At 46.5% G+C, this 287,541-nt stretch overlaps 3 protein-coding genes and 5 long non-coding RNA genes across 13 annotated transcripts; 3 read left to right on the forward strand and 5 right to left on the reverse strand.

The window, feature by feature from the left end:
- Positions 1-32,914: 32,914 nt before the first annotated feature.
- On the reverse strand, positions 32,915-48,349 carry LOC147577381 (uncharacterized). Its single transcript, XR_015255813.1, has 4 exons — positions 48,142-48,349; positions 46,452-46,557; positions 45,988-46,096; positions 32,915-33,994 (listed from the first exon to the last, which is right to left on the reverse strand). It is a non-coding gene; the product is annotated as an uncharacterized LOC147577381 (long non-coding RNA).
- Positions 48,350-53,083: 4,734 nt separating this feature from the next.
- LOC147577382 (uncharacterized) lies at positions 53,084-53,509 on the reverse strand. Its single transcript, XR_015240221.1, has 2 exons — positions 53,392-53,509; positions 53,084-53,153 (listed from the first exon to the last, which is right to left on the reverse strand). It is a non-coding gene; the product is annotated as an uncharacterized LOC147577382 (long non-coding RNA).
- Positions 53,510-56,065: 2,556 nt separating this feature from the next.
- On the reverse strand, positions 56,066-92,658 carry TMEM44 (transmembrane protein 44). 6 transcript variants are annotated; one of them, XM_086675037.1, is made up of 11 exons: positions 92,295-92,656; positions 89,137-89,263; positions 87,327-87,420; positions 86,107-86,273; positions 85,850-85,936; positions 81,096-81,266; positions 79,062-79,190; positions 77,105-77,209; positions 71,893-72,051; positions 61,164-61,196; positions 56,066-58,165 (listed from the first exon to the last, which is right to left on the reverse strand). In XM_086675037.1, the coding sequence occupies exons 1-11, from the start codon at positions 92,429-92,431 to the stop codon at positions 58,055-58,057; spliced, it is 1,320 nt and encodes a 439-aa protein (XP_086531163.1). In that variant the 5' UTR covers positions 92,432-92,656; the 3' UTR covers positions 56,066-58,054. The 6 variants fall into 6 exon arrangements, 5 of the variants coding, with proteins under 5 accessions (XP_086531163.1, XP_086531165.1, XP_086531164.1 ...); XR_015240220.1 differs by having other exon boundaries at positions 58,068-58,165; positions 79,022-79,190; positions 92,295-92,658; XM_086675039.1 differs by lacking the exon at positions 61,164-61,196 and having other exon boundaries at positions 79,022-79,190; positions 92,295-92,657.
- Positions 92,659-104,554: 11,896 nt separating this feature from the next.
- On the reverse strand, positions 104,555-140,452 carry LSG1 (large 60S subunit nuclear export GTPase 1). The gene is made up of 14 exons (XM_086675043.1): positions 140,295-140,452; positions 138,351-138,477; positions 132,060-132,180; positions 131,797-131,883; positions 131,164-131,250; positions 123,217-123,277; positions 121,987-122,163; positions 116,966-117,382; positions 114,379-114,480; positions 114,098-114,241; positions 112,233-112,356; positions 109,598-109,677; positions 107,883-108,056; positions 104,555-105,017 (listed from the first exon to the last, which is right to left on the reverse strand). The coding sequence occupies exons 1-14, from the start codon at positions 140,391-140,393 to the stop codon at positions 104,838-104,840; spliced, it is 1,980 nt and encodes a 659-aa protein (XP_086531169.1). The 5' UTR covers positions 140,394-140,452; the 3' UTR covers positions 104,555-104,837.
- Positions 140,453-140,788: 336 nt separating this feature from the next.
- LOC147577383 (uncharacterized) lies at positions 140,789-195,230 on the forward strand. The gene is made up of 3 exons (XR_015240222.1): positions 140,789-140,854; positions 191,923-192,063; positions 194,814-195,230. It is a non-coding gene; the product is annotated as an uncharacterized LOC147577383 (long non-coding RNA).
- FAM43A (family with sequence similarity 43 member A) lies at positions 154,102-157,575 on the forward strand. Its single transcript, XM_086675044.1, has one exon. The coding sequence runs from the start codon at positions 155,312-155,314 to the stop codon at positions 156,605-156,607; it is 1,296 nt and encodes a 431-aa protein (XP_086531170.1). The 5' UTR covers positions 154,102-155,311; the 3' UTR covers positions 156,608-157,575.
- Positions 195,231-209,421: 14,191 nt separating the features above from the next.
- On the reverse strand, positions 209,422-217,866 carry LOC147577385 (uncharacterized). The gene is made up of 5 exons (XR_015255814.1): positions 217,684-217,866; positions 217,204-217,297; positions 213,609-213,644; positions 210,184-210,271; positions 209,422-209,625 (listed from the first exon to the last, which is right to left on the reverse strand). It is a non-coding gene; the product is annotated as an uncharacterized LOC147577385 (long non-coding RNA).
- Positions 217,867-217,962: 96 nt separating this feature from the next.
- LOC147577386 (uncharacterized) lies at positions 217,963-218,774 on the forward strand. Its single transcript, XR_015255815.1, has 3 exons — positions 217,963-218,145; positions 218,271-218,468; positions 218,563-218,774. It is a non-coding gene; the product is annotated as an uncharacterized LOC147577386 (long non-coding RNA).
- Positions 218,775-287,541: the final 68,767 nt, after the last annotated feature.

The following is a 287,541-nucleotide window of genomic DNA, read 5'->3' on the forward strand; positions in this document are numbered from 1 at the left end:
AGATTGTTCATCCCAACCCCAACTCTTCACTTGGGGAATGCAGTTTCAGGTTTCTGAACTTAATGCTGGAAATCCCTCATGATCATCCCTGGAGTCCTGCAAGCTGATTCCTCTACACAGACATGGGTTTTTTGCACAGCAGAGTCTCTTTTATGGGACTCAGGCCCCAGGCTCACATCTCCACACCTGTCGTTCTGTCTCTGAGGAGTTCCACCACACGGCTGTTTCAAATGCCAAGCAGAGCAGCTCCTCAAAGCCTATCACACTGGTCTTCTGTGTAGTCATTAAAAACTTCCCCCGACCTTTGCAGCTACTTCTGTGAGTCTCTCAGGGACTAGTCACTTGTGACCTATTTTGAGCTGAAACTTCTGGCTACCAGAGGAAATGAAGACCAAGACTGAGCTACATGTGCTCAACTGTTTCTTTTGCACTCCTGGCACCAAAAAAGACTGGCCCAGTGAAAGGATTGTAGGTCAGATGGGCACCTGGTTGCCCCGCTCAGGTCAGCAGATTTTCATTGCACTCTAAACCATGGGTCAATACCTCAGGATCCCTGGAAGGCTGTTTGTTATCTTCCATTTGCTGAAGACAGTTGCTTCCTTAGAGTCATGGAGAAAAAGAACCCGTGTGCTCTCCTTGTTGAGTGTTTTTCCTCAAGGCGGAGATGCCTCCCCAGAATCGGTAAGGTAAGGCTGAGCTCCTGTGTGCAAGTCCCACTGCCAAAGAATGTCTTTCATAAACATTTCAAAAGTGAGTTGATCCAAAACACACCTCCCCTGTGAGGTTACCTGTAATCTAATCCAGCCTAGGAATCACAGTCCAAACAGCTCGAGGTGCTGCAAATTCCACACAGCTGCGCAAAATGCAAGAGCGCAAGACTTTAAGGTGAAGAACACCAGAAATGTGTCCACATTTCCACACTGTTCTTTGTCACTACACTCCTTGAATGCATTTAAGTAGCCCTTATTACCAGCAAAGACAACCCAAGTGAAACCTCTTGGGGCTTTCCTAAAAAGCCCCTTCACAATTTTTTTAAGTTTATATGATTACTCTAAGGTATCTTCAAGTAAATTTATGAACTTAATCTCAGTTTTAAAATACACATACCTTTAAAGAAGTCACAGGAACCTAATGATTTCAACTATTTAAGAAGTACCTAAAGCTCCTTTAGGTTCCTAAAATACTTGATTTTATCTCTCCATAAGAAATAATGCGTTCCTGAGGGGTGCCTGGCTGGCTCGGTCAGTAGAGCATGTGACTCTTGATCTCAGGGTCATGAGTTCAAGCCTCAAGTTGGGCGTGGAGCCTACTTAAAATAAAAATTAAAAGAAGAAAGAAAAGAAAAGAAGTTATGTGTTCCTAAAAATAAAAATCATGCCCAGTCCATCCTCCTCCATAGCAATCCAGATATTCACAGACTAATTTGCAAGCTCCAAGAGACAAGGTAGGGTCATGTATACACCTTTTTATTGCCCACAACATGTGGCCACAGTAGTAGATGGTCAGTAATTGTTATTGTTGACATATAACCTCCATGAAGATAGGAACTTTCTCTGTTTTGCTCATTCCTATAGGCCCAGCGACTAGAACAACAACCAACAGGTGGTACTACTCAAAAAGTATTGAACAAATTAGCCTATATCCTTAAATGCAGGAGAAGGAGGTTTAGAATTCTTACACATTTTTCAGTAACTTTGGTCCTTCTTGTAAGTGTCAGGAATCAATCAGAGAAATGGAATCAGTAGAAGATATACATTGATATATACTAAAAGATTTATTGCAAGTATTTGGTTGATATGATTATGGGGGCTGGCTAGGCAAGGCTGAAATTTGCAGGGCTGGTCCTCAGGAAGGGCTGACCGGCAGTCTTAGATGGGATTTCTTCCTTAGGCAAGCTTCAGCTCTACTTGTAAAGCCTTTCAAATGACTGAATTCGGCTCAACCATATTCTTTTTTTTTTTTAATGTTTATTTATTTTTGAGAGAGAGAGAGAGAGGGAGATACAGAATCAGAAGCAGGATCTGAACTGTCTGCACAGAGCCCAATGCAGGGCTGGAACCCACGAAGCTGAGATCATGACCTGAGCTGAAGCAGAAGCTTAACTGACTGAACCACTCAGACGCCCCTCACCCATATTCTTTAGGATATGGTCAATAATATCTACAAAATACCTCCATAGCAACATCTAGATTAGTCTTTAATTGAATAACTGGAGAAATAGCTTAGACAACTTGACACACAAAAAAGACACAGAAAAATCAGTAAATGTAATATACCATGTTAAGAGGATAAAGGACAAAAATCATATGATCATCACAATAGATGCAGAGAAAATATTTGACAAAATGCAATACCCTATCATGATAAAAACATTCACGCGAAAGTTCATAGCAGCATTATTTATATTAACCAGAAAATGAAAATAATCCAAATGTTCATCAACTGATACATGAAAAAACAAAATACAATATATCCACACAATGGAATATTATTTGGCAATAAAAAATGAAATGTGGACACATGTTGCAACATGGACGAACCTTGAAAACATTATGCAAAACAAAAGAAGTCCATCACGAAAGGCTACATATTACATGATTCCTTTTCTATGAATTTTCCAGAACAGGCCAGTCCATAGAGATAAAAAGTAGACCAATGTTTGCTAGGACTGGGGTAAGGAGGGAATAAAGAATGAGTGCTAACCTGTATGGGATTTCCTTTTGAGATTATGAAAATATTCTGAAGTCAGATACTGGTGATGGTTTTATAACTGTGAATATGCTATAAACCACTGACTTGTGCACTTTAAGGGGTAATTTTTATGGTATGCGAGTAATATCCCAATAAAGATGTTATGTCTAAAAAAAAGTATATTTACAAAGGGTTTTAAATAACATAATGAGGGCCATGGCTCAGTAGTGCTTTATTTAAACCTTATATTCCTCCAAGTACCATAATTCAATTCTGTCATTGAATTACACCATCAGAAGGCTCCAAATGGAATCGTATTTAGTGCCTCACAATCACCCTAACAGCATCACCTGAACGTTTTCCCTATAGTTTTTTTTAACTTTTTAAAAACGTTTATTTATTTTTGAGAGAGAAAGAAAGAGACAGAGCATGAGCAGGGGAGGGGCAGAGAGACAGGGAGACACAGAATCCGAAGCAGACTCCAGGCTCTGAGCTGTCAGCACAGACCCCAATGTGGGGATCGAACTCACGAACTATGAGATCACGATCTGAGCTGAAGTCAGACGCTCAACCGACTGAGCCACCCAGGCACCCCTCCCTATAGTGTTTTAAAATCCAAATTGTCATAATAAATAGCTGCGTGGAGCTTACTTCTGCACTCTTTTGCACAAATAATAAGAACATTGCCCATCCCATTACTACATCACTATCGTTCTTTGTATTATTACAGAATACTTCATGAAAATTTCATGTTAAGCTTTATTTTAGGAAATGCAATGTCCCTTAGGAATTATCCTTTCTGATAATCAAAACTATACAACTGATTTTAATTTCTATTTTAGCCTGGGAGGAAGCTCAGTTGAACCATAGCAATTATGTTGATCGAAGTAATTAAAATTTTTGTTTCAGTTTTTTTTTCTTTCTGTTTTTCTTCTCCTATTCATAACCTGCTACCTTAGTGCATGGAATTTTGGTGCAAGTCACCTCAAATCCCAGTATTTATTTGAAGAATTGGTCCAGGATTGTGGACTAAGGTTCATTACTTAATTGTGCCTCACATTAAATCAGGTTTTTCTATATTGGCACTTTGAGCTAAATCATTTGGAAGTGGGGGTCTGGTGGGGGGTTGCTCTGTGCATTGTAGGATATTTAGCAGCATCTTTGGCCCTCACCCACTAAATATCAGCAGCAGCTCTCCAGTTGGACAATCAAAATGTATTGAGACATTGCCAAACGTCCTCTTGGAGGGCAAAATTGCTCTCAACTGAAAACCACTGCCATTAAATCATCATGGGAAAAAACTGACCATGCCCAACCCCCGCCCAACTCTTCCCAATAACTCTAAGAAGTACTAGAAATTCATCACTGTAGATGGTAGATGATAGATGGACAGACAGACAGATAGATACATAGATTCATACGTTGCTCACTTACTTGAGATGAATCCAGGACACCTCTCCACTTGGTGTCACTCCCTAAAGCAGATCTGTTTCCATATAGATCTTCTCATTTTACAAGGAAAGAATTTTTTTAAGTTTATTCATTTATTTTGAGAGAGAGAGAGTGAGAGAGTGTGCAGGAGGGTCAGAGAGAGAGAAAGACAAAATCCCAAGCAGGATCTGCACTGTCAGCATGGACCTTGATGCAGGGCTCAAACTCACAAATCGTGAGATCATGACCTGGCCTGAAACCAAGAGTCAGACACTGCTTAACCCACTGAGCCACTCAGGCACCCCCAAGGAAAGAATTTCCTTATCTATTATTTCGTGTGAGCCCAACAATCCATTAAAAAGGAAATCATTATTACTCCAATTTTTAGATGAGGAAATTGAAGAGTGAAAATGATCAACTTCAGAGCTAAACTCTAACTTCAGTGCTACTCCCCTCTGTCCATATATCTCCACTATCCCACCCTCATGGGTAGACATGAGGGATGGAGTGCCATGAGGCTAACGATGGTCTTACAAAGTGCCAACAATCTAAAATAGCGATAAATCCGGTCAATACCGAGAAAACAGATTACCACTTCCCAGATGACATTATACTTTAATTAAAACTCACAAATTTCCATTAGATCTAACTTCCTGTTTGCAGAGAATGCAGGGGATAGAAGAATGAGTTAGACACTGGTAGAAAATAACCAAATCCAGAAGTGGGAACATTCTATAGGACAACTAGTCTGAACTCTTTCAAAGTCAGTTCTTGAAAATAAACAATCAAAAAACAAAACCATGCAGGGAATGTTTTAGAATAAAACAGACCAACAAAACATAACAATCAAATGCAATGTGTGAACCTTGATTGGAATCCTGGTAATATATAAAAGGAATACTTAGAATGAAGGGAATTTTGAGTTTGGACTGGATATAAGATTGTGGAATCAATCTTGGTGTTCTTAGATGTGATAATGGTATTGTTCTTAATCTGTTTTGTTTTTTTTTAAGGGTGGTTTTATTAAAACATGGGACAGGACTGGTAGGCAGAAAGAGCGGCCTCATTTTGTTCTTATTCTTTTTTTTTTAATTTTTTAAATGTTTATTTAGTTTTTGAGTGAGGGAGAGACAGAGTGTGAGCGAGGAAGGGGCAGAGAGAGAGGGAGACACAGAATCCGAAACAGGCTCCAGGCTCTGAGCTGTCAGCACAGAACCTGTCATGGGGCTCAAACCCACAAACTGAGAGATCATGACCTGAACCAAAGTCTGATGCTTAACCGACTGAGCCACCCAGGTGCCCCTGTTCTTATTCTTAAGAGATACTTGTGGAAAGTATTTTGGGATAAAGTACCATGATATCTGCAATTTTCAAATGAGTTGACAATAGCAAAACAAGATAGATGCTAGATAAAGTAGATATGGTAAAATATTAACATTTAAAACATTTACATGGAAGAGGGGAAGGAATTTGTTGTACTATTCTTTCCATTTCTCTGAACATATGAAATATTTTCATAATAGAAAGTTTAAAAAAAGGAAGTTGTGGGGTGCCTGGGTGGCTCAGTCGGTTGAGCATCCTACTTCAGCTCAGGTCATGATCTCACCACTCGTGGGTTCAAGCCCCACGTCGGGCTCTGTGCTGACAGCTCAGAGCCTGGAGCCTGCTTCAGATTCTGTATCTGCCTCTCTCTCTGCACCCGCCCCCCCCCCCACTTGCATATGTTCTCTCTCTCACACTGAAAAATAAACAAAACCATTAAAAAAATTTTTTTTTAAAAAGGAAGTTGAAGGGAAATTAACAAGAGACATTTTCTGGCCACTTAAATCACATGTAAATGGCTGCCTAAAGTCACAGGACCTTAGAAACGAAAAGAGCCTTAGAAATGATCGAAGCTCTGAAATAGGCCTTGCCCAAGGTCAGGAATTAACTTCATGGTAGAAAGAAAAGCAAAGTCCAGGTCTGATTCCCAGGTTTCCACTCTGCTTGTTCAAAGAACCAGCCTTTGTTCAATCACCTGACCTCTTCCAGTTTCTGCGTAGACTAGAAAACCCATCAAACATACTTACGTAGGCCTTCCTGACCGCTTCCCCCTACCTCCTTATCTGATATCCCCTCCTACTATCCTACCCTGGCTCACTCCTTACCTGCCACATGGTCTCCTTGGGGTTCTGCTGACACAGGCAGCACTTGTGGCCTCAGGACCTTTACTCTGGTTGCTCTTTCTTGCAGGTCTTCCTCCAAATGTTTAATTGCCTAACTGCCTCACATTCTCCACGTATGCTCAGGTCTCTCCATGTGGCAAATCACCTGTTTAATAGTCCAGCCCCCACCCCACCACCCCCAACATCACTTGGCCCTACTGCTTATCTTTTTTCCATAGCACCTGTGTCCTAACACCTATTCAATTTTCTTATTTATTATGCTTTTTTGTTTATGGTCAGTTTTCCCCGTTAGAAAATAAGCTCCACAAGAGCAGAGATCTTTGTTTTATCTACTGATAAATCCCAAGTGCTTACAGCAGTGCCTGGTACACAGAAGCTATTCAATACTGGAAATGTTGGTTGAATGAATGAATGTTCTTTCGCTGCAACTCAGGATTTAATTTCAACTTAAAAGGGGCCACAAAAAGGCAAGAATAAAAAAGGTAGGAAAGATGGAGGAGAGGCATTATACTGAATGTTTTCATTATTTAAAAGATGGGATGTAGGCTTTGGGGCATATGAACAGTAGCCCAGCACTGTCTTGCACAACGTCAGCCAGCACAGCTCTGTACGCAAAAGAGATTAGCAGCGTCTCTTCCGCCGGAGGGCTTACATGTTGCAATTCCCTTGTAATAAGTTCCTAAATATTTAATACTTGAATGACTTCCTAATAGGGTGTTGATTTACTACATCATAGGCATAATTAAGAGGCTTCAATTCAGGTCTGTTGGGATTAAATTTAAAGCCCAAAAGCTTAGCATTCAGAGCCAAGCAAATCAGAAAACAGCACGTGCATGATGCAGAGGAACATTTACACACAAGCTCAAACTTGCAGCTGTGTTTCTAAGATCCCCATCTTTGCTTCGGGCCCAATGGGCTTCACTTCCTTCTGAGTCTGTGGGTGAAACCCAGATGAATCCAGAGTGTTACTCCCATAAGGATCCCGGTGGAAGGCCCCACAAATAGTCCCAGCAGTTTTTAAGCCTTGGAAGGAGACCTTGATCTGGTATCTATGTAGACAGGTTCCCTCTCGTCTTCAAGTACAGATGGATGTGGGTGTTCATTGCTAAATGAAACTGAGGCTCAACTTCAGAGGAAAAAGTATTTGCTTGTAGCACGTAAATGTTCCATATGTTTCGCTAGTAACTTTTTTTTCAAAAATTTTTGAATGTTTATTTATTTTTGAGAGAGAGACAGAGACAGAGCATGGGCGGGGGAGGGGCAGAGAGAGAGGGAGACACAGAATTCAAAGCAGGCTGTCAGCACAGAGCCCGACGTGGAGCTCAAACTCACGAGCCGTGAAATCATGACCTGAGCTGAAGTCGGATGCTCAACCGACTGAGCCACCCAGGTGCCCCTTGCTAGTAACTTTTCATTGCAAACATGCGTGTCTATCTCACCATGACCTCAAGTCATAAGGGAGCAAATGGACTGATTGGTAAGGGATATTGGAGAGCTCTGACAAAATGTGGACAAAATTGTTTCCCCATCCTCAGCATATTGTACACCAGGGTCTGTCAGACAGTTTTCCTGAATTACAAAATTCTTCTCTTCCCTGAGGATCCACCTCGTCCCTTTTCCTGATGCAAGCTTACCCGAATAGTTATTGGCCTCTTTTCATAGTGACAAACCATTGCCTCTGCTCACTTATTCCTGGCTTGTGAGACATAGGGAAAAGAGGTTTAGTGAGAATTTTCTTAAAAAAAAAAAAAAAAAAAATACCAGGGCACCTGCGTGGCTCAGTGGGTTAAGCACCTGACTCTTAACTTCAGTTCAGGTCATGGTCTCTCAGTTCATGAGCTTGAGCCCCACATTGGTCTCGGTGCTGATCTCACAGAGCCTGCTTGGGATTCTGTCTCTCCCTCTCTCTCTGCGTCTCCCCTGCTCGTTCGCTCACTCTCTCTCAAAATAAACAAACTTAAAAATAATACGTTCTTTTCTGTGGTTGTTGTGGTCACCATTCATTGAAGAAGTATTTTGTGGTGCGCCTGGGTGGCTCAGTGGGTTAAGCGACCAACGTCTGATTTTGGATCAGATCATGATCCTGGGGTCATGGGATCAAGCCCCGAGTCAGGCTCCACGCTGAGTGTGGAGCCCACTTGGGATTCTCTCTCTCTCTCTCTCTCTCTCTCTCTCTCTCCCTCTGCCCCTTCCCCACTTGCACTCTCACTCTCTCTAAAATAAAATAAAATAAAATAAAATAAAATAAAATAAAATATTATTTCATGAATGACTACTATGCGTTTTAGAATGTGCCAAGCACTGAAGAAACAGTAGCACAGAACACCGCTCCGTTCCTAGGTATTTACAGTTTAAGGTAGTAAAACCGAGAAATAAAAGAAACCAGGAAGTTGAGACGCAGAAAGAGAGACGCAGCAAAGAAGGTGAGTACAGATGGTTGTGGAAACTTCCTGGGTACTAAGGAAGACTTTCAGTAAGAAGCAGCATAGCACAAATCTGTAAAATAGGAAGCGAGAACAAAGACAAACATCCATGATGGCACTGCCCAGGCGAGGCACTGTGAGAGCCATACACATGTCCTTTCCGGCACTTTTGAGTCATTTTAATATGGTGGCATTTATCCTAAAGGTAGAATCTGTCACCTGACCTTCTTCCACTTAAAATAAGAATATAAACATTTCCCCAATTTATTAAAAATTGGTCGTAAGAGTTATTTTAGTCGTATCAATATGCCATAGTCTCCTTATCCAGTCCCACATGGCTTATCATTTACGTTGCATGTTGTTTCCATTCATATTAATTAATTCATTCTGCGTCTGTTGAACTCTTGCCTTGCAAGAATGGGGCAATGCGCTGGCTTTGATGATACAAAAATGAGCAAGTCTGGGCCTCCAGGAACTCCAAAGGCAGAAGCAAAGTGACTTGGAAACAGACATCAACAATCAATATATAAGATGAGACAAGGACGCACAAGGGGTTTCAGTACCCTAAAGAGGAAAGAACTTACAAAGCAGCACAGACTGAGTGGCTCAACGAACAAAGATGTATTTTCTCATTCTTCCAGGGTCTGGAAGATGCAGGTCTGGTTTCTTCTGAGGTCTCTCTCCCTGACTCACAGGTGGTCTGTAACCTCTGACGGTCCTTCCTCTCTGGGCTTGCATCCCCGGTGTCTGTGCGTACAAATTTCTTCTTACAAGGACACCATCCCAGACTGGATTAGGGCCCACCATAACTGTCTCATCTTAACTCCTCTTAAATCACTACTTTAAAGGCCCGATCTCCAAACACAGTGACATTCCAAGGCATTGGGGTCAGGGCCTCAACACGTAGATTCAATTCAGCCCAAAACATTTAGTGAGAGAAAAATGCTTCTTGAAGGAGGTGACACTTAGCTGATTCTAGAAGGATAGTGAAGAATGGAAAATGAAATGCACATACGTATAAAGGCCTAGAGACAAGAGAGAGGATGCAGCGCTTTTAGGGGAACCACAAGTATTTCAGCTTGATGAGGGCAAGGGGGAGAGAGACAAGGGGAGAACAGAGGCGTTATAAATCATTCTCAAGTGTAAACCTTTGTCCATACTTCTGATTATGTCACTGAGATCAGCCTCAGTGGAACGACTGGGCCAAAGCAGGGTTCTCCCCACACTCCCCTCGCTCTTTCCCTATGTGCTCCATGTTGACGCTTGGCCAATCACGGAAGTCCCTGCAGGTGCTGGTTAAAAGTGGACTCCCAGGCCTCTTCCTAGAGATCTGATACTTGTGTCAGGTCTCAGTCACTATCACTCTTCAGCAGCACTCTCTCTCCAGGGACCCAGGGATTTGCTTCCATATCTAGTCAGTTCTCTGCCTGCTTCCCTTTCAGGTTGCTCTCCTGTCTCCCCAGCCTTGCTCAGAAGACTTGGGTTCCCAGTTTGCCCGTTCACCTTCAGAGGAACAAGGCTGCACAATTCAAATGAAGTACAAACGAGGAATTAAACACTAGGGGTTGAATTTCTCCATGTCTTCTCTCTTGAGCTGGATTATCAATTATTTGTGTGTCTCGTCTCCTTGACTCAGGAGAGCCTGGTGCTATCACTTAAAATAGAGAAAGATGATTGGTAATTCTTTTTGCTTCCTAGGCCTCTGTTTCCCTCTCTGTAAGACAGGGACCATTTTTTAGAGTCTGTGAATCCAACAAACACGCTAACATCTTTGCACAGTGCTTTCAAGTGTATAAAAGGGGCACCTGGGTGGTGCAGTCAGTTAAGCCTACAACTCTTGAACTCATCTCAGGTCATGATCTCACAGTTCGTGAGTTTGAGTCCCACGTTGGGCTATGGGCTGACAGTGCAGAGCCTGCTTGGAGTTCTCTCTCCCCCACTCTCGGCCCTCCCCCACTCATGCGCGCATGCACCCTCTCACCCTCTCTCTCAAAATAAATAAACTTTTAAAAATTAAAAAAATAAAGTGTATAAAATACTTTTGACAAACAGGATGCTTTAAATACAGAAATACCCAGTAAATATTTACTAACACAAATAGCAGTGATGATTCTGCATGATGTGAAAAAAACCTACTTATTGTTAAAGTTCCCTCTAGTCATTAAGTTTGAGTCACTTCTTTTTGAGTTAGGTTTCTTTCTTTTTTTTTTTTTCTATGTTTATTTATTTATTTTGAGAGAGAAAGAGAGCATGAGCTGGGACATGTGCAGAGAGAAAGAGAGATAGAATCCCAAGTAGGCTCCAGGCTCAGTGCAGAGCCCAATGTGAGGCTCGATCTCACGACCCTGAGATTGTGACTTGAACCGAAATCAAGAGTCAGACGCTCAACCAACTGAGTCACCCAGGCACCCTAAGGTTTCTTAAATGACTATCAATCACTATGTGTTAGAATTAATTGTACCTCCTGAGTTTAATTCCTAAATATTGTCACAACCTGAGGAAAAAGTTCTAGGCACAGTTGCTAGTTTAAAAAAAAAAAAAAGAAAAAGGAGGAAGGGGCGTCTATGTTGAGTTAAGCGATACTTTACTGGGGGAAGAATATCTCCCCAGGTGTTTGTTTCTACCTAAGTTGATCGGCATACATTCAACATTTTCATTACCCAGCCCTGTTTTTGTCCTTCTATTTTATTTTATGTGAAACTCCTATTTCAAAATGCAGCTTTTCTCAGAAGAGTGCCTGCCCATTCTCCTGTAGCCATCCTGAACGGAAGTCACTCGGAGGCACCTGCCGGAGGCCATCTGCAGGCGCACACTTGGGCATACAGTGCTCTGACCCCTCAGGTGCGCCCTCTTGTAAATACAAGCTCTCCTGGTCTGCTGCCACTACAAGGGTTCAGTTGCACTGTTGCTGTGAGTCTGACGCCAGTGCTAAGGACAGTGAACTTTTAAAAACAACCTCCTCTTTCTTCTCTAATCTGGGAGAAAAACAAAGCCCAAGTCAGGAACCAATCAAGTGAAAGAGAGTGTGGCTAAATCAAATAAACATTGAACTTCACTTTCTCTGACACCAGTGCCTAAAATCTCTTGAGGGGTGCAAGGATCTACGGGACGGGCTGTTTTGGAGAGCCTGGAGGAGGGCGCTATCACAGGGCACGAGGTATAACACCTAAGGGGGTGTGAAAAAATAAGGGGGGGGTGGTCCTCTTCTTATATTACTGCCTTCCTCCTGTCACCTAGGCCTGAACCTCATAAAGCCTAAGAGCCAGGCCATCAGCATTTATTCTCCCGTTAGAGCACTCCCAGGTGAGACTGGAAAATATCTGAGTTGGGAGAGATTTTTGAGATCTCAAGGGTAAAAGTTTCATTTTGCTGATGGGAAAACTGAGGCCTGGAGGAGGAAGGAGGCCTTTGCCAAGATGATAGGCCACTGTAGAACCCAAGGTCCTCCTGACATCACTCCCATGGTTCCCAAATTGTCTTGCCCTCGAAGCACTAGTCCCTCTCCTAGTTTTTCTGTTGCTATCAGAAGTCCTTTTTCTCCCAGTTAGTGAGAGTGGAAACCTGAAAGTCCTTATTAACTATTCTTCTTTATCCCACATGCCCAGTGAATGACTTCCACTGGATCTTACTTTATTATTTTTTTTACATTTATTCATTTTTGAGAGACAGAGACAGAGTGTGAGTGAGGGAGAGGCAGAGAGAGAGAGAGAGAGAGGTAGACACAGAATCCGAAGCAGGCTCCAGGCTCTGAGGTGTCAGCACAGAGCCCAACATGGGGCTCGAACCCATGAACCGTGAGATCATGACCTGAGCCGAAGTCAGGTGCTTAACCAACAGCCACCCAGGTGCCCCTGGATCTTACTTTAAAATATCTTGCTCTCTCTCTTTCTCTCTCTCTTTTTTTTTTTTTTTTTTTTGGTAAGCTCCATGACAATGTGGGTCTTGAACTCACAACCCTGAGATTGAGAGTCACATGCTTTACTGACTGAGCCAGCCAGGCACCCCTAAAATACCTTGCTCTCTATTCCAGTTGCCATCAACCTTCTGCTTGCCTCCCTTGCCTCTGACCTCTCTAGTCCATCCAGTGGACAGATAACACATTGATAATAGCTGACACTTGTCATACACATACGTGCCATCATTGTTCTAAGGGCTCCGCATTTCCCCATCTCATTTATTCCTCATAAAATCCTAACAGCTGGATGCTTTTATTACCCCCATTTTATAGATGAGGAGATTGAAGTACAGTGCAGTCAAATAATGTGCCTAAGATTAGGCTAGGGGGCACCTGGGTGACTCAGTCGGTTAAGTGACTCTTGATTTCAGCTCACGTCATGATCTCCCAGTTTGTGAGTTCGAGCCCCGCCTGGGGCTCTGCTCTGACAGTGTGGGCTGTGCTTGGGATTCACTTTTTCTCCCTCTCTCTGTCCCTGCCCCCCCCACACACAAAAAAACTTTTTTAAGTGTTTTAAGATTACACAGCTAGCAACTGGCAGAACTGGGATTTTTAAAACACCAGATTGGTGTCAAAGTCCAAATTCCTAACTGCTGTGCCTTATTGCTTTTTTCAGAAGCACTTATATTACCATGTTACTCTTCTGCTCAAGAACCTTCAGGGGCTCCCCTGTGCCACTGTGGAAAGTCAGAGTCCTAATTTAGCATTGAAAGCACTAAATGGTTTGGCTCTCACTAGCCTTCAGGTAAATTAATTAACTTCTCTGGGTCTCAATTACCTGTTCTATAGGTTGAGGATGATCATAATAGTAACTGCATCACTGGGCTGTCCCTGAGGATTGAGCAAGGTTACCAAGGTACAGCTCTTACCTCAGTGCCTAGCACAAAGTGACTCTTGATCAATGTTAGCTATCACTGAGTTACCTTTGGACCCTATTTCTCACAACTTCCTTATAGGCCCCGCTGACCAGGATGTTGCTGCAGATAAATTGTGCTTGTTGCTGAGCTGAGTGCTGGCGCAGCGTTTCCCCGGCTAGAAATTTTCCCCATTCCCATAAGCCCATCCTCGTCACCCTTCTTCAGCAGCCCCTCCCCGCATGCTAATCGGAGTTTCTGGAACACTTACTCCTACCATCCCCTTTTTCTCCACATCATTTATTTAATCACCGGTTAAACATTTATCAAGTACCTATCTAATAATAACAATAATTTCACTTGACATTAGCCTTTACAAAGGGCTTCTAGTCCCAACTCTGTCCTGTGAATCTCTACTGAAAGCCTCGGACTGACGCCAGTTCCCACTTCCAAGCGGCTTTTGTTCCAGCGTCAGTCCCAGGGACTGTGGGCAGCAGCGTGCAGATGCAGATCGGAACCCCATGTTCAGGAAGCTCACAGCCCCGTCCTCTCCGCACGTGGTGGCGATCCCGGGCAGCCGGTGGCAAGGCCCAGCAGAGCGCATGCTCGGCTTCAGGCTGGGCAGATGTACTCGTCACCAGTCGGTGCCTGCCCTGCGGCAGAGGCTCACACACCATCGCAGAGGGGAGGCTGTCAGAAACAAAAGCAGCTCGCTCTCCAGCTGTCAGGACCTCTGCAGGAGATCCTTGATGTCAGCAGAGGCTGAAAGAGCAACGCTGAGAGAAACGTGGGCTGCTGTCTTCCCAGAGATGGGAGGTGACCAGCCCTGGCCCGGACTGTCTTCTTCAAAGCACAGCTGTAGGCCACCTGGCCCCGTCTTCTGGTCCCCACTTAGTCTTCTGAGAGAGCTGACTGCACTCTGATAACAAATTGCTACATTTGCTTGAACTTTTCAGTTTAATGAGGCCGATTTTGCTTTAACATGCCCTCTGCCTGCCTGCCACGGAGCAGCCGAAGCCTTGGGCCGGGAAGGTGGGGTGGCGGAGTGGCAGGATGGTGTCTCCTCTCGGGCCAGGATTTGGGAAGTGCCCCAGGTGCGGCAGCACTGGGCAAACTGTCGGTCAAGGTGCGCCCCTGCTGCAGAGAGGGTGGGATCGCCGCTGGGTCTCCTCCGTGACACAGTCCTGTCGCTGTATTGTCACGGCTATAATTCGCTGCAGATGGAAATCAGTTTCCTGGGCAAGCTGGCAATAGCTAACAATTTCACATAGCCGTTTACTCTGGCCCGGAAACATCACTCCTAGGAAACCATCCTAAAGACGCACAGAAATTCAAACATTAAAGTATGTATCTTATATATTTTATTTGGCAGATTTCTCTTGGATGTTCGCGAATATATTAGAATACCACAAAATGAAATTTAGATTTGCCAACTTTGACAAAACAAAACAAGTGAACTTGTGCTATCAGGCTGGTGGCATAGATAAACAGTGAGGAGCTATGTCAATGACGTCGAAACTCAGTATTCTCCCTTCTGAACTGCCAGCACCAAGGACAGGCTACTTTCAGTAACCATGTGACAAATCCACTCAACTTGGTGGTTTAGTTTCCATTGAGAGGTGTCTTTCTATTGGGCTTGGGGAGTGCTTCCCTGCACCCTGGGGTCTGATGGCTGATCTGGCAATAGCAAGGAAAGTAAATTCATTCTGCAGGACGCAGGGACGCACTTCCCAGTGGCTGCCCCTACTGAGAAGCTTAGTCTTTTGTTCTTACCCATTTATTCACTGCACAAGCTTTTTTTTAGTTTTTTTTTTATTTCAATTCCAGCATAGTTAACAATGTTATATTAGTTTCAGGTGTACATATTGTGATTCAACAATTCTGTACATTACTCAGCAATCATCACGATGAGTTACTCTTTAATCCCCACCATCTGTTTCACTCATCCTCCACCCTCCCACCCCCTCCCCCTACTCCCCCCACCCTGCCTCTGGTAACCATCAGTTTGTTCTCTGTAGCTACAAGTCTGCTTTTTGGTTTCTCTCTATCTCTTTTTTCTTTACTCATTTGTTTCTTAAATTCCACATATAAGCAGGCTCATATGGTATTTGTCTTTTTCTGACTTATTTTGCTTAGGATTATACTCTTTAGCTCCATCCATATGGTTGCAAGGGCAAGATTTCATTCTTTTTGTGGTTAAATAATATTCCATTGTGTGTGTGTGTGTGTGTGTGTGTGTGTGTGTATGTATATATATATATATATATATATATATATATATATATATATATATAAGATGTGGTATATATATATACCATTTATCTATTGATGGACACTTGGGCTGCTTCCATAATTTGGCTATTGTAAATAATGCTGCAATAAATACAGGGGTGCATGTATCCCTTTGAATTAGTGTTTTTGTATTTTTTGGGTAAATACCCAGTTCCCTGCACAAGTATTGAATGTTGGCTATGTGTGTGTCTTTTAAGTGTACCACATGACTTCATAAAGACTTAATGCAGGCCCAAAGCAGCCATATGGCATAGAGGAAAGGAAGTAGATTTTGAAGCTAGAAAGGACTCAGCTTCAGTCCTGGCTTAGCCTCTTTCTAGCTGTGAACCCGGTTTCCTCAGTAAGATGGAGTCAATGCCACCACCATTTTGTTGTTATGAGAATTAGAAATGACAGCTGGAAGCCTCTCAGCAGAGTCCCTGGCACAGATTAGCCACTTCTACTCATTACTGAAGAGAAGGTTGTATGCATGCACTTTGACCTTTCCTCCTTTGGGAACAGCTGGTATGGAGTCCAGGTGATGAGGCTGGTGGAGGCGGGAAGGGGGACCCAGCAATTCCCTCTTCCTGTGGCTAACGGGGGAAGACAAGAAAAGTGCCTGCACACCCTTCGCATTCTTCAGGGCCCCTTGCAAGTCCCACCTCCCGGCACAATTAATGCCGCCTCCCTTCTCCACATCTTTCCTGCAGGTCTGTTTTAACACATTGTTCATGTCATGTATTACTGCAATTTTTTTTAAGTAGGCTTCACGCCCAGTGTGGAGCCCACTGTGGTGCTTGAACTCATGACACTGAGATTAAAACCTGAGCTGAGATGGAGAGTTGGATGCTTAATTGACTGAGCCACCCAGGTGCCCCAGTGTGATTTTTTTTTAATTTTGTTTAATGTTTATTCATTTTTGAGAGCATGAGCAGGGGAGGAGGAGAGAGAGAGGGAGACACAGAATCTGAGGCAGGCTCCAGGTTCTGAGCTGTCAGCACAGAGCCCAATGTGGGGCTGGAACTCATGAACTGTGAGATCATGACCTGAGCCCAAGTCAGACACTTAACGACTGAGCCACCCAGGCCCCCTGTGATTTTTCTTTTTAATATACATCTGTTTTTCTCCCATCCTCCTCTTTTTTAAGCTATAAACTTCCAACAAGGCAGTCTTTTTTTATCTTTCTTCCCCCACCCCAGGTGCCCAGCTCGGTGTCAGGCACATTGTAGGCCCTTCAAAAACCACTTATTGCCTTGAAAGCATGTCCAGCAAGAGCCAGTAACACAGCGGGTTCAGGGCTGGTGGTGAGGAGGACCAAAGTTTCCTACAAAAAAAGTGAAATGATGGGTCACACTTTCTTCCCTCTGGCCTCGCATTTCATCTTTATTTCTGCCAACCTTGTTCCAAACTTTGACATAAGCACTAACCTAAATCGTCTCCCTGATTTGGCTCTCTCTTTTATTCCAGATTAATCACCAAACAAGATCACCTTAATCAAGTTGCTCCACACTGAAAAGGACAGGATGGTCCTTCTTTGCCCATAGAGATTTAAATTCAAATTCCTTACTCTTGCATGTGGGGCTCTTCACGATTTGATGACATGCACCCGTTCTAAGGTTCTTTCATATTCCCTGAACATACCTACCCTTTGGCCAAGGGCTTACTTGGTCTTGTCCAAATATGTCTGATAGATCTATTTATTCATGCTTCGGCTGTCCTATCCAGAAGGCTGTCTCCCTGTCTCCTTCCCAAGTGGTCCATCAAAGCCCCATTCCTTTCCCCACTCCGATTATCCCTGCCTCTCCAGCCAATTGTCTTTCCCTCCCATAAACTCCAACATTGCATAAGTATTCCTTGTTATATGTGGCCTTTTATCATCAATTAGTTTTCTTATATTCACTCAGGTTTTATTTCTTCAGCTACTCTGGGAGCTCCTTAGAGGCTGTGCACATCACTGTATCTCCCTAGGCCCCTACCACAGGGCCTGCCTGGAGTAGATGCTTGATCATTTCTTTTCTATTGATTTTGTAATCACCATGAGGTGTGAACTCCTTAATGTGGCCTACAGGTCGTATACCAGTTATCCTTCTTTGGGCTCATTTGTGGCTCCTCTCCCTCCATACTTCATAGCTAACCAACCCCCAGTATCGGTCAGTTCCTTAAACACTCCAGCCTAGACATCTCATGCCACTTCCTCTACACAAACACTCAGTTCCTCCTTTGTGTCTGGGTGACACTTACCCAACCTTTGAGTCTGAACCCAGGCATTGCTTCCTAGGCTCTGTTAGAAACTGCATGTTAGTCAGGTGGAGGCAGCCAAATGCAGTGTGTGTGTGCGTGTTTGGCAAGAGGAAATGAGAAACATCTACATCCATCCATCTGTGATCTCTCTCCAGCTTCTTCTTTTCCCCTAGTCCTTTCTGGGTGCCAGCCATCTGAAATTACTCACAGGACCTCTGAATAGTCCTCACTTTCTTCTGCCTCAGTGCCTTTGTACACACTTTTCATTCTGCCTGGATCCCATTTAATCCACCACTACCTTTCTTCACCTAGTTAACTCCTATTCATCCTACAATGCCCAGCCTAGGAGTCTGTGAAATGGGACCAGTAGTAACAGTTTCTACTTCAGAGGGTTGTTGTGATGATTACATAAGTATATATAGTTCTTAGACTACTTGGTATATAGTAAGTGCTTGATAATCACCACAGTTCATGTGATCAAGCCCCACATCAGGCTCTGCACTGATAACACAGAACCTGCTTGAGATTCTCTCTCTCCCTGCCCCTCCCCTGCTCACGCTCGCTCTCTCTCAAAATAAATAAATAAACTTTTTTTTTTAAAAGGATGTTTGTTCTTGTCTTTACCCATTTTCTAATTGGATTTGTTTTTTTTTTTTATGTTTTGAGAGTTATTTATATATTCTAGAAACTAGTTCTTTGTCAGATATGTGGCTTGTAAATATTGTCTCCCACTTTTTAGGTTGTGTTTTCATCCTCTTAACAGGGTCTTTTACAGAACAAATTATTTTAATTTTGAGGAGGTCTAATTTATCCATTTTTTCCTTTTATAGCTTATGTACAGATTTAAAAGAATTTTTTTTAATGTTTACTTATTTTTGAGAGACAGAGAGAACAAGCGGGGGAGGGGCAGAGAGAGAGGGAGACACAGAATCTGAAGCAGGCTCCAGGCTCTGAGCTGTCAGCACAGAGCCTGATGCGGGGCTCAAACCCATGAACCATGAGATCATGACCCGAGCTGAAGTCGGACACTTAACCGACTGAGCCACCCAGGTGCCCCCGGATTTTTTAAATGTGGACATATGTTTTCATTTATCTTGGATAAAAACCTAGAAGTAATACTGCTGGGTCATATGGTAAATGTATATTTAACACTATTTTTAAAACTCTTGAACTGCTTTCCAAAGTGACTGTACCATTTCCCATTCCTACCAGCAAAGTATACCATATGTATATCCTCCTTAGGATGTCTGTTCATGGAGTGCCTGGGTGGCTCAGTTGGTTAAGCGTCCAACTCTTGATTTTGGCTCAGGTCACGATCTTACAGGCTCGTTAGATTGAGCCCCACATCGGGCTCTGTGCTGACAGCACAGAGCCTGCTTGGGATTTTCTCTCCCTCTTTCTCTCCCCCTCCCCTGCTCATGCTTTCTCTCTTGCAACATAAATAAACATTAAAACAAACAAACAAACAAACAAACAAACAATATAGTTCATATACAAAGGCTTAGGCTACATATGCCTGGGTCTATTTCTGGACTCTAGTCTGTTCCATGATCTACTAGATGGAACTATAGAAACCTTTCATTTTCTATGGAACATATTTTTGTAGTGGTTAAATTAAAAAAAATTTTTTTTTAGTGTTTTTATTTATTTTTGAGAGAGAGAGAGGGAGGGAGGGGAAGGGACAGAGAGAGAGGGGGACAGAGGATCTGAAGCAGGCTCTCTAACTAGCAGCACAGAGACTGATGCAAGGCTCAAACTCACAGACCTGAGCCACAGTCAGATGCTTAACTGACTGAGCCATCCAGGAGCCCCTGTAATAGTTAATTTTTAAATAATGTGCATCTAATACTTTTATTGTCAGTAAAAAAAAAACACAAGGAGTTTGAAAGGAATGTTATCTGCCTAAGTGTAAATACAAAACTAACATAATGGTTTGAATAATATATTGGGGAAATTTTCCAGCAAATAGAGCAAAAAGACCAAAAGGAAGAAAATAGGAGAGTAAAGGTTAAAAATTAGAGTATGAGTTTGGAAGGTCTTGCATCCAAATTGCAGTGTTTCCAGAAAGAGAGAAAAGGAAAAAAGGAGAAAGCATCACAAGCAATCAATGGTATAATTAAAAAACAGAATGAAGGAAGGCCAGATTGAAGGACTTGTAAGTGGCCAGTACCATTTTAGAGACCAAGAAGAGATTTCACTGCTTCCAGGGAGGATAAAAAGTGGGTTACACACAAAGTTTAGGAACCAGAATGGCTTCTAATTTCTCACTAGAAACCCAAATACAATGAAGTCTTTAAAATTCTGAAGGATGTCATTTCCAATCTAGAATTCTATGCCCAGCCACACTACCAATCAAGCATGAGAGTAGAAAACAATATTTTCAAGTAGGCAAAGTCCAATTTCTCCTATTGTGCACACTTTCTCAAAAACCACTAAAAAATAAAGCAAATCAAGGAGAAAGATCTAAAACATGAGAGAGACAAAGAGGTTTCCCAGGAGGATGGTGAAGGGAAATCCCATAATAGCTGTGTACCAGATGTAGAGAGCAACCACTTCCATTTGGAGAAGTGCGACTCAAGAAACAAATACTATGAGAACTATTACCACCAAAATTCCCGCTGACATTATACCCTCACTTAGATGTGAGGACAGGTTTATCTGTGTTGTCATGCCTTCAACATGTATTAAGAAAATTCCTGCTCATCTCTCTCTCTGCCTTGCTGCTAGAATTAGCTGAGAACATTAATTTCCCAAAAAAAATCCCATTTCTCAGGTGTTCTGCTTTGACCTACTCTTGAGAGCTGGACATAGGCCATGTAAGCTTGGAAGCAGAAAATACAAGCAACCCTCTCCCTCTGCCCCTATCTCTATAGGGTGTTCAGCACCTGGCCCATACTGTAGATCTCCCAGATGCTTAGACACAGGTGAGCCCTCATCGCTAGAGACTTACTTATAAACTTAAGCTCCTTACTCATATGGGCCCCACCCAATGCCCTGTACCCAACTCAGTATTTCTAATTTTGAACTCATAATCATGTTTTTTTTCCTTTATTTTAAGCAGGCTCCACTTGCAATGTGGGGCTTGACCTCACAACCCTGAGATCAAGAGTCCCACGCCCTACCAAGTGAGCCAGCCAGGTGCCCCTAAACTCATAATCTTCTTAAAGAGTTTTCCAAATTACATAATCTTTAGACCCCCACAAATCCTGAATCTTTCTCTACTCATCACTTTGCCTTCCAACTTCTCCAGAAAAGTCTTGGTTTTTTTTTTTTAACTTTTTTTACATTTTTATTTTATTTTTGAGAGAGAGAGAGAGAGAGAAAGTGCGAGCAGTGGAGGGCAGACAGAGAACGAGACACAGAATCTGAGCTTTGGGCACAGAGCCTGACGTGGGGCTCAAACTCATAGCCTGTGAGATCAGGACCTGAGTCTAAGTTGGATGCTTAACCAACTGAGCTACCCAGGTGACCCCCTCCCCCCAGAAAAGGGTTTTGAAAACTCAGGAAAGGAATTCTTAGCCCAGTGACTCTATTTAGCTTGTTTTTCTGGAAAATCTCATCAAATACTGGCAAGAGCGCTCGTTTCTTCCACAGCTGGCTTTGTGTTATTCAAATTCGAGTGATAGATTGTTTAGGGCTGTGTAACTTGGGGAGAACTGTAAAGAAAAGTGGAAAGATTAACATAAATGTCAGTCCAATGCTTACCGAGGAGGATGGGGGTAGTCAGAAGAGGCAGAGATTGGAGATAGGCCCACATCTGGGCTTCAGATACTAGTGGGTAACAGGTGTTTTGTTTTATTATTTATGTTTAAACTGTGCATATACTTCGGTAAATGTGATGCATTTCATAATTTAAAAGGAGGCAGAGGTGCTTAAAGGACATTGTTTCCTTCCTTAAGGGTGGGAGCTGGAGACAGCAAGTGAGTATGGGCAGAGTCACTGTCAATAGCAAGTTAAGTACAAAAGGTAACAATTATTTTCTAACATTCTTACAAATCTGTGACTGGCTAGAGAGGAAAGTGGTTACTGCAATAAAGTCCACTGATTGAGCAGAGAAGGGGCAAAATCCAGCTGGCTTTCCAGCCCTTCCTGCCACAACAGCACGTTTCTGGTGTTGAGGGTCTTGCTATAGGGAAACTGAAGGGACCCCATGAAAGACTGCATATTTTTTTTAAGTTTACTTATTTATCTTGAGAGACAGAAAGAGGGAGGGCATGAGCGGGGGTGGGGGGGCAGAGAGACAGGGAGAGAGAGAGAATCCCAAGCAGGCTCTGCACTGCCCCTACAATCTTGACACGGGACTTGAACCCACAAACCACAAGATCATGACCTGAGCAGAAGTCAAGAGTCAGACGCTCAACCAACTGAGCCACCCAGGTGCCCCAGGACTGCATTTTTGCTGCCTCTATTTTTGCTAGGACACGCAGCTCTATCTTACACATGTCTTAACGTATGTCCTCCTTGTAAAGGTGAAGAAGTTAATGATCTCTTTGGAGACTTGCAGCCCAATAGATAACATCTAAGGAGTGACTGGGCGGGCGGGTTGTCATGTGCATTTTCCAAACCTCTGACTTCCCAAGATCCCTGGCTCCAGGGCCTAAGTGACTTATGGAGGACACTTAAACACTCGTCTTTGTTTTAACCAGTTCCTGGATGCTTGAGAAGACACATACATGGGACCACAATCCTCAATAAAAACCCCTGACACCAAGCAAAGATGAGACTCACTCTCTTCTCCTTTCCTTTCCGAGTCTCCTGGACACTCTGTATCTGCTCTGTCTGCTTGTCTTCATTAACCTCTGTTCTCACTTCCTCCCTGTTCACATTTGATTTCTATCCTGTGCAAAGCCAAGGACTCTCTTGGCTGGTCCTGCAGGACCCCCTCTGGGTCCTCGGACCCAGCCAGCCTGCATCAGCCTGATCCTCAGTTTTGCATGTCTTGGAACATGTTTTGGATGCTCCCCTGCAGCTTTCTTGGCATGGAGAGAACGCTTCTCAATGACCAGCCACTCGTGAACTCCCTGAGGACAGAGATCATCTTTTATCCATCTCCAAATTCTCAGTGCCTAGCAAAGTCCTACATGCAACAACAGTTAACAGACTTTCCTGGCAACCTGGATACTCATATGTTCCAAATAAAACATCCATTCCTGCTCTGGAGGAAGAGCTCCTTTCTGAGGACCTGGTGGCCTGTGAGAAATAAGCCCACTGACCCCATCAAAGAGGGACGCAGAGACTCGGAGCACAGTGAAGTGAGGCTTTAATCAACGTTCTTGCAAGAGCAGGTGTCTGATGGACAGGAACACTCGGGGCGGTTACAGCAGGCAATTTACCTCTTAGCTTGCAAATCCCTCCCCTAATTCCTCATTGGCTGAGTACGACAGAGGTTACAGCCTTACCCGAAGCCGGCCAAATGAAGAGGGGAAGAGAAATCAGGTAGTGATAAGGATTTGGGACTCCACTGGCAGGGGTGGGGGGAGTGTTGTACATATTTCCAGTAAGTTGTAAACCTATTGTTGACTAGACAGCACAGCTTTTCTTTGCTTTCCTGAAAATGAATCATCTCGCTTCTCACATGGCCTGACCCTCTGCTGAGGACAGAAATCACCCACCATACTACAAGCTCCTCATGCTCTCGTTCCCCCTGCCTGAGCCTGAACACTCAACCCTGGGGCAGTATCTTGCTCATAGTAAGGACTTGGGGTTCCAGAAACAGATGCAGAAACAGAGTAGCTCAGGCCACAGCACAGGCACACTTTCCCTACCCCTCACCCCCGGTCAGGTCACTTTGTGGTCTTCACCTTATCTGCACATATATAATCCTCTAGTCAAGCCTGCAGAGAAGTTCAAACCAGAAGTTTCCTAGAAAAAAGTCTTAGAGTGTCAGCCCTGCTCAGCTGTTAAAATGTGATGGGGAGCATTCGATTCCACTAAGCTAAATACACTTGTCAGTGTACCCTGCATGAGAGCGCTCAGTCAGAGCTTCAGCTACCGGAACAAATCACAAGAACCAGACTCAGCCCTCGCAAGTTCAGCGCGAGTGATTTGACCACAGGACCCTGCTCCTCACGTGCACTGATAAATGCTGACTGCCCTGGGGACAAGCAACTGGTTGCTGTGCCTGAAGGGACGCCCGAAGCTGTGTAAGGCTTGGCCCACAGCCAGAAATAGTTTAGATTCCCAAAAGTTCTTGCCGTGTCCAAGCAGCTAGAACGCTTCCTTTTATCTATAGTCCATCAGAAACAGACTCAGAAGAGTTTAGAAGTGGAGTAACAAGACCAAGCCTAGAACAGAGTTCTCCTAATAGCCACATGTTCATTGTTCTCGCCATCACACTGTGCATCTTTGATCCCATGATCTGAGTATCCCACAGTCAAGGGCCTGCCACCCACCACGGCAAGGTTATGGGTCTTCTGTTGGCATTTATATAGAGTTACATCTTTGCGAAAACCATATTAGCTCAGCTAGCCTGTTGAGTGGATAAATAGTGATCACTCCTTCCTGATTCTATCTTTATAATATGGCATGTTTACAGGATGGGAATTCTAATTTGCAATCTATTTCGCATTCATATATGTAAATGAGTTCCCCCAGCCCCGGAGGAAATACCATAAATTAATTAATGGAGCCTGTAATAGCCAAATCCAGTTATGTGGAACATTAGTGATGAGGTTTTGGGGTGTTGTGGGGGTTCAGAGCTGATGGCCAGTTACGAATTCTTTGGTGCAAAAAGGTGATTTTATTAAACCATGGGGACAGGACCCATGGGCAGGAAGAGCTGCACTGGGGTTGTGCAGAATGATTGCTTATATATTGTGGAGTTGGGGGAGGTAAAGTCAAGAGGGAGTTTCTTAAAGTGATTTCCATATGCTAAAGAGGACTTACAGTTTACTGGAGGCCTAACTGTTGTCAAGTTAAGGTTGTTTTTCCCTCTAGCAAAGCATTATCATTAGGATAGTAGAGAGTTCCTGGAAATTAGGCTAGTGATGAGATACGTGTAAACTGATGGAGACTATCAGTTTAACCATTTGTGTTCTGTCCTTTCCTTTGTTCTTAGGCAGCCAGGAGTGCCGGAGGAATGTCACACATATCCCACCTGTTGGGGGTGGGGGGCGTTGTTCTAGCTCACGCTTGGCCCTCAGCTTGCCTTATGGTCCCTCATCACTAGGACATCTACAATAAACTGAAGGGAGGGCTTGTTACTTTTTAGCGACTAGACTGACACACGCTAGAGGCATGAATTCCTTTCCAGAACCAGGCGGGGTATATATGAATAAATGTTAACCATGTCCCGACTTAGGGAAAGAGATATTATGGGAATTGATGTCTGTTACTATAAATGACAAAGAGACTGCTCGCCCTATTTCTGCTCTACCCTTGGCTTATTCTGAAATACGGGTGTAGGGTTAAGTGGGGAATCACACAAAAGGTGGACTTCCCTTTAAGGGAGAGTGAGACAGAAGAAGAGTGGGCCTGATTATTCATCTACTGAGAAAATATTGCTTGAATCTCTTCTATATTTTTTGTGAGGTTTTGTGTGAGGAGGTGATGGAACATCTAATAAGATCCAGGAGCCCATCCTTGGAAAAGAGCCTGATATGACTATTCAGCATGAAGAGCAGACACCTGGGAAAATGTCTGTTGCCATGTGATGGAAGTGACCTCATCTGGAAGCCCAGACACCTGCTGCCAGCCAAAGCTTTGCCATTCACTTTGGGCAAATCACTTCCCCTCTCTGCGTCTCAGTATCCTTGGCTATGGAACTAGAGGTGGGGAAGAATTACAGGTGGCAAAGAAGGACCCCTCCCACACGGATAAGGACTTGACGGTCCCTCTGGAGTTTTTAGTCTACAGCTGTCCTGCTCTCCATAGAGACCATTTCAAAACTTCTCCACTTTGCTTGGGTCTCCAAATCCCTTCTGATTCTCCCCAGTCTTAGCAAACGATCTGGCGCACAAAGAAAAGACAAAAATAAAACGTAATTTTTATTGATGTGCAATATACCCTCACACATATTTATCCCAATTTTTCAGCCTATCCTTTTCAGTGGGCATGTAATTTCGATCCTATTTCCCCCTTGTTTTTAAATTTTTATCAGCATACACACTTACTTCTCAGGAGAAATTCCTAGCAAAATAACTGTTGGGTCAAAGATGTAGAGGGGTGCTCACCTTTCTCAGCCTGTGTTCAGGTAGCTGCCTTGATCAAGTTTCCGGCCACAACCTTCTTGGAACCATAGTTGGAAAGTATTTGATATGCCCAAGTCCCAGACTATGTGCCCAGTTTTCTTTGTTTTTGAAGATGTCAAGTTTCATCTTTTCCTGGAATCCTCATACAGGAAATTAGCAGAAAGTACAATGGAGCTGCCAGCCTGGTGCCATTTTGAAATAGCAAAGTCTTCTTTCTTTTGACTCTGTAAAAGGGCCTGAGCCCCTGCCATGTGATTGTCACCAGTGCTAATTTGCTCTCAAAGGGCTCAACCTCCTGTGTGCAGGGGCATGAAGTGGTGGGGAGGGCGGACATTGGGATAGGAACCCACACAGTTAGTGAGTGCCATGTAGACTGTGGGGAGTCATATTATAAAGTGCTCTGACAGCCCAGAGAGGAGAACAGGGGTAATTTAGGGTTTAGGAAGGTGGATTTGAGAGCCAAAGGACAGGGGAAAGACTTGGACAAAGGCCCGGAGATGTGGGAAGACATTGGGGTAAAGACCTTGTGGCCGTGGTGGATAGAATGTTAGAATGTGTGTGTGTGTGTGTGTGTGTGTGTGTGTGTGTGTGTGTGTGTGCATGCCTGCACAGGAAATGATGAAATGGATATGATTTACTATTGTGAAGGGTCTAAATGGTGTGAGGCTTTGAATGAGAAGCCACCAAGGTTAGTCCCTGTACTACAGGCACCTGGAAACTAAGGAAGGACTTTTAATGTTCATTTATTTTTGACAGAGAGAGAGACAGGGCATGAGTGGGGGAGGGGCAGAGAGAGAGGAAGACACAGAATCTGAAACAGGCTCCAGGCTCTGAGCTGTCAGCACAGAGCCCGACGCGGGGCTCGAACTCACAGACTGCGAGACCATGACCTGAGCCGAAGTCGGATGCTCAACCGACCGAGCCACCCAGGCGCCCCTAAGGAAGGACTTTTAAAAATAATGCTTAGTCTGATCAGGGTGGTAAAGCCAGAAACAAAACCAGACTTTCTGTGAGGTTATACACTGGCCCCAGTGTTGTTCCCCTCTCCTCTTCTCCCTCCACCCTGGTGGTTAGGAGAAGGGAGCTGCCTGCTCTTCCCTCAACCTGACAAGTACATTTTCAGAAGGCTGAAAAATATTCAACACATCTTCCCTTTTGATTCTGACAATATTTAACTACACTGAGCCTATTGAGTGGTGAGCAAGACAAATTCAACTTGTCTTGCAGGCCAGGGGTAATTATTTCAGGGGTCTGGTGCTCTAAGGGCAAAGGGGGTGAAGAGAGGAGGGTGAAGCCTCAGGGAACAGTTTCTGGAATGCGTCGGGTCCTGGCTTGAGTGCCCAGAGATGTCACAATGGAATCAGAGAATTGGTTTGCTAGAGGGAGGAAAGAGGCCCATCGGGCAGAGGACAATGGTTGGCGGGGGGCAGTTTAGGAAGTTTTCCTGGGGTGCGAAAATTGCTAGTTCCCGTTGTGGCTGCTCCTAATATAGCAATCCTCTCTCCCCTCTAATCTCGGTGTGGCTACCACAGCCTTCCAGCTGCTGTGTCCAAGTGGCCAATAGGAATTGCAGTTGAAATTAAGCACCAACAGAAAGACACGCCCCGCAACCCTGCATGTTTTGCTGAACACTGCAGTTTGGAATCCTTTTTCAGACAAGTTTTAATAAGCTGAGGCTCGTATTCAATCCTCCTCCACTTGAAAATTCTTCTGCTCGCTTGGAGAGCTAGTGCTGAAGCCTGAGGAAACCACTGGAAAGCATGTGCTGAGGGCTTCATCACACAGCTGGGCTGTCTTGCCTTCATGGAATGAAAGGAGCTCAGGACCCCAGAGAGCTCAGGACCTGGTCACTCCAATCATACTTTGAGATGGAGATGATGTGGACTGGAGCAGAGTTGGGGAATCCAGTCTACAGGTGCCCTTAAAGCACGGGGCAGCCCTGGGGGTCAGTTCCCTCTGGTCTGAAAGGGTCGCTGAAAGCCAATAAGCTGCAATTTTACTCCCCCCCCCCCCGCCCTTTTTTTTTCACAACACCAAGAAACTAGAAAAAACTGGGAGTCAATCCATATGCATTTCCATTTAACCCGCCAGCAATCTTCTGCCTAGCTTTACACAAGAAGCTATCTTCGTTGTAATCAGGAATGATAATTTTAGCAATGATTGGTAGCAAAGCCATGCTAATTATTTCAAAACAAAACCCACATTTTTCAGATTTTCCTCTTCTTATTCAGCAACCTCTTCTAAAAAGAATCATAGAGTCGAATAACATTGGTTGGTTCTTTCTCATTTTCCAGGCCTCTGTTGGAGGGGCCTAGGAGGGATCAGCCGCGGGGCCTTTTCTGATCACTGGATAGCCCCTCCCTAGGTCAGCTGATCCAGCACTCTGGCTTTCTGTATCATCCCCTGCTGGTTACTCTTAAATAAATGCCTCTCTCCAGATCCAGACTTCCAAGTGCCACTGACATCCATCACCTCGTGCATGTCCAATAAGTAAGTCTGCCCTCCCCGATCACTTGCCCTCCGTTTCTCAAAGCTTCTCCTCTCTCTCATCTTTTTCATTGCCTCCATAAATCAGAACTCTGTATTTCCAGCTGTTCAGGCCTCAAGCCTTGAATTCATCCCACATTCCTCTTTCTCCTTCACTTCATAGATAAACCATCAGTATATCTTACTTGCTCTATTTCCAAAATATATTCAGAATCCTTCTCACCTCCTCTTTCTACCATCCGAGAGCCAGACATCATTATCCTGCTTCTGGAGTATGCCAAGAGCCTCAGAGCTCACTTCCTAAAGTCTACAGGGATCTTTTTGCAACTTGAGTCAGATCGGGTCAGACCACCTCACTGGTTCTGGCCCTGCCCTTCTCCCTCGGCCCAGCCAGCCTGCCCTTACCCCCTGGTTCTGCTCCAGCTTCTCTGGCCTCTTCCTCAAACAAGGCAAACACTTTCCAGACTCAGCAGATATCTTTGGGGCTTGATCCTTTCACTTTCTTTCTTAAAGTCTTCACTGAAATATCACCTTACCAGAGAGGTCTCCTAGGGCCGTTCCTTTTAAAACAGCACCCACGCTCTCCAGTGTTCTCTAGTTCCTTATCCTGCTTTGTTTTTTTTTTTTTTTCATCACACGGATCACCCCTAGGCATTTTACCTGTTGGTTTGTTTGTTTATTGTTTGTCAGTTGCTTGCCGCCCCCCCCGCCCCCACCCCTCAGGATATAAACTCAGTGAGAGCAAGGTCTTTGCTGCTAAATCCCCAGAGCTTGGCACTTAGTAGGTGCTCAATAAGTGTGTTTTAAAAGGGGGACTGATAGGCTCTCAGCGTTCATTCAGTCCAAACATGTCAGTTGACACACGAAGATACCAAGGCCAGAGGACAACTGTCCAGAGGAGGCCACTTAGAAGATTAACGCCTCTGTTGAAACAAGGACCCAAGTGCCCTGACAACCAGCCAACTCTATTGAACTGAGGCCCGCAGCCAAGAGGCGTTCTTACGTTAACACCAACACACACATTTGTCCATGTGTATTATCCACTAGTTAACTTTACTGTGTAATACACTCTGATGTTCATATTCCATTCTAACTCAATTTCATTTTGTGAAAAAAGCTGACCATACTCCATTAAATTAATTAACTTCAGGAGCTATTCATGGGTTGTGACCCAGAGTTTGCAAATAATATGCTATGCTACAGGGGAAGGAACAAACAAACAAACAAACTTTCTATACCTTTTTCCACTGTTATAGTACTAAAAGACATGGCTGATGCACAGACATATCTGTTTTAAAACGTTTAAAATGCCATAGGAAACAATCTACTGGAAGTAATTCCGTAGTAAAGGTAGCCATGAAAAGAAATAAAAGAAATCCCTAAGGTCTGGTTTCTTGGCTCTCCTATCTCATGTATATTAATCTCAAAATGTCATCTTATTCCTGATTCCATCCCTGTCTCCCTGTTTACAGTTCTGAATTTCATGCTATGCCGTGTCATATTCATTTTCTTGGTTTTGTGTCTTGTTTTCTGCACCAGCTCATGCTTATAAATTGCTGCTTTGTACTTGCAGTCAGAACAGTGCATTCCAAAAGGAGGCAGGCAGAATGGTGAGGGTTTTCACATAGCTGACTTTGTTTTGACAGTGATGGTATCTGACAGAGTGGGAACTGATTTCAGCCCGACCAAGTCACATTGTACACACCAACTATTTATTCATAGCCACCGGGGGCGGGAGATACACAGGAGTGTGAGGGCAAGAGACTGAGAAGCTGATCAAGCTGAGGACAGGGAATATGCAGTTATGCAAGGCATACAGGTCAAGGTCATGTTAAAAATCAAGTACCTAAAATACTGGCTCCAGAATAATAACCCTCTGGTCTAAATTTATCCCCCCTCCTCCAGCTCTCACCGGACTGACAGCAGCCAGTGTCACTGCTCAGGAAAAAGGCAGAATGGGGTCCAAATGTGTGTCTAAAAGAAATCTCAAATGAAAGATGGAGAAGATTTGACCTGATTCCTTCACATGCTGTGAAAGCTGCTCCATGTCACGGGATATTATTTCAGGAGAACATGGTTAGATACATTTAAGATAAAGTCACCACCTTCATTATTATCACTGTCATTACCCACGTGGCAAGGAATTTTATCGGGAGTGTGCCACCGGGTCCAAGCCGTTCAGACTCTTCTCACATTGTTGGGGAGAAAGACTGGGCGGCACCCGAGACCAGTGTCCTGGTTATTCTCCACATATCCCTCCTCCCCTTCTATTCCCTGCCCTGCTCTGTGCCCTCTGTTTCCTATAACTGTAACACTAATCTCCCAGTTCCTCTGGCTTCCTGCTGGGTTCAGCCAATGGGAGGCACTGGCAAAACATTCCAGGTTGACGCATTGCTTCCCCACTCCATTCCATCCCACCCACTTGACTACAGTTCCAGCAGTGGTCATGTCCTCTGCAGCTCTGGAAGGGGAAGCCCTTCTCTCATGGCTGAAGCTCTCAAGGCCTCCTGGCACACCATTTGTTCCCCGGGCCCTTCGGGTCTGGTCCTAGTTTCTTGCCATTCTGTGTTGGTTCCTTAACTCTAGCCATACTTTTGTAAACAGTTCCTTCATGAAGCTCTTATTCTTTCCCTCCCTCCAGTTAAACACTTTTGAGTATGCACCTGCTGCCTGATGGGACCCTGAATGATGGACTTGCTCTCACATCCATGGATGCTCTAGGCCTTGCTCATGCCCTGCACCTCACAGAGGTCCAGGAAGGCAGAACAATTTGCTGCCCTGAAATCTGACCTCTAGCCCTGGCACAGGCCCATGGCTTTCCCCCTCTATCCATTTAGATCCGCTTTTTTTGGATAACTGAATGCCAGCAGCTGGGTCGTTGAGGGAATCTCTTGAATTTGTTACATGACGTTGGGCAGGATCAGGTAGGGCTGAAGCTCATGGTGGTAACTCCAGGTTTTTCAGGCCTACTTCCTTTCCAAGGGCTCAGGAGAGGTGGAAATGTGCCAGTTCAAGCTAGCCCCCCAAGGGAAGTAGATTCTCAGGTCTGGGAAGAACATTAAAGGTCATCTGGGCCAATCCACTCCCTCTGCAGCTGGGAAAGTAAGACCCAGGAAGAGGAGACTCCCTTGAGAGAGACAGCGTGAGAATCCAAAGCTCCTGAATATGTCATCAAATCTCAGCGCTGGAAGGAGCATTAAAGGTTGTACAGCCCTGCCACGATAAACAACAAAGTTCACGGCTCTGCCATTTATAAGGGGGGGACTGCCAAAGCCACAGTGGCCCCTGGCAACCTCCAAACCTAACCTAACCAAGGATGGTCCAGACAGCGCACCAGGGTGTAATGTGGCGTGAGCAGACACCTGCCACCTCCCCTCTCCTAGCAGGGCAAACTCCCTGCCAGCCTACTGACCAGCCGCTCAGGGTGTGGGCAGCACAACCTTCCCTGCTTCGTGTGAGTCGGCCAGTGCTGGCTAGGTTCCCTACCCAGGCTCACTTCCAGGTCTACACCTAAACTAGGTTTCCCAGCCCCTGGGGCTTAGATGGGGTCATGTAACCAATCCTTACCAACGGAAGCAAGTGAAAGGTGTGGGTCACTGCCAGTTGGTGGTGGCAAAGAAAAAGCTTCACTTTCTTTTCTGTCCATGTGGCTGGAAGCGAAGGACTCCAAGACGGCAAAGTTACCAGAGGGGTCCAGCCAAGATGCCGATGTCTCTGGGAGACAGCTGTGTGAGAGTCCTGCCTCACCCGTGCCACCCACATCTTCCTGCAACGAGGGGGACGCAATAAGCTTTTGTCGTGCTGAATACTGAGATGAGAGGTGGAGGAGGGTGACCAGCAGCTAGTGCCAACAGTCCCGGCTAATACAGAAATCGAGTAACTTTCCTGGTAACCCACACACCCCTCAGTCCCTCAGGCTTGATCTTTCAGAGACAACTTCGAGCCTCCCTGTCTGCCCCTTCATGGAAGTCTCATTCCACAGTGTCTCCTTCCCACCTCTCCTCTCTTCCCTTCCCCTCTCTCCTGCTGCTACCACCTGGATGGCTCAAATGGCCTTCTAGAGGGTGGCTTGCTTCTCTTGGAAGCACCCTTCCACGCTGCCGGAACCATTTCTTTATGGGGCCCTCGGACCCTCTTCAGCCCTCCAACAACACACCTAGCGTTACCCTGAGAATTGCCTGGATCCCAACAGTCATCTCTGGGCCGCTTTTCTTAAAGCTGTTGGTGAATAGCAATATTCTCCTTGCAAATGCATGCAGAAATCTCCATTATGTCCTTTATTGTTTTAAAGGGACAATAATTTAAGGCACTATTTACAAGTTTTTGATAACAACAACAATAATAGCAATGACAGAGATGATAACCCCGCCTTTTTTTTCCATTGTAGAAACTTCCAGCCATTCACCCTATCAATCCCTTAAAATAGTCCTTCCTATCTCCACTCTTCCCTTTTGGGACATGACCTGGGTTTCTGTGTCTAATCTCTAAGATCCTAGGGTGGTACCCACATAGAGATTTTTTTTTTTTCAATTGCTTCAGGCCATAGGGGAATTTTGTGCTGAGAAGACAATGCAATTTGTGCTTTTTCCCACCCTTCTGGAGGAAGAAACATTTCAGGGGGCACCACACCTAAACATCCTGGGCATTTCCAGCAAATCTCAGCAGATGATGAGATGTGGTGGGAAAAATATGGCAGTTGAAACCTATAATGCAGATTTTTTCCCCCAATCATTGTAGGTGTTCAATTAAGGTAGATTAACCTAGTCTTTTATTGGTTCCTCTTCACTTGCTCTTGAGTTGATCAAAGGGTAAAAAAATCTTTAGTGAAATGATTGTATATGATTATTGGATGGTGACTTAGTGATGCTGGAGAGAGTGAATTGTTGACTGATTGAGTGAATGGATATTATAATCCACTAGCCTCACGGTCATGTGAGGGCTGTGGAAAGCAGGCTTGCCAGAGTCAAGAGACCTGGGCCTCGGCCTTAGTCCTGTTATGAGCTCAACCGTGTGATCATGAGCAAGTCACTAATGCAGACTGATAGTTGGTTTTATCACTTGTAAAATAAGGAAGTCGGACTAGACCAGTGCTTCTCACACTTCTGTGTGGACACAGATCACCCGGGATCTTGTTTTAAATGCAGGTCCTGACTCAGGAGGTCTGGGGTGAGGTCCAAGTTTCTTCATTTCTAACAAGCTCTTGGTGATGCTAGTTCTGGTCTGGGAGCCACACTTTGAGAAGCAGAGGTTTCAACAGGAAAGGTCCCTTTCCTAATGTTCAATGGCTCTGTTTTTGACACATTAGAATAATCAGTTTATTTGCTATTCAGCAGCTGAACTCCTTATAAAAGATACATTTGTTTGACCCATTGGTTTCTTCCCGTATAATTCAGAATGAAATCCAAATTTTGCCATATGGGCCTATACAGCCCAATACGATCTGATTCCCCCCCTCCGTTACTTTCCTAACCCCATTTCCTACCACGTCTTCCCCTTGTTTATAGATATATTCCTGCCAAGGTGGCCTCTTTGCTGTTCCAGGCATGCTCTAGACTCAGAGCCTTTGCATGTGCTGTTCCCTCTACCTGAAATACCTGTTCCTTAGATATCTGTGTACTTTGGTCTTTGCTCAAATGTCTTGCCAGAAAGAACTTCCCTGATCACCCTATAAAAATTGTTCCCCATGGGGTGCCTGGGTGGCTCAGTTGGTTAAGCATCTGACTTTGGCTCAGGTTATGATCTCATGGTTCATGAGATCAAGCCCCAGATCGGGCTCACTGCTGTCAGTGAGGAGCCTGCTTTGGATCCTCTGCCCCCCCCACCCCGCCCCTCCCCTGCTTGCACACTCTCTCTCTCAAAAATAAGTTAACATTAAAAAAAATTGTTCTCCACTACCACCCTATCACTCTTTAATTCCTCATTTAATTTTCATTCATAGCAAATATTGCCATCTGGCATCTTGCACATAAGTTTTGCAGTTAGTAATTGTTTTATTTATTGGTGTGTTTGCTTTAATATTTGTGTGTTTACTAGACTCTATGTCTATTGTTTCTCTCCCCTACCAGAATGTAAGCTCCACAAGAGCAGGAATTTTATCTATTTTGTTCACTGCTTTCCCCTCAAGACCTGAACAGCACCCAACCATCGCTTGTTAAGTGAGTGAGTAAAGGAATAAATGAATAGAGAAAGTGAGATATGGATAGGCTATTAAAATTTTTTTAAGTTTATTTATTATGAGAGAGAGAAGAAGAGAGAGCATGAGTAGGGTAGGGGCAGAGAGAGAGGGAGAATTCCAAGCAGGCTCCACACTGACACAGTGCAGCGCCCAATGTGGAGCTCAAACTCACAAACTGTGAGATCATGACATGAGCCCAAATCAAGAGTCGAACGTTTAACCGACTGAACCACCCAGGCACCCCTGGATAGACCATTTTAAAAAAAGGGGGAGGGTCCTGGGGTCCTCGGCACTGACAGCACTGAGCCTGCTTAGGATTCTCTCCTCCCTCTCTCTCTGCCCCTCTCCCACTCATGTCTCTGTCAAAATAAATAAATAAACTTAAACACACACACACACACACACACACACACACGGTCCTCTGCTGTCATTTGACCCATCTGTACCCTCTCTGTTTCCAAGAAAACCTGTGAGTCTCCTAACTCCTAAAGACTGCCAGAAAAAAGAAGTCTGCAGGGAGAATGGCGTGGGGTTCACCCTAGCCACAGAGCAGTTCTGTACTTATGACTCACTTGACTTCCCTTTGCTACCACTGTCACCTGAGAGGTGTATATCTCCCTGGTTGGAGAGTGACTACATCAGGTCACCATTCAGATCACTGAACTAACTCCCCTCACTCCATTCTAGGGCCATCATTGGCCTCTTGATTATGACTTGGCTTTGCAAGCAACCTCCCACAGTGAGAAAGAACAGGCTGGTCAGGCTGACCCAAATGCCCGCTTCACCAGGCGTTTATACATCTCATTATAAATTAATCATTTGGCATTCTGCTTTATCCCCTCCAGTCTCCTCTGAGTGAGTCAGCTTTCTGAGTCCCATTAACTTTGGGGCCCTGAGGAGATCAAGTTTCTGAACCTTCAAGGCCAGACCCTGGACAGCGGCTACGTCTACAATGTGACTACCCTCTGAAGGCAGTCAGCAGTTGGCCTGCTGGTCTTTCTTGGGCTCTCCCAGCATTACTGCAAGCTTTGTTTAGCATTTTCCCACAGACCCAGCAATTCCACCTAGAGAAGTTTGTACTAAGGAGAGAATTGGCTAAGTATGTAAAGACATATGCAGAAAGGTGCTCATGATTGAAGTCGTCTGCCCTCTTCCTCAGCTAAAGGTGGTGGTGGTAATTTTGTATCCCATGCAGACACAGATACAGATGCTCTGTATCCTCAGAGTGTGGGTGGGTGCTAGAAACCCCCAGGCCCTGCCTCATATAGCACCTGGAAGTGGGGGGTGGAGTGGCAAATTAGCTGATAGTGGTGCCTCTTACTATAGTTGTGAGGGGAAACAGAGTAGCAATGGTTTAAGTAATCGGTACCCAAAAACCCAGAAGTGAATGAAGCTTTGGTCTCATTTAGTGACCAAGGAATTAGGGAGCCACATTTATTGCTGGGGCCAGGAGTGGAGTCCTGATCCCAGAGCAATGGCTGGCCTGGGTGGGCTGAGCCCTGGACCAGGAGGTGGCCCAGTCGTCTGTTCTGGCGATTGCTCTGGGCATTCCGGGGGCAGGTTTGCAAGTTGACCTAGAAGTCAGCCAACGTCAGATGGGCTCCAGTCTCCGGCCTCTCCTTGAGGCTTCCGTCTGGAGCATGCAGCTTCTCCAGCCAACCAAAGGCCCCTTATACTCCCTTTCTCAGGGAGCCTCCCCCGACCCCCTCATTCTCCGGGGAGCCTTAGCCCCACAATCACTCCTCTCACCACTTGAGAGGAAGCAAGCTACTTTTAGTCTCCAGAGATGATTCACCCTCCCAAGGGTGACCAACATGACCTCTCTCCCTGAAGCAGGAAATAACCCCCAAGTTAGCAAAAGCCTGGGAACAACTGATCCATCAGTCGGGGTCTGGCTCACTATGTTAAGGTTTATTCATATAGCATATTAAGGTTTATCATAAAGCCATTAAAGTGAAAATACAGATCTATACTAAAAGTGAAAAAAAGAATGTGACAAAACTGCCCATTCTTTTACTCTGGTCCCGATTTTACAAAACTATGGATGTGCAAATATAAGCACATGTGCATGGAGAAATAATTGAATGATACTCATCAAAATGCTAACAATGGTTATCTCTGGGTGGTGAGATTTCTGGTAAGTCTTTTTTATTCTTCTCTGTATTGCTTGACATTTTACAATGAGCATGTTTATTTTATAATTAGGAAAAAAGGACTTTCAGTTTGAAAGAAAAAGCTTCCATTCAATTTGGCATACTATAATGTTCAAAATGCCGGAGCAGTGGCCGGTATGAGGTACCCTGGAAACACAGAGTTGAGAGTGGCATTCACCCTGCCCAGTGTGTGCAGGACCAACATGCCCCGGTCAGATGACCTCTATGGTAGGTCTTCCTATTTCAAGAATCTATGGCTTGAAGACGCCAAACAGTATCTCTAGATCAAAACTATTTATAAGAATCATTTCCTTCATAATGAGTTGGAACTTCCACTAACTGCTTGTGTTTAGATGACATCATCTCTGAGATTTATGTGAAATGACTCCTTTTCCTTGATGTTATCAGGGCGCTTCAGCAGTTGAGTTCCTTATATTTCTTTGTGTTTAAATGATATCTGAAGAAGCTGTCATTTGTCAAGGTTTAATTGTCTCCGTTATTTTTTTTCTTGGTAAGTTTCCAGATCATTGCTGGGTAGATTTGATACTGGGGCCAGCAAAGATATTGAGAGAACGGATCTGCCTCCAAGTTCCAGGTTCTAATCCAGATCTTCCACTTTTTGGCTATATGACCTTGAGTTAGTCACCTCTCTCTGAGCCTTACCTTTTTTCACTTACATAAAAGGGGAGAAGGAAGGAGGTTAGACGAGATGATTTTAAAGATCCTGTCCATCTCTGCCTCTCTATGATGAGTTTTAACCCTGAGATTATAATAGAATGTCTCATGGTTTTGGTCCCAAATATTCTTTTTTTTGGAGGGGGGGGGGGCAGCAGGGAAAAGTTTATTAGAATATAAGATCAGAAAGGAAGAATAGTATGAAAGTTCTCTTTACAGAGAGGGGGCATTTGAAAGTGAATGCCCCCTGGTCCCAAATATTCTTAAAGTTATCTCAGTATAGGGGCACCTGAGTGGCTCAGTCAGTTAAGTGTCCGACTTTGGCTCAGGTCATGATCTCACAGTTCATGAGTTCAAGCCCCACATTGGGCTCTGTGCTGACAGCTCAAAACCTGGAGCCTGCTTTGGATTCTGTGTCTCTCTCTGCCCCTTCCCCGCTCACACTCTGTCTCTGTCTCTCAAAAATAAACGTTAAAAAACTGTTTTAAGTTATCTCAGTATAACTGGAAAATTTTATTGTTGAATAATACCTCAGAGTCTACCGCCTGAATTCCTCCTGCACTACCCCCACTAGGTAGTCACCCAGTACCTACTAACACCTCAGAGACAAGAAGCCTCCCAAAGCAGCCCATTTCCCTTTAGTCAAAAAGAGCATTTAAAAGACGTTTCTTCACAGAAGTGAAATCTGTCACCCTGTAACTTCCACCCAGAGTTCCACGCTCTGAGTCACTTTGCAAAGGGCATGTAAAAGGCACTACTCTCTTGTTCCCTTCAGTGCCCCCTGGGCAGCCTCAATGAAAGCGCTTCCAATTCCTGACACGGATTTTTTTTGTTGTTTTTTTTTTTTTTTGAAGACACTGATCTTGGGGGAGGGAGTCTCCCCCTTCCTCTTTGAGACCTCAGAACCTGGAAAAGGGTGAGCACTTCTTTACTCAAAGCTGCAGTGATAAATGCGAACTATATAGAATAAGGAGTGTGGAAAGTCAAATATTGAATCCCTTTGCTTTGTTCTTTTGCCCTGAGTGTAAGTCTGAAGCCTCACTGCCCTGACCTATACCTTGTGGTTGTCCTGTCCTTTTCTAATATTAGCCTTTCTCTCCCTTCTCATAGTCTCTCTTTCCTTTTCATAGCCCCTGTCCTCGGAGTCCCTGCATCACCCCACCCCATTTTGCTGAGTTACCAACACTCTCACCAGAAATCTCCGGGTCTAAGTCCCTTCTAGTGCTTGTAAATTACTCAGCCTCTGGCATCTCACTCTCCTCTCTCCACTTTCTGCCACTGGGTACAGAGGAGAGGTGGTTCTGAGACCCAACAATGAAAATAAAGGACATCTAGAATAAAGGGGACTTCCACTTCAGAATGCGGCTTGCTTTCCCCCAAAAATGTTAGACTAAAAAATGGATTACAAACTTGCAACTAGTGGATGAATACAACACGGAGAGCTAATAATGCACAGGATAGTGATTATGGTCAATACTGTATTATAGACTTCAAAGTTGCTAAGAGACTAGATCTCCAGGGTTTTCACCACAAAAAAGAAATAATAATTATGTTATGTGCATGCCTGATGGAGATGTTAGCTAAAACTACGATGGTAATCATATTGCAATATATAAATGTATCAAATCAATACTTTATATACCTAAAACTTACATAATGTTCATGTCCATTATATCTCGGTTTAAAAAGAACAAGATAAAGGGGTGCCTGGGTGACTTGGTTCATTGAATGTCTGGTTCTTGTTTTTTAGCTCAGGTCATGATCTTGCAGTTTGTGGGTTTGAGCCCCTCATCAGGCTCTGTGCTGAGAGTGAGGAGCCTGCTTGGGATTCTCTCTCTCCCTCTCTCTCTCTCTGGCCCTCCCTTAGTTGTGTTCTCTCTTTCTCTCAAAATAAACTTAAAAAAAAAAAAGATTAAAAAGGATTAATTAATCCTTCAATGAGTCTATGTTAGTACTTCATGTTCCTTTCGTCAACATAATTTTAATCTTTCATTTTGTAGAGGAACAAAGGTCCCTCTGCTTTCCCAATCCTAGAGTTTCAATACAAGGTACTCTTCCATTTACTTCAGAAAATCATGACTTCATGCTCCCTAACTCTTGGGTTTCTCTGCTGGATGAGAAGGTGGGAAATAGGAGGGACTTTAGAGACAGGCATTTCTAACATCTCTATCAGTCAAGATTCAACTAGAGAAGAACAAGTAGGAGATATATACGAATATATAGACATTTATTGCAAGGAATTGGTTTATGTATTTCTGGGGGCTGACTAGATAAGCCTGAAATTATGGGGCAGAACTTCAAGAAAGGTAAGCTGGAACTCTCAAGTGACTTTCTTCTCCAGGCAAGCCTCAGCTACCCTCTTAAGACCTTTGAACTCATTGAACCAACTGATTATCTAGGATAATGTCTCTTACATAAGTCAATTAAGAACTTTAATCTTATCTACAAATTACCTCCACACCGCATTTAGATCAACATTTGGCTGAATAACTGGGGACTGTGATCTAGCCAAGTGGACATGTAAAAGAGACCCAACACATCCCTCAAATACCTATCTTGGAACTTTGGAAGTGACTTGTTCTATATATGTGCTTATTTCCTTTTTCTATAAGGAAAGGAAGAATTGATAGAAAATGTGCCTGCATGTATCAAATTTCTTTAAAAATGTTTACCTCCTTTGCTTAGGCCAGTCATAACCCCCTCCTTTGCATGTTAATAAAGAGGCGTATGGAACCCAAAGTGGCTGGGTGTCAGTCTCAAATTCTAGTTCAATGGAAACATTGTGTTTCCCAGTGTAAGCATTCCTCTTTTTGGAACTAAGATTTCTAGACCAGTGGAGCCTAAGAGCACGAGGAAAGAAAGCAGGAATTTTTCTAGTGGATCATTAAGAATAATAGTGAGTGGAGGGACTCCCATTTCCACCCCTTGATTCCTGAACCATGAATCCTGTCTATGGGAGAAATAGCATTAGATATTGAATACTTGTTTAAAGAATATACAGTATTCTAAAGGACATTACCCCAGCCCTACAAGATATTGTCACCTAGCTGGTACTGTAACTGTGTCTTCAAAAGGCCATCCCACCATTCTATCAAGTCAGCTGATTCAGGATGATGGGGGAACGTGGTAAGACTAGTGAATTCCACAAGCATAGGCCCATTGCTACATTTCACTGGCAATAAAGTTAAGTCCCTTGATCAGAAGCAGTGCTGTATGGAATAATATGATGACAGATAAGGTATTCTGTAAGTGCACCTATGGTAGTTTTGGCAGAATCATTGTGTGCAGACAAGGCAAATCTACACCCAGACTAAGTGGCTATTCCAATAAGAACAAAGTGCCATGATGGAACAAAGTTTCCATGATGGAAATGGTCCAATGTAATCAATTTGCCACCAGGTAGCTAGCTGATCACCCCAGATGATCTCTGTGTTGGTCTCTGCTGCTGGCACATTGGGCACTCAGCAGTGGCTATAGCCAGGTCAGCACTGATGAGTGGAAGTCCATGTTGCTGAGCCCATAGCATGACCTCCATCTCTGCCACCATTCCCACTTTGTTCACGAACCCAGTAGGCAATGATAGGACTGAGGAAATAAGGTGACAGGTAACCATAAAATAGGGTGTCTTATCCACTTGATTAAATTTTCCCCCTGCTAAGGCTACCCTTTGGTGAACATTCACATGGAATACAAATACATTCACATCTTTTGCCCATTCAGAGAGGTCTATACACTTACCTCCTTCCCAGACCTCCTTGTCACTAACTTTCCAATAATGTTCCTTTCAAGTCCTTGACCATCCAGCCAAACCACTGACCACAGCCCATGAATTAGCATAGAATCTTGCCTATGTATGAACGTAAGAGTTCTGAGTTGAGTGAAAAGTAGTATATCTTGGATCACCAAAAACAGAGTCATGATGGCCCTTCAATCAATTCCTAGACTTGAACCAGTTTGCAGACCTAGAACCTCTTGAATGAAGTAGAGACCAGGTTCCCTTGAGGAAGAACTCTACTAACATTGTTAATCTTTCTTTCAGTCTTCCCCAAAGGGACCGTGATCCACCAGCTAAACACCATAGGTCTCTATGAGTCATAATATTGTGATTATTGCTTGGGCTCAATTGTCCATGATGGTAACCACACACAGCTTGTCTTTGGTGATTAAGTGATTATCACTTGGTACCTGCCGCTCCAAGATCCCATTATCCCCTTGCATGAGGGATATAAGTTTGGTGGTTGCAGTTCCTATTGGAAAGTTTGACCTATAGACAAGAGTGACCACAAGGAAGCTGAGGCTCCCTTCACAAACTTATTTTCACAGTCAGAGCAAAAGGTTTGTACTCCTGACCCTGCTGATGTTGGTGAGCAGGTCTTACATGATAAATTGACTTTAACATACCAGTCTCCCTAAGCTTTTGGCTACCTTCCTCTACAATATGCCAAAGCTGTTCTGGCATTTAACTTCATTTTGTGTAGGCCACCTTTAGATCCATGGTTTAGCCAACGAACCAAACTGTAGAGACCTTTTAACCCCTCAATCTAAAACACTGAATTCAGGGAGTGCCTGGGAGGTTCAGTCGGTTAAGTGTCCGACTTCAGCTCAGGTCATGATCTAATGGTTTGTGGGCTCGAGCCCCGCGTCGGGCTCTGGGCTGACGGCTCAGAGCCTGGAGCCTGCTTCTGATTCTGTGTCTCCCTCTCTCTCTGCCCCTCCCCTGCTCACGCTGTCTCTCTCTGTCTCTCAAACATAAATAAATTTTTAAAAAATAAATAAACATTAACAAAGAAGAAAATTTTTTAATAATAAAAAAAAAATGTGCCCCAAACTATGTTAGCCACGTCTATAGGCAGGCTAGAGAAAGAAATCACCTCTAGTGTTACAGTTGGGTGAAAGACAGGATGGTACCTGGGGGTGGGGAGGGGGAGGAGGAGTTGGCAGTTGATGCAGGCAGGATTGGGAGAACAATCCAAGCTGGGCATTATTATGTGACAAATGGAAACTCTAGGGCATAGGTGATTAAGTCACAACAGCTTCTGCTTATTGAGCATTTGCTACATGCAAGCACTGTGCTAAATGCTCTACACACACTATCTCATTTGCTGCTCATGGTAACTCCATGAGGTAGATATTTTTATTCCCATTGTACATATGAAGGAAATCAGATGGTCACAAAACTAGTAAATGACAGGAACAGGATTCAGACCCTGGTCCAGCTCCCCCCAGTCCTTGTCCTTATGTAATCCAGCATGAACGGAATTAATCGTGGAGCGAGACAATGGGAGAAAAGATAGGATGAAGACAAATCATGAAACATTTTGTTTATGGATTCTTCAGTGCCATTATTTAACATAGAGGCTGGGGTGGGGGTAGGGGGAAGGAGGAAGAATGGGATTAGAATTATGTCACTTCCAGTGGCCATCGGGAGGTAGTCGAGAGTTGGGTTAGGAGGCTATGGCCCTGATCCAGACTTGGAGTAAGAAACCCACGGCAAGCCCTCAAGCCTTGCTACTCAAGCATGTGGTTTGTGGACCAGCCGACTCTGAGTCACCTAGAGCTTGTCAGAAATGCACACTCTGAGCCCTGTCCAGACCTACTGAATCATAGTCTACGTTTTAACCTGATACCCAGCCAATTCTAACGCACATTGAAATCTGTCCAGCGTTGCCATAAAGGACAGGAGCTCTGCCTGGGTGCCGCACTCCTCCTAGAGGTACACATCTTTTGGGGACGGTGGATCCCTTTGAGAATCAGAGGAAAGTCAAGGACCCTCACCCTGGAAAAAAGTGCTGATGCATACCAACAGTAGCTTACAACTTTAGGGGCATCACGGAGCCCTGAAGAGCATGAAGACCACTGCTTGTCTGTAGGGATCCCCAAATCTTTTTTTTTTAATATTTATTTATTTTTTGGAGGGAGGGAGGGAGAGAGAGAGAGAGAGAGAGAGAGAGAAGGAGACAGGCAGACAGAGCGCAAGCGGGAGGGAAAGGAGAGGGAGACACAGAATCCAAAGCAGGCTCCAGGCTCCCGGAGCTGTCAACAAAGCCCAACGCAGGGCTCGAACTCACGAACCACCAGATCACGACCTGAACCGAAGTTGGACACTTAACCAACTGAGCCACCCAGGCGCCCCAGGATCCCCAAATCTTAATTCATCACTGATTTAGTTGGGGAGCAGTGGTGAGGAGTTTACAGTTAAAACCAATTTCAAATCTGAAGTCACAGATTGTCATTTTAGAGACCTCTTCAGAGCTGGGACCAGGCTTCCCACACTGCAGCCAGGGCCAGGACTCTGCTCCCCTCCTCCCCACCCTCCTGGCATTGTTCTCCAAATCCCCTGGTGGTCTGAGCAGATACCCTGGAGCAACGAAACAAGGCCCACCCTGGCTTCCTGGAGCTGGATGGGGCTGGCCTGCCTCCTTTCCTTTAGTCCCAGAAAAGCCAAAATTAGCCTCACTTTTGTTCCTTTTCTCAGGAGCCTCTACATTGTATCTCAGGAAAGGATTATTGTGCTCTGGGGACCCTATCTTATCATGGGGTGTGGGGGAGGTGATGAGTGAAAGGAAAACTGTCTTTGACAAATTGGTTCAATTTGGACAATCACATGGCTTTCCAGTAATTGCCCACCACTGCCTCAGTAAGGCTATTGTTTCAGCTCCCAAATATTTAGCTAAGTAGGAGGTGGGGAAGGTTGGGGAGCGGTCAGAGGTTTGAGAGCATGAGAATGTGGGGAAAGGACTTTGGTGAGGCTCTGGCATTATGTTGGGAATGGTGACACCCAGGAGGCTCTGGTCCCCGCACATTGAGTTCCTTATCACTAACTGAGTTCTTTGGAGCTCAGGAAAGGTCACTTAGGGTCACTGCCTGAATGCAGAGGAGTGGGAGAGACCCCTTCTGAGGTAAGGGCTCTGGAGGCAGTAGCATTTGAGCCTAGTTTGGTTCAGTAATTACCTCCTTCTTGGCTGGATAGCCTGCCTTGCTGACTCCTCTGGAGCCAGATGAAAATACTCTTTCACCTCTCACAGCGAACACTGCTCAGAAAAACAAAACCATGCACGGTAAGCCAAGGAGCAAATAGGACTTGAGCTGTCAGAGCTAAAGGTTTCACACAGAGAATTCAAGGCATGACCAGGCATTTGTCCTTATACGACTTTTCAAAAAATTCCTGGGTCTCCAGGGAGAGAGTTCCCGCTGACCTCACTCAGGCTTGCTCAGCCTGACATCACAGGACATTCAGGAGATGAGGCCACAGCAGCACATGAGAATGTGTGTTATCGATGGGGAGCACTTTTCCCCTGTGCTCCTGTGGTCATCTGTCTGATATGCCTGTGGGTGGAGGGGGGCAAAGGGAAGGGAGTGTCCAGTCACCAGCGACAGAAAAGAGCCATGAGGTCATCGGAGCCCAAGGCTTTCCTCACTGACCATTGGCAGCAATGGTGTCCTAGCTTGCATTCCCAGGGCTCACCTCCACTCTCGCGGAGGGTTTTGATATTGGGATTCCTGCTTTAGACATACATTTTTTGGGGCGCCTGGGTGGCGCAGTCGGTTAAGCGTCCGACTTCAGCCAGGTCACGATCTTGCGGTCTGTGAGTTCGAGCCCCGCGTCAGGCTCTGGGCTGATGGCTCAGAGCCTGGAGCCTGTTTCTGATTCTGTGTCTCCCTCTCTCTGCCCCTCCCCCGTTCATGCTCTGTCTCTCTCTGTCCCAAAAATAAATAAACGTTGAAAAAAAAAAAATTTTAGACATACATTTTTCTTCCATCTGAAATTATGCTCCAATAGCCAGACAGGGGATATATTAATTGGCAAGAGATTTAAGATTTAACGTTGAGGGGGCATGTGGGTGGCTCAGTTGGTTGAGCGACTGACTTCAGCTCAGGTCATGATCTCATGGTTCTTGCGTTCGAGGCCCGCACTCTCTCTCTCTCTCTCTCTGCCCTTCCCCTGCTCACACTCTCTCTCTCTCAAAAATAAGTAAACGTTAAAAAAAGGTAAAAATACAAATAAATACTTTAAAAAAAAGATTTAATTTTGAGAACTGCATTGTGTTTCCAGCTTCTGATGCCAACTGTCTGATTCTACCTGGGATGCCGCCCTTGCCTCTAACAACTCCCTGCCGGGGCACGACTGTGTGGGTAGCCTTCCATCCACTTTGTCCACACCCTCCTCACAGGTCCCCTCCTTGTTGCATCTCAGTAGGATTTGGGGTCCCCGCCCTCTCCACTCCCAGACCCAGTGCATCAGCAATACGTGAGAATCTATATGATAAACAGACCAACCTGATGATTCGGCTGTGCACAGAGTCTGGTAATCATCGAGTCAGCTGATCTCAAAGGACGGATTTAGCTCCAATATTTTAGGATCAAAATGTTCTGGGGATGGCAGCCTCTGGGGAATAAGCGCACAGCCATTTGCACAGGTGAGTATTAATAACCATTAGGTGTCAGTCTTCTTAATTCAGTGATTCTCTGCCTTGGCTGCTTATTAGAATCACGCGTGCAGTTTGTAAAAATTGCACATGACGTGATTTCGAAGCAGACAGTAGATGTGTGGGGTTTTGCCCTCTTCTCTAGGAAACAAAAAAGTGCCTGAGGATCCCTGGCCGTGGTTCCACCACAAGGGCACGTGTTGGCACGTGGTAATTAATCTCTTGGGGAATCTTCCTAATGAGGGTCAGTCACTTGGCACCATAGAGGACAGACAGCCTTCTGAACAAAATGGGGTGTGGGGCCCCAGGACTCACCCTGGTAACTTCCTTCAAAGAGTAGCCTCACTGGGGAAAGGGATACGCTCAGATCCTTAGACTCCAAGACGGTGACAGAAAAGCTTCGGGGGCGCAGGGTGGGTCTCTGTGGGGAAGAGAGTGAAGATTCAGGTTTCGCCAGCTGGAGGGGCTGGAACCAGTCTGACTCAGCCTTGCTCAGCTAGCTGGTCTCCCGGGGAGGAGGCTGTGTAGGTGAACTGCTATTTTAGGAGACCAAGTCAGGGTACCCTTGGCCATGATTAGGAAAGGGGGAGGCTGCTGTCCCTTGTTCCAAGGGCCCCAGCTGGGCCTGAAAGGCTGTGGGGAGCAGGGGGCGTGCACCAGCTGAGAACCGAGGGGATCGGTGTCCAACAGTGACACCATGAGGCAGCGAGAGATCACAGCAGAAGTAATGGTAACTGCTAACCTTTCTTAAGTGTTGTTTGCCCAGCATTGAATTCAGTGCCTTGCACTTATTCATTGATTTAATAACATTCAGTATTAGTTCTGGGAGGGAGTCACAACCACTTCTATTGCGCGGAGAAGGAAACCCAGGCATGGAGGTTATACGGAGAGCAGCTGCTAGGCTGTGAACCAGAGAGTCTGGCTCCAGAACCCATCCCCCTAACAACAGGCTGGCCGGGCTGCCTCTACAGCCACAGCCATCATTTACTGAGTGCTCACTGTGTGCTCTTGTGTGCTCCGTGCTCCCTTAGTCTTCACTGCCATCTTATGAAGTAAGGACTGTTTTTATTCCCATTTCGCAGATGGGGAAAGTGGGGCACGGGGAAGATAGATAAGTAGTGGACCGTTCATCATCCGTCCTCTCTCCTCTGGGAATGGAGGCTGGAAGAATGCCACCTAACCCCATCGCAGCACCTTCACTTTTTGGACTATCTAAGTCTTTCGGGTTCTCAGCGAACTGAAGCAAGACTTGGAGATCTTTACGAGGGGATGCTGAGCTTTAGTGAGAGACAGTCTTTAGTGAGAGACTGGAGAAACAAAGTGGCTGTGACAATATTTCTACCTTGGATTTGTGAGAGCAGGCCATACCAATAACGGGGGGTGGGGGGCTGTTCCAGATACACTGAATCAGAATATATAAAGGGTGGAGCCAGGAAACCTGAATTAAAACAACGAAAACAAACCACAGGTGATTCTAGGGCACAGCCAGGGTTAAGAATTACTCCCTTTATTTCACAGTGATGTTTTACAGCCCCCAGTGAGCAGGCAGCAGTGATTCCAGGAACTGTGGCTAGCTTTCACATCATCTTGCTTAGAAAGAAGCTGCCTGGGGTGCCTGCGTGGCTCAGTCAGTTAAGTGTCCAACTTCGGCTCAGGTCATGATCTCACAGTTTGTGAGTTCGAGTCCCGCATCACGTCAGGCTCTGTGCTGACAGCTCAGAGCCTGGAGTCTGCTTCAGATTCTGTGTCTCCTTCTCTCTCTCTGCCCCTCCCCCACTCCAGCATGCTCACTCGCTCTCTCTCAAAAATAGATAAAAATTAAAAAAAGAAAGATTCTTCCTCTCCCTCTCTCCCTCTCTCCCTCTGCCTACCTCAAAAAAAAAAAAAAAAAAAAAAGGAAGCTGCTTGTAGAAGCTGACCAGAGGGAAGGAGCTGGCTAAGGACTGGGGCAGAGAACCAAAGGCCATGGGGCTCAAGACAGACCCGTATGCTTGTTTATACTCACCCCTCATCTTGTCTGTATAGAAAGTCATTATCTGTTCTTCAAAGACAGGCTCAAACATTTTATTCCTAGTGTAAACTTCCCCTGTCTGGCCACCACTCCTCTAGCCTTGCCCCCCACAAAGGACCGCCCCTCTGTAAGCCCACAGCACAGGCCTCCCTTAGAGCATGGCCCTCCTCTTCCGTTCTCTGTCAGCACCAGGCAAGACACTGCTCACATTCTCAACTGCATGTGATTCACGCACTGCCCCAGCCAGCAGGGTATCTGGGACAGAGAACCTCTCAGAAAGTGCTAGCTGAGTGAACACAAGGGAAAGGAAGAAGGGGAGATTAAAGACAGGAGATAGGGAAGACAAAAAGAGCCAAAGGGAACACCCTGGAGGGAGGATGGCTAGTGAAATCTGATTTAGTGCTGATTCCTCAAGCACACGTGACCTTTGCTCTGACCCATGGGACAGCCACTCCAGGCACTCACCTGGTCACCCCAGAACTGGGTAAGGTACAGAGACAGGAGAAGACGTTTATGATTTCACCAGGAATCATTCCTTATCTCTGTTGATGCTTATAACAATTTTTTGAGATAATAACCTCATTTTACAGCTGAGAAAATGAAGGCTCGGAAAGCTAATAAACATGTCCAAGGTCATGTGGCTAGTGAGCAGAGGACAGATTCATCCAAATTCTTGGCTAGACAAAAGGAGTTCAGATTCTCAAGTTTGGAAGAGCTGTGGCATATCATCTGATCCAATTCTCTGGGCAATGGTGCATCTTTCCCAAAACCTATTCAAGGAGGGGTGATGGAGTTGGGTTGGAATAACTCTAGTGTCGGGGAGCTCCGTGCAACCACAGCAGCTGGGGCAGGCCCACGTGAATGTTCTAGCTTGCACTAAGTTACACTCTTCTCTGTAGCAGCTCAGTCCTCTCCTCCTGAAGGTCAAAAGCATTGCTCCCATTCCACTCTCCCGGTTCTGCTCTACCTCACATGAGACGCCAAGGTCCACAGCTCGGACTAAGGAGGAGGCCCCGCTTCCCCTCCAGTGCAGCACAATGACCCGCACTCCCAGTGTTCGCTCAGCTACTCACTAGCTCGGGACAGCGTGGATGAGTCACTACTTGTCTATGGGGGGGGATCTATTTCCTGGGTAAGGTGTCCCAAAGCAGTGACATCTTCTGCTACTCTTTCTTTGCCCAGGAGAAAGTGAGCATCTCAAAGTATCTCAATCCTGCCTCCTCAGAGGTTCAAAGGGGCTTTACTCACACAATTTCACAATACAAATGTACTCAAGGCCCAACTCACTTTGGACCCCTAAGTGGGGGGGGGGGGGGGGGGGAGGAGAGAAGCTATAAAACAAACTACTTCATTCCTATAAGGTAATGATGATGACCAATATTTTACTGGCCTTTAGGAGTTGAAAAGGCCTTTCATGGTTTGTTTTCAGGTTTTGTGGCCTACCAATAAGTCAGATAGGAGAGGAATGAACTTTCTTGTGAACAAGAATAGCAGGAATCAGTCTCACAGCTGGGGAGTGGTGAGACTGGGATTCACCACCAGGCCTTCTGGGTCCAAGGTCAATGACTCCCCCCCGAGGCCCTCTGGAGACCATCCAGGTGCCCACAGCGCCAGGCACGCAGTCCTGTGGCTCACAGGCCTGAGTGGCTGCTGCTCTCGCTGGGTTTGATGCAGCACTTCTGAGCCTGGCGCTTTATTGTGAACTATCTTATCTCAATAGGAAAAGGCAATTCAGGGGAAGAATTTCCTTGTCACGGTGCTCTGGGCTCTCCATTGTCCAGCTTTCTTAGCCCTGGTTCATCCCCTGGGTCTGACCATTACTCATATCCCTGGAGGCACCTTATCAGGGCTGTCTAAGATATAGGACCTATTTTTTATTCAGTACCAGACAAACTGGAATCTGTCCATCTTTTGTGTCCTGACATCATCCCACAATTAGCCCGCTCTGAATCCAGCCACACTGGAAAGCTGCTTGAAAAGCAGCCTGCAGTAATCTGGTTGGTTCCTTCGCAAAGCCCTAAGGTTTCAGGGTCCTCCACTGGCGAGGATGATGAAAAGCCGTCTCCTGGTGGAGCTGACTGTGAGTGTCTTTACTCCTGTACCTTCTCCCCAACTTTTCACTCGGGAAAACTTCAAACCTACAGAAAAGTTGAAAGAATCATCTAACGAACATACCTACTGTTCACCGAGATTCACTAGCTGTTCATTTCATCTCATTCACTTTATCTCTTTCTTTCCATATACATACACACCTGAAAAATATATATTCCTCACCTGCCTCAAGCCACTGAAAAGTTGCTGAGTCATAATGCTTCTCTCCTAAGTAGTGTGGCATGTATATCCTAAGAATAGGGCACTCTCATTTGCAACTACTGTGGATGGAACTGGAGGGTATTATGCTAAGTGAAATTAGTCAGAGAAAGACAAATATCATATGACTTCACTCATATGAGGACAAAACAGATGAACATAATGGAAGGGAAGCAAAAATAATATAAAAACAGGGAGGTGGGACAAAGCATAACAGACTCATAAATATGGAGAACTGAGGGTTACTCGAGGTGTTGTCGGAGGGGGGATGGGCTAAATGGGTAAGGGGCATTAAGGAATCAACTCCTGAAATCATTGTTGCACTATATGCTAACTTGGATATAAATTAAAAAATAAATAATTAGGGGCGCCTGGGTGGCGCAGACGGTTAAGCGTCCGACTTCAGCCAGGTCACGATCTTGTGGTCCGTGAGTTCGAGCCCCGCGTCAGGCTCTGGGCTGATGGCTCAGAGCCTGGAGCCTGTTTCTGATTCTGTGTCTCCCTCTCTCTCTGCCCCTCCCCCGTTCATGCTCTCTCTCTGTCCCAAAAATAAATAAAAACGTTGAAAAAAAAATTAAAAAAAAAATAATTAAAAAAAAAGAATAGGGTGTTCTCCTATACAACCTAACACTATTATCACTCTCAAAAAAAATGAAACAATGTTAGCTAATATGCTGTACGTATTGAAATTTCCTCAATTGCCCCAATAATGCCATATAGTGTCCCATCCCTCCCTTTAGACTCCTTTATACCAGTACAGCTTTCTAGTTCTTTTGTTTGGTTGTTTTTTGTTTTGTTTTGTTTTGTTTTGTTTTTGTCCTTCATGACATTTAAAAAAACCCAAGGTAGTTGTTTTGCAGAATGTCCCACAATTTGGATTTGTCTGAATGTTTCCTCAAAAGTATATATAGGTTCCAATCAAAATAGTGGACAAGACTATTTCACAGGTGATGTTGTATCCTGTTCAGGATATTGCACCAGGAGGGAAATGATGCCAAATTGTCTCATTTTGGTGATGTGAATGTGATTACTCGGTCAAGGTAACATCCTCCAGATTTTACCATTGTAAAGAAACCCATTTCTGCTTGTAATTCATAATTTGTGGAGTGATATTTGAGACCCTGTGAATATTCCCAATAACCTTCCACCTGATGCTTTTAGCATTTATTGAGATCCTTGCCTATCAATTATTATTATGGTGGATCACTTTGTCTTTACCTAATTAAAAAAAAATACATACTCACTATAGAAAAGGTGTAAAATACCAAAAAGTATAAAGGAAATATAATTTCTACATACACAGACAGAACAAGATAAAAATGCATGCACAACACACAGCACAGTTACACATGAATTTCCCCTTTTCCTAATGTTTATGCAGATTTTGGGGGGGGTAGCATATATTCATTTACAACTTTCTTTAGTTTATTTTGTCTAATTATATAATAGATATATACTAATTGAAAAAGTCTGTAAAGAACAAAAAAGCATTACAAATTATAAAATTCATTAACATATCCCGGGCAAAGTTACACATACATTTTCTTTTCCATATGCCTCTTTTCTTATTTATACTAAGAACTCTGAAAAAGTTCTGTCCTTTTAACTTTCCTGCCCTGCCTTTAAATAGCAACTAGGCTGTCATATTTTCCCAGGGGCTCTCTCCTGCTTACTTTCCTCAGTTTGGGAGTACTTACTATCTGGTCTCCCATTACATTACCTTTATCTGGTCTTGGGGGACATACTTGGCAATGAGCTGGATGGGAACAACAGCATCTGCTTGAGCCACAGGGTTTCTCTTGAAACAAGGATGTTTATGCTGCAAACTTTAAAGGACAGGGAATTTAGGGGGAGATATTTTTTAGTTGGGGGTGTATTTAACTGCTTCCACAGTGGAGAAGCCACTACTACAAGAATTCACATCATCCCTTTGCAATGGAAATGCTAAGAATGACTGATAAGGCTCTTCTGATCTTACTAGTGAATGATGTTCTTAAAATAATTGCTAAAAAGGGGGGCACCTGTGTGGCTTAGTCGGTTAGGCACCTGACTCTTGGTTTTTCACTCAGGTCATGATCTCACGGTTTGTAAGTTTGAGCCCTATTGGGCTCCATGCTGATGGTGCAGAGCCTGCTTGGGATTCACTCTCTCCCTCTCTCTCTCAAAATAAATAAACCTAAAACATTTTTTTAATTGCTAAAAAAACCAAAACAGCTGCTAACAGTGGCACACTCTCCTGTGTTCTACTACTTTTGTTACTTGAAATTGTCTTTTGTTAAGTTTTTATCTTAACCGTGTTAGAACTGGGAATCCTTGGGGCACCTGGGTGGCTCAGCTGGTTAAGCATCCAGCTCTTGGTTTTGTATCAGGTCATGATCTCACTGTTTGTGACACTGAGCCCTGTAGGATTCTCTCTCTCTCTTTTGTCCCTGCCCCTCTCCTTGCTTGCACATTGGCCGCTCTCTCTCAAAATAAATAAGCATTAAAAAAAAAAAAAAAAAAGGTAAAACTGGTAGGAAGGACGGGAGGGAGGAATTGAAAATGGAAGGAAGAAAGGTGGAGGGGATGAGCAGGGCACTGTTACTTTTCTTCATAAACTTTTTGTTACAACCTGCTTCTTTTGAAAAAAAAACTGTGTATCCGCACTACCTTTCTTTCAAAAAATATGTGTATTTAAAAACAAAGATGAGGGGCGCCTGGGTGGCGCAGTCGGTTAAGCGTCCGACTTCAGCCAGGTCACGATCTCGCGGTCCGTGAGTTCGAGCCCCGCGTCGGGCTCTGGGCTGATGGCTCAGAGCCTGGAGCCTGTTTCCGATTCTGTGTCTCCCTCTCTCTCTGCCCCTCCCCCGTTCATGCTCTGTCTCTCTCTGTCCCAAAAATAAATAAACGTTGAAAAAAAAAAAATTAAAAAAAAAAAAAAAAGATGAGAGTGACTTACAGTACACCATAAAGGATGTCGAGTGCCCTCAACTACGCTAGGTACGGTAGAATAATCTTAGAACCATCCCTTTAAGACGCAAGCCGGGCGACTCGCACACCAGCCGCAGCTCAGGCCTACTCTCCCGACCGCAGCCAGCCCGCGAGGCGGGAACCTGCGCGCCGCGCGGTGGGTGTAGAGTGCGCATGCGCCAGACCGCCCAGTTCCTCTCCTCCCGGAAGTGCCCGGCGGGTGGTTTGAGTGGTCCGCTGGACGCCGAGGGGTTGGCGGCTTCCCCGGGAAAGAGGTCCGCCGATAGGAACCGGGGTTAAGTTCTGGCAGGGCCAGCAGCGGTTCCCGCACCTCCCCTCGTAGTCCTACGTTGCTTGAAGAGGGGCCAGCGCACCTGAACCCCATAGGGACTAAGCCCTGCTACAGTCACAGCTGCAGACCCTGAGGACCCGGAAAGGAAGAGCCGGGAACCTCTGTAGTCAATGCCGGCAGCTGGTGGAAAATTTCCAACGGAATGGGGGTGGGGGGTATGATGAGTTCTCCAAGCAATGGATTAATTTGAAGTGAATCTGAAGGCACTTCAAGTGAACGCGCTGTTGAAGTGTCCAGCCCCAGAGGAGCAGTCCTGGATGCCTGGTGCTTGTTTAGCTTTCAGAGTTTGGTAAGGAAAAAGCAGATCAGATGTTCTCTAAGTCATTTGATTTAGCACCGCTTCTTGAACTTCTTTCTTGTTTAAGGTCGTCCCTCTCACCTGATGGTGACCTTTGGGGTAATATCGCACAGGATGTGTAAACTTGAAAAAGATCTTTGTCAACATTGCATTATAGCTTGGCTTGTTTCAAGGCAGAGCCGTCTCTGCTAAAGCATCACCCTGAACTTGGGGGGAAGGGGAACAATGAACAGTGTAAAGTCGGAGAGAGTAGAGCAATGCCCTCATGATTGAAAAATGCGGAGGATGATCAAGTAGGCACTGAAAAAGAAGTGGACAGAATCTTCGAAATATTTAGAAGTCAGTCTTGAGACACTCCTAAGACATCTCTAGCCTTTTCCTCAGTGATTGATACAGATCCCTTTTCTTGCACTGTGGAAAATATTTTTCATATATCCTTCAATATGAGAGATGGTTTAGCAAGAGTGAGCCTTGAGCCTGCCAACAATAGAGGCTCTTAGTATTAATAAACTAAATGAAGTCACCAGAATCCCCAAGTTTGGAAACAAGGTGTTAATAGTTTTTGGTTTTCAGTACTGGAAGGAACCTGCAAATAATTTTTTTTTTTTTTAAATTTTTAGAGAGTGCATGAGCGGGGGATAGCAGAGGGGGACACACACACACACACACACACACACACACACACACACAGACACAGACTATTAAGCAGTCACCATGCTCAGTGTTGAGCTTGATGCGGGGCTCGATCCCATGACCCTGGGATCATGACTTTAGCCGAAATCAGGGGTCAAGTGCTCAACTGACTGAGCCATCCAGGTACCGTGGAATCTGCAAAATTTTTAAATGTCAAATGCTGTGATGTCTTCGTGTTATAGCATAGACAGATTTTATCTTAATTGGATAGCAAAACTCAAACAAAAGTATATATTATATAATGAAATCTATTTTCACAGTAAATCTGAAATTTGTCTTTATGTTTTAATATCTTTTTGAGAGTTTATAAAAATGCCAATCTTCTGTGGGAAACAAACTCACTGGCATATTCATAAAAGGGAATACAGGAAAGAAATCTGGCCTAACTTCCGTTTTACAAATGAGGAAACTGTGACCCAGAAAGGGAAATGACCAGGATCACACTTAATCAGATTTGGGAGCTAGAGCCCAGCCATGCTCCTTGGCTGAGTGCCTCTCCTTACTCTGTAGGAGGAGTTCATACCCCATTGTGACAAACATGATGTGAGTGTGGCATCAGATGTTGTTCAAAGATCTCTTCCTCATGCTAAAGTACTGGCAGGAGATAAGGAGACAGTGGTTCTTCAGGGTCTAGACAGGACTTTAAGAAAGTCTTAGTGATCAGAACTCTCCCTAAAGGATACAGACTTCTTTGGAATATAAAATGGTGAAATATTTTTTGGACGGGGAGGAGCTTAAGTAAGGGCTAGCTAGTCAATTCTTAGGATTGTTAAAGGGATTCAAACTGCTGAAGTCCCTTCTGTCTGTGGAGCTGCTGTTTTGGGTTACTCACTGCCTTTCAGCACATAAGTGGCCAGGAAGTATAGGGAGGAAGGGAACCAATCCCTCTTCAAGGTCTTCCTTTGAGTCAGGTATTGTGTTATGCATTTCATATATGTTGATTTACTTAGCGTTCACAACAAGCTTTGTAGATAGGTATTATTCTCAGTCTACCTCAGGTCACGAAGGTTAGGTGATCTGCTCCAAGCCACGCAGATAACAGGCAGCACCACTGAGACCATACTACACCATCTCTCATATCCGGATGAGTGGGCAGTTTGTCCCCTGTGTAGGTTGCCCCTTGGTGAGTCTTCAGAGCAAGGAATTCCCATATCCTTCCGGTGTGACTAACAGTGCGGATGAAGCTACAGTGGAGGCCTGGGGCAGGGACACTCCTACTAGGAGAAAGGCATTTTGGCTGGCACCTCTTCACAGAGGCTCCAGGGTTCCAGAGCTTTGCATAACAGGCACGTTCTCATTGAACAATGAGACCAAACTTTGCTTCCGACATTTTCAGTTTAATAGTTCACTCTGGGTGAAGAGACCTGGGATTCAGCTTTGAGGCAGGATTGGACCACAGCCATAGGAACTGGTTTGTGAAGGAAGCCTGGGACGATGGGATCTAGGGAGACAGACGGCATCTGGGACTCAAGTAGTTTGTGCTGCTCAATCAGCAAGACTGTTTTGACGTTCTTGGATAAATGGCCACTTCCATCAGGATCCAGCCAGTTTCTGATGCTCCAGGGAGCACGGGCCAGTCTCCCCTTGAGAGAGGGAGGCTGTGCTACAGGCAGACTCCAGAGAGGATATCCTGCCCCTGTGCCTTATCTTTCTAAAGCTGAGCCCTCCTCCTGCCCTGCTGTTATCACTCAGATTAAATGTTCTCCATGTTCCTACTGTATCCATGACTACATTTCTGCTTCCTGAAAAGTTGTGGCCATAGGTAGAAAAGCCTCACCAACCAGGTGTGGCCTACCTGAGGCATGTCCATCACCTTCCTACTCTGGTATCAGTCATGGCTACCAATTAGCCACAGTTTTAAGTGCCAGCTCCCTAGGCTCCACGGCCTGGTTCCTTGCCAGCCTCTTCACCTTGTAGCCACTGTTGCACCACCCATTCTGGCCACATCAGACTCATCCTTCCTTGACGAGATTCCATCCTTCCTGGTGTCCAGTCCTCTGTAGGATTTCATCTGGAATGCTCTCCCCACCCCATCCCCCACTCAAATCTTCATCTTCTCTCAAAGAACAGCTTCTGTGGTTAAGATCACAAAGCCACAAAACTGGCTTTAGCAAACTCCATTACAAGACACCCAGGGATCAAAGCAGTTGGATAAAGGGGATAGAGTTCACTTCCAGCTTAGAAGGCACTCAGAGGATTAGTATCTCCACGGAGATCTATGGAACCAATCTGCTTCCCTGAGGCACTCTCTTCGTTGTGCTGGGATCTGCACTACTCCTTCGGAGAAACTGGGCAGCTGTGTGACTGAGTCACACAGGCTGCCAGGGGCCATCCTGGAGCAGAGCTGTGTTTCTCGGCATGTCTCCCAGTTCCCCTTGTGGCTGGCTTTTGTGGCTGTGCTGGGATTCAGACATCTCTGTACTACATAGTGAGATGCCTCAACTCACTCAATCAGGATTTATTCACTCCAGTGTTCCTCCCACCTTGGCCCCATTCCCTCCCTCTTTTCCCCCTCCCATGATCACGGTATCAAAATAATCCTAAAACGGGATTGCTGTGCTTGAATTTGACACCTCCCACCATGCCTCCCACCCTCCACATGCTTTCGTGTTAGCTCCTGAAGCAGACAGTCCCCCTCACCTGCAAACCCTGCCCAGCACACACCTTGCCAAGTTGGAGCAAGTGCTGGTATCTAAGGCAATTTGTTTTGCTTGCCCTTACATCACCACCGATCTTATAAACTCCTGGTTGACCAAGCAGTCCTACCTCTAGCTTCCAGAAGAAAACCCAAGTGGGTGACTGGAAGGGCAGGAGCCAGGTCCCATTAATACCAGGGATCATGTCTTAGATCTCCAGCACATGTTCCCACCCCTCTCGTCTCCTGGGCTTAGCCAGGTCTTGCAGAATGAGGCTGTACTGAGATCCAAACACATTAGCTATTTGTTAGATGTTCCTGTCCCCTAGCAGATATTGAGAGTATAGCTGAATCTGAAGGGAAAGGGAAGAGCAGGTCCAATGCCCTTTAGATGAAGGTTTCTACTTCGAAGCAAGAGTGGTCTATGAACTTCTGATCTTCAAAACAAACCACATGCCCGGGTCTGTCCACAGGACCCAAGGTCTTAGCTCCATTCTGAGCTGTGATGCAGACCAACCAAGCTCAGTGACAGCTCCTGGTTCTTCGCTTTCACGGGCGGCCTCTGCGGAAGCTTAAATTCCCGCCATGGGTGTCACTGCAGGTTGCTCCCTGCTCAGTTCCTGACACAGGCTTGACTAAGGGCTCTGAGCTGATGGGCTTGCTCCAGGTGTTACTCATCAGATGTCAAGACCACTGGCCCCAAGGAGCACCTGTGCACCTGGGATCTGAGCATCTCCACGTTGTCTTTGTTCCCTTCAAGATTTACATCTTCAGGGTCCCACTGTGGAGAAAAGACACAAATGGTACCTTGGTGGAACCAAGACTCTTCCCATCTCTTACAATGCCCCACCCCAAACAATAACTCCAGTCCTGGTTCTCATGACCCAGGCACAGACAAGGAGAAATAAGGACAGGTTAATCAGGCCTAACGGGACAAGTATAAGTTTAAATCAAGGAATTAATGGACAGCCACCCTGAACAGACCAGCCCCACTTCCCTTCCTACCCCCCTTTTCCATCTTTACTCTAGTGAGACTGAGTTATGTTCCTTTTATCCTGAGACTTCCCACCTCCATGCCTAACTCATTCCTGGAATAGACCAGGCAAATTCAACCCTTTCTTTATGGCCCAGGTAAGTACCTCCTCTTCCAGGAAGCTTACCCTGACTGCTTTCACCCATTGAGCTCACCCCCTTCTGTCTTTGTACTGCCCATACCCTTCATTTGCAGCTGAACATGCACAGCCCTGCCCTTTCTCTGGGCACCACCTTGTCCTTCCAGGGAAATGATGAGCTTCTTAAGAGCAGGGCACCAGTTTGCTCTTGCTACCTGCCCCTCCTCCCACCATGCATTTCCTGTTAACTTGAGGCTCAGCAGACTTGTCCAAAACACTTAAAGCTTGATTCAGAAGGGTGGTCACTGGCAGAGAATATTTCATTACTCTGATTCAGACAAGTATGGGAAAGGTTAGGAATAAAAGGTTAAAAACAGAGAAGCAGTCATAGCATTGAGGACACTGTTTGCAAAGTCCTCCTATTGTTCTCATGTGACAAATGACAGAGAGAACTTTTCACATGGCCAAGAGCAGGGAATCCTTGGTGAGTCTAGCCATGGGAGCAAGTGGGGGTTGGACTCAAATCCTCTTTCTGCCACTAACTTGCTTTCTCTTTCTTGGGCCTCAGTTTCTCCAGGGGTAACCCGGAGTGTTGGATCAGTAACTACATATGATCTCTTTAGTTTCTGAGTTTCTATGACTAATGATTCTGAATGACAAGGTTACATTTCACATTATTAAAAGACCCAGGAAATAATATAGGAAAGGATGTGTTAGCCTAGACCTGACTATCTGTTTGGACAAGAAAACACAGCCAGTCGTGGACATGCACTCCACGAAAAACACTCCACCAGCAGCTCAAACTTAAGCTGAATAGGGGCGCCTGGGTGGCGCAGTCGGTTAAGCGTCCGACTTCAGCCAGGTCACGATCTTGCGGTCCGTGAGTTCGAGCCCCGCGTCGGGCTCTGGGCTGATGGCTCAGAGCCTGGAGCCTGTTTCCGATTCTGTGTCTCCCTCTCTCTCTGCCCCTCCCCCATTCATGCTCTGTCTCTCTCTGTCCCAAAAATAAATAAACGTTGAAAAAAAAAAAATTTAAAAAAACTTAAGCTGAATAAAACAGCCCAGTCCTTAGGGGTCCTGGATAAGGTCTGCAAGGCTCCCTGAGCCACTCAGTGGGCATCACTGAGAGAAATGCCCCCACCATGCCAGTTGTAAAATACAAAATGTGGCTTTGTTTTTAATAGAAAGGAAGTGCCCAATTCAATTAGTGATTTACTGATAACTGAGTTCTACTACTTGCTGATTAAAAATAGTATCATGTTGGGGCACCTGGGTGGCTCAGTCAGTTAAGCGTCTAACTTTGGCTCAGGTCATGATCTCATGGTTTGTGAGTTCAAACCCGGCATTGGGCTCTGTGCTGACAGCTCAGAGCCTGGAGCCTGTGTCTCCCTCTCTCTGCCCCTCCCCCACTCACTCTGACTCTTTCCTTCTCTCAAAAATAAATAAACATTAAAAATAATAATAATAATAATAATTTGAAAAATAACATCATGTTAAAACAGCCACCTCATCCCCAGTGACCCTGCAGGCCAGGGACTAAGCTGATTGGGTTGGTGCTGCTCGACCCCCAGTACCTGTTTGGGGCTCTGCCAGCCCCTCCAGTGCTAACTTCTTATTTGTGGTTGCAGACTTGGGGGGACAGCAAGAAAATCCCAAGTTAAAGAGCCCCCCTGGCCCTTCAGCCTCCGTGGTACAGGTGCCCAGCAGTGGAAATAGGGGCCTGTTCCATTCTTTGAGGATGGATAGTATGCTTTTCAATATATGCTGTTTCCAAGCTGAGGCCCATGTTCTAGATCACAGTTCTCTGAGTGTGCTATGGATCAACCTCACCAGAAGCAGCCAGGATGCTCATTAGGAAGGGTGATGCCAGGCATCCTAGACCCTGTCTGGTTTGGGAACTAAGGTTTAACATTTTACCAAGCTCCTTGCATGATTTTTAGCTGCCCTGATATTTCAGAACCCTGGCCTCTCCTGAAATGGCGTCTTAAGAGTTGTTCTTGCTACTTACTCCTGACCAATTCAGCTGCGGGAAAACAGAGCCACTTTGATCAAGTGCACTCTTTGAAGTGGGTTAAGCCTTTGAAAGCATTTTAAATCTCTTTCTTCTGAATCCCCAGAATAATGTGTTTAAAAATCTCACTTTAAGCAATAAAAAAACATTGCTGGAATCCAGGCATAAAGAAAATTTGAGCAAAAGATGATCTTACCAGAAATAATCCTGGGAGACGACATGCACAGGTGTTTGTCATAAAACATGTGCTTATCTGTCCCTTGCAGGCAAGGGTGGCAGGGAGACGGCTGCCAGCTGCCCAAGGTGACAGTGTTGGGGAATGGTTATCTCCACCCCTGCAGCCACCCCCAGCACCGCCACCAGTGGTAACCTGCAGCTACTCCACTTGTCCATGGACCTTTGTTCCAAACCATGCTTCTCCTTGGGTTACACATCTTTGGAGTCCCTACCAGATGGTTTGGGCACAGCAGAAAGAACTCTGAACTGAGAGAGCCTGGAAAATCCCCTGATCCTCTGACTCGCCTCTGTTTTCATTCTTTCTTTAACTAAAGGAATGTGGCATGGGCCCGGCCATCCAAGGGGGGGAGATCACAAAAACAGGAAATGGAATCAAGCCACAGGATGTCCCTTCTGGAATAGAGTATGATTGTCCATACCTGCTCCAAGTTTAAGGCTTCCCAGTACTTCTGCTGCAGAATAAAAAAAAGAGATGGAAAAAAAAGTGTTGGAAGGATTTTGCCAGCATCACAGAGCAGAGCAGAGCTCAGCACCAGCACTGTCTGCTTGGTGAGTGAGGAGGCAGGCCCTTCAGTGATCTGGAGGCAGAGGAAAAGCTGACTTCAGCAAGCAGAAAGGCAGCAGCTATGGTGGCTACAATTTAGCTAAATGATCAACAGGATAATTGTGATAATTATGAAGGGCTGCAGGTCCTTGGAAAAATTATACAGATTTAAAAATTACTATTATTAGGAAGTATTATCAGGCATAATAATAAATCTTCCATTTATTAACCACATGGCTGAGATGAGTCAACTCAAACCCATAAAACTAAAAGAGATGCAAATAAAATCCCCACCTCAAAAATACAGGACATTTGCTACCAGCCAAGATTCACTTTTAATCAGCCTTTACTGCATGGGTGGTTCCACCCCAAGGCTCAAACATGCCTGACTCGGGTTCTTGAAGGGTGGTGTGATGGTCCGCTCTGGTTCGTCTGGCACCTCACGCAGTGCCTGGGAGACGTGTGTTTCTGACATAGAGCGCTTATGAACCTACAGACGTCTGTCGTACCGATCTGTCAATGTCTGTCAAATTGAATAGCTGCCAACCTGCACAGTCCACAGGACTTGCCATTGTTGTCTCACATTAACACAAATCCTCCGGCACAAAAACAGACACTCAGATCAATGGAACAGAGGAGAGAACCCAGAAATGGACCCACAAACATGGCGAACTAATGTTTGACAAAGCAGGAAAGAATATCCAATGGAATAAAGACAGTCTCTTCAGCAAGTGGTGCTGGGAAAACTGGATAGCGACATGCGAAAGAATGAACCTGGACCACTTGCTTACACAGACACAAAAATAAACTCAAAATGGATGAAAGACCTCAATGTAAGACAGGAAGCCATCAAAATCCTCGAGGAGAAAGCAGGCTAAAACCTCTTTGATCTTGGCGGCAGCAACTTCTTACTCAACACGTCTCCAGAGGCAAGGGAAACAAAAGCAAAAATGAACTACTGGGACCTCATCAAAATAAAAAGCTTCTGCACAGCGAAGGAAACAGCAAAACTAAAAGGCCACTGACAGAATGGGAGAAGATATTTGCAAATGACATATCAGATAAAGGGTTAGTATCCAAAATCTATAAAGAACTTACCAAACTCAACACACAAAACACAAAAAATCCAGTGAATAAATGGGCAAAAGACATGAATAGACACTTCTCCAAAGAAGACATCCAGACGGCAAACCGACACATGAAAAAATGCTCCACATCACTCATCATCCAGGAAGCACAAATCAAAACCACAATGAGATACCACCTCATACCTGTCAGAATGGCTAACATTAATAACTCAGGCAACAACAGATGTTGGTAAGGATGTGGGGAGAGAGGATCTCTTTTGCACTGCTGGTGGGAATGCAAACCAATGCAGCCACTCTGGAAAACAGTATAGAGGTTCCTCAAAAAAATTAAAAATAGAACTACCCTATGACCCAGCAATTGCACTACTAGGTATTTATCCAAGAGACACAGTTGTGCTATTTTGAAGGGACACATGCACCCCCATGTTTATAGCAGCACTATCAACAATAGCCAAAGTATGGAAAGAGCCCAATGTCCATCGATGGATGAATGGATAAAGAAGATGTGGTATTTATATACAATGGAGTATTACCCGGGAATCAAAAAGAATGAAATCTTGCCATTTGCTACTATGCGGATGGAACTAGAGGGTATTATGCGAAGCGAAATTAGTTAGAGAAAGACAAATATCATATGACTTCACTCATATGAGGACTTTAAGACACAGAACAGATGAACACAAGGGAAGGGAAGCAAAAATAATATAAAAACTGGGAGGGGGACAAAACATAAGAGACTCTTAGATATGGAGAACAGAGGATTACCAGAGGGGTTGTGGGAGGGAGGATGGGCAAAATGGATAAGAGGCATTAAGGAATCTACTCCTGAAATCATTGTTGCACTATATGCTAACTAATTTGGATGTAAATTTTAAAATTTTTTAAAAAAGCCTCTACTGTTCAATTATTTTAAATTTCCATTTAAAAGATTTGTTTTAAATGTAAAATATTTTTAATAATTATTTTTTAATTAAAAATCCAACACTTAAAAAAAATTTTTTTAATGTTTATTCATTTTTGAGAGGGAGACAGAGTATGAATGGGGGAAGGGCAGAGAGCAAGAGAGAGAGAGCGACAGAATCTGAAGCAGAGTCCAGGCTCTGAGCTGTCAGCACAGACATGGGGCTCAAACTTACGAACCATGGGATCATGACCTGAGCCGAAGTCGGACACTTAACCGACTGAGCCACCCAGGTACCCCAAATCCAACACTAAAAAAAAGTAATCTGTATGTCCAATGTGGGGCTCAAACTCACAACCCCGAGATCAAGAGTTTGCATGCTTTACCTACTGAGCCAGCCAGGTGCCCCTTAAATTCCCATTTTAAACAAGTTTTTAGGGGCACCTGGGTGGCTCAGTTGGTTGAGCATCGGACTCTTGATTTCAGCTCGGGTCATCATTTCATGGTTTGAGGGATTGAGCCCCTCATACAGCTCTGCACTGACAGCATGGAGCCTGCTTGGGATTCTCTCTCCTTCTCTCTCTCTGCCCCCCTTCTGCTCATTCTCTCTCTCTCTCTCTCTCTCTCTCTCAGAATAAATAAACATTAAAAGGGCACCTGGGTGGCTCAGTCAGTTGAGCAACCTACTTGGGCTCAGGTCATGATCTCACGGTTTGCAGGTTCGAGCCCTGTGTTGGGCCTTGTGCTAACAGCTCAGAGCCTGGAGCCTGCTTCGGATTCTGTGTCTCCCTCTCTCTCTGCCCTTCCCTGCTCATTCTCTGTCTCTCTCTCTCTCCAAAAGATAAACATTAAAAAAGTATACATACAAATTTTTAATTGTACATTTTTTAGTCATACATCAACAAAAGAATATCCAATGAACACCCATGGACATACCTTATCTTATTTGCTCTAGCTCCCCAATTTTTTTATTTGTTTAAATATTTTTAAATAAATAATTTAATCTGTAAATGTTTTAGTATGTCTCTCATAGATAAGGACATTTTTAAAAAGTGTTTATTTATTTATTTATTTATTTATTTATTTATTTATTTATTTTGAGGGAGAGAGAGAGTGCAAGTAGGATAGGGGCAGAGAGACAGGGAGAGAGAGAGAATCCCAAGCAGGCTCCGCACAGCAGAGCCGGATGCAGGGCTCAAACTCATAAACTGTGAGATCATGACCTGAGCTGAAATCAAGAGTTGGCAACTCAACTGACTGAGCCACCTACGTGCCCCATGGACATTTTTAAAAAAATCCTAACAACAGTGCCATTATTAGACTTAACAAAATTAGTGATAATTCCATAGTATTCATCTTTTAATGACATCCTGCTGGGGGAGGGAGACATAAACTGAAAAAAAAAAAAAAAACTACAGGACTAATTGGAAAAGATATGAAATCACAAAAAAAATGACAGTTCTACACACACTGCAAACGACAGAAATGTTGGTGAGAATGTAGTGGTTGAAAAGTGAAGTAACTTTTACAAATGTAACCGAACTAAAGAGACAAAAGAAAAGATGCTAACTTTCACCTTTCTTTAGAAAATACAGATGTTCATGCAAAAACAGCGACAGTAATCTGATGTTACCACAGTGAGTAGCTGTTTTGTTGTTAAAAAAATTATTAAATGCAATGTGCTATACTGAAAGAGAATAAGAATATTAATGGAAAAACTGGTGACATCCAAATAAAGTCTCTAGTTTAGATGATAGTAATGCACTAGTGTTAATTACTCAGTTTTGATATTTAACATTACGAGAAAACAGGTGAAGGCACACAGGAACTTTCTGTACTACCTTTGCAGCTTTTCTGTAAATATAAAATTATTTCAAAATAAAGAAACTTTAAAGTCAAGCAAATAAATAAGCAAACAACTAAACAGGCTTACGTGTCCCTCAAATGGATTGATAAGAAACCTTGAAACTTCCTTTCCAAATCTTCAGCATCATAATCTAAAATTTAAGAACCCTGCCCTCTAGTGGAAGTAGGAGAAGTTCCTTTTTTAAGCCGACGATGATAATGTGCCTAAGGAGTGGAATTAACCCAAATCTTGGTAACTGAGATCTCTCTCCATGCCCGTAAACGTAAAAATAAGATAACATTTTTCTAATCCTTTCTTAATTTCAAGAGCAAAATATGTTAATTTTTGTACAGATTTTTCTCCAAAAACAAAATGATTCTAGCCCATGAATTTTACCCCAAGAAAAAACCTCCATGAACAGTTATTGATTAGCCCTCTGAAATACAAATACATACACACACAAACCAAAATGTGCCAATGGCTTTTCTCCCTTGAGTATTACCACAGATCTTGAAATTGTCTTTAGGACCATGATTCTATCACCTCCATGAACCACACAGCACGTAATATTTCAACTCAGCTCATTTCTAAAGGCACACTTCTTTCTGCTTCTGAAACCAAGAAGCAACCTGTAGCCCCTGTTTACCAAGCAGGCAGTATATTTTCCTTTGCTCCTGAAGGCTTTTAGGAAACCATTGAGGAAACAGGGTCACTTTCCAGGATTACATTTTAGACCGTGTCATCTTACATTTAGGGAGAAGCGACTTTTCCCAAGACTGGGGAGGTGACATGGTGTTGGACTCAGGACAGATCATAAAATTTTTTGCTTCCTCTGACTATACAATGTTAAGACTGGCCAGGCACACACCAGCTACGATTCTCTCCCAGAATTCACTAAGTGGATTTCCTTTTGACCTGGAGCCTTTACAGACTTTAAAACAATTACTGTATGCTTCAAAATTGCACCCTTCCTATTTCTCTAGTTCATTAAGCAGTTCCATAGCACTTACCCCAGATCGAGCAGGGATTCACCTCCCCACGTGTTCTTTCCTCCTCTCTACCTGCCCTCTCTGCCCTCTCTGCCTGCCCTTCCTTCCCAGCTGTTGTGGGGAAGATGGAATGGGGGATGGGAAAATGCTTCACGGGCCATGAAGTCTGTATGCAAGAGCCGGGCTTCTGTAGAAAGTGTCCCCCCCCCACACCCCCCTTGTTACTGGTGGCTCTGGGTCGTTTAACTGCTCAACCTCTCCTTGTTCGGGGCTGAACGGGCCCATTATAAACTGGATCAGCGAGAGAATTCTGACCTACAGCGGGCTGGTTTCTTTTACAAAGACGACAGACAGCTTCACGTCAGGGACATTCCGAGGCTGGGACAAAGGGGCCGAGACAGAGAAGTCCTGTGTATTAAAACAGTGGGCTGCAGGGTTAGGCAGGTGCACCTCCAAACTCCAGCCACAAGGAGAGACAAACACTGTATTTAGGTCAATTCCCAGTGGGAAGGCCTTGGCAGCCTTGGCTTCTATTCCTGATTTTTTTTTAACCATTTTTTTCCAGTTTTATTGAGATAGAATTGACATGTGGGACAGTGTGTTCCTCACTGTTTGCAGTAAATGTTGTTCAGATGCTTCCCTGAAAAACCGAAATGGTCTAGGGAAGGGCCAGAGTGGGCATGATCAAGTTTGATTCAGGAACACAGGACACTGAGAGGTGCCTGAGTGGCTCAGTTGGTCAACTGTCTGACTTCGGCTTAGGCCATGATCTCACAGTTCATGAGTTCAAGCCCCAAATCGGGCTCTCTGTTGTCAGCACTGACATGGCGTCAGATCCTCTGTTCCCATCTCTCTCTGCCCCTCCCCCCTTGTTCTCTCTCTCTCTCTCTCTCAAAAATAAATAAACATTAAAAACAACAACAACAACAACAACAGGGGAGACGGTGTGGCTCAGTCGGTTAAGCGTCCGACTTCAGCTCAGGTCATGATCTCACTGCTCATGAGTTTGAGCCCTGCGTCAGGCTCTGTGCTGACAGCTCAGAACCTAGAGCCTGCTTCTGATTCTATGTCTCCCCCTCTCTGTCTGCCCCTCTCCTGCTCACACTCTCTTTCTCTCAAAAATAAATAAACGTTAAAAAAATTAAAAATAAAATAATAAAAACAACAACCCCAAAACACAGGACACCCAGTAAACGTGAATTTCAGATCACAAATAATGTTTTAGAATAAAGTGTGTCTATCTGAAATTCAAACTTCACTGTACATCTTGTGTTTTTTGTCTGCTAAATCTAGCAACTGTACTCAGGAATACAGGAAAGGCTTCCTGGAGGGAGCGGGATTTAGCCAGGGCCTTGAAAGGCGGGAGGAGAAGCAGAGGAACGCAGAGAAGAACTTGGGAGCTGGCCCAGGCCAGCAGGTGAAGTGTGCTGGACTTACATTATAAGCAGGTAGAAGCCACAAAGGCCTTAGGGCAGGACGGGCATGGGGCGGGGGTCCGGTGTTGCAAGGATCCCGGCAGGACAGCAATGGAAGGAGGAGAATGGAGACAGGAGGCAGTTAGGAGTGCCTGCGCTGGTCCCGGTGGAAGTGGAAGGCTCTTTCCTGGACTTCGGGGCCAGAGGAAGTTTTCCGAGGGCGGCAGCGAGGCAGACCCAGCAGCCCGGGCGGCTGTGCTATCATGATACTTTTAACAGGTTTGACTCTTGTTTTCCCGATGGAAGCCTTCCTACTTCTAGGAAGTGACTCGGCACTGCTAGCCTCTACTTGCGTCCCCTCCACAAAGACACTCTTACGCTTAAGGGCATGGTGCTAAGTGGGACCTTCAAGACGGACCGGTCCGAAGCTGGGGTTGCAGGGTGAGCATCTATGGGAACGGTGCTCTTCACATCCCAACCTTGTCGGAGCCTTACCACCCTCCCTGCAGTCATTATCTCCACCTTCAGAGAAGGGCCAGAGGAATGAAGGAGTGCTGCCCAATTCCATGGCCTTAAGAGTGCATATCCGAGCCCATCCCCAGCCTGCTTCCCACGATGCTATGTGGAGCACCTCTGGAAGTCTTGCAAAGCACCAGTTGCACCCATTTGATCTTCCCAATCACCCTGCAACACAGGTAGGGCAAGTCTCAGGATACCTATGCACAGGAGAAGCTAAAACTCAGGAGGTCCGGTGCAGGCTGCAAGTCAAAACCCCCGAGCCTGTGTGGTTCCTGGGTCAGGGCTGGGTCTCCTCCACAGCCTGTCTCCCTTTGGGGGCCTTCCGGGGAGCCTCTCTGCTCACCCCGGGGGAAACCAGGTAACTGACCACACATTTCAGGAAGTATTGTTTCTCACTGTCTCACTGCAGGTGGCGCCCCCCTCTGGGAAAGACCCAGATGCATGGAGGGTGTAAAACCACATCCTGGACTTGATTTTTTTTTTATTATTATTTTTTTAATGTTTATTTATTTTTGAGAGAGAGAGACACACAGAGCATGAGCAGGGGAGGGGCAGAGAGAAAGGGAGACACAGGATCCGAAGCAGGCTCCAGGCTCCGAGCTGTCAGCAGAGAGCCCGACGTGGGGCTTGAACTCACAAATCGTGAGATCATGACCTGGGCGGAAGTCAGAAGCTTAACCGACTGAGCCACCCAGGTGCCCCCTCCTGGACTTGATTTTGACCTTTGGTACCTATTTCTGGCGTCTTTCATATTTGTATGTATTTTCTTCTAAAGTTAGCACTTTTATAACCTATATAAATATATATTTATAAAAATATATGTAATAAATGTGTACACAAATATAAATGTATATATAATAAATATATATTTAAAATCTTTTTATTTAATTATATTCTATTACATATATAATATATAACTATATGTCATGTGTGTGTGTATATATATATATATATTTTTTTTTTTTTTTCCTTAAAAGAATGACTTGGATTTAAAAATGGCAAACATCCAAAGGAATGTGTCTTCGTTCCTGGTGCAAAGGCAGGGTTTGGAGAGGGAACGAGCGATCTTGGTTGTCAAGAGACTTAGGCACAGAATTAGCAGGAACACACAAGGACCTGACCTTCTTCAGAGACAGCAGTCTGTGTTTGGCCCTCTTCTCATCCTCCACACATGTACACACAACACAGACTTTGTTTGTTCCATAGACAGAAACAGCCTTCTTGCAAAATTTCTACAAAGCTTCTTCCACCAGGTCTATGGCATTGCTAGGAAGCACAGCAGGGAGAAATGACTAAGCACTCTCGCATCACAAAGCTGGACTCAAATCTTTGCTTGCATCCCAGAGGCAGAAAGAAAAAGAAAAAGCCTTTAAAAAGCACAGGAACAGTTTCAACGCTGGAAGAAAGTCCACCCGGCGCTCAGCACACAGGTGCTGGCTGCCCCGGAAAGCGAGAAGGCCACTCTGGAAAACCTGAGTGGGGCTGGAGGGCTGTTCTGCGGGCTGAGCTAGGGCAGGTGACTTTATAAACATACATTCCTTTTAGCATGGGCAAAAGCCTTCATTTCCATTTGCCTAATTTATCTTGTTAATGTGTATTTATTTATTTGGGGTGGGGGGAGCAGGGAGAGAGGGAGAGAGAATCCCAAGCAGGCTCTGTGCTGTTGGCACAGAGCCCAGCATAGGGCTCAATCCCACGAACCACGAGACCATGACCTGAGCCAAGACCAAGAGTAAGATGCTCATCTGACTGAGCCACCCAGGAGTCCCCCATTTGCCTAATTTAAAAGCGTGACCCTGTCCCCTTGGAACTTATTTAGTTTGAAAAACATGGATGTCTAAAAAGAGATACTAGAAGGGAGAAGGACAAGGACCACAAATCACAGAAGGGCATAAACCTGCCGCCAAGACCAACTTCCCAACGGTTCAAGGTCACTGTCTGATCCTTACCTCAGCTTTTGCTGCCCTTGTTTCCACAGAGCAAATACTGCCTCTGGGTCTCCCCAGCCCCTCCCTGACTCACTGACTTAACTGTCCTTTCTTCTCACTGAACACACTTTGCCCTCAGGCTCATTCTTTCCACTTGAACCTTAGATTTCTGCCAAGGCTGCTGGATCCAGGCTGCCAAGCCACGTGCGCTGGGTGTCCTACAGATCCTGAGACTGGATCCAAGAAATAAACAACACCGAGTGACATGGGGAAACACGGACCCCAAAGGGTCCTCAGTCTGGTGCAGAATTGCTCCCTCAAAACCCAGCTCTTAATGGCTAGCTGTGTTCTGGAATCGAGGGGCAGAGGAAGGTGAAGGTGGCTCAGGCCCCACTCCTAAAAAGCTCATGCCCAGCCTGGCCGGGGAACAAGCCGCTACAGCTCACCAGATGACACGGCGAACAATGGAAGTTGTGTAAGAGAGTCGTGTGTGCTCTGGCACCCAAGGGAAAGAGCCATTAATCTTGTGTGTGTGTGTGTGTGTGTGTGTGTGTGTGTGTGTGTGTGAGAGAGAGAGAGAGTTTGGCGGGATGGAAGTAACTTCACACAGCAGGTGGCATCTGAGTAGGATTCTGACACATGGAAAGAGAAACTGACACACGGGCCAGGGAAAACCCCAGGAAGAAAGCCTGGGTACAGGGAACAGTCCATGACCAAGGTGGACAGCTAGGGCAGTGGGGAGGGGTGGGTGGGCAAGGCACACAAGTCTGGGGTAGTTGTGAAAGGTCTAGAACCTCACATTAACAAATCGGGACTTTATCCCACAGATCAGTGGCTCTGAGTCTTTTGGATTTGGGGTTTCACAACGAGTTCAACAAGTTTGGGGGCTTATCCAAGATGGCGAAGTGGCTGTTTTGCAAAATAAGGCCATTAAAACCAACACCAACCACCCCCTTACTATTATCATCATTTTATAAAAGGGCATTTGAACTCCAAAATAGTAGAACGCAAACCCAGGGTGAAGGACTGTCCTCCTTTCCCCACCCAATCCCTGCCAAAAGACAGTGGACACTCTCCTGCTGACATCATGTGCCCACTACCCTGTCCTTGCTCTCATCTTCCACAACAGGAAACTTCCTCACAGAACAGGGCTGGGAGCCACAGCTGGGGGACAGGCAGTGACCCAAGAGCTCGGACCAGGGAGTTACACCTGTCGCTGGCATCCAAAATATGACATGTGTCTTGCTCACAGATCCAAAAACTCAAAATGATGACAGTGCCAGGCATGGTGTCCACCACGGGGACTCCTGTGTATGACCCTGAGGACACCGCAGGTGTAGCTGCTGCTCCTCTCTGGAAGGGATGCTCCACGGTCAAGTGGGTTTGGGGAACACCCAGACTCTAATAAACGTTAATTACGCGTGTGTTTATTTCTGTAAGACCTGAACATGCGGGTAACTCTTTTTTTTTTTTTTTCAACGTTTATTTACTTTTGGGACAGAGAGAGACAGAGCATGAACGGGGGAGGGGCAGAGAGAGAGGGAGACACAGAATCGGAAACAGGCTCCAGGCTCTGAGCCATCAGCCCAGAGCCTGACACGGGGCTCGAACTCACGGACCGCGAGATCGTGACCTGGCTGAAGTCGGACGCCTAACCGACTGCGCCACCCAGGCGCCCCGCGGGTGACTCTTTAAGATGGGACCATGACATGCAGTGCTTCCCTGACTCATTTGACCGTGGAAACCTCTTCTCAACACACCCCGCGTGGGCGCTGCCCCATGCACGCCCCTTCACTGCTTGGCAGGCGGGAGACCAGCGTGGGCGGATTAGGGCACAGCAGCGCTAGCACCGTGGAAGCCCCGGCAAGTGTCAGTGAAGGACAAGCCATGCACCTGGCGGGCAGCAGCGTGTGAGTACCTCAAGGTCGGAGTTGATGGAGGAGACTTCACAGGAGCTGCTGGAAGACACGCGGGCCCGGATGACCTGAACGGGAGGGTAAGAGGGCGGCTCCTGCAGGTTCGCGTCTCCAGGGTTCATCTGTCCATCGCCAGGCAGCCGGGTGGTGCTGCAGCCTGCCTGCAGGGTGTGTGGGCAAAGGGCAGGCAGGGAGACTTAGTCTACTTTATTTCTGAATTGTCGAAGCATTCACATGCGCTGGTGTTCAGAAGGTACCAAAGGGTGGCTGAGTCAGATGAGCTCGGACTCTTGATTTGGGCTCAGGTCATGATCTCCTGGTTCATGGGATCGAGCCCTGCATCTGGCTCTGTGCTGGCAGTGCAGAGCCTGCTTGGGATTCTCTCTCTCCCCCCTCTCTCTCTCAAAATAAATAAATGAACATTTATGTTTTTTAAAAGGTACAAAAAGGGTGTAGAAGGCGAGGTCCGCTCCCACCTGAATCCCCCAGGCACCCAGTTCTCCCCAGGGGCAACCAGCGCTCAGTTTCTTGTGTATCTGTCCAGATAGTCCATACATAACCTATCGAATGCAGATATATGACTTCCCTAGTTCTACAAAGGCTGCCAGCACATCTACACTCTCCTATGCACCTTTCTTTTTCTCACTTAACAATATGTCCTAGAGATAGCTCTAGAGCAGAGGCTTTTGTTTTTCTTTTTGTTTCTTTTGTGGCATCATGTAAGTGTTCCCAATCTGCTTAACCTGTCTTCAAACTGATGGACATTGAAGGCATTTCCAGTCTCATGCTTGTTTGCTTGGCTGTTTTTTTTTTCCGAGAGAGACAGAGTGCAAGTGGGGTAGGGGCAGAGAGAGAGGGAGACACAGAATCCGAAGCAGGCTCCAGGCTCCGAGCTGTCAGCACAGAGCCCGACGCAGGGTTCCAACCCACAGACCGCGAGTTAATGACCTGAGCAGAAGTTGGATGCTTAAACAACTGAGCCACCCAGGAGCCCTCCAATCTCTTGCTTTTACAACAATGACTGCAATAAATTATACCGTACACCCAAGGTTTCAGGGTTTTTAAAGGACCAATTTCTAGAAGTGGAATTGCTGGATCAGAGGATACATGCATTTGTAATTTGGATAGCAACTGACAAAATGCACTGCATGGGTTCATACCCACCAACAGATGGGGAGGTTAAAGGGAGGAAGAGACTTACAAGATTTCTATCTATCACCTATCTATCTGTCTGTCTATCCATCCATCCATCCATCCATCCATCTGCCCATCCATCCACCATCCATCCGTCCATCCATCCATCCATCCATCCATCTCAAGAGAGCTTCCCCCACAGAGCTCCTGGGGGCTGTCAGAGTTCCTGGAAACTCTGTTGGCCAGGGTTTCAGAGTGGGCAGGATTTGGGTCGTTCCACTGATACATCACAGGGCAACAGCCTGCCTTCTGGATCCACATCTTCCACAATGAAGCACATGCCAAGGTATGTATCTAGCGAAGGGGGTGGTAATCCCTGCCTTGCCTCATTTGAAGGGGTGTCACAGGGCTCAGATGTAATGCCCTGGACACATGAGAATGGCTACTCGTACTGGGCCCCAAACCACGTGGGGCTCTAGCCCTGGATGGGTTAAGTACACAGTTTCACACGAGAGTTGGCTAGACAGGCTAGCGGGCGGGGGGCACGGGCCTCCCAGGCAACATCAACAATAGATTCTTTTTTTTTTTTTAATTTTTTTTTTTTTAAGTTTATTTATTTTTGAAACAGAGAGAGACAGAGCATGAATGGGGGAGGGTCAGAGAGAGAGGGAGACACAGAATCGGAAGCAGGCTCCAGGCTCTGAGCTGTTAGCACAGAGCCCGATGCGGGGCTCGAACTCACAGACTGCGAGATCGTGACCTGAGCTGAAGTCGGACGCTTAACCGACTGAGCCACCCAGGCGCCCCCATCAATGATAGATTCTATAAATTCCTCAGGGCCCGACCAAGTCTGAATCAAGAGGGCAAATGGAGTTTTCAGATGCTCCAAGCCATTGATCCCTAGGACCCCAAGGTCCTTAGCCCCTCAGCTCAGCTGAACCCAGCTGCATCTTCTAGAAGACCCTTCCTTAGGACAGTGCCCAGTGCCCAGGGGGGCCTGCTGAGCAGACAATAAGTGCCCCTGCGGTCCTTGTTGTCCACTTCCAGGTGGCTGTGCAGATGGGACATACATCAATGCACTTGCCAACAGGGGACCTATTTCACCACAACCTTGCCCACTGGGACGTTCTCATGAAAAAAAAAAAAAGGAAAATTTTGCCAACTGAGCAGGCATGAAATGAGCACAGAGAACATGTTCTCTTTTTTTTATTTTTAAAAAAATTGTTTAATGTTTATTTTTGAGAGAGAGAGAGAGAGAGAGAGAGACAGAGCTTGAGCAGGGGAGGGGCAGGGAGAGAGGGAGACACAGAAGCCAAAGCAGGCTCCAGGCTCTGAGCTGGCAGCAGAGCCTGATGCGGGGCTCGAACTCACGAACCACAAGATTGTGACCTGAGCTGAAGTCGGATGCTTTACCAGCTGAGCCACCCAGGCGTCCTGAACATGCTCTCTTTATGAATCAGACGGGCTTTATCTGAAACCCATTCCTGTGCTTCTCTATGAGATCTTGGGCAAGTTACTTAACCCTCTCTGTGCCTCAATTTAAAATCCTAATACAATGATTCATTATTAGACAATAAAACAATATAAATAATAATACTTAATGAGAATTTGCATTAATAATAATTTTTAAAAACCCAACCATTTATCAAGTGCTTCCTTGGTGTCAGACATTATGCCAAGTAAGAGGCAGTGTTGCATAGTGGTCAAGGGCATAGACTCTGAATCCTGGTTCTGCCACTGACAAGCTGTGTGACCTTGGGCAACTTGCTTAATGTCTCTGTGCCTCATTTTCCTTATCTGTAAAATGAGGTTAATACCTCAGGGGTTGGCGGTGAGGTTTACGTGAGTATACAAAGCACGTAGACCAGTACTCTAAGCACTATGCCCAGCACAAGAAGCATCACAGAAGTGTTGCCTGTTATTATTTTCTCAGAGACTGGCAAATAACCTTCAATAAACAGGCTACTGTAGAAGGGGTGCCCCTAGCCCTGGACGGCCAGGCTGCAGACTCCCTGCTGGGAGCTGTCTCAGGGACACCACTCGCCCTCTGGTGGACACGGAAGGAAGAGGCCAAGTGCGAGTATTTGCTCAAAAAAAACGTGCCAGAGGCCTCAGTGGAAGAGAATGAGAAAGAGGGACACACTCTTCTTTAATGGAGTCTGTTCTGCAGGAAGAATCCACTCAAGCTTCAGGTATTGCGTTAGAGTGAATGCAAGTTTTGCACTATCGTGTTTCTGAGGTTTGAGGATTAAACACTTCTAGTGCAAAACACTGGCCAGATGCTGCCGGGGTTCCCTGTGCCCTCCCCGGACTTCCCATCTAAGAGGGGTTTAATGGCCGAAATGGGCTCTCAAACCTGTGGGCCTGTGAAAGCAGGCACTGAATCTCCCTGAACACACTTATGTCACATAGCGTTACTTGCACCCACTTTCCAAGGAACCACAGCAAAGACTGAAACCTATCTCTCAGGCCCAAACTCTCCGAGCACCCGTATGTCCCAGCTCCTACTGAGCCCCGTATGAGCTACCTACCCTCAGTGGTAGCTGAGCGGCGGCTGCTACCACTGAACTTCATGCCACGCTCCAAACATCCTTTACTGATGGCCTGTGGCCCGAGGCACCAGGGTCTCGGCAAACCAGACAGACAGAGGCAAAGTTTCTACCCCAGCAGGAGACAGACAACAAACAAAAGTAAAAGACAGCGAGAAGTACTTTGCAGAGCATTTAAAAAGGCACATTTAACATAGAGAAATAGCACAGAGGGGTGTGGGCTACTTTTGAGTGTGCAGTCCGGGGTGGCTTTTGGAGAAGGTGACATTTAGGTTGAAGGAAAGGAAGGAGGCAGCCATATAAAAAAAAAAAAATGGGGAGGAAGAGCACTGGAGGCACAGGAACGGAGGGAAATCCCAGGCAGCTAGGAGGAGTGAACGAAGAGAGAAGAGACGAGGGCACAGAGAGAGAGGGAATGCTCCGCTCGTGGGGCCTTGCAAGTCTGTGTAACTTTAGAGTTTCTTCTGTATGAAATGGGAAGCCAGAGGGTTTCAAGCCAAGGAGGAACACAAGGAATCGCCCCTCCTGGCTGCAGGGTGCAGGTGGCGGGGGTGGGACAAGATTAACAGCGGAGACGGAAACGAGGTAGGAGGCTGTGGGATCTATTTTACACCAAGTAAATAGGAGACTCACACACGGACTGGACGGGCGTAGGCATGCACTGAGGGGGAGAGAGGAATTCATTTCCTAGGATGAGAGGATGGGGGAGGAAGAGGGCATGGAAATCCCACGTTCTGCTCGGACACCGCAAGTGTGAGATGCCACGTGGGGACGGGTGCCCAGACTGAACACTGAGGGGAGGAAAGCATGGGGAGCTGGGAGCGCGAGCGCCCCATAAGCCAGAAGCAGCCAGTGGCCGAGTGTGTTGAATCTCAACAAAGACAGAGCTAACCCAGGATTTAGTGACCCTGAGGCCACTGGAAACCTCCAGGAGAAGTCGCAGTGGGTGTGGGACGACGGGGCGGACTTCCTGTCAGCTCTTTCCCTCACTTCTCTAACGTTCTTGCTCCTGGGAAGCCCTGTGTGCAGGCCGGAACCCCGGGAGTCATCGGGAGCTCTCAGCCTCTCTCACCTTACACCCTCACGCCCCCAGCACTCTGCCCGCCAACCCCCCACTTGGTCTCTGCCTCTCCACCTGCCCCAGCCTTGCCCCTGCTTCAGGCCACACCACCTCTCACCTAGACTTATCGGCGCCCCTCACTGCCTGCCTTGTTTCTACCTCCTCTCCCCTGGTCTGCCCCCCAACCTTGCCGGAGAGACACCTCTAACAGGCGCATCTGACCCTGAGTCTCTAGTCCTGATGCCTCCTGGACTCCTGTCCCTCAGGATGACAGTCAGGTGGCACGGTACGAGGATCTCTCGCTTGCCTCCTCTCCACCCTTTCATCTGTCCCCCACTGAGGCCTTGGAGACCTCCTGCCTCCTTTTACATGCTTTCTTGTCTCATCCTGCCCATCCTGCAGCTAAAGTGTCACCTCCTCCGGGAAGCCTTCCATGACCACTCCCCACCCCTCTGGACTCCGGCCGCTTACCTGCTGCACGGGCTCGATGGTCAGCTCCATGTAGCGACTGATGGCTGCCATTGTCCTCAGTGATTTGCAGGGTGGTAATGTGGTGAGAGGCACCCAGTCTGAATTCTTTCAAGTGGAGACGGGGAGGTAAAAAGAATTCTCAGTCAGGAGACTTTTTCTAAAAACAAGATCCCGTTCCTTCAAAAGCCTCTCTAAAATATTATTTCTGTTTTTTCATGGCCCATCTCCCTTTCTGCTTCCTCTAAGCTGTATCTTATCTCCGTCTTTGATGTCACAGTAGGTCAGGGGTTCCCAAACTTTGTTGCACAGTGGAGTCACCTGGGCATCTTAGAAAACAAAACAACTGATGTCTAGCTCTCCCAGCAGACGCTCTGATTAATTGGTATGGGCGTGACCTGGAGAGTTTCAAAGCCCCTCACTCCCCTGCAGATGATTCTAAAGTTTGGGCCAAGTTTGGGAATCACTGCAGTAGGTGCTAAATGCTTTTGTAAAGCAATGGTTCTCAAACATTAGTGTGCATCAGAAGCACCCAGTGCACTTATTAAAACACCCTCAGTCTGGGGCGCCTGGATGGCTCAGTCGGTTGAGTGTCCGACTCCTGATTTCGGCTCAGGTCATGACCTCAGTCTTAGGACTGAGCCCCTTGTCAGGATCTGAGCTGAGCTTGCTTGGGATTCTCTCTTTCCCCCTCTCTCTCCCCTCCCTTGCTCTTTCTCTCTCTCTCTCAAAGTAAATAAAATTAAATTTAAAAAAAATAAATAAAGCACCCTCAGTTGAAGATTGGGTAGGGCTGATGGAGCCCTAGAATTGCATTTCCTGCAAGTTCCCAGCCGATGCTGGTGTGGGGACCTCACGTTGAAAACCATCGCTCGTAAAGAACCGTGGAAGCCATTGCAAAGGCTCTGTGTCATCCCTTCAGGATGCCAAGCCACACAGGGCTCTCTCTCTTTAAATACTTTAGCTCCCTTTGGGGATAGAATTTCGTCAAGTTTCTAGAATGGAATGAAAATAACCTCCCATTAGAGCCTCCACGGGAATGTGGAGCTTTGGTCCAAGCTCTTACATAAACCCCTTTACCTTGGCCGCGCCCACCACTATCTTCTGTTTCGTTAACTCAGTCAGATTACATTGTTAAACCTAGAATATTCGAAGGGATGGACCCAGTTCACTCACTCACCTTCTCTGGAAGAAAAACAAGGACAGTGAGGAGCCTAGGTAACAGGTGAGATTTTTTTCCTCAAGAAATTATCTTAGAAAAGAGGGAGCTGCCTTATGTTCAAGTCCTTACAAGCACTCTTGTATCATGAAGCAATTTCTCAGCTTTTTGGAACCAAGGACTTTTGACAAAGACAAACTGAGAGAGTAAGTTCTGCCTACTTAGGTCACCTGTTAAAATCGGTAAGGAGACAAACACATTTTCTGGTACGATGTATATGGGGGATGTTACTGTAAACAGCACCTTTAAAGATCAGCTTTTTGGCAAGATCAACTGAAAAAAAAAGGGCTGTGTTAGTGATGGTGACGATGTATACGTCAGAGACGCATGTGCAACTAGGAATACGTGTTTTTATGAAATAGGGTAAAATCATATTATTTCTAAATTAACCTATTAATTTATGTAGTATGTGAACTTATATATATGAGGAAGTTACTAACTAGCTTAAGCGGACATTTAACTATCTCATCTACATTGCTCAAAATACATTAAAGTTTATTAAATGATCTCAAAAACCCATTTAAAAATATGTTGTAGTTGGGAAAGTGGAAGATCCTATTTATTCAGGGCATCCTTAGCACTGGGCATAAACAGTAGCGTTTTGGGTTTTTGTTTTGTTTTTTTTCATAAAAAATAGTAGTAGTTTTTTAAAGTGACCAACTGCCCTAGCTCGAGAAACGCCCAGCATCCTGCGCACAGACCCCGGTGGGCCCAGCAGTTTTCCAACCGGCGAGACCTTGCCTCCTGGCTTTCTTCCTCTTTGTCTGTGCAGGTCAAAAGGGCCTGGGTGTCGGGGCTCTCTCTGGCTTCAGGGGCAAACCCCAAGGCCCGTCTCATCTTGCTCTTCATCACCCAGGAAAGGAAAATGATCTGAGAGGTAGAGTTAAGGTGCAACAAAGCACAGCATTTCAGCCACCCAGGGCTACCTTCGCCTCTGCACCCCGAGGGCTCTCTCTCCCCAGATGATCCTGCCTGGGTGGGCCCCAAAACAGACATGAGCTCATTTAAGAACAGAGCCAGGTCTGACTCTCTCCACATTTCCCCCACGAGGACTCAGCAGCCAGCAACACCTTGCCCCCCAACAAGCACTCAGTAAATACTTGTTAATCAAAAGCATTTTGAAAAACACCTTCCTTGAAGGGCTTGGCTTGTCTCTTGAAGGGACAGTACATGGAGTGGGTTGAATAGTGTTCCTCCCCTGACCAAATTCATATCCATCTGGAAACTCCAAAAGTGACTTCATTTAAAAATAGCGTCCGGGGGAGGGGCGCCTGGGTGGCTCAGTCAGTTAAGCGTCCGACTCTTGGTTTCAGCTAAGGTCACGGTCTCAGTTTTGTGAGTTCTGGCAGCACAGAGCCTGCTTGGGATCCTCTCTCTCTCCCTCTCTCTGCCCCTCCCCCACTCATTCTGTCTCTGTCTCTCTCAAAATAAATAAATAAACTTAAAAAAAAAATAGGGTCTTGGGGCAACTGGCTGGCTCAGAAAAGCATGCAACTCTCAGGATTGTGAGTTTGGGCCCCACGCTGGGTGTAGAGATTACTTAAAAATAAAATCTTTTAAAGGGCACCCCGGTGGCTCAGTCAGTTGAGCGTCCGACTTCAGCTCAGGTCATGATCTCACAGCTCATGAGTTCAAGCCCCACTTTGGGCCGTCAGCGCAGAGCCTGCTTCAGGTCCTCTGTCCCCATCTCTCTGCCACTTGCTCTCACTTGGCCTCAAAAATAAACATTTAAAAGAAAATAGGCATCTCCCCCTTAAAATAAAATATTTTAAAAAAAGGGGGGGGTGTTTGCCGATATAATTAAGATGAGGTCACAGTGGATTAGGGTGGACCCACAGAGCTATGTGAAGGGAAGAAGAACATGTGATGACTGAGGTAAAAAATGAAATTACACTGCCCCAAGCCCAGGAGCACCAGGAGCCATCAGACGCTGGAACAAACAAGGGAAGATTCTCTCCCAGGGCCTCCGGGAGAGTGTGGCCCTGCCTGGACTTCGGCCTTGTAGCCTCTGGAACCGTGAGAACACATTTCTGTTGTGACAAGCCACCAACGTTGGGTAACTTAATAGGGCAGCCCCAGAAAACTAGTACAGCACAGGAGAAAATCACAGTTTCTAACGATTTCTAAACTATTTATGATAAATCCACAGGTGCTTCATACACAAATTACCAGCTGTCCACCTCTCTATCTGCCCAATGTCAGAGCTTAGCTTGCCCTTGAGGTTCTCACGTCAAGGTCACTGGGGTGTCATCACATCAGGCGACAACCCCTGGGGAACCAGAAAACAGTCATTGACAAAGGGCAGCCCTTGTCAGCTTTGATCTCTGCTTCCCCAACCCAAGGTTCCAGTGCCAAAGACAACAGAACGGGATGATCACCCCTGCGTGGCAGGTCAGCTTGCAAAGCCCCTTCCTAGCCTTGTGAGAAAGACAGGGCAAAGATGAGGAAACCGGGTTCACAGGAGGGTTGGGACTGGCCCATGTGAGGAGCAGCACTGAGACTGGAACCTGGGTCTGCTCCTGGGGCCTGCACACCCCCGCTTGCGGCTTCTCAGAGCTCCAGCCAAGAGATAATTGCTCCATATAGTATATATATAAAGGGAACAAAATACAAAATTGCAAATGATTGCCATTGCATCTGTCTGCCCCAGGCTTCAAACCTCCTCCCTGGCCCCCCTGGGAGAGAGTGCCATCTAGCCATAAGGAAGGAGGGCACCGCAGGGATAGGGGGAGATGAGACACCAGCAGCCGAGCCCCCTAGGCCCAGCGTGGATACAGAGAGGTCCAGTGCAGCACGGCCGAGGGAGGTCAGGAACCAGGGTGTGGCCCGAAGCAGGTACTCAGGCCGCCGGTCATGGGCCACAATGGCCGAGGCATAGAGGAGGCCCGCCAGGGCCGACAGGAGCCGGGTCCACAGGTGGATGGAGGGAAATGCCTTACCCTGGCACTGGACAGAGAGAGGAGGGAGCTGTGCAGGAACACTGCTGTCCTCCAGCCGCCTCGGAGCAGGATTCTAAGATCTAGGCCTTTGGTCCTGCCCTTGGCAGGTTGGAGCGCAAGCCTTCTGCCCATGGCCAGTCCCCAAAGGTGCTGCTTCTATTAGGTTTCCAGCTTTTGCTCAAGCTGCTTCCTTTACCTGGTGAACTCCTATTCATGCCTCAAAACCTGGCGTAAGCTCAACTCTAACAAACCCACCCCCCGCACCCCCACACTTAGGTGGCATAGTCGGCTAAGTGTCCAACTCTTGGTTTCGGCTCAGGTTGTGATCTCAAAGTTGGTGAGTTCGAGCCCCACGTTGGGCTCTGCCCTTCCCCCACTTGTGCTCACTCTCTCTCTCTCGAAATAAATAAATAAACTTAAAAAAAAAAAGAAGCCTTCTATACACCTCCACCCTAACAGGGGTGAATAACTCCCATTCTAGGCTCCATTACACATGACACATCTCAACAGAGGGCTCCTGAAAGCAGGGCTGGGGTCCTGCCCATCTCGGCACCCCTAACCCCTGGCACTGGGTAGTGGCTCATGAGTGTCACCTGGGAGAACAGGAGGGACTTTTGATGAAATATGAACAGGTAAGGATTGACTTCTCTTCCTGGGACCACCAATCCTCAACCTGGCCAGCCGGAAAAAGTCAGGACAATTAGAGGTGACATTCTGGAAGTTTTGAAGCCAAGGGAATATTTTTGGAGAAAGAGTGATGGCAATATTGGTTAAAAAAAAAAAAAAGAAACATATTCAATATTTATATGTTAAATACCTTTTACAGGTATGAAGTCACCTTATGTATACATTTATATGTATATACACAAATACTGTATATTTTCAATTGTATATAATAACATAGTATATTTAAATCTATAGAAGTATAAATTATATGTAATTTATTTTACTCATTAAATAACTGTATTTAGAGATATACAGGTATTGGCTAGAGATTGAAAAACTTTCAGAGGAAAAAGCAAGGTTTGGCTGATTTTCCCCATTTTTATTTTAACTCTCAAAAAGATTCCTTGGGAGTGTTACACTTTCCTTTGCATTTCTTCAGGTTTGGTTCCCAGGGTTTCCTGTTTTTGGTTATTTTGTTTTTAGCCTTGCCCTGAAGACTGGTTAACAGAGACAGCAGCCAGGCTGGGGAGGGTGGCCCCTGGCTTGTCGGCCCCAGAGGCCCTTCCCACCTGACACAGCCCGGGAAGCAGCCCTGTCCCCTTCCACCTGACTCAGCCCAGGAAGTGGCTCTGTCCCAGACAGCACTGTTGTGGTGAGAAACCCTCAGGGGTCCCCCAGGCTACTGACCCCCATTTATAGAGGACACTGATGGCCAGTGACTTGCAGGGTCAGGGCTGGGAACTGCCTTCTGCCTCTTGACTCACACTTGCTGCTGCTCTGCGTGGGCTCTCTGCCGTCATTCATGTGCCAACCCGCGCACAGAGCTTACTGACTTCAAAACTCCATCTCTCTTCCTGGTCAGTCCTGGGGCCTGTTGGGTTCTGTCTGCCTACACGCTGGACACTCTGTAGGTGCTTAGCAGCTGCTGAAGACTGGGACTGGCTTGCCGACTGGAGATACGGCAGGTCTTTGTCCAGCACATGTGGGCTTCGTCTGGCTGGTCACACAGAACTCAGGGTGGCTACCCGGCGAAACCATTGCGGGGCGCTCGAAGCAGGACGTGCGTCAGCTCCTGCAGCAGCGACGGGTCCCAGTGCTGCCAGCACAACCCCATACTGGTCAGTGGGTGGGTCATGCCCCTTGCTCTGTTCAAGCACTCCTGGAAACTTCTTCCACCAAAGCCACCCAGCCATTCTGCAACTCAGCACCCCCAGCAGGGGTAAATTAGAAGCAGCTTCTGGGGATCTAGGGTTCAAGGCCATGCTGGCTAGGCTGCCTAGAACCCCCCAAACCCTGCTGAGTTTCTCCCTAATAAGGGGACCCTAGCTCTGGGTTCTTCTTTATGGAACCAGAGATACTCACGGCTGGCAGTGCCTCAGAGATTGCCCAACTTTATCCTTAATACAATCTAACTCTATCTTCCTGCCAAGGGGCCATCAGGCTTGAATGCCTTTAGTGATGGGGAGTCCACTAGCTCCTAAGGCAAGAATAACAATACTAATTGCTCTCAATATGCCAGAAGCCATGCAAAGCATCTAATCCATAAGTGGGATGTGGACCCCCCATAACCTCTCTCCACTCTTGGTTTTGCTTCTATTTCTCAAGACCACAGAGAACAAAGCTGCTCTTTCTGCCCCCAAACGGCTCTTCTGGTTCCTGCATCCATAAGCTTCTTTTTTTCCAGACCAGATTATGTCACTCGCTATCATCATTATTATTATTTAAATGTTCATTTATTTCTTTTGAAAGAGAGGGAACACACATGCATGCGCACACAAGTGGAGGAGGGGCAGAGAGAGAGAGAGAGAGAGAGAGAGAATCCCACGCAGGCTCTATGCCGTCAGCCCAGACTCCGACTCAGGGATCCATCTCACAAACCATGAGCTCATGACCTGAGCCAAAATCAAGAGTCGGTCGTCCAAACGACTGAGCCACCCATCCAGGTACCCCTTAGGTAACTCATTTGAGAGTGTGCTGGCACCTACCATGAGCAGGCTCCCAGCACCTGGAATACAGGGGAAATAAAACAGACAAGACCACTGCTCTCATGGCGCTGATGTCCTACCTGGGACCAACTTGGTAAATAACTGAAGGAGCTAATTTCAGGTTGTGACCAAGGCCGTGAATAAAATGTAGCGGAGTGAAGGTCAGTGGTGGGGCTGGCCTGGGGCTATGTTAGGTGGGTGGTGTCAGGGGTTGAACCGTGTTCCCCTCTCTCAAAAGATGTTGAAGTCCCAACCTCCAGAGCCTGTGAATGTGGCCTTCTTTGGCAATAGGATCCCTGCAGATGATCACGTTAAAGATGAGGTCATTAGAGTGCACCCTCATCCAATATGACCGTGTCCTTATGAAAGGGAACCCTGGGCACAGACACGACCAGAGGGAAGGCCATGTGAGGACACACACAGGGAGAAAGAACGCCATGCGAACACTGGAGTTGCGCAGTTACGCGGCCATCAGCCAAGGAACTTCCAGAAATTTAGAAAGAGGCCTGGAAGAGATCCTTCCCTAGCGCCTTCAGAGGGAGCACGGCCCTGCGGACACCTTGATACTGGACTTCTGGCCTCTAGTACTTTGAGACAATACGTTTCTGCTATTCAAAGTCTGTGATACTTTCTAATGGCAGCCCCAGGAAACTAATACAGCCAGGCACTGTACCAGCCCCTCTGAAGGTGTTCACGTGATGCAGCTTCGAGCCCCACCGTCCCAGGGGCTCCCCACTCTCCCCTCCCTTGATCCGGAGGCAGCGCCTTTGCTGGGAGGCCCCATCACCCGTGAGGTTTGTGGCCATGACAGCACAGGCATCAGCTTCCTACCAATGATCAACTAAGCACCTGCCCCCCCACACCCCAAATCCTGGAACTGCTTTTAAATGATGCTCTGGGGCAAGCGGTTTCTTTAGACCTAGTGATGGCCCATCATGTTTCCGGTGTTAGGCCTGGCCATTATTCCTGTCAGGGAGGCCCTCCCGGCACAGCGGAGCAGTTCTGCACACCCACGATATCTTGCTCTTCCTGCCTCAGTGGCTTTTCCCGCGTGCTCTCCGCCTTCCCTCCCTCACCTCTGCCTCCTCCAATCTCGCCTTCCCTTCGGAGCCAACGGGAAGCGTCTCTGGCCCCGTCCACCAGGCAGTGTGAAGTTTTCACCCTCACTCATAGGAATAGCATAGGAGCCTTCTCTCCCTCTTGCGAACCCCCTAACACCTGATTCTATCTTTCTTCGAGCATTAAAATAACCTGCTTTTGGGGCGACTGGGTGGCTCAGCCGGTTGAGCATCCAACTCCTGATCTCAGCTCAGGTCATGATCTCATGGTTCTTGAGATCAAGCCCTGAGTAGGGCTCTGTGCTGGCAGTGTGGAACCTGCTGGAATTCTCTCTCTCCCTCTCTCTCTCTCAAAATGAATAAATAAACATTTAAAATATTCTGCTTTGCATTTCCATGTCTTCCATGAGACTGGGAGCTTCCCAAGGGTAAGCACAGCATCTCCCGTCACATCTCCAGTCACATCTCCAGTCACATGTCAAGTCCCCTACAGAACTGGCCAACACAGGGCTTTCCTCACCCTGGATGCCTGGACAGTATCTGCAGCAAAATGCTCCCAGATGGAATCCCAATACCTGCAGGATTCTCTCCTCTAAAACCTTCTCGTTTCCTAGTGGAATGTTTGTTTATCGAACCCCAATGCCTTCTTCCTGACAGCCTGCTTTTCCTTTGCTCTGGAGAGAACTCAGTGCGCTCCCCTGTGAGAGGCTCTCGCAGACTTCAGGACCTCCCCTGGGTGGGCGGCCCACCCCCTGCACGTGCACACATGCACACACACGACACAACCCCTCCACCCCAGGACTCGGGAGCTCGGAAGACGCTCCCAGATGCCCTAAGACCTGCCATGGCGACCCACAGCCCCAGCCCCGACCCAGCCTCACGATTCTGGAGAGCGGGGGGATTCGGGAAGCCCAGGAGCCGAAGGCAGCGATGGCACCCAGCAGGTAGCCGAAGATTTCAGTGTTGTCCTGAGGGAACAGGTGATACACTCAGCACCCTGAGGAGACAGCCCATCCTTTCCCGCTTTTAGTATTTTCTGGCTAGGGCTGCCCCTGCCCCTGCCCAGGGCATTTGTTGGGGCCGTGAAGAGGGAAGGGAATGCATATCCCCAAGCCCTCCTGGGCAGGCTCGGCCTCACCTGCAGCAGGCTCTCCAGTAGCCTCCGCTGGGGCCCTCGGACAGGGCCTGACGCCTTCCGGACGGTGGCCCAGAGAGCCCAGCCTGGCCCCAGGCTCAGCGGCAGGGCCAGAGCAAAGACACTGGCCCTGAGCCGCTGCCTCCTCTTCCTCTCCCGGGAGCCCCGACCTGCAACAAACACCAAAATCCCACAGGCCCCTGGGGTCTAGAACTCAACGGAGAGCTGCATCTCCCCGGTGTGCGCCCATCTCCGATGCCAGAGCGGGTTCCCACGTTGCTCGACAGGCCAGATCCTCTCCACCCTTCAAGGCCCCGTAGCTCTGGCACCCCATTGGAGGAGTCTTTCCTCCCCACCACCTCATCCCACCCACTCGCACGACTGGCGCTCTTCTCCTTCCTCGGCCCTCAAAGCATTTTCTTTTCACACGTGTCTTGCACACAGAGTTGCCTCTGCGAGACTGGAACCCCCCGAGGGCCGGCAGTTTCTGTAATCTCCACAGAGCCTGGCACAGAGCTGAACCGGCACAGCTTTGGAGAATGCATCACGGTGTTTGTGCCAGGGCCTGAAGCTGTGAGCCAAAAAGGAGCACGGTCTTGGAAGTCTCCTTAAAATATGAGACAGACAGTCCTCCGAGAACTGTAGTAGGAACACGTCTCCTCTGGGCAGCGCTGAGCAGCTTGGGGATCTTACGTTACCCCACTGATGCAAGCACTCCCCTTTTGCACCACGGCGGGGGCACACGGCTGCCCCTTCTCAGAACGCCCAGTCTGGCATACTCAGGGCGACCCATCCTACCTCAGTAACTTCCAGCCCCCACTCTGCCTGAGGTAGCCTGCGCCCATTCCTGGCATCCATTTCTGGAAGTTACGGGGCTGTGTTTGGCCAACCCGGGTTCACAAACTGAGATATCACTGTTCATCCCCCCAGTCATGCACACCCATCCTCCTGGCCTTCGCTCATGCTGTTCTTTTCACCTGGAATACCCTTCCCTGTGGCCCCTGGTCTAACGTCACATCCTTCCCTCTGGCTGCCCACGGTGTGCACGCACCTCCTCGCAAGCAGCGTTAATGACCGTTTAGGGCCCCGTCTCTCGGCCCTGGGTGGGGTCTCCGAGCTCATTCATGTGTCCGTGCCTGGCAGGGGCCCAGCTGAAGCCTGACAGGGAGTAGGCGCTTGGCGCCCTGATGAATGAAGACAGGAACAGATGGCCACACACTCACCCAAATTAGACTTCAACTTGGAGCCGCAGACCGGGAAGAGGATGAACACAAAGTTCACCAAATCAACAGCTGCTAGGTAGGCACCCGTGAAAACCTGGGGGCAAAGGAAATAGAGTCATGGCGTCCAAACATTCTCCAGCAATCACAGCACCTGTCATCCTGGATCTCCTCTGCCCCTGATGAGGTACTTCCTCCGAAGCCGCCTGCCAACCCCAGGAAAGGCTGGTCATCACCTCTATTTGCCTGACAAGGAGAACGGGGTGCTGAAACGAGCAATCCCTTACGTGGAGGCCCATCCGCAGAACCCGCCCTCCATTTCCCATGCCGTGCTCTTTCCGGTACACGGTTACTCTTTGCTGTGTGACTCTGGCCCAACCGCTGGACTTCTCTGGGCCTCTGTTTCATCGTCTCTAAAACAGGGGGAGTCATGGTGCCTCTCTCAGTGCTAAGCAGATTACATGAAGCACTACAGGGAAAGTGCTTAGACCAGCACCGGCAAGCAGGAAAGCACAAGGCTCCCACCCACAAACGCACCAGCTACTATGCCAGTGTAACAGTGGTGAAGAGCAAACTCTGGAGTCTGGATCTTGCCACTGTTGCTTACTGGATCCTTCCCAAAGTTGTTCAGCCGCTAAGTCTGAGTGTCCACATGTGTAAAACAGGGATAAGGAGAGAGCCTACGTCCTAAGATAATTCGAGGATTAAATGACTGATTGCGTGACAAGCCCTCATTGCCAAGCACGTAGTGAAGGATTTTTTTTTCTCTTTACATTTATTTATTTTTGAGAGAGACAGAGACAGAGCACAAGTTAGGGAGGAGACACAGAATCCGAAGCAGGCTCCAGGTTCCGAGCTGTCAGCACAGAGCCCGACGTGGGGCTCGAACTCACGAACTGTGAGATCATGACCTGAGCCGAAGTCAGACGCTCAACCCACTGAGCCACCCAGGCGCCCCCGCAGCGAAGGATTTAATAAACATCAGCTACTATTCTTGGACTCGGGCTGAGCATCATTGGGTTCCAGCAGCCAATGAGAATGGGCACCCAGAATGAAAGGTGGTTTGTTTGTGAGACAATACTGTTTGAAGCAGGGTCTAGAACTCCCAGGTGTGTATCCCGGCCATGAGGCCGCCTTCCTCCATGTCTACCTGGGTGGGTGCCAGCCCCATGAGGTGCCTCTCCAGGGCTCATTCCTTTGGGATATGTGTTTTGGGACAGGCCCCATCTACACAGGTTTGAGGGCCTAGACTTCAGAAGAGCTTGAAACTGTTTCTCACTTGCCCCAAGGCCTGCATTACCACTTGGGAAAGCACTCAGCCACCCCTGTTTGAACTGAGGCTGGGCTCCAGGCTCTAAAAACAATGACCACAACAATCGCTACTTATGGAGCATCTACGAGTGCCAGCTGCTGTTTTAAGGGATTGGGGATACGGTAGTGAATACAAAGTTTTGCCCCCGGAGAACTGGCACACTAGTAGTTCAATGAGCAACAGACACACTCAGTAAAATAGATGGTGTATTGGGGCGGGGGGGGTCCGCTTTGGGAAAAAACGGAGCAGGACGAAGGAGTCCGGAGCACCTGCGGTAGAGGGAGGGCACAAGTCTACCCGAGTGCTCTGGTTAGGCCTCATCGAGAAGGTGACTTTTGAGCAAAGACTTGAAGGAGGTGAGCAGTGAGCCCTGTGGCTATCAGGGCAGGGGCACTGGGCAGGGGCAGACAGACCAACAGGGGCGCGGGCATGAGGTGAGACCGTACCTCAATGGCGAGGGAACTAGACAGAAGCTACTGTCACCCTGTGGGCCCTACGCACCTGGATCGTGAGCTGTCTGGCCAGAATCGCTCCGATGGTGTCACACAGGCTGGTCAGGAGGCAGCATGCCGCGCACAGCGCTGACTGGTCCCGTCCGGATTTCTTTGTACACCTCAGATAGAGAAGCCTGTGGTGACAGACGGGGGTGTGGATGGGTATGGACGGAACGCGGGAGCCATGAGTGGGTTCCCAATGCAGGTGTCTGCAGAGGGCAACTGTGATTTTGTGTCCTCGTGAGGCACTCTCTCCCCCAGATATTCAGCAGGTATTTCTGAACTTAGTTTACAGATGGGAAAATAAAGGATCAAAGACTCCAGAACCAGCCCATGGCAGGAGCCAGACCTGCCTCCCTAACGAAGAGGCATTTCTTTCCTCCTACAAATCTGGCCAACTCAAGTTCATGACCCACCACTCAATGCTAACAAACTAGCTATGGGGTTTTATTTTTTGAAAGGAAGCTTGTGGGTTATAAAAGTAACCCAATCACTGTGGTTAACTGCAGAGTACAGTTAATTGCCTAAATTAAAAAGGCAACTTGTTTCTTTTCAATTCAAGTGAAATCCTGCTAAGGAGTTCATGTGTGCAGTGGGGCGGCTGTGCTTTTGCTGGCCCTTGTCAAGTTGAGCATGTTCTTTTTTTTTTTTTTTTTAATTTTTTTAACGTTTATTAATTTTTGAGACAGAGAGAGACAAAGCATGAATGGGGGAGGGTCAGAGAGAGGGAGACACAGAATCTGAAACAGGCTCCAGGCTCTGAGCTGTCAGCACAGAGCCCGACGCGGGGCTTGAACTCACGGACCGCGAGATCATGACCTGAGCCGAAGTCGGCCGCTTAACCGACTGAGCCACCCAGGCGCCCCGAGCATGTTCTTAACATACACGGAGAGCAAAACTCCTTGAAGATGCCATGGCACTTTGGGCTGACCTCTCCCTAGAGTCGCCCACTGCTGGTTTCTCTCCCTTATTCCCCTCTTCCTGCCCCACCCCACTCCCCTAGAACAAGCACAGAAAGGCACAACAGGATGGAAGGAGTCAGAGGTCTCTCAGAAACACCTGATCGGATCTCAGAAACACTTTGTTCTAGATGTTTCCATGTTACATATCTGGGCCGGGATAACTGCACTTCTTGTTTTATTTCCATCAACCACAGGGTGGTACTCACTCCTCACGGTTAGACTGTTTGCCTGGTTCTGAGGGTCGGCCCTTGGGAGCAGGGGATGGGGATGGAAGGCTGCTGGGTTCCAGAACATTTCCTGATCTGCCAGACGAAGCCCAGAGCTCACAGTGAGAACAGCAACCTTTCATCTAGGCCCTGGGCTCCTGGCACCAATTCAAAGCCTAAGCGTGAAGGCTCTAGAGACTCTCTGAGTTGGATTCAGATTAGAAATAGTTTATTTCAGGGCGCCTGGGTGTCTCCATCGGTTGAGCGTCCGACTTCGGCTCAGGTCATGCTCTCACGGCTCATGAGTTCGAGCCCCGCGCCGGGCTCTGTGCTGACAGCTCAGAGCCTGGAGCCTGCTTCAGATTCTGTGACTCCCTTTCTCTCTGCCCCTTCCCCTGCTCATGCTCTGTCTCTGTCTCTCAAAAAAACAAAGGTTTAAAAAAAAAAAAAGAAAAAGAAAAGAAATAGTTTATTTCAACCCTCCCATTAGAGAGTGGAGAAAAGTGAGGCCGACGGTGACCAGCTGAGCTAATGGCCGACCCTCTGGCTTCACATGTGGAGGCTTTCTCTGTACCCTGCTGTTCTTTAGCCATTTCCCCAGCCCTCGGGTCAGGGATCCGGGCTGACCCTACCCCAGGCCACACACAGCTCAGAGGATACACATTCCCCAAGGACAAGAGGAGGCTCAGGGATGGCAAAGTCCTGACAACAGATGGGTGTGTCCAGACTGAGGCAGGCTGAAAAAGCAGATTCGGCTCTCATCAGACTGACTGGCTGGGCATTCTCAACGGAGTTACCTAACCTCTCCCACCTTCAGTTTCCAGCTCAGGAAATGTCTAATACTGCTGACTTCAGGGCGGCTGTGAGGACCAAATGAGATAACGCACAGAGAGTGGCTCGTTGGTGTCCACCTCTGATCCGGACAGTTTAATCCTCACAAGTCTGCCCCTTTCGAAAAGGGTCTGGTGGTCCGGTTCTTTCCATTCGCTAGGGCAAGTTAGTAAAGCTGTCAGAACCTCCAGCTTCCTCGGGGGGTAAATGGGAGTAATAACGGTCCCTCCCTCGTGGGGTTGTGGCAGGGAAGACATGAGCTAATAAATGCAACACTAGGCCCACGTTAAGTGTTCCAAGTGTCTTTTCATTTGCGTTCCAATGACTGGGTAGGGGGGTTGCCAGATCTCTGCAACAATATCAAATATCATCTTAAGAGTGCCTAAGATGAGCAGGTGCCAACCTCCCCCGGGGTGCTGATCCTTTCTCCTCTGCCAGGGAATACTTGGGTTGCACCAGCTTGGGACAGGGTGCACGAAGACCTGGAGGCCATCTTTAGCCAGACTTCATAGAACCCAGGTTATGGTGACCACCTGACCAGATGGCTCCAGGTACTGGCCAGAGTCAGATCACAGCCAGTCCCCCTCCCCAGATCAGAGGGCCTGGGGTAAAGGGAGACCAGAAACGCCAAGAGCCTTGTCCAAGGTCCTTGCCCTCTGCCAAAGGTTGGTGGCAGGACAGGAGCAATAATAAGGATGTTTAATGAGCACATACTAAGAGCTTTACGGAAACTAACTCATTTAATCCTGCCATCCGTCCCATCAGTTATTAACCCCGTTTAGGTGAGGAAAATGAGGCTCTGAGGCTTTACAGCTTGCCCAGCTCACACCTCCGGTCGATGGGGAAAGGGTGACAATAGAACCCAGGACTCGCGGCTGCCTTCGAGGGCTCCACGCACCTCACGACCCGGCCTCTTCCTACTGGCCCACAGCCCAGCCTCCCCCTCCCTGTGCACGGAATCCGGAAAGAAGTCCTATACGACTTCAGTCCACAGCGGAAGGGTCGTTTCGATCCTGGCACCGCGCTGCCTCCTGCCTCCTGCCTCCCCCCTTTATGCCCCCTTCCCTCCAGGTTTCCAGGAGGGAGTTGGCGGGAGGCGTCGCCCCGCACCCCCCGCCGCAGACCCGGCCCCCTCCCCCGCGCCGCCCGGTCCCGGTCCCCATTACAGCGCGTGGGCGGCGATCCAGCAGGAGGAGGCGCAGATCCACAGGCCGAAGGAGATGCAGACGCGGTGGCGGGCGAAGCAGCGGTCCAGGTAGTCCCAGTCCCAGAGCGCGGGCGCGGGGCTGGCCGCCTCCCCCATGGCTCGCTGGCTCCGCCCGGCCCGGGCCCCAGCCTCCCGCGTGGCCCCGCCGGGGCGCAGCCTCCGCGCGCCCCCTTCCCCCGGCCCGGTGCCCCCGCGGCGGCGGCGGCGGCCCCGGCCCAGTGCACGACCGCGGCCGGGAGACCGGCGCTGGCGGCGGCGGCGGCGGAGGCGCGAGGGAAAAGTTTCCGGGACCGCGCGGCTCCCCACCCGGCGCGCTATTGTCGGGGGTCGGCGGGCCGGAGGCCGCCCCCCAGCGGCGGGAGCTGGGAGCGGCCTCGGCACAAAGGCTGCGGCCCCAGCCCCCGCTCCCCGACAGCGGTGGCGGCGCCGCTCGCAGACCCCTTGCGGTCTCCCGGCGGCCAGGGCCGAATACCGTGACCTGCCCGGCCACGGTAAGGCGCTTTGTCCGCCCATTAGTGCGCCCCATTTTCTGAGCCGAACAGTACACATGCTTCGCGCCTGACGCAGCTCTTGGGTGCTGGGGATCCCGGGCGTGAGCGGCTGGTCTGATCCTTAAAAAGGTACAAAAGAAAGGGGGCGGGGGGGGGGGCGGCAGAAGGATACAGCCCCCTCCCCCCACAACGCATCTTCTCCCACTCTCTGGTCTGAAGGCGTCAACGGCACCCTCCACCCCCACTCTAGTCGCCCAAGCCGGACTTCCAGAAGTCACCCTAGAAGATGCCCCCAGGAGGCCAGTGGTCTTGGCCGTCATGCTGTCCCATCCAGCCACGTTGCCACACAGTCCTGGCAGGCAGAGCTGTTCTTGAAAACAAGCTATTATAATTTTAAAATGTCCTTGTTGATTTTAGTAAGTTTGCTTAAAAAAGGTGACCCCGTCATTTCGTTATTTTCGTTGTTAAAAACAGCAGTTTTCTTGAGATCTCATTCATATACCATAAAATTCACCCTGTTAACGTGTACAGTGTTTTAGTGTATCCAGAGTTGTGCTACCACCACCGCTGTCTAATTTTACATTTTCATCACTTGTTAAAAAAGCAAGTACTCATTAGCGGTTAACTTTCTTCTCCACACTCCCAGCCCTGGGCAACCACAAATCTACCTTAGGATTCTACGGACTTGCCTGTTGTGGAAAATTCCTTATTAATGCAATCCCATCCAATAGGTGAACTTTTTGTGATGAGCTTTTTTCACCTAGCATAATGGTTTTATTTCTAATTTTTTAAATGTTTTTATTTATTTTTGAGACAGAGAGAGACAGAGCATGAACGGGGGAGGGGCAGAGAGAGAGGGAGACACAGGATCGGAAGCAGGCTCCAGGCTCTGAGCCACCAGCCCAGAGCCCGATGCGGGGCTCGAACTCACGGACCGTAAGATCATGACCTGAGCCGAAGTCGGCCGCTTAACCGACTGAGCCACCCAGGCGCCCCCAGACTGTTCTTCTAAAGGGGCTACATTATTTTACTGTTTCATTTATTTTTAAAGTTATGACCGCTTTTGGTCATGAAACATAATTTGTCAGACATTGTCAGACGAGGAGCTGGGGACACGTTTTTGAGAAAAACAGACAAGTCCCTGCCTTCATTGAGCTAACAGTCCAGTAGGAGAGAGAGTGACACTGAACAAGCAAAAGAACGAGTAAAGGTAAAATTAAAATAGGTTATTCGACAAAAGGGGCCAAAATTAAAATGTAAAAATGATGATAAGATAAAGTAATACAAAATGAATACCAGCGAAGACAAGATTGAAAGGTTAAAATAAAAGCGGAAAAATACAGGGGCGCCTGGGTGGCTCAGTCGGTTGAGCGTCCGACTTCGGCTCAGGTCGCGATCTCACGGTCCGTGGGTTCGAGCTCCACGTCAGGCTCTGGGCTGATGGCTCAGAGCCTGGAGCCTGCTTCTGATTCTGTGTCTCCCTCTCTCTCTGCCCCTCCCCCTTTCATGCTCTGTCTCTGTCCCAAAAATAAATAAAAGTTAAAAAATTTTTTTTTTTTTTTAAAAAAAGGGGGAAAAATACAGTAGCCAAGTGTCTCATAGATGATAACCAAGTACCCTGAAGTCCCTGCCTGCTGATTCTTTGTGGGTTCTTCTAGCCGACCTGTGGATACTGACCTGTGACTGCCCAGCTCCCCGGTTTCTCTAGTGACGTTGCCTACTTACTATTCTGGAAAGATAATCCATCGCACTAACTATCTCGCTGAAATGAGGACACACCTTCCCCGTCTCATGTCACCCTCTCCCCAGGCCCTAGGCAGGGCTACCTTATGCTCTGTTTTGTTGAGACTTAAAGATACCGCCATTTAATTTGATTCACTTATGATGACTTTCCTCTCCCTCAGGCTCAGTATAAGCCCTTGGAGGTTGGACCCAATTTAAAAATGGCTTCATTCTGGGGCGCCTGGGTGGCTCAGTCGGTCAAGCGTCCAACTTTGGCTCAGGTCATGATCTCGTGGTTCGTGAGTTCGAGCCCCGCGTCGGGCTCTGTGCTGTCAGTGTGGAGCCCACTTCGAATCCTCGGTCCCTCTCTCTCTGCCTCTCATGCTCTCTCTTTCCCTCAAAAATAAACATCAAAAAACAAAATAAATGAAAAATTGCTTCATTCCTCCCACCACACCCTGGACCAGGTTTATGCACCTCGACAGCTTTTCCTCAGAGTGGTTAGTTCTCAGCCTTTGCGGTGAACTCAGAGAATTTGAGGAAGACCTCGTCCCTGAAAAATATGAACATGTATGCACCCCCACACAGTGTTCATACAATTTTTAGGAATTTATAGTCTCTGAAATTCAACTGTGGATTTCGTGGAGGGCTAGACCCCAGAATAAACCCCCTAGTTTAAGCATTTAAATCCTGAGCCCCCTCCCAAAGCAGTTGGAAGGGGTGTGGTCCATAGATCATGGACCATGGTTTCAGGATCGCTCTGACTGCCTGTCAAAAACCAGCCCGGCGAAATCCAACTCTCTGGGCGTGTGTCCTTGGAATCTGCATGGATTCATTTCTTGTGGCTGCTCTAACAAATTACCACAAATTTAGCAGCTTAAAATAAGCGAAATGTATTCTCTCCCTATTCTGAAATCACGTTCGCTGGACCACGGTCAAGGTGGCTGCAGGGCTGTATCCCTTCCGGGGACCCCAGAAGGGGAATCTCTTCATTGTCTCTCTTTATCCAGCGTCTGGTGGCTTCCAGTACTACCTGCCTGGCAGCCGCGTCACTTAATCTCTTCCTCTCGTGGTCACATTTCCCTCTTGTCTTGTGTGTGTGAAATCTCCCTCTGTCTCTTTCCTATAAAGACGGCCCTTGTGACCTGCGCAGGTAATTTATGTTACGCACCCCATCTCAAGATCCTTAATCACGTCTGTGAAGAGTTCGGATGTCACAGAAGGTGACATTTATAGGTTCCAGGGATTAAGACCTTGTATTTTGGGGGGCCATCATTCAGCCTACTAAACTGCCTTCCCGCAAGCTTCCTGTGAGATTCATACGAGGAACACGGGCTTGTGGAGACGGCCCTTGGTGGCTTGGACAAGTGTGGGGAGCCATTGCCAGTCACTGGACACATTGGCTCAGAGAAAAATGCAATGGGAAGAATGGGCGCTTCGGAGCCCGCAAGTCGAACTGCAGTTCTCACTCTGCCTCCTCGCAGCTGTGACTTGGGGCAAAGCATGGGTCCTCTGCAACTGTGTATTCTTACCTGTCAAGTGGGGATGATAGTGCCTCTGTCAGGGCAACTGGGATTAGTAGAAACCCTGGAGGTGAAGCATCTGGAAGTTATTATTGCTGTTGTCTTTCCTGGGAAGAACCTCTGATCCACTAAAAAAAAAATAATAATAATAATAATGGTTCAAAGAAAATATGAATAGCTAATGGCGTGGAGACACAGAGCTCGGGTCTTGGTTCTCTTCTCTTTACCGGACGCCTGAAGCATCTGAACTTCTAGCTTTAAATACCGCCCCTGTGCCTGTGCCTCCCGAGTATCTATCTCCAGATCAGACCTCCTTCCCAGACTTTAGATTCATATACGCAGCTGCCTATTCGACATCTCCACTCGCATGTCCGATTGAACACGTCTACAACCAGACTCGTGATTTTCCCTCCCGAGGCGCCTCCACCTGCTGTCCTCCCTGCCCAGGCTGCCTCTGTGTCCTGGTCCTATAGGGGACAGGCACAAGCCCCTGGGCCTGTGCTCCTCCTCAACCAGGGCACCCCTTACAGTGTGGCAGGTGTTGTCTTTCAACCCCGCTGTGAGAGTCTTCAGCCGGGGCTGCTGAGCTCAGATCTGTACCCCAGCACCTGACTCACTGCCTAGCACGTAATAAGGAACATAGTTACCGAATGAATTGATTTTTAGATAGGCTGTAAAAAGGTACAGTGCCCTTCTGTAGTGAGAGCATGTTTACAAAGCTTTGGTGGCCCCTACCATTGTGTGTGTCTGTAGGGGGGGTGTTGGGAGGGCTTTCAAGAAACCCACGAGCTGGGCTTTGGAGAACAAGTTTGCTTTTGGCAATTAGTGCGGCAGCAATCTTGGAAAGCTGTCCTGGCGGCAGGAAGACGCTGGCTGGCGGATGCCTGCAAATGGCAGAGGTCCTGCAGCGAGGGAGGATGTGGGGCGAGAGAGGCAGGCTGCCGGCACCCACCAGCTCTTCATCCGGTGGGGAACACTCAGGATTGTATGTGCTAATCTACTCCCCTCCCTCCTGGAGTTAGGACCCCTCCCAAATTCTGCCAGGACCTTCCAAAGGGCTTTTTCCGTGGTCGGCCCTCGGGAAGTGAATCAGTTCCTTTAGCAGGCTCCTCTGAGGCTTGGTGGCTGCCCCACCCCAACGCTAAAGCTAAAGTTTCTTTGGCCATGGTTCAGAGTTTGCCAAGAAGAAAAGCTAACAGGAGGGCCACAGCTCGTAGGCATTTCCTGTTGGCAGAGGCACTGAGCCCACAGGCATTGTCCTGAAGAAGGAAGGGCTGATCAGCCTGGCCTGTCCTTGTGGGAGCCTGCTGGCCAACCATGGCCCTAGGTCCCGGCCACCTGGGGGCACAGACCAGCAGCTCAACAGCTTTTGCTTCTGAGGACACGCTACCTCCTGCCAATGTTCTTATAAAATGTGTTATTTAGAGGAAGGGTTTGTGGCTACTACTCAACTGGTAACATTAAAAAAGGCTCTATGCCAGTTTGATTTACCTGCTGTAAGTATAGAGAAATCAATTCTTTGAGAATGCATTTTGAAATAATGGCATTTCCAAATCTGAATCAATCCCATTGTGGACATGTTGGATTATCATGAGAGAAGCAGGTGGTAGGACTGGTGGGGTCCTGGGTTCGTTCTATCTTCTATCTACCTATCTATCTACCCACCTAGTTAATCATCTATGTATCCATCCATCCACCCACCCATCCATCATCTAAGTTTATTTAGAGAGAGAGAGAAAGAGAGAGCGAGCACACACACGAGGGGCAGAGAGAATCCCAAGCAGGCTCCTTGCTGTCAGCACAGAGGTCCTGGGTTCTATTTAAAACTCTATCATCAGCTTACTGTTTGATCTTGTGAGAGTTTCTTTACCTTTTTCACCCTCGAATGCTTCATTAATAACATCCTATTGCTGAAAGCAACTTACTTCACAATGCTAGAAGTTGGGTGAGGGCTAATGGAATGCACAGATGTTGAAATGTTACATCAAGGAAAGCCCTATTTTTTTTTTTTTCCCCACATAATCTTTACCCCCAACGTGGGGCTGGAACTTGGGACACATAGTTGCATGCTCTCCTGACTGAGCCAGCCAGGCGGACCAGGCTACTCACCTTTTAAAAAGCCAATTAAATAGAATTCAGTACTTGAATACTTGCATTGAAATAATTAGTTAAAAGAAATGTGTGTTCTCACCACAGTTTACAATTCACAAGGAAATCGGCATCCTGCCAAGTTCCATGCGGGCCAGTAAGGGAGCTGGATTAACCTGCTTCCCCAAAGCCAGCCAAGACAGAGTAAAGACAGGAGCTTGTGGTCCCTATTTGATTCTAATCTCCCAGTACAGTTCTGTCTGTTCTCCTGAATGGCTCCTGAGCCCTTCTGGAATTTAACTGTCTACTTCTATGACCCCTCCCCACTCCCTACTGTTTATTTTGAAAATTTTCAAAACCACAAAAAGGTGAAAACCACCTAGGACCTACCTACCTACCTACCCACCTAACACCAGCCGCAGACATTTTGCCACATTTGTTTTGTCCCTTGCTCCGGTGGAACCACTGGAGGTGGCAGCTGTGACACCTTACCCCCAGTGCCTCAGCATGTATCTCCAGCAGTGTTCTCGACCTCGCCACACTTCTGTTACACTGATACAATGCTATCACCTGTGTAATCCATGGTAAAATTTACTCAGCCGCTCCAAGAATGTCAAATATATAGAGTGTGTATGTGTGTTTCTGGTTCAGGGTTCATTCATTTAGTTGTGTCTCTTTAGTCCCGGTCCCTTGTGTTCTGTAATGTTCCAAATCTGGAATTGTCTAATTGGTTTCTTATGATTAGATTGAGCCGAAATGTTTCTGCAAAAGCAGCACAGGGTTATCCTGTGGACTTCCTGTTGCACCACATCAGGCGGTGCAGAACATACTGGCATAGCACTGGTGACAGAGTTTGGTGACTTGTTTAAGGTAGTGTCTGTTGGATCGCTCCATTGTAAAAGGCACTTTCCCTTGGCATTGAATAAAGCGGCGGGTGATACTTTAAAAGGGGGCCACTATCCCACCCCCCAAGGACCTTTCCGTCAGTGGTCTCAGCGCTTTGCTGGAATCCATGATTTTGTTGATGGTTCCAAAATGGTGATTCCGTCATCCCTTCTACGTTGTTTCATTGAGGTGCTTTTGTTTAAAAGTTGCCCTGCCTCTCCTTATTTAGAGTACTACTATGGATTCAAGAATCCTTTAAAAAAAAAAAAACAAAAAACTCAGTGCCTTACAATTCACACGAAAGATGGTGTTTTAATACTTTTAGTAACCTGCTTTAGAAGTAGCCAAGATGTAGAAGTTATAAATATGAAATCTACCCTTCTTCCCCCACTCTCCTGAAAAACTCCCACCATTCTGACCTTTGATTGTTGGGTCAGGAAGGAGTTAAAAGTCCTGACTGTTAGCAGTGAACTTCTGAAGTTGTCACTAGCCACATTTTAAGTGCTTGGCTGTAGTTAACTACAGGATAGCACAGATTATAGATTTATTTGCATTGTAGTAGTAAGTTCTATTTGACCACACTATTATGGTATCCATGGCAGCGCTATTTTTAAAAATCAAAACCCTTTGGAGAGTAATGTTGTCAGTGTAGGTTCATTGTTTTGTTTTTACATTTTTTTTTGAAGTTTATTCATTTTGGGGAGCGGGGGGAAGGGCAGAGAGAGAGAGGGAGACACAGAATCCGAAGCAGGCTCCAGGCTCTGAGCTGTCAGCACTGAGCCCAGCGCGGGGCTCGAACTCACAAACTGTGAGATCGTGACCTGAGCCGAAGTCGGATGCTTGACCCACTGAGCCACCCAGACGCCCCGGTGTAGGTTCATGTTAACAAATGCACCGCTGTGTGGGGGATGCTGAGGGTGAAGGAGGCTGTGCATACGTGGGGACTGGGGAATATGGGAACTCTCTATGCTTTCTGCTCAATTTTGCTGCGAACTTAAAACTGTTCTACAAAATACGGTTTGTTAATGTAAGAAACCACAAACCTGCAAAACGTCTACATGTCCATCAATAATAGAACAGATAAATGGTGACATATTCACACCACAGAATACCCTACAGCGGTGACAATGATTTATTTATCAAATGCAAGACTGTGGACGGACCTCACCACGTTGGATTAAAGAAGCCAGATACATGAGTACACGCTGTAGATTTTTTTTTAACAATTTTTTTAAAGATTTTTATTTTTAGTAATCGCGGCACTCAACGTGGGGCTTGAACTCAAACCCCGAGATCAAGAGTTGTACCCTCCACCTACCGAGCCTGCTTACATATCATACGGTAGAGTCTGCTTACGTATCATACAAAACGTGGTGAAAAGGTGAGAACAGCGGTAGCCCTTGGGGTGGTCAGTCTTTGCTGAAAGGAGGTACAAAGTGCTAACCGTGTTCTCAGTCAAGGTGCCGGTTGCATCAGTATGTTGGTGAAAGTCAGCTATCTATACTCTCACAGTTGTGTTCTTTCTGTATACGTATCACACTTCAACAGAACACTTATGTATTCAGTGTTCTGTGCACTGGGCACTCTTCACTTACATAATGCCCTTCGCTTTTGGATTGCTCAGAATTGTTGTTTTCCCTTCATATTGGAGCCTTTGATAGCAAGTTCTTTCCTGTGTGGCCCTCTCTTCACCCTCAGTTGGTCTATGGTGTGTTGAACAGAACAGACAACAAACTGTTAGGCGTGGACATTCTGAATGATTTTCCTCACTGCTCCACAAGGACTTTAGAGGGGTGGCATTAGGTCGATTTCTGGCTTGTGGCCACATTTCCCAGTTTGCCCGCCAAGAAAACCTATATTGCTATTGATGTCTTGACAGAAACCTCCACTTCCTCCTAACTTCCTGAAAAGGAGACGGAGGACAGATGTATAGCAGGTTCTACTTTAAAAGGGCAGTATATTTCTTGTAATAAAATGCTGGGGGAAAAATTTCAAAACAATAAAGTGATCATGCTAATGGCCGGAACTTGTAAGTCTACCGTACTCCTCGCTACAAGGGTGAGGATACTTAAAAACAGACACCCTCCGGGGTGTCCTAGTTTGGGTTCTTCAGACTCTAAGCAGAGGACTTAGATTTAGTTAATCTGGGAGGCAACCCCCTGAAGCAGAAGTGAGGGAGTGGACAGTGAGGGAAGGGAGGAGGGCAGCGGGCGAGTTAGTGAGATGATTTCCATGAAGGATCTAGTGTGGAAAATGTACAGTGTATGCACCAAGTGACAGGGAAGCTGGGGCACTTAGCACCCAGCCCCCATTCTTGACCAGTTGGGGGTTGCTCCGGGGGTTGTTAAATCCCCAGCCCGTCTAGATTGCCCTGTGTGCACAGCGAGCAGGCTCCTGTGGTGCAGGAGAAAGGAACGCAGGAAATACAGGGTTTGCAGAGGAAGGGCTCGCACAGGAACCGTCCCCTGGGGCTGCAGGTGAACTCAAAGTGGCTAAGGGATGGAGGGGTGTGGAGCATCTACACAGAGAGACATCTCTTACCAGAAATATTTGCTAGAAGATGGAGTCGGATGCTCTTCACAACTGTTGCACATTCATGAAGGTTAAATACCAAAGGCATACATCCAGAAATAAGCCCTCACATTTATGTTCAATTCTCGACAAAGGTGCTGAAACAATTCAGTGGGTAAACACTAGTCTTTTCAACAAACTGCTCTGGGGCTACTGGATGCCACATGCAAAAGAATGAAGTTGGTCCATCTTCTACCTCACACCAGATATGAAAACTTAGACCAGAGACCTAAACGTAAGAGCTAAAACTCTGAAACCCTTGGAAGGAAACACGGGGGTAAATCTTAATAACCTTGGATCTGCCAATAGTTTCTTAAATTTAACACCAAAAGCACAAGCAACCAAAGAAAAAAATGGATCCATATGGACTTCACCAGAATTAAAACTGTGCTTCAAAGGCACTGTCAGAAAATGAAAAGACAACCCACTGAATGGCAGAAAACATTTGCAAATTACACATCTGCTAAGGGACCTGTACCTAGAGTGTACAAACAACTTTTATAACTCAGTAACAAGATAAATAACTCCATTAAAGAATGGACAGAGGGGATGCCTGGGTGGCTCAGTCGGTTAAGCGTCCAACTTTGGCTCAGGTCATGATCTCATGGTCCATGAGTTCGAGCCCCGCGTTGGGCTGTGCACTGACCGCTCAGAGCCTGGACCCTGCTTTGGATTCTGTGTCTCCCTCTCTCTGCCTCTCCCCTGCTTGTGCTCTGTCTCTCTCGCTCTCAAAAATAAACATTAAAAAAAATTAAAAAATAAAAGAAATCCTCATTTAAAAAAAAAAAAAAAGAATGGACAAAAGATCTGAATAGACATTTTCCCAAAGATCTACAAGTGGGCAATAAGCACATGAGAAGATGCTCGTCATTTGGCATCAAGGGAATGTAAATCAAAACCATGACATATCGCTTTATACCCACTAGGATGGCCAAAACATAAAAAGACAGTAAGACAGTAACGTGTGTTGACAGAACTACGGAGAAACTAGAACCTTTATACACCGTTGATGGAAAATGTAAAATGGTACACCCATTCTGAAAATCAGTATGGTAGCTACTCAAAGGTTAAATATATTGCAATTCCACTCCTAGATATATACTTAAGAATTAAAAACCACACAAAAACCTGTACACAAACGTTCACAGCAGCACTGTATTCATGATAGACAGTAGGTGGAAACCAAATGCCTTTTAACTGATGAATGAATAAACAAAATGTGGTATATCCATTCAGTGGAATGTATTATTTGGCAACAAAAAGCAATGAAATACTGAGAGATGTTAGAGCATGGATGAACCTTGAAGACATCAGGCTAAGTGAAAGCCAGTCACGAAAGGTCACATAGCTTGATTCCTTTATTATGAACATATAGAATAGGCAAATCCATATATAAAGTAGATTAGGGTTTGCTTATGGCTGGGGGGGTGGGGATTGGGAGGATTGGGGGCCACTGGCTAAAGGGTCTTGGGTTTTTTGTGGCAGTAATGTACAACCGGTTGTGGTGATGGTTATATAACTCTGAATATACTAAGAACCGCTGAATTGTATCCTTTAAAACTGGTGAACTTGCATGGTATGTGAATATCTCAATAAAACTGTTACAAAAATAATCAGGAACGTGAAGCATATGTAATTACTTTTTCTAAGAAGTCTCATGTTTTAGCTATTACACTATCATTAAAGCAAAACTTATTCAAAATCAGTACATGCTCTGTCCATTCAGCATGGAAGTTTCTCCCAGACAACCGTGCCTGTTCTTCAGTGAATGGAACAAAGTAGGCTTTAACATGCTGATGCATGTTCCTCTTCTTCCATGGGCTTTTCAGACTGTCCCTTTCCTCAGATCAAAGGGAAGAACTAGAAGTAGATTGTTGCAGATGGATGAACACAACCGCGGAACCTCTCTAGCTCTGCCTCAGGCTTGATCTGGAATAACCTTTCACCCGATATTCAAATGAAGAACTAGAACACTAATTCCTTACCTGTTTATAAACTCTTCCTTGGCTTACCCACCGCTTTTGAGCAAACCTCCAGAATCCCCTTACAGGCTCTAAGGCCGTGTGATGGCTCTTGCTAACTTCCTGCATCAGGGCCCTACTCCTGCTGTCCCCGGTTTCCAGTGCCTTTCCTGCCACACAGAAGGTGCTATCTGTTGAATAAACCAGTATATATTTTTTATTCCCCAGGTGGAACACATTTTCAAATAGATCTTAAATATACTCTGGCCACATCGGGCAAGGCTTAACGGCAAAACTGTGGACGAACCGCGAGTCTGTCATCTTCTGATACATTTCACAAGACTGTTCATGGGCATGTGCATTTTTCTGGAGAAGGCATCCATAATGTCCGTTAGATTTCCAAAAACATCTATCACACAACACAAGGAAAGGATCTGAGTTAAGGGAATAATGAGGCTCATAGAAAAAGGGAGACAAAAGTAAAGTGAGAGGCTAAAACAGGAATGGTACTATAAAAGGTAAACCGTCCTTGTCTCACTCTTGATGGTCCTAAGTACTAAGGAGATCAGGCATCTATACCTAAAACAAAAACTAGCTGATCATCTGCCCATTTCCTCATGCCTGTGGTGAGCTTTAGAAAAACACACACTACCTTCTATAGTAGTGGCTCATGTTGACAGGGATCTTCAATAGAAGGTTGGGCTCTCTGAGGCTTTTAAAAACTACATCTGCTAGCCCCCTCACTCCAAGACCTGATGTGCCTTCTGCAATACCAGGGGACTGCTGGGTATGCATGTGAGGTTGAGAATCAGTAACCTATATAATGTTCTCAAAAGAATCCATCTAAAATCCCAGTCATGCTTTGGCAAATTGCAACTGTTTAAAGAATGCGAAATGTCCAAATGGCAGTGTATCTACTAAACCAATAAAATGTCTGTTAGTGACCATTTAATTTTATTTATTTATTTATTTTTTAAAAAACCCAACTTACAAATTAGTATGCATGTGTATTTGTTTACACAAACATTCAATCATTCATTCCCCCATCTCAAATTCAGCCTTCTACAGGACAGTTTCTGGGGCTCCAAGATGACTGTGTTAGACTCGGTGCTCCACGGAGCCCCTGCGTCTTGATACTGGCTGTCTGGTGTGGCTGCGTGCCACAAGAAGCAGGGTCCATTTCACAGCATCACGGCCAAGAGCAGCTTCTGTTTCTTCTCCAGGTGCACAACGCAGATGCCATTTCCACTGCAGCCCAAGTTCACGTATCTAGGTGCTTATAGAGTCTACGAGTTTTCTCTTTTTTATTTCTGTTGCCATGTTTTTTCCAGGCCTTCCCAGCCCTGCTCTCAGAGCTCACAGCAGCTGTAGTCACCAGGCCACTCCCTGGCTTGTAGCCCATCACAGCCTGGACTCCTTTGGTCAAAGCTCTCACGTTTTCCTAGGAAGTGAAGACAGCAGTATGGGAGATGTAAGCACAGTATTATTTATGGAGAACTCCAAGACAGAGGACTTCCACCCCCTTCACTGCTCCTCTCTCTACCCATTCTTAAGTTTCTCTGCATTGTCTTGAGTGCATTCTCTTTGTCCTTCACTTTGCGTAGTCCCATCGCTTCAAATACTATCTGTAGCTAGCCACTGAGCAAGCACTCCCTTTGCCTTCCTCATCTACCACATACAGCCAGCCAGTAAGTTCTGTGGGCTCCAGGCTCTAGCATTTGGTGTACCTATCCACTGTTCTCCACCACCCTGTTCTAGTCCCGGTATTCATTAGCTTTCACTGGAACACTGCAACACTCCCCACTTCTACTAGAGTTTAACAATCACGTACCTCTCTTTCCTCACAAACCTCTGATGGCTCCCTGTAGCCTGGGGAACCAAGTTCATATTCCCTCAGCGGGTACACAAGACCACTTACAACATGGGCTCCTTATTGACAGAATCCACACTCCCATCTTTTTATGCCTTTGTTCACGCTACTCCCTCTCTGCCTGGAGAATCGCCCTCACCACTCCTTCCAACCAGTACATTTATATTTGCCCTTAGAGTCCAGCTTAGATATCACCTCCTGTCTGTGGCGTTCACTCACCTACTCTCCTCCCGGCCCCAAGGGGGAACTGCTCCCCAGTCTGGGTTCACAAAGTACCTGACTTATACTTCTGCCCTAGACCTAACGTGTCACGTTACTTGTTAACTTGCCCATCTCCCCTTAGCTAGAATGTGATCTCCCTGAAAACAGTAATTATGTTTTCTTCCTTTTGATATCCTAGGTCCTAGTGTAGTATCCACATGTAATAGTGCTCAAAAAAGTTTCTGTAAACTTGTGATTTTATTTAAGTAGAGCAAAATGAAACAAAAAACTGAACAATTAAGTTTACTTAGTAAAAATAAAATTAATCCCATACGATTCTGCAAGTGCAAAGCAGTATTTCATGATTGTCTTAATAGAAGTAGGTCCAAGGAAGAACCTATGATCTTTCTGCCTATCAGTAAATTTCCTCCTAAATATTGGCAGACTTGGAAATAATTCAAACCAGGAGCCACAACAATCAAGTTCTAGCCCAGCCTTGCCATTTAAGACAAGTATCCTTGAATAAGTCACTTTGCCTCCTTAAGCCTCAATGGCCCCAGTGGTGGATAGCACTATCTGCTTGGCCTGTGTGAGGCACACAAATAAAGCATCATATAAATACAGAAAGAAATCACTCTGGATACAGATGACACCCCCTCCCCCTACCACCCTTTTATGGCTGTAGTAGTCACAAAAGGATTTAAAAAATATATTAAGTACAGTTATAGGATTTAACTGTTCTGCATATAAGTTTTCTTTATTTTCTTATGTTACAAAATCTTTTTTAAATGTTTATTTTTGGGAGGGAGAGATAGAGAGTGCATGTGAGTGGGGGAGGGGCAGACAGTGAGGGAGACAGGATCCGAAGCAGGCTGCTCGTGGACAGCAGAGAGCTCGATGTAGGGCTTGAACTCATGAACCGTGAGATCATGACCTGAGCCGAAGGTGGACAATTAAATGACCAAGCCACCCAGGTGCTCCTAAATTTGTTGTTTAAAGTGCAGCATATAAACTGTAGCTGTGATGTAAACAATGAAAGTTACTAAAATGTACTGGCTCAGAAAGACCACTAAACAGTAGAAAATATTTGCAAATTATAAATATGATAAAGGTTTTTATCAGAATTTATAAAGAACTCTTACAACTCAACAATAGGTAATTCTCCAAAGAAGATCTACATGTGCCAATGAGCACACAAGATTACCAACATCCTTAGGGAAATCAAAATCAAAATCATGAGATACCACTTCATATAGTAGGATGACTAAAGTAAAAAAACACGGAAAATAAATACCAGTAAGGATATAAGGAAATTAGAGCCCTCATACCCTGACGGTGGGAATGTAAAATGGCACAGACACTTTCCAAAGTCTGGCAGTACCTCAAATGTTAAACATGTGGTTAACACATGACCCGGCAAATCCCACCCCTAATTATATGCCCAAGAGAACTGAAAATCTATGTTCACACAAAAGCTTGTGCATGAATGTTCAGAGCATTATTTATAATAGAAAAGGGGGGATGCTCGGGTGGCTCAGTCGGTCAAGCATCTGACTTCAGGTCACGATCTCATGGTTCATGAGTTAGAGCCCTACGTCGGGCTCTGTGCCGAGAGCTCAGAGCCTGGGACCTGCTTCAGATTCTAGGTCTCCCCCTCTCTCTCTGCCTCTCCCTGGCTCACGCTCTGTCTCTGTCTTTCTCTCAAAAATGAATACACATTAAAAAAAAAACTAAAAAAAAAAAAAAAAAAGTCATTTATCTTATAATAGAAAGGGGAAACAACCCAAATTCCATCTATGAGAAATAAAATGTGACATATCCACTCAATGAAATATTATTTGGCAATAAAAAGGAATAAAGTACTGATAAATGGATGAACCCTGAAGTCATTATGCCAAGTTAAAGAAGCCAGTCAGAAAAGACTACATAGTGGGTGATTTCATCTATATGAAATGTTCAGAATAGGCAAATCTATATAGGAGAAAGCTGATCAGTAGTTGGAAAAGGCTGGGGAGAGTGGGGAACGGTGAGTGACTGATAATGGGTACAACGTTTCTTTCTGGAGCGATGAAAACGTTCTGAAATTATGGTGATGGCTACACAACTCTGAATATACTATAAACTACTGAACTATACTTGCAAAGGGTGGCTTTTACACTATGTGAATGGTTATTTCAATAGAACTGCTATATAATATATGCTGACCAGAAGTTAAAGAAAAACTTTAAAACTTACTTGATGGAAAAAACTTTTGTCAACTACATTTTCAATCTGTTTTGCTTTTTTATTTCCGCCTGGATGTATTTTTAGTTCACCACCATTCGTTTTGTTCTCTAGGAGTCGCTGGTGTTGATGCTGAAAGGTCACAGGGTCTCTTCCAGGAGGAGGATGACAGTACAGAAGTTTACCCTACGAAGACAAGAAGCGTTAACAGCACATCATGTGTTGTCTGTGTTCTCCCAGAAGAAAGAAAAACCCTCAAAGACATCTCCGCCAAGCACCCTCTGACCAGCTTCCTTTTTTTCAATTAAAAAAAAAAAAAAAGTTTATTTATTTAGAGAGAGTAAGAGTGTGAACAGAGGAGGGACACACAGAGAGACACAGAATCCAAAGCAGGCTCTGAGCTGTCAGCAGAGCCTGACGCAGGGCTCAAACCCACGAACCGTGAGATCACGCACTGAGCCGAAGTTGGACGCTTAACCAACAGAGCCACCGAGGTGCCCCTTCCTGCTTTTCGATTAACCAAGCTGACTTCTGGTCACCTGCAAATGGAGAGTCCTAATGAATACACTGACTTACCTTTAAAGTGTTCTGAAGGCCTAGCCTGCCCACAGCCCGCAGACCAGGAGGAAATCTTTCTCCTCTGTGCTCCTTTTTACCTTGTTTGCATTTCTACTCGTGTTCTTCGGTGCACTTATGTGACTATACTTAGGCTAAGCGTTTTCCAAAATGAAAATCAGGACACAACTGCACAGCAGGATTATACTAATGCAGATGTTGGGCAGTTGCTCACTGGATGCAAATTTCCTGCTTCCCACCATAAACACTCTATAAACTGTGGTTTGTAACTCATCTTCTACAGTTTTATAAATGGCAAATGAATAAATAATTTATCCATACAAATACTCTACTGATTAACTACTTTCTTCCTGAACTGAAGGCAAGAGAGTATGGATGTTCAATTTTACTCCTATGCTTCCAAGAGCTCTGCTGATGTGGCATTCAGAAGAGGGAATCCTCACAACCAGTTATTATGGGAGACCCAAGATGCTTGCTTGCAGAAAGAATTAAGCTTAATACATAACAAGTACTGGGGGCTAATCATGCACCAGGCACTGAGCTTAGTGGTGTGTGTGTCTCTACACACACGTTATTCTCATTTACTTCCCATAATAATCTCCTGAGACAGTTACTCTTCATTCCTATTTTACTGATGAGGAAAACCCAAAACTTAGCACGTCCTCATCTGTGATGTGGACAGACTCGTTATGTATCTTTAATGAGACGATGCACCGAAAACAGCACTATTCTCGGCAGGGCTGTGAGTACCGTTACCGGGCGAGCGCAGGGAGAACGGCATACGGACGCTCCGCTCCCAGGAGGACTGTGACACAGCTGCAAGAGGAGCTGCAGGCGATGGCAAAGCCAGAGGCACGCATTTATCACTTTTGCTGACAATGTGCAGAGAGCTTTCTCTCTCGTAATTGTGCTGTTGGTTCCATCTCTGGCTCACATGACGCCAACTCCCCCGGATCAAGAAAGCCACGCCGAGGCTGCGGATCTCCTCCCGCAGAAGACCCGCGCCAACCTTGCCAACACTGGATCTTGCCAATTACAATACACCCTCAACGAGAAAATCCCTCCTTTGTGACGCAACAGGTTGCTGGCGTCTAGGCGCCATGAGAGGAGGCCTGCTCACTCAAGAGCATCGAGGAGCTGGACTCACTTACACTGACGTAGTCCTTCAGGATATAGCGAGCAGACCGAGGCTGGTCTGGCTGCCCGTGCGCAGTCATGAATCCTCGCATATCTGTGAGGAGAGATGGGTTGTGCAAAACTGAAGTTAGAAGACGGCAAATCACAACGAAGACAACTGAGGTGAAGGAACTTTAGTCCATTACCACACCAACTACGCATCCTTACTCTCTAGCTTTAAAAAGCAACTGTCATGGTAGAAGACATCCTGGTAGCATTATAAAGACATCCGACAATCTGGGTGAACAGACCACACTGTTCTGATAGCCTAGCACCAAGGGCTGACACACACATTCAATCTCTCTCCACTCCAGTTATTTCTTTCATCTCTTGATTTTAAACATTTACATACGGAGGCCACCTGTAGAATGCTATGCCGTCACTACAATTAGCAAAACCAAAAGCAATATAGTAAGTCTTCTTGTTTAATAACGTATCTATGCGTTTGCCCAATTTCCCAAACATACAACAAAGATCCCTCTAATAGTAACTCAACTAGGGGGGTAGCAGAGCCTAGTGGTTAAGAATATGGCCTTTGGCAGACGGGTTGGGTTAAAAATAGCTCCTTCACTTAGTAGCTGTGTATTGGCTCTTTCAGTTCAGAAGAAAATAGTTAGAACCTTAGATCGCACAATACATAAAAAAACACGTAGGCAGATTAAAAATCTAAAGGTACATAAAAAAAAGACATTACAGGAAAATAGTTTTATCCTTTTAAGATAGGGAAGGCCCTCCCAAGTAAAACACCAAACACCATCAAGCCAAAAAGGAAAAAGTCTGTTAAAATTGTTAACATATATAGGGCTAAAGACACCACAAAGAAGTCCTACAAATCCTTAAAAGAACAAAAGATGCATAGAAAAAGGTGATTCCCAGAAGAAACAGAAATGGCCAGCATATGCACAGATGTTCCATTTCATTAGTAAAGATATGCAAATTAAAGTTATTTAGCAATGTCTTATGAACCATCAGACTATTCTTAAAAAAAAAAAATTTTTTTTTAATGTTTATTTACTTTTGAGAGAGATAGAGACAGAAAGTGAGTGGGTTAGGGGCAGAGGGAGGTGGAGACACAGAATCGGAAGCAGGCTCCAGGCTCCAAGCTGTCATCATAGAGCCTGACATGGGGCTCGAACTCATGAGCTGTGAGATCATGACCTGAGCCGAAGTTGGACGCTCAACCGACTGAGCCACCCAGGTGCCGTCAGAGACTATTCTTTACAGACCTGCAAAATGATCTTAGAAACTGTACGTATGTGGTCATCCATCTTTACAAACTGGCTTTTTCCTTACTCTGATTTTATCAGCATTAGGTGAAAAATCTTAAAAAACGATTACTTTTAGTTTTATCTGGAAGTCCAATCAAATGGAAAGTCTGGTGGAAGCCCACTACTGGAGAGAGGTCTGGAATATGAAACTCAGGCTATGCGCCACTGATCAGACACCACACCACTGTAGGCAAGTCATTTCATGCTCTGATTTCAGATTACTCGTCTTAAAAAAAAAAAAGAGGTGAGAGGCGGAGTGATCTTTAAGGTCTCTTACGTGGTTTTGTGACTACACCGGTCTCATCACAAATGCTTAATATTTATCCTCTTTAAAGTCTCTCAACTAAGCTAAGTTCAAGTTAATGTCAAACAAGGTTTCCAAGGGACTGATGGAAGGGGAGGGAGGCTGTTTTGTGTCCCTACCCTGACCACATTCAGCAACGTCCCAATCTGAGGGCTTTCCCTTCCAATGCTGCCCTCACAACTCTCCTACCTGCTCTGACAGCATATTCATTTTCTTCCCAACATCCCTTTTCTTTCCTGTTTGGGAGAAGACTCCAGAAAAAGCCAGCACAGCCTCAATCTGAATCGTGTCTATACCTGGTTATCTTCTAAACAGTGAATGCCCTCAGGGCCTTTTCTTAGAGGCATGTGACAACTGCTGGCTCTTGCTGGTGCTCTCTGTGGGAGCTTTCAACAGTCTGCATCTAGGCATTCAACAGGGAAGGGCCTGACTGCTATAGTGAAAGCAAAGGGCAGACCTGAGGAGAGGCAAGGGATTCAAAGCATCTCCTCCTCTAACTCCAGAAAGCACTTACCACACTGAAGTAAAATGCTACTCACGGAGCAGTCAGCTCCCCTCCCTTACTGCTGCTCTCTGAACCCACCACCAAAGCAGCTACCTGGAGACCAGGTAGCTGGAGGCAAGGCCAACAGAGACAACGAAGGCACAAACCTTGGAAGATGACATGACAAATACTAAGGAAAAATGTAAATTTCTATCTCTGCAGGAATAGTTGCTCTCATTAACCATGTTGTTACTTTTTGTCCTTTTTTTTTTTTTTTTTTTTTTTTTAAATTTTTTTTTTTCCAACGTTTATTTATTTTTGGGACAGAGAGAAACAGAGCATGAACGGGGGAGGGGCAGAGAGAGAGGGAGACACAGAATCGGAAACAGGCTCCAGGCTCCGAGCCATCAGCCCAGAACCTGACGCGGGGCTCGAACTCACGGACCGCGAGATCGTGACCTGGCTGAAGTCGGACGCTCAACCGACTGCGCCACCCAGGCACCCCACTTTTTGTCCATTTAATTGTTCATGTTTTAAAATAAATCACAACTCACATCCGTAAGCTGTCAACAGTTCTTCTGATGTTGGAGGTCGATGGGGATCTTCATCCTCTCTAGGCTTTATGATATTAATGCCATAGGTAGCTTCTAAAACATATCTCGGAATATTCTGGCAAACATAAGCTTGTCAAGGAATCCATTACCTTGAACTGACCCCTCCCCACCACGGCTTCTGACACATGCCTCTAATTCTGAGACCATGGTACTTTAGCACTCCTATGACCGAAGCCTTTTTATGTCTCCAAAAAAGAAGTACAGTTATTCATGAATTTTCAAATGCTTTCTCTTTAAATACCATTCTGCCTTGTACCGGCTATTCATGCACATGCCCCATATGCCCCCGAGACCGAATCCAGAAAGGGCAGGATCCATGGCTGATTCATGCTCATAGCTTCCAAAGAACCCAACCTTATCTGGCTTGTAATGAATGCTCAATACACATCCGATTATTAATTCAAACAGAAACGGAAAATATACAGAAAAGCATACATAATGTAACAACTGTGTTCCCAACTATCAATAAGTGGTAACAATTTCGTCTATTAAAAACTGTATTACAGGGGCCCCTGGGTGGCTCAGTCAGTTAAGCGCCCGACTTTGGCTCAGGTCATGATCTCAGTCTGTGAGTTCGAGCCCCACGTTGGGCTCTGTGCTAACAGCTCAGAACCTGGAGCCTGTTTCAGATTCTGTGTCTCCCTCTCTCTCTGACCCTCCCCCATTCATGCTCCGTCTCTGTCTCAAAAATAAATAAATGTTAAAAAATTTTTTTTTTTAAAAATTGTATTACAAATGCAAACCTCCGCCGGTCTGCTTCTCCCACTTTTACACTCACATGTATCTATTAATGCAAAGTACTGTTCTGTGAGGTGACAATTTTTACAGAAATGGGTGTCACACCGTATATGTGATCTTTTGAGATCTACCTAGGTTACCACAGGCAGACTTAGTGCAGTATTTTTAACAACCATATACTATTCTATTTTAGCGATATACTGTATTTTATCAATCCTGGCAGATGAATTCTTTCTCATTATTTCTTACAGGAAGAGAAATCAAATTGGGGTAAATAAAATGCGGTGGCCTTCAGGGCAGTCATGAAGAATCTTGTCAAGAACTCTACAGGGCCAGAAACTTCACGCTACTTATAAATTAACAAATTGGCATGTCAGTTTCACGGAGTCTCGTTCCTATCTTCCTCCAGCATCCACGGAACAGTAACAGACTAACCTGTTGGCTTGTAAGTAGGGTAAGATCTTAAGACACTGTGGTTCTTAACAATATTTTTTTCATGTCACACACTATCCTAGGTGCTTCACATAAGTTAACTCATTATGCTGGGAAGCAGCAGAGTTCCTTTTTTTTTTTGGTAGGCCTATTTGCATACTTTAAAAGCATGCTGGGATTTTGATTGGGATTGCATTGCATTGCACTGATGTATCAATTTGAGAAGAATTGACATTTTAAGAGTATGAAGTCTTTCAAACCATAAACACGTATATCTCTTCATTCAGGTCTTATCAACCGTGAAGGAGCTGTTATTACTGGCACTTTTCAGAAAAGAGAGTTTCTGGAAGGTTAAGCAAGCTTATCACACAAATAGTCAAATGGCAGTGTCAGGATTCAGGTTTGCAACTTGGGGCTGAGATCCAAGACTGGGCTCTTCCACTGATTCCAGGCGACACAGCTGCACTCAGGACATGAGGTTCTGCAATCCTGATGCTACCTCACATATAAACTTGGGCAAGTTACTGTTAAGTGTTTCAGGTTTTTCAATACATCCAATGCAAAGCCAAGTCCAAAACAAACTTGAAGCCCTAGTGTACACGTAACAACCAGTCTTTGTAAAGCAGAAAGGATATTAGTGACACAGGGGGAACGTGGTCTCTCATTTGGTCAATAGGGAGGATTCCATTGCAAGTCATTTCTGCCTTGGTAGAGACGAAGGATGGCATCACCAGGCCCGGGCAGTCACATAAGCAGAGGCCAGGTTCCACATAGAGAGTCTGAAAGACAAGTGAGAGGTTTACGCTGGGCACACAGCAGAGGAAGGGAAAAGACCACCACGCGAGTGGTGAAGAACTCAGAAAACCCAGCCGGAGGAAGTGGCTAAGGAGGAAACAGGCTGATGCTGCAGAAATACCTGAAAATGCTTGGTGTGACCAGGTGTGGCAGACACAGACACTTTCTTGTTGCCCATGATGGTGTTGATTGTGGAACTCTTACCAACATTCGGGTAGCCCACCTGCAAGAGACACCTAAGTTACTAGCGTCTGACAGTACGTGTATCAAACCCAAAGATGATACATAAATAGTGCAACTCCAGCGTGTCTGGTTGCTTCAAAAGATTATTTGAAATAGGTGCTGTTTGTGGACAATTTGTTCCCCTGCAGTGTGGATGTATTTATTCAGACAGGTCTCCAGTGATGCACAGTCAAGCTAAAGTACATTTTATTTGTAGAGGTCTTGCTGTAACAGCAGATATTACAGTAAACCTCAGCCCCTTGTTCTCAGCTCTACCCACGATGTCCCATCTTACAGGCATTTCAGTTTCTGTTGTATTTTCCACACTGTGGGTGAAGTCAAGCATCAGATAGGTATTTTAATCATCACAACATACAATCACTTTTAATTTTTAGTAACTTACCAGCAAGCTTCTATCTTATTGGTTAACAATGGTAAATGGCACATGGACTTGCTGTGGGTTAACAAGCTATTAAAACTCTTCAGTGAGTCTTAGCAGGATCATATAAAGATTCTCAAATAAATGCTCAAATCATGCCAGTCTTGCTCCAGGCTTTTTCTTAGGTTTTTTTCCCTGTACCTCTAAATCCAATTCCTTCTTACTTGGTTCAAACTATCCTCCGTCAGCATGACTGGAAGATTACAAATACTGATCCCATGGAACATAAAACTCCAAACCTTCCACCCCCAGTACAAGCCTCGTAACACATCACTTCCATTGCTCAGCTTCGCTCTTGCCCCTCTCCATGCTTAGCCATACTGCCACCTGCTGGTCCATGGACATACTTCCATTCTTGGGGCTTGGTTTAAACCTTTACCTTGTTTGTCTGAAGGCCCTTCCTTCCATTGTCACATTGTACTTTAAGGTGCAACCTCTTACATAAATATGTTAGACAACTGCTCATTAATTTCAATATTCTCATGTTTTGTGTTTATTTATATCTTGATTACATAACATGTTACCATTTGTTTACATGTCCTTTGTTGGGGGCAGGGGACTTCTGTTGCTGTCATCTCCCCCACCTCCTGCAGACCAGGCTCCTCATTATACAACTCCTATATAGCGATGGATGTCCGTCCTCTCTACCACTCCCTACACTTGGAATTAGAAGTTCTGGGAGGGTGGAGATACACTGACTGTCACGGCCCAGCAGGACACCTGGCATGTGGCCAGTGATCAATAAATGTTCACAGAATGAGTAAATTAACCTATTTTCAAGATTTCTAGAGGAAGACATTTAGAAAGTGGCGAGGCTGCTTAGCATGTCCGTAAATGTGAGAAATAAACTAGCTTTTAGGGAAGCTGGGCTTTCTGGTGGCATATAGAAAATGAATTTTTAGCAATAATATATAGAAGTGGAGTTGTAAAGCTAACAGAAATTAGCTACATTTCCCAAAATTTATAGCAAGTAAATCTGTTCCACTGTAGAACTGGGAATTACACTAGGTCTGCCTGGCTCCAGGGACAATTCCTTTAACTAGTGTTCTAAAATAAAATGTCAATCTGCTATAATCATTTTAAGTACGCTTTGGGAGGGGGACAGTGCTTCAAAGCAATTAGGATTGCTCTACTCGGCACGTAACTTAAAAGCTAGAAGATTTTAAGGCTGCCATGATCTACTTTCTTTCAGTTTTGTTTTCTTGCTTGGATGGAAGATCTATAAGATACCTTCCCTAACATCTTACACTTCCTTAGCTAAAGATGGGGCCGTCTGGAGCTCTGCTGTACACCCCTGAGGTTTGGGTACTTCTCACAGCCACCTCTAGAATTAGTGTATATGTAGCTAGGGACGTGATCTCCTTTCCCGTTTTTTGTTTATTTTTGAGAGAGTGTGCACACATGTGCACTAGCGGGAAAGGGGCAGAGAGAGGGGGACAGAGGATCCGAAGCAGGCTCCACACTGTAAGCCATGAGCCAGATATGGGGCTGGAACTCATGAACTGTGAGATCATGACCTGAGCCGAAGTCGGAGGATCAACCAACGGAGCCACCCAGTCGCCCCTCCTTTCCCCTATTCTTATGCAACCAAAGCACCAATCTTGTTGTACCTGGCCCAAAGATGTTGGGATTCTCCCTAGAATGCATCTGGAACATTTACAGTACAAATTCGTAAGGATCACATGATACCATAAGCCTCCAGAAGGTAAGAATATTGACCTGGAAGAGTGAAAATGGTCTTAAAAGTGCTCTCTTCCAAGTACTTCTTGGAAAGTCACATGACTGGTAGCGCTGAACTGGAAGGAGGTGGGAGAAGATAATTACTATGAAAAGAGGTATAGCCAATGTAAGCCTTGAAAGAGTACACTTTTGACTTTTCCTGTCACACTGCCTACTCCCACAATGCCAGTGGGCAACAAGAGGGCAATAACGTTCCCAATGATGCCAGAAGCCTGGTTAGTAGTCCCTTGGATTCCAGTGTAGCTACCAATGGATTGGATATAAAGATACCCATGTGGTAACAATCTCAGGACCTATTTCACCTTACCAGTCCAACGGTAAGCTGTCCGTCTTTCACTTTCTTCCCAGTGTGTAGCTGCTTAAAGATCTCCAATAACTCCTGCCTTGATACCAGGTGGCTGAAATTGCGTGTGTGCCTCTTCTCCAGGGTGTTCCTGCCCTGAGCCTCAGAATCCACAGTACAGCTTTCCTTCCTGTCCCAGCCACAGGGCTCTTCGTCAGGGTTGCTGTCCTCTTCCGAACACGTCTGCCAAACTTCCTCCTCCTCCTCCTGACAGTCCTCGTACTCACTGTTGTCTTCATCGCTACTGGCAACTTCACCAAGTGGCGGGGATTCCCCATCCAGGAGGTGTTCGGTCTCACTGTGAGGATTTTCAGCCTCATCACAACTGGAGTTTTCAGACTCGGTTGTGTTGGCTTCTCCAGCACCCTCGTTCACATGTTCCTGATGAAATAACAGAAACCGCAAAAGTTCAGAAGGGTAGAACAATGGCATCTTTCATTCTAATGAAAGTATTCAGAGTTGGTTATTGAAGAACAGAGGACTAGAAAAGCCATGAAGGAGACCAGAAAAAGTGAAAACAGGGAGATAATGTAAGTCTTTCAGTGCAAGGACACAACCAAACTATCAACAGTGGTGCCCTCTGGGGACGGGAGGAACAGTGGACTGTCACTTTATGCGTTCCTGTATTATTTGAACTCTGTACAAACAACATGCGTTACTTCTGTAATAGATACATCTTTAAAGAAAGCAAGACCTTAGAAAAGCCCATGTCAAGCTGAATTCTTTGTCAGTATGCCATTTTACAACGGCCTATAGAATAAAGCATTTCTCGTTAACAATAAAACATTTAACATTCTCTTCTCTGCACAAAGCAAGAAGGGCAGAATTTATAATTTGAGTTTTTTACATTTGCATTTTTAAAGACTCTGGTTTGCATATTTAAGGAAACTGCTATTCCTTTATAATTCCCTTTAATAAATCAAAGTGCTGTGCAGCACAGCTCCCTCAGGATGAAATAAACAAAACTCAACTCCACATGCGAAAATTATTCACATATGCAAAAAAGAAAAAAAAGATAAAAATCATTTACTCTTTAGGGATGTGTAAATTCTTCTGAATTCCTACTGATATTAAAGCAAAACTAAGACAATTTATGGTATTACTATATTGATTTGTATCAACAAGAGTGAATTGGTCTGGATTTAGAAGTGATGCAAACCTGGCATCATTTCTAAATTACCTAATGTTAGAATGGGTAATTGTCACAGAAGAGGACACAGGGAGTTAAACAGGTATCCTAAATTTTAGGAAAGTAGTGACATAAACCATCACAGAAAATAGGCATGATTTCACAGTCAAGCCTGGTGAGTCAAAAAGAAACAGCATGAGGGTGCCTATGTGGCTCAGTTGGTTAAGCATTCAACTCTATGATCTCATGATTCGTGGGTTTGAGCCCCACGTTGGGCTCTGTGCTGACAGTGCAGGGCCTGCTTGGGATTCTCTCTCTCTTTCTCTCTCTCTCTCTCTCTCGCCCTCCCCTGCTCATGTTCTCTCTCTCAAAAAAAAAAGAAAAAACTTAAAAAAAAAAAACAACCCACAACAAAACAGTATGGCTTCTAACAGAACTACAGAACTGGGAGCAATTTCTATGAGAAATGAACAATGAGTGTAAAGAAGATGGTGTGTCTTCACCGTGAACTCTTCTGGATCATTTCAAAATATGAAAGAAACAGGTAACAATAATGTGAACCAGGGGCACCTCGATGGTTCAGTTGGTTTGTGGGTTTGTATATGGGGCTCTGCGATGACAGTGCAGAGCCTGCTTGGGAATTTCTCTCTCTGCCCCGCCCAATGCACGTGCACTCTCTCTCTCAAAATAAATAAATAAAGACTTTTAAAAAAGACCCCACCTAAAACTAGAAGCAGTTTAGGTTCAGGAAAAATGAGAAGGACAACAGAAGGACTTTGTGGCAGTTACCAGTAAAATAAAAATAAGGGGAAAGCCAATTTCTTAGGAAAACAGTGCAATTTAACAGTTGGCCAAGAAAAAACTAAGGTACTCGGCTTGAAAACTGTCATGCTCTTTCAAATAAGAAGGGGTTAAACAACTGTAAAGGAAGAACCAAGCTTCAGATAGGCGAGTACAGTGATTATCAAACTATTTCTAGTAAGTTCATGTTTGATACTCAAATGACAGATGTGATTATTGATACATCGCAACAGTAGTTAGTTATTGGTCTTGAGAAATCATGAAAAACATCAGAGACTTCAGAAGACTTGGGAGGAGTAAATGATGGCTAACTTAAGAAGGAAGAAAGAATATCTTCCATAACCACACACTGTTAACTCGGAGTTGGATATGGGAGTAAGTCCACAAGGCAGCTGGTGAGCCCTAAAAAGATAGTCATCAACAGGAGGCAACAAGGGTTTCCTGAGAACAGATTATGTAAAAAAGTGGAACGTACTACTTGGTAACAGTTCAGGGAAGACTACAGATGTAGAAACTAATCCTTTTCTCATTTTTGATAATTTAAAAATACAACAACAAAAACCTTCAGTAAGATGCTGGCTTCCAGGAAAGAGGGGAAACAGAAATAATGGTTAAGAGGACAAACTAGGAAGCCAGACTACCTGAGGATAATAAGCACTTACATTTACTGTTGAAAAGATTAAATGAATAAAATATACAAAGTACTTAGGACAGTGGTGCCTGGCACAGAATAAACTTTTTATGGGTTAGTTTTTATTAACAATAGTAACAACAGAATGATCCTTACTGTTCTATCCTTGCAAACACATCTGTATTCATCACATCAGAATGCTTATTAGTACCAAGTGCTTAGTAAGTTCACAAAAGGTTACAGAGCTCTCCCCTTGGTTCTGACCTGTTTAACATCAATGACTGGAAAGAATATACAGAAGCACAAACACACAACATCTGCAGATTCAAAGCTAGAAGGAGAGAAAAGCAAATTGCACAACCAAAATGAATTCTCTACCTTAACCCCAAACACTAACAATATTTCAGAGGAACAATACTGTCCTAAGTTGAGCCTGAGTGGCTCACTTGGTTGAACATCTGAATTAAGCTCAGGTCATGATCTCATGGTTTCTGAGTTCGAGCCCCGCACTGGGCTTGCTGCTGTCAGTGTAGGGCCCAATTTGGATCCTCTGTCTGCCCCCTCTCTCTGCTCCTCCCTCACTTGCGCTCTCTTGTGCGTGTGCTCGTGCGCGCTCTCTCTCTCAAAAACAAACAAAAACCAACCACAAACACAAAAACTTTTTCCATATGTAAATATGGGGCGAGATTTGCATTAAGTCTTCTCATTTTGAAAAGATATTTGAGGGATTTGGTTGTTCACAGGTTAAATTAGCCAAGACCATAATATAGCTCCTTTGAAATGGGGTGAATTAACAAAAACTCTGAATTACTAGGAGTATCCTGATTACAAGAAGTTAATAGTCTCTCTGTATACATCCTGGGCAAACCATATCTAGAATAACATATTCAATTAGGTGCCACCAATTTTAATGTTATCCTGACACAGGCAAACAGGCACTTGAGATGAAGAGTGCCCCAGATATTGTGTCCATAATGAATAGAAAGGCAGAAAATACATACAGTTTGCAGAAGAGAACTAAGGGGACAAAGGAAGAGTCCTTAGATCAAGGGTTAGGGAGGCCAACTTAGCTTCACTAAACTGAAAAACTTTCTTTCTTTAACATTTTTTTTTTTTTTTTTTTATTGAGAGACATAGTGTGTGTGTGCATGCGCGAGCAAGCGGGGTGTGGGGGTGGATGAGGGAGTGGGGGAGGGGAGAGAGGCAGGAGAGGCAGAATCTTAAGCAGGCTCCACTCTCAGCATGGAGATCAACAGGGGGCTAGACCCATGACCCTGGGATCATGACCTGAGCTGAAATCAAGAGCTGGACCAACTGAGCCACGCTGACACCCCTGAGGAACTTTCTAAATGAAGACAGGAACAGTGAGCTACCAGGTCTCTGTCATTTAATGTAGTCACAGAGAGATTATCTGACTGTTTGCCATGGAGGTGAGCTAACCTATAAACTCATCAGGAGAGGGTATTATATTCACTGATACCCAGCTCAACACACAAGTCAATACATGGTTGACAGAGATAAAAGGAGAAGGCTAGGAAAAAAAGTATTACTTTAGGTCTCTTCCAGATCTAAGATTCTACTACTAATTTCATTTCATAGTTATTATTAGTTATTAGTTATATTTTTTATTAAAAAACAAACCCCAGGGGCACCTGGCTGGCTCAGTTGGTGGAGCATGTGACTCGATCTGTGAGTTCAAGCCCTACGATGGGTGGAGATTGGGTGTAGAGATTACTTAAAACAAGCACACAGGGCGCCTTCAGCTCAGTGAGTTAAGCATCTGCCTTCAGCTCAGGTTATAACCTCGCAGTTTGTGGGTTCGAGTCTCACATCGGGCTCTGTGCTTGGGATCCTCTCTCTCTGCCTCTACCCTGCTTGTGCACGCTCGCTCTCTCTCTCAAAATAAATAAACTTAAAACACACACACATTCACGCCACCACCCCACCCCCAAATTGTTTCTGTAAAATTTGGGTTAAAAGAGAACATGGTATAGCTTTAGGATTACTTCATTTCGTTTTGAAAACAATGTCAAAAGAGATTCTAATCAAGTCCTGAGAAGTAGAGGTACAGGCTTTGGTTGTCACCGCCTCCTGTTAAAAACTATTATTAAAGTCATTATGAAACTTCCTATTCAACTTCCTGCCGAAAATCTAAAAGAATTAAAAATTTTAGCTAGTGTCAGTGTGTAACACAGAGCCCCAAAGATGTCAGACTATTTGACAACCAGAGAAAGCAACCTTGTGATTCATTTTTCTATAGTATAGATCATCCTACTATCAGAGCATTTAGGGAACCAACAAAAATCCCTGAATTCCCATAAAACTTCAAACCAACCAACCAACCAACCAACCAACCCAAAGCTTACTAACCAGAAACTGAAATCTTCCTCCCAGAAACCCAACCTGAAAAAGCCCTCAGGTTACCTCAGAGTCACCAATCAGTTGAATGGCTTCAGCCAAAGCCGACCAGAAGATAATCTTCACATTTTCTTTTTCAAAGTATGTGGCCCAGGCACTCCGCTGCTCAGCAGTCAGCAAGTCTGCCTTATTTATCAGAATGACATTTTCCTTACTGTCATCTATTTCTTTCACGTAACATTCCTGGGCAAGACAAAGGTATTTAGAAAGGCCTCTTCAAACAAGTAAATATTGGGCAAATTATACTGAAGACCCCCAAGTATGACTAAAAATTTTTACTGCCCCTAGTTTTAAGTCAACCCTAATTTAAAGAGTTTTCATCCTGCTACATTCTAATGATCCTTCCAGTAAGCTCTGAGAAAGGTAGGTCACATACACTTAGAAGTACCCTCAACATAAAAAATTGGAAAGGGTAAAATGAAATGCTCTCCTGTCCTGCTGAAGGGTAATAGATCTTTCCACTTTAAATACTGTTGTTCCTCTCTCTGATACTGCCGAAGTATTTCTTTTACACAGTTAAAGAACTGCAGAGCTAGATTTGTCAGCCAGCAGGGACTAAAAGAAAAACAAGACTCGATTAATTGATATTAATTCCCAAACACAGCTCTTCATTAGGGAACACACCAGAGTGTGACTTCACAAGAGTTTCACAAATGAGATTTTTGTCTCTCACCAATGGATTTAAAAATATCCTGTACTATTACTATCATGGTCCTCAAACACAAATAGGAATACTTCACATATGTACAGTGTTGTACTAATCCAAAGCCTGTATTACATTCTTTCATGTAATCTTCACTCCTTAATTATTACTACCTGTGGTGTTTTACAAACAGTTCACTGTAAAATATCACAGCAGGTAGTAAGTAAGGTGTGAGGAGAGAGAACACGACAGGATGGGTAAGACGGGAGTAAAAAGTACAATGTTATTTAAACCGATGTCTCTTAAAAAATGAGAAACACTGGCAAATATCTATTAACAAATTGGCTTCTAAACTAGAAGCTAGAGAGTTCAGGTGTTTGTCCCTTCCTGCAGACGAAAATGACTGTTTTAGAAGGAAAACACCTGTCTAAACAGCAGCAGTGTGTAAGCGCCCGACCCTGGGAGGAGAGGGGGCCTACTTGAAGCTAGAGGAGGGAACAGAACGCTTGCCTACAGTTACTGCTGTCAGTGAGGCCGTCCTCCCACCGCGGCTCTGAGGACTGCACATATGAATTTTGTCACACTTTACTTACCAAGTCCTCACATCTAAACAGGAGTGGGTTTCTAGCATCTACTATTTGGACCACGATATCACTGAAAAAGAAATATGAGATACTCCAATCATTGTGAAGTGAAACATGACCACATAATAATAATAGCAAACACTGTCCATATATTAGCACTTGGCACATCAATCGTTTTAAGGTATAATTATCCCCAGTTTATGTATGAGGAAACTGAAGCTTAGGACAGTTAAGTAACTTGTCTAAGGTCACCAGCTACTCCTGATGGAGCTCGAAGGGAGCTCAGTCTGGACCAGAGGACATGCCTGTAATCATAACATTCTCTTGCTGTTTTCTGTCCGAGAGGACCCTGATGATGTTTCATTGCTAAAACTTCAACTGGATCTTCTAGTAAACTCTCCTGGTGAGGCAAAAGAGTATTCCAAATACTTTAATCCAAGATGAGGTCTACTGCATACTCAGTACCTAATCCACACTGGGGTTAAGACCTCAAAAGAAAACTAATAAATCACTTGCTGACAGCAGCCACTATCAAAGCCTGTATGTTTTTTAAACCCAGGGCTGACAAGAGAAAGCATACATCCAGCAAATCATCATCCATCAGTTCCAACAGTGTGTTTAAATGGCACAAATACAAAACAGGAAAATATCAACTTAAGATGCCACACTGAAGCAGGAATGATGAGTCCAACTTCTGTCACATAGAAGATGCAGGAGTAAGAGAACCTTCTGTAGCTGATACAAGCTCCTTAAAGCCCTCACAAATGTAGTGGGGACTACAGCACCCTAGCACTGCAAGAATAAGTATCTCACTTCCCTGGGAGGATCACCCTTCCCATCCTGCCTCTGTGCCTAGGAAAGATGCTCTAAGGGGCAGCCGCAACTGCCACTGGAAGGAAGTAAGTCTGGAATTGTGATCCTTCCAGCTTTGGTTTTCTTTTTCAACATTACTTTGGCTATTCGGGATCTCTTCTGGTTCCATACAAATTTAAATTTTTTTTTTTTAAACTTTATTTATTTTTGAGAGAGAGAGAGAGAGAGGGAGAGAGTGCAGGCAGGGGACGAACAGAGAGAGAGGGAGACACAGAATCTGAAGTAGGCTCCAGGCTCCAAGCTGTTAGCACAGAGCCTGACACAAGGCTTGAACCCACAAACCGTGAGATCATGACCTGATCCGAAGTTAGACGCTCAACTGACTCAGCCACCCAGGCACCCCATTTATTTTTAATCTTCATTTATTTTTGAGAGAGACAGAGTGCAAGCGGGGGAGGAAGAGATAGATGGTTCCATACAAATTTTACAATTGTTTGTTCTAGCTCTGTGAAGAATGCTGGTGGTATTTTGATAGGGATTGCACTGAATGTGTTGATTGCTTTGGTTAGTATAGACATTTTAACAATATTTGTTCCTCTAATCCATGAGCATATGAAATGCTTTTCCATTTCTTTGTGTCCTCTTCAATTTCTTTCATAAGCTTTCTTTGTTTTCAGTATACAGATCTTTTACTCTTTGGTTAGGTTTATTCCTACGTATTTCATTCCTAGGTCTTTTTGGTGCAACTGTAAATGGGACTGATTCCTTGATTTCACTTTCTGCTGCTTCATTATTAGAGTATAGAAGACATGCAACCAATTTGTGTACATTGAGCTTACATCCTGTGACCTTGCTGAACTTATCAATCAGTTCTAGCAGTTTTTTTGTGGAGTCTTTTGGGTTTTCCAAAAGTGGAGTATCATGTTGTTTGCAAAGAGTTAAAGTTTAACTGCTTTTTTGTCAATACGAATGCCTTTTCTTTTTGTTGTCTGATTGCTGAGGCCAGAATTTTCAGTCCTGTGTTGAACAGCAGTGGTGAGATTGGATATCCCGGTCATGTTCCTGACCTTGGGGGGAAAGCTCTCAGTTTTTTCCCATTAAGGATGATATCAGCTGTGGTCTTTCATATACGGCCTTTATGATGTTGACGTATGTTCCTTCTATACCTACTTTCTTGAAATTTTTTATCAAGAAAGGATGCTGTATTTCGTCAAATTCTTTTTCTGCATCTACTGAGAGGATCATGTGGTTCTTCTCCTTTCTTTTATTAATGTGATGTATCACACTGATTGATTTGGGAATACTGAACGACCCCTATAGCCCAGAAATAAATCTCACTTGATCATGGTAATTTTTTTTTTTTTTTAATGTAGTGTTGGATTTGATTTGCTAGTATCTTGTTGAGAATTTTTGCATCCATGTTCATCAGGGAAATAGGGTCCGTAGTTCTCCTTTTTAGTGGGGTCTTTGTCTGGTTTTGGAATCAAGATAATGCTGGTCTCACAGAATGAATTTGGAAGTTTTCCTTCCACTTCTATTTTTTGGAACAGCTTCAAAAGAATAGGTAGTAACTATCCTTTCAATGTTTGGTAGAATTCCCCTGGAAAGCCATCTGGCCCTGGACTCTTGTTTGTGGGAGATTTTTTATTACTGATTCAATTTCTTTACTGGTTATGGGTCTGTTCCAATTTTCTATTTCTTCCTGTTCCAGTTCTGGTAGTTTATATATATGTTTCTAGGAATTTATCCATTTCTTCCAGATTGCCCAACTTGTTGGCATATAATTACTCATAATATTCTCTTATTATTGTTTGTATTTCTGCGGTGTTGGTTGTGATCTCTCCTCTTTCAATTGTGATTTTATTTATTTGGCTCCTTTCCTTTTTCTTTTTGATCAATCTGGCTAGAGGTTTATCAATTTTGTTAATTCTTTCAAAGACCCAGCTCCTAGTTTCGTTGATCTGTTTATTTTTTTTTAATTTCATTATCATTGATTTCTGCTTTAATCTTTATTATTTCCCTTCTTGTGCTGTTTTTGGGCGTTATCTGCTGTTCTTTTTCCACCTCTTTTAGGTGTAAGGTTAGGTTGTGTACCAAAACTGCAATCATCAAAGACACTATGGTGCTGTCACAAAACAGACACAAATCAATGGAACAGAATAGAGAACCCAGAAATGGACCCACAAATGTATGGCCAACTAATCTTCTACCAAGCAGGAAAGAATATCCAACAGAATAAAGACAGTCTCCTCAGCAAATGGGGCTGGGAAAACTGGACAGCGACATGCAGAAAAATGAACCTGGACCACTTTCTTACACCATACACAAAAACAAACTCAAAATGGATGAAAGACCAAAACGTATGACAGGAAGCCATCAAAATCGTAGAGGAGAAAGCAGGCAAAAGCCTCTTTAATCTCGACCACAGCAACTTCTTACTAGACAGGTCTCCAGAGGCAAGGGAAACAAAAGCAAAAATGAAAATGAACTATTGGGACCTCATTAAGATAAAAAGCTTCTGCACAGCAAAGGAAACAATCAACAAAACTAAAAGGCAACTGACAGAAAGGGAGAAGATAGGTACAAATGACATATCAGATAAAGGGTTAGTATCCAAAAATCTATAAAGAACTTATCAAACTCAACACCCAAAGAGCAAATAACCTAGGGAAGAAATGGACCAAAGACACAAACAATTTTCCAAAGAAGACATCTGGATGGCTAACAGACACATGAAACAAATGCTCAACATCACTCGTTATCAGGGAAATACAAATCAAAACCACACTGAGATACCACCTCACACCTGTCAGAATGGCTAAAATGAACAACTCAGGAAACAACAGATGTTGGTGAGGCTGCAGAGAAGGGAAACACTTTTGCACTGATGGTGGGAATGCAAACTGGTGCAACCACTCAGGAGAACCGTAGGGAGAGGTTCCTCAAAAAATTAAAAACAGAGCTCCCCTACTGCACTACTAGGTATTTATCCAAAGGATACAAAAATGCATATTCGAAGGGGCACATGCACCCCCCCTCCAATGTTTATAACACTGCTATCAACCATAGCCAAATTATGGAAAGAGCCCAAATGTCCATGACTGATGAATGAAAAAAGATGCGGTATACCTATGTGTGTGACACACACTGGAATATTACTCAGTGATCAAAAAGAATGAAATCTTGCTATTTGCAACAATGTGGACAGAACTAGAATGTATTATGCTAAGCGAACTAAGTCACAGAAAAGATAGCTATCATATGATTTCACTCAGATGTGGAATTTATGAAACAAAACAGATGAACATAGGGGAAGGGAAGGAAAAATAACAGGGAGGCAAACCATATGGGACTCTTAAAATACAGAAAACAAACGGAAGGTTGCTGGAGGGGTGTTGGGCAGGGGGATGGCCTAAATGGGTGATGGGCACTGAGGGGGGCACTGTTTGGGATGAACACTGGGTGTTATAAGTAAGTGATGAATCACTAAATTCTACTCCTGAAACCATTATTACACTATATGTTAACTAACTTGGATTTAAAGGAAGGAAGAAAGGAAGGAAGGAAATAAGCTGCAGACATACTTACGGCAGTCTCCTAAAAATCCATGTCTGGTTGGCCTGTTCTGAGGTAATGCTTATGCAACTAGGCTGGAGATTGAGGAAATGTATTAAGTCAAGCTTATCATATAAGGCAGGGCTTTGACAATCAAAGTGCGTTTTCTTTTTTTTTTTTCTTTCTTTCTTTCTTTTTTCTTTCTTTCTTTCTTTCAAAGTTTATTTGAGAGTAAGAGTGTGCACATGCGTGCATGAGGGGGATGAGCAGAGAGAGAGAGAGAGAGAGAGAGAGAGAGAGAGAGAGAGAGAGAGAGAGAGAATGCCAAACAGGCTCTGCACTCATAGCCCAATGCAGGGCTCGAACTCACGAACAGTGAGAAATCATGACCTGAGTCGAAATCAGGAATCAGATGCTTAAAGGACTGAGCCACCCAGGTGCCCCTCACAGTTCATTTTCTTTCAGACTAGTTCAATTTCCAGCTTCATAATGTGATTCAAAGGAACTCACAGACTTGCTAATTTAAGACAAATTGTTAAGTTCTGTAATTAAGTGGGTCCCAGTATTTCTTCTTTAAGGTAATAGCTACCACTTTCAAACTGGGAGGATTTAACAGTAAATGCAACAATGACTGCAAAACATGGACAAAACCTAATAAACTAAAATTGCAAGGTCCACAAACATTAGGTCTACCCAGCAAACATGGAGAAACAATAATGAGCTCAGAAACGCTAGGAAGAAAAGACAAACTTGAGACCACTTGCTTTGGGGATCTTGGGTGACTCAGCTGGTTAAGTGTCCAACTTTGGCTCCGGTGGATCTCATGGTTCATGGGCTTAAGCCCCTCGTCGGGCTCTGTGCTGACACCTCAGAGCCTGGAGCCTGTTTCAGATTCTGTGTATCCCTCTCTCTCTGCCCCTCCCCCACTCACACTTGCTCTCAAAAATAAACTAAACATCAAAAAAAAAAAAGGCAGTTGCTTCATGTGCTGAATTAGCACATGCAAAGTGCTGTATACCAGAAAAGGCTCATGCAGCACAATAATGCCTTATCTTACTGGAATATGGTGTTCTGCCCTCAGTGCCCCAGCAGCTTCCTGCATTTCAATTACAGGGTATACATCGAATCTTTTCCAATAACGACTCTCGAAATTAAAGAGCCAGATGGCTTAGCTAGCTTATTACCAAACAGGAGACATCTGCTATGCAAAACACATCAACAAATATTTCCTGTTAAAAAATGTGGCAGTAGTCCCTTTATTAATAATATTTCTATGTGGGGAGCCTGGGTGGCTCAGTCAGTTAGGCGGCCGACTTCGGCTCAGGTCATGATTTTGCGGTCCGTTGAGTTCTAGCCCCGCGTCGGGCTCTGTGCTGATAGCTCAGAGCCTGGAGCCTGCTTCATATTCTGTGTCTCCCTCTCTCTGGCCCTCCCCTGTTCATGCTGTCTCTCCCTGTCTCAAAAATAAATAAACGTTAAAAAAAAAAATTAAAAAAAAAATATTTCCATGTAATTCAGATCCACTTCCATGTGATCTAAACTATACTGAGCTAGAAATACGCTCTCTCTTATAAACAGAAAAATACAGCATAATAAAACTAACAGAACAAGTAATATTGTAAATCTATTGAAGCTACAGGCTCACTCTGGGGAAACCAGTAGCTTATTTAGGGACATAAAAAGTCTGTCAAATGTGGAAGAAGGAACACATATGGTTACCTCTGTTCCCTCTTAAAACCTACAAAAACGAAAGCAAACTCTGATGCTCGTCAGGATAAAGAGAAAGAAAGAACAGCAGCAACTGAGACATGGTAGCGCAATCAAGAAGCCTGTTCACGCCTCAGAGCCCTGAGGGAGCTCGGGACTAGAGGCATCAGATGAAGGCCTTGAGGCAAGGGTGAAGAATGGGACTGACATCAATCTGGTGAGGAGCTCTTAGGTCCTCTCTTCTGTTCCGTTCAGTCTGGCAGTTACACCGCCTGATTCTCCTATTCCAATAGCAGATGGCTAGGGTTTCTTATAGAGAAAATGAACCCAAGAGTCTCCAGAATTGGAACCTCAAGCAACAGGAGAAGATGGGAAAGAGATGCTATACTGAAAAAGGGTGGATTAAACAAGCCTACATACCCAATGGTGAACATGCCCACACACCTTGCGTTATACTCCCACCTTTAGCGACGTTCTCAGTAGGACAGAATTTTTATCTTTAAGAAACTGACTGGATCTAGGGAAAACACCCATAGAGCCTAACATCTTGGGGTATTCCAACAAAATAAAACTGATCCCTGTTCAGTCCTATACAGTGAAGTCACCAGTTGTCAAATTCCATCCAAACAGGTGGTCTTGTCAATCCCCTTTGTAATGCTTCATTCTTAGATACAAACAGACAATAAACATCGCTTGACACGTGAGAAAGGCCTCTTACATAAAAGTCAGAAACCAGAATAAATGGAAAAAAAAAGGAACAGAGAGGAAAGACAGACAATATAATAAAAAATCTAAAATAAAAAAAAACAAACAGAAAAAACAATACTGTAAATGTGCAGATGGGAGTATTCCAAGGTGAGGTTTCATTACTTTAAAGCTTATTATTTCTCTTTGGAAATAAGAAAACAGGCATTTCAGCAGTCCACATCTTCAACTGTTAATGAGGCACTGAAGGAGAGATCCACTCTGCTCCAAAGAAGTTCCCAGAAGAATCATAGTGGGTCTTCCCAAACCTCACTGAAGCCTAACTGAATCAAAGGGGCCTGCACAGACCCTGGGAACCAGCAGCAAGCTTCTACTTTTTTTCAGACTTAGAGATTTGCCTTGTTACTGTGACTTCCCCATATTCCAGCCCAATAGCCCTGTCTCTGCCCCTGAGGGAGCAGGATGGGGAAGGCATGTAAATGACTTAAAAAAAAAAACTGAGGTATAATCCACCTCTTACCTATAATTGAGGTAAAATTAACCCTTTCTAAGTATGCAATTCAGTGGTTTTTAGTATATACACAAAGTTGTGCAACCATCACCACTATCTAATTCCAATTAAAATAAACCACTCCTTGATTCCGCCCAATCCTTATCAGCTGCTCCTTCCTCTGTAAGAACACAGCCCACTGCCTTTCTATCTGTAACACAGCAAGAATCATAAGCACTTTGGATTTACTGGGTATTGAATCATCTGACAAGACTGCATTTCATTCCTTTGTGTGCCCCTGATGCCCACTGCCCAACATATTTTCTCTTTGTGGTCAGACACCTACTCCTGTTCACACCCGTATTTTCCATATTTCCAATAGGATTCAACAGACATTTGCTGAAATAACTGTAGGTACTTTAGAACTTATCTTACAGAAAACATTTACCATTCCTACATGCTATCAAAGTGTTCACTAAAAAAAAAAAAAAAAAAAAGAAAATCAGTATTTTAAAAGAAATACAGCATCTTATTTTCAGTTTTTATAATAATTATCAATAGCTTTTTGCATACTTTAAGCCCTGAGCACCCCGCCCCGTGAGCCTATGAGCATTCATCAACATCCAGATATGATTAATGTAATACTACTAATGTCTTGGTTAGACAAAAAGAAAATGGTAACTTACCTTCTCTCAATCACCCTCCACAGCTGGCGCCAAAAGTCCAAATTTCTTTCAAATGGAGTCAATAGTAACTTTTGTTCCTCTTCTAGCCTGGCTTTAGAATGAAAAGTTTATATCTTTGCCAGATTATAACTGATGGTTTCCAGTAGTATAAACACTCAAATTAATTGCATTAAAAAATAAGCTCACACACACCCCCCCACACACGCACACAAATACTATCAAATTGTTTTTATATACTTTCTACTGAGTCAATATGAAAATCAAATTTGAAATTGTATACTTAATCTATTTAAGCCCTGGAAGTTTAGCACACAAAATGACATTTCTCCCACGCACCTCTTTCTGGAGGAATGCTCAAGAGAGCGGTGATGAACTCCAGGATGACTAATGGCTACAGAAGGGTATGAAAAAGAGAGAAGGCCAGGAATAGAGCAGAGTAATCAATTTACCATCTCTGGGCAAAGATGCATGAGTACCCAGCAATGCTGGTTGCACAAAGAAACCGCACTTATAAGAAGAAATCTACCATTTCCCTTCTAAAAGAATCAAGCCTTCAAAATGCAAATAGTGCAAACACACCAAAATGTCAGACTCAGAATTTCAAGACAAATCTTCCTATCTTCTAATACTCACCGGACAAGCTGACGTCTCCATTCTAGAAAGTTATCTTTCTCTGCCTGTTTGAGTTCTTCAGGACTAGTGTTTTTGTCCCACTTTGGTCTGAAACAATTACAGAGGGAAAAAACAATCCACGAGTTACCAAAATAAAATGGGATTTGGATTTAATAATGACAGCTGAGAAAAGGAAACAGGCAAAAAGAGAACACCAAATTAAAAATTTTATACTCAGGGGTCTTGTTATGCCTTATAATGTCCCACATTCTTGTTCAACTCACCTCCGTGGTACACTCAGGAATTGTTTGTTTTTTTCATGGAGTTTCTTAATTCTCTGGCTCTCCTCAAAAGACAGCAGTCCAGTTCTAGCCTCTGGATGCACAAACTTAATATTCAGCTTCTCTGTTTAGAGAAAAGAAAGTACTGTTACTGAAGTGACAACATAGATAGTGAATACTGATCACTACCTGCAAAACTAAAAATACAGTACCTAAAACAGAATTTAAGCTTGATTTAAAAAAAAAAAAAAATGTTTATTTTTGAGAGAGAGAGAGACAGAGAGAGAGCATACACAGGGGAGGGGCGGAGACACAGAATCTGAGGCAGGCTCCAGGCTCTGAGCTGCCAGCACTGAGCCTGACTCAGGGCTCGAACCTACAAACTGTGAGATCATGACCTAAGCTGAAGTCGGACACTTAACCGACTGAACCACCCAGGTGCCCCTTTAAGCTTTCTTGATTTAGATATCTCCAGCCTTGGATAAATAATTTCCAAAAAAGGAATGAAAGAAAAAATCTTGGGGCACCTGGGTGGCTCAGTCAGTTAAGCATCCGACTCAGGTCAATCTCACGGTCTTGAGATTGAGCCCCATGTTGGGCATGGTACTAGGCGTGGAGCCTGCTTCAGATCCTTCCCCTCTCCCTCTGCCCGCCTCCTTTGTGTGTGTGCTTGCTTGCTTGATCTCTCTCTCTCAAAAAAAAAATTAATAAATAAAAAATAAATAAATAAATAAATAAATAAAACAAAAAACAAAAAAACAAAAAAACCTTTACTAAAGCTTTCAAAAGGTCAACCATCTTTTCAAGTACTAATTTTATAAAACTCTATATACTGAATGCGTTTCAAGGAAGCAAACCGTAAGAGTGGGAAGGGACTACAAAGATTCAGCACAACCAATCTCATTTTACACATAGAGAATAATTAAAGACAATAAGAGTGGGTGGGGAAGCAAAGATTCAGCAAAAAGACTCACTCCAGTTAACACCGGTCAACTACTACACAGCTACAATTTATGTAAGATATTTATGACGAATGCCCACAATTAATGCTGCGTAACAACTGAAAGGAATAAAATAAATGTCAAGTTCATGTATAAACTACGGAGAGCCCTGCTCTAGGGCCCTATCCCCCCAAGTTGCTCTCGGCCTCTCTATTTCACCACACATAGCCACCTAGTCTCCATGGGCAGAGGATTCCATTGAGAGAAGCCAGTTAAACTTCTTACCTAATTGCTAAGGGAAGGTCCTATTCAAACACAACAGAACACCTTTAGGAGTGTTCCTCTTGACCTTCAAGCAGAGTGCTACCTGCTACCCGTCAGACTAACAACACCATCTATGACCTTGGTCTGCACACTCCAGTAACATAGAGTACGGTCCACCCAACCATTACTGTCATTCATGCCATCTTCAACCAAGTCAAAACACACACCCCTTTAGCCCCATATTTGGTAATTCTTTCTCCTTCCAATGGTGATCCCCCACCTGACGTTCCCACTTTGCTGTGTCTAACCTCTGTCCATGCCTCTACCCTCTTGATTCTTTCCTCTTTTCCCAGTCCCACATCCAGTTCAAAGCTTCATTTCCTTCCTTATTTGGCTAAAACCATATGGTACAACCACCCTCCAACTCAACATTAAAATTCCTTACTCTACTGCACCCGCTACCAAACCTCCTAACCTTAAAAAAGCCAAGTATCCCTTCTGATTTCAGTAGCAATGCTCTCAGGGTTGCTGCAAGTAACACAATACAGCCACTTGTCTCTGAACTGTTTTTACTTACAACACTTCTGACACCAAATGGGTGCATTTTTCCACACCAGCAACCAGCTCTCCAACTCTGACAACTCGATGTCCTACAATTCCATCATATTCTGACACTATCAAGAGTTAGTGTCACACTCTACAGGTTTAAAGGCTCAGTCCCACAAGACTGTTCCACTTCAGATGCCAAGTCTCTGAATGGGCTTTTATTGCACAGGTACAATTGATTAAATCACTGGTTACTGGTGTTTAGCCTAATCTCTAGCACCTCTTCTGAGGTCCTGAAAATTGCAACCCATAATCACAGGGTTGGTTCCTACTGCAACCAGCCCTGCGTAGAAGCTACCTAGGGACCCACAAGTTCCTCATTAGCATAAACTCAAAAGTTAATAAATTGTAAGGGGATTATTATGAGTAACAAAAGACACTCCTCTCACCCCTGACTCAGGAAGTTACCAACAAGGGTTTTAGAAGCTCTTGTATCAGGAATCAGGGGGTGAAGACAAAATATATGTTACCACAACATCACATTTTCTCCTTATTTGCTGAAAACAAGGAGTGAGCACTACCTGTGCCATCTTTTAAAAGTAAAGAGTTCCCAAAGAACATTTAGCATTTGTCATTATTCTGCAATCCTCTGTTAGGTCAGGAACTCACATGAAAATGTACTTAAAAATCACTGATCATCAACCAATCCAAAAACATACGCGTGCGTGCACACACATGCACGTAAATTTAGCATGCAATCTGCAGGGTCCACACACAGGTGAGATATGTAGTTTCCTGGTTAAGAATCCCTATCCCTGTGTGTCCAGCAGTGTCTGCAGGCTACAGAGAATTGAAACAAAATTCTATCACCTCCACATTCATTATTAAGGGAAAGGAAGAAAAGGTATAAAATAAATTATTTTTTTTATTGTAGAGAGAGAGAGAGTGTAAGCAGGGGAGAGGGCCAGAGGGAGAGAGAGAAAAATGTACGAAATAAATTTTAATGAGAAATTTTAATGGAATTTGAAAGGTTTATGTAGGCACTATGTAGGCACACTTGATTAAATCACTGCCCTTTATGATTGGCTTCATCTCCAGTCCCTCTCCCCTCCCCCAAAGGTGAGCCCCATGTCGGGCTCTGTGCTGACAGCTCAGAGCCTGCAGCCTGCTTCAGATTCTGTGTCTGTCTCTCTGCCCCTCCCCTGCTTGCTCTCAAAAATAAAACAGTAAAAAAAAAAAAAATTAAAAATTTTAATTACACAATACATAAACTTTCCTTGTAAAAACATTCAACAATAAAGTAAGGCAAACATTCTCTATAACCAACTCCCAACCTTCTGCCCACCCCTACAAACTTGGTTCCCTCCCTTGAGATTATCCATTAAATGTGTGGGCGTCCAAGTTTTTTCCTAATACACACATACATATATAAATTGGTCATATTATTTTCTTAACGTAAATGGTACCACACTATATGGGCTCGAACTCATGAACTACAAGATCATGACCTGAGTCAAAATCAAGAGTCAGGACACTTAACTGACTGAGCCACCCAGGTGCCTCATCTTGGGTCTTTTAGTGTAACAGGTCATGGAGATCCATCACTTTAGTATCCAGAAACTTACCTCATTCTTTTTAACTGCCACAGAGTATTTCAGTGTGTTTATACCACAGTTTAGCCATTTTCCCACCTATTGAACATTTAGGTTGTTTCCAAGTGTTCATTGCAAAAATACAGCATTATCTGGGAACTTTTGAGAAATGCAAATTCTCAGGCTCAACTCACACCTACTGAATCTCCAGAGGAGGGGCCCAGGAATCTGTTTCCTAGGTAACTGTGATGCTCACTAAAATTTGAGAACCACTGCTCTAGGACAAGTATTGAAAAGTGGAAACACCAGGTCATGAAATATGTACTTTAAATTTTTATCCTGTCAAACCAAATGTATATTCAACCTCTCTCTGCTCACTCTCACCCTATAACCTATGCATAGGTTTATTAACCTTGATAACTTTTACACACACACACACACACACACACACACACACAACCTCTCTGCCACAGTCAAGTACCTCAAAAGAATACAACACGCTCATTAACTCGATTTCTTTACCTTCCTTTTTTTTTAGTTTTTAAAATGTTTTTATTTTTGAGAGTGAGAGAGACAGAGCATGAGTGGGGGAGGGGAAGAGAGAGAGGGAGACAGACACAGAAACCAAAGCAGGCTCCAGGTTGTCAGCACAGAGTCTGATGCAGGACTCGAACTCACAGGCCATGAGATCATGACCTGAGCCAAAACTGGATGCTCAACTGACTGAGCCACCCAGGTGCCCCACCCACCTCCCTCTTTTTCTACTCCTTTTTCTCTCTCCTCCAATGATGGCTCTACCTCTCCCCACTCTTCTTCACTCACTCCACTCCCTTCCACAAAGTCTGGTTTATTACATCTCCCTAGTAATCTTGTTCCAATTTTTTGTGCCATTCTTCTACTACTATTTCTGTCTGGCCTGCTTTTCTTGCTGGACAGTCATTCCTCTTCAAAATCCATCAGTGACCTTTCAAAACAATGAAATCTAAAATCATGTTTCATACCTGCTTAAGCCTCTAGAAAGACTCCTTTAAAAGCCCTACTTTTCAATATTTTTAATATTTAAAGCCTTTGCTGGGGCGCCTGGGTCAGTTAAGTGTCTGACTCCTGATTTCAGCTCAGGTCATGATCTCCCGATTCGTTGAGTTTGAACCTTGCATCCAGCTCTCTGTTGACAGTGCAGAGCCCGCTTGGGATTTTCTCTCCTTTTCCCCCACTTGCTCTCTCTCAAGATAAATACACATTAAAAAATAAAATAAGATAAAACCCTTGCCCACCTCCCTTGTGTTTGCTCATCACATCCTGTGTCTGTGTACTTCAAGCACCTGCCAGGCCAACTTCTAGCCATTTTGTGAACAAAGTAAGCTGCTGCTCACATCTTAGCTGGAGTCCTCTGCCTGCTCACGTATACTGTCCTGTGTCATCTCACCCGTGTCACCCTTTGAGACTCAGCCCAAGCATAGAGCTTTTCTTGAGTGGCCCCAGTCCTCTTTCAGACAGAATGAATACTAACTACATCTTTTGTGATCCCATTGTTTGCTACAGACTTCTTTCATAGCACCTAAAACAAAAGTTGGCAGAAATAAAATCATCGTATTCAACGTTGTACTCTCAGTAGCCAAGACAATCTCTGATAGTAGCTGAAGCCCAATAAAAGCATCTAAACAAATCAATGAATTTGCTAAACAACACAATAACACTTATCATAATGAAAGAGCAATAGATATAGTTTATAATGCTACCTCTGTGCTTAGAAGACACATACAAAAAAAAAAAAGAGGACAGCAGTGACTAAAACAGATTACGTGCATGGATAATTCACAACCCTGTGTCAACAAGTACTTTAAAACACAATTCAAACTGCCTAAGTAACAGCACCAGGCCCAGGATTTTGCTTCTAACTATGGTATCAGAAAACATTTTCTGGGGGCGCCCGGGTAGCTATCGGTTAAGCATCTGACTTGGGCTCAGGTCATTATTTCGTGGTTTGTGGGTTCGAGTCAGGCTTTGTACTGACAGCTCAGAGCCTGGAGCCTGCCTGGGATCTGCCCTCCCCCACTCACACTCGGTCTCTCAAAAACGAATAAACATTAAAAAAAACTCTCGTTCTTTGACTCTCCCCCGCTTGCACTCTGCATCTCTCTCTCTCTCAAAAATAACCAAACTTTAAAAAAAAAAAAAAATTTTCTGGAAAGTGCTGGTATTGTCCACCATAATGTTGACTGGTCTTTATCCCACAAGAGATTGAGTTTTTTGATATAATGAGGTACATAATCTGAAGGTGTTTTTAGACTTAATTTTATTTTATTTTTTATTATTTATTTATTTTTTAACGTTTATTTATTTTTGAGACAGAGAGAGACAGAGCATGAACGAGGGAGGGTCAGAGAGAGGGAGACACAGAATCTGAAACAGGCTCCAGGCTCTGAGCCGTCAGCACAGAGCCCGACGCGGGGCTTGAACTCATGGACTGCGAGATCATGACCTGAGCCGAAGTCAGTCGTTCAACCGACTGAGCCACCCAGGCGCCCCTAGACTTAATTTTAAAACTGTGGCACATCCTGAACCTCACAGCTTGATTCTACTTGAGTAGAAATTCCCACGTTCTTCTGGGATATGTGCCTCTGCTTAAAGACAGCTCATTTATGAGTTTATTTTTAAAGGTTTATTTATTCGAGAGGTGGGGGGCAGGGAGAAAGAACCAGTAGGGGAGGGGCAGAGAGATGGAGACAGAAGAGCTATTAGCACAGAGCCCGACGCAGGGCTTGAACTCACAAACCATGAGATCATGGTCTGAGCCAAAGTCGGACACTTAACCGACTGAGCCACCCAGGCGTCCCTGTTTATGAGTTTACTAGGGTCCACAGAACACTTCCAAGCAGACATATTTGTACCTAGTCAGCAAAAATGGAAAGGTGACCAGTGTCCCATGTACTCAGAAATAAGCCACTTACCAGCTACGAACTCTGTCCCTGCAAGTTCTGCAGTTGCAAGGAAGTCATCGAGGGAACTCTGTTCAGTTACTGACTGAAGATTAAGACGACCCCAATCGTAGCCATCATTGAGCTCACTTGTGTGCAACTATGAATAAAACACAGGGTAAATAAGACAGCTGCTCTCTTCTGCCTCTGACGTTTGAAGAAACTTTACACTCCCAAGGAACTATTCTGTGGTCTTGAGAGTGGTGTCAGGCCCTTTAGAGTCAATATTAATACTGGTTAACACTTAAAAGAGCACTTGTTTACCTCTTAACAGGCACTTTCCATTCACTATTTCATTTAATTTTCAAAACCTTTTGAACTAAATTTTATTAACTCTATTTTACTGATGAGGAAACAGTCTTGAATAAATAAAAATAACTTGCCCAGAGTTGCTGCTAATAAGTGGTAGAGGTAGGATTTGAATCCAGACTGTCTGATCCTGGCCGATGTTGTAGAAAATTTTTGATGGAGACCCACAGTAAAAAATACATGTTTAGGGGCGCCTGGGTGGCTCAGCTGGTTAAGCGTCCGACTTTGGCTCAGGTCATGATCCAGCAGTTTGTGAGTTCGAGCTCTATGTCGGGCTCTGTCTGTGATGACAGCTCAGAGCCTGGAGCCTGCTTCTGATTCTGTGTCTCCCTCTCTCTCTGCCCCTCCCCTGCTCATGCTCTGTCTCTCTTTCTCTCTCTCAAAAATACACAAACATTAAAAAAAAAATTTTTTTTTAACATGTTACAAAGTCCTCCAAATGCTGTGATCCGCAGAGTGATACAATTCTATGCCATTCAGTAGGGCAAAATAGAAACAACAGAATCCTGAAGCAGACTTACCTCATCACATGTAATACACTGATACTTTGAATTCTATCCTGTTGGGTTAAAAAACCAGTAGATGGGACTTACATAACTAATTTCCAGGAGCAATACAGAGTTTGCTAAACACTATTCTAGCCACATGCTCAGCACAGGTACAAATAAATTGCAAAGTTGAAGGTTAAAAGATTAGGTGGTCTAAGGCCACAGGCCAGCAAAAAAAAAAAAAAAAAAAAAAAAAAATCAGAGTAAGGATTAGAATCCAGTTTAGAACTCATATTCAATCTTCTTACCACTTCCTAAAGGATATACAACAAATTCCTTCAAAATCAATGAAAAGTTATCAGTAATCTACGGAGTAACTTGGACCTGCTGATTGTTGCAGAGCCCTGTATGCGTTTACTCTGCCCAGGGAACGGATGGGAGTCAGACGGTGTGAGAGTGGCTCGCAGGGAGTTAGCACTAGGGATATTTTTTATTTTAGCGTAGGTTCTTACGGAAAACCAAGTGAATCTCAAATACCTGGGAGTATGAGTAGACCAAACAAGTCAAATTACCTCATCCATTTTTCAAGGATCTTAAAATTATGTTCATCCCCAGGCCCTGGGAAATGTTAGGCCAGCTCGCCACATTTTGGAGATTCATCTTCCAAAGCGAAACACTTAGGGAATAATAAGGATGCAGCAAGCATCTGCGTTATTTTGTTATTTCTGGTGGCAAGCAGCCGCTCCTGGGGTTGTTGCATTCTTTGAACAACACCAAAATTAGTAGCTTTTCTGTCTTTCCTACTCAGAAACTCTCAACGTCCCTGGCATTCGAGATCCTTCAAGTTCTCACAATAGCTTCACCATCACACCAGCCCTCCCTTCAAGCCTCTACCTCTGCGCCTTGCTAGAAGGACTGCTTATCGGTCTGACAGTAACTTCCACCAACTCATCTTTCACACTTGATCTTAGCCAAAAGGCCGAGAAGCGATGCACCAACTCATCTTTCAAAACCCTACTTCGGCGTCACTTTCCCTAGAAAATGTTCCTGTGACCTTTGACCCCACGCGGATCTCCTGACTAGAAAAAAAGGCTTAGAGAGAGGAAAAGCTCTGTGTTACCCAGGAATCGGCGTGACGGTGGTTACGGCTCCGCTGAGTCTTCTGGCGAATAAGGGCCCGGCCGAGAGTCCCGGCATCGGGCGCTCTTCTGCGGCCCATGGCGGCACAACACTCGCGCCAGGCCTCTCCGCCCGGCACGCGCGTTTTCCGGTATTCAAGAGCTCGATCCCCGGAAGTGACGTATCAGCGAGCCCAAGTGGTGGAGGCCCGAGTTGAAGAGAAAACGGAATAACTTGCTCAAAACTGCCCTTTGTACATCTCGAGTTGCCACTATTATAAAATATAAATGTGAAAATGGCCTCATAATTGAACTTCTATGACTATATCTGCGAATATCTCAAATTTGGATAAAATGTTTGAATTAAAAGAATGGTACTTTCCAGATTCGTGCGTTGATCTTTAGCGTCCGGCGAGGAACTAGGAGACCTGAAAAAATGGCCGCTCGTATTCTGGGTCCTAACTCCGCCTCCCAGCTGTTTTTTGTCATTGAAGAGGCGGAGACTTACAGCCGCGCGAAGAGGCGCTGTTTCCTGGCGCTGGTTTTCGGCCTGCGTCTGGAGGTATGGTCTGACACCTTCAAGTCCGGAATCTAAGTAGTTTTTGTTTACTTAGTCTTTCCTAGCTGCGAACTGGGGAGAAAATTCCTTGCCTCGATGGGAGTTCGGAATGGAAGGATGACTGTTTCCAGAATTTGGCAAGGTTGCATGGAGAGCCCACAGGATCTGACTTTAATGAGTTAAAAAAAAAAAAGGTTCCACTTAGAATTGCATTAAAATTTCCTAAAATTAAAGTGAAAACAGTGCCGGCTCCACTCTTTGCGGCCTGGGCTTTTGATCCTCACTTCATCGTTAATTTCCCAAAGCTGGGAATGTAGAATGCTGGGTTAGAGTTGTGTGGGCGCTGGGCGTTTTACCTGCATTTAATTAATTGTGAGAACCACCTCAGTGTTACCATGCTCAGAGAGGAAGCTGCTTGCTCAAGTCATAGGTGGAATTTATATGGTGTCAGGAGTCAAACCCACATGTCATCAACTACCTTATATGTTCTTGGGGAGAGGGAAGAATGAGGGTTGTGAGAGGGCATTTCAGAACCCAGTGCTCCTCAGACTTGAACATACCTGTGGATCCTCCCAGGAATCTTGTTAGCAAGCAGTTCTAATTAATAAGGTCTGGGACTTGGCCCAGTACTCTGTACTTCTAACAAGCTTAGGGGTGGCACTGATGCTAACGTTCTGGTCCATTGGCCACACTTTGAGTACCAAGAGAAGTCCACTCCCTTCCTGTTCACATGAAGGCGCTGAACCGTCTAAAAAGTCAATCACAGCAAGTTAGGGGCATGCAAAGCTGGGACCATACTGCCCACCCATCTTTGGATTCCCAGCCCACGTGTGCTACACCTCACTGCTGACCCATACTGAATTGAAGTGAACTTTGGGAAACAACCAAAGGATCGCTGAAAAGCCATGTAGTAGTTGACTTCAGGAAGTCAGTGCCCACAGATCAGTGAATGAATGCATCAGAACATGGTTTCTCCCATTTCCTAGGGTAGAAACGATATATCTTTAAAGAACTTGAACATAATCTCTAGAAGTAAGTTATGGGAAAGATCCATGGAGGAGAATTAGCAGACAGTTCCTGGAATTCTCTTGAAGCTGAGTGGTGAAAGATAAAACTAACTCATAAAGCAGGATTACATGGATTTTACATTCTTTTTTTAAAATTTTTTTTAATGTTTATTTATTTTTAAGAGAGAGACAGAGGGTGAGTGGAGGAGGGGCAGAGAGAGAGGGAGACACAGAATCTGAAGCAGGTTCCAGGGTCCAAGCTGTCAGCATGGAGCCCTACGCGGGGCTCAAATCCATGGACCACGAGATCATGACCTGAGCTGAAGTCAGACACTTAACCAACTGAGCCACCCAGGCGCCCTGGATTTTACATTCTAATAACAACAGTAGATGATATGAAGAAGCCTGCCATCTCATTACTAGAACTCAATCAGGAACTTGGGATTTCTCCCTCGTCTCCTTTTCCAGATTTTGTCATCTCCAGAGATTCAGTGAAAGCAAACACTTTGGGTTCCTGTTGTCGTTCTTCTCACGTTCTTCTCCAAAATACCTTAACCAAGTAAAGTGATCGTTTAATCAAGACTAGTAGAGAGTCAGACACTGGCATTGTAAGATTATCATAGCAGCAGCTATTCTTGGCTGACAAATAAGTAAGGCATAAATAATTCTAATATTTCCCTCAAGACATTTCTCAAATCTACCACTGAAAAAGAATGACCCGGGCCTCAGTTTTCTTATGTGTTTAATGGGGATAATAATAATTCCAGTCCTGCAGAGGCAGCAAATGAGATACTGCTGAAAGATCATTGCCTGGTAGTTTTGGGGGTACCACTTTTCACAGCTGAGCAGGTAATAGGTAATAAAGCTGAGCAGGTAATAACCACCCCCCCCCAACAACTGGATGATGCAGGTAATAGTTCACATGTATAATTGACCCATGTTGTGGGATGATGAGGTCAGTTCATTGAGAAGAAGGAGGAGGAAGGGGATTGAGGGTGCTGATGAGATAAGAGTATGGGGTCCAGACTTGGAAGAACAAAGCGAGATCAAGTGGGGAGTGATGATAGTGGTGGTGGAGGGTGGGGCAAGGCGCTGGCTGCAAACCAAGGGAGGGGTGTTGCAAAGATGAATCAGCCCAGGTCTCTGCCGGCCAACTGTAGAATCCATTCCTCCCACACACACCAGGGAACCACACGACCCAGCCAAACTCCTCTCATCACGACAGTGGAAATGCTCATCCACCAGGCCTGTGCCTGAAAACTGGTCAGATTCTCCTGATTCCCCGCATAGCTGAGCTCTTCCGTTGAAGCCAAGATTCTCTGAACAGCTGACCTCTGGAGGAGGTTGCATTGATTTTGATTCATAGCCAGCTTCCAAATAGCAACAGAGAGCGTTCCTCGTTGACGGTGTTGCATAACACTTGATTTACTGTGGCTAAACAATGTAGTCGCGAGCCCTGAAACCCACACCCAAGGAACAAATTTTGGAGTGGCTCTCCACTCTCCATCTCTGCACTGCTGTGCCTCTGGGTGTCACATCTGTCCAGGGAGGGAGAAGGGAGAGTGGGTGGGTTTCTGGTTTTAATTTTCACCCCTTGGCCAAAAACGTGTCAGTGGCAGAAACCCTGTTCCAAGGCAGGCTTGCTGCCCTGCTTCTCCCTCTCACCCATTCTCTACATCACCTCATTCCAGAAGGGCATAAAGGCGGTTTGCATGAGGCTGAGAGTTGTGAAAATAGAAGTCTGGCGGTCTCCACAGTCACTGACTCAATAAGGAAAACTCCCTCCGGTTGTCTGCCATTCTCGATTTATCTCCATTGAAAATGGGCGGATTCTTACACATGAGTGAGTTTCAATAATCTAGCAGCCTTTTATTTGTGGTCATTATCAGTGATTAACTTAAATCACTTCAGTCAAACATTGATTGCCTGCTTGTGCAAGTCATTCCACGCGGAATGAAAAGTATAAAAGACCTTTTGCTTTGGTGATAAATACTGCAAGATTCTACATATACTATATTTGAACCTGTGAATTTTCTACCAAACTGTTTTATGCAGGATATCCAGGGTCTTTTACTCACAGATGACTTTGTAATTATTTTGTCTCCTCACAACAGTCAAGTGAGAAAGGGAACTTTTATTATTCTGAACTTTTAGTTGTAGAAATTGAGACCCAATAAAGTGAAGCAAAGAGCAAAGTGATTCACTCCTCAACATAGGAGAGTAGAAATAGAATTAATAATAGCCAACTCTAGGGGCGCCTGGGTGGCGCAGTCGGTTAAGCGTCCGACTTCAGCCAGGTCACGATCTCGCGGTCCGTGAGTTCGAGCCCCGCGTCAGGCTCTGGGCTGATGGCTCAGAGCCTGGAGCCTGTTTCCGATTCTGTGTCTCCCTCTCTCTCTGCCCCTCCCCCGTTCATGCTCTGTCTCTCTCTGTCCCAAAAATAAATAAATGTTGAAAAAAAAAATTAAAAAAATAATAGCCAACTCTAAAATCTGCAGATAGAAAGTGCCACGTTTTCCCCATTCATTCATTCATTCATTCATTCATTCATCATGAGGCTCTGGGGAGTCAGCACTGGACAAACACCCTGCCCCCATGAGCTTACATTTTGGTGGTTATCAGACTGCAGAGGGATTCATCCAAAGTTAAGTTGCTCAGGTCAATGGTGGAGCCATGAACCACGCCACCAGTTAGACCCTACTCTACCAGGATGGCCTTCTGACCACTGGGATTTTACTTTTGTTTCTAAATGTGACCGCTCCCCTTAAATCACTTGATAAGTACACTGAGAAGTGCTGGCATGTCGACTCGGATGGTGAGGGAATGAGAAAAAGGTGAAGGAAGTGTTACCAGCCTCAGGAAAGGGGCCCCCAAGACTGTGTGGGGGCCATTTCTGTTTATGGGAAGGACTGTCGTCGGGAAGGGAGAGAAGATGGCTCTGAGTAGACACAAGGCAAGCAGAACTAGAACAAATGGGTAGAAAATACAAAGTTGCAATTTTAGTTTCAATTTGTTTGAACTTTCTGACAATCGGGGTGATTCAAAGATGGAGTGGACCGTTTTATAAGGCAGTGAGCTCTCTGCTACCAGGGGTATTCGAGCATAGGATGGATAACCAAGTGTCAGGATGTTCTAAAGCAGGTTCATGCTTCAAAACGGGGGTTGGAATAGATGACCACTAAGGTGCTTAACAGAGTTCTTACCCTGAGAGTTTCCCTTCCCCTTCACACTGCTCTATGTCACCCCGGTATTTGAAATAACAGGGCAACAGCGATGGTCTCAGAAATTGACTGAACATCTGACTCTTGATTTCGGCTCAGGTCATGGTTTGTGAGTTTGAGCCCTGTGTCAGGCTCTGTGCTAAAGGCATGGAACCTGCTTGGGATTCTCTCTCTCCCTCTCTCTCTCTGCTCCATCCCCATTCTCTCTCTCACACACACACGCACACACAAATGAATACATAAACTTAAAAAAAAAAAAAAAAAGAAAGGGTGCCTAGACTGGCAGTAGCAGGGCAGTGCCTTCACCACGTAGCTCTGAGAAAAGACTCTGTCCTGCCCTCCTTGTCACGTGAGTGTGACATCAACTGTGAACCATCAACTAGCAAATTCAGCCATCGTCAGTTACAAATGCTATTATCACAATGGAAAGTGTTAGGGTCCTAGGTTTCTGTTTTTTTTTTTTTTTTTTTTTAACGTTTATTTATTTTTTGGGACAGAGAGAGACAGAGCATGAACGGGGGAGGGGCAGAGAGAGAGGGAGACACAGAATCAGAAACAGGCTCCAGGCTCTGAGCCATCAGCCCAGAGCCCGACGCGGGGCTCGAACTCACAGACCGCGAGATCGTGACCTGGCTGAAGTCGGACGCTTAACCGACTGCGCCACCCAGGCGCCCCCTAGGTTTCTGTTTTTAAGCTAACCATGCAGGGGTTACTGATTTCTCCTCCCTCCAACTTCAGAGGGGACAAACCCATCTGGTTCCTGTCTCTGGTGGTACCGGTGAGAAAGGCTCAAGGTTTCCCTTCTTTTGACTTCTTTCTCTAGCCTTTGCTTTTCTGCCTGGGTTTTGTCTGGGTGGCGAACATCGTAAGCATGCAGTCCATGAAAGGAGGGGCTTCATGGCAAGCGTGTGCCACAGGGACCTCCAGAGTTCAGAGAAATCTACTTGTCTGCTGTTTCTCTCTCACTCCTGAAATGCCCTGTCATGGCCTCTGTTTTCAGTTGAATGGTGTGTCTCAAAAAGATAGATTACAGTGGCGCCTGGGTGGCTCGGTTGGTTAAGCATCCGACTTTGGCTCAGGTCACGATCTCACGGTCCGTGAGTTCGAGCCCCGCGTCGGGCTCTGTGCTGACTGCTCAGAGCCTGGAGCCTGCTTCGGATTCTGAGTCTCCCTCTCTCTCTGCCCCTCCCCTGTTCACGCTCTGTCTCTCTCTGTCTCAAAAATAAACGTTAAAAAAAATTAAAAAAAAAAAAAAAAGATAGGTTATAGTCCTAACCCTAGATACCTGTGGATGTGGCCTTATTTGGAAATAGGGTCTTTACGGATGTAATTAAGTGGAGATGAGGTCATACTGAATTAGGGTGCATCCTAATGTAGTAACATGTGTTTTTATAAGAAGATACAAATTCGGGCACATAGAGAGAAAACACAGAGGGAGAGATTCTGTAAGTGAAGGAACGCACGGATCGCGGCTGCCTGAAGCTAAGAAGAGGCAAGGAACGATGCTCCTGTCTTCTGGCCTCCAAAACTGTGAGAGGAAAAGTTTCTGTTGTTTTCACCCCCCTGTATACGGCGATTTGTTATGGCGGCTCTAGGAAACCAATATAACCTCCTGCAATCTCAGGACTAGAAGGGAATTTGCTTAGGTTACCTACTGGGAGGCCAGGGCCCAGACAGGGGCAGCACCTGGGACCCTCCGTGACTCAGGGCTGGGATGTGGGTGTCTAAGCTCTGGTTCTCATCACAGCAAGTCCCTGCTCAGTTGCCCAGTGACTCACCACAGCTTGGGAGACAGTGCCATTCAAGGCCCTCCAGAGTCTGGCCCTGAGCCAACTTGAACACCAAGAGCACAGGCTTCGGTGATCTTGGGCCAGTTTCTTAACTCCTCCCAGCCTCAGTCCTTTTTCTCTGTATAGTGAAGAGCGTATCATGGACCTCACAACACTCTTATGAGGATGAAACATCTGGATGGATCCAAAGCATTTAGCACAGTGTCTGACACATAGTAGGTGCTCAGTATGCTTGAGTTCCCTGCTTTGGGCCCAGTCGTTCAGAGCTCAGCAGTAACCATCCTCTGCATGGGCCATTTTCTCCCTCTGGACTGTCTCCTGTCTTTGCCCAAAGCAACCTGCCTGTCTGTCTTTCAGTGGAGCATGGAGCCCATTCCGCCCCTCCCCCTTCACTAGAAGTTACCTTTTCCTCTGAGCCCCCAGTACTTTGTGTTAACAAAGCTCAGATCACACTTATTTGCACCTATGTTTCACCTCCTACAGCATACCAAAAGTACCTTTCTGAATCAGTGGACTCAGAAGCTCCTTATAGGTGAGACCGTGTGCATTTCCACAGCACCTAGTGGGGAGAGGCCGGTGCATTAACATTTGTGACTGAATAGCTGTCACTTTGCCCGCTGATTTGCATAGCCTAGCTAAAGATGTGCCAGGCCCACATGCCCAGAGAGAAGTTCAAAAACAAGAGACAAAGGAAAACACAGGTTGCATAATAACCTTTCTCAATGTGAAAACCTCCAAGCATTTACATACACGTTTAATTTCATCGGTACTTCTTTATGCTGTTCTCTGTAAAATAAGAACTGCCACAATTCTCATTGTTTTCCAAGTGAAAATCCCAGAGAGATTAAGGGCCACTGGGCAGAGCGGAGGAGCCCAATGGGCCATCAGACTCTCCTGGACCTGGGCGTGATCTTGACCGCTAGAGAGACCAAAGTCTCACTGTGTAGATCCCAGGTCTCTCTGTGTAGATCCCATGACAGTTTTGCTTGACTTTAACCTCTTTGGTGGCAGTGACAGCCAGTAACAAGGGGACTTTCCATTAAGGGGTCCAGTGAGCAGCAGCTTAGTCAAGTCACAGGGAGAAGTGTTTGGTTGGTGAGAGCTGCACCTGCCCAGTCTGCCAAATGAAGGCATGAGCCCCCAAAACGTAGCCCTTCAGAGAAGGGGAGAGTAGCAGGACATGTGTTCTGTACACTTGTGTATTTAAAGTCTCCAGCTTTATGTTTAGCCGAAGGAAAGTGCCCTGAATTGAGATTCAGGCCACGTGGGTCCTAATCTTGGCTTCACCGCTAAATAACAGCATAGCCATGCATATGCACTCTCAGGACCTCAGTTTCCTCATCTGTAAACCCAGGGAGGGGGTTGACTAGATCGTCCTGAAGGGCCCTTCCAGCTCTGACAGCCTGTGCATATGATAGTCCGATTGCTGTGAAAATAAACACGCGGTTAATGTTTGTTCATTCTACATACTGACTTGGAGGCAGGCATTGTGCTAGGAACTGAGGACAGGAGGATGAATCAAATATAGTTGCTGCCTTCCCAGAGCTCACGGTCCAGTACAGGAGGCAGAGTTAAAGACAATAAATTATGATAAGGCAAGTGCAAAGGTAGAGATACACATAAGGAGCGTGAAGAAGGAGTTAGGGAGGCCGGGCCCTTCTACTGGATGAGATGGTAGCTGAGCTGGCTCTTTAGAAATGAGTAGGCATCAGCCAGGGGAGGGGACAGGAGGAGGTCGTTCCTGTTAGAATCACTTAAGCAATGACACAAAGACAAGAAACAGTTTTGTCTTCATGAGCATGGTGAGAAGCACAGGCCCTCCTCCATGGCTGGAGCAGAAATAAGGAGGCCAGGAGAAGTGGCGAATGAGGTGGGCAGGTGCCAGACCTGAAAATACCCACCTTATGCTGCGAAGCTGAGGCCGCAACGTGTGGTTGGTGGGAAGCCACTGAATGGTTATAATGAGAAGGGTCACCAGGTCAGATGTGTGGTTCAGTGTCGGTGGTGAAGGGTGGGTTTGAGGGGGACAGGTCTCAAGAGAGACTTTCGAGCCTGGGGGAGAGGGGCGGGAGAAGGTGTGGATGCGCTCAGTGAGCGGGTTAGTAGGGACTGGCGCGTGGTTAACATCGCCCTGACTGCCGTGGTTTTCTTGAGGAAGCTGTGCGTGCTGTGCTTGGCTCTGGTGGGGAGTGGGCAGCTTTGGAAGAGTGGTGAGGCCAGAGGGTGCCCACTGAGGAGACCGGGGGAGGAAATGGAATCAGGATAAGAGAGGAGATGGCTGGCTGGGAGGTGTATCGCTGCTGTAACAAATTAACCATAAACTTGGTGTAAATCAACATGGACTTCTAATTCTACAGGCTAGAACTCCAGTGCAGGTCTCACCAGGCTGGAACCGAGGTGTCATAGGCTCTCCTTTGTGGAAGCTCTAGGGCAGGATTTGTCCTGGCCTTTTCCAGTTTCTAGAGGCTGCCTGCACTCTTTGGCTTGTGGCCCCTCCCTCCATCTTCAAAGCCAGCAAGGGAGGGGTGGGTCCTTCTCACATCACAACACATCACTCTGATCCTCTCTCTGCTGTAAAAAAAAAAAAAAAAGAAAAATGGAGATGAGATGCATATACCATAAAATTAACCATTTTAAGGTCAACAATTAAGTGATACTTAGGGCGTTCACAACGTTGTGCAACCACTACCTCTATGTAGTTCCAAAACATTTTCATCACCCCAGAAGGAAGCCTCATATCCATTAAACAGTCGTTCCCTATTCTTCTCTCTCCCCAGCCTCTGGCAAACACCAATCTGTGTTCTGTCACTATGGATTCACTTAATTCCCTATAGTTCATATAAATGAACTCCTTCAATATATCACCTCTTCTGTCTGGCTTCTTTCACTTAGCATAAAGGTTTTGAGGCCCCTGCTTTCACTTTGAAGGACCCTTAGAAGGGGACGAAGGGAGGATAAGAAGCCAGGAAGGAGCTGATAGTGGGAGAAATGAAGTGGGCCAGGGCAGGGTTCTCCAAACTTTAGTATGCATTCGATCACAGAGGAGTTTAAGCAGAGATTCTGATTTAAGGGAGCCAGAAATTGGCCCAGGGGATTCTGGTGCAACTAGTGGGTGAGTCCACTATGTGAGGAATGCTCTTGTAGATCCTGGAGGTCTCGAGGAGGTTAAAGAATTGATATCATAAGAGTCAGAAATGAGGAGGGCTTAAGAGTCAGAGGCTGTAATCACACAGTAGGATTTTTGAATCTGGAGAATCCTTCAACCTGCTGAGTTCATCCCCGCCTTCAGGCCTGCACATCAGCTCAGCACAATGCCATCCAGATATATAGTTGTAAGTGTTCTAGTACCCACATTAAAGAGGTAAAAGGAAACAGGCAAAATTAATTTAATTTTATTAAAAAATTTTTTGATGTTTTATTTATGAGAGAGAGAGAGAGAGAGACGAAGTACGAGTGGGAGAGGGGCAGAGAGAGAGAGAGGGAGACACAAATCTGAAGCAGGCTCCAGGCTCTGAGCTGTCAGCACAGAGCCCGGCGCAGGGCCCAAACTCACAAACTGCGAGATCGTGACCTGAGCTGAAGTCAGACGCTTAACCGACTGAGCCACGCAGGTGCCCCCAAAATTAATTTTAATTATATATTGTATTTAACTCAACCAAGCCAAAATATTAACATTCAATATATAATTACTATACAATTATTGAGATATTTTATATTATTTTTTTCCTAAGTCTTCAAAACCCAGTGTGTATTTCATACCTGCATCACATTTCAATTTGGACAAACTACATTTCAAGTGCTCAGTAGCCACATGTGGCTTGAGACTGCCTTATTGGTCAACACAGGCTAGAATGTTCCTGCATAGCTGACTCCATCTCGTTGAGATCTCTGCCCAGAGACACCTTCCCTGGCCATGCTGTCTGAAACCAATCACTGTCTGCTCCTAACACTGCTGGTTTCTTGGTTTTTTTTTTTGTTTTTTGTTTTTTTTTTTGTTTTTTTTTTTGCACTGAGACTTATCACTGTTTGATATTTTATTATTTGTTTGCTTATTATCTGCCTCCCTGTAGGATATAAATCCCATAAGGGCAAAGACTTGTTTGTCTTCTTTAATGCAACATCCCTAGCAAATACATCACATCTACCATAGACTGTCAACAAATGTTTGTTGAATGACTTGGAGGCTCCCAGATGAGTCATTTGCTGTCTCTGAAGCCAGCATTCATTTAGGGGGATGTTAGGGGAGGAGAACCGAGAGGGCGGATCATTACGTAAGAATTAAGGTGGGAGAAAACCAGCCTGAAAGCTTTCTATGAGCTCAAAGTCTGACTGTCAGATGTCAAATTAGAGGCCAGGTTTCTTTCCAGCTCTGACTTGGCCGTGTGTTGATTCAACCACTGCCTTATCCGGTTCTATGAGAAACCATCCCACCGAATGGCACTTCTGCCTGGCACCAGTAGATGGGGCAGCATCACACAAAAACAGTACAGCCTGTGGTCTGATGTAGTTTCTGACCTGTTTCCCAACCGACTCTGCTAATGTTTGCTTCTGGAACTGCCCTGTGTCTCAGAACTGTGGTGTGGGCTCATAAATGGTGCCACCAGCTTTCCCTGCTGAAGAAACCCAGCCCCCAGCCTCCGTTGTGACCTGTGCTTTCTGAGGGGGTAGCCAGCTTCTTCACAAGGTGAGGCGGGCCCCAGAGGCTGGCCCACGCCCAGACCGGCAAGAGACAGCCTGGTCCTTCTCTTCCTGGGTCTGTGAGCACCAGCACTGAGTGTGACTCACACCTCAGAGTGTTCACGTTTGCCTAGAACCTTTCTGTCCTCTCGAGGCTGAAAACAAACTTATTAAGAAGGAGGCCCAGGTGTGGCAGAGACCAGTCTGCAGGAGCAGCTCTGCCCAGAACCAGTGCTCTAGCTGCCTCTGAAAAGCCTGGCCTGCCAGTGGGATCCTTCCCCTCATTGGGCCCCACTGGTCTCCCTGCTAACATGTGACTCCCAGTGGGCCCCTTGCAGGAGCTGAGACAAGCCTTAGACCCCACCGCTGGTCCTTCCTTGTCCTCCCTAAACCCATCTGACCCTTGGACCTCCGAGCAACCTGGAAGCATTATCTGCTTGAACATGACATCTACTATTTCAGAGTTTAGGCTTCGAGATTATGGACCAGCTAAAGGTCACTTAACCCAGGTTAATTTGGTGTGTTTTTACCGGAATTTTTGGTTTGGAGCACATACAGTGTACTTCATTGCCACTTCAAGATATTCCAGAACTTTGAGCAGAAGAGGAATTAACCTTGGCTTAAATGGCTTATTATAGTCCTAACTAGTTCATTCCAGCACCAGGCCTGGTATCCCTCCCTTAGCCCATTAGTGTAGCTGAGGAGTAAGGCATCATAGCTCTGGTCTAATGACACCCTGGGGCGAGTCAGCCATGAAAAAGCCATTCCGTCCCTCAGAGACTAGGAGGGCCCCAAAAGCAGGATCAGGAAACTTTCTTTACTCACTGTTAATAATCATTAAACTCCATCCCAATCTGCACATGTGCATGCATTTTCATGTTCTGTAATTTCACTGTCCTCTATATCCAGAAAGCCCTTCAACTTTTCCCTGCTTGGAGCAATCCTGTTCATTCTTCAAACACCACCTTCTGTGGAGCCTTTTCTGATTTTTCTACTCATAACAAATCTTCTCTTCTTCCGGCTTCTCTTAGTACTTTGAGTCTTTCTCAGGGCATTTAGCCCGCTCTGCCTTCTGGCTCACATGTATGTCTCATTCATTAGGTCAACGATCAAGTAGTGCCTATTTGTACTAGGCACTGGGGGATACAGGGTGCTCTCACAGTTTCAGTGGAAGCCCAGAGCTGGGTGGAATTTTTACATCCTTTATTGGACTGGGAGCTTCTTGGAGACAGGACCTGGGTCTGCTCCCAGCTAAGGGCTTGGCAGCAAAAAGTACTCGGAAAAGTTACATTGAAACTCAGCACCAATGACTCTGAGAAAATTGGGTTAGAATTCAAAGAAAAGTTAAAAGTTAACAAAGGTAGCTCCAGACTATTTCCAGGAGGGGCTACAGTGGCTCTGAAATCAGCAGTGTTGACGTGGAAGCCAGAGACATCCGAGATCCCCAGTGGATTGGGCCTGTGGGGTAAGAGGGTCCACTGTCCTCTTCCAGGACCAACTTGGGAGTTAGATGCAGGACCAGTCTGGACATTTATCACACATTCCAGCCTAAAGGTTTTTTTTGGCTTTGACTGAGCAGACCATGGAGGCAAGCAGGTTTTCTTGAGGGCCCAGAAATGAGTTACAAGCCAAGGGTCAAGCTGGTCAGATGATTAACACTACACTGTTTGGGTGGCACAAGAGAAAAGCATAATAATGTGAATGTCATTCTTTGTGGAGGGTGCCTGGTTATCAGATGCTGAAATAGAAAATGTCATTTGAATTTTTACTAGGAATTCTCATCCAAATTGTGTCAATGATGTAATAAAACTGAATGACCGGCCTACCAAAGTAAAGTGAGTTCTAACCACACACATAAGCATATTTAGAAATTATGGGGCGCCTGGGTGGCGCAGTCGGTTAAGCGTCCGACTTCAGCCAGGTCACGATCTCGCGGTCCGTGAGTTCGAGCCCCGTGTCAGGCTCTGGGCTGATGGCTCGGAGCCTGGAGCCTGTTTCCGATTCTGTGTCTCCCTCTCTCTCTGCCCCTCCCCTGTTCATGCTCTGTCTCTCTCTATCCCAAAAATAAAAAATAAAACGTTGAAAAAAAAAATTAAAAAAAAAAAAAAAAAAAAGAAATTGTATAGAGCTCAGAAAGCTGCTCTCCTCTGAGGCCTGAGAGCAAGAGCGGCCACTGCAAGGGATTGGGGTCAGGAAGCACTTTATTTATGCACTATATACCATATTGTTCACTCCAGCCACCCCATTATGTTCAATCTTATTTTTCACTATCTGCTTGCCTGTGCAGAAAGAGCGCCAAATAGTAAAAGTCTCAGTGTTTTCTTTGCCTCTATTTCCTTTAACGAAATAAAATTGTGAAAAAAATATAATATTAAACAGCACCCAGTCATTCTCAGAGAGCTACCACACAAGGAAAGAACCACTATTTCCCCAACTTTTTTGCATAGTAAATTACTCTAAATTCCACCTTCCACCACTTCCCCCAGAAGTTTCGATGTAGACATAGGTTTATTTAGTGAGTTGCAATTCAGCCTGGGGGTGGAGTGCCAGAATACAAGTTGCTTTTCCCGAGGGGGTAACCCCAGGTCTTGGCGATATCTGCAGATAAATGAGATGTTGGAAAATTTGAGATGTAATTGCGGGATTGGACCGGTTTCCCCTTTCCCTCGGCAAATGGCTGCAGCCAGGTCCCTTTAAGAGACCAGGAACCCGCCGGGCGTCCGAGCCCGAAACGCATCCTCTTCTCTGCTCCTCCCCTGTCCCCGCGCGCCGAATGGTTCGCGCCGGCCTATATTTACCCGAGATCTTTCTCCCGGACCGCAAGGATGTGAGGCTGGCCAGCCGGACACCGCTCGCAGCACGGGACGGGCACGCCGCACGGGCGGACAGCAGTCCGAGGGGACCTCGGGAGCGGAGTCGGACACCCCCGGAGGGAAGAAATGAGGTAGCGACCGTCCCCAGAGCCGACCATGCGCGCGCGCCGCCCTCGGCGCCCCGTGCTGCCCCGGTCGAGCTAGCCGGGACAGTGAGCCGGCCGAGCCCGCGTACCCCGCGTCCGGCCGGAGCGAAGATGCAGTGAGCCACAGCCGGAGTGCTGCGCCGGGCCCACCGCGGCCAGCGGGAGCAGCGTCTGACTGCACTTGGGGCAAGCAGCTGATTCTGGGACCAGCCCAGTCGAGGGACTCTCGGTCTTCCGCACCCCTTGGGGTAGGGGAGCACTGGCCCCTGGGCACACTCGCCATCCAGTTTCCGCAGCTTCTAGTCTCAGCCCAGGGGATTGTGTGTGTGTGTGTGTGTGTGTGAGAGAGAGAGAGAGAGCGGGGGAGTTCCACGTTCGCCCAGGAGTTCCTGCATATTCTCGCCCCGTCCCGGCTGCTTTGGCCGGGGTCCCCTCTCTTTGCACGCGCGCATCTTTTTCCCGTTCTACTCTCATTCCGTCTTTCCTTTTGCTTGCCTAAGACTCTTAGTCCTGGTCCTTGCCCGGGCTGGGGTAAATCTGTGCGCGCTCCCCGCCCCCCCCCCCCCCCCCCGCCGCCCCTCGCAGCTGAATATTTTCTTTCCATTAAAAATTTTTACCCATACCTTCTTCGGTGGGGTCCCCGAGCATTCTACTCTCTACCCACTTCTCTACCACTGGGCCACTCTCAGCAGAGTTTTATTTTTCTGTCTTGCCCGGGCCGAGCCCGGCCGGGGCGGGTGGCTCAGCTGGGCTCGCACCCGGCGCTCCGCCGCCGCCGCCCAGCTGCGCGGGGGCGCCCTCCGGAGATGCTGCCGTGGAAGAAGCACAAGTTCGAGCTGCTGGCCGAGGCGCCGCCACGGCAGGCGTCCAAGCCCAAGGGCTACGCGGTGAGCCTGCACTACTCCGCGCTCAGCTCGCTGGCGCGGGCGTGCCCCGAAGGCGCGCTCAGCCGGGTGGGCAGCATGTTCCGCTCCAAGCGCAAGAAGCTCCACATCACCAGCGAGGACCCCACTTACACCGTGCTCTACCTGGGCAATGCCACCACCATCCAGGCGCGCGGCGACGGCTGCACTGACCTAGCGGTGGGCAAGATCTGGAGCAAGAGCGAGGCGGGCCGTCAGGGCACCAAGATGAAGCTGACTGTGAGTGCGCAGGGCATCCGCATGGTGCACGCCGAGGAGCGCGCACTGCGCCGCCCGGGCCACCTCTACCTGCTGCACCGCGTTACCTATTGCGTGGCGGACGCTCGGCTGCCCAAGGTCTTCGCCTGGGTATACCGGCACGAGCTCAAGCACAAGGCGGTAATGCTGCGCTGCCACGCGGTGCTGGTGTCCAAGCCCGAGAAAGCGCAGGCCATGGCCCTGCTGCTCTACCAGACGTCGGCCAACGCACTCGCGGAATTTAAAAGGCTCAAGCGGCGGGACGATGCGCGTCACCAGCAGCAGGAGCTGGTGGGCGCGCACACCATCCCGCTAGTGCCGCTGCGCAAGCTGCTCCTGCACGGACCCTGCTGCTACAAGCCGCCGGTGGAACGCAGCCGCAGCGCGCCCAAGCTGGGCTCCATCACCGAGGACTTGCTCGGCGAACAGCAGGAGCAGGAGCTGCAGGAAGAAGAGGAAGAGGAGCACACCGAGGGCTGCCTGGAGGAGGAGGAGGAGGAGGAGGAGGAGGAGGAGGAGGAGGAGGACCGTGTTGGGGAGGAGGACCCGCCAGCGGAAGAGGCCGAGGCGCAGCGGGCGCTGGTGGTGGCCATGCACTTGGAATGCGGGGACTTGCTGGACACGCTGGAGAGTGGCCGCGAGGAGGCGCTAGGGGGTGGCGGGGACTCGGTGGGCCCCGGGGCTGGGCCGCCGCCTCTGCTGCTGGGCAGCGCCTCTGACGTGAAGGCCGAGCTGTCGCAGCTTATTAACGACCTTGGCGAGCTCAGCTTCGGCAACGACGTGCGCAGCCTGCAGGCCGACTTGCGGGTGACGCGCCTGCTGTCCGGCGAGAGCACCGGCAGCGAGAGCTCCATCGAAGGTGGGGGCCTGGACGCCTCCTCGGCCACTGCCGGGGACCGGTCGGGCCCTGACGACAGCGCGGGCCCAGAGGAGCCCCACTAGGGCTGAGATCCCAGCAGCCTCCTGCGCGTGCCCCTAGCGCCCCACCGTGACTCCCCACGGGTCTTTTCGACAACCTCCTTACCCGCAGTTCTCCTCCCCCCTCCCCCATCCCACCGCCCCCCTCCCCAGAAGCGGGGAAAAGGGACACTTGAGGCCCAGAGTTACCCTGCCCCTCTCCTTAGGCACATTTGGCTCTGTTTGAAGAGGTGAAGAGGGCCGAGGTTGCGGGTGGAGACATGCGAGGGGGCAAACCCTGCACGGAAGGAGAGAGAGGCAGGGGTGAGGGAAGGGCCCGCCGGTTAGCGGTCCCACAGGCAAGAGGTGCCTGCCGGCCAGTTTCCTGTTTGTGGGGCAGCTGGGGCCTGAGGAGGAGGGGTTAATTTCCTCTCCACCCCCACCGACCCGCCGGAATAACAGTAACTGGGAGCCGCCTAGCGCTGTCCTTGACATGTCATTAAAAAAAAAAAAAAATCTGCTCTCAACAATGTTTGAGGCTCTAATGCCACCTCCTTGCCCCAGTCTTTTTGGTGCGAGAGCTTGGGTTGTTTACCTCAGACTCAGACCCTTGAAATTCTGCCAAATTCCTCAAATAACTGTTTAGGGGTGGGGGGGTGGGGATGAAAGAAAGTTGCATTTTGTTTACAGTTAAAGACATCTAATATCTGAAAAAGGAGTTTTCCTTTCAAAACACACACTTTACTCCTGCTCAAAAGATCTCCCTCCATGATACTGTGTAAAATATTTTGCACTGTTGTGAAGTATTTTTGACATTTCTTTTTTGTACATAACTGTGTTCTCAGAGCTAAATGTTTATATCTTTTGCTGTGCAAAAGGGACATGTAAAATGTTGTTCAGTTGTACATACAGAAATGTGTATAAAACATTTTGTTATTTTTTAAGAGTAGCCCTGCTCTGGTTCTGTTTGCACGTCCAGCGGGGAGAGAATAAAGAGGACAATGTTAACAGAACAGGTGAACGTCTGCTGAAAATGCCTGGGCCCTTGGGCTGATAGAGGGTCTGTCCATCGCTGGGATGGTGTGGTAGGACAGGGTTTGGCCTTTGCAGTGCTTGGAGGTGACGGGAGAAGGGGAACCCATTGTTTGATAGGCTGGGGTCTTTGTGGCCCTCCACTATGGGGGGTGCCATGGCTGGTGACAGCCCTGGCCTTCTCCTTGAGTGTATCCTCCGGTATTCTTCACTCAGTGAGTTGTGGGGGCGTGGGCCTTTCCTGGTCTCTCTGAGTTAATTCTTGGAGATGCAGGGTGAGTTCTGGACCTCGCTCCCAGACTTGTGAAGTTATTTAGGGACAGAGTGACTTTCAGGGTCTTCTGAGGTTTTACCACCTTCTTCTGTGGGTCACCTATTCCTTTACAAACAGCTCAAGGGACTTTAAAGGTCGACTGGAGACCTGAAGAAAGTGTCCATGGGGCTCTGTGAGGAGTGGGACCGTCACTGTTTTTCCTGGGAGGAACATCAAGGACGGAGGGAGGTTGGTAAGTTCCGATCATGGCGTGAATGAGTCATGGCACAGGTGGGGCTGGTGGGGAGGCCGGCCGGCGGAAGAACCTATTTCCTTCCCTTCTACAACCCAGCGTGACCCAGAGGGGGAATGGTGTGGAGGTCAAGGCAGACAAGAACTGTCAGAGCTGTGTGTGTGTTTGTCTCCGGCTTTTCAGGCTTTCTGTGTGCTTGTTTCTGTTGTAAACTCCAAACAGATGTCTCTGGCTTGGCTACACCCGATCAGCTGGAAGTTGTAATAAGAAGCTGCCTAAACTGTGCCTTCCTCAAATTATGTTTTCCCTTCGCCCCTTTGGGCTCTGTTTCCTGTGTTGCAGAAATGGATCCCACTCTTGGCCTTCCCTGCTGTCCTGAGGCCGCTGCTTTGTTTTCATCATAATTATGTCTCTCTTTTTTTAAATGTTTTATTCATTTTTGAGACAGAGTACGAGCGGGGGAGGGGCAGAGAGAGAGGGAGACACAGAATCCGAAGCAGGCTCCAGGCTCCATGCTGTCAGCGCAGAGCCCGACATGGGGCTTGAACTCATGAACCACGAGATCATGACCTGAACCGAAGTCGGACGCTTAACCGACTGAGCCACCCAGGTGCCCCAAATCATAATTCTGTCTTGAGCAGCTAGACCCAGAGATCATGAGGACAGTGGAATTTGTTGAAACCATAGAGGAAGGGAGGGTGAAAGACTTTCTTATTAATTAACAGGAGTGGTTCAGGCATAAGATTAGCTTTAGGAATGAAAAGAAAGGGGTGGGTGGGTGGGAAATAACTAAAAGACACTCAGAATCACTTCGTAAGGGCATCAGGATAAGGTCCAGGCCTTTGAATCTGTTACATTTTGGTTCACTTGAGTCCCTACCCCTCTCCCCACAAACCTAAGATGCACATCACTGCATGACATTTAAAACCCCCAGGTGGAGAGAGGTCAGGAAAGTCAGATCCCACCCTCCCCAGATGCTCACAGTGTGCCTTCCATACAGCTCTCACCTGACTGGCAGGCAGCTTGTGTGGCCCATCACTATCCTGCATGACTAGATTTCACATGTCAAATTATTTTCACACATTGCCAAGTCCCTCTGCTCTTTGAACCAGATGCAACATTAAACAGGGTGAAGACCATATGGCTGATACTTGGTGGTGGGGCAGGGTCTGTGTGTCTTCATTCTTAACCAATATGTGTCTAGTGACAATGCCAGGGATGGCTTTTGCCTGCGATTGATGGGGCTATGGCGACTGGTAGGAAAGTTCAGAGAAATGACCTTTAAACCAACACCATCAATACATATAAGGCAACTGTCTCCTTAAAGTCTAATTTTTCCACTTGTCTGATTTATAAATAGGGAAGGGGGGTTAGGGGCTGAGGAAGGAGGAAGGAGAAAATAAGAAAACTGCAAAAGAACTGGCTCCCTCCCTCCCTCCCTCTGGGTGCCCTCCCCTTCCCTCCTTCCTCCCCTCTACTTTTTGGCTTTTATCCCCACTGCACCCCACAGCACTCTGGCTGATGTAATTCTAGAAGAGATGCGAAGGTGATACATGATTCACCTCTTCTTACATCTCGGTCTTCCAGGGATGATATCACTAGTGTAAGAAGAGAAGTTTGAATGCAGAAAACAAAAACTGAACACTAATTTGCTCCTGACACTCGGAGAGAAAAGAGAGTTGTGACCAAAGCAAAACCAAGTACTTAGATGAAACGCATGTCCCAGAGAGCACCTGAGGTGTGGTTGACTCGCCACATTTAGCCTCTTTCCTCCTGGCAAGGCGAGGCTCGCCTTTCTCCTTTGCGTCACCTGACAGCACTTTAAATGCAGTGAGACACTTGGCACATTCTTCCCCAGCCTAAGTAATCCTCGGTGTCCAACAATGCACCATTGACCTGGAGAAAAACGAAGTGACTTCCGGGTGGCAAGAGCCTCCGTTGCAGGATGGCATCGTCCGCAGAGGAGACATTCAACTGCAAAAACATCATCCCCTGTTCATCTGTATGGTTTCTTTTGTGTGTTGATGGGGAGCGAGGGAGAGGTAGGACCCAGCAAAATAAACAATAGTATTACCTACCCTCTCAACGATTAGAGTTTCAGAGAACACCCACTCTGCACACATGCGTCCTCCCCCCCCACCCCGAAAGCAGACCTCCCCCCCACTGCCCCCACAGTCAGCAGGACAGATTTTAAACAAATTAGAAGGGCCTGTTATACTAAGAAAGCACGGTTCCCTCCCAGGGACAGAGTTGCTTTCAAGGGCCCTGCTCCTGAAAGAAGAGAGGACTGGCTGGTAGAATCCACCCCTGGCACCACTCCGGAGATGGAAAAACCTCACGGGAGTCACCAAGGATCGCGAGAAACGTAAAAAATTCTATTAGGAGCAAGTTGCCCTCGTTTCTAGGAGGATTTAGTAATCTAATAAGCAGAACTCTTTCCTCCATGTGGTATGCATCAGTGGTCCTCGCATCTGCTGGCGAGCGATGCATGACAGAGCTGGGAGTGTGTGTGGACCGGGCACCTGGGAGCCACATCTGACACGCGGGAGAGACTACTCAGGGCTCCAGGAGGGCCAGGAGGCCACGCGGGCCAGGGCACTCTGTACTCTGGACACCAGGTTTTTCCACGCGTGGCCACATCTGGATCTGGCTTTATTGTCCGCTGGGGCCTTTGCTGCTCCTGCTGGCTCATCAGTGTTCACAGGCCACAGTGTGCCTGAGGCCAGCCAGGCCACCCTCCCCACCCCCTCCCCACCCCCCCATCTGCTCTGAGGTGACCCAATTTGAGCAGCCCTGACTAACCACTGTTTTGGTGGCTTGAATGACTGGGTGGCCCTGGAGCTTGGCACCCATTCCTTCCCTTCTCTAGGTCTGTGCAGTGGCACCAGCAATGGTCTGTGTTTTTGACCTGCATGGAGGGTGGCCCTTCTGATGCGTCCTCTGATGCTTCCCCTCTTCATCTCTCCTGTAATGCGTCATTTCCTCCTGTAATGCATCACTTCTCTCTGGCTTCTTCTACTGCCCAGCTCCCCACCTGATCCTGTCTTCATTTCTCCCCCTGCCCGCAAGCCAAGCTCAGACCTTAAATCAAAGCTAAAAGGGAAGAAAGCCCAAACTTTAAGGGACAGACAAATCAAACACACAGTCATCGGTCAGCACCAATCCTGCAGTCCCTGGGCGTGCTCCGGCCCTGTCCCCCACTTACAGATGAACAGACTGAGCCATAGAGGGGTGAGGTCATGCCCAAGGTTACACAGGAGGGATGAAGAACCAGGGGTCCAGACTCTGAAACCCGTGCTCTTTTCATGCTCCTCCGGTGTTTATGGCTTATAACCAGAGTTTTGGCTTTGGGATGGCAGAAACTGGCTGTTGAATTTTTCTTTGATTCCCCCTTTCTTTTGTACCTCTACATTCCATCCATGGTAGAGGCTTGAGGATAAGTATTTGCCATGCCACCCATCAACATGCCTCCTTCTGCCACCAAGTGTGAATGAGTATCTACTAGCTGCATGATGCTGGAGGTAGAGAGGGCGGGTGATGTCTTCCTGGCAACAATGCTCCTGGTGGGTGGGGTGGTGGCCCCCAGAGGAACCTGGTCTCCTCTTGCTTCTACTCTGAGATCGGGTCTGGCAAGATCTCACCCTAGAAGAGCAGGTCTAGTTTGGTGGGGGCGGGGGGCGGGGGGCGGGGAGCTCTTCCCATTGCATCACGATTATGAATCATCTGTATCCTTCCTGGTTGGCTGAATACTCCAAGGACAGGCATGTGTTTTTAGGCATCTCTGATTCATCAAACTCAGCACAGAGCCTTGTGCCTAGTTAGGACTCAGGAAATGCTAAGGAGGAAAGGAGTGATTCTACTTCAGGTTAGGAGAATAGGTCTGATAAAGCTCAAAGCTATTACCTGGATAGAGGAGTCAAGCTTTTAAGGACATATGTTTATAAAAAGGGAAGTTTGGGGTTCAACTGACCCAAGATTTTCCTTAGAACTTCCCTGATCTTCCTAGGGAGGGGTGGTTCTGGTTTGGAGAAGGATGGTTTATTTGGAATTGGCTCTGGATGGAATTGGAGTCCCATTCCTGCTCATCTCAGCCCCAAGGTTATGGCCCCAATCCCTCTAATCTGAGTCAAATGAAGGCCCAAATAATGTGGTACAGCAGAAAGCCTGCAGGAAGAGCCTCAGATCCAGGCCTCGAAGTGACTTGGAATCCCTTCTCATTGACCTACTCAAGTCACTTCCCCCCACTAGCCTCAGGATCCTCATGAGTAAAGTGGATAGGTTCGATTATATGATAACAAGACTTTCAGCATTAATGTCCTGAATTGAAGAAGGAGCAAAGGTTAAGGTCAAGTGTGTTTCTGCCTTCCTCCATTCCCTAGTGAGACAGAATAGAAGAAACCCCTGATCTGGAGCTCTGGGAAACAGGGCTCATCTTTAGGACACATTGTGGCTTGGACCCTCCACCGGAGTTTAACTTGGAGGTCTTCTTGGCTAAAGCAGAGCAGGGATTGCTTGTGAGGCAGCCCTTTCACTACCCCAAAACTTAGCGGCAACAGTGGGTCCTAAAATGGGGACTGACATTGAATCTAAAGGCCAGTAGGGCCAGGTGACGGATCATAAAAGGACTTGCCTGAAATCGATCACTCGGCAAGATGGGGCCAGAATTCAGGTCTCCTGAATCCAAGTCCTCTACTCTTTTCCTTGTGTCTTTCGGGTTGAGATAAGTTCATTTGGAAGCAACCCGGCCACTGTCAAGAGAAACCTGGCAGAGCCCAGGCATCTGATCAAAAGCCATAAGGGCACCTGGCATCAGTGTTTGCTCTCCTAACAATGGAGAATAGGACCCACTTGCAGCAAGTCTGGGAATAAGAGGGAGTTGATAACCTGGGGCGTGCTTCCCCACCTCCCCCTTGTGGTAGGCTACTTCCTGCTCCAGGACCCACCCCAATTCCAGATCCTTCTCCTAGGACAATTTCTTCTTAGCTGCCTTTCGGGGATTCTCCCTCCCCTCTGTTCCAGGACTGGCCAACAATCAACTCGGGGTCACCGGCCCACTCCAAGATCTCCTCCCCTCCTTAGCCCTGAGAGTCTGAGAGCCAGACAGAACACTACTCCTCCTCCAGCTCAGTCCCTTCCTTTTGCAGATGAGGAGACTGGGGCCCAGGAAAGGGAAGGGACTTGTCCACGTGTCACAGGGAGCTGATAGTAGAGCCAGGATTAGAACTCAGGCTCCTACTTTCCCCCAGTCTCCTTCCAAGACACCACACTGCCCTCTTTCAGAAACTCTCAACAGTCATACGGGGAGCCCCCTTCCTTGGTACCATGGGCCAGTTGTGTGTCTGTGAAGTGCAGCGTTCCCTTCTCTTCTGCAAGTGGTAAGGTTTGCAATTTCGTCCTCAAGCTATTGTTCCTCAGCCTACAGTGGATGTCTCTTACCTAAATGGTCTTCGGAGGGAATTGACATTTTGATATGGGACTCTTGAACGCTTAAAGACTTTGAGCAGTAAAACGTCAAATAATAAGGGTATTTGGGGCACCATGATGGGAGGAGGCAGGAAGAAATATTGTGGTGCTGGGAGTACCTCTCTTCACGTTACAGATGTCCTCCTGACATAAGCCATATTCCTGAAGTTTCCACTCTTGCAGCTGAACTCTTACACAGAGAAAGAGAAAGTGGTATTTCCAAGGTCATGTGAGTTCAAGGAGGGAGGGTGCGTAGGGCCACAGGGTCCCGCATCAGCACACTCTCAGTTCTGTGTTCCAGTTCAAGGCTTGCAAATGATTCCCAGGTACCATTTACAGATCTACAAGACCATCATTGGTTCCTTGTTTATGACTGTTGTCTGTCCTCCCCTCGGCCTCCTTTGTAGAGAAACTTGTCTTTTTAAAAATATGTTTATTTATTTTTGAGAGAGAGAGAGAGAGTACAAGCGGGGGGGGGGGGGGGGGGTGGGGGAGGGGGGAGGAGCGGAGAGAGAGGGACAGAGAGAGAACCCCTAAGCAGACTCTGCATTGTCAGCGCGGAACTTGTTGCAGGGCTCCAACTCATGAACTGTAAGATTGTGACCTGAGCCGAGATCAAGAGTCGGCCACTTAACACCCTGAGCCACCCAGGCACCCCTGCAGAGAAACTTATCTTAGCCTTTGCCTGCCCACCTGCCCCCAGTGCCCCTGAATCCCAGGGAAAACTGTTCACCACCTGGTTTCCAGTAGAGGAGCTCATCTCTTTAAAAGAGCACCACAACATTAGGTGCTCCTGTTTGTGCATAGACCAAACGACATTGCTTGTCCAAAAGAGATGCGTAGACACGCCAAGGTGTAGAGGCCCTTCCCCTCATATCTACAGCAGTCGTTGCCAATGAGGAAAGCTCCCAGAGTCCGTGGCTGGTCAGACGTGTTTGGACATGTTCACACTGCCGAAGTCAAAAGAGGTTTTAGTCTTAACACTGTTATTTTCACCATTCCATTCCTTTGACCCAGGTCTTAGCAAATGTCCAGTATTAACTGGTGGATGTGGGATTGGGTGCCTAGGGTGGATGGCAGGCAGTATTCCTGTGGGTGAGGCTGTAAGGTATGGCTCAGAGAGAACTGGGCTTGAGATCCAGTTCCAGCGCTGGTTTTCCTGCACGGTAGCTCTATGACCTTGTGCAAATCTCCTTTGGGGCCAGTTCTTTCTGTGAAATGGAGATAGTAATATTTAAACTTTCTCTCCGACTCTTTTGAGGCTGAAAATCTAAAAATTGGATGAGCGAGTGCTTTGTCAAGGGTAGTGCAGGAAAGGAGTGGTTGCTGTTGGAATATTCAGATTGAAATAACACAGTTGGGATGAATGAGGCTCAGTGGGGCTCCCCCATAGTGTGAATGTGTCATGGGCAGGAACATTTTCCATGAGGCATATTCCAGGACCCAAGGAGGGAAAACAGGCAAAAACGAGAAGTAATCTATTAAGAATAGGAAACAGTAGGTGGGTATCTAAATGCATGCTTTATGTGGAAAGATTATGGGCTAACTTTCCGTCTGAAGCTCTAGATATCCCCATGTACTATGTGGCTCTGTCTCCAACCCAATCTCTTCCATCAGGTGTGGCAGGAGAGCATGGCAGCCCCTTGTGTTCTCTGGCGGGATTTGTATTTGTTCTTTGTAATGGGGTTCATTTTGTCAGCACGTGATTATCAGCCCAGATCACTATGTCTACTGTGATTAGTGTTTTATATTCAGGCGCATGCATGTACTCACACACACACACACCCTTTCCCAAAACCTCCCCACAAATATTTGCAATCGTAATTTAATTCACCTCTCAGACAGATGTTTCTGAAATGGACACAGTCCTCTTAAAGTAGTTCTTTAGACTGTTTTGTAGAAATGTAGAGATTCTAGGTTTTTACTGAACGCACTCTATATAGCTAGAGTACACACGGGAATACTTAGGATCCTCTTGTCCTAATAGAACTGTGGTGTGTGTGTGTGCGTGCGTGCGTGTGTGTGTGTGTGTGTGTGTGTTCGTTCCTGTGGGTATGCCTGGGACTGTGCTCAAGGGTGAATATGAGCTGTACTGTAAACTCGAGTTGTTGTGGTTGGCATTAGTGTGAAATGATCAGTGAAAACTCATAGCGCAATGAGAGAGCTATGCTGATCCTCCCAGATTTCTGCCAAGAAAAACTTCAAATCACATCACCCTTTCCTTTCCATTGTACTCTGAGTTTTGCTTTTTGTTTGTTTTTAATCTTAAAAGGTCCTTAACCTGACAGAAATCACCAATTTCCTTTGAGAATACTCTATATTGCTGGAGACCGTGATCCAAAGAAGCCTACTGCCGGGATGGCCGTCGATTCTGGTTTGCTCAGGATGGTCCCAGTTATGGCTGAGGTCATCACATAATTATAGCAGAGCCACCTTTCACTTTCAAGGTGTCCTAGTTTGGATGATAAATGATATAGTTTCCCAACCTAATACCTAGGTAATTTTGACCTTAACCTTCACATGTCTTCATTAATTCATTCCTGTTCTCACCCTCACTGAAGAAACATTTATAATGTATCTACCGTGTGCATTTATAATGCACCTACTGTGTGCCAAGCACTGTGCTGGTTGTGGGGGTGTGGTGGGGGAGTATGAGGTGGGGGGTGGGGGAGGGAAACAAGAAGGAAGTAAGGACTGAAACTAGAGCAGTCCTTGCCCTCATGGAGCTTGGAATCCAGTGGAAAAGACCAAAACATGTGGTATCTATCCATCATAAAAATGTACACAGTTTATGTGTATAATAAACACAGAGAAGGGGTAGCCAACCCATCTCAATCCATTCAAGGGAGGGAGGTAGTCATAGAGGGCCTCACAAAAGAGATGATCGTCCTCTTCAACCATCAAAGTGGTCTCCTCAAAAGCTCTGACTGAATCATAAAACCTTGCCTGATCTAGGTTCTAGAAGAAGCATTGTTTATTAGAATATTTTTTTGGAGGGGGGAGGTGGTTGGAGGACATGTTTGAAAATCTCCTACTTGCAACCTCTCTCCAACCCTGTACTTCTGTTTTTTTTTTAATTTTTATTTTAGAGAGAGAAAGGGAGAGCGAGACAGAGAGACAGAGAGAGAGCATGCACGGGAAGAGGGGAAAGGGTCAGAGGGAGAGAGAGAATTTTAAGCAGGCATCGTGCTCAGCATGGAGCCTGACATGGGGCTCGATCCCATGACCCTGGGATCATAACTTGATTGAGCTGAAATCAAGAGATGGACACTCAACTGACTGAGCCACCCAGGCACCCCTAGCCCTGTACTTCAAAGGCCAATTCAGAAGAATATTTGGGCTTTCTTTCTCATTTGTCCATTTCCTGATCCATGAACTTGGCAACCAGAAGTAATAGAATATGGTGGGTATAACTGAATAAGGTAAAGAATGCTAGCTGCTTTAACAAATCCCATACTCTCGCTGGCTTCACATCGTAAGAGTTTATCACATGCAATGTTCTGAATGAATAGCCTTGGTTGTTAAACAGTCTTTCAGGGGCCTAGACTCTGTCTGCATTGTGGCTCCACCATTTTCTAGAGCAGGAATTGTGGCCCAAATTGGGCCTGCTGACTGTTTTTGTGTATGAAGTTTCATTGGAACACAATCTCGCTCATTCATTTACCTATTGTTTATGGCGTGTTTGTATTACAACACAGTTGAATAGTTGCAACAAAGACCACATAGCCCACAAGCCTAAAATATTTGCTCTCTGGCCCATTACAGAAAACGTTTGCTGACCCTACCCCAGTACCTCAGAATTCTCTCTGGGTCTTCTGCTTCTACTGGACAATATCCTCCATTGGATAGAGAAAGAGCGTGCATGATCTTTTGGAGATTTTAACGGGCGGGCCCAGAAGTGACACACACAACTTCTGACCACGTTCCATTGGCCACAGCTCAGCTCACGGCTCCATGTAACTGCAAAAGCAGCTGGACAATGCAGTCTAGCGGTGTGCTCAGAGGGAAATGGGCTTGGGCAAGACGTGTATACGGTCTCCGCGACAGATTCTTCGTCTTATGACCACAGGCCCAGGTTTATTTGAGCTAAGACCTTGGGGGGGATTAAGGGGGTATCGTTATTTATAAGGGTTAGTGAAGGCATGCATCATTCAGTTGGCACCTGGTCCTAAGGGCCACTTTGTGTAGCTCAGGACCCAGAATTCAAGTAACTTTTTAGAAACAGATGCTGCAAACATTCGCGCAAGACTAAATGAAACGTCTGAGGTGGGCTGCCTCCTCCCTCGGGAGTCTGCAAATTCCTGCTGTCTTTGGGAGCAGACCTTTCGCTCTGGTTCTTGAAAGGTTCTATGATTTCTCTCCCGGCAACACCGCCCTGTGAGGCTGCACAGAGCTCAGTCTTCCCCAGTGTGAGGGGGGCAGATCAGAAGCCCTGCCAGAAGGGTCCTGCTCCGCTTGCTTTTGGCCACTTGCGGGGAGATGTCTGTGTTCTTCTCTCCCACCGAGGGCTCAGCTCCTCCCACAAGTGAGCCCAGACACCAGGGAGAGGGACAGCTCTGCTTGTGATCGCCGTGTGTCCTGGGAAGGGCCGAAGTGAATTCTGAGCCCCAGCCAGAGGTCTGATAGAGGTCCCACTGTCTCCTGTCAGAAACGTCTTTACCAGCCAGCCACGTCTGCATACTGGCCCAGAGGGTGGGCAGGATAGGGGAACTTTTACTTTATAGTTTATACTACACTGTACTGGTGGGATTGTTGATTTGGTTTATTAGCATGTTACATTTACAATACCCTAATTTAATTTTAAAATAAAGAACTGTAGGGGCACCTGGGTGGCTCAGTCGGTTGGGCGTCTGACTTCGGCTCAGGTCACGATCTCACGGTCTGTGAGTTTGAGCCCCGCGTCAGGCTCTGTGCTGATGACTCAGAGCCTGGAGCCTGTTTCAGATTCTGTGTCTCCCTCTCTCTCTGACCTTCCCCCATTCATGCTCTGTCTCTCTCTGTCTCAAAAAAAATGAATAAACGTTAAAAAAATTTTTTTTAAATAAAATAAAGAACTGTATAATGCAGTTTAGAAATATTTTAATTCAAAATGGTATTTAAAACTGTTTTTTTTAATGCTTATTTATTTTTGAGAGAGAGGGAGAGAGAGAGTGGGAGCAGGGGATGGGCAGAGAGAGAGGGAGACACAGAATCTGAAGCAGGCTCCAGGTTCTGTGCTGACAGCTCATGGGGCTCGAACTCATGAACCATGAGATCATGACTTGAGCCGAAGTCAGAGGCTTAACTGACCAAGCCACCCAGCTGTCCCTCAAAACAGTACTTTAAAAAAAGGCTCCTGGTACCTAACAGGATTTTTACTGTTTTTTTTTTTTTTTTTTTTTTACTGGAAATTTACTGTTACAGGTGTTAACGGAATATGGCATAACTTTCTCTGTTTTTATTCTTTGACAAGTTTAGGGATAAACCTGCAAACAGTTAAAATAAATGTGCTATTAGCAAGGGAAAAAAGGGAAGAAAGAAAAGAAGGAAGGAAGAAAAGAAAAGAGGAAAGCAAAGGCAGTAAGTTGTGTCTTTTCTGGAGGTAACCACCACGAGGGAGAAGTGCAGGATTCCAACTCGGGGGCCTGGGTTCGCACCCCATTTTGGGGTTTGCACCCTGTTCCTGGGTTTGTGCCCCATTCTGTAAGGCTCCCTGTGTGACACACCACAAAGAAGTTCAATTCTCTGAGGTCCGGTGCCCTCGTTTGTAAACAGGGATCATTCTGCTACCTTATGGTATTGTTCAGTTCAAAGAACACCGTGACGATAAGCCACTTTTTATGGCAAAGTGTGATACAAGCGTGAGGAATTTTCATTGCCGTCCTCTTGGAGGGACCTGAAGGGCAGGCTTGGGTTGGGTCTCAGGCGAGTTGGGAGTGTGGCTGAGGCAGCTTCGGGCCACATGGCGGCTGAGTCTTCTCAGCCCTTCTCTAGTTCCTTCCAGGGAGGCTGTTTCCCCCTAACTTCTTGAGGATGGAGACCCAGTATTTCCCCAGGATCTGCACTACAGCAGGCCAGACCCTGGCCTGGGGTGGCCCCACCACCAACTGTCCCCGTGGGAGGCGTGTCTGGCCACGATCCAACCCTGTCCCCTGCCCTTGTGTGTTGGTGGTACTTACATAACTTATAGAGGACGTTCTCAGCCACTTTCTTTTCTTTTTTTTTTTTTTTAATTTTTTTTTTTTTCAACGTTTTTTATTTATTTTTGGGACAGAGAGAGAGACAGAGCATGAACGGGGGAGGGGCAGAGAGAGAGGGAGACACAGAATTGGAAACAGGATCCAGGCTCTGAGCCATCAGCCCAGAGCCCGACGCGGGGCTCGAACTCACGGACCGCGAGATCGTGACCTGGCTGAAGTCAGACGCTCAACCGACTGCGCCACCCAGGCGCCCCAGCCACTTTCTTTCCTGATGCCCATAACGACTCAGGTAGGCAGGCAGGGAAGCATCGGTAACTCAATTTTTAGATGAGAGATCCGGGGATGAAAGAGGAGAATGGAGTAGAAAGGAAGACTGCTGGCAAGTGTTTAGTACCTACTGTATGCAAGGCAAAGTGCTGGGCGCTCCAAGTGCAGGCATCTCCTGGGGGCGGAGTAAGTAATGGGCAGATCTGGGACTGCAGTCCAGATTCTGAGTGTGCTGTAACACAGAATATCACAGGACAGAGGGATTAAGGGCAAGGGATGCTAGGGGGCTAGTGGGTAGACAGGCAACAGAAGGGCCGCTGGGGGTGGGGAGGGGAGGTGGGCAGCTGGCAAGTAAGAGGTTGTGGGTGGGGTTGGGGCCATAGTTCCCAGTATGTGGCAGTCATCAAAGTGCCCAAATAAATAAAGGTTTGCAATTACAGAGAGACGTGGGTTTGGGAATCACCCAGCAGCAGGGCCCAGATGTTAATTAAGCCTAAGATAGGTTATTATCTCCCTCCATTGGACTGAACAGAGGGAAACTGATGCAGATGGCAGGTTGGGGACTTGCCCATGTGGCTGTTATGTGTTATTATTTCTGGTTTTTAAGAGGCACCCAACCCGGGGCTTTGGGGCACAGCTGAGGGGGAAGGCCACTTTTAAGTGCTAGTCACTGAGGACATTTCCCACTCCTCCCTCACAGTTAAAGAAGGGCCTGGCCAGGCACTCAGCATTTGCCCCATGGCTTTCTGGAGCCACCTGACTTGTGTTCCCACAGTGGGGCTGCCCCAGATCCAGAGAACAGAGTGTGAGGTGCAGAGCGTAGAAACCCTGAAGGCTGTTCCATCCTGAACGTCTCAGTGCAGTTAGGCAGGGGAGGTATTAAAATATTTAACAACAGGTGTGGCAAATTCACCCACACATCTGAATGGACATTAGCCGTAGCACTGACCTAGCACAAATCCCGGGGGGGGGGGGCCCTGTTGGGCCAGGTGTTCACTCTTTGATCGCTAGGTCTTGGACAGGTGTGTGTTTCAGGGGGGTGTCCAGAGGAAGAGCCTAGGTGGCCAGGGTGACACGAGAAGGAATGCTGCAGGGAAGCTGGGTTCAGTGACTGCTTACTAACAGATGAGGAAGCAATTCAACATTTCACCAATCTGTATGGCTGGATTAGCAGAATGTCAATCATGAGAAGAGCACTTTTCGAAAAATTTGTAAATTGATTTACAAATATCAAAGCTTTTACAATAACAACAATATTTCATTATTAATAATGATATTTAGTACCTTCACAGAGGCACCATTGGGCTTTGTTGTTATGCCTATGTTTTTTTTTTTTTTTTTATTAAAAATTTTTTTTTTTCAACATTTATTTATTTTTGGGACAGAGAGAGACAGAGCATGAACGGGGGAGGGGCAGAGAGAGAGGGAGACAGAATCGGAAACAGGCTCCAGGCTCTGAGCCATCAGCCCAGAGCCCGACGCGGGGCTCGAACTCACGGACCGCGAGATCGTGACCTGGCTGAAGTCGGACGCTTAACCGACTGCGCCACCCAGGCGCCCCTTTTTTTTTTTAAATTTTTTTTTTTTTTTTTTTTTTGCCTATGTTTTTTTTAAGTTTACTTATTTATTTTGAGAGAGGAAGCAAGGAACCCTGATGTGGGGCTCGATCTCATGGACCGCGAGATCATGACCTGAGCTGAAATCAAGAGTTGGATACTCTACTGACTGAGCCACCCACGTGCCCCTATCCTGCGTATTTTCTAACGGGCTGACTTCCTAATACCAAGAGGATGTTTCTGATTTGCTGGTCCATGGACTGGGGGCCTCATCTAACTCTTGCTTTTGGGGTGGTGGGAGAAGGGTCACTCTTTTGGACCCAGTATCTTCTACCAGTAGGGGTTTTTACACTGTTGCAAGATAAGACAGTCACCTGCACGTGGGTCATCTGGCCATCTGTTCCTGTCTATCTTTGGTGATCAAGCAACTGTACGTTGATAAAAAAGTGAGCTGCTTAGAATTCAACGTTTTATTCTGAATGTCAGTTGGAATGACTGTAACAGAAACTATACACCCAATATCATGGGGGGAGTGGTGGGGGATTCCAGCGGGAGGGCCTGGGTGGCCAGGTCACTCAAGAAGGGATACCCCAGGGTTGCCTGGGTAGCTCAGTTGGTTAAGTGGCCTGGTCTTGATTTCGGCTCAGGTCATGATCTCATGGTTGGTGAGTTTGAGCCCTGTGCTGACAGTGTAGAGTCTGCTTGGGATTCTCTCCCTCTCTATCCCCGCCTACCCTGCTCATGCTCTCTCTATCTCTTTCTCAAAGACAAACAACAAACAAGCAAGCAAACAAACAAATAAATAGATACTTTCAAAAAAGGAAGGAATATCCCAGGGAGGCTTGGGTCAGTGGCTAGTTACTAACAAGAGCTTCTCTGCCAATCTACAAAGCAAAATTAAAGGGAGTGTCATTCTTTGGTTGGCAGCTTGGTATAGTGGTCAGCAAGAATTTTCAGGCAAAGGCTGGGGAGTGACATGGTGTCATTCATGTTGTCCGTGGCTTCAACCACTCCAGGATTACTAATTCTCAAGGACACTATAAAGATTTCCCAATTAGACTCTTATTGTGCTTGGAGACCTGGGGATGAAGGGCACGTTGCTGGGCAGAGTGTGGCCATGATCTTGAAGATCAAAGTGGGACCTGGCTTACTTCTGAACCTTGACCTTGCTTCCAAAGGGCTGAATCATAACAGCACCACTCATAATAATGATCATGATGGAAAGAGGGTGTTCTGGAATACTAGAGTGACCTCATTATGCTCTACCTGGGAAAGGCAAACAGGCATGAGTTACTTTAATTCTGTTCAGCAGCTCTGTTCAAAGCCTGGCTGAACATTCAGGACAAGCCTTAGAATAAACAGGAATGCCTGGATTCTAATGGCCAGTCCTTTGTGTAGATCTTGGGGAATAAAAATGCAGTGATGAACCAGGCTTGGTCTGCAGCGTCTGTCATAGCTCACCCAGCAGATGTCACACCTCTGTGTTTGCCCAGCTATGTGAAGAGTCCCCACTTAGGGGACTTTAATGTATTCTTGTGTTTCTCCTACATTAACACCTCCATGATGACTACAATCATGTTAAAATTTAGTTAAATCACCCAGGAATGTTTATAGAGGACTTTTAGCACAGGGGTGCCTGGGTGGCTCAGTTGGTTGAGCGTCTGACTCTTCATTTCAGGTCATGATCTCACAGTTCGAGAGTTTGAGCCCCACATTGGGCTCTGTGCTGACATCTTGGGGCCTGCCTGGGATTCTCTCTCGTCTCTCTCTGTCCCTCCTCTGCTCGCACATGCTTTTCCTTTCTCAAGATAGATAAATAAATTTAAAAAAATAATTAAATCTCATAAATAACAACTAATAGTTATAGTTACAATGGTATTTTTATATCTATTACCTCATCTGTTCTTCAACAGCCTTCTGAGATGGGTAGGTATTATTACTCCCATTTTGAAGATAAGAAAATTAAGGCACAGAGAGGGGGAACTGGTTTAGAATCACAGTGTCAGAGGTAATAGGGATCATCTGGTCACTAACTTCCCTTTTTCAATGGAAAACCAGCTGTTGTAAAGAGACTGGTCTCTTAGTAATTGGAGCAGAGCTGGCACACCAAGGGTGGGGTTTTTTTTTGTTTTTTGTTTTTGCAATTATTTAAAGGAAACTACCTGAAATCCAAGACATTGTCCATGTGATCCATGACCTAAGTTTGAATGCTTTGGGGGAAAGGGTGATGGCTGCCCTCCACCCTTGGGGTCAGGCATGGACAAGAGCCTTTACTATGTGGTCAAGTGGTTGCTGCAAGCCCATAATTACTCAGTTTAATGCAACAGAAAAGACACAGAGCCTAAGAGATGGGGTTTTAACTAGGAAGAGTGGAGCATTCAGTCCACCCAGGAAGACAGAGAGAAAACAGCGGTGGCATCTGGGGAGCTTCAGCCACTACAGAGAGTTCTTAGTCTCCTCCCTCTATAATTCCTGGCCTCAGAAGCCTGTACCTCTGTCTGCTGGGAGCCTTCCTAGGCTTTGGTAGGAGAGGTCCTTGGCTCTGCCCATTCCCACTGCTTCACCTCATTGACCTCCTAGTGCCACCCCTTCGCAGACCCAGAGAGGCTTTCCCATCAGGCCAGGACACCATGCCAGGCACCAAAGAATAGGAGACTTGCTCTAGGGCCCTGCCCTCCAGGAACCTGTAGCTTTGAGAGGGGAGTGAAAGTCAGAGGTATACAGAATTGGGCCGTGATTTCCCATGGTAGGTTCCCCCCATGATTTCTCCGTAAAATGCCTGTGGTGACACAGGGTCTGGGGAAAGAGGATGAGCCCAGAGCGGGGAGTGGGATTTGTGACTGGGGAGAAGGCATTTTAGGCTGTAAGAATATCGGGGACATGAAGAGCACCATGGTTCATCAGAGAAGTGTGTGTGTGTGTGTGTGTGTGTGTGTGTGTGTGTGTGAGAGAGAGAGAGAGAGAGAGAGAGGTGATGGAGAGGTAGACAGAGGTCAGGTCATAGAGAGCTTGTATATTCAACAACTTTGACCTTTCCATTGAAAACCATGGGTTTGAAGGACTTTGAGGATAGGAAGCATGGGGCCATGAGGTGACATATAGAAATGCTCACTCAGTAGTGGCAGGTGGGAGGGATGGGAGTGAGAAGGGTCTGCAGGTAGAGAGAACAGGGAGGAGCCTGTCCCAGTAGTCTGGGCAGGAAATGATGAAGGTCTCGGCTCAGGGGTAGATGCTGGGGATGGGGAAGGGGGACAGGTCCCGGGACATTTCAAAATGATCAGGAGGGCAGTCATGGAAGGTGAGGTGTCCAAAACGCAGGGGTGCCCTGGGGCCAGCCGGTACTGGCTGAGTAGACTAACTGTGTCCATCTCTTCCCAACTCTGTGCTCAGGGGTGCCATGTTGGGAGCTTTTAGTCAGCTACGGGAGAAGCATCAATACCACAGAAATCAAGAAAGACTGCAAATCAGGACCTTTACTTGGACCTTTTCTCCCCAGAGACTGGTTGTTAAACATCTACCAACCCACCACTGCTGAGACACCTGCAGCTTCTCCTGCTGTGGGTGGTCCAGGGCGCAGTGTCTGAGGCATTTGAGATGCGCCTTGGGCAAGGGATCGGCTTGGGTAGGTGGAGAGTAAGGAAAGGCATTTTCAGTGAACCTCACAGTGTGAGCAACGGCCCACCTATTTCTGGAATAACACAGCATGGAGCAGGGAACTGAAGAGATTTGTGGACTATTGCTAGCCGAGTCTTGAATCAGATCTTGAATTAGAGTTGATAGATCAGATGCACAAATGAAATGTTCCTTAAAGACAATATATGATGCAGGTTTGTCATGAATTGGCCTACTTGTGCCAGAAGTTCATCTTTACAGTATTCCCTGAACCCAGTTGTAATGGTTGGTTAGTTACCTTAAGAATGACTCAGAAATTTTCCTAGATTATTATTTAGCAGGGGAGGAAACCAAGTCCAAGAGAGGGCTTCAAAGACTTTCTCAAGATCACAGCTGGTTAGTGATCCTTATCAGATAAGAACTTTGGAGTTGGAACTTGTATTAGTTATCTATAACTGCAAAACAAATTTCTCCCAAACTTAGAAAAAAAAGCAGTTAAAAAATGGCTTAAGTATGGCTTGAAACAGTGAAGAACATTTCTTATCTCATAGTTTTTGTGAGTCAGGACTTCAGGAGTGACTTAGCCAGGTGGATTTGGCTTGAGGTCTGTGCTAGTCAGGGTTTTCCAGAGAAACAGGACCATGGCAAACATACACTGTATGAATATAGCACAGAATGAATAGCATAGTATATGAGTAAGTGGTATATTATGAGGAATTGTCTCACACAATCATGGAAGCTAAAAAGTCCCACTATCTGCTGTCTACAGGCTGGATTCCCAGGAAGTCTGCTGGTGTAGTTCAGTCTGAGTCCAAAGGCTCAAGAACCAGGGCAGCCAATGGTATAAATCCCGGTCTGAGGACGGGAGATGAGATGAGATGTCCCCGTTGAAGCAGTGAGGCAGAGGAAAAAAAGGGATCAACTCCTCCTTCCTCTACCTTTTGTTCTGTTCAGGCCCTTAATGGATTGGATGATGCCCACCCACACTGCGGAGAGCAGTCTATTTTACTGAACTCACCAATCCAAATGCTAATCCCATCCAGAAACACTCTCATAGACATGCCTAGAAATAATGCTTAATCTGGGCATCCCAAGGCTAGTCAAATTGACACTAAAATTCACCATCACGGGTCTCTCATGAAACGTCGGTGAAGGTGTCATCTGGGGCTGCACTCAGCTGGCTGAAGTTGGGGGATCCACTTCCCCGGGGGGCTCACTCACATGGCTGGCCCATTCATCCTGGTGCAGGCAGGAGGCTCACTTCCTTGCTGGGGCACCTCTCGGCAGCTGCTGGAGCATCCTCATGACACAGCAGCCCACTTCCTCCTGAGTGAGTGGTCCAGAGAGATCGAAACAGAAGCTCCAACATCTTTTATGACTTAGCTTCAGAAGTCATCATCATTTTCACAGTATCCTAGTGGTTATACAAGTGAGTCTCATTCAGTGTGGGAGAGGGCAACGCAAGAGGCAGGGATCGTGGCGACCATCTTGGATGTTGGCTACCATAGGACCCAATGCAAGAAATGAGTTAAACCCATGAGACTCTTGAAGTCCAAGGACACGGTTCTGCCATTTGGTAGGTAGGGATCCCAGTAAAGGCTCAGCTTCTTCATCTATTAGGGGAACTATCATTTCTGCCTGGGTTGCCATAATGGCTTGTGATGAGGACCAAAGCAAAGAACAATAGAGTTATTAGTTGCAGTGATTGGTGATTGTTCCTGCTAATTGATGGCTATTCAGCAAAGCATAGGGGGTGGGGGGGGAGGGGGCAGCTGCAGTGTGGTTGGTATCAGTTTGCAGTCTAGAGTGAGGCTTTCTGGGCTTGAAACTCAGCTCCACTGCCCACCAATGGGACAGATACTGACTCCCCGTGGGCTTTGTTGCCTCACCTACTCCCAGGGGAATGACTGAGCGTACCCATTTCACAGGGTTGTTGAGAATTAAATTAGCTAATTCAGGTGAAGCATTTAGAACAGTGCCTTCGGACATTTGGTCACTGCATGATATAAATACTGGCTTTGGCAACTTGGCCACAAAGTCTGAAAACATAGATTCTATTTTATCATGCATTATACTATAGTATCAATCAATAGCATTGTAATATATCATCAACCATTGATGATACATTTGCCTGTGTTTCCAGACTTGGGGGCCAACCTATAGTCTGTCCTCTGATGCTGATTGCCCAGGCGGCTTACTCTGTCCTTTAGTTGTGCCTGTAATCCAGCTGGATGATCTGGGATAAGATTCTAATCTCTCTTTAAACAGGAGAAGGCCTTCATTATACTTACGAATATGGGCCCCACCTCCAAGCTTCCCCAGACGTGGCGTATTGTTAACGCGGCTCTCGAGTGTGTTGCTCACCCCAGTGGGGCCTTTTATCACAAAGCACGCAGGGAGGAACAGGTGCCCTGTGCTATTAAGTTGGTTTTGCAAACCACAATGGCCAGCCACCTAATGGCGTAAAGATACGCCTTACTTTGAAGGAGGCGGGGTACCAGACATCACATGCAAAGGGTTCTGAGCAACCTGGAAGAGGGCCTTGGGAAAGGAATGTCCCAGAGAGGGAAGGTTTGGAGTTGCAGAGATGTACCCCATGTTCATAAGGCTGAACATATAAAACTCTGAGCCTAGAAGCTGGTCTCTTTGATGGTGGTTAACTTGGGTTATAAAATGCCTCTTTGCAAATAATTTGCCAGTTTCTGTAAATACCCGGCTCTCTGGTTTGTTTAAAACTTTTTTGTTTTGTTTTGTTTTTTTAATGGTTATTTCTTTATTTTGAGAGACAGAGAAAGAGCGGGGGAAGGGAGAGAGGGAGGGAGGGAGAGAATCCCAAACAGGCTCCATGCTGCCAGTGTAGGGCCTGACTTGGGGCTTGAATTCACAAACCGTGAGATCATGACCTGAACTGAAATCAAGAGTCAGAGGCTCAACCAACTGAGCCACCCAGATGCCCCTATTTTCTTTTTATAAGGATTTGAGTCACATCTTTCTGGGGAACATCTCATCACCTAGAAAGGCTTTCCCAGAACATGTTCTTGAAACACTAATCTATGGGATGTTCCTGGATGTTACATTAAAAATGGTTTGAGTGATCAAATGAGCTCAGGCAACACTGGATTAAGCGCAGTTAAACAGGTTTCCTTCTTGCAGGACTTCTCAGAACCTTTAATATGCTAATATGTCTGTCTTCTGAATTTCTGGGAGGGTGCTGAAATCTGTAGTTTTCCCCACATTTATTTGTTCGTAAGCCCTTTTTATGGGAAGGGCAATATATTTCAGAGGAAAACTGCACTAGAATATAGATAAAGGAAAACGTATACCTAATAATTGAAATGTGTACTGTTTTATCTACCTGGCACATTCACTTATTTCGGGTAACACCGTACCCCTATTCTGAGAACTGCTCCCAGCAACATTCACATGGTTCCCATGGTTCCCATGGTTTCTTACATGTCCTCCCCCATCCCCCCTCCCCTTCCTCCCCCCCCCCCCCCCCCCCCGCCCCGGGCCACAAGTGACACACCTTCTAGCTATAGGAGTGAGCCCCAGACCCCAGCTAGGCCGTGAAGCCCCCTCTCTGGAATTTTTGGATTTGGGACCAATAATTCTTTCTCCGGTGGCTGAGGCTGTAAGACATAAGATGAGAGAGCTGTTAGTTGGTGCACATTCTGCCATCTGCCGAAAGCCATTCTGCAGCGAGTTTTCATCGTACTGGCAGGAGGAGAGAAAACTGTAATGGGAGATGGACAGGAGATTGACTTCTTGGGTCTACTTGTTCTAGATTCCTCATTCCATTCCCACTTTTCTGCATTTGGCTAATCTATATCAGGACTCCTCAAATGTAATCATGCTATGGTTTGTGGACCAGTTCTGTTTCCCAAACTACGTGTTACATGTCTACAGTGAGGTAAGTTCGGAAACTGAGCACTTAGGAACTTTTGTAGTAATTGGCACTGTAGAGACATCAAGTGGCATTTCATTTTTCTGGTAATTCATATTAATTTAATTTACCCAAGTATTGATCTACAATGGCTTTTCGTAATAACAACAACAATAATAAACCCAGTCCTTAAGCACAGATACTTTGAACAATCCTGTTTTATGAGCTATTCCAGCAGGGCTGCTGCATACGGTTGTGTAGGCAGTGCACTGTACAATTCTAGCAAGTGCCATTCACATAGGTGACAAAATGAATGATTCCCCATGACCTGAGTTGTACAGTGTACAACCTGCCCAACAGTACACACAGCCCCTTGGCTTCAGTCTCCTCCAATAAATTCTTTTTTGTTTTGCTTAAGTTAACCAGAGTCTTTTTATTGTTGTTGTTGCTTTCAAACTAAGGAAATTTAAATAGTACCTCTTCTACTGTCCCAGTGGGCTCTTTCAACTGTCTACTATATATAAGAGACCTGGTTCTGGAGTATAACTTTCCCACAGTATGATTCATCCATTTTGCTGTCTTGTTGGTTCTCATGGAAGGAAACAGCTTAATACACACCGCTTGGGAGGATGCCCAACGTTCTTTTCCACCAAACCTGCCAGCATTTAAAGGTTCCCTTTCCTTCCACATCTGAGCCCCAGTGTAAGGAGAGCTCACAATGAATTGACTGGGTAAAGGCAGGGCAGCTGGGCATTCTGAACACTGTCAGTGGGGCTGTAATATAGTTGTCTTTCTAGAACAGTTTTGTAATATCTATCAAAAGCTTTAAAAATGCCCTTTGGCCTTCTAAGAATTAGATTTCTAAGATTCTTAGAATCTTAAGGATCTAAAAGTCCATCAAATATTTATCTCTGAAGATGCCCATTGTGTTTTAATTGTGAAAACGGAAATTAGGAATAACCTGAGTATCCAATATAAAGGAGTGACTAGGTAGATAATAAAACACTATGTAAAATATCCAATAACCTGAATAAATTAAAATTATGTTTATAATGTATTAACAATATAGAAATTTATATTAGGTGAAAAATCAGAGTACAATAGAATATACAGGCAAGGGGACAATACTTAGAAAAAAACAAGACACATAGGCTAAAATGTTAATAGTGAATGTGTCTGATGAGTGAAATTTTACGATTAGTGTAAAAATATTTTTCTAAAAATTTTAAAGTTTATGCCAAGAGTACATATTACTTTGACAGTCGGGGAAAATGAAGTTAAATATTTAAAAGGGAGAAAGTGGGGTGGCTGGGTGGCTCAGTCGGTTGGGCGTCCGACTTCGGCTCAGGTCACGATCTCACAGTCTGTGAGTTCGAGCCCTGCGTCGGACTCTGTGCTGACAGCTCAGAGCCTGGAGCCTGCTTCGGATTCTGTCTCTCTACACCTCCCCCATTCGTGCTCTGTCTCTCTGTCTCTGTCTCTCTCTTTCTCAAATATAAATAAACATTAAAAAAAATAGGGGAGCTGTTTTAGGTTGGGCCCCAAAACACAGATGGGGGTGCTGCAGGCTTCAATCTGAATTGAGCAGCTTGACTTCCTCAGCTCCTCAAGATCATCTGGGCTGGAGGCCCTGGCCCAGATGACCTGTACACACAGCCCACCTAGCTCCGAGTGGACACTCCAATGTACTGAGTGCTTATGTCCAGCCGTTTCTGCTGGAGTAGGTAGTATTTCTGGATCCCAGCCTCGGTTCCAGGAGTTCCAGAGGGCCCTTGGTTCCTGATCTTATCCTGTCTGGGAAAATACCGGTGACAGCAAGGAACAGGCAAAAGAGGCTGAAAAGAAGTGAAGGATGTACATTCCCCGGCCGCATCCACTCCTAGGACAAACCCACACAGATGCACCAATACTCATTCTGCCAGTGTTTGCAACAGTAACAAATTGGAACAAATTGGGGGAAAAGGTGGAAAAATTGCCTGTCCATCAAAGGGATACATAAATTATAGTATTTTCATACAATGAGATACTGTATAGCATCAAAATAAATGAATTAACATGAACATAGAGGAATCCCTAGTGTTAGCAAAAAATAAAGCAAGTAGCAGTTTGATTTAATCTCTATTAATATTTATTTTAAAACCATATTTCATATAGTATTTATCTATTTAGCTTTTATTTTCTTTAAAATTTATTATCACAATCTATTAATATTATATAGGTTTTATTAAGTTTATAGCATGATTCCAGTAAGATTAAGTTAAATTTTTTTTTTTTCAACGTTTATTTATTTTTGGGACAGAGAGAGACAGAACATGAACGGGGGAAGGGCAGAGAGAGAGGGAGACACAGAATCGGAAACAGGCTCCAGGCTCCGAGCCATGAAGCCCAGAGCCTGACGCCGGGCTCGAACTCACGGACCGCGAGATCGTGACCTGGCTGAAGTCGGACGCCTAACCGACTGCGCCACCCAGGCGCCCCAAGATTAAGTTAAAAGTATGTGAAAACACTGCTGATTATTTATGGATGTCTACATGTGGTAAAAGGAAAAGTCACGCATGTGAATAATTAACATCCAATTTCCAACAGTGGTTTCCCTTGGGATCAACAGAAGGGAAAAGAAATCAGGGAGTGGTGCATGGAGGCTTCAAAGGTATTTTCGACGTTTTGTTTAAAAAAAAAAAAAAAAAAAAACATCCAGGGGCGCCTGGGTGGCTCAGTCAGCTCAGCTCAGCTCAGGTCATGACCTCACAAGTTTGTGAGTTCCAGCCCCAGGTCTGGCTCTGCACAGACCGTGAGGAGCCTGCTTGGAATTCTCTCTCCCTCTCTCTCTGCCCCTACCCCACTCGTGCTCTAAATAAAAAATACATCTGAAGTAAGTATGGAAAAGAATGTTAGGATTTGACAAAGCCTGGTGGTGGGCACAAGTTATATTCTTCACTATACTCTTGTGCCTTTTGGGAAAAGTTCATTTAAAAAATAATAAAGTAACAAATAGAAAGTAGGTCACTGACGCAGGATGCTCCGAGTGAGGCAGGGGGAGGTGACCATGGAGAGCCGGGCTGGGGTGCCCTGGGTTGCGATGTGGTCACACCCGCTGCGTGCCCGCGGGGGGGCGGGGGGGAGGGGGCCTGGACGCCGCCCTGCGTGGTGCACACTCCCTGCCCCGCCCACCAACCCATGTGGCGCCTATTTCTCCGTGTTTCCAAGTCCTATCTGGCAGCTTCGCCGCCGCGCTGCTTGCTGGGAATTGCAGGTCTCGGCAGCGAGATTCAGCTCCTGACGACCTTCGCACAGGTGTATTTCTGGCCGTGTGCACCTCCTTGGGTGGCTCCGGCCTTTGTAGTTCTGGGTCTTGTGCAAGAACAGCACAAGTTCACGCCCACCTCCTGCCAAGGGGCAAGGGAATCTCGGAGGCCTGGAGATCCTGATTATTTTATCTAATTTAGGCATTCCCAGGTATTTGGGTCTTCAGTGTTTTGGTTTCCTGTACTCATTGATCTGTCTGTCTCATCTTCTTTATTCCTCAGGACATGAGTCCAGTCCGGGTCGGTGCCAACATTCCAAGAAAATCCAAACTGGGTCTTCTCACCAGTGCTCCTGTCAGGTCTTGGAATCGGGACACCTGCTCTGGGATCCCAGCTCAGCCAGCCAGCCGCCAGATGCCTTTAGGCAAACCTTGTCACCTCTCTGGGCCTCCCTTTCTTCCTCTGGTAAATGGGGCAGGGATGCCTGTCTCACAGGGTTGGCATGATGTCACGATTGCATAATGTCTCGCTTGTCAAGGTTCCAAGCACAGCGTCTGCACAAGACACAACACATTAATTTAACTTTTCCTAAGGTCAAATTTAGCAATTAACGTTGGCGGGCCTTTCAGATTCAGATCCTTTCTTCCTTCCCACCAAGCTACTTCCCTTCTTCCTTCCTCTGTTCGCTTCTTCCCCAAACTCCCTTCCCCCAGGTTAGCTCTGGCCACTCAGGCTGGGACAAAACAGCCTAAGCCCCAGCGTCCAGCTCTGCATAAGACTTTCCAACAGCAGCTCTTGACCTTGTAGAACATTTGAGCCCCCTAGGGAGCTAAAAAAAAAAAAGACCCAAGTCCCCCAAACACTCCCCCACCCCTCTTTGCCCCAGGCCACAGCCTGCCCCCACAGAATGTGATTCAGTTGGTCTGGGGTGGGGGCCGGTGCACCAGGCACTGTATTTTCTTTACCTCACCACACCCACCCCAGGCAGTGGATCCTAAGGTCCGTTTTAAGACTAATCCCTGTAAGCACCACAACCTTCTCTTGAGCTTCTTCCCTCCTTGGGATGTTTCCCTGTCGTCCTAACAGTGGGAAGCAATGACCACACGTTCATTTTTTCCATTTACCAGGTTCTTTCTTGGAAAACATCTAATAATTTACAGGTCCTTCACAGAGTCCTTCCTTAACTTCGACTCGTGTGGTAGGCAGAACAGAAAACACCCCCAAGGTGCCCGGGGGGAGGGGGGCAAACTGAAGTTTCCTCTGAGACCTGATACATGCTTCTGTTCTGTCTTTTCTGGGGCCCAGCTACCGTTCTGCCCATAGGGCTCACTTTTCCTTTGCCACAGATCTGAAATAAACAGCTGACGGCAGAGCCAGCTGAGTAAAGCCGACAGTGAAGAATCTGTGTTTAGGGAATGTTTCTACTTACTTTTGGCTCACGTACTCTTAAGACACTGGTGGCATTTGCTCAGTGCTCGCTATGTGCTGGGCACTTTGCTATGTTCACTATCACATTATTTCCGCACAACTCTATGAAGCAGGCACTGTCATCCTCCTTTTACAGATGAACAAATAGGCTTCGAGGAGTTACGTGTCTCCCTGCTTCCCCAAAATGGATCTAAGATTTGAACTCAGGCAGTCCAACTCCAGAGCCCGCATCCTTGTTTTTGATTCTTCACTGCTGTCCATCTTCCATCCCTGGTCTGCCGGCTGCCTTTCTCAGCATGGAGCTGGTGCGACTTGGGGGTGAGAATAAGTTAACGTCTCCGGGCTGCTCTTCCCGCTTCCCTGATGTTCCAGAGCCAATGATCATGGGCCTCATTTCACAGAAGGAAGCACATATGGGCTGTGACATCTCCAAGGCGACAGCTCAAATGACAGGAAGAAATGGGGGTGGGAGTAGTGAATTCCCAAACCCAGACCTCTAGGTCAGCACAGGGACCTCGGGGACTGTTGGCATTTTATAAATGCCTTTCATTCCTCAAAGCCTAACACCGTTTAATTTTGCAAATACACCTGGGGCCGGTGGTTGAAGAGCAATATAGACAATAGACCTGGCCTGCCTCAGATTTTGCAGAAGAAGGTTGCTGGTGAAGTAGAAGCAAATAGTGTTAAATGATTATCTCACAGGAATTCCTACCAAGTCTGACCATCCGCCTGTGCTCCTTTCCAGCTTCCTGGGGCCACCTAAATGAATAGTTACAATGTTATATTTGAATTTTTTTTTTCAACGTTTATTTATTTTTAAGACAGAGAGAGACAGCATGAACGGGGGAGGGGCAGAGAGAGAGGGAGACACAGAATCGGAAGCAGGCTCCAGGCTCTGAGCCATCAGCCCAGAGCCTGACGCGGGGCTCGAACCCACGGACCGCGAGATCGTGACCTGGCCGAAGTCGGATGCCTAACCGACTGCGCCACCCAGGCGCCCCTACAATGTTATATTTGAACAATAAAAGGACTTTGCAGTTCAGTTCCTCTGTGCGTGTGCGAGAGAGATATACTCTGTCAAGCTTCATTAGGACAAAAAAAATGAGTTGGTTACACTGTAAATATTACATGTTTGCTCTTTCTAAACAGGCCCGTAACTAGCAAAATGGCTAAAAATTGGAACAAAACCTGAGAAAAACACAAGCATAATCCTTGCCTTTTTTGTCTGTCTTAAAAACATTTAAAAGGCCAACCTAATTAACCAAATTGTTTTCTTTTGCTATGCACAGATGGTTTCCTTTCCAATATTCTAGAGAAGGATTAATTACCTAACCAGATTTACAGGTAGACTGGGATAAAACGTTTCTCCTGCCTGCCTCCTAGGGATGAAAATACCCACAAGTAGTTTATGAGGTGTACTAGGTTCAGTAGTGGGTCCCCCAAATCCATGTCTTCCTGGAACCTGGGAATGTGACCTCATTTGCAAATAGGGTCGGGGTGCCTGGGTGGCTCAGTCAGTTAGGCTTCTGACTTCAGCGTAGGTCATGATCTCACAGTTTGTGGGTTCGAGCCTCTTGTTGGGCTCTGTGCTGACAGCTCAGAGCCTGGAGCCGCTTCAGATTCTGTGTCTCCCTCTCTCTCTGCCCCTCCCTTGCTCACGCTCAGTTTGTCTCAAAAATAAATAAACACTGAAAAAAAAAAAAAAAGAAAATAGCGTCTTTGCAGATGTAGTTAGTTAAGATGAGGTCACATTGGATGAGGGTGGGCCCCAAATCCAAGGACTGCTGTCCTTACAAGAAGGTCATGTGAAGACAGCCCCACAGAGAGAAAAGGGCCCCTGATGGGGGGTGGGGGGGGGCGGTGCACGGCTGTGAGCCAGAGAGCCTGGACTCAGCAACCTCAGAAGCTGGGGGAGACAAGCGTTCTCCCCTAGAGACTTTGGGTCAGTGTGGCCCTGCTGACACCTTGTTCCTAGACTTCTAGCATATGAGAGAAAAACTATGAGAGAATCAGTTTGTTGGCTTATGCCGCCCAGCTTATGGTACTTTGTTACAGCAGCCCTGCCAAAGTAAAATAAGGGACTTTGCGGTGGAATCTGGACGGACACTCCTTCTATCTTCTTCAGAGCCCCTCGCACTGAGGACTTGATGTGGGTGGAGTGAGCTCCACACAGTCTCCCCTGTCATCACGTGGTGAGAAAAAGGAACCCAAACAGAACGTGACCGTTCTTGGAAGTCAGAATAGGCAACATCCACGAAGGCTTTTCTCTTGTTGCCTGATTACCGTATTCACTGCTAACTCTAGGCCAAAAAAATACCACTTTTATTGGGGAAAAATGAGGCTCTTCCTAGAGAACAGAGCTGACCGAATCCAGCAGCAGTAGGAGGTCTGCTTCAGGCATGGTCAGGTATTTACGGAGTGGTAAGAAAGGACACCTGCCTGCTTCCGTGTAGGGACCCGGGCACATGAGAAGCACCCGGGGGCTTTTAAAATCCTGATGCCTTGCTCCCACCCCAGAGATTCTGATTTAGGTAGTATGGGGTGCTGCCAGGCATTAGGATTTTTGAAAGCTTCCCTGGGTGATTCTGATGTGCAGTTTGGGTTGAGAAGCACTAGTAAAAGTTACCTGGAGATTCCAGATGATTGTTTTACTGTGTGATTACTTTAAATTAAGGAAAATTAGTAAAAACATTATATATTAAAGAGAGAAAGGGGCTCCTGGGTGGCTTAGTTGGTTAAAGCATCCGACTTCGGCTCAGGTCATGACCTCACGGTTCGTGAGTTCGAGCCCTGCGTTGGGCTCTGTGCTGACAGCTCAGAGCCTGGAGCCTGCTTCGGATTCTGTGTCTCCCTCTCTCTCTCTGCTCCTCCCCCGCTCGTGCTCTGTCTCTCTCTGTCTCTTAATAATAAATAAAATGTTAAAAAAAATTACATTCTTGGGGCGTCTTGGTGGCTCAGTCAGTTAAGCGTCTGACTTCGGCTCAGGTCATGACTTCACGGTTTGTGAGTTCAAGCCCTGCATTGGGCTCTGTGCGGATAGCTCAGAGCCTGGAGCCTGCTTCGGATTCTGTGTCTCCCTCTCTCTCTGCCCCTCCCCACTTGCCCTCTCTCTCCCTCTCTCAATAATAAGTTCAAAAAATTTTTCTTAATTTAAAAAAAGAGAGAAAATAAGTTAAACAAAAAGGTGACACTTAGGATGCCATCAAACTCTGTAGTAAAGTCTTCAAATACGTAGAGAATACAACAGCTATTTTGGAAAGAATGGTCCTACAGGTGCAGCTCTGAGGTCAGTGGAGTGAGTTTGAGGCATTTTGTTTGCAGGAGCCCTCAGCATAATGTCTGGCTCAAAGACGTCTTCAAGAAACATTGGCCAATGAGGTCTGTTTAAGAAAATGAGAAAACCGTGGTTCAGATTTCCCTTGGCAGCTTCTTTTCTTCTTCAAAGAAATCTGGATCACCCAACTTATCCCCTAAAGCCTTCTTAATTCCTAAGAAGGCAAACCCAATTCTTTAAATTAAAAAGTTAATTACCATTTATTGAAGTTCCTGTCTTCATTTTAGGTGGGTTAACTGGTGATTCGGGAGAGTTGGATGCTCTCACGTGGTATGTGAGCACATCATAAACACTGACTGATCCATATATATGGTATATGGAGGCCCATTTTAAGGGACTTTAAAGTTTCAGACCTTAATTAATTATAGGAGGCTATTGTTGGATCATCTTTGTGATTTAGTTGCTGCCGACTTCTCAATCAGACACACAACCTCCAGTTATTCTATTGTTATTATAAGAAAATATAACCCACTTACAATATGATTATCAGAGGGGCGCCTGGGTGGCTCAGTCGGTTAAGCGGACGACTTCGGCTCAGGTCATGATCTCGCGGTCTGTGAGTTCAAGCCCCGCGTCGGGCTCTGTGCTGACGGCTCAGAGCCCGGAGCCTGTTTCAGATTCTGTGTCTCCCTCTCTCTGACCCTCCCCCGGTCATGCTCTGTCTCTCTCTGTCTCAAAAATAAATAAACGTTAAAAAAATAAAAAAAAAAAAAACAATATGATTATCAGAAATATACCTTGGTAGAGGGCAAGGATTGTTCATCGTCACATGAGCTATTAGATGTTATGTGGATAGTTTTTTTTTTTTTTTAATTTTTTTTTAACGTTTATTTATTTTTTTTGGGACAGAGAGACAGAGCATGAACGGGGGAGGGGCAGAGAGAGAGGGAGACACAGAATCAGAAACAGGGTCCAGGCTCTGAGCCATCAGCCCAGAGCCCGACGCGGGGCTCGAACTCCCGGACCGCGAGATCGTGACCTGGCTGAAGTCGGACGCTCAACTGACTGCGCCACCCAGGCGCCCCTATGTGGATAGTTTTGAGGAAGGGATGAGTGGAGGGTGGAAATACCCCCTATCCCGGAGGTGGCTGGGTTTTGAGCCTAACTTTCATGGCATAACATTACTGCTCTCATTTCTTTTTTTGTTTTTGAGTATGTATATGTGATTACACAAATACTTGTCAAGGACCAGACAAGAGAGGATCATTAGGTTTCAACTTGTCTGCCAAAGGTGATAGATCAATTGGTAGTGGCTCCTTGGGCTACTGGGTTGAAAGTAATTCTGAAATCAAATCCACGTTGAAAGGGAAAGGGTAGCAAGATGGATTAGTAATTTCTTAGAGCACGTGAGACGAGGGAATGGACGCACGATGCCAGGCATTTGCTTAGATCCCCTTGGACCCGTTAAAAGTTTTTCCAAAAATTTGTTTGAGTATAGTTGACACACAGTGTTACATTAGTTTTAGGTGTAAAATGTAGTCATTCAACTTCTCTGTACGTTATGCTATGCTCACCACAAGCGTGGCTACCGTCTGTCACCATGGACCCTTATTACAATGTCATTGACGACATTCCCTATGCTGGACCTTTCATCCCTGTGACTTATGCATTCCATAACTGGAAGCCTGTATCTCCTACTCCCCTTCACCCATTTGCTCATCCCTCCACTCCCCTCTCCTTTGACAATGATCAGTTTGCTTTCCACAGCTTTGGGTCTATTTCTGCTTTTTGTGTGTTTCTTTGTTTTGTTTTTTAGATTCCATTATGAGCCTATGAGTAAAATCATCTGGTTTTTGTTAGACTCTTTTTTTGACAGACAAGCACTCTGGGTTAGCCAGTAGGCTTTATACTAGTCATAGGAAGTGCTGTTTCTTTTCTAAACAGCTGTGTGCCCATGTTGGAAATTCAGTGTGTGGTACAGAGCCTGGGGACCTTGGGCTAGGAGTCCCAATGGAGAGATTCCCTAATAAAATGAAGCATTTAATTTCACTAAGGTCTGCACAATCCTTTCCATCTAAGGCTGAATGATTGGTATCCATTACCAATTATTCTATTTTTTTCATTCATATTAAAGAGGTTTTTGTGTGTGTGTGTGTGTGTGTGTGTGTGAGGTATTTGAGTACGTAGTGCAAGAGGCCACACTCTGTTTCAGAGAACAATGGTCGAGGTCCAACCTTCATGTTTAGGCTTGTGCTCAGCTGTCCTTTAGAAAGCTGCACAGGGGGCGCCTGGGTGGCGCAGTCGGTTAAGCGTCCGACTTCAGCCAGGTCACGATCTCGCGGTCCGTGAGTTCGAGCCCCGCGTCAGGCTCTGGGCTGATGGCTCAGAGCCTGGAGCCTGTTTCCAATTCTGTGTCTCCCTCTCTCTCTGCCCCTCCCCCGTTCATGCTCTGTCTCTCTCTGTCCCAAAAATAAATAAACGTTGAAAAAAAAAAAAAAAAGAAAGCTGCACAGGACATGACCATTCTCTGTCCTGTTATTTCCCACCATTTAGCAGTGTGACACTAATAGATTGGATGTATTCTGTGAGAAAAGAGTCAGGATGACCATCTGACTGGGGGACCTGGGAGGATGGAGATGCCATTTTGAGATGAGGGTGACTGTACGAGGAGGGACAGATCATGAGCTCAGTTTCAGATGCCTACTAACTGTCCAAGTGGAGATGTCAGCAGCAATTGGGTTTATGTGTCTGGAAATCAGAGGGGAAACATAGATCACATGTATAAATCTGGGAGTCATCAGCTTGTGGACAGAATTTAAAAGCATGGAAATGAATGAGATCACCAGGGTAATAAGTGTAGATAGAGAAGGGATCCAAAGACTGAGCTTTGGGGCAACTTCAAGATAAAGAACTCCAGAAAAGAGGAGGAAGCAGCAAGGGTTGGGAAAGAGCAGGGTGTAAAGTAAGAGGAAAGCCAGCAGAGTGCCCTGGTAGCCAAGTAAAGAGCGTTGCTTTGAGGAGGAGTCATTGACTAGGTCACTGCTGCGTAAAGGTCAAGCAAGGTGGAGACTGGAGAACTGGCTACCGGGTGGGGCTGTGTGGAGGTCATTTCTTTGATGGAATTCTGGGGAGGGGTGAAAGCTCAGCTGAAACGTGTTTAATAGAGAATGGGAGGGTGGGAAGTAGAAGTGTCCAGCATTACAATGTTGTTAGGAATTTTGCCATACAGAGGAAGTGATGGGGGAAAATGAGGTTGAGCACACCTGTATTTTTCAGACGGGAGAAATAATTGCACATTTGTGTGCTAGTGTCAAAGGCCCAATCAGGAGAAGGTGTTGATGATGCAGGAGAGAGAAGGAGCATGGCTGGGGTCATGTTCTTGGGTAGGCGAGAGGGAACGGGGTTGCGTGGAGGTGTGCAGGAGCTGGTCTGTGCCTGGAGAGCACGGTTCATCCGTAAGACTGGAAGATAAAAGAAAGCATGTTGATGTGATGGGAAGTGCTTTTGGAAGATCTCAGCAGCTTACAGACCCTTCAGTGGCTCCCTGTTGTGCCTTATGTCAAAGAGTCCATAAAGCTCAGCCTAGGATACAAGGACTTAAAATATAAACACTCTGGCCCCAGGTTATATCTCCTTCCTCATCTACTCTTGATCCTTGTGTTTTAAGTTTATTTATCATTTTTGAGAAAGAGAGAGAGAAGGGGGAGAGACAGAGAGAGAAGGGAAGAGAGAGAATACCAAGCAGGCTCTGTGCCGATAGCCTATCAGCTGATAGCTATCGGCACAGAGCCCCATGCGGGGCTCGATCTCACAAACCATGAGATCATGACCCGAGCCGAAATCAAGAGTCAGACACTTAGCCATCTGAACCACCCAGACGCCCCCAAATGTGGTTCTGTGCATACTCTACATACACTTCTTATTGAACTATAACATGTATACATATGTGCACACCCACAAATCACAACGTGTATGTGTAGCTCTTTGTGTTTTCAAAGTGAACACACCTGTGTCAATAAATGGTGCCTCACTGGCCCCCTGAAACTCCACTCCTCTCGCTGCGATTGTCATGCAGAGGTAACCGCGATCCGGGCTTCTAACATCATGGATTACTTTTGCCTGTTTCTGAACTTCATGTAAATGGAATCAAACAGTGTGAACTCTTTCACGTCCCACTTCTTCCACCCGCTTCGGATTTCTGTGCCGCGTTCCCTTTGTTAGCATGTAGCAATACTTCGCTCGTTCCCCGTTGCTGTGTTGTATTCCACTGTGTGAAGAATAGCCCACAGTTACTTCCCCATCGTGTTGTGGCTCGACGTTTGGTTTGTTGTTGGCTCCTGGCTCTGACAAACAGCCCCGTAGTGAAGGTTCCTGCACACACTGTTGAACCGTATACGCTTTTCTGCTGGACGTGTACCCGAGAGTGAGATGCTGGGTCATAGATTGAAGTGCTACGTGTATTTTGATCCTGTTACTGTTATGAAGCACGCCCAGGAGTATAATCCTAGACACTGGAACCCCACGGTCCAAGGCTCTGAGCTCCAAGGCATCTGAGATGATTTGTCCGGCCCCTTCATTTTCATACGAGAAGCCTGACCCTCAGGCTGGGGAAGCGACGTTTGCAAAGTCACACCGCGAGGAAGTGGGTCCGTGCTCCAGGTCTCCTCATTTGGGGGCTAACGCTGGCCAAATACCTGTTAGTGTTCACACGAGGAAACTGTCCTCTCTGACCCAGGAATGGTCACACGCCGCTCCAATTTGTATAATGAGCACTACTGTTTACGAAGTACGTGCTCACTGCCATATACCTTGTGTCATATGTTTGCACGTGTCATGTGCTTACCTTGTATTATTCCCTTTAGTCTCTTTTGCACATTTATGTATTTATTTGTTTTTTCCTCTCCCTATTTTTCAGATGGAAAATGAGCTCAGAGCGGATGAGTGGCCTGCTCAGGTTTCCACAGAAGGTGGCAGAGCTAGGATTTGAACCCTGCTTGTGACTACTTGAGAAGAAAAGGGGCAAACTCCTTAGAAAGTTATTGCTGCTCCGGCACAGGTAGACCTTTCTTTACCTCACTCCCCGGGGCTCCTCCCAAGTATGGAGAGTCCAGTTTTCTATCACAGACGATGTGACTAAAAGAAGGCAATCGCATTGCAATTCTTTGTCTACGGTGTGGCGTCTGGGTGGCTCAGTCGGTTAAGCATCAGACTCTTGATTTCGGCTCAGGTCATGATCTCCCAGTTTGTGGAATTGAGCCCCGTGTCAGACTCTGCACTGACGGCGTGGAGCCTGCTTTGGCTTCTCTCTCTGCCCCTCCCCCGTGCACTCTCTCTTTCTCTAGCTCAAAAATAAATAACTAAACATTAAAAAAAAAAAAAAAAAAAACAGAAAGCAAGAAAGCAATTCAACAAGGCAAGCACGGAAAACACCTGCAGCTTTCCCTGTAGGGGCTGATACAGAGTGCATCTGCTCAGAGCCATCATGATGATACTCATTTCTATTCAAAAGTTGTGTTGGGGCGCCTGGGTGGCGCAGTCGGTTAAGCGTCCGACTTCAGCCAGGTCATGATCTTGCGGTCCGTGAGTTCGAGCCCCGCGTCAGGCTCTGGGCTGATGGCTCAGAGCCTGGAGCCTGTTTCTGATTCTGTGTCTCCCTCTCTCTCTGCCCCTCCCCCGTTCATGCTCTGTCTCTCTCTGTCCCAAAAATAAATAAAAAACGTTGAAAAAAAAATTAAAAAAAAAAAAAGTTGTGGATGCGGTGAACACTTGCTCCTCAAGCTCTTCCCAAAAGTCCCTAGGACAGTGAAGCTTGATGTTCAGAAATTAATTGAGCCCTGAAATTTCAGGGGAGCCAGGATGAGCCTCATTGTTCCGTGAATCTTAGAGATATCCATCATCCATGGGCCCCCATCCCATATCCTGTATGCTATCTCAAAGAAGATAATAAAAGATAAGTGATCAGCATTAACATGCATTAGGCACTCACCCTGGGCCACGTGTGACTAGCTGCGCTCACGTGAATGACCTCATTCAGTCCTCCCAACAACGTTTCGAAGGAGGTGCTGTTACTATCCCCATTTTGCTGATGAGGAATTGGATGCTTCCAAAGATGAGAAAACCTGCCCCAGGGTGCACAGTAAGTGAATGAGCGGGGGCTTCACCTAGGGCCCCCATGGCTGCTAAGCTCTAAACTTGTTCGTGGCCCTGACGCTCAGGTGCACAAAAAGTGCTTGTTTACTGACACCTCCCCTTGATTAGGGTTTTGGGTTTTTTTTTTTAAGTCATTCCTTTGGGGGTGTTCACAGTTTATCACAACTGCCACAAGCTAACCGAGTGAAGCCTGTGTTCTCGAGGACAATTGTCCCCTACCTTCCACCTTGGAAAGAAGAGGGATTTTTCTTCTCATTGAGATCTCTTTAAATAACCTGCTTAAAAAAGAGATGGGTGGGGGAGGGAGAGAATTGGAGAGAGTCTGGGTGTCAGAGGATCCTGGACGTGGCGGAGTGGGCAGTACAACGCGGCTGTGGGGTTGCCTTGGCTTTTAACTGGCACATCTTCTTCGACAGACCCTCCTTCAGCTTCCTCTCCACCATCGGTGAGGTTTCGTGAAAGCAGGTGGGAGGGGTTGGTGTGTCCGTGGACTATTACTTTTAGGGATTTTGAAAAACATTGAAATGATTTGCACTATTTTGGCATCACTTGGGCTGTTAGGGCTTAGCTCTTTGTTTTTCTGTTTCAATGTTATTTTCAACGTTTATTTGTTTTTGGGACAGAGAGAGACAGAGCATGAACGGGGGAGGGGCAGAGAGAGAGGGAGACACAGAATCGGAAACAGGCTCCAGGCTCCGAGCCATCAGCCCAGAGCCCGACGCGGGGCTCGAACTCACGGACCGCGAGATCGTGACCTGGCTGAAGTCGGACGCTTAACCGACTGCGCCACCCAGGCGCCCCTGTTTCAATGTTATTTTATAAAAAGAACACTTAAAGTTTTAAGTGTTCCTCTCCTCATTGCCACAGATGGAAACTCAGTGTATCACCAAGTGATCCATCTCTGCGGGAATACAAATTACCTGTGCATTTCAGACTCTTTGCACTTTGCCTTAGCTAAAGAGCCCCTGCTAGATACATAGTATTAGCAGGTGACTCTCTGGGCCATATGCCGAAAAAGACAGATGTTTTACTTAAGTTCATTGAAAGGGAAATGTGAAAGGCACTAAAAACCTGCTGGCCTGTCTTCTCCCCAAACTCCCTCTGGCTGAGTGATCTTGTGTATGTATGGGGAAGAGAGAGAGAGAAGGAAAGAGGGAGAAATGGAGAGAGGGAGATGGGGAGAGAGAGGGGGCGGGAGTGGGAGGAGAGAGAGAGAGGTGGAACAGAGAGAAGGAGGAGGGAGGGAGAGAGAGGGAAAGAGAGAGAGGGAAGGAGAGTGAGAGGGAGGGAGAAAGAGGAAGAGAGAGAGAGGGAGAGGAAGAAAAGAGGAGAGGGAGAGGTGGGGAGAGAAAGAGAGAGAGGGAAAGAGAAAAAGAGAGGGAGAGAAGGAGAGAGAGGGAGAGGAGATGGGGGTAACTTGGACTGTACTGGGACTTTCTGTTCCAAGGTGGGCTATACCACCAGCCAAGAACTTCCAGTCTTTTAAAATTCCCTCTGACTCTCACCTGAAATGTTAGAGGTGGGAGAAGTAGGAAAGATGCTGACTAAACCATTTTCCAAAGCCATGTTCAAAGAGCATAAGCTTGGGAACAAACACCGGACTCTTTGTTGTTGTTGTTCGTCTTAATTGTCTTGTGCTTCTTTTCCCTCTAAAAGCCTCACTTTACCACAAGGGACATGAATATCAATCAACCTGGTAATGGAGTACCCTCAGATGGCAACTAAGAACCAGCTCACCAATTAGCTGTGTCACCTGTCTGTGCGTTGGTGTCCACCCACGTCAAAGCTATCTGTACAGTGCCGAGAACGATTCTGATTTGAGAGATGAATATTGTCAGTGTTTGGTGTGTGTTGGGAGGAGACTAGCTGTTGCAACATCACGGATGATTGTCATCCCCACCGTGATCCTGTAGAAATTTTGCGACAGAGATGTTCAACCGAGAAACTGTTCTCCGTTTTCCTGAGTGCACAGTGGAGATGTTAAGTACTTCAGTTAGTGCTCTGATTAAAATCTAAATGGCTATCACTTTCAGAGAAATGTCCAAATTTCTTTACCCTGTTCAACAAGGGATGGAGAACACCACCACTTTGGGACGTATTTTTTTTTTTTTTTATTTTTTATTTTTTCAACGTTTAATTATTTTTGGGACAGAGAGAGACAGAGCATGAATGGGGGAGGGCCAGAGAGAGAGGGAGACACAGAATCGGAAACAGGCTCCAGGCTCTGAGCCATCAGCCCAGAGCCCGACGCGGGGCTCGAACTCACGGACCGCGAGATCGTGACCTGGCTGAAGTCGGACGCTTAACCGACTGCGCCACCCAGGCGCCCCTTTGGGACGTATTTTAATTTTCTTTTGTGTTCAGTCTTTCTATACAAGTTACCTGGAGCAAATTAATTAAGCCGGAAGGGCTTTTATGAGCCTGATTTGATGGAACTCATCTTAAAATGCCTGAGGATCCTTCAGAGAGGGGACTGTTCCTTTGAAGATGAATTACCATGAATCAGGAAAGCATTCTGTTGTTGTTGACCTCACTGTGTGCTGGCAATCTAGGGCTGGGCCAGGGGGCTATGATCTTGCCCTCAAGCTTCTTTGATGTGCACAGACGCAAAGAAGGTGCCCTTGGAGTGACAGGAGGGTGACTTCACGGGAAGTGAAGAGCTCATTGTCCTCTGTACGTTGTGATGACTTCTCGGGTAGCTTACGGCAAAGAGAACCTTTAAGCAAGAACACTGTGTGAATGTCCAGCTCTCAGATTCCGAGTCACTAAGAAGTCCCGAACTTGGGTGTCAGTTCCAGGGGCCGGGGTCCCTGGAAGTCTGCCAGGCTTCTCAGAGGGTAGTTTCAACAGGAGTGAAGGCACATACAATTAATTCTCAACAAAGAGACTGTGCCACTGACACACAAAACACGTTGTATGGTTAAGTGCACATTTCAAGGGCCTTTGAATTGTTGAGAGAAAATGTCTTGTCCAGAGAGTGACTGGAATCAGGTTCCTATCTGCTGCTCCTGAATTACTCTATTTTCTCGCTGTTGCATTTAAATGATGTTTAGAAATCAAGTGTACAAATAGGAGACACGGCTGCTTCTGTGGAAACAAAGTGGGAATAATTATTACTTTGTGTTCTGAGCAAAAGAAGGCTAGACATTCTAATTCTGGAGATCTAACAATGGAAGTCAGAAGGAATAAAAGTTCACTGGGGGAAGGAATATATCCTAGGGCAGAAAGGAGATCCGAAAGCTGATTTGCGGGACGTGTCCTTATTTATTCTTGAACATGACATTGACAATGGTAAACGCTTTATTTTAAAGACTGCCTACATTGAGTCGTGCACCTATAGGTTGTGCATTTTGCCTTCGGAACATGCTGTGGTGAGCTATGGCTACTTTCTGGCTGTTTCAAGAGGAAATGGAAAGTTTCAGTCACTGTTTAAGTAATGGAACCGACAATTAAACTGCAGGTGACCAAGTATTCCCTTGGCTCTGGTTGTGAAAGTTGCTGTCAAGCACAAGAGGGATTAAGGGTATTCATGTCCCCTCCACTCCTACCATGTCACTGCTGGGTCCAATGTGACCCAGGGGAGGAGGAGTCCAAAATCCATGCACTCAGCAACAGGAAACTGTGAGCTGAGCTGGGAGGGCCCTGAGAGACCCCTTGGTCTCCTTGGTATCATGCAAAGTCCCCAAATGGGAAGAGCCTTGCCTAACGTCATAGTGCTGACCGGAACGGAGTGGGGCTGAAATGCAGATCTCTGGACACCCATTCCTGTGCTCTTTTCATTTTGCAATGGGGCTTTTTACCCCCCTGGAAACCTAGAAAATGAAATTCATTCACTTAATAGACATTTATTGCTAGGCTCCTGCTAGATATTGGGAGATGTGATATGAAGGGAAACATAGGGTGTCATGAGCACTTAGGGCCTGGAGACTTGATCCAGTCCAGGGGGTTAGGGGAGACTTCTCCCAAGAAGTGTTTGAATTGTGATTGGAAGAGAAGAATGGGGGGGGGGCTGAATGAAAATCAGGGGCAGGTGAGGGTGAAGGGGGGAATGGTGCGGGGTGGTGGGGAGAATGTTCCTAACAGAGGGAGTAACTGTGCAAAGGCCCTGAGACCATGAGGAGTTTGGTGTACTTAAGAACTGAAAGAGAGCCGCTATGGCTGGAATGCAGGGGCTTGGGCAAGAGGGGGTGGGCAACGCCAGACCACATGGACCTGCCTGTGTGAGCACAGGAAGACATTTGGCTTTTATTTTAAGGCCAGTGGGAATCTCAAGCAGGGATCTGCCATGATCAGATTTTCATTTTAACATCATGAGGCTTTCAAGGTCATCGGGCTCCAGAAGAGCCAAAGAAGCAGCTTAGGCCAGGGTGGTGGGGGTGGAGATGGGGAAGAACGGGCAGATTCGAGAGAATCCGGGGATATGCCTTCTCTGTCCAGCATGGCCAGCTGGTATTTCAATGTCCATAGAAAATGCTGGATTGGCTACCTAGCCTGGAAAGGCGAGTCGAGGGACCTCATGAATCATGGCAACCAGGTGGCCGGGCCGCCTTCCTTTCTTGCTCACAGAAGCCTTGGAGCCTTGATCCTCCTACACCACAACCATTTCTTTCATCTGTAGCTCTCCAAGTATTTTCCCGAGATGCTCCAGCATGGGAGGGGCAGGGCAGACAGCTTGGCCTGCCATGAAGTGACTTGAAAAGTCCCCGAATTTTACCGTAATTGCAAACTTTGAGACAGCCAAGGTGGATCGGTGGTGGTCGTTTGCCGCAAAGTGAATGGAACTCAGAGACAAGACTGGTTTGGGAAAGTGGTCACGGCTCCTCTTATTCCCGGCACGTTGAAGGAGAACAGCCCCTCCTCCCTGAGTACCTTCACCTTTGACCCCCTCAGAATATAAATTTTTACTGCCCATTCAGGCTTTAACATACTTTTTCTAATCAGTCAATTTGTAGGTGTTTATACATGCATCCTATAGCAATATAATAACTAGGAGTTATGGAGCACCTCCCGTCTGCCAGGACTGCTCTAAGCCATTCATGAGTAACTTTACAGATGATGAGCCTGAAGTTCAGAGAGGCGCTCTGTTTGCTGAGCCAGTGCTCCAAGCCACCACAGTGTGCTGCCCTGCTCATACCTTCTCGTGGGTACACGGAGGTGCAGGTGCTGTTTAGAGAAATGCGTCACCAGCCATTTTCCAAAGAGTATTCACCAGACTTAGGAAGCTTTTCACGTTAGCGGGGCCGAGGGTTTTCCTTCTGTCCTTTCCTCTCGCCTCTGATTTCCCCATTTGACTCCAATGTTCGCCATCTCTTGAAATTTCCCCTGTGACCGATCCAGTCGCTTCTTGGAACTCCCCAACTTTCCCCAACGCATCTTTCTCCCCCTCCCGCGCTCACACACATGTGCACGCCCACACGCACATGCACGTGAGAGACCCTTCCTCTGATCTCACCACAGTGGTGGGGTTTGTGGTGGCCTGGAGGGAAGGGATTGGGATGCCCTAAGTCCATGCAGGTTTTGCCTCATCAGACGATGGTCCCCTTGTGTTGGCCTCACTATAACGTAGGCGTGGCTTCTCAGGAGGGGGCAGTGCTTATGAAACAAGTGCTGGGGTCTTTGGGGGACATGCGGGAGGACTGAGGGCCCCTTGCTCTCTCTTATATTCTCACAAGGCCTGAGATTCTCTGCTCGGAGCTGGACTCTCGCTTTCTCTGGGCCGCTCCATGGTGGAAGGCTGAGGCAGCTCTGTAGAATGTTTCTTTTTTTCTTTTCTTTCCTTTTTTAAAATTTCCTTTTTAAAAAATTTATTTTTAAATGTTTATTTTTTGAGAGAGAGAGAGAGTGCACAAGCAGGGGAAGGGCAGAGAGAGAGAGAGAGAGAGAGGAAACACAGAATCTGAAGCAGGCTCCAGGCTCTGAGCTGTCAGAGCAGAGCCCAATGCGGGGCTCAAAGCCATGAACTGTGAGATCATGACTTGAGACGATATCAAGAGTCAGATGCTTACCTGACTGAGCACTCCTGCAGAATCTGTTCCTTGAGCGGAATCGGGGAAGTGTCTGTTCTGGGGACAGGCTGGATATCCTTGTCAGATTCGTGGGCCACCCTCAAGGCTGCTGGCTTCCCAGAAGGAGCAACCCCTCAGAGGACTGGGGACACTAGAGGGTTATTGGCCAGCCCAGCTCTCTCTCCTCCCTGGAAGCTTGTACTCCAGTATCTGGAGGTGTCTGTTCTTCAGCACCCTGGGTGCCCTCTGGTCACCTCACAGGCACGTCTAGTTGGCGAAGTGGGATGCAGCCCAGTGGCCATCTCTCCCCAGCAGGACAGGCCTGACCTCCATGCCGTCGACCTCTTGCCTGGGAGAGGAGCTGTTTCATGGGCAGGGGCTTGTCAGAATCTCCGAGTCTGATGCTTTTTATCCTCAGCCCTGGGCATAAGAGGCTGGTGTCCCACGCAGACCCCCAGCCTGGCTAAAGCGGACAGTCTCGATCGTCCTTCTTTCCGAGGAGGAGAGCCCTTCTTGCCCACCCCAACTCCATCGATTAAATTCCACTTCTACCCGTTGACTCTGAACTCAAACCTCTCCTCTTTCTAAAGCCTCTCTGATGGTTCCTCATTTCGCTGATTCTGGGCCTTGCCATCTGTACCCCTGTTCTGACCCTTAGCGTGGCCCGGCCTCAGACGATGGGCTCAGGAAAAGCAGGGCCTGAGTCTCCTCTTCCTGTGCGCGGCCCCTCGAGGGTGCTTGATCAAAGTTCATTCCTTCATTCTCCCTTTCATCTGGGGAACATTTCCTGCCTACCCCCAGCCTCATCCTCATGATCCAAGCCACTAGAATCGCGGCAACATCTCACTGGGTCACCAGCCTCTTTGTTTCAAGGGGGAAACGGGGGTTCGGACAGCAGACAGCTCACAGCGGCCAGCTCTGTGTCCTCTCTTCATAGCCCTCCGCGGACACGCCTTCTGCTCCCGCTTCTGCTTCTGCTGTGTGGGCTTTGGTTTCTCCTTCAGGCCTGTCGGCTTCTGCTCTCCCTGCTGCTGCTTTCTTCCCAGTTACTTATTCTGCTTCTGTTTCTCTTTCCACTTCTGCTACTTGCAATCCTCTCCCCACTCTGCTTCCTCCTCCTTCCTCCTCTCTCCCCTCTGCTTCCTCCTCCTTCCTCCTCTCTCCCCTCTGCTTCCCCCTCCTTCCTCCTCTCTCTCCCCCTCTGCTTCCCTCTCCTTCCTCTTCTCCCCTTCCTTCTCTCTCCCCCCTCTGCTTCCCCCTCCTTCCTCCTCTGTCCCCCCTCTGCTTCCCCCTCCTTCCTCTTCTCTCCCCCCTCTGCTTCCCCCTCCTTCCTCCTCTCTCTCCCCCTCTGCTTCCCTCTCCTTCCTCTTCTCCCCTTCCTTCTCTCTCCCCCCTCTGCTTCCCCCTCCTTCCTCCTCTGTCCCCCCTCTGCTTCCCCCTCCTTCCTCTTCTCTCCCCCCTCTGCTTCCCCCTCCTTCCTCTTCTCCCCTTCCTTCCTTCTCTCTCCCCCCTCTGCTTCCCCCTCCTTCCTCCTCTCTCCCCTCTGCTTCCCCCTCCTTCCTCCTGTCTCTCCCCCTCTGCTTCCCTCTCCTTCCTCTTCTCCCCTTCCTTCCTTCTCTCTCCCCCCTCTGCTTCCCCCTCCTTCCTCCTCTGTCCCCCCTCTGCCTCCCCCTCCTTCCTCCTCTCTCTCCCCTCTGCTTCCCTCTCCTTCCTCTTCTCCCCTTCCTTCCTTCTCTCTCCCCCCTCTGCTTCCCCCTCCTTCCTCCTCTGTCCCCCCTCTGCTTCCCCCTCCTTCCTCCTCTCTCTCCCCCTCTGCTTCCCTCTCCTTCCTCTTCTCCCCTTCCTTCCTTCTCTCTCCCCCCTCTGCTTCCCCCTCCTTCCTCCTCTGTCCCCCCTCTGCTTCCCCCTCCTTCCTCTTCTCTCCCCCCTCTGCTTCCCTCTCCTTCCTCTTCTCCCCTTCCTTCCTTCTCTCTCCCCCCTCTGCTTCCCCCTCCTTCCTCCTCTCTCTCCCCCTCTGCTTCCCTCTCCTTCCTCTTCTCCCCTTCCTTCCTTCTCTCTCCCCCCTCTGCTTCCCCCTCCTTCCTCCTCTGTCCCCCCTCTGCTTCCCCCTCCTTCCTCTTCTCTCCCCCCTCTGCTTCCCTCTCCTTCCTCTTCTCCCCTTCCTTCCTTCTCTCTCCCCCCTCTGCTTCCCCCTCCTTCCTCCTCTGTCCCCCCTCTGCCCCCCCCTCCTTCCTCTTCTCCCCCCTCTGCCTCCCCCTCCTTCCTCTCCCCTCTCCCCGCTGCTTCTTTTACTTTGCCTTCTGCTTTCCCTGCTCGTGCTTCTTCCACACGTGCGTCTACTTCGGCTTCCGCTTTTTCTTCATTCTCCTCCTCCTTGTTGCCCTGCTTTTGGTTTAGCTTCAGTTTCTACTTTCTTGGCTGTGGTTTTGGCTTTTTTCCTGCTTCTGCTTCTACCGCTGCTGCTTCTTTTCCTTCCACGTTTGCTACTTCCACCCCTCCTCTCCCTCTCTGCCTCCTGCTCCCCTTTCTTCTTTATTTTCCTCTGCTTTTTTCACTTCTTTCTTTCCGCGTTTCCTTCCTCTGTGTTCTTCAGCTGTTTCTTCTGCTTCCTTTCCTCCTAGTTTGCTCTTTCCTCCTCCTCCTCCTTCTTCCCCTTCTGCTTCTCCTAATTTTATTCCGATTCCCTTCCTCTCCTCTTCCTCCTCTGTCTCCTCCTCTTCCTCCTGCTCAGTTTTAACATGCTGAGTTTTCAGTGCTTAGAAGACACCTGTTCATACCTTCCCTAGGGCTTTCCAATATTCTTTTTTTTTTTTTTCCAATATTCTTTCAGAGTCGCAAAATTTCTGCCAGCTTGGGACTGACTGGTCAACCTTCAGTGCAGTCTCTTTGGTAAACAACAAATATTAACGAGAAGGCTTCACAGAGGGGCAGTGCTCTATAATTAACTCAATATTTTAAGCCCATTAGTTCGATTCTCATAGCCATTACAGTGTCTGGCAGAGGTGAAGTGAGGCTCAGAGAGGTTTCCACACTTCCCACAGCCACACAGAAAGGAGCAGAGCTTTTATTAGAATTTAGGATTCTACTCCCTGCCCAGGGTTCACCATAAGTCCTGACATTTTTGTTTGTTTTTTAAGTTTATTTTGAGAGAGATAGAGTGCACATGGGGAGGGGCAGAGAAAGAGAGAAAGAGAGAGAGAGAGAGAGGGAGGGAGAGAGAGAGAGAATCCTAGGCAGGTTCTGCCGTGTCAACATAGAGCCTGACATGGGGCTTGGTGGCACAAACCATGAGATCATGACCTGAGCCGAGATTCAGAGTCAGACCCTTAATTGACGGAGCCACTCAGGTGCCCCTGTTTATTTGTTTTTCAATAGGCTATTTTTAAAAGATACGTTTGAGTTTCATAGCAAAATTGAGTGGGAGGCACAGAGTGTTCCCGCGGGAACTTGCATTTTTTCACACTAAAAAGCCCTTTTGCGTCTGTGATTTCATCTGTTCAAGAAACAGATAAGACAGCAGCCCAGAGAGGGAAGGGGTTCGGCTGTGGACACACAGCAATGTAGTGATATGTAACTGGGATGAGGGCCCCCAGCCTCTTGTCCAAGGGCCATTTCGGAAAGCCGATGGGCAGTGAGTGGGTGGGCCCTGGGCCAGCGTGTCCTCAGCACCCCCTTCGCAGGTTCTGACATGTAAGAGACCTCCAGATCCGATTCTTTGAGCTCTTCCATCCTTGAGGAAAATTCTAGTGACCCAAATCCAGGGCAGGAAACCGATAAACACAGGCGTAGCTTTTTCAGAAAGACTCAATTGATAGGCTGTAAGTGCCACAAGGCCACAGGACAATTAGAGTATGCTGGGCTCCAAACTCTGAGCAGATGCCATCCTGGTTGGGAGCCAGGCCTTTCTCCAACAGGCCTGGCAGGGCCTCGCTGAGCAGCTGGTCTCCAGCCAGTCACCCCCCTCTGCTGCCAGCGCTGCACAGGCCCCAGGAGAACGGAAATAGAATTTGATAAAATTCCCCTCTCGTCTTTGGAGAGTGGGCCGGAGCGGCACCCTCGGGTACGGAGTAGTAGATTATCCATCAGGCCCTGAGGGCAGGCCTAGCCGGCTCTTATTTAACCATCACATCCTATTAAAGAAAAAAAAAAGTATTCAATGGCCTCTGTTAAAGAATGACAGGGCAGACCTTATTCAGAGGGAACATTTTGGCGAGTGTAGGGACCATTGCAATGGGATTTTGCAGTGGGGGAGAGAGATTGGGCCCAACTCCAAATACAGCCTGGGCAAAAAGGAATTTATAGCCAAGGAGCAGGGAAGGGATCAATGGATGGAGAAGTTACTCAGAGGAAACATCAGGGATAATGGGGGTTCTGGCTAAACTGACCTAAGAGTGTGCTGGCTGAAGGCAGACCAGGGTGATCAGATATCACCTGAGGGCTGGTGAGGGATGATCACCAATTCCAGATTGTGGGGATCCCCCAACACCACCACGTAATTCTCCGGAACCAGCTGGGTGTCCTACAATTGAACTCAGTTCTAACCCTCTCTACCCAGAGAGAGCATCAGATTCCACAGGGTAGGGGCTCAGTCCCCCAGGACTGCCCTCCGCTCCACTCCAGATGCCAATTATAAGCCTGAGTTGTCACCTGTGCTTGTGACCAACCGGCTACAAATCATAGAAGGACCCTCTCTTTTGTTAGAGCAGCTCACAGAACTCAGGGAGACATTTTACTTACTACAATGGCAGTTTATTATAAAAAGATATAACTCAGGAACAGCCAGATGGAAGTGGTACATAGGGCAAGATATGGGGACAGGGAGGAGAGGTTCCATGCCCTCTTCAGGTGGGACACTCTCCCAGGACCTCCACTTGTTCACCAACTTAGAAGGTCTCTGAACGCTGTCCTTTCGGGGTTTTATGGAGGAGGTTTCATTACATAGTCGTGATTTATTAAACATTGGTCATTAGTGATCGACTCAACCTCCAACCCTTCTCCCCTCCCTGGAGATGGGGAGGGAGGGAGTAGTAGGGACTGAAAGATCCAGCCCTCCAAACACTCGGGTGGTTTCCCTGGCAACCAGTCCCCATCCTTAGGTGCTTTCTGAAAGGTACCTCACTGACTGACGTAAACTCAGGTGTGGCTGGAAACGGTTTGTTAATGAATACTAAGGCACCTTTACAACTCTTACCACTTAGGAAATTCCAAGAGTTTTAGGTGCACTATGCCAGCAACAGGAGTGAAGACCATGTACACATTGCTTATTATAAATCACAGTATCACAACGAGGACTCTGATTAGATATCAAGAGTGACCAGATAGGGAGGAGGGGGAGTGTAGCTAAGCTGACTTGGCAGGATTCTTGCTAAAATTGGACGATGCAGAGAAAAACAAGGAGGTCAGAGGGGGAATCTTTGTCAGTCCTCAAAGCTGGACCCAGCACTGAGCACCTAACAGATACTTAGAAACATTTGTTTACTGACTGCGTACACACTGAAGCCAAAGAAGGGAGCCTTCACTCCTTCCTAAAATTACCAACTCCAGCATCTTTATGTTGTAGGACTGTCAGTGGGTTCTGATTAAATGCCTGGCATCTGGGGTGGGGCGGGATGTCAGGAATAACAAGGAAATGGCTTCCACAGTCAGGCTGGACTTTAGAGGCAGCCCAAGGGATAAAGAGATGGAGATAGTTTTGTTTTAATTTAACTTATTTAATTTTATTTAATTTTTGGCACAAGAACAGACACACAGATCAATGGAACAGAACAGAGATCCCCGAAATGGACCCACAAACGTATGGCCAACTAATCTTTGACAGAGCAGGAAAGAATATCCAATGGAATTTGATTTAATTTAATTTAATTTAATTTAATTTAATTTAATTTAAGTTTATTTATTTATTTATCTGTTTTGAGAGAGAGAGAATCCCAAGTAGGTTCGACAACGTCAGTGCAGAGCCTGACATGGGGCTTGATCCCACGAACCATGAGATCATGACCAGAGCCAAAATCAAGAGTCAGATGCTTAACCGACTGAGCCACCCAGGCGCCCCAGGAATGAAGGTAGTTTTAAAGGGGAGAGGCAAGCTGGCCATGCCTTGGCTTGCAGGAAGGAAAGGGGACCCCCGAGAGCTGTCTTGGGCATGGGAAGAAGGCTTAGAGCCTAACTGCAGAAGGACTTGTGGAAATAGTTTTGTCACTTAGCCAGTCACCTAACATCTGTGTGCCTCTCCTTTGTGATGAGTTTCCTGGAAAAGTATTGCGTCTCTGTGGAGAGAAAGGTTTCCTCCTGGCTAGGTCCTCTCAAGAGAGTCCTTAGAAGGCATGACTTACAATCCAGGAGTATAGATGGCCAAAGGCACAGAGTGTCATGGCGGCACTGCCCTCCTAAAAAGAGCAACCCTACCCTCGGGGCTCCACTGGGAGCGCTTTTGCATACTGATGAGTACACGCTTCCAGGCACATGATCACGCCTGCAGAGTGACGCAGAGAACGTGCAGGGCCACCAGAGAGGCGGGACACCCTGGGGAGGGGGCATGATAGTTGGACTTTGGGGGGGGGGCAGCAGCACAATCAGAGGCTAGGGGTCAGCAGTGTCGTGTGCACAGCAAAGCATCCTGTTTGACTTGAATGGGAAGTGGCAGCTGAGGCTGGAAATCTCAACCAGGAGAAGCTCAGAGGTTTCTGTGACTTTCCTTTTGATCAAAAAAAATTTTTTTAAAACATTTATTCATTTTTGAGAGGGAGACAGAGCAACTTCCAGTGGAGGATAGAGTTTATCACATTCTCTATCTAGTTCATGACTCATTGTCATCAGTGGTCCCTACAAACTCCTCCCTGTGTAAAACTCCCATTTCCCATTTATTTACTCCCATTTCCCTACACATAGAAAATTCATCCTAATATGCTTGACGTCTAGCTCTTGATTTGTACATATTCTTGGATAAGGTGCATTGTTGTTAGCTGCTTCGGATGGATGTGGTTTTAACGTATGCAAGTGATTTCGTTTTTTTTCCATCTCGTTCTGCTTTTGACTTTTTAATTGGCACTATGGTTTTAAGATTCACCCACGCTTCTGTGTGTGCATCTGGACAATGACTTCTAACTGGTTAGAATCGTACAGCATCTGCTACATGAGCCCTTCCCTCCCCCAGGGGTGAGTGTCCACGTTGCTCACAAGTGGCTTCTCAGCAGAGGAGTGCCAGGTTGAGCAGTGTCGCGGCCTCACAGGGCTGACACATGCTCAACAGTTGACAAGAAACATGTGAGCTCAGCTTGGAGGTGTCCAGCCAGAGCAGAAGTGGCTTCAGATCCCTGAGGGACCTGCGAGGCTGCCGACAGGCCATCCACCTTTGTGGTAGTCCCACAATGTAGCCACGCGTGGCACAAATATTAGGTCTCAGTCCCAGCTTTGAAAGGGCAATGTGTTCGTTATGCATAATAGGAAGTCTAGGAAGCAAATCCAGGAGATCTGTTCTCCCAAAGGTCGGCCTGTGAATAAACATGGTCCTTGGTTTGATGTAGGTACAGGGTTTGGGGAGGGGCAGCACATGCACATAGCAATCTAGAGGGAATGGAATGAAAGTGCATGCACACGTGTGTGTGTGTGTGTGTGTGTGTGTGTGTGTAAGGGAGAGAGAGATACACAGATAGAGAGAGGGCATTCGTGACGAGGCCACCATGGAGGTTAGAAGACAGAAAGGGCAGTTAGGAAAGACTCTTATTTCCTTCTTACCTATCCATCCTTGCCGTGACTTGGGGAAACTGTTGCTGGGTCCCAGTTAAAGCTTCTAACTGAAGAGCACACAGAGTGAACTGTTATTCTCGGTTTATCAGGGTTGCCTCCTGTGCGTGCTTCTTGTATTTCAGGAGAATTTGTTTTTCATGCAACAAGTCTGTTCCTCATCAGCGTGTCTGTCCATCCGATGTCACAAAAAGACTTAGGCAGCCAGGGATGCTGTTTTGCTTCTCGGTACCCTCCCTTCAGGCTGGCCCTGCATTGGAAGTGGGAGGTTGGGGTGGGCGACCCATGTGAGGGTGCTGTGGAGTTACAACCATTTCCTCCTCCAATTCCAGGACCCACAGGCGAAAGGTAGAAGGGATGGGCAGGTGGCAGATCGAATCCAATAGAGATTCTGGGAATCCCAAATTTCACTCTCTGTACTCTTTTCATGTATGTCACATCCCTCAGACAATCCTGCCAGCAAAAGAATTAGAGTGGTTCCACGGTTGCCTTGATGCAGAGGGCAGGGGCAATATTGACACCAAGCACGAGAGGTTCATGGAAGCTTGGGGCCGGCCATTCTCGGAAGGGTGGCACCCGTACCCATCTTGTTCACCTCTGTGCCTCAGTGGCTAGTCCGGAAGCTGCTTAGACTGTATGATGGCCTGCAAAGCCCTACACCTTCTGGTCCCTTCCATTCTCTCCATACACAAGATGCTCCACTCTAACTGGCCTTTCTGTCACTCTAACATGACTATTTCTAATTCTGCCTCAGGGCCTTTGCACTCTCTGCAGTCTCTTCCTGGGACTCATTTCCCCAGATCTTTAAATGGCTGGTGCCCTGTCAGCATTAAGGTCATAGCTCTAGCATCACCTTCTCAGGGAAGCCTTTCCTGACAATCCTAGCTAACGGGCCCCCTCTTTACCTCCCTGCCCCAACAATCCTGGCCATTCTCTATCCCGTTACTCTGTTCCATTTTCTTTACAGCACTTGCCATTATGTCAAGTTCTTTTAATTGTGTAATTGTTCAGATATTTATTGCCATCTCTCCCTCTGGACTACATGGCCGATGGAAGTAGGGACTTTGCCTTGCTCACCATTGTTTCCCCAGTGCCTACGTCATGCTGTGTATAAAGTAGGTGCTTACTAAGCATTTGGCAAATCCATCAATGAGTGAATAATGAAATGAGAGAATAAGCCAGTGGAACTGGAGGCAGTGCAATAGAAAAGAATCTAGACTGGGGAATGAAAACACTTAGCTTAGAGTCCTTGCACCCTACATGGGAGCCATTGATTCTGCAAAAGCCCCTTAACCTCTTTGAGCCTCAGCTTCCTCATCATTAAAATGGGGACAACACTACCTTTACTCTGTGCCTCACCAGAGCAAGGAATGGATGCAAAAACTCCTTGTAGGGTAGGAAGCTCTGCCGAATGTTAGCTGCTTCTGTTGCGTTCAGTGGGGACCCACTGCAGAGTTTGGCTGCCTCCTTTCTGCTTTTCTATCAAAAGTGTTTCCTGAGCACTACTAGATGCCCAGAGCTCCTAGGGACTGGGGTCTGCACAGGAGGCAGGGGCCTGGCCTCTGATTTAATTGGAGAGCAATTAGCGAGGAATGCTGGCCAGCCCTTTATTACTGGAAAGTCTAATGAGCTGAAATGGAGCAAAGCTAAAAAACAAATCCCTTAACCGTAATCATATTTACACTTTTACTGTCAGCCACACTGTTTGTTGGTTGAAAACAAGCTGACTTTAATTTATTGCACTCACCATATCTGTCTGGGACAGATAAAGAACCTGAGTTTCATGAGAAGGCATGCAATGGTAACTGTTGAAGGGGACCCATGCCCACGTTCGGTAGATGCTTTTCAGAACAAGTGACTCTCAGCATGGTAGAAGTTTTACTAATTCTCAGAAAGAAGCAGCCCTTACTCTAGAGCAGTAAAGAAGACCCTGGGAACTATGTTTCCTAAGAGACTTCCTTTTTTATCTTAACTGTTACTCAAACACACCAGGAACCTGAATCCTTTGGGAGACGGGACTTGAACAGTCAAGAAGTGAGTAGAAGAGGGCTCAAGGTCTCAGGCCGGGATGAGTATGGTATATTCTGGGCACAGCGGGGAGGCAGGCCTTCCTGGAGCGGGGGAGGTTTGTGCTGAGAGGGAGCAGGAGATGCTGCTGGGAGCGTATGGCAGAGGCTTTGAGTGCCAAGGTAAGGAATGTTGTGGTAGAGTGCATTTTTCAAAGATTACTGCATGCTCTTCTTAAAATGTGACCTTGGCGCCTATCCCATTCAGTGGTGGAGTCTATATCCCCTCCCTTTGAAACTGGACAGAGCTTTGTGACTGCTTTGACCACTAGAGCATGCAGGAAGGGGTGTCATGTGCATTCTGAGGCTAGATCATACAAATTCCATGCATTTCCGTTTTTTTCTCTTGGGATACTTTCTCTTAGAACCCAGACACTATGCTCCGAAGAGATCCGAACTATCCCAGGTTGAGAGATCACACAAAGAGGCCACGTATCGGTGTTCCAGCAATTGCCCAGCCAAAGACCCCACTGCTGGCCAGAACTTCACATCCAAGTGAAGACAACCCCAGATTTTCTGGCGGCCAGCTGCTGAGTTACCTCTCCATCCTCGTGTGTTGTCAGGTAAGGCCCCAGATTCAGCAATCCTCTTTGTTCCTCCAGTCGTAGTGTTTCTCAAAGTTTTCATCAATAACCGTGAAATTGCCATCCTTCTCTACAGATGAGAAGATGCTCACTGAGATGAGCTAGGCCAAGGCCCTATGGCAAGTTAAGTGGCAGCAGACCCAGCCAGCGCCTCCCAAGCCCCTGCAGAGCACCATCTAGCCCCTCCCGGTGCACTTTCCTCCGTGCCCTCCCCACCTTCCACCCTTCCCTGAGAGATGAGGAAGCTGGCCAGTCTCCATGCCTTCTCCCAAGTCCTTGGAGCAAGTAAACAACGTCCAGTGACTGAGAGCTCCTCCCCCGCCACCACCCTGCTGGGCACCCCGGGGCTTCCAGGAGCATGGACCTCTCTCTGGTTGACAACAGTTGGCCTGGTGTGCTAGGTCCAACATGACAATGCTCACGTCATAGCTTGTCTAGACTAATTCTGCCTTACACCCATGGGCAAGGTCAGAGCCTAGCCATTCTTTAAGGCCTATCCCACTTGCCACCTCTTTGATAAAGCCTTCCCTGATATCCCCACCACTACTAACTGCTCTCTCCTGCAGCTCTAATAATACCTTGGTCATAACTCTAGCATGGTATATTATACGGAGGTATCTCCACTTACGTGGCTAGTGATTAATGCTGGCTGACGGAGGGGTCTTTAGCTGGGCTGTGGCTAGAGCACCTGCACGTGGCCTCTTCATGTCGTTTCTCTGCATTAACAATATCAAATAAAGAAATGTTTCTGAGCCAGAAACGTACCCGCAGGCCCAGCCAATCAGTGGGAGAAAGTGTGTGCGCCTGAGGGGAGAGAAGCAGGTTGTGTGTGTGTGTGTGTGTGTGTGTGTGTGTGTGTGTGTCTGTGTCTGCGTTTGGGGAGGGAGGGAGGAGAAAGAGCAGTAAAACTGGATGACCTTTAATTTCCCTCTCAGCCCTGCGATTCTGGAGTTTCTTCTGGAATGCTTCATGAGACCCACCCCAGTTGCAGGCTCTCTGCCAATACATCTGGATGGAAAGCTGACAATCAGGGCCAGAGTAACCACGAACAGAGCTGTAAGGATGGTCCAGTGAACGTTGGCTGAGCACCAGCTGTGTGTGCCCAGCATGATGCTAGGTCAAGGCTGTGTGGAGACCTGGCCAGGGCCAGGTGTACCCTGTATGGCCTTCAGAGGCTGAGCATGCCTGTGCTTGTGGTCCCAGTGTCGGGCTGGAAGTCAGAAGGCTGGGGGCAGATCTCAGCTCGGCCACTCCCTTCGGTGAGCATTTCATGAGCATCTCCTCTATGCTGTTGCTGGTCTGGGCCCCAGCGGGGCACAAATGAGTAAGACCCAGTCCCCTTATAGGAGTTTGCACATAACTTGGAAGTTTATGTAACCTCCCTTGGGCCTACTTTTCTTGCCTGTAAACATTGAGCAAATGTGAAAACCTTTCACACATGGACACCTGACACTCCATGTATTCTGGTGGAAGGAAACCAAACGTTCTCAGTCATCCCCTTTCAGACCCTCACTCCACGGACTTCTCTTCCTCAGTAGGGTGGCCAAACACATCTTCACAGCTTCAGGAAATCAAGAGTGGTTAGGAGAATCTACCGAGCCTGGCTGGCAACACTAACAGAACTAAAAACAAATGAGCTTCCAGAATTAAGGGCTTAGGGAGGAAAAAGACCCAAATCCAGCGGGTGATAGGCAGTTTTCAGTGAAGGCAAACATTTCCCTGAGAAAGGGAAAGGAATGAACAAGAACTCATCAGATTCCTGTCTAAACTTTTCTTTATTTTTTCTCAAGAAGCTCAAATCACTTGCCGGCTCCTTCTGGGGTGGCCCCCCCCCCCCCCCGCTTCTGTGATGGCATTGGTGAGACAGCAGGAGGATGAGGGGGCCTCGGCAGTAGCTGGGGCTCCACGGGACAGTGGGAAGAGAGCTGGGAAGACCAAGGGAGTTGGGGCACTTGTGTTGGAGACCCATCTCTGGGTAGGTCAGTTCTCTCAGTGTCAGGGTTCTCCTTCATCTGTAACACGTGGGGGTCAGCTGCAGGGGCCACGCTGGTGCTGTCCCCTACCACTGTGCCTCAGGCCCTGGGTTTACCTCAACACCCCCTTCTGAAACAGCGCCTCATTTCAAGTCACTTCAACCGACACTTCCTGTCCAAAACACGTCTTCCTCTTCTCCGGGCAAGCCCTCCCTTCCTGAGTACCCCCATGCCAGAGCCCAAAGGCATGGGTGGGATACCCCAGGGCTGTCTTCTCATCCCAGCTGTTCGTCAGATCCACCAGGCTCTTTTTCAGCATGGAAGCCTGGGCTCACCCCAAGCAACTAAGGCACGTATCCAGTATCTTCTAAAAGCTCTCCTGGTGGTTCAAAGGTGCATCCAGGGCCCAAACTCCTCTGTCTCATGTAGACGCCAGTGATCTCCTCCCTTTATAAAAATAAACTCATGGCTCTTCCAAAGCCGTTCTGACCGACATCTCCTGGGTCTGGTTTGTTTTCTCTTCCCTTTCATTTTAAAATTTTGGACCTTAGGTCCAGAGGACTGAGTTGATGATATTTCTCAGTTCATGGCCATTCTCAAAACTGGCCGCTGGAAGGCCTCTCTTTTTCACAGATGAAAGGTGATTGTTTCCATGCTCCAATCCATTCCCTTTCTTTGCCCGTAGACCGCTCTATTAATGCCTTTCTGTTTATCTTTTTATTTGAACATGTTCTTGCAAAAAGTGTGTTCTTTTGTGTACATGAGCTTTTAATTATGTAAATGACATGTTATATGGCTCGTTCTGAGTCAGCAGAACGGTTTCCTGACACTTCACATGCGTGTTTTCACACGGATTATCCAGTCTCCTGCTGGGTTTCTTCCCTGAACACACCATTCCCCTTTCTGAGAGAGATGGGACAGATCTTCCGCCAGTGGGGCAAACATTTTTTCGTGCTCAAAAGTGTTGTGGAATCTACATCCTCCGGTCTGTTCCCCTGGCTCTGCTGGAAATGAGACAGGGATGTAGACTTAGGAATGCCCAGTTTCCCACAGATTTCGGGACTCGACCCTCCACGCATAACAGAGGCACTCACGCCTGAGTCCCGGGAAGTGGCGGTCTGCACATCAGCAACTGACAAACAGCAGCCTCACCCACCACGTCCTACAGGCCCTGGTTTCACAGTTGCTGATGTGGCATCCGAGTTCCTGGTCACTTGGGAAAAGAACCTAGCACACCATTCCCCATGCTCTGAGGACCCTGGGTGGCTGCCCTTCAGCACATTTGTGCAGGGACAGACAGTAGCCTGGCCTACTGGTGCTGATGCCCTCCGTCCCAGGGACCAGAAGTGAGGAGAATGTCTTTACAGTGCCGATGGCGGAGCCTGGTGCCGAGATACAGCGCTGAGCTGTGTTTCAGGCCATCTGACCTGATCTTGAAAGGACTGCATTCTCCTGCCACTCGCTGGCAGATTCCGGCTTGGGGCATGTTTTCTGGAGTTCACTGTCTCATTAACCCCAACCTGCTGGCCTTGGGATGCAGCCGGATCCGTTTTGTGGCCAACAGAGCAGTTACATGGAGTGGGAGCAAATGTATTACTTTTGGTCTTTTTATGTAAAATCAAAACCAAAATGTTTCTGTTTTTGTTTTGGTAATGAGGTATCTGGACAGAAGGGCAGCGTGTTAGATCCAGACGGGAGGCTGACGTTGAGGCCCAAGGGACTTGCTTTGCTCAGGGTGATGGAGTTAGCAGGGTAGCCCCCAGTAGAACCCAGGTGTCCTGCGCCCAGGTGCGTCAGCCTTTGCTCCATGTTTGATCCCCCACGGGGCTGTTTGTCCTCTTTAGTGCAAATTATCAGATGCTCGGTCGGCAGTAGCAGCCTTCTCTCCTGGGCCGTGTTGAGCACAGACCACAGAACGTGGAGTCTCTTGCCCTGCGTTTTGTCCTGGACTTGTTGAGGATTAGATGTGTGAACTAGGACAAATTATTTCAACTTCTGCATTTCAGTTCCCAACTCCAGGAAAAAGGGGATATAACAATAGCTTACAACACATGCAACAAGAGTCTTGACATAGTCATACCTTTTAATCCACTGATCTGACTTCCGGGCACTCATCCTGTAAAAGCAATCCAAAATGCATAAAAAACTTTCTGCTCAAAAATTGCCTCGTCCAGTAGTTCTTACATATTGTGTTTAAGAAGACTTTTTAATAACATGGGAAAGTGCTCATACTATGTTGAATAAGAAAAAGCAATACCTTAAAACAGCATTCAAAATCACAAATAGAGATCGTACTCTATTGGTTTTGTTAAACCAATCTTTAACAAAAGATTGGTTAAAAAAAAGAAGAAAAGAAATCAAAATGACCAGAATTGCTTAGGTGGTGGGCCTATAGACAATTTTTTTTCTTATTCTGTTCTGTACTTTCCAAAATGATATATATGTATATGTGTATATATATATGTGTGTGTGTATATGTGTGTATATCCCAGAACATATATATATATATATATATATATATATATATATATGACTTTTATAAACGACTTTTATAAATAGGAAAAGAAATCCTTGAATCTTTAAGCATCAAAAATGAAAGAAACAGGGGCGCCTGGGTGGCTCAGTTGGTTAAGTGTCCAACTTCAGCTCAGGTCATGATCTCACGGTTCGTGAGTTCAAGCCCTGCGTTGGGCTCTGTGCTGACAGCTCAGAGCCTGGAGCCTGCTTCGGATTCTGTGTCTCCCTCTCTCTCTGCCCCTCCCCTGCTCACACTCTGTCTCTCTCTGTCAAAAATAAACTCTAAAAATTTTTTTGATGAAAAAAAAAAGAAACATTTAAAAACCTAGTCTGCTTTATAGCCTTCTAAGCATTTTCTTCAACACCTATTGCCAGATTTTGTAACAGCCCCAAGAATTAGGTATGGATTGGATTCTACTTACAGATTGGGATGCTGGGGCAAAGGAGGGGAATGTGAGGGGAAGGGTCAGCAAGGGGACTGAGCTTCTGGCTAAGGTGACAGAGCTTCTGCCATCCGCATGCCCCGCCCCTCGGAGCCACAATGGCAAGACTGACCAAGGATGGGGTAGGATGAATTGGTACACAACCTGACACGTTCCTTGGTGGGACTGACGGCTCCCACTGTGGCAGAGGGGGGACCTGAGGTTCTTGAGCCCCTTTTTCTCCAGCTGAGGTAGACACAGGGAGCACCCACAGAGAGACTGCCTGGTGCCTGGGTGACATGGCCTGGGACTTCTTAAAGTAGGGCTGGGTCCCTGAGCTCATGTGGGAACGGAGCAGTATGAACTGGGGGGGCAGGGTGGGTGGGGAAGAGGGTCATGGATGCCAAGACAGGTAGCACACTTCACATTCCACCTTGGCACCACTGAGCAACCCTAGATGGGAACATAACAGCGGTGCTTTTGTCTGGACGGCCTTTTTTCCCCGGGGGGTGAGGGGGAGAAAGTCCACCAATGGTCACTGGTGTTTCCAGGTGCCTTAACAGCTGCTTCCTGCTGATTCTACCCTTTCTTGGAGCCTCATTTGCTCCCGAAGTGAGGAATGCAGTCTGGTGACTCTGAGTTAGGGGAGCTCAGCCAGAAGGTCAATGCTCTCCCCGAGGCTCCCACAGAGGCTGGCAGGACGCGAGAGGGCAGGTGAGCTGGGCCCACAGGGTCATCTGTAGCAAGACCTGAGGCCCGGATGTTGGGGAAGTGTCTATCTCTTCCTCCAGAGCCAGGGAAGAGGAGACAGCTGGAGTTTTGAACACAGCTGGAGCAGTGTCCCAGCACCTCGCCCTAAGAGGCGGTGTTTTGCAAGAGCCCTTCCTGTGTTACTCACAGTGGATAAGGTTCATAATCTCATGAGCCCTTTGTCAGAGCCCCTCTGATATGTGGGCGGTGGTGGCCGTCTATACTTGTCGGTACCTCAAAGGATAAAATGTCACCATGTGATGAGGGTGGGAAGGGACTCCTTGGCAAGAGAGGGGAAGATATAGGGCAAAATGTCTTCACATGGTCCTTTTGACACAAGCTGTGGGGAAGAAGGCCTAACAGAGCGGATGGTCGAGGTGTGGAAGGTCTGAGGCCTTCCCTGGCTCTGCCACTCTCTGCCACCTCCCTGAGCTTGTGAGAGCAGAGTGGGAAATGTGGGAAACACTGAGGCAGGATGCGACACAGAAAGGGACTGTGGTGGTGAAGCAGCTGTTTACTGACGGACTGTCTTCATTCACAAACCGGCCCCACCCTCAATGCTTGACAGTGTGGAGTACTTGGCACTGGCTCTCGAGAGGGACATTCGTTCGAATTACTTGGGAACTTGTTTAAAATGCAGATTGCAGGGGTGCCTGGGTGGGTCAGTGGGCTCAGATCATGATCTCACGGGTTTGTGAGTTCGAGCCCCGAGTCGGGCTCTGTGCTGACAGCTCAGAGCCTGGAGCCTGTTTCAGATTCTGTGTCTCCCTCTCTCTCTGCCCCTCCCCCACTCATGCTGTCTCTGTCTCTCTCAACATAAACAAATAAACTTTATTTTTTTTAGTTATTAAAAAATTTTTAACTGTTTGTTATTTTTGAGAGAGAGACAGAGAGAGAGGGTAGGGAAGGGCAAAAAGAGAGGGAGACACAGAATCCAAAGCAGGCTTCAGGCTCTGAGCTGTCAGCACAGAGCCCGATTCCTGATACCTAGGAATCAGTATTTTAATAAGTTCCCAGGTGATTCTTTTTTTTTTTTTAATTTTTTTAACGTTTATTTATTATTGAGAGAGAGAGAGAGAGAGCATGAGCAGGGAAGGGGCAGAGAGAGGGGGAGACACAGAATCTGAAGCAGGCTCCAGGCTCCGAGCTGTCAGCACAGAGCCCGACACGGGGCTCGAACTCACAAACCGCAAGATCATGACCTAAGCTGAAGTCGGACACGTAACTGACTGAGCCACCCAGGTGTCTCCATTCCCCAGGTGATTCTAATCCACTCTTGGGGATCAGCTAACAGGTTAGTTCAACTTGCCTGCAGCCAAATATAACTATGTGTGCCCCCAAATATGTCCTTGGGCCAATGCCATCTTGTTTCTGGTCCAGAAACCCAAAAGAGGCATCCCATTATCTGTACTAAGCAGGCATTCCCCTCTCTGCTGGTACAACTGACATGTCTTGCTGGGCCTGCCTGTAAATCCCCGTAGGAAGAAGTTTATACCCTGTCAAGGGTCAGTTTGGGGGTCAAAGTCTATATAAGAACTTCTTACTGTGGGTTTCCTGGAACCCTAGTGTTCCACGATACTACAAATAAATCCTTGAGCTATTTCCAAAACCCCTTCACTGGAACAAAGCTATAAAAGTAGCCAAAATATCCATTTTCTTTGCCTTTGGTGGAAAGTAGATCTACCTAGTAGTATGGTGACATTGAGTTGAATTCATTGCAGCAAACATTTATTGAGTACCCGCAGTATTAAGCAAGGCTGACCTGAAGTTTCTATGTTTACATGTCATTGATTCATTAGTACACAGACAAATAAGTTACTACTTAACGAATGCACTCAAGCAAGCAATATTGTTTAAGACCACATACTCCATAAAGGGAATGAAATAATGATGTTTAAAAGAGTTTTGAAACCCTGGTCGGCATATGGAGTTCCTTATACGATGGCAAGAGAAGTTTGTTTAAAAGATGAAAAACATTTTACTCACGTTTTTCCCTTCTTTGCTAGAAGAGACAGCTCGTAGCCTCCCAGAGAACAGTCTGTCTCCTGGACGTGTTTCAGAAATGTTCACTTCATCCGGTCTTGGGGTGCAAGGGAAGGGATTGTTTCTAGGAGACAGCATCCATTGTCCACAGCGACATCTAGGAAGGGCTGGGGTTTGTCACCTATTGCCTTCCAGCTCTTTCTCTGACTGTTTTATCGCCAGGCTATGTGAGGCTTCTGGGATCCCTAACTATGCCTGATAGATGGGAAGCTCAAGTGGCTACGTTTAGGGCTCCAAACATTAGCGGAGGACTCTTGCACTGCATAAGGACAAGTGATTCGTGTATTCCGTGGGCCGGAGTGCGGCCAGTAGTGGAAAGCTCATTAGAGTTCAATTAAGCACATTCTTTACTGACAGGAAGTACAGACTTTTGGTGCTCAATAGTAAGATGCTTTGGGGTTTGGGACTGTGTTTTGCACTCACTCTTTCTCTCTTTCCTGGGAGATCCCAATGTCTCCTTGGCCTTCATGAACCCTCTGTGGTGTGCATCAGAATCACCCCTGGAGATTCTGATTCAGTTGGTCTGCGATGGGCATCTTCCTTCTTGTCGTCCTCCACGGTGATTCCGGATTGCTGCAAGGCCCGAGAACCACTGATCTATGTGGACCTGTGGTTCTCAAGGTGGTGTGCTCACTCCAGAGTTCCGGAACCTCAGCCTCTGTAAGCTTCTGCCTTCTGTTCTGGGCCTCTCTGTCTGGGATATCTCACAGGCATCTCAGACGCCAAGTAGACGTTTGGGAGCCACTTTAGCAGCTGTATTCAGCCACTCCCATTCCTTCTTTACTCCAAAATATACCTCAGGTCAGTCAATTCCTGTAGGGAAAATTCTGCCTTTTGTAAACAAAGTCTAGCTGTCACTGGACGGAGAAGCCATGTCTCTGATTCGTGAGTTCCCCCTTTTTCTTGAGAATTTCTCTCTAACCATTACCCCAGCCCACAGTAACCTGGATGAGGGCCTGCTATTTTCCCTGCATCAATCAACTCATGCCTCTTCCTTCGCTTTCCTCCAGCAGAGACAAAGCCGCGCTCTTTGACAAGATTTGTTTCACTGGAGACTCAATGATAACAAAAAAGAAGTAAACGCGGGTCATGCTGTGACACAAGATACCGGGTGGGCTTTCCTCTTTGAGGCCTGCGGACCCCGCCTTGTCCCGGCCTCCACTTCTGTATCCCCCTCATAGGCATTATCTCAGCACTTGCCAAGCAGAGTATGTGCCCAGTCTCCTTGCTTCCTCAAGTCTCCACCCAGACAGCTTGAGTAAGTTTGTCCTATTTATATGCTCTGTTCCTGCTTCTTGTTAGGATACCCATCCCTCCCTCAAATAACCGGCATTGGAAATGACCCTCGGAGGAGACCAAGTCCACTTCAGAGCCACGGTCTTGGAGCATTGGAATGAAACCAAATGTGACATAGTGACCTTGGTTTGCACAGTGAATGGGCACCACACCTCTGGCCGGCCTCATTGCCACCTTAAGAACTGTTGTGGGGACGCCTGGGTGGCTCCGTCAGTTGAGCATCTGACTTTGGCTCAGGTCATGATCTCGCGGTTCGTGAGTTCAAGCCCCGTGTCGGGCTCTGTGCTGACAGCTCAGAGCCTGGAGCCTGCTTCCGATTCTGTGTTTCCCTCTCTCTCTGCCCCTCCCCTGCTCATGCTCTGTCTCTCTGTCTCAAAAATAAAAAACATTAAAAAAAATTTTTTTTTTAAGAAATATAGAAAAGTGCCCATCATACTTGAATGTGCACACAAATCACCTAGGGATCTTGTTAAAATACAAATTCTAGGGGCGCCTGGGTGGCTCAGTCGGTTAAGTATCTGACTTCAGTTCAGGTCATAATCTCACAGTTCGTGAGTTCGAGCCCCGCATTGGGCCTTGTGCTGACAGCTCAGAGCCTGGAGCCTGCTTCGGATTCTGTGTCTCCCTCTCTCTCTGCCCCTCCCCTGCTCATGCTCATGCTCTGTCTCTGTCTCTGTCTCTCTCTCTCAAAAATAAGCAAACATGAAAAAAAGAAAAAAAGAACTGTTCTGGCCCTTATCAGCCCTTGCCAGCATATGTAGCAGAAGGCTCCCATACAATTCTTGACCACAAGCCTCCCCACTGTTGTGAATCTGCAATCCTAATACTATAGAATATTGAAACTTAGGCATTCTCAAACGATTTGGTCTCAAGACTCTTTTCCACTGTTAAGAATTACTGAGGACCTCAAAGAGATTTTGTTTGAGTTATAGCTGTCAAAATTTACGGTGTTAAAAATGAACACAGAGGGATTTAAAAAAATATTTATTTACTAATTCACTTTAAAATTACAATAATAAACATGTCAATACAAGGAACTTTTTATTTTATAAAAAGTAATTTTTTTATTTTTTATTTTTATATTATTTTATTAAATTTTTATTTAATTTTATTTTTATTTTATAAAAAGTAATTCTACTTCCCAAAACAAAAGTCTTACAGAGAAATGTGGCATTGTTTTATATTTTTGCAAGTTGCTTTAAGGTTTAGCTTCAGAGTTGACCCTGGAGTCTCATAGCTTCTCCCTCATTCAGTCTGTTGTGCTATGTTGTTTGATGTGTATGTGGAAAATCTGGCCTTATGCATATATGTAGTTGAAAAAGGGAGGAATATTTTAATAGTTTTCTTAGATAATTCTGGGTGTTCTTTTTTCATACTACATCTCAACTCAAGAGGTGGTAGTTTTTTTTAAAGTTTCCTTATAATGTAGAATATGAAACCACATCAATGAACTTTTTGCCTTCTTACATTAAAATCTATTCCTTTATCTTGCACTTTGACTTTATCTTTTTCTAACATCATACATGGGTCATTTAAAACAAATTGATTCACTGAGTTATATACATTTTCTCATTTAATTAGTTAATTAATTTTTATTTTGAGAGAGAGAGAGTGTGTGAGAGGGGAAGAGGGGCAGACGGAGAGAGAGAATCTTGCAGTCTCTACACTCAGTGCATAGACCAATCTGTGGCTCGATCCCATGACCCTGGGTCATGACCTGAGTCGAAATCAAGAGTTGGATGCTCAACTGACTGAGCTACCCAGGCGCCCCAAGTTACAAACATTTTCTAAATATCAACACACTTCATTTTCCAGTATTTAAAAATCGCACTTGTTAATATCACCATTGGCATATCATTGGACAAGCCATTAAACCCTGGAAAGCTGTCAAGCTCGCAGTGGCAGATGTAATTTTTCCAAGATCCTGATTCTCACTTGAAAGCTCGGATTTTGTCATGGGCAACAAATACTGTCTGTTGTTTTCCTTGAAGTGACAGCCTCATGAGATTCATTTTTGAAAAAATACCTGCCAAAACCCAAGTCTGAATAACCACCGTTTATCTGTCAGTTGCTTCTTTCACGTAAAAACATGTTTTCTGAAAGGGTGATTAGTACAGCTCGCTGTACGCAACCACACAACTGATTCTTCTGGAGACAGCGTGGTACTTCTGAAGGAGGCAGAAGTTATGTGCGCTCACCGGTTCGACACACAGCATGAAAACAACGTGCTACGCAACGGTTGAGGTTTCATAAAGTTGGTAACTTTATTGTTTTATCCCAGACCGTCTTAAAAAAATTTTTTTTATGGCAAGTACACGATAGTGACGAATATACCGATTACCATACAGTCTAGGGTCGCTGTCTTGATTTGTGTTAAGGGACCAGAAGTTTTACTCACTGCTGCTTTTATACTGTCACTGCGAATGTCAAAAGAGGGAGGAAAGGCAATGAACATCTTTGTACCGTTATGAAAATAGTTCTGACCTCATGGCATCCCTGAAACTATCTTGGTGACCCAGGGATCCATAGTACACAGTTTGAGAACAGCTGAACTAACTCACAGACTCTCAGTGGTTTCCACTTTGTACAGGCTAAAGACTGGCTGACCAGAAGGAGCATTTTATGAACTTCGACCTTCCACCTATTCTTCTGCAGGAAGATAAATAAAGAGGACTTCTAAGGAGGAGCAGCAGAGAGCCCGGGTGCTGTCTGTGGGGAGAACTTTGTGAGTTGCCAGCAAGCCTCGTTGTGATGGATACATCTTGGGGGAGACTGCTGGTGGGAAGGTTGACATCAGCTGGGCAGCAGTCGCCCCAGGGTACCGGAGGCTTATGCAGCTCTTGGGGGAAAGTCTGCTGTGCTTTGCTTGAATTCCAAAGCCGTGCAAGCTGCCAGTTTCAACGATGACCTCATTACAACCGACTGATTGAGCGAGGCAGACATCCTCCAAGGAGATCAAGTTCAGAGTGACTTTCTAATCAAACTGCACAGCGGCACGCTGCAGCTGCGGGCAGGAAGTGTGATTTGGGTTTTGCAGATGGGGCAATGGCATTTAGAGAGGGCAAGTGAATGGACAACAGTTGTGGAGTCGTGAACTAGCTTCATAGATTCAGAGACTTCTAGGGCTAGAGGAGAAGTCAGAGATCGACCAGACAAACTGAGTTAGAAGGAGTGGAAAGGTGGCTCAGGATTCATGGGCTACTAATGCTCATGAGTTCCCTAGGCAGCCAAGCCGCTCCTTTGCCCACCCCATCAAGGTGGCTCCGTGCCCCTGCGTCACGTGGCTCAGCGGGACCGCCTCCCCAAAAGGAAGCCAGCTATTCAGTGTATCTTTGGTCTTTTGACAATATTTTCAGAGAGGTCAGCAGGAAGTCTCCAAGTCACGGAGTGTTAGGTGACCTGGCGGGTGGTCTCAGCTCAGCAGCTGGAGGAGGTCCAAGATTAGGTTCCTGCAAACGGTCGGTCGCTTTCCCAGGGTCAGCCAAAGACCCTGGAGTGGGAAAGATTCCGAATGGCTGGGAATTGACCCCTGGCACATATCTCCCTTCCTCAGGGGACAAATATGCTTCTCTGATGTCCATTATCTCATCTGCTTCCTGCAACAACCCTGTCAGACGGATAGGATGCAGGGTTTTATCCCCATTTTACAGGTGAAGAAGGTAAGTCCCATAGAAGGGACATGACTTGTTGCAGTCACATTAGTAAGTACCAGAGCAGGCGCTTGAACTCGGGCCTCAAGTCTCACGGTCCAAGGCTCTGTCCAGGAGTCTGTGCTATTTCCCCTCAGCGCTGCCCGTCTGACTGTAGTACACACAGAAGTGCCGGCAGTCATGGTCATCCCAAAAGGCACGGCTTATATTTTAGCGGTGTGCTTAACACATCTCTCTTAGCCTCCTTGGCCAATCTGGAATGATTCCTTCCTAAACACAAGGCACACTGACCCACTGAGGGTTGCTCTAGGACTGGCGCCCAATGGCAGTGATAGAACTTTTTTGTCTGGCTGTTCATCACTTGTGATTAAAAACCAGAGTTGCTACTGACTTTTTGTTTCGCACCGGGATGCTCTGGTGTAAAGGGAAGAATGCCAGATTTGAGGACAGAAGGGTGGGGTTTTAGTTCCCCTGATATTTGGCAGCGGGTTACCTTTCACTCCAGCCATTTAATCTCTCTCAGCCTTAGTGTCCTCATTGACAAAAATGAGCATTAAGTATCATGTAGCCTAAGCTAGCTCGCAGGGTTTTTTTCTAAGCATCAAACGATACCACTTTTATAAAGATGCCTCGCATACTGTGAATCCCTATATAAAGGTGGGGGCCACAGTCCCAGATAATTAACCATGTCTGAGCACCAAGCGGGATCTATTTTTACCTGGAAGGATGGTAGAGGCCCTCCGGATGGGCATTGCCTTCTTTAACTAGGGCCCTAGGAATTCCAACATTTGGGACATGTGAAACGCGAGACGCCAGCAGCTGGAAGCAGGGGTTTGGTGGGTGGGGAGCGAACATGATTCATGCCAGATCAGCTCACCTTCCGGCAGCTCCAGTGGGATGGGTGCGGGTCCGGGGGTGGCATTTCCTGTGTGACCAGCGCAAGACCCCACAGTCCCTGTCTACAGGCTCCCACCACTCATGCGGCAACCCTCTGACCATTGTTCAAGCAGCACTGTGTACGATCTTTCGCCTGTCGGAGTGGTCCAGGCCCTGGGAGGAAGGACACACACCGCTGGCCTTCAAGCTAGGCTCTCAGGCACTTGCAAAGAGACATATTCTCATGGCTTCCCCAGGGCGGTGCTGTGTTGCCGTGTTGTATGCAATGGCCGCACGTATGGCTAGAAGCAGGACTCCGAAGCCACCCTGCTTGGGTTACCTCTTCTTCTTACGTCTATGTTCCCCCCTTTTCTTGTCTTCAGTTAGCCTGGGCTGCTGTAACAAAATGTCATAACCTGAGTGGCACCTAACCAACGGGAACTTACTTCTCGCGGTTCTGGAGACTGGCAAGTCCAAAATCATGGTGTCGGCAGATTCAGTGTCTGGGGAAAACCCATTGCTTATTCACAGAGGGCCGTCTTCTCTCTGCGTCCTCACATGGCACAAGGGGTGTGCTAGCACTCTGGAGTTTCTTTCAGAAGGGCGCTAATCCCATTCATGAGGGCTCCACCCTTAAGGCCTACTCACCTCCCAAAGGCCCCGCCTCCTGATACCATCATATCTTGGGTTAGGATTTCAACCTGAGGCTTTTAGGGGAACACAAATATTCAGCCAATACCAAGTACCTACCTCGAAGCATTGTTGTGAGATATAAACGAGTTTCCACGTGTACAAAAGCAGTCAGGACAGCGTCTGGGTCATAAACAGACACAGGCCTCTGCAGAAGCCATGCTATTTGCAGAATCTTCATGTGTAAGGGTTAGAACGGGCCTTGGGTGGTCCCATTTTACAAGCGGAGACATTAAGGTCCCGAGAGGAAAAGCAGTTTACCTACGGTCACCCAGCTGCTAGGCTGGACTACAAGCTCAGTCTTCGGATTTCAGTTCCAGGTACTTCTGTGTGATTCCCCTTTCCTGGCCTATCCACTACTTGAGTCAATCCCATAAGCCATTAAACCAGGTCTGCTGCTGATGCTATGGACCCCCAAGACATTGGTAAATGGAAGCAGACGTCTTACCACAAAGCGGACTGAGGACTTCTTATTTCTCTATCATCGTGGCATTGTTTTCTGCCAGCCTGGACTCACAGTTTCAAAAAGATGCCTGCGCACCTTTCAATTCTGTCCTGCAATACCTCCCACTGCCCTGCTGCCTCATCGGTTCAGGCCCTCAATATCTGTCCCCTGGTTATTTGCCCTAGCTCCATATAATTGCCTGAGCAGTCTGCCAAAAACGCAGCTCAAGCATATCCCCATCTCTAAAATCTTCAGTGGCTTCCGTTCCCCCACGGATCCCCTTCTGCTGGCACCATAGCTCTCTGCGCTGGTTGCCAACAGCTTTCTGGCTATGAGTTAGTTCACAGCGTCGTCCTTTAGGCGCCTTTTATCCCCACCCAGCCAGCCTCTCGCTGTTTTCTGCACAAATCTTGAACTTCCTTAAGGCACCGTGTTTGCTGAGACTGTTCCCTTGGCTTAGAATGTCCTCTTGTCTCTTCCAGGACTGCAGACATGCTACGCATTCCCCTACCTCAAATGTCACCTTCTCCACGAAGCCTTCTTCGTCAACCCACACGAGGCCTCAAAGTTCTTTGTGGTGTCTCTCTTGTCTCACTTACTGTGTTCTGTGTTGTTTTATAACTCCTGGGTCCCATGTCCCATGTCTCAAAGACCTATGGACGGGGGTGCGGGTGGGGGGTAGGGACCTCGTCTTTCCCAACTTGGTAATTGCTGCTGCCCATGCAACAGTCTATATAATAAGCCTTTGTCAAATGAATACACTCTTCACAGTCTGTTACTGTAAGGGCGTCTCTGAATGATTAAGGTTAATATGAATAATTAAGGCTAATTATTAACCTCTGCATGATTAAGGTCAGTTCAGTCTCTAACTGCCTGTCCACAAACCAGTGACCTAGCCCTAGCAGCTCTATATCCACTGGAAGAATTTCCTTCTGGAACTTAAGACTGGTTGTTAGAGAAAGCACCCTGGGTGGGGGGGGGGGCAGAACCTAGATGGGTCTTTCACATTTGCAGTCGACTTGAAGAAGGCTCTGAGGGGGAGTTGTATGGAGGCAGGTAAGGGTTGCCCCCAAACTGGCCTACGTTGTTTCAGACACTAAAGAAGCTGATTCATTCTCTAAACACAGCAAGTGTTTTGTTTTGTTTTTTTTTTTTTCAATGTTTATTTTATTTTTTTTGGGACAGAGAGAGACAGAGCATGAACGGGGGAGGGGCAGAGAGAGAGGGAGACACAGAGTCGGAAACAGGCTCCAGGCTCTGAGCCATCAGCCCAGAGCCCGACGCGGGGCTCGAACTCACGGACCGCGAGATCGTGACCTGGCTGAAGTCGGACGCTTAACCGACTGCGCCACCCAGGCGCCCCTAAACACAGCAAGTGTTTTGTAAGTGGGCAGGCATTCATTCCCAACCAGCCTTTCACTTTTCCTTTGTTCTGTGAGTCTGGAATAACCAGCCAATTGGCCATGGATTCCTAGGATGCTGTCTGGAAGTGAATGCTGTTGATTCTCACAGTTTGGACTTGAAAAAAACTGTAATCAACTAGACCTTTCACCATCCTGGGTAGACTTTGCCCTTCCCACCACAAGTGGCACATAGGGCTGGATCATCCTGCATCTTTCCATCTGAGTCAATAAGGGCTCTTTGAGCTCACCCTGGGCTGGACCTTGTAGGGATGCCAAGACATGATTCTCATCCTCTCAGAGCAAACAGTGTCAGAAGGGCAGGCTGTAGGAGGAGAAAGCACCTGGCCTGACTCCTTTCATAGACCTGGCATCTGGCTGGAGCAAGACACACAATATACAGAGAACGTTGCATAACTGTGCATGAGCAGGGGACAGATGGACGGTCACTGTTAGTCTTAGAAGTAGGATTGTAGGGGGCACGCTCCCGATTCCAGAGCCTTTGCCCATTTGGCCTGGGATGGCCCTGACCTGTAAGCTCCACAGGGCATGTCCTGCACAAAGGCACCAACTGAATGGGGCGAGCAGGGGCTGAAGTCTAGCCCACACTCCATTTACCAAGGCCTGCTCCCTGCCATGGAACTACATCTGCCCTCCATAGGAAGGACCATCTTTTCTATTTTACATAAGGATGCCTTCTGCCTGACCAATCTAGTGCCAAGAGGGCTGCAGGTGCCCAAGGCATGCCTTTTTCTGATTGGTCCTGTCACAGAAGCCTGGTTTTCTGATTCACACAAAGGTGTGCTAGAGGACAGTGACGCCCAACCGACCTTTTCCTAACTCTTCGACCACCTCTCACCTTCCCCTTGTATAGATCCTCCATTAGACTTAAACTTCTTGTCCAGAACTGTAGCAGTCACTCCTTTTTCTGGGTCTTAAGGCCTCTGGTGCATTCTCCTCCTCTGTGCAAGGCACATACTTGTAAGTACTGTGTTTCCCTATAAGTTGATGGACCTATTGACCTTGGTTTCCGCAGCTCCTAGGAGTAGCCTGAAATACGTGAATGGATGAAGGAAACCTAGGAGTAGCCTGAAATACACGAATGGATGAAGGAAACAGTTGGTTAGTTGCCATATAAATCCGACCTCTGTACTGCCCCTGGTAGTATCTCATCCACACTCCCATTCTCCCACCTTCACGCCATCTTCTTGCTGATTATTGAAGTCCTCCTCTTCTTTCCTTTTTTAAATGTTTATTTTTGAGAGAGGGAGAGAGAGCGAGTGGGGGAGGAGCAGAGAGTTTCATGCTTGGGGGGGCACTTGGGTGGCTCAGTGGGTTGAGCGTCAGACTCTTGATTTCAGTTCGTGACCCCAGGTCATGGGATCAAGCCCCGGGTTGGGCTGTGTGCTGAGCAGAGCCTACATGGGATTCTCTCTCTCTCCCTCGGCTCCTCTTCCCTGCTCAGATGTGCGTACTCTCACTCTCTCTCAAATGATTAAAAAAAAGGCATCAGCCAGGCTGTGTGCTAGTCTGGAGGCTTGACTGGGGAAGAATCCATCTCCGCTCCAAGCTCACTCTGGTTGGTGGAATTCATTTCCTTGCAGTTTGTAGGACCGAGGGTCCTGACTTCCTGCTGTCTGTCAACTGGAAGCCTCCCTCAACTCCCCGAGACTGGCACGGCTTCTGTCCTTAGTCTAAGCTGCCTCTTAAGGTTCGATGCTTCTGTCAGCCAGCTCTGTTTTTCTTTCCCTGAAGCAAGCCTGTCTTGATGAATCGATGCCCATTAAAGGCTGGGTGAGCCCTTTGGCAAAGTAACTCTGAAGGGCTGTGAGTTGCTGTTGTCATGCTGCCACTCATTCACCTGTGCATCTTCTGCTTCTCACAGAACCCATGCCAGTCAATGTTGTTGACCATGACTGTGACAATGGCAGACAAGGGAAGCCCTTCAGCCGAGGAATGGGGGGGAAGCCCAGCCGGCAGGGGGAGGGCTCTGGCTGGGTGCTGGCTCTTTGGGGCAGGAGGGGAGCAAAGGGTGACCATGGGATAGGGGCGCAGGAAGCATGGAAGTTCTTCAGTTCCTTTTGGGACCCCAGTGACAAAAGCTCTTCCTCCCTCCCTGAGGCAGAATAAGGCAGGAGGGCCAGCTGTGGACCCCTGGCCATCCTGGATGCCATCTGCCGGTGTTGCCCACTGTCCCCTCATTCCCTCCCTGTCCCCTAAGACAATGATGTGCCATCTGATTTCCCTTTTCCTTCAGTATTGGGCTGGTGAGACTTTTCTTTTTTTCCAAATGTTTATTTATTTTGAGAGAGAGAGGGAAAGAAGAAGCATGAATGGGGGAGGAGCAGAGAAAGAGAGAGGGAGAGAGAGAATCCCAAGCAGACTCTGTGCTGTCAGCACAGAGCCCAGCACGGGGCTCGAACTCACGAACTGTAAGATCGTGACCTGAGCTGAAATCAAGAGTCGGACGCTTAACTGACCGAGCCAGCTGGGCTCCCCCACAGCGAGGCTTTCTTACCCAGGTTCTGCTGATGACGGGTCTTCTCTCGAGCATTCAATTCCCGTGAAGGCTTTTGTCTCTGAGATCACCTTTCCATTTTTCCTCTCCTGTTATGATTCTTTCTTTCTGGCTTGAGGCTCCCATTGTGTAAGTTTAGTTCTTTACCTGACCAATTCATCCTCTCCCATTACTTGGGCTCCCAAATTTCATTACGCGATGATCTTTCCCCCGAGATACCTGGTAGGCAGAAAATCGTAGTTTAAAATAACAATCAATCTCATTTAATCATTACCCACTCAGTACATGATCCGTTTTCCTGAGCTATTGTTCCATTTTATTCACTTTATCAGTCCCGTGACCAGAAAGGCAGGACCGTAATCCCAGCCACCTGGAAAGGATGGGAAACACTCAGGCCTTGTGAAACCTTTTCTTACCTGCTGCAGGGCTGGGCACAGAATTAGCATTTACTCAATTAATACTTGTTGCAGTGGTTCTATATTCTCCATTTTCCCCAAGTTTGACATCGTGTCCCTCTTCTTCCTGATTTGAACAAATAAAGAAACATTTGCCCAGGCGAAGTGCAGAAATCACCTTTGATCTTGTCCTCTCCCCAACCTGTATGTCCAAGCAATCCCAGTCATGCCCATTTTTTTTTTTTAAATTTTTTTTTCAACGTTTTTTATTTTTATTTTTGGGACAGAGAGAGACAGAGCATGAACGGGGGAGGGGCAGAGAGAGAGGGAGACACACAGAATCGGAAACAGGCTCCAGGCTCCGAGCCATCAGCCCAGAGCCCGACGCGGGGCTCGAACTCACGGACCGCGAGATCGTGACCTGGCTGAAGTCGGACGCTTAACCGACTGCGCCACCCAGGCGCCCCAGTCATGCCCATTTTAGCTTCAAAATATCTCCCTGGTCTACGTGCATGCAGGCCCCTCCCTGTCCTCTCCCCTCTGAACCACTGTACCGATCTCCCTGTTCTCGTTCCCTCCATTCTTGCCTCTTCCAATCCATTCCTCACAGAGCGGCCAGATACTAAACCTAAACCTCATGATGACTCTACCTTGCGTAAAACCCACTGTGACTTCCCAGTGCCCTCAGAATTAATCCAAGCTGTTTTCTGCGGTCCACAGGCCCTGTGCCCTCTGGCCCCTCTTCCTTCTCTCTTTCGTCTCCTGTTTGTCCTTCCTCCATGCCCTTGGCACACTGTCCTCTCCCTTCGATTCCTCCCAATGCCAAGTTCTTCTCTGCTTTAGGTCCCTGCAGACGCTATTCCCTCTGCCTGCATGCCCTTCCCCAAGCTTTTTGCATGATTGGACCCTTTTTGCATGACTGGACCCTCCTCAAGAGGAAGCCCAATCCAAAGTAAGCCTTTCCTGTTATTCTCTCTTATGCCTGTCGATCTTTTTCCTGTTATTCTCTCTTATGCCTGTTGATCTTTTTTTTTTTTTTTTTTTATGGCACTTGCTGTTTTATTCACCTGAAGTCTCTCCTTTCCTCTCCAGACTATAAGCTCCATGAGAGCAAGGACCTTACAGGTTTTGTCCACGACTATACAACTAGCTCTCAGCTTAGTACCTGACACATGGCAGACATTACAGTCTATTAAATAGAGTTTTGACAAAGGATGAATGAATGCATGAATGAATGAGGCTTCCTTGAATTTTTTCCACCTGTTCCCTTTCAGCCAAAATGCTATGCGTTTTAAATACTGTATGGACTCCCTCCCTCCTTCCCTAACTTCATTCCCTCCATTTGTGCTTGTTTGTTGGGAACTTTCCATGTACATCTAATGATGTAGATGTTCACTTCCCCGCCACGGTAACATCTTCTTTATTTGAAAGTTAGCAACTCACACCCTCTTTTCTATTCAGCACTCAACTGACAAGCCAGAAAGAAGCAAAAAGTCCTCTGCAATAAACCCCAAAATGTGATATTCCAGCCTTTGAGGTTCCCATTCAGGTTAGTTTTTAATATTTTCTCACACTTCTAATAGGCAGGAGGATCTGTTCTCCAAATCTGCTGCTAATTAGATGTTATTTCTTTTGTTGGTGGGAAATAGTGCTGAACTCCATTAAGTGCTGGGGCTTTTCTAACACATCTCAAGAAAGGAATTTAAATCACACCTCAAGTAGACATAGAATTCTTATTTTTAATACATTCATTAATTGCAGAGTGTCAATCCTGTGAGACTTGTGTGTGTGTGTGTGCACGCGTGTGTGCACGTGTGCACACACACACACGCACACACACACACAGACATCCTGCTTCCTGTGGGCTCACTCACCCACAGCCACCATCAGATATAATGTGTCTCCTTCCAGGGGAGGCATGAAGTACACTTTCTTTGGTGTCTTGCTAAGGATGCCCAAAGGGGTCCATTTCAGCAGATCTTCTTTACAAGATCCAGAAACTCTGGGAGCCTGGGATTCCTTCAGCTCTTCTTGGATTGGTTGTCCAGAATCCTAGCCCCCAGAAACTCAGATGAGACGCCAGCAGCTCATAGATGACTCCCTTCAGCATCAAGGGACTCTGTTCAACATACTTGGTCCTGACAGATCATATACCTGCATGCGCCCCTCTAAGGACCCTTCCACAAATTCCAGAAGGCCAAAGCCAGCATTGACCTTAGCTAACTTGTAAGTATGGAGTATTCGCTCTATTAAGTAATTATTCATTATTTACTGATTCATGTTCAGTGTCACCTGTGGGCCAGGCAGGCAACGTGCTGGGAGTGCAGACATCGGCAAGACGGTTGGTCGCAGTACTGGTCACGTGCTGTTTCTAAGACCTGCCCTTTCTCTCTTACACAGCTTGTGAACTGAGTGCCCTTAAGGATCCTTAACCTCAGCTCTGTCATGTCCTTATCATTTGTTTACAATATATTCACCTATCTCAAAAACACGCTGCCCTGATTTACAGATATCGTGCTACCTTATTTGTTGTTGTTGTTGGTTTCTGGCTCAACTGGAGCTGCCTTCCAGGCTCTTCCTTTTTAGTCTCGGGCACTCCACATCTGATGGAGGGTTGAAGTGCAGATTTAGCCTTAGGCTTATCCTTGAGGCTGACACGGGAGTTTTTTTGGGATGAGATGCAGAGAATTGTTAGTGACTCATTCTCATTTTCCTAGGAGTTGTCCTATGAAAGGCTCATAGTTGTATACACATGATATATGATATATAATATATATACAAGATACATATGTAAAATTTGTATATACGTATGGCTCTTGCGCTATATCTGGGAGCTCTCTCCCATTTGTTGCAATCTCATTACTAGTTACTTCCATGAAAGACTCCCTGATGAGTGCTCTGGGAGCTGAACTAATGATGCAGATGTTCAGGCACGCAAAATCCCAAGGGTTCAAGACCCGAAGGGAGTGGGATCAGGCCATTGGGTGGCCAGAGCCATGTCTGCGAGGTGGCTTATGCACTTTTCTGTGTTAGGTTTCTAGGTAAACCAATAAACCTATCTTACTAATTGAAGGATTTTAAATTTCATGGGCAAGGAATTATGGGGCTTCTCTCATGAATATGGACTTCCAGTCATTCACAAAGGCATTTTGGCTCTTCCTCTTAAAAATCTGTTTGTTACATCTACTCTCCACCCTTTGCCACCATCACCGTTGCCTGGGGACCACATGGCTCCCCAGCCAGCTTGCCTGGCTTTATTTCCTCTGATTGCCTCTAATTCATTCTCCACACATGCAAAGCCATCTTTTTTCTATTTTTGACAGAGTGTAAGCAGGGGAGGGGCAGAGAGAGGAGGACAGAGGATCCAAAGCCGGCTCTGCACTGACAGCAGTGAGCCTTATGTTGGACTTGAACTCATGAACCATGAGATCTCATGGCCTGAGGTGAAGCTGGACCCTCAACAGACTGAGGCACCCGAGTGCGTCCCCCTACTTTTTAAATGTTTATTTAAAAAAAATTTTTTTTTTACATTTATTTATTTATTTTTGAGAGACAGAGACAGAGCACAAGTGGGGGATGGGCAGAGAGAGAAGGAAACACAGAATCCGAAGCAGGCTCCAGGCTCCGAGCTGTCCGCACAGAGCCCGACGCGGGCCTCGAACTCACGGACCATGAGATCATGACCTGAGCCGAAGTCAGACGCTCAACCGACTGAGCCACCCAGGTGCCCCAAATCTTTATTTTTGAGAGAGAGAGAGAGAAAGAAAGAGAGAGAGAGAGAGAGAGAGAGAGAGAGAAAATGCATATGAGGGAGGGGCAGAGAGAGAGGGAGACAGAGGATCCGAAGCAGGGTCCATGCTGTGTGTGCAGAGCCCCATGTGGGGCTCAAACTCATGAACTGCATCTGAGCTGAAGTCAGACACTTAGCGGACTGAGCCACCCAGGTGCTGCAGAGCCATCTTTTAAACTACAGAGTTAATGGGTCACCATTGCCCCTCCATGGCTTCCCTAGACCTCAGGATAAAAAATTCCAAGCCTCTTTTTATTTATTTAAAAAAAGTTTTTTAACGTTTATTTATGATTGAGAAATAGAGAGAGACAGAGCATGAGCATGGAAGGGGCAGACACAGAATCTGAGGCAGGCTTCAAGCTCTGAGCTGTCAGCACAGAGCCCAACTCAGGGTTCGAACTCACTAACCGTGAGATTGTGACCTGAGCCAAAGTTGGACGCTTAACTGACTGAGCCACCCAGGCACCCCAAAATTCCAAGCTTCTTTAGCCTAGTCCACAGAATCCCTCCAACTTGACACCTGTTGACCTGTAGCTACATCCATATTCCTTCTCGTTCTCTTATACTAATGCTCCAACTACTCATATCCCATGCTTGCTTTTGCTTCAGGATTTTTAACATGCTGCATTTGTGCCTGGAGCTTCCTGACCTCCCCTCCCTAATTCCTAGTCAATCCTGAAGACCCTGTTCAGACACTACCTAAGGGTGCTGGGACAGAGCCCTCAACGCCTTTCCCCACTATCACCTCCTTTCCCAGCAATCCTTCCCAGAGCCTCTGGGTACCCCTCTGTTGGGACATTGCCAGAGTCTAGGCTAATTGCCTGCTTAATCTTCTGTTCCCTTTACTAGAATGTAAGACCCTTGAGACTCCGATTCCCTCCTATTCATTATCGTGTCTCCAGTTGCTAGCACAGTTCCCAGCTTAGAGTAGGGAAGGACTCCATAAGTACTGAATTAATTCATTCATGAATAAATTTGTTGGGATAGATAGATACATCCTAGGTCTTGATGTCAGGGATGGTCTTGATGAAGCAGGTGACATGGTAAGAAAAACCTAGGCAGGAAGTCACGAGTACTGAGTTCCTTATAAACTCAGGCAAGCCACTTCTCCTCTCTGTACCTGAACTCCAGTTTTCCCATATACAAAATACTGGAATCAAAATCCCAGAGGTCCTTTTCAACCCTTTGTGGTCCATGGTGCTACATCGAACATGTTCTCTTTGAGAATTACTCTTATTCCTCTGTATTGCCTATAAGAGCCATCCAAAGACTATCGTGCCCAGAAGGATCCTCTTAAAATCCATAAATAGCATTAAGGACAAAATTAGCAACAAAGGCTGCTTTGGTCACAACGGGACTTAGTCCCCAAAGTCCCATTGCCACTGCCTCTCGCCGACTTCTCCCAGGGACTGAGGAGCTCCTGCCTTTAGCTCCTCCTAATTGGTATCCTGAGGCTTTTCTATGGAGACTCCCCCATCTTTTCCCTACAGAGCTGATAAATTTGCTGAATTCCAAAGATTGGGGTGAAGTTATGGCTTGAATCTGGGCCTAAAAAGAGTTCAAACAGGTGTCAAATTCCATGCGTGAGCAGGAAGTGTCTAGAACCTTAGTATAACCCTCCAGAGCCCAAGGCCTGGGGCCACAGAATTCTGGGCTGCGGTGGAGGGCTGGGGGGTAGAAGGCTCCACATTATTGCAAGGGGTCTGCAAATCCATTTATGAATCAAGCATTGTCTCTGACTAAATGAGTGCTATGTTTTGCAAACATACATAGTTTTTCAAGTGTACCACAGAGCTGACTGTAACTAACAAAGTAAACATTCATTTAAAAATAGCTCTAAATTCACACCAGGCTCATGCACTTTCCTTGCCCAGGGGGATACTACAAGGGACACTACTATGCAATGACTCTCAGCTCCAGGAAAGACGAATTGGTGGCTGTCGCTGTACTCCTAGCACCTCGTTCAAGGCCGGCACTGACTAGGTGCCTAATAGATGTTTGTCAGGACTCCGTGAAATCTTTTTAGTTTGAAAAGTCAGGCTTATATTTGAACAAGGTTAGCAACCACTGGCTACCCCCTGTAGTTAATAAAACAATCTTTCTGTCGTTTAGATAGCCTTTAAAAAAGAATTGCTTTCACATACATCACTGCATTTGGCCCTAAAGAATAACCTCACAAGGGAAGTGAACTCAGAGGCTAGGAGGCTACTAGTGGGGGGCTGCAAGCAACAGGTGGCAGAACCGGGCTTCAGCAGCACATCGAGGGATTACAGCATCTCTCTCCTGTCCCTCTGGTAGCTGGAATGGCTCAGATGAGTGACATCTAGGTAAGATAAGGCCCTAAAATTAGACTGGCGTTTCATCAAGTCAACTTAGTTACGGCAAGAATTACAAAGATAGTGCAGAGTTCCTTGCATTTAAAAAGAGAAGCTGGGAAGTTGCCTGAGACATTGCAGGCTAGAGACTCTCGTATCACTATCATTTTTCCCTTTTCTGCCATTAAATAGTAATATAATGGTGGGGCAAAATGAAGGTTAATCTATGTTAAGTAATTTAAAGTGTGTACTTTGGGTTATTTTGACCCAAAGGTTTAAGGATGGTGAAAGACGATCAAGATATGAAACCCAATGCAAACTGCAATCAGAAGAATACTGATTAAGGGCGCCTGGGTGGCTCAGTCGGTTAAGCGTCTGACTTCAGCTTAGGTCATGAATTTGTAGTTCATGAGTTCAAGCCCCGCATCAGGCTCTGTGCTGACAGCTCAGAGCCTGGAGCTCACTTTGGATTCTGCGTCTCCCTCTCTCTCTGCTCCTCCCCAGCATATGCTCTGTCTCTCTCTCTCAAAAATAAATAAACCTTAAAAAAAAGAAGAATACTGATTAAAATAAGGTGCAGTAGTCCAATGGAATTGGGCGCAGTAGTTACAATTATACAGATTTGTATTTGTGGGTATGATTGACTACTTAAAGCAAATGAAAAGTTTTCATATCCTGTACAGTGTTTTCCCATTTATGTAAAATTGTATACATTCTTACACATGCAAGGACATGCCTGGGCTAAGTGACGGTCACCCAACATCAAACAGCTCTGCACTGCGGGATTTCACGTGGCTTTGACTCTCCTACTTCTGCATGAGTGTGCATGATGAGGTGCAACCGATGGCAAGTTCTCTGAGTCCACCTGCATTGCTGATCCTACAGAGGATGATGTAGCCCCACGGGGCACTAGTTTTATTAGCTATTCCTCGCACAACATCCAAAGTTGATTGGACATCCCATTTCCCTGGATAACCAGGGACTGAGCCTTGATGCACCATGTGGGGAGCTGAGGTGGGAGCAGAAGTGACTGGGCCACCGCATGGCTCAGGTTACAGTGCTTGCTGCTTCCTGGGTGCTGCCCAGCAGGCTCTCCCAGGAGCAGCAGGACACCAGCCAGTGGGGGAGCCCATGGTCTGCCCTGCCCGCGTTTTCCACGGAGGCCCCGCTTTGCTCTCTCTGCATTTGCTTCCCAGTCCCCAGGAGGTACCCGCGAGGGTGGGCGGATGGACACATTTGTCCCCTCCTAGCCTGCCAGGTGTCACGGGGTTTGTGTCCATGGCCTTCCTCCTCACAAGGAGAGCCTCCCGTGAAGGCTCACCCTGAGCAGGTGAGGGATTTGGAGTCTGAGGGCCCTGCTGTGTCCTGAGGGCTTACCAGGCATGAGAAGGTGGGCAGTCACTCTGCTTTCTGAGCCTCAGTTTCTTCACCTGTAAAATTAGAATCGTAATGCTGCCTTGGATGAGGAGCAAGTGAGAGGCTGTCTATGGAAGCACTTTGCAAGTTTCACAATGGCCATGTAGTCAGGAGATCGGCAAAACCACAGGGCCTTTAGAATTAGACGTGGATCCAAAGGTGCCCGGCCACGTACAGTTTGGGGACTCGGGGTGACTTGGGGAGCTCGCACAGCCTCCCCTTCTGACCTGAAAAATGGGTTACTCTGCTCTTTGCCCTGCCCTCCGGCCGGAGGCTGAGGCCCTCCAGGTAGAGCTGTGATTTTTGCACTCTCTAGAGAACCAAGGTTCAAATTAAACTTTCTCATGAGCAATTATTCAGATGTTGTGGGGGTGGGGGATGCCCTGTGGCTGGAACCCAGCCTCCCCCACTTTGTTTTTATTTTTACACCCCTGAAGTCCCAAACCAGCTGTCTGAATCACTTGCAAACAGCGCCAAAACAATTTTCATGCGTCACAGGAGGCCACGGGCTCCAGCCACGCCTCAGGATGGTGCGCTAAAAATATCTTCCCAGAGCTATTTTTAAGGCCCTGCGGGCTGTCAGCCACAGGTCGAGAGAGCAGAACTCCTCGTGGTGCGCACCAAAGGGCGTCACGCTTATTACTCGGTGGGCCTTCGGGTCAGTTAAGGAGCTGGACTTCAAACCCTGCATCCTCCTCTCCCACCACAGGGATTTGTCACAGTGCGAAGGCGCACGCTCCAAGTGCAGATTTGACCTCCCTGGGGACCGGCAGACAGGGCCACCATGACATCATTTGTGTGCAACCTTTCCACACTGGGCATTCTGTGAGCCACTGGCATGGAGACTTCTGCCAAGCGACGACACTGGATACCCATCACTCGTGTTCGAACAGTCATTTATAATTTTCAAAGCACATTCACCTCCGTTACCTTCTCCGATCCTCATGGCACTCCTGCTAAATGGATATTGTTGTCCCCATTTTATATATCAGGACAGTAAAGCACTATTTGTGCTTTTATAACACTCCCGTTAGGCTACAGAACACAAAGCAAATTGTCTAGTAGGTTTGAAGGTGGGATGATCTTGGACATCTCAACGTGGGCTTAGCATCTTCCTTCTTAGTCTCCTACACGGTGGCCACACCCACTCCACTGTTGTCTGAGTGCTCTCCATTCATTCGTGCATTCATTCATTTATTCCTTTGACAAACATTTCCTGAGATCCCACTCCAGTCAAGGCCCCACTTTACTAGGCTCAGAGATAAATGATGTCTTCTCTGCCCTGGGGAGGTGGCAGTGATAGGACACAACTCCACAGGGTGGTGGGAGAAGTCATGAAAGGCTTTAGGAAGGGAAGGCTTTAGGAAGGAAGGCTGAGTAAGAAATAGAAGAGGAGCAATCCAGACAGAGGGAGCAGCCTGGGACAGGCAGGAGATGCAGGAGAGCAGGGAACACGGGGGATCGCAAAGCAGGTCAGAGCAGGTGCAGGCAAGAGGCAGGAACCAGGAGGCTGGACCATGAGCAGGGTTAGAGCAGGAGTGCAGTGGCTGCCTGCAGGGCATGGATGGCACTGGAAGTTTTCAGCAGAGAATAGCACGATCCCATGTGTGGGTAGAAGCATCCCTATGTTAGCTGTGCAGGGGACTGAAGGGAAAGAGGCTGGGGAGAAGGAGGCCAGGTTGGAGGTTGTTTAATAGCTCAGGTGAGACAGGCTAGGGGCCTGGACTGAGGTAGGTAGGGTCAGAGGGGATGAAAAAGAAAGATCCACGGGGTGCCTGGGTGGCTCAGTCGGTTAGGTGTCCAACTCTTGATTTCGGCTCAGGTCATGATCTCACGGTTTGTGAGTTCGAGCCCCTCATCCGGCTCTGTGCTGGCCGTGTGGAGCCTGCTTGGGATTCTGTCTCCCTCTCTCTCTGTCCCTCCCCTGCTTGCTCTGTATCTCTCTCTCAAAAATAAATAAAAATAAACTCAGAAAAAAAAAAAAAGAAAAAGAAGGATCCAATTCGAGAAGTACTTAAAAAGTAATTAAAAGGCAGGCTAAAAATGAGTCACAGGGCTGAGTGGCCAGTTGGATGTGTGGGGGCAGGAGGAGAGTCTGAGGCAAGCCCAGGGTTCAGCCCTGGGTGACTGAGAACAGGTTGATGCCATTCAGCAAGCAGGGGAACACGGAGGGGGGGCAGGCCGAGGGAAAGGAAAGGCTTGTTTTGAGTCTTTTGTGATGAGGAGCCAGTTGGAGATCCCAGTGGCTGTAATAAGCAGGAAGGAAGTCAGATACACAATTGGGAGATCAGAGGAGAAATCAGGCTTGGAGTTAAGAGTTTGGAAGGGAGCGGGGAGCTGAGGAAGCCTGGAGGGCAGTGGGTCTCAGCCTTTCACTCCCATCCAAATCAGCTGGGCAGCTTTAAATAAAAAGGGATCTGAACCCCATCCCCAGAAATTCTGTATCAATTGCTGTGCAGTGGGTCCTCATTTCAGGATATTTTACAAGTTCCCAGGTGCTCCTTCTGACAAGCAGCCAGCGTTGGGAAACACAGCCATAGAGAGGTGAGGATAGACTGGAGGTGGCCTAGATGGATGGCAGATGGACAGACACCAACGCGAGAGGCCCAGGGAGGATGGAGAGCCCCAAATCCGACTGGTCTCCAGAGAGGAGGCCACCAGGAGACAGCATTATCTCCAGAGCCAAAGGAGGGGCAGGAGGAGGGTTGCTGAGCAGAAGGCCCTGTGAACTCTGTCAGATGCTCAGGAGGGGCCGGGCAGCTCGAGGGTGGAGGGTGTCTAGGGGCTGACCTAGGCCAGAGCAGACGTGGGGCGGTGGTGGGGATTGCAGAGGCTGGTTGGCTCAGACTCAGTGAAGGTATGCAAGGGGGGAAATAAAGACCACAGAAGGTAAGCAAGTGTGTTAGAAAAACGCGGCTGCGAATGGAAGCAGAGGGAATACATAGAGGGAAACAGCGTGGGGAGGCAGGATCAGACAGCCTTGAGCAGTCTGTCCCAGGGGGAAGGAGGCAAGGAGGACAACCATTCTGGATGATGGGAGCGTTAATAGAGGGTGGTCCCAGGTCCCTGAGAGACTGGGCTTCAGAGCCCAGTGGAGAGATCAGCCCTAGGAGAAGGGATGCTCCCCCGTCTGGGGCAGCAAGGACCGGAGACACTGTCACCTGCCTCTCTAGAGCCCAGCACCTGTCCCCGCCCCAGAAAGGTGTATGGATGGCCGGCAGACACTTCCCTCCTCCCCACGGGCCCTCCTCTAGCCCTTCTTTCTCATGCTTCCCTCCCATGTTTTCCTCCCTCTGCTCGAGCAGGAGATGCCAGGCGGGGCCTTGGTGCAGCTGGCTCCCACACGCTCCTGCCCACTCCTCTCGCCCAGAATGTTCTTACCAACTGTGAAGTAGACTATGAATGCCTTGAAAGCAGTGACTCAAAGTTTGCTAAAACAGTTGGTTGTGAACATATGGTAGGTCCCTAATAGACATATGGTGTGCAAATTCATGTCTATACACATACGTAAACATAAAGCCTTGACACAGATGTATTTATAAATATATATGTGTGCCTAATTGTGCGTGCTCACCACAGGGTAGACACATATGCCCACGCGGGGCACCCGTGCATTCGCCAAGCTATCCCTGCAGGACCCTGCCTGCCGTTCTCTGTGACATGCACCCACATCCCAGGAAGAAGCCCCGTGGACACAGGCCTGGCCCAGGCACACTTCCTGGATACAGTTGCTCTAGTTTAGGAAACACCGCGGGTCACTTGAATTTTGGAAGGCAAACACTTCTGACATGTGGCTAAAGGGAAGGAAATTTACCTCACATCATGGGATTTATGCTTCATGAGGCTCATTTTTTTTTAAGAGGAAACGGCTTCTAGGAAGGTAACAGGAGAGGGCATCTTTTTATCAGTTGTCTTCATTTTCTATTTGCTCAAGAAACATATGGCAGAATCAGTGACTCACATGTAACTTTCAGTCTTTATTTCCTAGTTTATAAGAGACATTAAAAAAGGCCCAGTGTGGGGCGCCTGGGTGGCTCAGTCGGTTAAGCGTCTGACTTCGGCTCAGGTCACGATCTCGCGGTCCGTGAGTTCGAGCCCCGCGTCGGGCTCTGGGCTGACGGCTCAGAACCTGGAGCCTGTTTCAGATTCTGTGTCTCCCTCTCTCTCTGCCCCTCCCCCGTTCATGCTCTGTCTCTGTCTCAAAAATAAATAAACTTAAAAATAATAATAATAAAAAAAAAAGGCCCAGTGAAGCAAACACTCTAATATTTTGAAGCTTCTAACACCAATTCTTGTTTCTACTCACAAATGTTAGGGTATATTCACAAAAAAATTTTTGTTTTCAATCCAAATTCAGTCTCTTTTATTTAAATATATTTAAAATTTTCTAACACAAAAATTGTTCTCTTTAAGCTGAAAAGTTTCCTAATTCCAGATAAAAAGTAAGCACATGGATGATACCATATTGTGGGCTGATATATATATATATATATATATATATATATATATATATATATATATATATATATATATATATAATATGTGTAATAATATACAAATAATAATATATATACATATATATTATTACTATTATTTTTACCTTGTGTGTGGCCTTTGGTTAAGCAAAGAGACACGGTCCCTTCTGTTTGTGAAGGACAGTGAGCAGGAGTCATGTCTATGCCTTTGATGACCAAGCGCCAGCAGCCCCCACACGCCTATTGTACAATGTGTGTAAAATATGTCAGCCTGGGCCAGGTCAGCATGAGGCGGAATTTCTTAGAAAGTTAGAGCCACTGGCTCATGATGCATTGGTTCTACTGAGGTCCTTTGAGTAGCCCACTCCACTTTCCCCCTGCTTTGCTTGGCCATAGATATGGCCCCTGACGCTGGCTAGCCACTCTGCCATATAGAACGCTCCCAGGCTCCCTGGTTACCATTATCCTGCCCTTATGATTTTCTATCCCTGATTGCTTGGGTGATCAGGTAGGATTGTCCCTCTTGGAATAAGAGGATGGAAGCCAATGGAGTTATCATTTGCTGTCTCAGAAGGGCATCTGGAAACAGGTGTTTCTAGAACTGTGAGAGCTTCCTGCCTCCCAGCCCTCTGCCACTCTCCCATGCTGATGGCTTCCTGAAGCGTGCACAGTCATGTCTTTAGGCCTCAGAAGCCCATGCGTTTGCCTGGAGACAAGCGGACAAAAACTGGTGGGGACAGGGGCCAGGCTGGAGGAGGAACTGAATCCCAGGGATAAAGGGGGCAGTGGCAGCCATCAAGAGAAGAGGACAACAGGTTGAAACCCCAGGGCTTACATGAGGAAGTGACGACAGGGAGCCTGACTGGACCTCAGAAGGGAGCTGGTGGAGTTCAGAGCAACCAGTGTGAGAAGGAGGAAGAACTGAAGCAAGGAAGGGGTAGAAACACAAGATCTTGCTAGTTCCTACTTCACTTCCAATCTGGACCCTGCTGGGAATAATCTATCAGAACACAGGTCTTCCTGACACCTGCTAAATACAGCTGCAGACCTGACTGGGGCCATGGGTCCTCCAGGAGGGAGCATCACAGACATCGTCATCACTCACTCAAGGGGAGCAGTTATTAATACTGGCAGTTTCATCAGATACATACCAGATGCCAGCTGGGGGAACACCCAGCTCCTATTTCATTCAAGCTTCATGAGGAGCAGCTCAAGGAAGAAGGATCCTGGAACAGAGAATGCTAAGGGGAGACAGGACAACCGTCTTCAAGTATCTGAGGTGCCGGCCTATGTGTGTAAGAGGGGCAAGCTTGCTCCCTGAGAGCCCAGAGGGAGAGAAGGTAGCAGATTACAAGTCACTGAAAGGCTACCTTGGGAGGTGGTGAGTTCCCCATGCTGGGGAGATTCAAGCAGAAGCCATGGGACCATTTGTCAGGTGTATCCCACAGGGTTTGCCTTTGTAATCAGGCCTTTGTAATCATTCCTGCAGGTCGGAGCTGAAGCCTGGTCCAGCCTCCCATTTCCTCTGTGGGTCTCTTTTGGGTTGCTCCGATAGGGCTCAGCCAAGACTGTTGCACCTCTGAAGCCTAAGCTGTCCTCTGGTGAGCAGAGCTTGTCCCTGTCTGGCCTATGACCTTTGCTTGCTAAAAGGGAGCAGGGACCTCACTGGTACTGACCCAGAGTCCCGGCTTTGACCATATGAGAAAGGTATTAATAGCTTAATGAGGAACGCAGGGCTCACAGAGTTTGTAAAACTAGCTGGTGAGAGGAAGCCTGGCCCAGAGGCTCCAAGCCACTAGGCCATGCTGACTTTGGAAGACATTCTTAAGTAAGAAGAGGAATGGAGATAATTATTCCCCCTAAGTTAATCCGTTGTAAACCAAGTTTTTTTTTAATGCACTCCTTACAATGGGTGTTTAGCAACACATGGTTTCATCCTCAGTCCCCACCCACGGAATTTTTTGTTTTCTACGTTCTTCTCTCTCATCAAGGGCCACGTAGGTTAAATTAGGGATTACCAAACTCTGGGGAGTTGTCCTACTTGATCATTGCGTCTTTGATTTTGTAATCCATTCTCCCACCTCTTCCTACAAATGCTTTCTGGGGGAGATGGGGGCATGCAGGTGCACGTGAAAATCAGGCAAATTCAAACACATTTTGAGAGACGTGGGGGCGGGACAACAAGATATTCTGGGTGGTCTTGCACCTTACGTCTTGGGTCAGGAGTCCAGAAGTTACATGAACGAGACCAGCAGGAGATGGCAGGGGAGAGGCTGTGCTGCCGAGTCACTGCCGGACCCCGTGGTCGCTTTGCCTCTCAGATGTCAGTGCGTCCAGGGATAAAGCCAGCTGCGATAGCTGGACATACGGGCCATACCTGAACCTTTGGTCTTAGAGAGCAGTGCTCTGTTTCGGCTCAGGTCATGATCTCGAGGTTCGTGGGTCTGAGCCCTGCCTCGGGCTCTGTGCTGACAGCTCAGAGCCCGGAGCCTGCTTTGGATTCTGTTTCCCTCTCGCTCTCTGCCCCTCCCCTGCTCGTGCTCCGTCTCTCTCTCTCAAAAATAAGTAAACATTAAAAAAAATTTTTTTTTTTTTAAAAGCAGCTCTCTGTGTGTGATTGGGAGGTGGCAGTATCTAGTTCCCACACACCTGGGGTGTGTACTTGGGAGCCTCACACCTGCAGGTGGGAAATCCGCCCTTATCTTCTACGGCCCATCTCCCCAGGGAAGGCCTTGCCTTCTCATAGCTCTCAGGAAAGGCTTCAAAAGAGTCACGAAGTCCCTGTCCCTTCTTTACTTTCACTAGGACACCTTATACGCCAACCCTAGGGAAAAAGCCATGACATGTTGATGAAGACGGAGGTAGGGATTATTGCCTGAAGAGAAATCAAATAAAATGGGGGGGGGGGGTAGGGGTCAGGGGGAAATGAAGCCCTTTTCAAGCAACATGTGCGTCTCCCCCACCAATGTGCTTTGATCCCCGGGTGGAAGAGGACACACAGCCTAGGGCGATCTAAAACACAGAAGCTGGGGGGTAAAGAATGTTTCATTTCCAAACTGATTAAGTTATGGGAAATAGACCCTTAAGAAAAGTCAGGGCATTTCCATCTCCTGAGGTCCTTACAATGTAGGCAAGGTGCGCACTTTAATGGAAACCAAAGGGGAAAATCCCACCCCCCAAATGGGACAGGAAAGACGGACACGAGAGGCCTGCGGGTCATAATCGGCACTCTTTTGTCATTTCAAAATAAATTAATTAATGGATTATTTGGCTTGTTGTCCATTTGTTTTGGGGTTATTCTGTGTTAACAAATAAAAGAAGGGAGGGAGGGAAGGGTAGGAAAAAGGCAAATGATTAAGGAAACGATCTGCCTAAATTACAACCGTCCCCTCAAGCTTCCAGAAGGGCAGAAGGTTTGCCACAGAAAAGTAGTATCCATGGAGGTAGAGCTTTCTTCACTCCCCTAAGCATCAGGAAGAGGAAAGAAGAAACAGCAAAAGAAGGGAAGAGGAGAAAAGAAGAAAAAAGAAAAGATGGGAAGGAAGGGAGGGAGGGAAGGCGGGAGGAAGATAGAGTCATCAGAAATTAATTATTTCTTTTTTCAATTGTAAAAATAGCTTAATTTTTGGCATATATTTAGTGTGGTATATTCAATTATATTCTTTCCACTCTCGCGCCAATATTCCCCAGAAAACTTTATCAGTGCAGCTCCCAAGATTTCAGCACAGAGTCCCAGGCTCTAAATGTTATTCCTCTTCCTGTCAAATTTTAAAGGCACAGCCATCCCTCTGTGACTCTGTTTACTGGTATGTGACAGAAGAACCAGGAGAACAAAGAGATCTCTTTTGCTGATGGGACTGGAGACGCTGTACTCAGGGTCGTGGGTGCACAGTGAGAAGGCTGAGTGTCTGCCTGGTGGGGAAAGAGATGTGGAGAAATGGGAAAACCATACCACGCATGTGTCCGTGACGTGCGGAAACCTGAGACGAAGAAATTCATATAAAAACCAGCGTGGAACAAGTGAGACCCAACAGCACCAGCAGAGGTTCGTGTGGAGCCGTCCTGGAGAGACATCAGCATGACCCAAGTCTGGTGGGCACCCCCCAGACAACCGCCCTGCTGGAACAAACTGGAACAGAGCAGTTGAATAACCAAATGCACCTCAATTTTGGAGTATCGGGGACCACAGATGAGAAATCATCTGAAAGGTTTTAACCAGTACATGTAAAAGAGTGAGTGGGAAGTGAGAAAAGGGGCTGGTGAGTGTGGCCACGGTCGTCAGTGTCTTGCTGTGAGGAGGGACAGAACCCAAGCAACTGGTCAGGGATGGGAGGGAGGGAATGGCATTTAAAGACAGAAGACTGGGGGCACCTGGGTGGCTCAGTTGGTTTAGCCTCGGACTTCGGCTCAGGTCACGATCTCATAGTTCGTGAGTTCGAGCCCCGCGTCGGGCTCTGTGCTGACAGCTCAGAGCCTAAAGCCTGTTTCAGATCCTGTGTCTCCCTCTCTCTCTGCCTCTCCCCTGCTCACACTCTGTCTCTCTGCTGCTCTCAAAAATAAACAAACATTTTAAATACATACATACATACATACATACATAAGGAAGGAAGACTGCCTGCTGGTGGGATGCCCGACCAGACTGGGCGAGGCTGGCAGAGGCTGGCGATGTGCTGATGCAGGGGATGCTGCAGGAACACAGTCCTGAGTGGGGGCAAGGGGGAGGGCCCCGGGCAAGAGGAGGGGAGCTGCATCCACCAGAGCAGAGGGAAGAAGCCGATGCCCAGGCAGCTGTGGCTCTGTCTATGGGGGTGGGGTGGAAATGAGGGTGTTTCTCTCCGGTGGTTTCTATTAAAGGCAAAGGAGGCGAGGCCGTCAGGTGGAAGAGAAGGGGTTAGAGAAAGGACAAAGCATGCAATTGGCAAGCTTTCCGGAAGAGTTCTGGAGGATGGCAGGACGGCACAGAGGTGTGTGATTGTAAGCGCAGCAGAAGGGGGGAGGAGAAAGAATGGAGGAAGCCACCCGCTTCATGCCTGGGGAATGTCATTGTAGCACGGACGAGCAGAGGACCAGCCGGCCACTGCACTGGAGGATCCCCACGTGCCAGTCTCTCAAGGTCTGTTCTTGGCGTCTATTCAGTTTCTCCAGCAAGGATGAGTCTGGCTCCTCTCTGGAGGGCAATTGCCTGGCTGAAGTGTCCTGCGGCAGTTGGGGAAAGGTGGGGGGGACCTCGCTGGTCCTCCTACAGATTTCGCCGAACCCCGCTTTCGTCCCATGTGCCACCCCACCCCCCTCCACTGAGCCCGGGAACCTGAAGGTCAGAATCCATTCTGGTAATTTGCTTAGAGACTAAATCCCCATTCTCCTGCTGGCGCTGGTGGGAAAGGGCTGGGTGCGAGACAGGTGCAAGCCCCTGACCGCGTGAGGCGGGGTAAGGAACAGGGGTATTCGGTCCGCAGGTGTACCTTAACACAGTGCTCCCCTTTTCATGCCTCAGCCACACCCTTACCTTCACAGTTTGGGTGAGAGGCCAGTTCAGGCCCTGGAGCAGGGAATTCTGTTGTCCCGTGTCCCCAGAGCTGGACCAGAAGCGGAGGGGTGGGGGTGGGGGGAGGCGAGTGTATGTGTGCGTGGGCTCCTTTAAGGCACAGCTGCTAGGCCCCTGGGCTCCTCACCCTGTGACTGTGGGAAAGCCTGCATTGGGGCCACCTGAAGAGCCAGGGGCAGATATTTATACCACCTGGCTCCCAGCAAGATCCCGTGTCTAACATTCAGTTAACTGGAAGATTACAAACTACTCACTCCCCACTGCAGTCTTTACTTATCAATGGGCACTGTCCATCCAGACAGAGAACGTGGATGCAGTTTTCACTCCTAATCTGGGTCACAACGGATTCTGTAGAGTAGCATTGGAGAACTCCACCTCCCTCAGAATTTGCTAGAGTCTTAATCCATTAAGAATACTATGAGCGGGGCGCCTGGGTGGCGCAGTCGGTTAAGCCTCCGACTTCAGCCAGGTCACGATCTCGCGGTCCGTGAGTTCGAGCCCCGCGTCGGGCTCTGGGCTGATGGCTCAGAGCCTGGAGCCTGTTTCCGATTCTGTGTCTCCCTCTCTCTCTGCCCCTCCCCCGTTCATGCTCTGTCTCTCTCTGTCCCAAAAATAAATAAACGTTGGAAAAAAAAAAAAAGAATACTATGAGCAAAGGGGAGCCTGGCTGGCTCAATTGGTTAAGCATCTGAGTTCGGCTCAGGTCATGATCTCATGGTTGTGAATTCGAGCCCTGTATCAGGCTCTGTGCTGATAGCTCGGAGTCTGGAGCCTGCTTTGGATTCTCTCTCTCTCTCTCTCTCTCTCTCTCTCTGCCCCTCCCCTGTTCATGCTCTGTCTCTCTCTTTCTCTCTCTCAATAATAAATAAACATTAAAAAAATTAAAAGAGAAAAGTATGAGCAGTAGCACTATTAGGAATTTATCCAAAGGATACAGGAGTGGTGATGCATAGGGGCACATGTACCCTAATGTTTATAGCAGCGCTTTCAACAATAGCCAAAGTATGGAAAGAGCCTAAGTGTCCATCAACCGATGAATGGATAAAGAAGATGTGGTTTATATATATGATGAAATACTACCTGGCAATGAGAAAGAATGAAATGCTGCCATTTGCAATAACGTGGATGGAACTGGAGGGTATTATGCTAAGTGAAATAAGTCAGTCAGAGAAAGACAGATATCATGTTTTCATTCATATGTGGAATCTGAGAAACTTAACAGAAGATCATGGAGGAAGGGGAGGGGGAAAAACAGTTACAAACAGAGAGGGAGGGAGGCAAATCATAAGAGACTCTAAATACAATGAACTGAGGGTTGATGGGGGGGAGGGATGGGAAAGTGGGTGATGGGCATTGAGGAGGGCCCCTGTTGGGATGAGCATTGGGTGTTGTATGGAAACCAATTTGACAATGAATTTCATATTAAAAAAATAAAGCTATAAGATGATAAAAAAAAAAAGAGACTCTAAATACAAAGAACAAACTGAGGTTGTTGAGGGGGGTGCAGGGGAAAGGGGACAATGGGTGATGGGCGTTGAGGAGGACACTCGTTGGGATGACTACTGGGTGTTGTACGTTGAGTGAGGATTCACAGAAATCTACCGCCCAAACCAAGAGCACACTGTATACACTGTATGTTAGCCAACTTGACAATAAATTATATTAAAAAAAATAGATAAGAGCTTTTTTGCCTTGTCTGATTGAATGTTTCATAGGCAGAAGAGGCACGGACCCTTGGTTCATTGTTGGTCATGAAAATCTGGCAGGTAACGGCAGGGCAGTTACTCTGGATTCTTCACTCAGCTTCTGACTCCCAGTCCTGGGTTCCCCCCATCAAAGGCATTGGAGCCAAGTGATGGTGGGTCTGGACAAGTAGGAGCAGCAGGGAGAGGCAGAGGTCCCTGTTTTCTGCAGGGGGTTCCTCAAATCTTTCGTGTTGGGGAAGAACAGTGGGCCAGGAGTCTGAAGGTTTAGGATTGGAACCAGTTTTCCCCCTTTCTAGCTGATGACTTTGGGAAGATGTGATCTGCAAAATGCAGCAGCTTAGGAGTTGTCTGAATTCGGGTTTGAACCCTGGCGCTGTCACTTACCAAATGCGTGACATCGGACAACTTTAAAAAAAAAATTTTTTTTAATGTTTTTATTTATTTTTGAGACAGAAAGAGACAGAGAATGAGCAGGGGAGGGGCAGAGAGAGAGGGAGACACAGAATCGGAAACAGGCTCCAGGCTCCGAGCCATCAGCCCAGAGCCTGACGCGGGGCTCGAACTCCCGGACCGCGAGATCGTGACCTGGCTGAAGTCGGACGCTCAACCGACAGAGCCACCCAGGCGCCCCTTCATTGGACAACTTTCTAACCTACATTTTATGCGTTATAGAAATGGAGATTATAGTACCCTCAGTCACAGGCCTTCTGTAGGGATAATTTGAGGCGATGCTTAAAGGTACTTAGCACAGTGTCTGACACTTAGCAAGCACCCCATTATGGGTTCCGATGATGATGAAAATGATGATCATAATAGAACAGAAACTTTCAGCTCTAAGGAGCATCACAAGTTAGTTCCTTTCTCCTTGGCTCCGTTTGCTCACCTGTAAAATGGGAATAATGCTACAATTCTTTGTCTGTCTTCCTCATTTCGTTGTTTTGAGGACCAAAGGACCTGAGGCAGTGCTTGCCCAGTGCAGGTCTGCAGACACGTGTCAGTTTATGACAAAATTTCCACCCATCTGTGGAGAAATGAGAAAAATAACATAGTGAGTGTTTTACAAATTGAGCTGTACCCAATTTTGAAAGACTGTCCTTTATTCTGATATTCTGGCATTTCTAGTTTCTGTGTGTGTTAAAATACCCCTTCTTTTATGAAAGTATGTTGCTAATGGATGACAGTTTGTCTTTAATGACCTCACTCAGCAACACGAAAGTTGTCAACCCTGTGTTGGTCCCTTATTTTTTGAAATCTGACTGGTCTGTGAAATCAAGACTACAGAGAAACCACCCAAGTAGGATTTTGAAGGGGTTTGCCAATCTTCAGTTTCTGTACGCCAACGACAAAATAATAGCACCACGTACTGCGTCCCCAGGGCATGACAGGCATTGCTGAGAACTGATTCTCAGTTCTCATTGGTATATGCATTGCTATATGCCTCTCGATGCTCTCACAGGCTAGGTGGCATTTAACCCATTTGACAGGTGGAGAAACCAAGACTTAGCCTAGGCCGGTGGGCTTTCTGTTCTGAGCGGGAACGGAATAGCAAGTCTCTCTATCTGTAAACCTCACAGTTTTCCCTGGCCCTTGCTGAAGGATTACTATGGAGGAGGCCCTGATGTAGCCACCAAGACTCCACCCCTATAAAAAGTAACCACATCAAGAGCTTATGGGCAAATCACTTAACCTCTCTCTGCCTCTAGCATCCAACGGAGAAATTAGGAGGTAGAAATCAGGGTCACTCTGAAAACAGATGGAAACAGTCAAGCCAAGCCATCCTAGGAAATAAAATTAGCACAAAGAAGCCGTTCTCTATGATTCTCTATGATTCAATGCCCTTTGATTATTTACGAACTTGTAAGGCATCCAGCCAGGTAGCTGACAGAATGCTGTCTGGGTACAGAGACACTGTCAGGTGACCTCTTTCTTGGGTCAACCAGATTCAGTACCCCTGTCTTCTCCCAGCCAGTCAGGGCCTCCCTTCCTCATAGTCTTGGTGGCATCCGGGTCCCACAGGCTTGGAAATCAGCCCACGGGCCCTCCTGAGGCCGGGTGATGGCAGACTCCACCCTCCTCACCCTCCCTGGCCTCCTCCCACGCAGTGGGCAGGATGCTGTGTATTGTGTGTTTATTCTCACTGACCCCTAGGCTACTCTGGGAGGAGGTTTTATTAACCTTATTTCACAGATGGGGAAACTGAGGCTCGCTGAAGCTAAGTAACTGGCTGGGGGGGAGGGAGGGGTTGGTGTCACACAACCTGCAAGGGTCAGAAGGAAGGAGGATCCCTGCCCAACCAGGGCCTCCTGACTTGAGTCTGTGCCTGGTGTTTCATCACTGACCCGCTCCCCGAAGACTGAGGCAAGACCATGCGAAAACTTGAACAGCTCCTATCTCTTTTTGCAGAAATCATGTCTTCTCTGGATGGCAAGGTATTCACCTCGAACCCTTCCTCTCCAGGGCCGATTCCAGCCCCGCCGCTGCTTCCTGGTCTTTACGCCCCCAGAGCAGACTTGGGAGAGTGCCTATCTGACACACAGTGATTCTGGTGGCAAGGATACGACAGTTCTAAACTGCCCTTTCTTTGTGAATTTGAGACCAAGTACTTCATAGTTCTCTCTCCAGCCCTTTTTAGTTAATTCACTCTCACAGAAGACGATTTAACAAATAACAAATTCCACGTGATCATTCAATTTTTGGTTACAGGAGAACCGAGCATTCATGGCTTGACAATACAGGGGTTTCCGTTTCACCTCTTTTTCTACTAGTATTTTAAAATGCTCCAAAAGGATACATGCACTTGATTAAAAATCAGGGTATATAAGAGCTTATGAAAGAAAGCCACAGGCCAAGTCTCTACCCCATCTCTTTCCACCCCAGTACAACCCAAAGACAACACTTATACCCCTTTGGTTGGGGGAGCAGAGGTACTGTTTTCAGTTTGTTTCCTAGCGGTTACCTCCAATGCCTCTAACTCAACAGCTTATATGATTGATTCTTCAATCATTAACTTTAGACATTGTTTGTTGCCTTGACAGATGGAGATGTAGGTCACTTACCCCTCCTACCACCCCACTTCCCCCTCCCAATATATCTATAGCACTAGATTCAGTACTCTAGTAGTAAATTTAACTAATATATTTGAACTTCTGTTTCTTGTTCTATCACTATGGGGACTATCTCTTCTCTTCTCACTGTGGCAGATCAGGATATTAAAAGTTCCCTCCTCTTTCCATCCCTTCCATCTGTCATCCCGTGTTCGCTGCCCTTTTATTTTTATATTTTCAAGGTGGATCACCTTAGCAATCTGACCTGTACTCGTAAATTTTCCACGCTCTGTCCGATGTGGCTCCGAGCTAGGATTGTAGCTTTTTAATTGGGGCAGCTGCCCTCAGCCTCCTGCTCATTTACCTTTGATTCATGGTTGTTGTTGTGGAGATTGGTTAATACCCTTCTTTGCCACCCCATCCTGCCGCTAAGACAGCCGTATTCCATTAGCTGTAGCTCCACAGCTATGTAGTTAAGCCTCTGGACTGCCAACCCATCGTTGCTGTTCCCAGGTCTCACCCGTCAGCTGCTCTTTGTTCTGCCTGGACTCTATTGTTCCCATTGCTACCAGGGAGCCCCATTCTGTACCAGGGTCTCCTACCCTCAGCCCCGGCCTGAGGAGAGCACTGAGCTCCTCGATGATGCTGGTACCCCATCGCCATTCCTATCACCTAAACAGATGAAGGCTCTTCCAGACCCTCTCATGGAACATGGCTGGTGGGCTTTCTGGCTTAAACAACGTGTGCCTCTCTAGCGTGCCCAAGCCCTTTGATCCCTTCCTCTCCTGGGTGCCTTGCAGTTTTGGAATTTCCACTTTACTTTTTTCCAGGCTCCTGACATATAGAATACCACACATTAGCCATACTGCAGACCCAGAAGGTTCAGGAAACTTCTCATGATTCTCAAGCGTGTTGGCCCAAATAACCCTATGCCAAGTTTCAGGTCCTCACTCTTTTCCAAGCATTGACAATGATGGCCTTGCAGACTTGCTGAGGTGGAGAATTCCATCTTCTCTGGAGCTCAGTGACCCTTGAGACTCAGCCCTGAGCCTGATCCTGAGCTTTGCCTGCCCTCCAGATGCAGGAGATGGAAATTCTTTACATGCTAGCTCTCATACTTTGCCTAATCACCACTAAAATGGCAATTGGTCACCCTCAGACTTTGCCTGTCTTTCTCCAGCACACTCACGGCCCTTTGGGACAGCCATCTGATTCCCTAGTCCTCGTGATGATAACTTCTCTGGCCTCTTAACCACCTGAGGTATTTCCCTTGCTAGTGCAGCCCTTCCCCCAGACCTCCATTCCGTTTTACCACCAGTGAAAGTCTTAAAGCAGAACCCTGAAAGCATGCCACCCTCTACCCACTGGCCCCAGATTCTCATTTTAGAATCAGCTTCCTTGTACACATTGTGGCACGGCTGTCTTTGGCGGGTTTCTCCGAGAAACGTTCGGAGATGGAGAGTTGTGGGCAGGTTTTCCGGGGAGTTCTCTCAGTGGGAACACTGCGAGGGACGAGGGAAGCAGATCAGGCAGAGGCGGAAGGTGAAGGGCAACACAGTCACAGCAAAGGCCTCCACCAATCCCGTGGGGAGCTCTGGGGCTGGAGCGGCCTTTCAGATTTGTCCCAAATTGAGCCACAGGGGTCAGGTCTTTGTGCCCCTACCAGAGCCGGTCTTTGGTGAGTGTTATCCCTGAGGAGGTGACCTAAAGTTTTCTCAGCGGAGGGCAACCTGGAGCCATCAGCAGTGGAGAGAGGAGTGTCCCAGCCCAGATGGGAGGAATTTGGGTGGCAGACCACAGCACCCATGACAGCCCCAAACAGCCTCAGCTGATGTCTGTCGTCCTGGAACAATTATTACCAGTTTGGGTGATAGACTTTGCTGCCATTCCATTCATGCCCCTGCCATGCCTCCCACTGCTCAGGTAGGCCCTCGCTCCTACCCTGTCCCTTGGCTGTAATCAGCTACTCCGTCTTCTCACGGGAGCCATATTTAGAGTCACCACTGGTCCAGGCCGGCTGTGTCTCAGGACTCGTTGTCGCCTTGGGTAGATGGAGAAGCTTGGAAAGAAGGAGATGGAAGTTTCTGAAGCCATTGCTCCTGCAGCTCTGACTGTAAGCTAAGTAAGTGTTCATGTCTGATAAGGACCCTGCCCCAGCTTACCCCGGGCCCTCTCCTTAGTTACCAACAATGCACTGCTCCCAGTCTGCTTGTTGTTCAGGGGCCTACAGCACCTTGTCTGTGAGGCCGAAGAGACAGAGCTGTGTTCAGATATCAGCAAACACAGCCTCCTCCTGCCTTCTGGCAGCTCCAAGCCCTCCCTCCCACCTGGGCTGTCCATTGTTTGAAGACAGATAGATGCTTCCCCGTTCAGTGGCTGTGCCTTGGTGGCCCTCAGCCTCTTGAACTGACCCGTGGTGCTCAGGCAGGAGGGGTCAACCAGGGCAATCTCCAGGAACTCAGCTCATAAAAGGGTAACAGGGATTTATATGAGAAGCGGCCATTTCTTGGGCTTTGCCCTTTCATCTGATGCCAACCAAGCCGTGGCCTCTGAATGCAGGGAGTTCAGTTCCCCTCTCTTGTCAGTGGATCCTGCTGAGATTTTTCACTGACACCAAGTAGGCAACTGGCACTGGCCGAGAAGCCATTTCTGTGAGCAGTTTTCAACCCGATCCCAGTGCCTTGACCCTGGGCTCCGAGGACTCAAAGTCTGTCCTTCCACACTGACAAGTCACGGCGAAACGCACAGAGCTGCTGCCCACCCACTGCGCTCGCTGAGTGGCCTCTTCGGTCCCCTCCCTTCCTTTCCGGATCATGAAACGAAGTTGGCAGGAGGTAGTGATTTTTTTCAGAGGTCTTTCTGTGACTTACATTTTTCCCCTCTAGCATAATTCAAGACTACACTTCTTCGCTTTTTCTATAGACTATACTTTCACTTCACTATATATTTTTAATGGCATGAGAGCAGAGTAATCTGACAGGCAGGCCTCTTCTGCACGTGCCCTCATTGCCCGCTTCCTCAGACTTACTTACAGGTTGAATTTTATCTGTTTGGTTCTTAAATTTCAAATCCTTGGATAAGCAGAGAGGGTTATAATGAGTGTCTTGTTTTTAAATAAAATTGGAAAGCTAACAGTCACATCTTGATGACACTTCGGTTAATGAGACACTCTGTACTTGAAGACAGAAGAGCGAAGTCACTGTCAATGTCATTGTCAGATGCACTGAGTGCCTTCTGTGTACCAGGCGCCGTGCTCCGGGCTTTCGCGCTTGATTCTAACTCCAAAGTGACAGAGGAAGTGGGGGCATATCCCGTGTTTTTCAATTTTTAGATAAAGAAGATGAGACACAGGAAGGGGCTGTAAGCACCCTGGAGCAGAGGCTTTCTGCACATCTTGGCATCTTTTGTGGCATCTGGTAGGATCCCCTGCACACAACGAGGGCCCTAAATGTTTGTTGAAAGGGTGAAATTGCCCAAGATCACAGAGCTAGTTTGGTCTCTGAGCTCCTAATCAAACGTTCTCTCCAATAATCCAACTTCCTTTTGTCTGCACGAGCCAAAGATTTTGAAAATAATAAATAAACAGATTTTAATGACCTCAAAACTCCAAGGCAAAACAAGCCAGAAGCAGGAAGGCAAACAATTGTCAAACAAAAACGAGCAGGTTCCAGAAGTCTGTGATGCTACTTATTCCTGACTGCCTCACCTGTCACATCTTAAATGGAGCAAATGGATCCGACCAGGCTAAGGGATGGTCTATTTTTTGTGGAAAAGCCCACTTTCCCTGTGGTCCTCTGGTGCCAGGTAAGCTGTGTGAGCGGGCGTGGCCGCAGCCTAAGCCCCGCCCCCTGCCCCGCCCCCACGCCCTTCCAGGATTCCCCTCCCGGGCCTCCTGTCTGAGCGTGAAGCGAATTGAATCAATGCATCATGCTTCAGGGTGTGGGAGCTAATGTGATAAAGGCCCAGCCCCGAGCAACTGAAGCATATTACACCCATCCATCACCCTCTCCCACTGAACGGCCTCTGTCCGCGTTGCCTGAGTGAGCACTGGAGGTGCTTCTGGGACTAACAAATGTGAGCTGAGGCCTAACTACTTTTGTGTCCCTCCTGATGGAAGATTTGGGTTATTTAAATAGGCGAATATTTAAAAGGCAAATAGCCTCTTGCCTTTTTACTCCTGTAAAGTAAGGAAACTGCTTGGAGTCCTCCACTGAAGCGAGGCTTTGGAGACTTTCACCTCCTGAGGGGCTGGCCTGTCTTTTCTCATCTCCTCTGTCCTTGGAGGTGCTGAGCTCAGGCCAGCCTTTCTACTTCCATGCTGTCCAGCATTTCCTACCTTGCGCAGGGCACTGGGGAGTGGGCTGGAAGGCTGGGGTGGGGCAGGGGGAGGAACAACACATCTACTCCCTCATTAAGCCAAAGAGACCTGGGGCAATCACTTCCTTGCTCCCGGGCTGGGATCCGTCTCTGTAAAATCACCCATAATAATCCCATGTTCGCAGCCACTGTGTTACATCAACATGACCCTTTGGTCTTCGTATCACTCAATATTTACACCAGCCCTTTGAGGGGGTATCTTCATGCTCGTTTACTCAACGAATCCATAAACTCATTTATGGAATGCTCAGTGTGTTCCGTGTCTTGTTGTAGGCCCTACCCTTCAACGGGTCATTTCAGCAGCGTATCCTTCTGGAAAAGGGATTTTTATTAGCCTCATTTAAGGGAACTAAAGCTCAGAGACACTATGTCACTTGTTCAAGGTAAGCAGCTTTGAGGGGTGCCTGGGTGGCTCAGTCAGTTGAGTGTCTGACTCTTGATTTTGGTTCAGGTCATGATCCCAGGGTTGTGGGATCCAGGCCTGTGCTGGGCTCTGAGCTAAGCGTGGAGCCTGTTTAAGTTTCCGTCTCTCTCTTCCTCTGCCCCTCTCTTCTGCTCATGCTCTTTCTCTTTTCTCTCTCTCTGTCAAATAATAATAATTTAAAAAAGGTAAACAGTTTTGAGCTCACAGTCTATGTGACTTTACATCTCAGAGCAATTGTATAGGCTTTAAAAGGAATGTAGGGCTCAAACTATAGGGAACACTGTACATTGTCCTGATTTGCCTTAAAAAATTTTTTTTAAGTTTATTTATTTTGAGAGAGAGAGAGAGAGAGCAAGTGGGGGAGTGGCAGAGAGAGAGGGAGGGCAAGAATCCCAAGTAGGCTTCGCACTGTCAGTCCCGATACGGGACTGGAACACACAAACTATGAGGTCATGACCTGAACTGAAATCAAGAGTCAAACGCCTAACTGACTGAGCCACCCAGGTGCTCCCTGGTTTGCCTTTTAATGACCCAAATTTGGGGGCTGGGGTGGGGGAGAGGGAAATCTTTTCACGATATCAAATGATCAGAAGGGTTTTTCAGATACGAGCAACCCCAGCCCTCCATAAACTCTCCAGCAAGATCTCTGGATGCACTTAATGTAAGCTGTGCCTCTCTTGGGCTTAGTAGCCCTGACCACTGCCACATGCCCCCCCACAAAAGTCATCCTGGCTTCTTAGAGGGGGAAGGTCTGGAGTGGGAGGTGAGCAGGTGAGCAGCCTTCAAAGGCTGATGGATCAGCCTTGAGCTAAAATCACAGATCCTTTTTGGACCTCGGTGTTTTTTATCTTAAAATGGAGGCAATAGTCCTTATTTTGTTGGGCTCTTGTAATGGCTTACAGATTGTGGCAACGAATAGGTGGTCCTTAAATGGCGCTGATGGGGGTGGTATGGTGGGGACAGCAAGTATTATGAATCCTGCCCCAGGCGGCCTGAGCTCATATTCCCCCTACATTGTTCTGTCTAAAGATAAACAATAAGGTCCAGATTATCTGAAGAACTAAACAGAAATAATTGTAGCAGATTGTCCTTTGCAATAAAATATTTTAATTATTCCGCTGGATTGGAGGCCAAATCCCATTATTACAAGTGCGATCATTAAAACTCTGTATAACAAAATATTTCAAGTCTAAATGATGACTCCCTCGCTCGCTTTAAGCCAAGCAGGAAACCCACACGTATGGGGTACATTGTGATTACAGACACAGCCACCTTCTCTCATCCTCATGATGGTACCCATCACTCAGATCCCTCAGAGGCTAGATGAGGACAACAGGTGGAATCTGTCTCAAATGTTCAAAACCAACAAACGCAAATCACACAATCTGATTTGTTTCCTGTACTTGGTGTCGCTAAATCTGGAACGGCCCCCCTCCGAAGCGTAATAAAATTGGACTTACTCCCTATCTTTCCCCACTCAAAACAAATAATTCAGAAGCCTTGCAGAACTGTTATTCTATTTCTTGGCTCGCTTGTCATTTTGTCTTTTTCTCAGTTCCATGCATATCCAACGAAAACCCGAAGGCCTCCTTTGTCCCAAGGCCCTGTGTGGAGAAACAGGGCATTAACCTTTCTTTAGCCCCTGCCATGTTCTACCTCTGCTAACACTTCATGTGGCTTAATCTCTCATAACCTCATTCCTTGCCCTCAAGGGACTTACAAGCACACAGGAAAGGCAGAACTGTGCACAACCATAGCACCCGGTATACAGTTTGGATGCCACAAGAGGGGCAAGTGCAGGAGAAGAATTTAATTCCAACCAGGAAAAACAAGGAAGGTTCTACAGAGAAGACAGTATTTTACTTGGGGCTTGAAGAAGGAGCAGAATTTCAAGACAGAAAGTTGGGAAGGAGAATCCAACCATTGCAGACAGAGCCTATTAGCAAAGCGTAAAGATTCTCTGCAGACCAAGTAAACCCATGTCGCTGGGTCTTATTTATTGAAAGGAAGAAGAGTAAGGTTGGGGTGGATGGGTCCCTATCTTTGCAATCCCTGCAGTGACCTCAGGTCAGGGAAATGACTGTCAATAGAGTTCTGTCTTCTGGAGTGGCTAATTTTCTTCCTCTTGTTAACAAATTCAGATTCACTGGGATACAGAAGTCCTGAGGGCCCAGGCGGCACAGCACAGGCCTGAAGGTGGGTCGATGCTTGGTACGAACATCCTGGACTGTTTTGGGTCAGTTCAGATTGTATTGGTTTTGGCCTCAACTGTTCAGTCAGACCAAGGCTAGGAGGGGAGCAGAGAGCTGGCTGTAATGCTCGTAACGTGATGCATTAGAGGGCGCCTGCTCCATTATGTGTCCATTAGCTAAGTGGCCCTGGGGCTTTATGACTTACTCTTTTTGTAAATCAAAAATAATAACAGTAACAGCTTGCCATCTTCTCATCCTGCTGGAGAGAGCGAGTATTTCATCTGTCATTATCCAATTCCCGCTGCTCCTCCAGGCGACTTATTCCAAGCCCCAGGATACAGAAGCGAATGGAAAGTCTTTGCTCCCACCTTGACCCACCTACCCAGGTCCCGACCACAAGAAGCAACTTAGTCCCTTCTTATCAAAGAGGCTGGGCAACAAAGCCTGTTCAGGAGGGAAGGGAACTGTTTTAGTGCAGGAACCCTTCAGGAGGGATCAGATGACCCTGTGATAAAGCCAAGCTGGACCCAATTGGAAGAGTCCCTGATAATTCATCCTGATGGCAGACTTCCCCATTCCAATCTGCTATGCCCTTCCATCCCTGCCCTTCCTGGGCCTGCAGGTGTTTCCAGATGGCTGGGACAGCAGAGAAATGACATAGAGGTGAGTATATCTTTTATGTAGCCAGAGAGCAGGGCTGCCCTCCAGGACAGCTCACCTGCTCTGGGCAGTCTCATGCTGAATCCCAAATGAAAGTGTGTGGCTTTCGTTTCGGATTTAGCATGAGGCTGCTGGGTTCTGATTCACCTCAACCAAAGGCTATATCACTCCAAAACAAGATAAAAATTTCCAGACAGGATTTTCCCCCAGAGGATGAAACACAGGAGATAAGAAGAAACCAATCATGCCCAGACCTTCAGGATGACAGATCCGAATGGCACCAATACACGAAGAGAACGGCCATGACCGCCATCCATGGCGTTTGTTGTTACAAAGCAACTTAGGTTTCTTGCAGGGACTTTATTGAATGTGTCGGTGTTCTTCACAAGGGCCCTGATCCAAGCCCAGGAGGCTGAGAATTCTGACGTCGTCACAGAAACCTGGCCCCCCAGCGATGAAGTCTCATTTCTCATTCCTTGGTACTTGTTTCATTTTTCTCTGTCTTCTTTTTCTTGTTCTACCTTCCCGACACGTTCTCACAAATGGCCCTCTTCTAATTAGTTGGTGAGCTAATTAATTAATTATCATCTATTTATGATATAATCAACACTGACGAACCACTTCAAAGACCAGAGCCATCAACAGTGTATCTGCCTATGTGTTCCTTTTCCATCTGACCCTCCCCCCTCTCTCCACCTAAGGCATCCGCTTGTCCATCATTGCCTTTTTTTGAAGTTTTGTTATATGTACAACTTTGTTTATTTGTATTATATGTACAGTTGTTTCTGAAAGTGGTAAACGATATTCTCCTGGGTCTTACTTTCACTCAATATTTTATGCATGTATATGGAGTATATAATATGCACATACTATGTTATAGTACATAGTAATATAATGTATAATGACTATAGTTCATCCATTTTTGCTGCCCTTGTGTGGCAATACCCCAATTTATATATCCAATATTCTGTCAAAGGGCATTTATTGTTTTGGGATAATGTACCATTTTTGCTGATATGAATGATGCTGCTGGAACATTTTTGAATGAGTTTCCTGGTATAGATGGGAAAGCATCTTTCTTATATATACATATAAAAGGTGAATCATAAGGTATATGAATGTGCAACTTGATAATGCTAAACTACTTGCCCAAGTGGTTGTAATAATTTGTATTTCTTTTTTTTTTTCAACGTTTATTTATTTTTGGGACAGAGAGAGACAGAGCATGAACGGGGGAGGGGCAGAGAGAGAGGGAGACACAGAATCTGAAACAGGCTCCAGGCTCTGAGCCATCAGCCCAGAGCCCGACGCGGGGCTCGAACTCACGGACTACGAGATCGTGACCTGGCTGAAGTCGGACGCTTAACCGACTGCGCCACCCAGGCGCCCCTGTATTTCTACCAGCAAAGTACAAGAGATCCAATTAACGGACATACTCTCCCACAGTTGGCATCAGACTTCTTAATTTTTGCCGTCAAATGAGTGCACACGATTGTGGGAATTAATGGCTGCAAGATTTTTGGAGTGTAATCTGAAAACACTTATTAAAATTTTAAACAGACTTGCTCTTTTCTTACACACTTTGTTTATTTCTCTTGCTTAACATCGTTGCCTACAATTTCACTAGAAGTTTTATTTATTTATTTATTTATTTATTTATTTATTTATATATTTTAATAAAAAATATATTTTTTCAGGAATAGAATTCAGTGATTCATCACTTACATACAACACCTGGTGCCCATTCCAACCAGTGTTGTTCTTAATGCCTTCACCCCTTTAGCCCTTCCTCCCACCCAACACCTCGCCAGCAGCCCTCCATTTGTTCTCTGTATTTAAGAGTCTCTTATGGTTTGTCTCCCTCTCTGTTTTTATATTATTTTTGCTTCCTTTCCCCTATGTTCATCTATTTTGTATCTGAAATTCCATACATGAGTGAAATCATATGGTATTTGTCTTTCTCTGACTGATTTTGCTCAGCACAATGCACTCTAGTTCCATCCACGTTGTTGCAAATGGCAAGATTTCATTCTTTTTGATCACTGAATAATATTCCATTGGGTATAGATACCACATCTTCTTTATCCATTCATCAGTTGACGGATATTTGGGCTCTTTCCATACTTCAGCTATTGTCTATAGTGCTGCTGTAAACATTGGGGGGCATGCATCCTTTCAAATCAGCATTTTTGTATCCTTTGGATAAATACCCGGTAGTAGGATTGCTGGGTCATAGGGTGGTTCTATTTTTAAAATGGACTTGCTCTTTAATGAAGGAGTGCTACTTTTCAGCATGTATTCTAAACAAAACTTGTTGAAGTAAGTATATAGAAGAGTAAGTTGTAAGGATGTTTATCACGCTAACTTTTGTGTTAGTGGAAGCTTGAAACAACAGGAATATCCATCAATAGGTAATTGGTTGAATAAATTATAGGAAATCTATGAATAGATTAAAATGCAACAATTTAGAAACAAAACTGAGTTAGATATGTGTGCAGTGACTTGGAAAATGTTTGCCGAATTTAAGTGTAACAAGTAAGCAAGTAACAGAGTAATGTGTATGGTGTCTTGGCAGCTTGTCTAAAAAGGGTGGGGCTAGGCGGCACCTGGGTGGCTCAGTCAGTTAAGCGACGGACTTCGGCTCAGGTCGTGATCTCATAGTTCATGGGTTCGAGCCAGTGTTGAGCTCTATGCTGACAGCTCAGAGCTTGGAGCCTGCTGGGGATTCTGTGTCTCCCTCTCTCTCTGCCCCTCCCCTGCTCGTGCTCTGTCTCTGTCTCTCAAAAATGAATAAACGTTAAAAAACTTTTTTAAAGAGTGGGACTAGGTGCTATGATTGTTTTGTATTTGTATTTGTGTGAAAGGTGTGCAAAAATACACCCTGGCTGCTAATCTTTTTATTTATTTATTTAAATTCAAGTTAGTTAACATACAATGTAGTATTGGTTTCAGGAGCAGAACCCAGTGATTCATCACTTACATACAACACCCAGTGCTCATCCCAACAAGTGCCCTCCTCGATGACCATCACCCATTTAGCCCATCCCCCTACCACACACCTCCCCTCCATCAGCCCTCAGTTTGTTCTCTGGATTTAAGAATCTCTTATGGTTTGCCTCTGTCTCTGTTTTTATCTTATTTTTCCTCCCTTCCCCTATGTTCATCTGTTTTATTTCTTAAATTCTACATACGAGTAAAATCATACGGTATTTGTGTTTCTCTGACTGACTTATTTTGCTTAGCATAACATACTCTAGTTCCATCCATGTTGCTGCAAATCACAAGATTTCATTCTTTTTGATTGCCAAGTAATATTCCATTGTGTGTGTGTGTGTGTGTGTGTGTGTGTGTGTGTGTGTGTGTGTATACATATACATATCACATCTTCTTCATCCATTCATCAGTGGATGGATATTTGGGCTCTTTCCATACTTTGGCTTTTGTCAATAGTGCTGCTATAAACATTGGGGGGGCATGTGCCCCCTTTGAATCAACATTTTTGTATCTTTTGGATAAATACCTAATAGTGCAATTGCTGGGTCATAGGGTAGCTCTATTTTTAATTTTTTGAGGAACCTCCATACTGTTTTCCAGAGTGGCTGCACCAGTTTGCATTCCCACTATCAGTGGAAAAGCGTTCCCCTTTCACCGTATCCTTGCCAACATCTGTTTCCTGAGTTGTTAATTTTAGACATTTTGACAGGTGTGAGGCATTGTGGTTTTGATTTGTGTTTCCCTGATGGTGATCATGTGTCTGTTAGCCACCTCGATATCTCCTTTGGAAAAGTGTCTATTCATGTGTTGCCCATTTCTTCACTGGGTTATTTGTTTTTTGGGTGTTGAGTTTGATAAGTTCTTTATAGATTTTGAATACTAACCCTTTATCCAATATGTCACTTGTAAATATCTTCTCCCATTATGTTGGTTGCTTTTTAGTGTTGTTGTTTGTTTGCTTTGCTGTACAGAAGATTGATGAGGTCCCAATAGTTTGGTTTTTCTTTTGTTTCCCTTGCCCGGCTGTTAATTTTGATTAAGTTAGAACAGTGGGATTTTAGGGGGTGCAACAGGTTTGGCAAGCTGGCAGAGCTGGCCTGTAACTCAGTTCCCTTTTTGGTAGTGCCTCAGCTGGCCTCAGGCTACCCAGCAGGTGCCAGCCCTTTGTTTCACATTGTTCAGGGTCTTTATGTTCCCATATTATGAAATAAAAATTCCTTATTCGTCATTCAATATCCATCAAAAGCTGGCCCTGGTCCACCATGTCTCCTACTCACCTATGTATCCAATATGTGTCAGCCAGTTACACTTAGCTCTTCTCTAAACATTCCTTGGGCTTTTTCTACTCCTGGTCTGTGCTCATCCTGCTTTTTCTCCATCACTGCCCCCGAATCTTGTCTATTCAAGATCCAACCAAATGTTTTTCTCTCCAGGCACAGCCTATGGATGATCCTGCTCCAACCAAATTTGGTCCCTGTGTTCCGCAAGACTCAAAATCCCGAAGAAGAGAGAATCGTGTTGGCCTAGCTCATGCCAAGCATCCTCCTCACCTGTTTAAAAAATAGCACTCACCTCCATCTGGGTTTTGGACCAACAAAATAGAGAATAAGACAAAAAGAGAATAAGACAAAGGAATAAGGCCAGCTGAGAACAAAATATCATCTGTGTTATGGCTAAGTCTTTTTTAGACAATGTGATCTGAGTAAGTATGCTTTACATAGATGACGCCAGAAATAGAAACACCCACAAGGACTGGACCAGAGATAGCTGTCTTCTGGCAGAGCTCATCCTAGGAGGAAGTGGGAAGAAGTGGGCAATGCCTGACCAGTGTCTACTTTCTAGCAACCATAATAAGCCCCTCGTACTTCCCTGGGGAGAAAAAACCAGGGTAAGGACACATCATGCTGCTCCTTTAAGACTTTGGCCAGAGGGCAGGGCACTGCCGCCAGCAGCCTCACCAGACCGCACAGGGTAGGCAAGCCAAGTCCCCAAAGACGGGGGATGGAAACTGGGCAGAAAAAGCAGATGTCTACTGAGTCTACCGGCATCCCCAAGATGCTCTTCTAGAAAAGACAGGCTTTACCAAACCCTCCAGATCCCCTTTCAAAATGCAGATACCCTTGGCAGGAGCTACCTTCACATAGGTCTGGGCTTTACCTCTGTGAAGTGTGACTGTCACAGCTTTGTGGTGTAATTAAGACAAGGATAAGAAGTAAAAGGGATCACCCAAGTTGGTGAAGTTGCCAAAATTGCTGTTTTCAGGGTCCTGTGTCTGTGCTCTGCCCTCTCAGCTCCTTCTTCCTCCCTGTCTACCCCTCAGAAGGCACTGGCAGCAGGGAAATTGGGTCCTGCTGACACAGGGGTGGGGCCCAAGGTTCAGCTGCACTCTGAAAGGCAAGAGAATAGGGTCCAGGTGCCATGTGCTGGGACACAGGATCCTCCTGGCAGCCAGCCCCGCGTCCCCAGGCTGGGTGTTCAGTGTTACATAGCCCTCAGCCAGTGCACAGTGACTGCTCAGTGACACGCTCTCAGGTCGGCACCTCAGCTAGGGCGTGGTGAGAGGCACAGCTCAGCCCGTTTTATGGTGACCTACCTCACAGGAAAAGTAAAAGATAGAAGCTCTTTCCATAGGGGGCCCTGAAAATGCTCCTCTGGGCCTCAGTCTGCAGAGGCTTCTGTTGGGGGATAAGCCAAAGTCTTGAAATATTCAGACCAGCTTGTCTGGGGTGGTGTTTGCAGTCCAAGAGCTTTGAGCAAAGCGTAATTGCTGCTGACAGGATAAAAATCAATCAAAGATGAAATGGAAACACAAATTAAACACTAAGAGGATGGGGAGGAATTGGACAAGAGGGACTTTAAGGAGAGCTCCAATCTGGAAGGTTCCAGGATTTCCTGATGTGAGGTCTCACCTGGTGGATGGTAAACATGGGCAATCTCTAAAGCGTTTCTGAGTCTCAGATTCCTCATCTGTAAGTCACACACACACACACAGCATGCTTGCACGTGCATGAGCACACACACCCACATAATGAGGTAAGCTAAGATAAAGGATCCCATTCAGGGCACGTACCAGTCCCTCCTTTCCTGGCTCCTGTTCCTGGTTTTTTGTTCAAAATTCTCATTGTCAAAGGATGATAGCTTCTGAGTCTTTTCAATCAAAGATGAACTCTTGTGGCTCAGGAACAAAGAGGTGAAGATTTGCTTCATGTGTGGAGGGCAGGGAGTGTTCCTTAGGCTCCCAGGTTCCCTACCTAGGCCCTGCAATGAAAAGTGAGGGGCAATAAAGGGGCAAGAGGGGGTGTCCAATCACTAATCTAATGACCCAGTAACCTAGTCACCTGGAGGAAGGACTCGCTGGAGCTCTGAGAGGTCAGTTGAGGGCAGAGCCCCCCTGAGAGGAGCCATTTTGCCCCAGCCCTGGCCTTGAGTGGCTGCAGGAGACCCTCCCTTTTCTGGGAGGGTCTTTCCTAGTTTTCCTTTTATAGTTTCCCAGTCTTGAGAATGCCAGGGTGGGAAAAGACATACTGAATTCTCACACGCATTGTCTCTCTCTACCTTGGCCTGTCTTAAGATTCCTCCAGCAAAAATAAAGAGGCGCTACCTCTCTCAAGGCCTGGCTGGCCGTGGCGTCACAGTGCTGGCTCTTGTCACGATTCCAACAGCCCTGATGAAATTATTCTCTCTTCAGAAATGTTCCTGTGATAAGTAATTTCCATGCCCATGTGAAGCACATTTGTTTTGCTGTAGCAGGAAGGGGCCATTTAGTGAATTACTTCTTTTCCTAACCACTTGGTGCCCCGGGAGAGTTAATTCATTTCATAGAGGCAAGCAATTTACTCCCATAGGTTCACCATGAGCCACGCCAGGCCTCCAAAGCTTTGGAAAATTACCCAAACCTCCCCCCACCCTGTCCCAAATGGCTGCAATTGCTCAGCACACTGAACAGAATCCTTCAAGGTTCTTTGGCTGGTTATTTGTTCCCTGCTGAGCATTTACATAACACCTTCTGGGTACAGAACGCCGCACAAGACACCTGGGAGATAGGGAAGACAAATGTACCAATCCCCCGAAGACTCCAGATTCAGTCAGGAGAGCTTCCACAAGGCCCTGGGCCAACCCCTTTATCTTCCATTTCTCCAGCTGAAAGATGAGGGTACTCAGTCATTTATCTCTCAAGATGCTTCTCTTCAGCCCTTCTAAAAAGCTGCAAGTGATTCCAGTGCATGATGGGAGGGTGAGGGGCCTGCCTGCCTCCCCCAGAGCCAGTTCCTCCCTGGACCTCGGTACATGCCATGAGCGTTTCCCTTCGATCCCTCACTTCCTGTACCCACAATGCTTCCCTCTCCCTCTCAGCTGCTGTCAATCCTTCTTCCCTGATGCTCTCCCTGGCTTCTGTGGTTATTGGTTTGACAAGATTTTGAGGTCTTCAAGACTTTGCGTACTCGTCAGAGCTTTGTGTCTTTGGGAATCTCTTTATTTGCACCCTGCAAGCAGTAGGGTGAGGTCAATTCATAGATTACAGAACATCAGAGTAGGACCATCTTTAATGATGGTCCCACTTGCTTCGTTTTACAGCCGATGATGCTGAAGAGGGGACAGCGACCCAGCCAAGGTAGTCAGGGAGCAAGGCAGGTTGGGGCTCAGACTGGACTCAGGTCTGCTATTGGCCAGGCCATGATTCTTTCTAGTTCTCTTGTGTAATCACTTTATTCATGTATCATTTGACAAATCGGTTTTTTAAAATTTTATTCAACTTACTCAAACCAAGAAAACAACTCAACAAATCCCCCACCCCTGCCCACTGCCTCTTGCAACCGCCGTCTGTTCTTGTATCTGTGAACTTGATTTTTTTTTTTTTAAGATTCTACATATAAGAGAGATCATGCAGGATTCGTCTTTCCCTGACTTATGTCACTTAGCGTAACTCCTTCAAGGCCCATCCTTGTTGTTGCAAATGGCAAGATTTCATTCTTTTTTATGGCTGAATAATATCCCATTGTGTATATATACCACATCTTCTTTATCCATTCATCTATCAACGGATACTTAGGTTGTTTCCATAACTTACCTGTTGTAAGTCATGGTGCAGTGAACATAGGGACTCAGGTAAACACCCAGAATGGAATTTCTGGATCATATGGTAGTTCTATTTTTAATTTTTTGAGAAATCTTCATACTGCTTTCCTTGGTAGTTGCATCAATTTACATTCCCACCAACAGTGCGCCAGGGTTCCTTTTTCTCCATATCTTCACCAATGCTTGTTATTTCTTCTTTTTGATAATAGCCATTCCAACAGGCATGAGGCTGTTGTGGTTTTGTTGTTTTGATTTACAGTTTTGATTTGAATTTCCCTAATGATTAATAATGTTGAGTATCTTTTCATGTACCTTTTGGTCATCTGTATGTCTTCTTTAGAAAAATGTCTATCCAGACCTTCCACTCATTTTTTTAAAGTTTATTTATTATTTTAGAGAGAGAGAGAGAGAGAGAGAGAGAGAACAGGGGAGGGGCAGAGAGAAAATTTCAAGTAGGTTCTGCACACTATCAGCATGGAGCCTGATGCAGGGCTTGATCCCATGAACCATGAAACCATGACCTGAGCCAAAATCAAGAGTCAGACGCTTAATGGACTGAGCCACCCAGGCACTCTTTCTACCCATTTTTAAATTAGATTGTTTGTTTTTATACCATTGAGATGTATAAGTTCTTTAATTACTTTGGGTGTCAAGCTTTTATCAGATGTATAATTTGCAAACTATTTTCTCTGATTCACTAGGTGGCCTTTTCATTCTTTTGAAGTTTCCTTTGCTGTGCAGAAACTTTTTAGTTTGATAGACTACCTCTTTATTTTTGCTTTTTTTGCTTTTGATTTTGGTGTCAGATTAAAAAAACAACAACAAAACATTGCCAGGACTTATGTCAAGGAATTTACTGCGTAGGTTTTCTTCTAGAAGTGTTACAGTTTCAGGTCTTACATTCAAGTCTTTACTCCTTTTGACTTAATGTAAGATAGTGGTCCAGTTTCATTCTTTTGCATGTGGCTGTCCAGTTTTCCTAGCATCATTTATTTTTGGTTTCTTTAGTTTTTATTTATTTTTTTTTAATTTTTTTTTTAACGTTTATTTTTGAGACAGAGAGAGACAGAGCATGAACAGGGGAGGGGCAGAGAGAGAGGGAGACACAGAATCTGAAACAGGCTCCAGGGTCTGAGCTGTCAGCACAGAGCCCGACGCGGGGCTCGAACTCACGGACCGTGAGATCGTGACCTGAGCCGAAGTCAGACGCTTAACCGACCAAGCCACCCAGGCGCCCCTAGTTTTTATTTTTTTAATGTTTATTTATTTTTGAGAGTGAGAGACAGAGCGTGAGTGGGGGAGGGGCAGAGAAAGAGGGAGACACAGAATCCGAAACAGGCTCCAGGCTCTGAGCTGTCGGCACAGAGCCCGACATGGGGCTCAAATTTATCAACTGTGAGATCATGACCTGAGCTGAAGTTGGACACTCAACCAACTGAGCCACCCAGGTGCCCCCTTAGCATCATTCATTAAAGAGACCGTCCTTTCTCCATTGTATATTCTTGGCTCTTTTGCATAAATTAATTGATCGTATATGCATGGGTTTATTTCTGGGCTCTTTGTTCCATTTCATTGGTCGCTGTATCTGTTTTTATGCCAACATCATACTGTTTTGATTACCATAGTTTTGTAACAGAGTTTGAAATCAGGGAGTGTGATGCCTCTAGATTTGTTCTTCTTTTTACAGATTGTTTTGGCTAATTTGTTTTTTGGGGTGGTTTCATACAAATTTCAGTATTGTTTGTTCAATTTCTGTGAAAAATACTGTTGGAATTTTGATAGATATTGCATTGAATTTGTACATTGCTTTGGGTAGTATGGACATTTTAATAATATTAATTCTTCTAATCTATGAACACAGAATATCTTTCCATTTACTTGTGTCTTCGATTTCTTTCATTAATGTCTTTTAGTTTTCAATATACAAATCTTTCATCCCCTCGGTTAAATTTATTCCCCTTCGTTAAATTATTCTTTTCAATGTAATTGTAATTGGGATTGTTTTCTTATTTTCCCTTTTTGATAGTTTATTATTAGTGTATAGAAATGCAACAGATTTGGGGGGCCTGGGTGGCTCAGTCGGTTAAGTGTCCAACTGAGGTCAGGTCATGATCTCACGGTTTGTGAGTTTGAGCCCTGCGTCGGGCTCTATGCTGACAGCTCAGAGCCTGGAGCCTGCTTCAGATTTTGTGTCTCCCACTCTCTCTGCCCCTCCCCTGCTCATGGTCTGTCTGTTTCTCTCTCTCAAAAAATAAATAGACATCTAAAAAATATATAAAAAAAGAAATGCAACAGATTTTTGTGTGTTGATTTTTGTATCCTTCAGCTTTACTAAATTTGTTTATTAGTTCTAAGGGTTTTTTTTTTTTTTGATGGAGTTTTTAGGCTTCTATATATAACATCACATCATATGCAAATAGTGACAGTTTTCCTTCTTCCTTTCCAATTTGAATGGCTTTTATTTATTTTTTAACATTTACTTATTTTTGAGACAGAGAGAGAGAGAGCATGAACAGGGGAGGGTCAGAGAAAGAGGGAGACACAGAATCTGAAACAGGCTCCAGGCTCTGAGCTGTCAGCACAGAGCCCGACGCAGGGCTCGAACTCACAGACCGTGAGATCATGACCTGAGCCGAAGTCGGCCGCTCAACCGACTGAGCCACCCAGGCACCCCTACTTTTATTTCTTTTTCTTGCCTTGGTCTGGCTAGGACTTCCAGTACTATGTGGAATTAAAGTGGCAAGTGGACATCTTAATAACAAAGTTACCAATTTCCTATGTGCCAGGTGCTGGATTAGGTATCAGATACAGAAAGACGAAAAGGGCTTTCAAAGAATTTACAGTCTCACAGATGAGACAGACCTGCAAACATATCATTCCAGGTGATGTTCTAGGTGGTGCCAGATTTGAGGTTGCCCAGAGGGTCATGGAAGCCCAGGGAATGGGGACTGATCCTGGCTGAGGGAAGACTTCGGAGAAGCGGTGACCCTGAAACCAGCTAAAGGATGTGTTCTACCTAGCTCATTGGGAAGGACATGTGGGGGAACCCTATCCCAGGAAGAAAAGGCTGCATGATCAGGAGTGCACCATAGGTTGACTCGACGGCTCTTGGTACTAGCAGGGGAAGATGTGGGTAAATCATGAGTTAAGTGTTGGTGGGAGCCAAGTGCTGGGCCATAGCCCATGTGCTTCAGCCTAACTAGGTGCTACTTTCCTCAAGGTTCTCCCAGCATGCACACATTTCCCTTGACAACTGCTCCTCTATTGCATATGCTTTCATGGCTTTCTTGGGTGGGTGTAGTTCTGCCACATAGTCAGCTCTGAGAAGTTGGAAGCCCCATTAGACTGTGAGCCCTTGGCCTCTCCCAGCTAGAGGGCTCTAGCTCCTAAGAGGCAGGATGGGATGGATTGTGAAGATTGGGGCCCGCAGACATGGCCAGCCCACTGGACAGTGTGGGTCATCTGTGGGAGTCGGGGTGGGCGGGAAGTCCTAGTAGAAGATGGCATAAGGAAGTGTGAATGGGAGTCCAGCCTCAGGAGATCAGGGACAGCTCCTATGCAGACACTCAGGCCATCACCAGGGGGTCTGGTGTAGGGGTGGTTCAGAGAGGCCAGCTCTGACGAAGGACTCCACAATCCAAATCTCTCCCCCTAGAACTTGCCCTTGATCCTCAGACTCACAGTCTGTCCAGCTGCCTTGAATGTCCCACAGATACCTCAAACCACCATATCCAAACAGAGATCATCATCTCCTTTCCACATCCTGTGGTTCTTCCTGTGGACTTGCCTTAGAGAAAAGCATTTAGTGGTCACCCTATATTTCTCCCGCATTCTATCATTCTGCCTCTAAAATGTCTCTCAGCTTTTCTCCCACCCTCCCCCCACATCCCTACCACACTATCCTGTGCAAATGTGCATCACTTCTCATGTGGATTCCTGCCCAGCAGATCCTAGCCACAGATCCCCTCACATCTGTTGGCATTTGCAGTCAGCTTTCCAAAGTGCAATTTATGTGACTTAACCTACTGACTCCTCAGTGCCTCCAGAGTAAAGTCCAAATGCCTGAACTTGGCCAGCAGTACCCTCCAGGATCTGACTTCTGCTCATCTCTGAACAGCAGAAGCCCAGGTGTCAGGCAACCTCCATGTCGCCTCTGTGGTCTGCTAGCCTCCAGGGCCACACTGATGTAGTGATGATGCCCTATGTCACATAAACCCTGAGGTAGGATTTCCTTTTTGTAATGCAAATACCTGACGTGAGCTTTGATTGCTGAGGCATCTATTTCAGAGATGGCCATCTCCAATAAGCACCTTGCCAGCCACGCAATTAAATAAAGAGCCACCTCCCTACCCCCCACACAGTTTTTTTGTTTAAAGATCTTTAGTTGATTTGTTTATTTTTTAGCATTTATTCATTTTTTGAAAGGCAGAGGTAGACAGAGCGCAAATGGTGGAGGGGCAGAGAGAGAGGGAGACACAGAATCTGAAGCAGGCTCCAGGCTCTGAGCTGTCAGCACAGAGCCTGATGCGGGGCTCGAACTCACGACCACGAGATCATGACCTGAGCTGAAGTTGGCCGCTTAACCGACTGAGCCACCCAGGTGCCCCAGATCTTTAGTTGATTCAGATAGCAATTAATATGGCTACATTTTTTCTTTTCCTTTTCTTCCTGTGCTTTAATTCCTGCTTTTATGTTTTACATTCATTAATAAAGAGTGAAGCTGCAAAACCCTAGGCCCCCTTCCTCAACCCTAATGAAAGCAGAACCCCAGGCTCACGCTCCCTCCATCTACCCTCGGCCTTGCTATGTGGCCCCAGGCATGCTGTGTACCCTCCAGAATTTGTGAGTAATAAACCTGGTCTCTTGCAAAGTTTCCTGTTAGTTATTGCTGAAGGTGTCTTGCAATAATAATAATAATAATAATAATAAGGGCATAACATAACAAGAACCGGTCCAGCCACAACATTAGTCTCCAAGCCCACAAACCCCCCTGAATCTGGCCTCTGGCCCCTCGGCATCCAGCTTAGGCCACCTGCTTCCAGGGAGACTGAACGGTCTGTTCTCCAGGTGGCTTTTAGACCCTACAGGGAGCAGAGTGTAGCCCTCAGGTCGGACCAGTCATGCCCAGGAGGAGAAAGTTTCACTCAGACCAGGCTGAAGGGTAAATGCTGGGCTGGCCTCTGCTTGACCAGCACAGCAACATGCTAGGAGGAAGTCATATATTCTGAGTCCCTGGAATTAGCTCAGCATCCCCAGAAGGGAAAATCTCACCTTGATTGATGAAAGGGATAGACTAAATAAAAACTCACAAACTCTGTTTCTTTCTCAGGCTACCCAATGTCTGGGAAATAGCCATTTTCATGGCTTCAACTAAGCAATGGATATTTATTATACTACTTACCACTGCTTGGAATAGCCATTCTGCTTCATCCATCATCTCTATACTTTGGCTTTCTCTTATCACGTCTGAGAATATATAAAAAACAACAGGACAAGTGTGCTCATAAACTATATTTTGAAATTTAATCCATGGGGAGAAAACCCTCTGTAAAGTATAAATTGCATATTACGAGAGTACAATTCTTTATCCATCAGAGTCAGCGTTCTGGGCTGTAAACAACAGAAATGGACTCCAGAAACAGAAAATGAGTTCATTCAAAGTGTATCAGAATTGCCTTGAAGTGTGGAGAAACAAGAAGAAAAAAAAAAAAAAACAAGTGGAGAGGAAGAAGAAGAAGAAGGAGAGGGAACTAGAAGAGAAGGAGGAGGAGGTGGAAGAGAAGAGGAGGAGGGGGAGGAGGGAGAAGAGGAGGAGAAAGGGGAAGGGAAAGGGGCGGAGGAGGAAGAAGAGCAGCCAGAATCACACGAAAACCACGCCACAGAAAGAGCCCGAGGAAGGTACTGTTACCACCAGACGTAACAGGTGGCACCTCCAGTGTCACAGCCCAGGGAATTGTATGAGGTACATTTCATGTGGCCACCTTCAAAGCCACCGGAAGAACTCTCTCCCCGCCCCCTGCCCCACTCCTTTAAGACACCGTAGAAGGATGCATCCAACCTGTTGCTTGAGATGTCTGGGGGCCATGACCTGAAGCCATTCTTGAAGCCTTCCTTTTCCTTTCCCTCTCTCATACTCCACATCTAATCCAAGACTGACTCCAGCTAACTCTACTTTCCCAAACTGCTCAGACTTCTCAAATCTGTCCCTTTTCTCTCTCATTCCTTCGTTCAAGGTGTCATTGCTTCTTGTTTAGAGTATCCTGCCAGACTTTCTTTGCACTGCCTCCAGACCCTGTGCCTAAAACAGAGATGTGACTTCTGCTTCCAGCGATGGCAGATTAGTTTGTGTCAGACCAACCTTTCTGCCAGAAATAACTGGAAATTAGATTAAATATGTTGTTTTTTAAAAATCCGTTTGAGGGGTGCCTGGGTGGCTCAGTCGGTTAAGTGTCTGACTTCAGCTCAGGTCGTGATCTCACTGTCCGTGAGTTCGAGCCCTGCATAGGGCTCTGTGCTGACAGCTCAGAGCCTGGAGCCTGCTTCGGATTCTGTGTCTCCCTCTCTCTCTGCCCCTCCTCTGCTCACGGTCTCTCTCTGTGTCTCCATAATAAATAAACGTTAAAAAAAAAATCCATTTGAAGTTGTTGGAGAGCTACCAAGACCAGCACTGTGAAGGGACAAGATCCTGGAAAGAAGGGAAGTACAAAGGGGTGAACTTGGCACAGAGCCTTTCTTGAGGCATTTGCCCATTTGTAAGCAGCAGTTTGGAGTTTGAGAAGCTGAGCAGAGCATTCAACCATCTCATGGGGACGGAAAGAACAAAATTGGAGTGGGGGGATCTATCAAACCAAAGGAGTCCCCTCCTAATTGCTGATTAGAAATGAAAGTTCCCTCTCTAGAGGAAAATAATATCCTCCAGAGCATCGAATAATCTCTATGCCCACAATGTCTACTTTCTGCAGTGATGGAAATATTCTATAATGTGCAGTGGCCAATACAGTAGCTGCTAGCCACATTTGGCTATTGAGCAAGTAAAATGTGACCAGTGCAACTGAGGAACTGAATTTTGTATTTAATTTAATTTTAATTTAAATAGCTGCATGTAGCTACTAGCTATTGTTTTAGACAGTGTAGCTTTGTACAATGTCTGGCTTTCAATAGAAAATTGCCAGGGATACAAGGAGGCAGGATCAAATGACTGAAAACCAAGAGAAAAAAAAAACAGACATAAGCAGATCCAAAGCATATCCAGATAGTGGAGTTATCGAGCATGGTCTTTTTTTTTTTTTTTTTTTTTTTTTTTTTTAATTTGAGAGAGAAAGTGCACAAGCAAGGGAGAGGAGCAGAGGAAGAGACGGAGAAAACCTTAAGCAGGCTCCATGCTCAGCAAGGAACCTGATGCAGGGCTCGATGCCATGACCCTGGGATCATGGTCTGAGTTGAAACTGAGGATGATGGGGTGCCTGGGTGGCTCAGTTGGTTGAGCGTCGACTTCAGCTCAGGTCATGATCTCATGGTTTGTGGGCTCAAGCCCTGCATCGGGCCCTGTGCTGACACCTCAAAGCCTGGAGTCTCTCTCCCTCTCTCTCTGCCCTCCCCCTGCTCACGTTCTCTCTCTCTTTGTCTCAAAAATAAATAAACATTAAAAAAAACAACAAGTAACTTTTCTTCCTATAAGTTCTGCACAACGTTCTGCTTATATCTCTTTGTCAAAACTTGTTCATATGGCCGCCTCTGAGTGCATGGGAAGCTGAGGAATACAGTCTTTGCTTTGGGGTATTAATAGCCCCGGCTAAACAGCAGGATTCTGTAAAAAGGAGGGAAGGAAATAATAAATATTGCAGCAGCCAAGTAGCCATCTCTGTTATATACTCCTGTTTGAAGACCTCAGCAACTCCCCACTGCCAGGCACATAAAGCCCTTCCCCGTTTGGCCTCTTCCTCTCAATCCAGCTCTATCTTCTGTCTGTCTTTCCAGATATTCTGTACTATACCCATCTCTAGTCGCTGACCACTTCTAAAACACCCAGAGGCAAAGCCTCCACGCCTTGGCTCCTACTCATACCCTAACCTGGGCTGCTCTTTTCTCTGGCAAGTCTGGCTATTTTCGAAGCTTAATTCGAAGGTTATCTCTTTCGTGTCACTTCTCCCAGCGTTCCTAGTCAGAGTCAAAGTCTTTGTCCTGGCTCCCAGAGTGCTCTGTGCGTACCTGCATTATTACATTTCCACTGAGCTGTAATGATGGGTTTTCATGTCATCTGTCTTTCTAAATTATGAGCTGCTCCAAACCAGAAACAACTTATTCTTCGTCTTCATTCCTCTAGCACTTACTAGTGTTTGTTGTGTGGTAAGTGGTCTGTCAAATTGTGTTGAATGAATAAGTAAGAGAGTGAGGGAGACATTTATTCAGTTATAAATCTCGTTTTCCCCCTCGAACGTATGTAACTGTAACTCTGGACAATACAGCCTTTGTACAAAATGGCGGTGATCTTGCCAATTCTTTTTGTTATGCCAGAATTGTGTTGTATTGCACACTGCGTGAAATAAACATGCTGAAGTGCGACATTCTTTTGTTCTTTTTATACATCTTATATGATATGATAGTATAAAATCAACTTAGGAGCAACGCAATTATAAGTAGCAGTAATAAGGAGTTACATTTAGTTTATCAGAGTAAATCAAGCATCACCTTTCTGCTTTGCAGCATGAAAGATACTGTGCGAAATCCCCACTACTCTCCGTTCACAATTACACACCAAAAAAAGAGTTTACAGTTACTGCCTTCTAGGAGTGTAAGACCCTGGAAAAATAGGACATAGAGCCCCAGAAGAAAAGGTAAAAAATAAATGTCATAATAAATGGTACCTGCTCACTATAAAATGGTACCTGTTACTATAAATACTTAAAGAAAGAAGGGAAAAATAGAGGCAGGTAAGGGAAGACTTTGGGAGGCAGAGAAGCTTTGAGCTGGTCTTTAAAGACATATCAGAATTGGTTGGCACGGTGACTATCACAGCATGAAATATGAGCCATGGGTGGGAGGAGAAATGATTTTGAGTGGCTACAAACACAACATGGAACAACGTCAAATTATATAGCAAGAAGATTTTGCCGTTTTTCATTCTCCTTGATTTTTTTTTTTTTTTTTTTTAGTTTCCATTAAAAAGAGAGCTTCCATTGGTGCATTTTTAAAAATGTTTATTTATTTCTGAGAGAGAGAGAGAGAGAAAGAGTGGGGAGGGGCAGAGAGCAAGGGAGACACAGAATCCGAAGCAGGCTCCAGGCTCCGAGCTGTCAGCACAGACCCCGATGTGGGGCTCAAACCCATGAACCATGAGATAGTGACCTGAGCTGAAGTCAGACGCTTAACCGACTGAGCCACCCAGGCGCCCTCCATTGGTGCATTTCTAGCAGGCAGCAACATTCCTTTTAATAAATATAGGACAAACCTCAAGCCTAGAGCTTGGCAGATAACAATATTTAACTAAAATTTAATGACACTTTTATATTGCATTCATTTATTTGATAGCTCCTGTTTATGGTGATCCTGCTTTTTATTCTATGTTTTCACTTTTAAAGTAAATCAATTTATGTATAAAGGAAAAGTCAACTTAAAGAAAGCTGGTAAATAACTAACAGTACGTATGGTATGTGGATATGGGAAAGATGGTAAGAGTGTGCTCGTGATGTTTGGGGCAGGTAATGACAGCGGGTATGGAGAAGAGACCTCCCCAACCATGATGAAAGCCATGCAGGCAGAGGATTTCAGGTGAGCAGGGCACGACCCGGTGGGGATGGAGAGGCAGGGGAGCAACAGAGAATGTCTTGGGAGCTGCAAGGTGGGGGACATTCCCACCAGGCTAACATTTGTTCCTGGCAACAGAGGAGATCTTGTGCCTCTCAGCAGGTGCCAGTGCCATTCCTGTGCCTCACCGGGTGCCTGCGTCAGGATGACTCTGCGGGGAGCGCGGTGTATATGGAGGACAGGCACCACCGACAGGCCTGGCTGGAGAAGGAGAGAAGAGAAACGGAGACACTCACTGGAGAGGCACTTTTCAACACTTAAGCCCAGAACAAGAGCTGCCACAGCAATCCGAGCCACAGCCCCTCTTCCCAGCTCCCATGGAAGGACATGTCACAGGGGTGCATGGGCACATATGGCTTTGACCTGCTGCCCACACTTGGCCTCGCCTGGAGGATCCGGTAGTGTTGGCTCATATGTCTTCACCTAGAGACCCGGTCCTCTACCTCCACCCTTTATTTCCTGTCTTCATTTTGCCCTCTAATTTTATGTGAATGGATTCCCCATTTTTCTGTCTCTTTTCTTCTGAGGACATCTAAAGCAGCCCCTAATGTCCCATAGATGAGCAAAGCAAGAAGGGGAGGAGGAAAGGGAGGGAGACTGTGTTCTGCATCGGCAATCGATGTGACATTTCCAAGCCTTGCCATGTCGCTGGTTGATCTGACCCACGGTACCAAGTGACGCGACACAGGGTGGAGGCTCTACTTCTCAGCATCCAATGCCATCAATCTAGACCCCGCAGGCAGCACCGACTTCCCTTGAAAAACATTTTAAAAAGAAAAGGTCAGAACCATTTGTTTCTCCGTGCGAATGAATTCACAAAGCCCTGGCTGCTTGTCCCCAGGAGACTCAGCGCAAACCCAGATGGCTGCTCTAAAACTTCTAGAACAAGCTCTCGAGGCTAAGTCATCCCCCAGATCTGAGCCCATCCATCAGGGGTCAGTTCCCTGACTTACTTGCCTCTAGTAACAGAGCAAAGCATGAGGTCTAGAGTTGGATTGTTGGGGTTTGAATCTGTTTTTCCGCTTACTAGCTGTGTGAACTTGGGTTTATGACTTAACATCTCTGAACCTTTCTCATCTATAAAGCAGAGTGAATAATAATAAATGCTGTCTCATAGGGTTCTTATGAAAATCAAATGGAATAATAAACACAGAATACTCAGTACAGCGGTTACAGTGGTATACCAACCATGTAGTAAGTGGTTAATAAAAATGGTCATAATGACTGTTGTAGGAAAAATAGATCTAAAACCCAATTGCTTCAGTTATCACTGTGCAACAAACAGCTCCAAAACTTGCTCACTTAAAACAAAAATTTATTATTCTTCCCCGTGATTCTGAGGGTTGACTGAACTCAGCTGAGCAGCTCTTACCCGGGGTTCCTCATGTGGTTGTAGTCAGATGGCAGCCGAGGGGCTGGAGTCATCTGAAGATTTGGCTGACTGGGAACATTCAAAATGGCTTTATTAACTCACATATTTTGTGCCTCAGGGGTATGGTTTGAAGACCTGGGAGCCGGCTGAGGTCTCTCTCCACGTAGCCTCTTTATTTGGTTAGCTTGGGCCTCCTCCCAGCGTGGTGGTCTCAGAGAAGTCAGACTTCTTACATGGCATCTGGCTACTGTTGGGGAGGAAAAATTTTTCTATACCCTTCAGATATTCTTCCTCCTGGCCTAAGAATTAAATAGACATGAGACAGATTAGATGAGAAAATAAAATTTAATTTCACATATATAGGAACCCCACATACCTGAGAGCTTCAAAGACATAAAAGTAAAATGAGGCATATATGCCATCCTGAGATAAGGAATAAGACAGGGGCCTGGGGTTTCAAAGGGGAGGAGGGCAATTCACAGGGCAATAAAAAAGGCAGGTGTTTGGTAATTAGATGCTTGCCCTGCCATATAGGGGGTGCATCATTCAGATCTCTGGTAGTAATTCTTCTTCTGGGAAAGACCTCCCAGGTTAGATTCTTCCAGGTAGCTAAGGGAGGGGAAAAATCTCTCAGGTTTGCAGGGTGTCAGTTGCTTTCAGCTCAAAATAGTCCACATGCCAAAGTGGCACATTTGGGGGGGCGCTTGCTCTGAACCCCTTCACTACTTCCAGAACAAACATTCTAACACAACAAGAAGCTAAAAGACTTCTTATGACCTAGCCTCAGAAATCACACAGCATCACTTGTGCCACATTCAGTTGGTCACACAGGGCCAGCCTTGATTCAGCATGAAGGCACCTACACAAACGTGTCAACACTGAGAGTAGTTAATTGGGGCCATCTTGGAGGCTAGCTACCACAACATCTGCCAGCTTCTTCTATCGCATAGTTAAAAGAGCTCTGGATTTTGAATTGGAGACTCGGGTTTGAGGCTTTAGGTGCGTTACTGTCACCCTGAAAGCCCGCATTTGCTTGCATGTAAAATGGAGATAATGATACACACCTCACAGGTTGTGGTGGAGAACAAACATCATCACATATGGACAGCTCCCAGCACATTACTGGGCACCCAGGGGTGCACCCAAGTTCCCCTTCCCCTTTTAGAGCAACCACCGCCAACATTCTTGGTCCTCCTGCCCAGAGGGGTCACCTCAAAACTAGGCTGCTGTCAGTCCATTGTTTCTGAACCCTGCATGTGTGTGCCAGGAAGTTTAATTTAACCTGTCACCTGTTGGGTTTATAGTTGGCACTGAATAAATAATGCATAATTTAGAAGAAGAGTTGTCAACTCATGCTGCTATGCCAGAGTCTGCTGAATGGAATTTCTGCTAACTCTACAGTGAGTTATTTAAAAATAATTTTTTAAAAAAAGGTTAAGCCACCTGATCTAGAAATCCCAGAAATGCTTTCATTTTCTCTTGACCTCTGTTTTTTTCGAAACCTGCCAGGAAACAGCGCACATATTCATTTAGGATTTAACATGAATTACCAAGCAACTGGAGAGAACTCAAGGCGACAAATTACTGACATTGGTTCTTAACGCTGCACTTAGGGTACCAAAGAAAGCCACTTAACCTCTCAATGGCTAGCTCTGTCCCTTCTGTGAGGCTTTGGGGCTGCCCGAGTTGGAAGGGGTCAGAGAACTCAGCAGATGCTCTACCCACCCTGGAGTACCTTGGGTGGTGGAGAGACTGAGATGATAGTCACATATGTACCCTCCTCTCCCAAGCTTTCCCAACTCCAAGGAAACTCTTTATCAAGGCAGAAAGCAGCAGTTTGGCCTCTCCTGAAAATTTGGGTGTTGCCTTCTTTGGGGCAGGAGGGACAATATCAAATCAACAGACATATGAGATATTGGTCAAAGGAAGTGTAGACTGTGAAAATGTCTACATTTCTAGGGGAGGTTCCTGTAATCCTTCATCATCCTCCTGTGAGAATATGACTTTGTGGAACAAACATAGACCTAGGAGATGTTCTGGGTCTACTTTCACCTGGCCAGGAGCTCTCTCTGACAGATCCTCCTTCCCATGGGTTTACCTTCCAGAACATGCTTGTGGAATCCCATATCTCATGTTCGGTCCTGTGCTTTGAGCTTCAGGTCCACACATCCCACTGCCTACCAGAATAGTCTTCTCTGGGCATCCCACAAATACCTCCTCTGATGTGTACAAAGCTCATTGCCTATCCCTCTAAGTCACCCTCCTCCTACCCATTCCTGGTCCTGGTTATTCACCCAGGGTGAATGTCTATTTACCCAGCAACCAAGTCAGGAACTCTGAAGTCTGTCCTTCCCCTGACTCCCATCTAACCAGTCACTATGTCACATCAGTTCTCTCTTGGACTTGTCTTTACGTACAATGTTTAGCCTTCATCTTCCCCATCCACCTTGCAACCATCCCCAGGCCCCATCACGTCTCACCTGTACTATGGGAGTGGTTCCCTTGGAGCCTTCCTCTCCATGTCTCCTCCACCTGAACCAGCCGCAGGCTCTTCCACCCTAGGACCAAGGTCCAGATAAAGGAAGAGAACACTGCTAGAGCAGCTGGTTAGCTATGTGTCCTACTCTCTGGGGCACATGACTTCCCTACCCTGGATCTTCTGTTTCTTCATCTGCAAATTGAAGGAACTGGATAAAAGTCTTCTGGAAGTTCCTTCCTGCTCCAAGATTCTATGATTCTTCTGAGGAAACGTCGGCAGAAGATATAAAATAGTGTATCTGATCACAAGCTTCCGGAAGCCTTGTCATATCTGAAGGGGAAAATTCACTAACTTCTCAGTGCAAATTAATGTCATTTATCTTATCAATTCAGTTCAGCTCAGCTGAAGACAACAAATTTGGGGGAAAAAAAGAGTGCTGTAAATAAAAGGCTGGAAGTTTCCCTTTAGAAATAGCCAATCATTCAGATCTGTCTGTGAGCAGACAGAGGCCTCTGTATACATCAAAGAGTCTCTCCTCAGCCTTTGGGGAGTAGCAGAGTGGAGTTAACACCCACTCTGAGAACATGGAGCTGGCCGGGAGCCTAAGGCTGTAGGGTTGGCTTTGTTGTGTGACCTGGGTAAATTATTCCCCTTCTCTGGGTCTGCTTTTCCATCTCCAGTTGGAGTTGGAACCATTGATTTCTAGGCTGATACTAAGTCATCTCAAGGGAGATAAGTGAGCCTTATGGGGTCCTAGGGTCTGTTTCAGGGCTACAGGAATTTAAGGATGTTTCTGTTTCTTTCAAAGTTTGAATCCAGAAGATTTAATGAAGAAAAGAAGTAGAAGAAAGTAGCTCTGATAGTTAATAATATTATGTGTCTTTTGACTTGACTGGGCCATGGTGCCCAGATATTTAGTCAAATACTATTCTGGGTGTTTTCTGTGAAGGTATTTATTGAATGAGGTTAACATCTAAATCAGTGGACTTTGAGTAAAGCAGGTTGTCCTATACCATGTGGGTGGGCCTCATCCCATCAGTTGAAGGAAGGCCTGACTAAAAGAAAGACTGGCTTCCCCTGAGTAAGAAGGAATTCTGCCAGCAGACGACCTTTGGATTTGAACTGCAACTCTTCCCTGGGTCTTCAGCCTGATGGCCTACCCTGCAGATTTTGGATTTACAAAGGCTTCAAAATCACATGAGCGAATTCTTGAAAATCTCTCTCATCTACCTATTATCTATCTATCAATCATCTATCTATCTATCTATCTATCTCTATGTATCTAAAACTATCATTTATCTATCATCTAATCTACTATCTATCTATCTATCTGTCTATCTCCTATTGGATCTCTTTCTCTGGAGAACCCTAATATGGGAGCTATCCCTATCACCTACAGGAGAATGATAAGCCTTAGAATTGTAAAAGAATTGCAACTCTGTCAAGGTTACCAAAAGATTCTGAGTCCAGCCATACCTCCCAAACAATGTCCAGATTGCTCCCTACAGGGATGTGAGACAGCACAAAACTCTGGAAACCAGGACCTTCCTGTGCTAAATGAGTCTCCCTCCCACAGGCAAGTGCTACAGGTAACAGTCAGAGGAAGCCTGGAGTAAGGGGACAGCATATATTTTGGTAATCATTAACACTGACGGGGTTAGGTATTGTTTTATGGACTTTCTTCACACTGCATGACTTTATCATGGAACCCAAGGATGTAGAACTATTAACACTCACGTTTCACTGATGAGGACCTGGGGCACTGCAGAGTCAGGTTACTCCTCTACCTGCAGCTGACACCGTGGTCTTCTGGCTGGTGTGTGCCAGGAGCTCGACATGTTAGCTTGCTTGCCAGTGACAGTCCTCTGAGCTAGACAGCATTATCCATATTGTTCACATGAAGGGATAAGACTCAGAGAGGTGACTTGATTTCATAAGGTCATACAGCTAATAGTGGCAGAGTGAAGATTCAATTCCAAATCCCTCTGACCGCATCCCAAGCTCTCTCTAGCCAGCTCTGCTGCTATTTGTTGCATATGGAAGATAGTAGCTACAGGCCTCTTGGCTATCTCTGCTGTTTACTAGCCTACTGACCCCCCAGGTCACATTTCATTATAAATGTTATCATGAATCATCGTCATCTCTTAGGTAATTCTATCTCTGTTTGTGTAATACTGTGAGGGTTGTCCAGGGCTTCAACATGCTTTACTCAATCCCCATGGTAAGCCATAATATCCCCCATTCTACAGAGGCTGGTGGAGGCCAAGGGTAAAAGATGGAAGCTAATGTTTATCAAGTACCTACTGTACTTCAGGGCAGTGCCTTATGACATGCCTTGTCTAATTTTTTTTTCTCTCCAAAATCCTGTGAGATGGCTGACAGATGAAGAAACTAAGCATGTAGAATATCCATTGCCAGGTAAGATCATGGAAAGCATGGATTTTCCCATATGACTGCTAAAATTCCTTGCACTGTCCCACTCCTTATAACTCCTGGGACCCTGCCTCCCATCAATTTCACCCACCTTCCTTTTAAGGAAGTGCTTCTAAGTCTTCCTTCCCAAATTCCAATTCCTAATGTTGGTTATCTCAACTCATTGTTGAGAAGGAAACATTGAGAATCCATTAATCCTTGAGGAGAGCAGAGAAACTACGTGGCTTTGTAGGGAGGAAACACTTTCATCCTGAATCAGAGGTTACATGACTGTGTGGTCTGGAGCTGCTGAGACCATGTGAGGCCTCTCTCTGCCACTGTTCCCCACTTCTACCCCAACTTTACCCAACCCCAAGGTCACTCATGACTCCTCCCTCTCCATCCCTGACATGTCCAATCCAACACCAACTCTGCTAGATGTACCTGCTAGACTCTTCTAGAAGCTACAGTGCTCACCCTAGGGCCATCATCTCTCTCCAGGATTATGCCAGTGAACTTCCTCAACCCTATCCCACATGGTTTACTTCTTTGTCAGCACCTGTTCCCTCTGCCCTCTAGTTTGCAGTGCTGGTCATTCTCTGACCCTGTCCACACCCAGGGTGTGGACCCCCAGTCCTCTATTCGTACCCCTCTGCCTGGAAATTCACCTTGAAATTGTTAATGTCTGTCTCCCTCACTAAACTGAAGCCTTCATAAGAACAAGAGCCATGCATCTCTTATTTATTATTATATCCCTGGGCCTAGCATGTACAAAGGCTCAATAAACATTTATTGAGTGAATGGATGAATGAACGAGCTAGCAGTATAATGGCAAGTATCTCAACATCTTGGGTTTTATTTTGCCTTCTGCTTCTTTAACCCCCAGTGAGATTCTCCAGGCCCCTTGGGGACTCTAGGACTGTTGGCGTGGTGTGGTTTGTTTGCTATCATGGGCCAGTTTCAGCCAACTGTTCTTCATTGAATTTCCCTGTTTAACCCCCAAAGGGTCTTGTGGCCAGCCCTCCTCCTGCTCCCCCTCTGCCTTCTGAACAGCCTGATTTGTCCCCCTCTCTCACATGCCTCTCCTGGCACCTGTCCTTCTTGAACACTGAACCACACCTCTCACCCACACCCACATAGCAGTGTTGAGATCATCCTCCTGAGGCCATGCTGAGTTTTATTCACTCCTCCTCCTTCCTCAGATCTGATCCTCCTTGAGGCAAACCTGAAGTGCATGTGAAGGAAGCAAGCACACGGCTGAGAACTTTAGCAGTCAGTGCCCTCAATCCTTTTCTCCCTAATGGGCTACTTCCCCAGGATGGCAGATAATAAAAATGCACCTCTGTGTTATTCTCCAACAATTTGTATTATCTCAGTTCTCTGCTACAGAGTCCAACTCCAATTGATTAAATCTTTAGACACTCAGAAGAAGGTGATGTTCATGTTTGTGAGAAAACTAAAGTGTTGAGGTCAATATTGTTGGCCTAGGCTCTAGTCTCTGGACTTGCATATCCAGCCATGGCTGCTGTGAGACAATCAGTGCCCTGGTCACTGACTCTCCCAAAGTTTTGGTTCTTGCAAATCTGAGTTTTGGGTTAAGGCCAGGATTCTGTGTTCTATTTTCTGACAAAGACATAGGTGAGGTCACAAGCAGCTGAGCTGTGCAACTCTTAAACAACATGAAAAATTCTGCAATTTTCCTCCGGGGAAAAGAGAAACTGTAAGAACACACACAGTTCCTTCTCAGAATAGCTCTTAGTTGTCCCAGTGAATTGGAGATCACTGGGGTCAATATCATCAAAAAGCATACACTGACTGACCCCAAAATGTGCTCTCCAGGAGGATTGATGGGAAAAGGAAGAAACACTCACATTTTAGGTTGTGTGCACTTTTGTTTTACAAATATGTTTTGTATTTATAATTTAAAACAACAGCAAAATTTTTTTCCTCCAAATGTCTTCTCCTTTAGGCACAGAATCAGAGAACTGCAAGACCTCAAGGGATTATGGGTCCTTGGAGACCATCTGTCCCAGGCCCTCCTTGACACAGGAAGAACTGGGCTGGCAAAAGGGAGGGACTTGCACAAAGTCATCCAGCTCAAGATCACACACCGGACAGGAGGACTTTGGAAGGCATTTCCTAGACACATTCATTTATAAAACTAATTGTCCCATTGTGAATCCAACAGAACATGGAGTGCTACAGAAAGTGTGGCCTGAAATTTCCCCAAGAAAAAAGGAAAGGCAATTAAAGGTGTGTTAAAAAACCAAGTGTGATCATTTTGAAAGCAGTCAGGCTTGAATGAGAAAATGCTGAGAGAAAATGAACAGGGTAAGGGAAGCCATTGGGAGCAAGGAGCATTGTCGCCCTGTGTATCTATTGATATTTCTAGATTAATTTACCTGTATATTGGGAGGGGGAGAGAAAGCAATTGAGTGCAATAAGATGGATGCCCTGTCAAGCAATTTAAAGCTTCCTCCTTCTCAAACTCCACAGGGAAAAAACTCAAGTTGCAAGAAAATGGGAGAACATGGAAAGAAATGGCCACTGGGGCCCTCTGGAAATCCTGAGAGGAATAGCCTCCTCATAGTTTATGGTGAGGGCACCTAGGAGGTTAGAGGGGTTGGAAAGTGATGCCCTGAACAAGTGAGTAAGGGAGATGAGGGTATTCCTCTTCTGTTGTTTGCTGGTGTCCAATGTTGGCTTCCCAAGGTATCACCAAAGCAATCCACTGATAAGAAAAAACTGAATTTATTCTTACTGTAGTAGGGAGAGTTCTACTTCAACAGAGTCTTAGGAGTGTCCAGGAGGGGGGTCCAACAAAGTTTGACTGGAATTTTGAAGTCTGGTTTAAGATGAGTGTTTAACTGGAGGAAAAGGCAGTGCTTGGTTAAGGTTGGGTAAAGCTCATGACATAATAGGTTAGGACTGGTGGACACAGCAAAGCAAGTACTTGAGGCAAGGGGTTCAGAGAGTATTGGGGTGCAAACTGTCACTTGATGCTTTCACTTGAAGAGTTGACAGGTCTCTCAGGAAATTCTTGAAATAATAACGTTATTTGCAATTTTTATCTTGTTGGGAAAGGGTTTTCTAGCATGGTTCATAAGTTATGTTGATGAGGATAGTGGAATAAATAATGTAGACTGTAAGCTGTGTGGGTGTAGATGGTTTCCATTCACACTGGGAAGACCACCCTGGAGTATTATGCTCAGTTCTGGGCAACCTACTTTAAGGGATGTTAACAAATTGGGACAGGTCCCAAGGTTAATGACCAGGGCAAGGAAGCAAACTCCTGTGGGAGATGACCAGAAGAATTGGTGTATTCAGATTGAGAGAAATGGGAAATCTGGTACCTGCCCCATGGCAAAGTTCTGCTGTGGGGATGAAGCAGTGGCCCTGTTCTCAAGGGGCTTAGAAGGCAGACTTAGGGCCAGTGGATGAGAGACACAGAAGTAGCCTTCTGTTTAGCTTAAAAAAGAACTTCCTAAGAGTTAGAAGGGATGGGATATCTCACAAGGTGCTCAGCTCTCTGCCAGAAAACTACCCAGGTATCTTGACATTGCTGCAGAGGCCATTCTTCTATTTACTTATGGGTCCTCCTTCTCTCTCACTCTTAAGTACTATTCATACTTTAAGATCAAGCTCAAATGCCACCTCCCTTCATGAAGCTGACTGATTCCTCCCCAACTAAAAATGATCAATAGCCCTTATTGCCTATATTCTTTCTATGCCATTATCACCATCTGCCTTCTGCTATTGAGGGGCTCTGCCTCTGGCAAGCTGCATGACTTTGAGCAGGGCCTGTTCTCTCTTTCAGCCGTGGTTTTCTCATCCACAAGGGTGATGGGTTTAGGTAGGAGTTTGAACCAGCCTTGATATGGTGGCTCTCAGTAACCCCCCCAAATTACAAAAGTCAAGATACAGATGGACACAAAAGCTGCCCTCCAGGGTCTACAGAGGTCTCGGGGAAAGAGAATGATGACTTCTGCTTTCTGATCCCAGAGGGGAGAAATCAGTCTCCATCATGGCATTAGTTTCAAGGATCTGATTTCAGTTTGGTATCAGAGAGGACATCCCCTGCTGTCCAAAGGCCTTGGCTGCCTTAAGGCCAGGAAGGTAGTGAGCGCTCCATTCCTGGAGGTGTTCTGGCAGAGGTCAGTGAAGGGAGTGTGGGCAAGTCATGTCAGTTGGAAGGCTTGAGGCCACAAGTAAAAGAATCACAAACTAAAAGTTGCTTAAACAGTAAGGAATTTGTTATCTATCATAATAAGAAGTAATGATATCTAACATAATAGAAAGTCCTGACACAGGGTGAGTCCACTGGTAGATGACGTAGCACATCAGCTAAATGATGTCAGGGCTCTGAGAAAGCTTCTCTGGGATTCTCTTGGGTAACCCCTCATGATCCAAGAGGCCGCTACAGTTGCAAGTAACACTTCCTCACACAAATACACCCAAATGCAGAAGGAGCGAGCATCGAGTCTCTTTTACAAATGAAGAAAATGTTCCCAGAAGCCTTCCCAGGTTTCCCTTTACATGTCATTGGCTAAGGTGGAGTCACATTGGTGTGCTTCAGCCAGTCATTCGCAACAAGAAAGGCATTAGTTTAATCAGCTTAAATCAGTCAGTGTGTCTGGGCAATGTCCATGAAATACATGGGCACCCAGTACCTGAACAAAGCCGGGTACTGATAGGAAGGAAGAAGGGGGAGCTGGTGGGTGACCAGACTACACAGCCTGCCATAGCATGAATTTCTGACTAGACAAGTCCTGAGGCTGATTCCAACTCCTGGATTCTATGTCTAGGGTTCCTTCCAGTTCGAGAATCCCAATTTTTATAGGTAGCCACTTCTTCTTCTTCTTTTTTTTTTTTTTTAAAAAACCCTGCTTTTCTGACTTTCTTATGGCCCAATTTTCCTCTCCCACTCCCT

This window comes from Puma concolor, chromosome C2 (assembly GCF_028749965.1).
Source record: "Puma concolor isolate L17-30 chromosome C2, mPumCon1.1.hap2, whole genome shotgun sequence".
In the NCBI taxonomy this organism is placed as follows: domain Eukaryota; kingdom Metazoa; phylum Chordata; class Mammalia; order Carnivora; family Felidae; genus Puma; species Puma concolor.

What these genes read in the sequence shown, in the direction of transcription:
- TMEM44 (XM_086675037.1), bottom strand. Translation starts at nt 92,431, where the DNA reads ATGGGGGAGGCGGCCAGCCCCGCGCCCGCGCTCTGGGACTGGGACTAC. An exon ending in CAAGTTGAAGTCTAATTTGG is followed by an intron (nt 86,274 to 87,326) that starts GTGAGTGTGTGG and finishes TGTTTGTTGCAG; the next exon opens with GTCGGGGCTCCCGGGAGAGG. An exon ending in TCCCCCCGCTCTCCAGAATC is followed by an intron (nt 81,267 to 85,849) that starts GTGAGGCTGGGT and finishes CTCTCTGTCCAG; the next exon opens with TGCCAGGGTAAGGCATTTCC.
- FAM43A (XM_086675044.1), top strand. Translation starts at nt 155,312, where the DNA reads ATGCTGCCGTGGAAGAAGCACAAGTTCGAGCTGCTGGCCGAGGCGCCG.
- LSG1 (XM_086675043.1), bottom strand. Translation starts at nt 140,393, where the DNA reads ATGGGCCGCAGAAGAGCGCCCGATGCCGGGACTCTCGGCCGGGCCCTT. An exon ending in AGGGACAGAGTTCGTAGCTG is followed by an intron (nt 132,181 to 138,350) that starts GTAAGTGGCTTA and finishes TTCTCTAAACAG; the next exon opens with AGAAGCTGAATATTAAGTTT. An exon ending in ACGTTCCCCCTGTGTCACTA is followed by an intron (nt 112,357 to 114,097) that starts ATATCCTTTCTG and finishes TGACAAGCTTAT; the next exon opens with GTTTGCCAGAATATTCCGAG.